Consider the following 233,943-nt stretch of genomic DNA (forward strand, 5'->3'; position numbering starts at 1 on the left):
GGAAAATCGCTGTCAAAGTTTTTTTTAACACTAATATTTACATTAAAATTGTTTAAAATTTTAATTTAGCATATCTAACCAGCAGCAAAACACCTTCTCTTTCCTTGTCTTTTTGTTCTTTTTCAATTCTTAGCTTCCTTCTTGCTCTTCTTACTTCCAGTGTTCCCAATTTTGCCTTTTTCTCCGAGTATCCCACTCCCAAGATGTCAAAATCTTCAATGAGATTCCTAATGGTTTTTTTCGACAACATATCTTTGTGAGCGTGCCTTTTCAACCTTGGTTCACATCAAGAATAAGTATAGAAACAGATTGGTGGACGTTGAAAGTGATTTACGCCTCAAAATATCTACTTTTAATCCTAACATTGAATTACTTGTTCAATCAAAACAATGCCAGAAGTCACACTAGTATTATAGAAAAATTATTTGTAATCTTGAATAACCAATAAACTCTTTCTATGTTTTCAATACTAAGCTGTGTACATATTTATTTACATTTTATTTTTTTTTTCTATACACGTATATAAATATAAATCATGTATATTTTATATTCATGTTATATATACATAATATACATATGTATATATAAAATCACGGGTGAGGGATGGGTCGCGAATGTGAAAAATCATTTGGAAGTGGGTCGCCAAACACAAAAGGTTGGGGACCACTGTTCTAGGCAATTAAAATGCTACACCAAAAACTTCCAGTGTAGCAGAGCAGATCAAAGCGTGATGTTCCAGCAAAAGGAAAATGTTTTTATTAAACTATTGTTTTTACTATGTAAAATCTTTCATAAGTATTAAACCATGGTGTTATTTTGATACAATTTACAATTCACTGTTGATAAAATTACAACATCAAACAACTTCTAACCTATCCTCAAAAGTTACAGTAAATAAATATTTTTACTTAAAAAATATTGTTAAAGTCAGTTTAAATGATTTTTTCTGTTAAAATATAAAATTTATAATATGTAAAAGTTCCCTATAAAACTAATTTATAAATAAATACAATCAACTAGTAATGATCTTATTTGTCTTTTTTTAAATTTAAAATAATGCTATTATTTTATGTTATTGTTATCTGATTTAAAGATCAAAAACTGCTTTTGAATGTAATTTTTCAATTCTATTTTGTGTATCTTAGAAAATTGTTCATGATTTGTTTTATACCCATAAGTTTTTATCATGATTTGGAACATTTGACAGAGACCATTTTTTCTTTAAGATGTGTGTATTCTATCTTGTAGTAATGAACAACAGAATATATATAATTTTAAAGAATTACTGGTATTTCTATAATTCATTGACATTTGAGAATTATTTATTCTTAAATTTAACATTAAACATATTATATTTTTTGGAATCAATTAAATTAAAAAAGATGTGTGTATGTGTTCTATCTTGTAGTATTGAACAACAGAATATATATAATTTCAAAGAATTACTGGTATTTCTATAATTCATTGACATTAGAGAATTATTTATTCTTATATTCTAACATTAAAAATATTATATTTTTTGGAATAAATTAAATTAAAAAAGAAAACTTAAACGTATTTTTTGGTATGTCAAAATAAGTCCTTAGAAGTTCTATGCCAATATTAAACACAATGTATAACTTTTATTTTTGAAATCGACTGTATGATATATATTTATAGTTTATATGTATATATATATATATATATATATATTAACCTCCACATTCAATTATATTTCTCCCAAGTTAGGCCTAACTTGGAAGCTAAAGTGACTAACTTAAAAAAATCTATACATATAAGTTAGTCACTTGTGACGACTGTTCATTATGTTGTACGAGGGCTGTTCAAAAAGTATCGGACCTTCTGTCCTCCCGCTTAAACGAATGAAGTGTTGGCGGCAAAGCATAGTGGGGATGTGGAGAGCACTGTCATGCATGCGCATGCACTGTTTCGTATCATGACTGTCGCCAGCAGTTAGCCTAGTAGTATAGTTCTTTCTATTGTGCTCGGCGGTTTTTATCAAGTTCTAAAAAGACAGAATAACTTGAGCAGTGTTACTGTATTAAATTTTGCCAAAAGCTAGGCGATTCGCAAGTGGAAACAATTCGCAAGATTCAAAAGACTTTTAGGATTCTGCCATGAGCAGTACTCGAATAAAAAAGTGGTACAATCAATTCAAGAATGGTCAAACGTTAGTGGAAAGTGAATCGCGTTCAGATATGCCGGAATGAGAATGTTTTTGAACAAGTGAGAAATTTAGTCACCAAGGACTGTCGTCTTACAGTACGAGAATTAACAGAAGAAATTGGAGTCAGCATTGGGTCAGTACTTTCAATTTTAACCAAGGAGTTGAAAATGAGAAGATTGTCCACAAAATTTGTTCCTAAGTTGCTGACAATGGAGCAAAATCAACTTTGCCTTGAAATTGCACAAGACATGCTGGACAGTGCAAACAGTAATCCTGACTTCCTGAACACAGTGATCACTCCACACACAAAACTAAACTGATGAATCCTGGATTTATGGACACAACCCTGAAACCAAGATGCAAGTTAGCAGCCTAGTCAATGTCATGTTGACAGTCTTTGACAACAGTGGAGTGGTTCATCATGAGTACACATGAGTGTTTTCAAAGGAGTGTTTCTTAACCATTCTTTCTGTGGTTATAACTTATAAACATTGCATTGAAGCTATAATATAGAAATACACTAAAGTAATATAAAAATTTCAGTGATGCACTTTTAATTTGAGGAAGCAGAAGATCAGGGAGTTAATTACCGACTACATAACTATAATAAAAACTACTGGGTCATGTGAGCTTGGTTATTTCTTTGATAGTACCCTAAGGGATCATTTTGTGTCCGGTTTTTTAAATGGAAATATGGTGAGTCATCTGTTGGCTGAATGGAACCAAATAATGACTTTTGAAGACGTCTTTAAAAATATTTTCCAGGGTATCTCTGAATTTGATATTACAGCCCAAGTAACACTGGAGACCCTGCCCAAAATCAAATTAGAACAATCGGAGAGTGTGCTTCTTTTCTCCCCCTACCCTGCACTACTCATAGCGATCCAGCTCCATAGAACATCGTTATTTACGTTCACGTCCAAGGTCACGGTGTCAGAGTAGATCTCCATCTTCTCACCATCCATAAACAGGAAGATATCCCCTAACTGTCTTTAAAGGGCGTGGTCCATGGGATTACCTTGCTAGAGATTGGATGTGTCAAGTGTGGTAATTTAGGTTTTGTGTCTGACTTTTGTGTAGTTGGTAATTTTGTCAACATGTTTGATTCATTTCAGGTGTATAATCCCTTGTCAGTGAGTCTACAAATAAATTGTATACTCAGATCTAATTTTACTATAGTATATTGGCATATTAACCCTCCATCAGGCGCTTAAAATTAGAAACACCATCAGGCGCTCACGGAGGTTTCCTCCAGGTTAGCGAATAATGGATATCATAGTAGTTTAAACTGTTTTTATTTGTTTAAATATTCATACGGATTTAATTACAATGTAATATATTCATTTTTAGAAGTTAAATAAAAGTTACTCTCTTATGTGATGAATTTTCCAAATAAGAAATTCAAAATCTTAAAAAATGTTATTGTATAGTAACAACATGATTTATTTTAAGGAATAATGCAATTAATTGTAAAAATGTTTAACCTACTGTAATAATATATGGAAATTAACTTAGTTTTTAACTTCTTACAAAAACAACTTACTTCAGTTCTTGAGTTATTATACAATGTAATGTCAATTATTACTCTGAAATAAAAATTTATTCTTTACTAAAAATTTTTAAAAAAATACTACATAAAGTTTCAAAACATTTTCCTTCTGGTTATTATAACGACAATGTTCACTCCATAAACAATACTGAAATGTTCCCTAGCACACGGGTTCTGTACTGACAAGTCTCTCGTCTTCATTCTCCATTTCACAAAATTCAAATAAAATATACTGTAAAACTTAAAAAGAAACGATCACAGGTCACACATTTAGGTGCACACGGATTATTACTCCATAAAAACTAAACACAATAAGGCGCTCATGGAGATTTCGTCCAAGCACTACAAACACAAGATTTCGTCCAAGCACTACAAACACAAGATTTCGTCCAAGCACTACAAATACAACACCGGGCGCTCACGGAGGAATCATCCAGTCTCGCACGGAAGTAGACGTCATACTGACAGATTTTGACAGAGATAAGCGAGAGGCTATTGTTTCGCTTCCCCGAAAGATGCTCGTGAAGTACACTGCGGGAAACGACTGCCAACATCAGAAAAGTAGTACTATTTTTAATAATAAAAAATACACGGAGGAAAACTTCGTTTAGCGCCCGATGTAGGGTTAATGAGGACTTCTGACCCGGACTAAGAGGCAATTAAGAACTCAATCTTTTCTGGTTCTGGAGAGTTAAAATGTTGGTTCGTAAATAGTACAGTACAAAAAAAACTGTTTTCATTTGTTAAATGTTATGATGATTTCAATAAATAAATACAAGGTGAAGGTCTATTAGGTTTAGTAGTACTGATACATTAGGTTTATTGGATTGTGTACATGTTGTGTTTTATTTGTTCTTTTTTTTTTGTTGAGAAGTCAGAGTGTTAAATATTATATAGTACATATAGCATTTGTCAGCTATGAAAGTTTATATTCTTGATTCTCTCATATACATAAAGCAAATAAGAGCCAAAGAATTTTTAGTGAAAAATACATTTTAACATAAGCTGTATAAAATGCTGAGACACATTAGTAGTTCAACTAAGAAAGGTTGTGCTGCTAAATTATTTTGTTTCAATATTTCAATTATTACAGAATTATATTGTAGTAAGTGAAAAATTTCAACTATTTGTTTAACTTCATATGGATCATTTATATCTTTCATAAAAATAGTCTTTTAACAACCTTTTTGGGGGGCGGTGGTGGAGTTAGCTTAGTGGCACTGTTTTTATTTATTTAAAAGTGTATATTAGGATTACAAAAGGATGATTCATTAGAAATTACTCTATACAATGTAATTAAATTACATACATAGCAATTTTATTATTAATTACTTGAACTAAGAAGAAAGCTGTATAGATTATAATCTGTCATTGCTTCTGATATCTTAATGGTATCATATTTGATTGATTAACACTTCCTTTTCATGATCCAGTCTTTGTGCAACCACAGTTCCGTTCAGCTCCAGATTAGGTAAATTTAAATACATTTCATTGTTCATTTGATGTTAATCTACAGTTTTATCCATTTTTTGTAATTTTCTTTTAAATAACTATCATTGGTGAAACACTTGAGGTCATTTAGGTTTGTTCTTACAATTAGAATCTTAAAATTCTGAGCTTTAAATCTTAAAGCTTCAATGTCATTATACATTAATTATGTATATACTATTTTATCTATATGTTTAGATATAAATATAAACTATTTAATTTAAGTAGCAGTACAAGTCAAAGCAACACAAATGGTTGCTTTGATTTGGTTATTAAACCAGTTGCTCTTAATTGGTTTAGTAATTTTTTGGAAGGTTGCAGCAAGGTAGTAGAGTGCTACCAACAACAGTACTACCTCATTTCATAAATATCTATCTGATGTCTGCTATTTAGAAGTAGATGTACCCTGAGGGTGTTTTAGCCGCTATGTTATTTTTAGTTATTATTAATCATTTACTCAAGCAGCTTAATTTATGTGACAGATTAATTATCTTTGTTGATGACACTGAAGTCGCATTAAATTGAGTAAGAGACTTGTTATATCTGAAAGATTACACAAAAACAAATTTGATTTTTAATTGGCTTAAAGCTTACAGATTTTTTTTAAACATTCCCAAAATATCTGTACTTAATTTTCACTTTATTAGAAATTTTAGAGAACAATGTTGTAATTTTGTATTCTATAAATTTATGGAAATAACTGCATGCTGTTCTACATTTTCTTTGTAACAATTTATTTAATAAATCATTAAAATCAAATGAATAGCTTTTTCGCAATCATGTTTTTCCTAAACGCTTGTAATTTGAAGTTAAATGTTACCTTTGGCTGAGTTACCTTACATGTTTTTTTTGTTAGTGAAAAATGTTGTAATATATGAAATTTGTTCAGAGTTTCATAGCGTTTTGCATGGAATAAATAGAAAAAATTTTTAAAATACTGTATACACTCAAATTAAGTTCAAACTTAACTTTTTATAAAAAATGTAAAAAAGCTGTTGTAAAAACTGAAATTTTTATAAAGAAAATTTTATTTGTAAAGATATGTCTCATATTTTTTATTTAATTAGAAAATAATAAACAACAAAATGATAAAAATCTGTTTGATATTTATTTTACAACAGTTTTTTTCCCAAAAGCTTACAAATATAAACAAACAAAAAAAACCCCGGCATTTTATGCATATGACTTGGAAATATACAAGCGGCACTCAAAGGGTTAAGGACTAAAAAAAGTCAGTTAATAATATTAAACCACAAACCTCGGTTAAGGAACAGGTTTATATCATTAGGTATACTAACTAGTGATGGAATATGTATCCATGAAACTGTAATAATTGTCAAATAACATTCAAACAATTTAAAATTATTAGGAGATTTTCATGATTACAATACCATATATCACAGTGAATTGGCTCAACCTATAAATTCATTGCAAAACAAAAATACATTCAAGAGGAAACTCAAGGAATATCTAGTTAATAAGGCTTATATTTGTATTCTTTTGAGGAATTCTTTAATGTTAGAACTATACATGTAGAACAGTCTTAAATAAGAAATACTTGTAAATTTACTTAAAAGTTACAACTTATAAGGTGTAGGCTATATTTAGTACTATAACACTATTCGATGTAACTATGATACTAAATGAATAAAGATGTTTGCATTGAATGGAATAAAAATGTAATGTTTTATTCAGTGGCGGACCCAGTAGAGGTGTCATGGGAGCCAAAAAGCACTAAACTTTGAGTATAATTAAATTTCTTTCTAAAAATTTTATTTTTATAATATTGTAATGTAAAAAATCTTTTAATGTCAAGATAATGGTAAACTAAAGCCAAGTTAGCCCCCCAATACTAAACTGAATAAATCATATCATTGCATTATGATGTGGAATGCCATAATTGCACATACATAGTCTTTTAAAATAACAGTTTTATTCTTTTATTTTCTGTAGTATAGTTTGTCAGGAGCCCCAGAGGATTAGGCGACACTCACAACTTGATGCGCACACACCGTCACACACGCAGCCCAGCCTACCTGCCGTCACTTTTGTTTTGATGACACACACATACTAGGCTTTAGTCTGCAAAACTGTTAATTTTTATATTTCTTTTATAGTTTAATATTCTTGTAATTTTTTAATTCAGCATTTTATTTCATGAAAATAAAGTCCAAAGCCGAAATGCCTATGACATTCCTTACATATCATAGAAATCAAGAGGTCAAAGATCACCTTAACATTACAATATCAGTTACTTTATTATTTTATAAACACCTGTTAATAAAGTATATAAATAATATACATTGCAAAACAATAACGATAATACCATATTGTTAATGGTATATGAAAATAGTAATATATTTTTAATTTTATCATTTATGTTAAATATTAAGGAGATAGATTGATTATTCTCTTTATTAGATTATCAGCACGCTAATCTCAAAACCACATCTTACTTAATGAGTAAATTCTTACTACATATTTTCAAGTATATCCTATGTACCCAAAACCACCATAAAATGTTATATTTTAGTAATAACTTAAATAAAATTAAAATTACATATGTTAGTAGATAAATGTTGCTGTAAAATTTGTTAATAAAGGTGTTTTTTTTTTTTTTTTTTTTTTTTTTTTTAAGACAAGATGAGGTAACCCCTCATTGCACTTATTCCTAAAAGGACCTTTGTGCTTTTGTGGTTCTTAGCGGAGTGATATGATTTTCAGGATGTGTAAGTTTGGTGGTAGGGGCCACCTCATGTCAAGATCGTATGAGCGTGGATAGCAGGCTCTGTATATCAGTCACTTTGGAAGAAGGGAAGTCTAGCTCTGTCCTAACCTCTTCAGTCATTGTGGGCAGGGGAAGCAATAATCCTACATATTTAACCTTTAAACAAGTTTAACATTAAGTAACCCACCCATTCCAACAGTCATCCACCGCAGTGAACTACACCCTGTCGACTAACCGCTTTTACACCATTATCTCGACAGCTGCGGTTAGTAATGTGCTGCTCCTGAACATCCATTGGGTTGTCTAGATTTAAATGACATGTCAGCTTATATTGCACCCAGTATAGGTCCTACTGGCAGGTATAAACCAGCCTCAAGTGAACCCTTCAGGAGAATAAAATATCTTAAGTGAATATATAATGTGCTTTTGTGTGTGTGTTTTATGATGCTTAATTAAATATAGAGGCAAACCCAAAACTTTTCAGTTTATCTTTATTTAGTAGATTATTATACTGTATTCTTGTAAATATACGAATAAAAAATAAATTTTGTCTTTATTCATTTATATATGTATAACATACATATAAAACTTGTACATTTTTTAAACTGATTTGTTGTATGAAATCTTAATAATTATAAAAATAATTAGTTTATATTGATAGAATTTAATTTTGTTGTAGGTTTGATGATCAGCATTGTGCCTGATGAATGATAATGCTGTTAAAAATCTGGCTCAAAAACGAGCAGCATTTTGGTTGCAATGGAGAGCAATGGTAATTAGAAATATTTTGCTCAAAGTCAGGAAAAAGAAAACAACCGTTACAGTAAGTAAACATTTAGATGTCTATTAAACACTTAATTTTAGTAGTTTTCCCTTATATTGTGTGTAGGTAAGTAGAAAGCTAATTTCATTTCTTGGGTCAGGAATAATTTGCAATAATATTTAGTGTTGAGAGCAGCCATACTAATTCAAATCAAACAATAAACTGTAGTTAACCCTTAACTGTTCAACAAGTTCTCATAGCACATAGTATACTATGCTTATGTGTTGTGAGGATTATGAATTACTAGTTATGGCAAGCTCTCAATTTTCTATAACTAATTTGGTATGAGAGCAGTCTGACAAGCAGAGTCAGGGATGGTAGGAGACCTACTCTTCACAATTAAAATCAGTGTTGTTAAATATTTACTCAATTACATATTAAATCATGTAAATGTGAGTTCTAGATTTACAGTATTGATTGAGTAATATACTTTATATATGCAGCTGAAAGACAGTTTTTATTGATATTTTGGGAGCAATTAAGTAAACATTTCAAGAAATTTTGTAAAAAAATAAAATAAAATAATTGAAATATACACTTAAAAATAATAAGGATGACAGGTTTTCGAACATTTGCCATGAATATATGTTACAAAAATAGATCACTTCTTTCAAGGAATTAGAATCTATTATCTTCTTAAGGTGCCAAAAACCTTAATGTATAAGGTTGAGCATACACAAAAATTTAAACTAATTACTGTATGGAGATTAACTTGCCAAATTCAAAGTTGAAAACTGAACAAGTACCTCAAGCACCCATATTGATTTTTTGTATGTCACCTTCTTCAGTGTGCAACATGTGTTGTTCAATGCAATAACATGGTTGGTGGTTATTCCCATTCTGGACTTTCAGGTACATGCTTTTTTATGTTGAACTTATTCTGTTATTAATATTTCATTCTTGTGCATGCTAATCCAATGCTTTGAGGATTTTTTGACACCTGAAGAAGAAATTAGATTCCAAGTTCTATTTTTGTGATATATAACAGTGGAAAATATCCAAAAGATTTTTTTATGATCCATGGTCAATAATTAACCTAAAAAGATATTCAATTTAGTATATTAATTAAGTTAGGTAGTTTGGTTTGTAATGAATGTAAAAGTAAAACATATGTAGAAATCTGGGCTCACAGTGCGAGCAGTAGCGGGCTGTGAATTTCAAAGTTTTTTATGTTATAGTTGTTTAATTTTATTTATTTATATAAAGTTTTGTGAACTTTAAAAAGTTTCCCTTTAACAACTGGAAAACAATCTTGAAGCTTATTACACAAAAGTGTATATGAAATTAATTTTTCAAGTTTGATTTGAATCCATATAATTCTTATAATATTACAAATTAATTTTTAGTATTAATTAGTTATTATAAATAAACTCCAATCAAAAGTATAAAATGTTTTTCAAGACCAAACACTTTTGAAATTTTATGTAGAACAAAGCTTAGCGCCCAAAATTTTGAACCTGTTGTGCAACCTGTCAATTGAGAGAAAATATTCTCTCTATACACACAACCTGTCTAAAGAGAGAAAGAAGTTTCTGTTCTTCAAAACTTATTTAGTTTCATTATAATGTAATTAGCCCGCAAATTACAAGACGATAAAAGAATGTTTCCCTTTGTCTTGCTTTAGTATTTTCTTATGTATATCTCAAAAAGCGATTCTCATGAAACAACTATTTTTAAAAATATTTCAAGTATCCACTTCAACAGGCCTATGCTCTCATTGCATTTTCATAAATTTCTTGTACTTTTTCCACATCTCACATGTGATTTTATCATTCATCCTCTGCAAATGTGGATAAGAACTGAAACCATAGATCTGTTAAGTTGGCTTGTGGGTCGTGCAAAGAAGTTCATAGTTCAATTTATGTTTAGAGCAATAAGCTGTGCAAAGTTTAAAATAATCTAAATATTTGTTGAGATTCTTTTATAGGGTGTTATAAAGATAATACATTGACTGTACATTTTAGACATCTAGAATTATGTATTATAATAGCAACAACAATAATTCAATACTATACAAGTTTTTTACAGTTTCGTAATTACAATTGTATCCAATAATTATTTGAATTGCTGTTTCAGGAAATAATCATGCCATTGTATATCTTGATGGCTCTAGTGTTCTTCCGAGCAGTAATTCCAAATCCTTTTTTTCCGAAGATAGATAAGCCAAACAGAAATGTAAATCTTTTTAACCATTTCACAAAACTCATAACAAACAATAACTTTACAATTGCAGTTGCTCCAAGTTCAATACATGTCAAGGTAAGATATAATATGATATAGTTATAATACATAAGTGTGTTTGTCATTACTCGCCCCTTTGATTTAAAGCTTCTTTCAGATCAGTGTTTAATATTCTTGCTAGCGATTTCATTTGGCTGCTATCGTCTCATTTTTATTAGTTGTTAACAAAAAGATTTTAAGAAATTTTTTTAAACAGTTTTTCTATTAATATCTTAAATTCGTCAAAGACACCTATGGCAAAAACTTTAAAAACAAAAAATGTTTGTTTCTAAAAAATCTTGATTTTTATGTGCAGCATGGAATAGGTTACGATTGAAAAATATTGGCTATCAGAATTTTTTAAACTTTCTTATTGTTTAAAAATAAGTATTTTAAATTTATAATTATAATTATCTATAATTTGATTAGAAGTTCGTAAAAATATTTTGTATATCTACAGTTTAAGAAAGAGTTATAATAAAATAAAGTGTAAAAACAGTGTTTTATATTTTGGTACACTCTGTAGGTATGGGTAACTGCAATTAAAATAATGTTGTCCTAGAATCATTTGAGTTCAGAGACTTTAAAAATTAGGTGAAACAAAACTTATGTTTAAATTTAAATATTTTCCAAAACAGATTGACATCTCCCTAATAGTGTAATTATGGGTCATGTAACAGAGTTGAAAATAATTTCCTGAGTTCTTATGGGTCAAAAATGTGAGGTTACAGTTGGAACAAGATTCTTTTTCAATTTGTTTACTCGATGCAGGTAGTGGCCTAGTTGGTCAGAAATACCCTGCATAATGCAGTGAAAACAATTAAAATAGTATTCTTTCTAAAATTATTGATGTGTACAATTTGACATTGCAGAAATTTGTTGATGATATCAACAAAATTTGGATAAGGACGAAAAGCACAGATTCAATCAAATTCATTTTCTTCAGATCGGAAGAAGAAATGTTGAAAAACTACTGGAGAAATTCTGAACAATTCCAACTTGGTGTGGTATTTGCTCAGGACAACCCATTTGAAACTGGTTTAAAGTAAGTAACAATTAAGTGCTATAATCTTTAGAAGTGCTTAATTTAAATAACGTTAAATAAGTCTGAATTGGATACAAATTTCCTGGTATTTAACTTACCAAATATATTCATGTTTGAGAAAATGGAATCATTAAAGAATTATTTGTTTTTTTAGCTTGACCAAAAATAAAATGTACAGTTATATATTAGATAGATTATTTTTCAAGCATAATTGCAGAGTACAAGTGCAAAAATTTTTTAAAAACTACTGATTACTACATAAATTAACTGTATCATTAATTGAGTATACATTTGTTATATAATTATGTTGATTTTATTATTATCTACTTAAACTTAATAAAAATATAGCAATATATGTAATACAAAATGGATGAAAACTTCAAGAATGCATTGCCAATTTAATTTAAACATCTTACCTTGGTAGTATTGAATATCTAAAAGGGGACTAATTTAGAATGGGATTAAAATATACTCTTGATTATTTGAGATGTCTTAAAATTATTAATTTACCTGAGTTAGCAACCCATGAATGAATTACAAGACGTGTTGAGAAAGTAAGTACAGTTATTTAAAAAAAACAATTTTTCAGCACAGTTTTATTTCTACATGAAAGCCCAAACCCTAAACTATTATTCAACATAGTTTCCACCAATGTTCAAACACTTGTCATAGCGGGTGATCAATTTGTTTATACCCTCTCCGTAGAAGGTTTCCACTAACGAATGTAGCCATGATTCCACAGCAGTTTTCACTTTATCGTCGGTTTCAAAGCGTTGGCTGCTTAACTCGTGCTTCATGTGCAGGAACAATTGGTGGTCAGTTGGTGCTAGTCCAGGCTGTAGGGCAGGTGATCGAACTGCTTCCAACAAAATTATCGAACCAATGTTTGAGTGTCACCAGCGGTATGGGGCTGAGCATTGTCATGGAGCAACACAATTCCGTTACTGATCATCCTCTCCGTTTGTTTTAAATTGCCCTCCTTAGTTTTCTTAAGATTTCGCAACAACTTACCGCATTAATGGTTTCACCTCTTGGGAGAAAATCAATCAGCAAAACACCTTTCTGATCCCAAAAGACAGTGCACATGATTTTTTGTGCAGACTGTCGTCTTAAATTTTTGTTTCTTCAGAACCACTCCATTGACTGTTTGGATTCCGGTGTGACATGACGGACCCAAGTTTCATCACCTGTCACAACTTTGTTTAAAAAATCATCACTGTACCGTATGAGAAAAGCACTTCTGAGTCTCTTGGTTTTGTGCATGTCAGTTAGCATTTGGGAACCCATCAGGAACACAGTGGCCGATCGCTCCGATTCTCACCATGCACATTTGTTTGACCACCATTGAATATCCTAACCCACTTTCTCACCATTCCTCATCACGTCTTCTCCGTAAACATCTCGAAGTTCAGCTGGTTTCACATTCCTTGCGTTCAAAAATCTTATTACAGAACGAATCTCACAATTGGCGGGATCACTAATTGGTGTGAGTCGATAGACAGTGAACAAGGATGGCTTGTGCGCATACGTGGAACACCAATTGCAGTGCTACGGCGGCAGTAGAATGAAATGGTACTTACTTTCTGAACACGCCTCGTATATCCTATGCTGACATAAGATTGAAGAGTTTCCTTTTACTTAATTTAAAAGTTATACTTAACATAAGTAGATCAACACAACATCTACTTCTGTTGATTTCTTTATGTGTTTTGTTTTTGTGTGATACATAAAATTACTAGATGCTTTAGATGCCACAGCACAAAACAAGAACATACATGATTGCAAGTGCAAATAATATAACAGAAATGGCAAGTGAATAACTGGGTGTAAGGATGTAAAATGGTGAATTCTCCGTACAGACAAACTAGATAGTCACCTAGGGACAGTAGGGAAGGGGTTTTAGAGTCTATAATCACTTATTAACTCTTGACTGGACATGGTTATAACACCATGTGTCCAGCAAACTTTTTTTGCTATTTTACAAACAATATTGTTTATATTAATAAAAAATATGTACTGTTGTTAAATCTATTAGTGGTTGAGCCAAAACAGCCATAACTGCCTAGAAATAAAGTCATATTTTATTTCATCTTTTTCATTTGATTAGTGTTGCATTTCATTTTATTCAGCACAAAATGTAGATTTAAGTGTTTGAAAACATAATAGATCACATTATCAATAAACCTGTTATTAACAGTGAAATGAGAAAGTTTGATTTTTGAAAACAAAAGTTTTAAATAAATAAAGAAAAGGAAAAATATATAATAAGTGGAAATGTAAGACATTTCAAAAATTTATATCCATACATGAAAATGTTGTGTTTTGAATTATAGGTACTCCATAGCAAAGGTACAGTGTTTAAGAAAAGTGTAAAGTAGACTGTCAGAAAAGTTACACACACACACACACGCACGCACGCACGCACGCACGCACGCACGCACGCGCGCGCGCACGCGCACGCACACGCACACACACACACACACACACACACACACACACACACACATACATGTCTTAAACTATAATATAAAGGTTACTCTGAATGTTTTGAGATAATAATAATAATAATAATAATAATACTCTTTATTGCAGGAAACAATTAACAATAATTGTATTGCAAGCGTCATATAGAAATAAAAGTCCTAATCTAATAACTAACACAATTAATTTTAATTCTGAGTAAAAAAATATTCGAGTAAATTTAAAATAAAAATTACTTTTTGGGTATGTGCCACCTGCCGCCGTTTTCTCGATAGTGGCCAAATTTTTCTTGGATATCAGAAGGGGAGTTGTAATTTTTTTTTTTATGTTAGTGAAGACTATCCCCAGCGACCCATCGCAAACTCGTCAACTGAGTAAAATGCTTTGGACACTAAAAAGTGTTTTAAATCGAGATTTAAATTGTTTGTGGTTATTGACGCGTTTTTGATCTCTTCAGGGAGCCTATTGATTAGCCTCACACCAACCTGAGATGGCAAGCGTTCAAAAACAGTAGTTCTGTGCTGTGCCATACGAAAGTTGTCCCGGCCTCTAGTTCCGTATTGGTGTACGTTCGCTACCCCGAAGTGAGACGCACTTGAATCGGCAGTATAGCACGACGTCGAGAATGTAGAGGCTAGGCAAAGTGAGTAATCCAAGCTCCCCCGAAGGCTAATTTACACGACTCTCTCTGATTTAATTTGTAAATGAATCTGACAGCTTTCTTTTGCATTCTAAACACTCTATTAAATTTGTATCTAGAACAGCCACCCCACAATCTTAGACCATAAGCTAAATGTGGATGTATTAGGCCAAAGTAAGCTGTCTTCAGAATATCCAATGAACAGAATTTTGCCAAATTGCGTAAGACATAAATGCCAGAAGCAACCTTTGAACAGACACTCTCAATGTGAACGTCCCATGTCAGCCCTCGATCAAGGTGCATCCCAAGAAACTTGGTGGATTCTTCTTCTTCTATTATGGTTTCATCCACCATCACAATTGGTCGAATTTCGTTTTCATGTTGCCGAAAACAGAAATTAATCACGCTTGTTTTTAGAACAATTTGTTTTCAAATTGATATTGAAAAAATGATCAATGCATGAGTTGAGTTCTTCAAAGGCTTTGATTTCAAGATCTGGTTTGGTTTTTGATCTAATGGAGAGAGTCGTATCGTCAGCATACTGAATCATCTTTCCATTATGGATTGATGAACTCAATCTGTTGACGTAGACGAGAAAAAGGACAGGCCCTAGAATCGATCCTTGTGGGACTCCATAGGGCATTTTAACTTTTCCTGAGAGGGTATTCGCGATCTGCACACACTGCTCTCTATCAATTTAGGTATGACGAGAGCCATTTGTGAGGCAAACCCACGAACACCGCTTGACCATAACTGGTGCAACAGTATTTCATGATGCACACAGTCAAAGGCCTTTGAGAGGTCGAGAAATATGCTAAGCACATGTTCCCGCCTCTCCAAACCATCGACAACAGAATCAATGAGACTCGTGACAGCATCAATAGTCGATTTGTTTTTTCTAAATCCAAATTGTTCATTACAAATAACTTCAAAGCGATTGAAGAAATCTTCTAATCGTCGAAGGAAGGCTTTTTCGAAAATTTTGCTGAGGACCGGAAGAATGGAAATTGGACGATAGTTACTTGCGACATAAGGATCGTCCTTTTTAAAAATTGGAATGACTTTTACTGTCTTCAAAGTGGACGGGAAAACGCCTTGGGCGAACGACAGGTTAATCAATTTTGTGAGTGGTACTGAAATGTGCTTAAAGCAGCGCTTAAGTAACCACACAGACATCCCATTGATGTCACCCGACTTTTTCGGCTTCAGCTCCCGCACCACACCACACGACCAACTCCGCCTCGCTCACAGGAGACAGGACCATGGACGAGACCGGTCCCATAAATGAGTCCTCTCGGGTGCTGTTCCCACTAAAACATGGGTCCCCGGCCCAGCAACCGTGGAGAAAAAGTTATTAAATTCACTTGCCACTTCAAGCGGGTTTTTTGTTTATTTTACCTTGTATTTTAAGGTTAGGTTTGAAATGTTTTAGGACTTGTGTTTGAGTTGTATTTTTAATTATATTCCACGCACTTTTTGAAAAATTTTCAGAATTCATTAGTCTATTTTCGATATCCCGAGCCTTAGCGGCTTTTATTTCTTTGCGGTAATTTAGCTTGTATGCTCGAAAGAAATTTTTGAATTCTTCATTTGTCGATTCTATGTAAATTGAATGATACAATTTTTAATGTTTTTTCTTAAATTGAGAATGTTTTGATTTATCCAAGTGTTGTGTTTTTTGTCTGATCGCTCTTTGAATGACTTATAAGGGCAAGTGATGTCAAATAAAAATTAAAACGGTCTGTAAACGCAGAAAACGCTTCCTCCGCATTATCAAAACTATTAATAAAAAAACCAGGATTCTTCTTGGAGAAATCTGTTAAGAATTTGGATATTTTGAATTTTAAGATCTCTTCTTATATTTACCGAAAGAGGTTCGATCTTCGGACTGAGATTCCCGATCACGGCCTCCTGCGCGAAGTGGTCGGAGACAGCCGCGTCCAGAACGGAAACCGAAACGTCTAATACGTTTGTAATAACGTTGTCGATGGCCGTACTCGATGTAGCACTCACTCGTGTTGGCGTGTTCACGGACCAAACTAAGCCGAAAGAGGTGAGAATATCGCGTAGCCGCTGGGTCAGGGGATTGGTGTGGTCCAAAACATCGATGTTAAAGTCACCTGAAATGATAAACTTCAACGAATTAGAACAGAGAAAATTTAGAAGGGATTCAAATTTTTCAAAAAAATTTATTGAGCAACCATTTGGGGATCTGTATAAGCCAATGATTGTAATTTTTCCTACGGAATTTAGATTGACTTTTATACCTCCCACTTCAAAGTCTCATAGATAGCAGCAGATGGTGCATACTGCAATAATCTTAGCATTCTTATCTGACTGTCTGAGCTCCAAATAGTACCTGACAGCAACTTGGGTTCAACAGTATATTTGTGTCCTATGTTCAGAAAGATCAATTTCATGAAGTCATAGACTTATCAAGAGAGCATTTTTGGGGTATGATTTTCTACCATTTTAATTTTGGTTTGTCTAAAGAGGAGTGTGTTAAACTTATCAAAATTTCCTTTGGTTCTGAAGCACCATCTCTGTGTTACTGTTTGTAGGTAGTATTCAGAATTTCAGAGGCTGTGATTCGCTTCAAGACACTGAATGCTTGGAAAGCCCCTATTCTGCCATAATAAGAAAACTTTGATCATGTGAGGACAAACAATGCATTTATTTAATGATTGAAACCCTAAGAATTGGATCTGCAGCAGAGTGAATTATCTTATATGACCTTTGAAAAGTTATCAAAATTCTTTTTCAGTGGTTACCTCACGATATGACAATTGAGAAAAAAGCTGTGTGTGTGTGAACTACTTGGTAATGGTGGTTATCAGATTATTTCCAAAATTTTCACTGGTGATGAGATATAAATACTATTTTTATCACATTCAAACTCAAGAAGAGAGTCTTGTATGGGTGTTTGAAAACAAGTTTCAAGAAACAATGAGCGGTAAAGAAAGTAATGTACTCCGTTTTCTCCAGGATTGTGTGACTGGTGAAGGCTATTAAGCTGGAGGGACAAAGGAGTATCATAGTAAGTTGGTACACTGAACAATGCTACCAGAAGTTCTTCAGGACTTGAACATTAAGGATTTAATTTTGGATGAGGACAATGTCATTTCTCACACTACTGCAAAGTTTTTTTTTTAAAGTTTTTGGCCGAAAATAGCATCAAAATAATGGAGCAATCATTCATCTGATCTCACTAAGTGTAACTTCCTAGTTATTCTGTAGCCTGAACAAACATTTGCTCAATTATCACTTTTCTTCAAAACTTAAAATTGATAATGAGATTCGTGAATATTTTGAATTCATTCCAAAAATGTTGTGGCTTGGTGCTTTCAAAAAATGGAAAATCTTACTTTTAAACTTCATTAATCTGGAAGGGATTACTTTGAACGTTCTTAACAGTTGGTAAGTCTAGCATAAACACTCTTCATATATCTTAAAACTCAGAGTGACCATGAGATGGTTTTCAATTAGAGAAATGCTGTGTATATCACATAAGTATGAACAAAATTATTGAAATATGAGATGGTTTTCAATTAGAGAAATGCTGTGTATATCACATAAGTATGAACAAAATTATTGAAATATGTAGGTTTTAATGTATCAAAAGAAAAATAAACTAATAACATAGAAATTCCATTTTTAATTAATAATTTTGTTGTTTTCCAATAGTTTGTAAATTGTTCATTTTTAATGGAGTAGGATATAAATTTTGTATAACTATAGTTTAAATATAAATGTCTAAATTTATGTCTTCACCAAAATGTACAGTTTTAAGTACTGAAACACTATTAAAAGATATTATATGAAATAAACAATGTGGATACCTTCTAAGATATATTTTTTTATTAGCAGTGTATTAAATTATTTCTATATCCAGTGAAAATAGTAACTAATCTATGTTTAAAAAATAGAGATTTAAAAACGGCCTATATGGAAAATAATGAATAATAATAGGTCTAAAACACTTCAGCCTAGTGTATGTTGCATGTACACTTTCAGTGAAATATATGGAACATTTTAAATTTACACTCAAGCACAATAATGGGAACACATTTACTAGATGTAAAATGGCTGCTGTTTCAAAAAATAACACAGAAAAGTGCACTGTCCAAACATCTTGTTGTGGCATTCGTCATTTGACTCGGTATGTATAATTATTTACAGAATAAAACTAATTTATATAGCTACAATCTGATTGCTGTATGGCCATTGAATGTATAACTCAGTAATTTTCAACAATTGTATTGCTATATGGCTGTTCTAGAGTTAAAAACAATATTTTATTACTTAAATGAGGTGGTTAAAGTAAACGCTCTTTTAGATATGAAATTCTGACGAATCCATCGTGGATGAAGTGCCCAGATACGTGTACACTGTACGCTCCTGAAACTGCCTGTCGTCAACCGCCGGAACACCCCTCTGCTGTGGGAGATGATCATTTCTCTAGCCAAATCAACTCTATTAATCCATCAACCAATACTGATGTTGAGTGCCCTGCATCCTCGTATTATATGTCTGGATTTGCAGCTCTACAGACACTAATTGATGTTACCAAAATACAGGTAATATATTAAGTAATTAATATTTTAATATTAATTTTAAAAAGCCAGCTGATCACAGATTTCAGATGCAAAATATTTTACTTCTCTGAACGCTAGAGTAAAAATTGTACACAATCATAAATTTTATTAGTGTTGCTTTACAATTAAAATCATGTTTTATAACACTGAAAAGTTGAGTTGTGTGGAAGATCAAACATACATAATTTTTTAATCAGTCATAAAAATTGGTAGTGTTTACTGAAATAAAGCATTTGGCATTTGGAACTGGTGTAAAGAATGTTCTTTTTTATTGTTATTTTAAAATTTTACATTTGTTTTACATACCAGATGCTATGTTTACTGTTACAGAATTTATTTATGTACAATTGTTTTTAAATAATGGATTTTTACAAAATATTAAGGAAGTTATAGGCAAAAATGTAAAATAGTACACAACAGCCTAAAATTAATCTGGTATTATTTGGTAATCCGTGGATCCCTGGCCGCTATTCCTCAGACAAATAAAAATGTCTGACTTTATAATTAGCTGTAAGCAACTCTTTATCACAAATAGAATTCTTCCCTTGCCCTGTTAATACATTATTGAGATGTTTCTTCAGAACTAAATTATGAAATTACTTCATAAAAATTTGGAACTTTAGCTGTAATCATTCATATAACACGTGCCACAAGAATATTTTGAGTATCCTATTCGTAATGAAGCATTGCTAGAAGTCCAATGTACATGGATGTTAAGCTGTTTAATAAAATGCCTAAATCTATTAAAAACATAGCTTACACAAAGTTTATTAACACTGTCAGTTAATTCTTGTTAGGTAGAGATTTATATAATTAATATAAAATGTTAAATTATAACTTAGAAGTGTTAAGACTATGAAAATACACTGTCAAAAGTCTTTAGTGTAATTATATATTGCTATTTATTTATGTATTGGTATTTACTATGTATTTTTTATTTAGTTTAGTTTTATTTTTGTTAATGCTTTTAACATAGCAAGTCATAAATGTTTTAGAATATCTTATATATTGATTTAGCATGAGTTGTCTTATATAAATGACAAGGTACCTTATTGATGTTACTAAATTATGAACATTTCAAAATGAAATGTACTGTTAAAGACATTGACTCAACACAAACAGTTATAAAGTTTACATTTATATTTTACTTACTTTATGTACCAATCTTAATTTCATATTTACATTAAACTTGCTACTCTTCAGCTAAAAAATTATTCATTTTCAATCTTGCTGCAGTTAGTCACTGCTAAGCAGCTTGTAGTAAAAAATATGAAAAATCCAAGTAACGTTATCAAAATTCAACTCTAAGAAAAAAAAAATAATAAAGTGGATAGTGAATTGCTCCGGACTTTTAGTATGTGTATGCTGATTTCCAGTTTTATGTTAATTTGTACAAGTTTAATATCTAAAGTAACTGAACTATAATGTAGAGTTATAGTTGAAGTCAGGCCCATATCCAGAACAGTTTTTTCGGACAATTTGACCCAGGCCCTCAGGGTCTATTTGAAGGACCGCCACACATCTATTTGAAGGAACCGTGTTGATGGACAGTAGTGGGATATGACGGGGTTCAGCTGAATATCTTTTCCAGGGCCTGCCAAAGCTAAGTACGGCCCTAGTAATGGTATTATTTTATTATTATTTGGAGCATTTAATTGTTTTATATTAACACACTGTTTTGTATTAATTCAAGTATTTTCCATCACTGAGCACGTAGACAGTATGTTCTATTACCAGTAAAGAACATAATTTTTGCCTATTATATTACTATTATTTTGAACTGTTTTTAATTTTTAGGCTCTTTTAATTAAGTCATTAATAAATAAAATTTCAAGCGAAATTTGTTTTTTTTATATTGCAGGTCACATTGCCATATATGGAAGTCATAATTCCAAATATAACAATACAGATCTTACCAAAGGAAGCTTTTACAGCAGGTAAAAATTAAATTATTGAATGAAACATCTGTTTTTAGTATTTAGACTTCTGTCATCCTGTCCTTAAATTTGTTGATTCTGTGCACGCCTTACATAAAAACTTGGTTTTTAAATAATAATCAAACAATTTAATTTCAATGTATTTAGGAAAGATGAACTGTAAAAATTAATAGTAAGACTTTTTACAGTTCATAGCAATAAGCGAAACCTGAAATGAATGATTTTTTTAACAAAGATCAACCTCCTCTGTTTTACAATAAAATTAACAAATATCAGTAATAAATGAAACCTAATTGAAATTAATAAATGAAATCTGAAGAAATTCAATTTACTAATGCTTAAAATTTCAAAAATCTAAAGTCAAATGAATATATTTTAAACTTAAATGTACTTGTGCACCACCCACAGGTTTGATCATATATCTTGAAGTCTAGATTTAAAAAAATAAAATAAGTTTCAATAATTCTCTGTAAAAACAAAAGCTCAAATTATTTTACATACAGCATAGTTTACTTTGATGTTTACAAAATCTTTCCTTACACTCAATTCTGCTCATTATTCAAACATTCCACACATGCAAAATCCCACATAGGATTATTGATTAATTATTAAATGACAATTTTCACTCCCTTTACTATCTAAAACTGGAAAAAATTTGACTTCAGATTATTTTATTTAAATTATGTGTGTGATGTAAAACTTGTGAAGCACATCTTCCTAAATTGTGCCTGAAACAGAGAAGGAGGCCTGTCTATTGCTGGCAATATCATCTACCACAGGTTTACTCCTATAACTGTTCTTTATTGTCATTTCCTGAAAGTTTATTATTTCTTTCCTCATTGTTGCTTGTCATATAAAAGCACATACTGCCTTCCTGAGCACTCGGAATCTCTCAGTTTGGAAATATTGTCCTCAGCTTGGTCAATTCACTGGAGTATATTGTCACTCTAGAAAGATATTTTTATTTTTATTGTTGAACAAGATTGTCTATATTTACCATTTTACAAATCATTTTTTTCCATTAGCATATTTTCTGCCACTATTTCCCACATAAATCAAACGATGTATTTTTGATAGTACCACAGGGAGACAGACTATTGGAGCAGATATGTGAGTCACTTTGGATCTAAGACACACTTTGTTAAAGAAGGTTTACTTCATAGGTATTATTGGTTTAGAGAAACTGAACACTCTGCATCATGTATTGATAATTTCGTCTCCAACTTAGATAACTGTAGATTGCTACTGTTAAACCGTTACTTTCTGATCATCATGCAATAGTTTTAAAAATTTATTCAAACTGTCAACAAAATCAAATAATTATGAAGACCTTAAGGAAGATTGAACAAAAACTTTAACCGAATTAAAAGCTAGACTCGTAAGGGAAAGTTGGAGTGATTTTGATAATGAGACAGGTATAAAAATGTATGAGTCATGTATTGTAACATTTGTATACCACTATAATATTGCTTGTCCAATTAAAAAAGTAATTGTAAAGGAAAACTATAAAATAAAGTGGGCAAATAATGATATAATAGATTTGAAAAATTAAATGATTGCCTGCTACAGCTCTTGAAAAAGCAACAGTCTGAGGAAAACAAATTAAGATTCTATTTCCCTTAAAAGATACTGAGAAAACTGAAGACCAAAAAGTTCAGTGGTATATATAGCAATAGGATCATTAAATCAGATAACAAACAGACAGAATCCTGGAACATTGTAAATAGTAGAAAACTTGTTGATAACATAACTATAGTAGATGACAGTACATAAATCAACAATATAAATTAAATAAGCAAGTACTTCAATACATTTTTTATAAACATTACAAATAAAATCAAGGATGACATTTAAATCAATAATGAAGATTATGTTTTTCCACAAGTTCAAAACACCGTATTAAAAAGTTTTAAACTAATTGATGAAAAACCAATTCAGAAACTAAACCTTTGATGGACATTGTGAACAAATCAATCAGTACCTGCACCATCCCAAAAGCCTGTAAGATTGCCAAGATCAAGCCTTTATTCAAGAAAGGGGATGTTATGGATGTGTTCTACTATTGTCTGAGATCACTCCTATCAGTGGTTTCAAAATTTATTGAAAGAACTGCAACCAGCTGATCGACTTACCTTAAGGAAAATAAGCTTCTAGTGGAAAGACATTATCGTTTCAGAAAATCCAAAGCAACGAAATTGGCTCTGATTGATTTTGTGAACACCTGCATTAAAGCTGCAGAAGTGGGGAAGACTGTTATGGCTAGCTTTGCAGAACTCTCAAAAGCCTTTGATTGTGTCACTGCTGATATTCTTATAGGCAAACTTTCGGCCCTGGGCGTTCAAAATTCTGCTGTGGTTTGGCTTGCCTCATAAATATCAAATAGGTATCAGGTAGTACAAATAATGTACAAATCAAAATTCAAAATTAAGTCAGTCCAGTCTAAGCCAAAATTGATCCTGAATGGAGTTCCTTTGGGATCAATCCTGGACCACCCTCTCTTTTTGATGTATATAAACATCTCAAATCACATTCCTGAAGGAAATCTGTTTGTTTGCTGATGATAACTCTCTTGTCACCAAGAATAGAGATTGTGGAGCTCTAGAACTGAAATTATTTCACAAAACAAATAAACTAGCACAGTTTTTTTCAAAAACCATCTAAAATTCAATCCTAAAAAAAAAAACAAAAAGCATGAGCATCCAAACAAAGCAAATGAAAATTTTAACAAATTTCTGGACTCCATCTTTGTTTATTGGTGACACAGAGGTGGATGTCTGTGATTCAGGTGAACTACTGGGGGTGGTATAGGGCGATAGCATGGATTGGGCTAGGCAGTTGGAAAATATTTCAGGAAAATTATCTAAGGGCACTTTTGTCCTTAGATGTTTCACTAGGTTCAAAAACCAAGATCAGGTTAAAGCTTTTACCACTGCCTTGAATCACACATGTCATATTCTATTATCCTTTGGGTCGGCAAAACAAAAAAGTTTTCACCTTGCAAAAAAGGGCTATGTTGGGTTTACCGTCCCAGATCCACTGTAGTGATTTATTTATTCAAAAGTTTCATGTTTATGAGTGTGCAGTTTATATAAAAATCACAAAATCTAGAGTTATTTAATAATGTACATTCATATAGTACTAGGCATAAAAGTACTTTTGTTGTTCAACACAGGCTCACTCTTTCTGAGGGAAATCCACAATATTCTGGTAAGAGATTTGTTCAATCTGTACCTGCCTGTCTAAAATCATTAAACTGTTTAAAAAAATGTGAGAGTGAGCTCAAGAACTTTTTGGTTCGAAACTGCTTCTACAGTTTTTATGAATTGTTTACTTATTGTTGCTCTAAAAGTTATTGTTATAAATACTCTAATAATGCATACTTCTAAAAACTGGTTGTAATTAGTTTTTTATGACGAAAAGCTTTTATATTGGACAAAAAATTCTGTATTTTTAACCTTTCATTGCCATTTTAATATTTTAAAATTTAAAAAACTATTTATATAAATATTGTAGTATACTTTATGATCTAGGAGCTCATTAAAAATTATTTTGGAGTTCTTGTGGCAATGCATATTTGTTACAGTAAGCTTACCTGACAGTTTGTTGGAGTGCTTCAAAGTTTTAGGCAGCAGAGAGATAAACAATGTATACACCACAACTTGTGTATGTTTTAGTGTGTTGTTTTTTAATGTTTTAGATTGGATGGTTGGAATTAGAGTAATTATTCCTCTTTATATTGTCATTGCTATGTCTCAGTTTATCAATTCCCTCTTGATACTTATTGTGGGAGAAAAAGAACAACAATTCAAAGAGGGAATGAAAATTGCTGGCCTAAAAGATTCTGTGTACTGGTAAGTTTTTTAATTAGTTCTTTCTTAGTCTTCCTTAATATAATAACTACTGCAACAAAAGCCATAAACGTTTTCACATTACCAAGAAAACACACTTACAATTTTCTACCAGTACTTGTTATATTGAGTAAACGTTGAAGATTACATTATATCACCTTTTAAGTGCTCATTATGATAGGTTTTGCTTTTTGGCCTCTAATCTTGGTTTTATGTTAAAAATCACTTCTATCCAACGAATTGTCAAAAATCATGGGCCCAAATGTCATAAAACTTTGCACAGACATTCCGCTATCACAAGCGTATCCACAATAGGACAATTGTGTTGCCCAACTTTAGTATTCTGACTTTCTGGCCTTTATAAGCAACTGCAAAATTAAAAAAAAACTACTGATCAAATACAATGACTTATTTAAAGGGAGTTCTTTCTATACCAATAGCATTTAATTGAGGATACTAAACGTTTTTAAGGGAAAACTGTCCAAACCCATTTACAAGTATTTTTGACCTCCCCAAGAATCGAAACCGTGACCTATTGATTAGAGAGCCTTACCCTTATGATACGGTGAAGGTTATAAATGTCATGACTCGGCAATAATGTAAGCTCACAGCTGTCTTCTAATACATATTTTATCTCTGTGGCCTCGGGGCTACAACCCATTGACCTTTATATAAAAAACCAATTAAATCTAAAAAAAAAAATACTGCATTAAATACCATTAAATTGTATACAGAGATTGATGCTCAATATTTAGATAATTTTAAAAGTCTACTTCCAGAGATTTGCATTATCTGTATGTGAACTTTAGATGTGACTCGAGATTGATGAAGGTGGAAATGTCTATTTGTATCTTAACTGGATAGCAAAGGGTAATGTGAAGCATCTATTCACACAACTTTGTGTTAATTTTTCATCTCCTGTCTTTATCAGAGTTTTGAGATTGTTGAATTTACTTTAGGAAAGTTGAGAATGCTTTGTACGTGTTTTGGTTGCATGTGGGAGTCAGGTTAATGAAATAGAGGTCAGTGTTGGAAGTAATGTTGCCTAGTATCTTGTAATGTAATTTGTAATATTTTGTTTCAATGTTGTAACTAGTTTAATATTTTTTGTAGAATGTTAAAATTTGTAAGATCGGCATGAAAAGTATGTATTGACGGAAAACATTGTGAAAAAATTAATAGGTGACGTTCTTTAGTTTTATTTTATATAATTTTTCTACTCTGGCTTGGAAAAAACAATGTATAACTGTTTATATGTTATTTGATTATTAATTAAAAAAATATTTTAATCCATTTTAAAGTTTATATACTTCTCATGACTAGTATTACAAAATTTCAAGTCCGAATACACATTGTTTTAAAAGTTAATGTTAAGTAAAATGTATAGATGTTTGAAAGAAACAATTAGTTGATTTATAAAAGCATAACTACAAATACTACTATAGATAAAATAAAGACTTATACGTTTACTTCCACAACTATCACTATAAAAACTATTCAAGGGCAATACACACCTATAGTGTCTAAAATGTGTTGTTTTACTTTGAAAATATTTAATAAAATTAATTCTATCTGAAGTAAAGTTTTCACATTTTTTGTTCCTGGTCAAGCACATAAGATGGACTCCTTTGTCATAGTTCTTGCAGGAATATCTAGTTTTATTTCTGACTCCTTGCCATGTGCTTGTTTCACTACATAAACTAACTAACTTAACATAACTACATAACTTTTGCCCTTATATCCCAATGAGATGTAATCATGTGCATTATACAGGTAAAGACTGTTATGTTGCCGATGCGTTGAAGGGTTCTCGAGTGTAAATTAAATTAATTGAATTGTTTTTCATCCTACCAGTGTTGCTAACATAAAAAAGTAGCAAATATCATCTTAAAAAGTGAAATCATTGAAATTGCATTAATTTAACTGATTTGTAAAGGAAACATGGTTTCAAAACATCAGAGGATCAGATGTTGGCATTCATCTCAGACATTGGCAATGTAGAATGTTCAAAATTACCATCTGATTCAGGAAAGCTTAGACACCTTGACTTCCAGATAAGGTTGCTAATTAATGTCTCTGATGAATGCCGTTAGTTTCTAGGCCTTGTGCAACAAGGTGGGATAGTGTGTGGTTGCAGAAATGGGGATTTCTTATATTAAACATCACTGAACAATGATACAAATATTAAAGAAAAACTTTACATCACATTTTGCTTGAAATTTAAGATAAAAAAATACCTTTTGACTGTTGTGACCAGGCAATGTGCCATTACCAAGATAAAGTCATTACAATATGCCATTTCATCACGCAGAACGATACCTTAAGTAGTAATCAAACAAGAGTATTCACACATCTTTATTTAGGTGGTCCTTCAACCAATTATGTTCCATTATAAGTTACTATTGAGGTTAAGAAATCAATACTCCTAGCTCTAAATCAAAACAGGACAATACAAGTTGATAATCACATGCACAACTATCTAATGAGTAGAACTCTAATTCGCTCTCCATTCCAACAGAAAACAAATAAAAAAGACTAGCTTAGTCAAGACTCATCCAATTAACATTTTTATTAACATAAATATTTTAATTGTAATGTTCCTTTCTACTACTGGAATTTTTATAATATTAATGAATTATTATAAATTTGTCTTATGACATTCCTTAATATTGTGATATTCTGACGTGTTTTGTCAGTACTGTGACATCTTCAGGTATCCACGCATTAGCATTTCGTTTTAAATTAAATACACATAGTACAACGTCACAGTAACACTTAAATAAATAATTCAAAAATTTACAAAACACAAATTGCTACAACATGGTGGCCACATATTTGCATGTGATGTACGGACAGATTGCAATTACTGGAGTTAAGGAATGTCAGAAGGTAAATTTGTAATTTGTTTCAGTTCTTTTTGTAAGGATCCCATGATTTTCTATGTTGCATGCTTACATGTTACCAGATAATGGACACGAAATGTCCCACCTTGACAGCTTTAATAACATTATTTTGTTTAGGTCATCATGGTTCTTTGTCTATATGTGGATTGTTTTGATCACCTCAGTGGCTGCTACTACTATTCTTTGCTACTTGCAAGTATTTCAAAATACATCATACTTGCTGATTTTTCTTCTAACATTTTTCTATGGCCTCTCAATCATCGTCGTCTCCTTTATGATGACACCTTTTTTCAATGAAGCAAAGGTATGTACAATTAATTCATACACTTTTACCTAATTAAAAAATCTTTTTATTAATGTTTATTACATGTGCAATAGCAAGTTATAACTTTCTTCCACTTATAAACCAAGTACTGATTGCATCAGAAATACTAAATATTCACTTACTTAACTTGAAAAGAAAATTTTACATACCTTTAAAGAAATGTATTTTAACCAATTTAAGTTTTCTTATCATTGTAAAAATCATGTAAACTTCATGACCATATTCTAATTATCTGAAACTTATTCTTTTCTTGATGAAAATGAATTAAGATTTCTTGTTCAGATGTTGCTAATCAAACAATTAAACACTAATATGTGTGTGTGTGTGTTTTTAATAAGTACAGTTTTTTTTAATTTTAAAAACACAATTGTATAAGTTTTCTAGTTCATACCATGTTAAAACATTGTTAACACAAAAACTAAACTAAACTTCTGGTTTTAAATTTGTTCATATAATTTGGGGTCAGAAAGAAAATTTTCATTTTATAAGCACACAACTTTGGTTTCTTGAAATCAATAGAGGAATTTCTCCTAAGTCAGCCGTGGTAGTACCGGTGTAAGTAAAAATTGGAGGGTATTGAATATCTGTATACAGTTAGTTCACACTGATTACACACACACACACACACACACACACATATATGTAGTAACGGTTGTGTTTAAGTGTTCAAAGCTAAGAAAAATATCAGAAAAATTATTGTTTATTATTTTTAACCCTTTTGATTACTCTCCCATTCAACCTCCACCGAAACTAGAGCAACTGATGATCTATAACTTTCTTAATGGAATTTTCTCTATTGATTTTAAAGAAAACCCAGATTGTATGCCAATACAACGCACATTGGCTTTAGGCTCCTGCTTGGACTATGACTGAAGATGGTCTCCACAACAATGTTGAAATATTCCAAGATCTTAGTTGCTTTAATTGTGTTACCAATGTTTCATCACTGTATGAACCAGGAAATTTAAATGATAGTTAAGATACCTGCCACATATGCCTAATAGTTTCAATGTTTTAAAGCTAGAGTTATACATTTCTGAAATATTTAATTTTTACTTGTAACTTTTTTACGTAATTTCCAACAGGATCGTTCAGTGATCACCCATATAAACAACAGCCACATTCAATGTTGCTTGATTCGGTTATCTTTCAAAGTGCCAATGTTATGTTCATTGGGTGCTAGGATGGAACAGTACGGAGAATGATAAAGTTGTCCCGATCCAAATTGAAAATGAGATATTGTCTTTGATGAGCCAGTATGCATGGCCAATGATTGTCATAGAACAAAGCAATTCCCTTGTTACATCATATGTTGTGCTCTTTTGGGTTTTACAATCGTTATTTTAAGGTATCACAATGAGTTGTAATTGACTGAATTTACTAAGTCACATGAGGCAAAAGATTCCAACAAGAAGACTTCCTTCCTGCCCCTCAATGTACACTACACATGATTTACTGGGTTTAAATTATTTATTTCTACTTCATTTTTATGGATAACATTGGAATGTCACTAATCCTTAGATTACTACTTTGATTCCGATAGTACATAGGCAACCCATGTCTTGTCAACTTTGACAATTTGGTGTCAAAGTCATCACATTTTGCTGCGTATCTGCCCCACGTAGTTGCGTCAATTTGCTGCGTATCTGCCCCTCGTTGGCTGCGTCAATTTGCTGTGTATCGGTTTTTAGTGTTGTTGACGCCCCATGTAGTTGTGCGCCATTTTGAGTCCCACGTTGCTGTACCATTTTGCTCCGGATGGTGTTGGTCTCCATCTTGCTCAAAATCTGCCCAAAGCTAGCTGCGTCCCCTTGGTACTGCTTGAAACTCTGCCTGAAAACAAAGTAAAATATCAAAGCAAAGCAAAATGCTTACAATTATATTACACAAATTACAATGTATATTAGACAATTACACAAATTTCAATGAATATATTTAACTATACAAATATCAATGAATATATAAATCAGCTACACAATAGAGGTGTGCCAAGTAGCTCCGAGAGCGGAGAAGCCAAACTAGCTCCGGCTCCGTTTGCGGAGCTAGCTCTTTAAACAGCTCCAGCTCCGGCAACCGCTCCGGCGCGATGTGCGGCATCTGTCTGCTCCCTTGTAGATTGGAGCTTATTGCTTGGTTATGTTATAAACAGCAAATACTACTGTAAACAAATATGCTAAGGTGCTGACAGTTTTAATTACTACTTACTTTTTTATAATACGTATTATGAAAATCTAATTTTTGGGTAAGAAGACTACACGTACATTTTATTTATATTTATTTTCACACTGTAGTAATAAAACATAAAAAATAGTACGGTAACAGAAAATATAAAATAATATACAAATTATTTACACAAGTATTCATGATTTGCATTTAGATACACAAGTTGAGTCACTTTCATGGATTTGATACGTGATCTTCGGTCACTTATTATTATTCCCCGTTCGGGAAAAAATTCTTTCACAAGGTACTGACGTACCCACAAACCCCATGTTTATTTTAACGAGTCTGCTGAGATTTGGGTAGACTGCCTCGTGAATCCTCCACCAGGACAGAGGATCGCCTTCTCTGGAAGTGGTGGTTCAGCGATGTACCTGTCGATTTCGGCGGTAGCACAATCGTTGGGAGTTCCGGGAGTCTGCCTTTGTACAGATTTTATTACAGAATCAAACATAGAAAATACTGAACATTCTTCTTCTTCAAATTGTGATGGACCAGATTGGTTGGTCAAAGTCAAAGATGGTGTACCAGGAGGGGATTGTTCCATTGCGGTGGCAGAAGTGGCGGAAATCATAGCTGCAACGACCGTAATCACATGATTCTTAGCAAACTGTTGACATTTGTCGTCAGAAAATGCATACAATTTGAACCTTGGGTCCAAAAAGGTATTAAGTACTACTAACTTGTTGTACTCAATGTCATGGTATCTGGCTGATAACCCCATGAGCAGGTTCTGTACTACTACCTGTATTGCATCAGTGCAAATTTAGTGTACATAGTTTGCTGCAAACATTTTGCAGCCCAAGCGTCAAAACAATTATTTGACTTCCAGTGAAGTAGGATTCCCCACTCATCTTTGCTGTGACCTCTTCAAATGGTTTTAGGACTTTGCAAAGGTCACTGCAAAGTTTCCATTCATTAGAAATTAAAGATGGCAAGTCTTTGTCCAGCAATGCCAAAGTGCTTATTACAGCCTCTTTTAACTGAACAAATCTACAAAGCATGTAATATGTGCTGTTCCATCTCGTACTTACATCTTGAAGTAAGCGTTTAGGGTCTTTAACGCCATTGTTGATTTGGTATTTTAATAGTTTTTCAGTGGCTGCGTTGCTTCTCTTAAAAAATGAGACAATCTTTTTGCATTTGGTGATTACTGTATCTACCTTTGATAATGGCATCTTGAACCACTAGGTTAAGAGTATGTGCATAGCACGGCCAATGACTCCACATTAAAACATTTTTTATGGCTCCAACGACATTGAGGCATTGTCTGTTACAAACAACTAAGATTTTGTCTGAGAATTTATAGAAATTCGTTATTTTCTTGATTTTCTTCGGCTAAATGGCTAGAAGTATGTGAGCCCTCCATTAAAATACAGTCTAAGAGAACTGATTTCAACACAAAATCATTGGTAATGAAATTGCCCTGTAACAGCTATATACGATTCATTGATCGTAGATGTCCATGCATCTGTCGTTAAACAGATGTTTTCCACATTTTTCATTAACTCAGCTACTTGAAGCTTACATTTGTCGTACGTGGTGGGTATTAGGTTTTTTGAAACCACTTTCCGTGATGGAATTTCAAAAGAAGGGTTTAAAGCTGGTAACGAAATTCCCGAAAACCAGAGTCCTCCACAATAGAAAACGGTTGGAAATCTTGTAAAATAGCTTTAGAAACGCAGCTTCTACCTTTTTTCTTTTGGTTGTTATTCATTTTTTTTGGTATAAAACTCGATAGAGTGGTTTGTTTAGCACTTCCCTTTGGCTTATCTAATTGATTAGAAGGCAACTCACCAGGTTGAGGTTCATTTTTCAGTTGCAAAGTTACTAAATGAAGCGGCTGAATCGGTAGTCCCAGTGTTGGTTGTAACATTCACATCACGATCACTTACACTTGTTGATTTTGAACTTATAACACTCAAAGTAATTCCGACATGTTTTCTCTCTCAATATGCCTCTTCAAATTGTACGTTGATGTACGGTAGCACATAACCAAGCCACAATGTTCACATCTACAGTTTTTAAGGTTAGCATCAATAACTGTAAAATGAGACCAAATTGAACTTGTCTTAGATTTCTGTACTTTTGATGCCATGTTAATTAACTGCACAAAAACCAATCAATACTAGTCATACTCGTAAACCGCACAAAAATATCACTTTTCACTGTATGTCTACGTTAGAACTCCTACTGAAAACTGAAACTGGTTTGTTTTGGTTTGTCAACAAGTTGTAGGCCACAGCTGATAGCTCCACAGACGCTCCGAGAGAGTAATTTATATGAATATAATAAGGTTAGAGCTGGAGCTGTTTCGAGAGTCACGGAGCGCTGCTCCGCTCCGCTCCAGCAGCGGAGCGCTGATTTGAAACAGCTCCAGCTCCAAAGGCACACCTCTACTACACAAATTATAATTAATATTAAATAATTACACAAATTACAGTGTACATATAAATCAATTACACAAATTTCAATGAATATAATTAACTATACAAATATCAATGAATATATATATATATATATATATATATATATATAAGAACAGTACTAAAGTTTTAAATATTTTTAAACTGAATACTTGTAACTTCTACACGTTTTGAATATGTTTAACGTGTCCATTTGACATAACATAATGTTCAATACAAGTTAACACTACTAGATTTTACACACACAAGTTATGATAATACACAAATACCTTGTAAAAAATCCTAAACATATTCTTACTTATAAACAATATTGTAACATCCTTATATTATCATCTCCCACTAGAAACATATTACACACGCTATATACTATATTACATTATTCTTGTCACATCTTATTTTAAATATTTATACAACCTTATACTAATGTGACTATTATTGTCAGTTATAAAATAAAATGCTTTCATTCAGCATCAGTATGGTCATTCACACTAGAAGAGTTTTCATACTCTTATTCTATGAACCTGTTCTACCCTTGGTACTGCTTGAAACTCTGCCACCTTCCAGATAAACAGTTTGCTGTCCCAATCCTCTCCAAATCACTATTCAAAATGTGCTCCCTCTCATTTGTTATGTAAATTACTTCGTGTTGGCTAACTCATACTATTCCAAGTTAATACCAAATTACTATCAAATTTGAATGTCTGTGGTGTTGTCACCAACAACAAGTCTATATCTATCTCAGGTTTTTAAATAGGTTGAGTAGTGGTTAAAAAATTCAATATCACTCCATTAAAGTTCCTATCACACTTCTTTATAAATGGGATACTCAAATAAAAGTCAAACCAAGTGACCTTGACGTTAATTTATTCCATTTTACACTGTCCATACATATGCAATTTCACTCACCTTGCTTTGATAACTTAAGAATCTAACATAATATCCCATCCTTCATAAAATTTCAATACACCATAATACAGTTTCCTATTAATTTCATCACTACTATCCCAGGAGAATCTACACAACCTCCTTGCTTCAAGTCTCGAAAGAGAAGAAGGAATCTCCGTATAAAACTACACAACGAGCTCCTCACGTGTGAGATTTAATGGGGTGATCAACCGAGGCGGAGAGAAAGAGTGGGGATGGAGGGGCCCCTCCTGCCAACTACAGATAGCCCGTGTGAGGAGCTCGTGTCAGTTTTGGATCCATCAGTATAAACATAAACATAACCTAAATGTGATAGTGACATTTTTTCTAACCACAATTGTTTTAGAGTTTCTTTACTCGTATTCTTTTTACTTACTTCTAAATTGGAATTAATTATATTAATATAGAACTTTCTTTATAACTCCAAAGACACTTTACACGAACATATCTGCAAAACATAGAAATTATATCGAATTAATTATATTAATATTGAACTTTCTTTATAACTCCAAAGACACTTTACAAAATGTGAGATGGTGCACAACGAATAAAATGTCATAATCTTTTTGTGCTATTGGAATATATTCAAATTAATAGGGCAAAAGCAACATATTATAATGTGGAGTCCTTAATTGGTAGTAAATAAATTAATAATTACACTACAAAATCTGTAATAAGAGTTATGTAATAGCTGTAATAAACTAAGGGTATTAAAAAAGATTAAAAAAGAAACTTGCGAGTAAATATTCAACCAAAAACATAATAATAGAAATATGACAAAACCAATGACAACTACCTGACTTAAATACCTAACATAGCACGTGACATCATTAATAAATACAAAATTTTGCTAATTATATTATATTACTGTAACTGACAAATTCAGTTTAAGATCATATATGAGTATATTTTTGGTTTACAATTTTAAACATTTATATTTATGTAAGAAATATTACACTTATATTACAGAAATTTTATGTAATACGGATGATGAAAATAATTTAGTCCTACTGATCTCTAATGCTAGGAATATAAAGATTTATGATACAATTACAATTACACAAATTTATTGAAGACTCATTAATTCGGATATAAAACGACTCATTAATTCGTAAGATAATAGAAATCAGAACCGTTCCGAACTGAGGTCGCTATTAGCCGCATGTACAGAGTTTGTCAGGAATTTTCGGGATTTATCGGTACTGCTCGGCTCTGTCCCCACTCTTTCTCTCCGCCTCGGTTGATCACCCCATTAAATCTCACACGTGAGGAGCTCGTAAACTACACATACCGATTCAAAACAATACTCATCCCCTCTCCTGTTCAAATCAGCGTCTTTACGATTAAATATAATTTGATTCTTTTCTTAAAATTGTCGAAATTTATCACGTTCACTATAATTAATCAATTTAAGTCTTTCTATTTTCTTTTTATTATTTTTTCAAAGCTTTTTATTTAAATTTTTAGCAACATGTGCTTTATGACGTCATCAATATACAAGTCATTTATCCCACAATTGGCTTTTCTGCGTAATTCTATTTAGTACTTTTGTAAAACACGAATTTGGGTTATGTTTACTTCATTTTAATTAATTAAATCTTTTCCCGTATAAATTTAATATATTTCTTCGTTATTAATTAAATGAATCTCAATTCCGACAACATGTGATTCACTGACGTCACAGTCTGCCAATTCCCCGCGAATATTCAAATGTCGTAATTTGACCTGTTACAATTTGCACCATAGTACCGCTCAAGGAAACTCAACATATTGCTTAAACGTACAGTTTTGTGCATCTTAGAATATTTTGTACCCAGTATTAGAACAATTTTCATAATTTTAACATGCTTTCAAAATTTTTCATAAAACAATTCTTGATACTTAAAAAAATTCTCACAAAATGACGAAATTTTAAAGTATCAGTTCTTTCTCACTTTATTGTCAATTTTCTACATCATATAATTTCTAATGATTGAAGATCGCCTACTTAACTTATCATGCATATTCATAAAGGAACCTAAAATTTATCTTAAAAGCTTCATCCCATTTGTGGACCCTTCCTTCGCTCATTGTGGATTCACCTTTAATTTCACTAATCTGAGAATGAATTTTAACTGCTTTCACCTGTTTTGTGCTAAGAAAATTTCACAACAGTTACTTCACACTCATGTGGGAATTTAAATCGGTGGTGAAACATTTAAACACTAATAATTAAACATGTACTTACCACAGAACTTCAGAAGTGGAATTACAAAACCATACTTATTTAAAAAGATGGATTGTATTTTACTGTATAAGTGACTATAACCACATTCTTTGTCCATTAATTTGGGGACGAATCTCCTAGTTTCAGTTTTACTCTATTAAATCTTTAGATTTAAATATATTCTTGGATGAGATTCATGACTATAATTTGAGGAAATATTTCATAGCTTTAAGCATTAACACTACTCTAATAGCAGTACGTAAAATCTATAAAATTATAGATTCAAAATTTGAAATTATTATGAAGTTTTATCAAATTAGTTTTACATTTAAAAATACCATTTAATTTATGTAATACACTTATTTGGTAAAATTTTAGCTTATAAAATAAACAACAGTTGAATTAAAAAGAAAATGTTATTTCAGATTGACAATGTGATGTTTTTTAAGATTAAAAACTATTAAATTAATTCTGCCTTTACAGACTGCAGGATTTTTGGGAAGTTTCATTGTGAATCTAGTAAGCTTGCTGTACTTCGTGCAACTGTTTGCTGGAAAATCCAGTTTTACTCTTTGGAGCATATCACTTCTCAGTCCAGCAGCGTTCGCTCTTGCTATGGATAAGGTATCAACCTAGACATTCATGCTGATATAATTTAATTAAATTAATTTAATACACACAGTTAGTGCATTAATTTTTGTTAATGCAAAAAAAGTAGCAATACACATTTGTACTCTAATGGCTATTTTTATGTATTTTGACTTCCCTTTCTATCACTTAGATTATTAAAGCTCTTGTTGCATCAGAAATTTACTCTTATGTGAATTTTGAAACCAGCTGCTACTTATTACCATATGACATTTTTCTCACAGAAAGATCAATATGCAATTTATATATTTTTATAAACAAAACTTGTCAAGCCTGTAACATATTTCAACTATTTTGAATGGAGGATTTCATATAAAAACAGGCAACTGATCATAACAAGATTGAAGACCCACAATCCAAAATAATGTCTTAAAGATATTATTTGGTTATGATTTTAACTGCATGAAATAACAATTTCCTTAGATTTCAAACCCTTCTTTCAAATTACTTTTGTTAATTTTTAGGTATATTTGATTCAAAATTGCCATTAACTTGTAACTATAAACTTTGTTGTAGAATTTAATATAATAGTAATATACTTACTTTTCATTGTTGTAGTAGTCACACAAAAATTCATTTTTAGCTTCTAAGATCAACTTCAACATCTAAGGTTTTTTGAAATTCATCAACACTTTCTTTTATAAAAGAGATAACACAGTTAAGTCAGTTTAAAGCAATATTCACTCTAGTTCATCCACTATTAAACAAGTGTATGGCCCAATGACATTGTTTCCATTTTACTGAGAATACTGGTGCATCTTTATGGACCAAAGACCTGTTATCAGAACCATGCCAAACAAGTTTATTGGGTATTATAAATGCTACTCAGCACTAACAACAGCACTTTATGTAGGAAAAAACTAAAGCAATAAACAAAAGAAACATTATAAAATATGACAAACATTTTTTTAACTAATAATAAACTAATACAGATTATGAAATGCTCTTTAGAAAAATTAGTAAACAAATAGGCGATTCATAGTTAATGCTCTCATGTTAATATACAAGCAGAGGAAAACAAAGTAAAACAAGCACAATAACATAAGTATATGATATAACATTGCTCAAAAAACAATTAAATATCAACAGCTATTATACTCTACGAATTGATATGAATTATTCTTAATATCTTAATACAGGATTGTTGTCGATGTATCTGACCATTATTTTAAATGGACTATTTTTCGTAAGGGACGGTCTAAGAATTGTTGATTCCATAATAAACATGTTTCCGGTGAATAGACTAATGTTGACTGTTCACCACTGTATTTTTCTTTTCTTTCTCTTTTTTGTAAAAATGATCACTGAGTGATGTCATGGCAGAAATTATAATGTGTCAGATTTGACCAACTTGTTAATTTACTAACCTTGATATAATATAAGCCAATATAAAAATATTTGTAGTGGTGAATAAAGGCTGAGAATGCTCAGACTATGTTTTTTCATAATTATTTTACTGTAACTATCTGTAAAATAGTTGTCGGTAATCATATTGATATGGGTTTAATTCTTGTACCTCTGAATCCACAGCCTGATTAGAGTAGCAGTATTATAGACAATAGACAAATATTTATTGTACAATACGTTTTCTGGTATCACAATGTAATAAAAACTGGTACATAGTCAATGATTAAAAACTACATAACTAAACTTATTCTAAACATTACTTTCATACTTATAAAAAATAACTTTTGATACATTGATCTATAAAACATAAAAAAAACATTGATTAAATCCAATTGAAGATACATTTTTACTATTCGTTATCATCATAAACTATCTTCAAAGAATTCATTTACACTATAATATGTTTTTTGACAAAGAGCTTCTTTTAATGTTTTTGTAAATGTAGATAAGGGAAGTTTTTTATATGCAGTGGATTATTATTATATAATTTCAAACCTAGATAAAGAGGACTAGTTTCAAATTTTTTTAGTTTATGTGCCGGATATTGAAACAAATTACATTTTCTTGTGTGATATCTATGATTAAATTTGTATTTTTCAAATTGATCAGGATTCTTATGTACTAATTTAAGCATTTCAAAAATGTATATACATGGCAAAGTGAGGATGTTAAATTTTTTAAATAACGGTTTACATGTTGTTCGTGAGTTGCAATGACCTATTGTTCTAATAATTGACTTTTGACTAATAAAGAGTTTTTGCACATCTGAGCAGTTACCCCAGAAAGTAATTCCATAACTCAACATCGAGTATACATGGGCATAATATACAGCTAAACCAACTTCCAAAGATGTTATTCAAACTAGTATACTCAAAGCATGTCTGGTTGAATTAAGTTTCTTATTTAACTTACTTCGTACTTCCAATTCCGCAGGAGTTGGCCCAAACTGGGCTTCTGCAGGTCAAACTGCCCCAGGAAAGGGTCAGGGTGGGTAAGGTAAAATGCCCTCACAAAATTCAAAAAATTCTTCTACACTGTAGAAACAATTTAAGACTAAAAAGTTCTTTAGCTCACGCTTGAATTTTTTTATAGAATTTAAATCTTTTACACTAGAAGGCAGAACTTGAAAAATTTTGTTTCCAGAATAATAAGGGTTTTTTTCAAAAATAGTAAGCCTATGGTATACAGCAAAATTGTTTCTATGCCTAGTGTTATACGAGTGAACATCATTTTGGTATTCAAGGTTTTGTGTTTTAATATACACTGCACACTCATAGACATACAAACATGGTACTGTTAGGATATTTAAATCAATAAAAAGATTTCTACAGTGAGTCAGAGGCGGTAAACCCAGCATAGCTCTGACTGCTCTTTTTTGCAAGGTAAAAATCTGTTTGATATTTGTTGTTTTGCCACCCCAGAGGATGATTGAATAGGATATGTGTGACTCAAGCAGGCAGTGGTGTACGCTTTTGACTAGGTCTAAGTTATTGAGTCAATAGACAATAGACAATAGACAATAGACAATATTATTTATTTCCTTTAAGACATTTTACAATGTAATTGGATACGTCAAATACAAGAAGACAAACAGCATTTTTGAGATCATTAGGTTACTTATAATAAGATCTTACAATTTATAGAACTTATAGGCTATAGTATAAAAATAGTAATCAGTTGCCTAGCTAATTTCGGAAAAATTGTAGTCCTTGTACTCTGCCACAGTATAAAAGGCTTGGTCTTTAATCCAGTCTGATACAAAACATTTAAACTTGTTAAAAGGCAGATTTCTAATAGGCAATGGTAGTTTGTTATACAATATGAGCTGTTGATAAACATGACTATTTAAAGTTTTTGAGAGTCTTACATATGGAGTTATAAGGTTGTTTCTATTTCTAGTTAAATGGTCATGATTAAAGTTTTGAGCAGCAAAGGAGTCTATATTCTGTTTAACATGAAGCAAAGTACTTAAGATATATAAGGATGGAGCTGTGATAATTTTTAATTTCTTAAAACTAGCCTTACATGATTGTCTCAAGGTTAGGCAGTCCAGAACTCTAATGGCCTTTTTTTGCCATATGAAAACTTTAGAGGCATGACAAGCGTTGCCCCACAGGCGAATTCCATAGTTCATTTGTGAATGGAAAAGACCATAGTATACAATTAACAACGTTTGTTGGCCTATAGATAATTTAAGTTTTCTTAGAAGAAAGACAATGCGGGATAGTTTTTTACACAAATTTAAAATGTGGGGTTTCCAGCTCAAGCTGTTGTCCAGTGTAAAGCCTAGTAATTTTACTTCGCTACTTACATTACTAGTAACAGGAACATCCCTGAGAGAAAAATAGATCAGTTCAGTTTTGCTATTATTGGTAACTAGATTATTAGAATCAAACCACCTTTTTGCATAAGTAAAGGCATTAGACAGGTTGTGTTTTACAATTTCAAAATCACTATCAGAACAGAGTAGAGTGGTATCATCGGCATAGAGTACACAAAAAGTTGGAATGTTACAATATATATTATTAACAAAGATTAGATACAAAAAAGGTCCAAGAACGGAGCCTTGTGGGACACCAGCTATAACATCATCATACATCGAGCTGATGTCATCTACAACCACTTTTTGCTGCCGACCAGATAAATAAGATTTGATCAAGTTTAGTTCCTTTTTTCTGATACCATAGAAATATAGCTTATCGTACAAAATATTAAAAGACAGGCAGTCAAACGCCTTTGTCAAATCTATCAAATTAGATGCAACTATGTGTCTATTTTCAAAACCATTAATAATATACTCTACAATTGCTTCCATAGCTAAAACTGTGTTGTGTTTGGGACGAAACCCATATTGATGGCTATACAATAAGTTATTACCATTAAAATATTCATGAAGTTGTAGGATCATGCAAGATTCTATAATCTTTCCAATGATGGGTACGATGGCTATGGGTCGATAGCATTCAGGAGCCTTTAAGTCCCCTTTTTTAAAAATAGGTGTGATCTTGGTAAGTTTTAAACCTTCAGGGAAGATTCCATGTCTTAGTACTAGATTAATTAAAAAAGTTAACGGTTTGACAATAAATTCACCAACAGTTTTTACAACATAGTTTGACAGACCAAACACATCCTCGCTTTTTGAGTTGCTAAGGTGTGAAATAGTTTGAGACACTATTTCCGTACTGACCGGTTGCCAGCTAAAACCAGAAACAGGGATAGGCTTATCAAAGTTTACAATAAAATCATTATGGTTGTTGTCATTTAAATCTAGATCAACATCACTATGTACATTTTTTGACACATTTACAAAATAGCTATTGAGACAATCAGGAGAAATAGGTATGACATTTTTAGGTTTAATATAGCATGATTCACTTCTTATAACTTTCCATGCCATTTGGCACTTGTTTTTGGCATTAATAATGAGGTTTTCATTGGCTGTTTTCTTTGCATTTGTAATTTCTCTATTATATAGCTTTCTGAGAGTTACGTATCTGTTTTTATCAACTAAGTCTTCTGTACATTTCCACTTATCATACATTACTAGTAAGAATTTCCGCATCATTTCAAGCTGCGGAGTAAACCAGTTTTTTGTATTTGAGCTTTGATTGGGCCTAGCACTGGTTTTTTTACACTTAACATTTACTATCGGACAATGGTGGTTAAACACAGAACATAAAATATCGATAAAAGTTACAAAGGCAATATTCACATCTACATTTTGAGTCCAGAGAGACACCTAAGAACAAAGGTGCCCTTGGATAATTTTCCAGCGACTTTTCCCACCTGCCTGCCCCAGTCCATAACATCGTCCAACACCACTCCTAGCAGCTCAGATGACTCTGAGATATCCACTTCAGTGTCACCAATGAACAAGGATGGAGTCCAAAAGTTTTTTGAAATTTTCATTTGTTTGGTTTGGATGCAAATGCATTCAGGCGTCATTTTTTACAAGTGTTGAGTTACAATCACATGCTATTTTTGATATTTAAAAGTCGTGTTTGAGAGTTCTATATTCCAAAGTCTCTCCAGGTCAGGAATTCATCGACTGTGTAGAAGGGCCGCAACGATAGCCACTGCTTCAGGTGAGGCTTCAGCCTATGAGAGGGCAACATTTTGAGCTCGACTGGAAGGATGTTGAAGTATCTCGCACCGGCGTAGGATGGTTTCTTCTCAAAAAGTGTTCTTCTATGGGATGGAAGGTTGAAATTTTTGGCGAATCTGGTGTTGTGGTCGTGTATCTGGGCGTTTCGAGTGATCCCCCTTGAGCAAGAAGAGATGATCACCTCGAGAATGTAAGCAGCCACCACTGTCATTATTCCCCATTCAACAAAAGCCCCTCTACAACTATCTCTCGCCCCCAGATCTGCCATTATTCTCACAGCTCTTTTCTGGAGCACCAAAACTCGATCCAGACTAGTACGAGATGAGCCACCCCACAATACTATGGCATATCTCATCTTGCTGTCAAAAAGCGCATGGTAAGCGGTTAATGCTGTTTCTTTAGTTCCAATAGCCATTGATCTTCTTATGGCGAAGAGAGCAGAACTTAATTTTAAGCAGAGTTCTTCAATGTGGGTGGACCAAGATAGATTGTCATCTATTGAAACTCCAAGATGTTTAATGGAATTTTCAGTTTGCAGATCTGGCAATCCCGAAATTTCATTTTTGTGGGCTCCAAACATCAACTGCTTTGTTTTTTTTTTTATTGAATACTAAGTCGTTATTTGAGCAGTAGTCGATTGCAAGGTTCATTGCTACATACGATTCGATTTCCAAGTTTTCAATGGACTTGTTGGACGAGAGTATCACAGAGTCGTCGGCGTACATGTAGCATCGCCCGTAGGGGCTGACATGGGCCGGGAAGTCATTAGTAAAGAGGGTAAAAATAACCGGTCCCATGACTGACCCTTGTGGCACACCTCTAGAGACAGGTAGAGAGGTGGATCTTACTTTGAAGATTTCATTGTTGCTGAGGTAACCCAGCTCCACAATCTGAGTCCTATCACCCAAATAACTTGTGAACCACTGCAGGGCTTTTCCGCAAATGCCCAGCGAGCCGAGTTTATTAAGGATGAAGTCGTGGCTTAAGCAGTCGAATGCTTTACTCATGTCAATGAAGATTCCGGTGGCATTGTGACCATTTTCAAGGTTGTTGATAATATCTTCGATTAGGTCTACAAGAGCTGTGATGGTCGACTTGCCTTTTTTGAACCCGTGCTGATACTCTGTTAGTAGCTTATTAGCATTCAAGAATTGGAGCAGCCTCTTAAGGACGAGTCTCTCGATAATTTTCGAGAAGGTTGGTACCAGTGATATTGGCCTGTAGTTGTCCATGATGTCTTTTTTGCCACGTTTGTGAAGAGGAAACACCTTCGAAGTTTTCATCCTTGACGGGAAACTTCCTAGTTGGACGGATAGATTTGTTATGTGTAGAAGCGGTAGTAAGAGCTCCTCCTTGCAATGCTTAACTATTCTCGAAGATATCTCGTCAAGCCCTGCAGAATCCTTTATCTTCAGATTGTCTATTATTTTAGATATTTCGGCCATGGACGCAGCTGAAAACTCCGATAACTTTGGTTGTAAGTTGTTATTTGGATTGGTTGAAGAGGATGGAGTAACCTGGTTTTGCTCTAGAGTCTTTGCTGCAACTGTGGTAAAGTACTCGTTAAAGCTCTGGGCAATTAACATGGGATCTACGACGGCCCTATCATCAACTATCAGGGATTTTATTTCTGGGTTGAATGTGAGTTTGGATTTACGTTCTTGGTTGATGACGTTCCATATGGCTTTGCTTTTATTATCGGCGGATGCAATGTAATCAGCATTTCCCTTGCGCCTAAGTAACCGGAGCTGAATATGAAATGATGAATATGAAATGGGTTAGGTTGTTACCTTGTACAGATTTAGAGAAAGGAAGGCAGTTCTCGATATTGATGTTTGTTTCGAAGTTGTAGTTACCAGTGTTTCCAGACCGCAAACATCGTAAAGTTACCTTGCCGATGTAGTTCAGTTTTTCCTAACCTCACTTTTGATGACCACGTTTTCAGATTTAAAGAAAAGTTATAATGATTCTTAAAATTTATTCACTCAGAATGAAGGATAATGCTGTTTTAGTTTGATTCTGATGGAAAGAAAGTTATAAAAACTGTTTGTTTCACTGATTCTAACGAATAAAACTTGAGTGAAAACGATAGACGACCAGCACTCGACACGGTTCACGGTCCCGCCAAGTTAACATATTGATATGGTCGGAAAAATGTAATTTAGTGTCTAAAGGCCGGTATCGACAGTGCGAGGCTGCTCGCTGCAAATGCCTCGTGGCGAATGCTCGGCTTTGCCTCGGACTGTGGATACCGGGGTTGCTCGCTATGAGGCGTTCGCGTCGCACAATGTGAGGCGAGCCGTGTGCTTGTCGGTTTTAGAGCAATGCTCAAAGGTGCCTCGCTCCGAGCTGTGCGTCAAGTGGATACCTGCGCTGTCTGCCTCGTACCGTACAAGACACAATTCTGAACTGCAAACCAACAAACCTCCACAACGGAACTGTCATCATGGATAATCATGAAATGATCAGACAATTAATGAAGTGTTATGAAACCAAACGTTTACTGTGGGACTCGAAACATGTTCAAAATCTTGCTTGGACATTCGCAAGATATTTGGCACGTCTTCTTCGAACCTCATGTCTTCTAGGAGTCTGTTCCCATATTCAAACCGATTTCGATAAATGTTTTTGACCCACCAACGTGGTTTAAGTCGCTTTTTCTATTGTTTTTTTTTTCTTAGTAATCGTCGCCATCACAATAAAAGCAGCTTGCGCATTTCTAGAAAAATAAAAAGCATATTGTCCCGACTGTCTTCACTACGAATGCGGGTGGTTCGCGTGCTCGCAGTGAGCATTCGTGGTTACAAACTAGCTGCTAGCTGAAGAGCTCACCCTGAGGCAGATGGCACGAGGCATTGGCAGCGAGCAGCCTCGCACTGTCGATACCGGCTGCTCGCTGCAAATGCCTCGTGGCGAATGCTCGGCTTTGCCTCGGACTGTGGATACCGGGGTTGCTCGTTATGAGGCGTTCGCGTCGCTCAATGTGAGGCGAGCCGTGTGCTTGTCGGTTTTAGAGCAGTGCTCAAAGGTGCCTCGCTCCGAGCTGTACGTCAAGTGGATACCTGCGCTGTCTGCCTCGTACAAGACACAATTTTGCACTGCAAAACAAACAAACCTCCACAACGAAACTGTCATCATGGATAACCATTAAATGATCAGACAATTAGTGAAGTATTATGAAACCAAACGTTTACTGTCGGACTCGAAACATGTTCAAATGTTCAAAATCTTGCTTGGCATGGCAAGAAATCTTTTACGTCTTCTAGAAGTCTGTTCCCATATTAGAACCGATTTAGATAGTTTTTTTTGACCCACCAACGGGGTTTACGTCGCTTTTTCTGTTGTTTTTTCCAAATAATCGTCGCCATCACAATAAAAGCAGCGGCAGCAACTTGCGCATTTCCAGAAAGAAAAAAATCATTGTCCCGACTATCTAAACTAAGAATGCGGGTGGTTCGCGTGCTCGCAGTGAGCATTCGTGGTTACAAACTAACTGCTAGCTGAAGAGCTCACCCTGAGGCAGATGGCACGAGGCATTCGCAGCGAGCAGCCTCGCACTGTCGATACCGGCCTTTAATGTATGCCTAAAAATTTTACTACATGTGTATTATTACTAAACCCTTTACAAAAATGATCATTTCTTAATTTAAAGCGTAATGTATTAGTCTTGTCTCGATTTAACAACAGACCGTGAGTAAGGAAAATTTTGTGAAGTTTGTCAATGACATCTTTGGTGTCAAGTTCTAAGTCACTTAACATTTTTCGTTTAATTAGAGCAGTTGTATCATCTGCATATAAAAAGAGGCTACAAACTTCTTTAGGGAGGTAATTTGGCATATCATTGACATAGACAATGAATAACAATGGGCCTAATATTGACCCTTGGAGTACACCATGTTTTACATCTGCCCAATTAGAATAATATTTTCCTGATTTATTAGTAATAACTGTCCTCTGTTTACGGTTAAATAAATAAGAATGTAATAGTGTAAGAGCTGTGCCTTTGACACCCATTCTTCTTAACTTTATCAGCAAAAGTGTGTGGTTTACACAATCAAAAGCCTTAGATAAGTCACAGAAAACCCCTGCAGTGTAACTTGACTCATCCAAGGCTTCAATGGTACTGTTTACGAAAGAGAACAGAGCTGCTTGTGTACTAGAATTTTTTCTAAAACCATACTGCTCTTTACATAATTTGTTATTAGATTCTAAAAAGTCATAAAATCTGCTATGGATAATTTTTTCATAGATTTTTGAAATCGAACTTAGAAGAGAAATTGGTCTATAATTGTTTATTTCACTAAGTGAACCCTTTTTATGTATTGGGTGAATTTCTGATAACTTCAATAGTTCAGGAAAAATTCCTTCACATAAGGACTTATTTATAAGTCCACTTAGTACATCAGAGATTGTATCAACAGACCATTTAAGTATCTTATTAGGGATCTCATCCCATCCACTTGAACTACTGTTGCTCAGATTTAAAATTATATTTTTGACCTCAGTTTTGTTAGTGGGTGAAAAAACTTGCAGCTCAATGTCATTTTGTTCACATGTAAGATAATGTGAAGGGGGTAATGTGATAGGAACTTTTGGAACTTTTAATATCTCTACTATATTTGTTTATTGATTGTTGAAAAGTTTAGCTACAGATATCGGGTCATCTATCTCCTTATCATTAATCTTTAATTTAATGTCATTTTTACTGATTTTATTAAGACCTAGTTCATCTTTAATTACATTCCACATTGCCTTAGTTTTGTTTTTAGAATCTATTATATAAGAACTATTACAAGATTTCTTCGCTTCCACAACAACCTTATTGAACACTTGTTTATATTTTTTGACATAACTTAGAAATAAAGGATCTGTATAGTACTTTGAATATGAAGCCTTCTTTTATGTTCAGAGGATTTTATGATTCCCTGAGTAATCCATTTCTTTGGTTTTCTCCTTTGCTTGGAAGAAGTAGCCTTGGCAGGAAAAACTTCATCAAGAGACAGCTAAAAATCTTTTATAACTCTCATCAACAGACTTGTCAAGAATAAAGTATTCCATATAACAGGATAGTCTATCCACAAATAAGGGAACTTTTTTTATTTGAAATAATCGTTTTTTAAAGATATAAGAGTTATTTTATTTTTGATATTTTTGCCTTTAGGCAGCTGAACAAGTAAAGCATTATGATCTGACAAACCTAGGTCAATATTTATATAGCCGTTGTGTACATAGTTAACACTTGTTAAAATATTGTCAATACATGTTTTAGAGGTATTAGTAATTCTTGTAGGTTGCCTTACATTTAGTGATAAACCTGAACTAATGATTAGGTTCTCAAAGTACTTGACGGTAGAGTCATCCACCAATACATTTATATTGAAATCTGCTGCAATAATTACTTGTTTTTTTAGAGTTTCCTTTTGTAAACAATTTAAAAGGGCCCTGAATTTAATTAAAAACAATTTAGTGACGCAACTCCCAGGTATTCTATATATAGAAACTACTAGTAGATTTAAACATTCTATTTCTACAAACGATCCTTCAAAACATAGTTCTTCATTAAAAATATTTAAATCATTCCTTACTTTTATAAGAGGGAAAGATTCATGGACGAGAATGCAAGAACCACCCCTTGATGCACTTCTAAAAAAACCATCCGCTAATCTAAAGTTGGGTGTTTTGTTTAAAACACATTTATTTTCCTCATCAACATTATGCTCATTCAAGCAAATAATTTTGATTGCATTGAAACTTTTAATTATTATTTCCAAACTTTCAAACTTACTTTTAATACTTTGAATGTTACAATGCAGTAAAAATCTGTCTTTTGGCTGTGTTAGTACTCTGTGAATATTTTTGTCTAAGTTAAAAAGGTTGTTGCGGAATTGATTCAGTTTTTTGAAACATTAATTTTATGACTACTATTTACAGGAGTAGAAAAACCAAGAAATACTGATCCATCACTATTGGTACTATTACAAGGAGATAATACAGAAATGTTACAATCTTCATCATAACTATCATTTACACAGTAACCTGTTGAGAGATCTAGTGCACTTGGACCATTAATCCCTAACCCATTTGAGAGCAAAGACTGACTTTCAACACTGACACTGGACACTTGGGGTAATTGTAAAGTTAAATCATCTTGAGTTGAACTGCCATCTGCTGCTGTCTCCTCCATTTGAACTCTCCTAAAGTTTTTAGCTGTAGGTAGTGGAGGAAGTTCACTCATCTGTTCAAAGTCCTGAGCATGATTTTCCGAACTAAAACTACCAATATCTTCTTGAAGCTTCTTGACGAATTGTGAGTAGCTCATACCATTACGTAGTATTTTTGTAGATCTTTCATCATGAGTAATAATGATAACTGAAGCTTTGGTGTTGCGTTGAAATCTTACAATGTTTTCAGCAAAAACCTCAGTAGGAATCATATCTCGGACACATCCCATCGGTGTACATATGAGTACTTTAAACTTCCTTGCCTTGAAGTCATCTGTCAGCTGTATGAAGGCCTCATTATAAGCAGTTTTTGATGGTTTACTGTAGTAATTAGGCTTAGTTACAAGACCATAAACAGCAGCCCTGTCCACAGAAGCCTGGTATGTCAAGTTTTCACGGAGTAGGTCCAAAGAATATGGTCTACCAAAATGCTTTCTGAACAAGACAGCAACTCCAGCACTCATGTTTTTATCATTATTAAAGTCTCTGGATATACAGTGAGAAAAAGCGTGAAACTCGTTATGTTTTAAGTTGTTAATAACATAGTCCATATCCCCCTCAACAATACTGATACAGTTTTGAGGATGGCCTATAAGCCTATCAAAGTTTGAAAGTTGCTTCCTGCATTTTTCATGTTTGGAATTTGTAGTCGTAATCTTTTTTAAATTTCCAGATTTGTTCCTAGACTGCCACCAGGAAAGAGCATTTAAAATTACATAAGCTAATTTTGATTTACCTCTGTTATTTAAGTGGAGGCCGTGAGCGGTATAATGAAACCTCTTGAAACCACTCAAATTAATTAGGAAGACATCATCCAGCCTGTTTGTTAACTCAGTAATGTAGCTATTGACAAGTCTCAAATCATTGTTTTCTGCACTGCTTAAATCTTTGTCATATCTAATTGTAACTGTAGTAATAAAGACAGGCCTGGTCTTACTAAGATGATGGAGTTTTAATTCCAAATTAGAATAAATATTCTGAAAATTTCCATTTAGACTATCATTACTTCCTCCTAAGAGGATGACTGGACTAGTATCATCCCATAAAGAAGCAGAGTCAGCCACTTGAGTTAGAGTAGTGTTAGCTCGCACATACCCAAAGCAGTTCTCTTTGCCATTACTTAGCTCCTCCAATTTTGATGACAAAAGTGAACCTTGACTATCTGAACAAAGGTTCACTTTCATTTTAAACTGAAATTTAAATGTTGTATCCTTCATACCAGTTTTACTTTTCCCACTATAAGATTTATCAGTACCAATATTATTTTTGTTAATATGGTTCTTAATGCAATGATTTTTATCATATGATTCATTTTCTTTTGTACAAATTTCTGAGAGTCTATCTAAAATGCTGTACTTATTTGCAGTAACAGTCTGTGAGGTTGTCTTATCTTGCATCAAAGAACGCCGATGGTTAAAGCGTCCCTGCATACTTTTCCTTTTCACCACTGACCACTTCTCTATACCAGAAATAAGACTTAAAGAATCTTCAAATTCCTGTTGACACTTAGTATTTTTTTCAGCTGATACTTGTTCCTCAGTCATCTTGCATGTCTCATGTGATGGCTGTTTCTCATGAATATTTATTTTCTCTTTGGACTGGTTTGTTTCAAGATCTCCTTTGCCAGATATGTTAAATATTAGTTCTTTAGCAATTTCTTCTTTCAACTCCTTGTATTGTTTATTATATGTTAAGTAGGTCATAATAGCACGCTTCCGAATTACATCTGAGTCCCTGACTTCAAGATCACCAAAGCATGCCTCAACATCAAAGGTCTCATATTCTGTCCGAGCCGATATTCCCCTCACCAACCATTCCACAAAAATAAGCAAATATATACCACATTCAATGCCATTTCTCTGCTGTGGAGAGTTTACTATATTGAAAGAACATGGTCCCGATGAGCACATATAAGGCTCCAGCTTTGTGAATACAACTTTAGCATGACTCAGATTATAATTCTTGATTGAATCAATATAATAAAATGTTTCATCTGCCTTGCTATAAAACAGTAAGCTCCAATGAGAACCATTGACCTCCATTGCTCCTTTAGAATCGTTAATTGGAATGAAAATGTAAGATTTACTCATTATTTCAGGTTCCAAAAAACAGTCAGTATTATTAGTATACTTAAAACCTTGGCTTATATTTGGGTTCATGAAATAGACATTTTCTATTACATTGCTTTGAAGCAGGAAATCGAAGTACAATGAAATTGAGTCATCTAGAATCCATTCATTTGCCAAGAGTGTATTGCATAAATTAAAATTTACATAATTTTCATGTAGGCCTAGGTTATAGTTTTTGTTATTACAATTTTTGTTAGGATTATTCAGTTGTTCAAATTGTGTTATTTGCAGTTTTAGGGCAGTTTCCAAGGACTTAAAGTTATTTATTTCACTCAAAAAATTGATTTTTTCTTTATCTGCATTTTAGTTGATCAATCCTGTTGTTAAGAATACAATTTTCCTTCCTTAATAATTGGCTTACTTCACTGTTTAAAGTAGTTATACTGTCATTGAGTTCATTGATTATATTGTTTTTATGTTTAACATCTTCAATATAACTTGATAAATCCTGAGTTAATTCCTTAATAATGTTCTTGTGTTTTTTTTACATCCACCTCAACATCTGCCTCTAGACAGACAGAAAGTTCAAGCTCCTCTAACCGCAATGATTTTTCTTTTTGTAAGGCCTTTTCGATGTCAGTACATTTAGTTTCTAATTCTTCATTCTGTGCTTTTAATAAATTATTTGTTATTACTGTGTCTTTGTATTCTTCAAGAATGTTAGTAGTCACTTGCAAAATATTTATAAAGTCATTAGATCCGTATCTGTCAATCAACTGCCCATACATACTATGCAACTCACAAGCATTAATAAAATTATTTAATGGTAATTTAGTCAAAATATTGCCAATAAATTTACCGTTGAATGGTTAAAATATTATTTTGGCTATTTATTTGATTATTTAAAGAAAATTATTTTGTTTTGTTGTTCACCACCTCATCATAAGTAAAAATATCGCAAAATCAAATGGCAATCCATGTGGTGTCTGTGGCAAAAATTCAAAGTTTGGTTCCATATTTTGCAATGGACCCTGTAGACAATGGAACCATTTAAAATGTGTAAATCTGTCTTATAAAGAAGTAAAAAATTTACCACTAGCAGAACAGAATGTATGGCAATGTCCTAGTTGCTCTGAAAAAAGAAACAAATTGGAGGAATGTAAGGATTTAAGCCACGATACTAAAGAGGACCCTAATGAGGTTGAGTTTGAGGATTCTCTCTCTTTGGCCACAGAACTGGGTAATGCGATATTACGTGAGAATGAGGAATGAAAACAAGCACTGCATGAATCCAGAAATTCAAAATCATGTTATGAATTAGAGCTAGAAGACAAACTAATTGAAAAAGAAGAATTAATTAGAAATATGACAGTAGCACAAAATAAAAAAGAAGATGAGTTGAATGCAATAATTAAGTCTTTAAAAAATAAGCTTATAAGGGAAAAAAAACTAAATGTGGAACTCGCAACTGAAGAAAAAAGGGAGGATGTGAGCTCACTGAAGAAAATCAGTAATGTGATGTGTAATAAATGTGAAGTTTACAAGCAAGAAATAAAAATATGATAGTCTCAATTAGATCATTGGAAGCTGTGATTTGTGATTTGCAGAATGAAAATGATGCTCTATTGAAAGAGAACCAATCAAACACATCAAAACAATACGATTTCAAATGTTCTAACTGTTTTCCTGTTATGAAAAAGATTACACATGCTACTAAGTCAATGGAATGGCAACGTCCTAAATATACATCTAAAATTAATAAAGAGAAGACTGCAGTTTCAGTGTATTGTCAAAATAAATGTATGGTTCTCTCTGCAGACGATAAACATGAAAATGAAAATGCTTCAATGAATACTTACCCAAAGGAAAATATTTTTACTAAGACTTCTGATAATATGCCAAAAAATGTCAAATCCGTGAAGAGAGATGTATTAGAAAGCAACAAACAGTGCTATACTAAGCCTAGACTGTTAATTATGTCTGATAGCCACGGGAAAACTTAAGTAATATTATACAACAAAATATAAATATTAACGTAACAGCTGTTGTGAGATCAGGTGCGATGTTAAGTGGTGTTTTCAGAGAGGTGAATGAACTAACACTTGGCTATAATCAAAACGACTTTGTCCTTGTCATAGGTGGCACCAACAACGTAGAAGGCACCAGTGTTAAAGATGTTTTGAATGACTTTGACACATTACTGGAGATGACAAAAACACCAATCTTATAGTTGCTTCTCTGCCTATGAGACATGATAAGCCAAATTTAGACGATAAAATAAGTTTAATTAATGAGCAGCTAATTAACAGAATTAAAAGCGCAGCCACCAACATTAGACTTCTAGAACTTCATTTATTGCCCTGTGATCTCTACACTCGACAAGGCATGCATTTAAACCGAAAGGGAAAAAGGAAAATTGGCGAGGAAGTATTGAGATTGTTATGCGACTGCTGTTTTAACCACGCTGCAATCACAAAGAAGATCAGCCAACCCTCACCAGAGGATCCTGTCATTATTGTTGAAGAGGACATGAATACAGTGATACATAAACTCAGAGACCAAAACAAAATTGCTTTTGCCCACTGCATCTCTGCTGACTTTCATAGTAATAGGCACATGAGTGCGGGTGTGGCAACCACATTTAAAAAACATTTTAATACACCTCTGGCTTTAGACTTTGTGAGTGAAAGGTTAACATACCAATTACTTAATGGGACATCAGTTTATGGGTTGGTTACTAAACCTACCTATAATTCAAAACCTACTGTACAGGATTATGACACTGCTTTTAAAAATTTAACACAACACATTAAGCAAAGAGAATTGAGCTTATTGGTCTGTTCACCAATGGGATGTGTTAGGGACAACATTCCCCTTGAACTTTTTATCACCAAACTATACCAACTACACCTCAACACGAGTGTTAAAATCATGGTAGTTGTCAGTGATGAACATTCCACAAGAGTTCTCCGTAATGGCCTTACTTATTTGGACTTTGTGAAGGGCCTACGATCACAGCTTGAGATAATGGTGAGGAAAGATTCAACGGAAAACTTCAGTTCCGACAAAACTTCACTTCAAGGGTCCACTACGAATCTTTGCTGCTCTGACATCGAGACAACACTCGAAGGTCCCACAACCAGTATGGACGACCAACTACACTCCCCAACAGGGACTCCGGTCTCCTCTCTTCTCAACTGTTCAATTTCAGACTCTGAAGTGCAAGGTTTCACAACACCAATTGTAACAAAACCACAATGTCCATTAGATTTAATTAATAGTTTACATGACCAATCACAAAATCCTAATCTAATAATCTAAATTTACCATTGAACTCTGATGAAGTAAAAAACTTGATCTCAGAGCCAACAAAAATAACTTAAATTTTTAAAATCCTTGTCATGATATTCCAGATGTTTTCAAATCTTCCATTGTAAATAATAAATTACAGTTATTTCACATTAATATTCAACATTTACCTTCAAGAATAGAATTCTTGAAATAACTGTAAATGAATTAAATCCTGATATTATTGTTTTAAATGAGCATAAAATGTTGGATACTGAAATAGCTATTAATAGCTAGGAGATATTAATATAAATGTTTTAGATAGTAATGACAGTAAAAAGTTGAATGATGTGTTAAATTTGTACAAAATGAGGTATCTAGTTAATTTTCCTACTTGAATCACATGCAACACTGAATCAGCTTTAGATAATGTTTTGACTAATTGTAATGATTTCTGTATAAAAGTAGAGGGTTTAAATACTCAAATATCTGACCATGATGGTTTGTTGGTGGTTGTAAATATTTTTGACAGTTGCAGCAATAATGTAAATACTAATAAACAAGAAAACAAGTTTGTGATTAAAGAAATTAGGGATTTTAATGAGAGAAATTTGGTTTTGTTTGTTAAGTTTTTAGAAAATGAAACTTGGTTGAATGTATATAATGCTGATGTAAATTGCAAATTTGATGTATTTCATGAAATTTTCGTGTATTATTTCAATATATGTTTTCCCAAAATAAAAAAACGTTTACGAAACAGTAACAAAAGTTGGATGACACAAGATCTAAAACTAGATAAATTGAGAATCATACAGTTAAGTAATTGTGCTAGAGCTACTAATGATCATGATTTATTCAACCAAGTCAAAATGTTAAACAAAAATTATAAGAAAAGTTTAGTTGATAGAAAGAAAAGTTATTTTCAAAATAAAATTGACAAATCCAACAATGTATGTAAAACAACCTGGAAAATTCTGAATTCAGAAATCAGTAACAAAAAGAAAATCTGTAACAACATTGAAATTGCAGCTGACCACTTTCATTTCCTGGTGGTCCTTAAAAAAATTTGTGCCTCTACGCAGATGATGCTAGTTTAAAGATTAGTGAAAAATCATTAAATAATTTAGAAAATAATTCAATATTAAGTCTAACAGGTATGAACAATTATTTAAGTAACCATAATTTATTATTAAATGCAAGTAAAACCAATTTTATCATGTTCTCAACAGGGAAAAGTAAACAACCCATTGATCCAGTTATAAATATCAATAATAAAGTTTTGAATAAAGTAACTTCCACAAAATTTGTAGGTCTAATTGTAGACGAAAACTTGACATGGAATCTCCACATTGACCATGTAGTAAGTAAAGTTAGTTCAGGAATATATGCTATTTACCGAATGTCCAAATTTCGTTCAATTAATACATTAAAGGCACTCTATTATGCACTGGTCGAATCATCTGTCGCTTTTGGTATTGCTATTTATGGTGGTACATCAAAGCAGAACTTAGATAGAATTCTTCTTCTTCAGAAAAGAGCTATACGAACCATGTTGAATCTAAATTTTGACGTTTCAGTTCGCGAACATTTTTCTCACTTGGGCATTATGACTGTCTACAGCCTTTATGTGTTTCATACCACACTACATGTAAAACAATTATGTAATAATAGTTTAATTCCTAGACTAGGTGACAGACATACATATTTTACCAGACATAGAAACGAAATTGCCATTGACTCCCATAGGCTTGAATTTTTCAACAAAAAAACATTAAGCGCAGGTGCAAAATTTTTATCAAGGCTTCCTGTGGAATTGAGAGGCATTGACAACTTTAAAGAATTTAAAAAAGAGCTAAAATTGTATTTAACAGAGAAACCATTGTATGGGTTAGCTGAACTATAATTAACTTAGTTCTTTTATCATATATTTTATCAATACTGTATATATATGTTTTTTAGTTTTTAAGTTTTTTATAATGACGCCATTCAATGTATACCACTGTATACTTTATGAATAAAGTTATTTTCAATTCAATTCAAGCATGCTCAGCCACTTTTTCCTTCAGCTGACTGTTTACCAAATCATTCTTATCGACAGTGAAAAGCTCCAGCTCACAATTTAAGTGGTTTTCATCGGGGTATTCAGCTATGGATTGTTCAATTTCCTGCAGTGCTTTATTAAATTTAAAATTTTTTGTTTTGGGTTTTCCAAACTTAGCTTTATTTTTGAAATAAAAACACGTCAGATGATTTTAGTTTTGCCGATTCTTGAGTGCCATAAAATTCAACATTGTAAAATGTATTTTTATCTTGGTCTACAATGTCTGTGATTCTAGCAGGCCAAGGTGGAAACCCCATTACTTTTGCAAATACCCTGTCTCCAGCAGCAAAAGCAATTTCATCATCATTTTTCATTTTTAATGTGATTTTCAGTGGATTTTTTTTAATTACAAAAAAGAATTAAATACAGCACTCCAAGTTTGAAATATGCATTAAAAATGATTATATATATATAGTAACTAGATAGCCTGATAATATAGTAAAGGAGTACCTGTACCCAACACATTACTGGTAGTGTAAATAAAAATATACCAAATTACTACTTTATCTATCATTTGAATTTTTTTATGTCAAAACTTAAATACTAGTTGTAATTAAATATTTATCACTTATGAATTTTGTATTGCAGGCATTGTTAATGGATTTGACTGGTAAGGGTGTTACAATAAGCACTCTTTGGACAGATCCTGGCTTCAATATCGGGAATTGTCTTACCATGCTGTGTGTTGATATTCTGTTATACACACTGGTGACACTATATCTGGATTCTGTTTGGCCTAGTAAGTGTTACAATATAACTTGAGGTTTCTGGATCACTTCCAGACTCACAGATAACATGATCTTATCTTCAATTTATTGAAGTTGGCTACAAATTTACCGGCCATATTCTAAGAGGTCAACCTAAAGCACTTTTGAGCTATGAACATTTTTCATTAACACCCCTATAAGAGCTAGAGCATTTAAAATTTGAATGTTTTTATAGCACCTGTACTTTTTGAACTAATGCCAGCTGAATTAAAGATCCTAAGTACCTTCTAGCTGGAAATGCAACAGTAGCTTTTCATATATGTCATGTAAGGGTGATCCCATCTTCAAGCTCATTCAGTATTTTCATTTTTACTGAGAAATATTCAATTTTTTAAATCAAATCAAATTAAACTATATTCATTCATTTGCACAGTTTGTACATCAAATAGTGTCAATTTAATGAAAAAGTAATCAATTTACAATATATAATTGTTATGTAAAGTTTATAATTTAATTTTTTACTGATACTTAACAAGTATTAAACAGTATACACTTACTATTACAAAATGTATTAAGGTCCTAAGGGAAAGTGCTCAAATTCTTCTAAAGAATATAAAGTTAGTCCTACCAAAAAAGTAAATTTACCCTCACTTTTTATATAATCAGGAATTTCTCTTAAAGATTTATATCCTACATATAATGTTTTTTTTAAATATAATTCCAAACGTTGACAAGGGATCATAAATTAATTTTTATATCTAGTGTCATAGTAATGCACCACCTTACTGCTACTGATGGATGTTTGATATTTAACATACATGATGGCTTCAAAAATATAAAGTCCATATATAGTTAATATATTTAATTCTTTAAAAGTTCTTTGACAGATTAAAAAAAAATAATTTTAAAATGGTTCTGACAGCTTGTTTTAACTTTTAGTATTGCTTTGAGATTTTCTTTTTTAGTAGCCTCGTATACACACAGTCCATATGTAACGTGAGACTGAATGTGAGAGAAATATATACGTTTTAAGGTGTCAGTTCTGCAAAAATCAGACATTCTTCTTATTGCGTACAATTCAGAATTAATCTTATTTATAATAATTTTGGCGTGAGCATCCCATGATAAGTTAGTTATTGTCAACTGTTAGCCCCAAAAATTTAACTTCTTTGGCAAATACTATTTTTTTCCTTTAATTTCAATGAGTGGAGTAATTGCTTGTTTGTTTTGTTTTGTTTTAAAACTTAAGCATTTTGTTTATCCTTGTTTAGATATAAATTGTGAGAGTTAAAAAATTGTTGTAAATTAGCCAATTCAATTTAGGATTTAATTTATATCTGTTCTTTTGTTTTACTCGATATTTTTAAATTCAAATCATCTGCATATAGACATAGGCTTGTAGATGGCTCAAAGCTTAGACAGTTTTTTCTACTAACAAAGTAAAAGGAGTGGTCCTAAAATATATCCTTGGGATACTCCTAGCTCAAGTTATTTTTCAATTTAAAATTTATTTCTACAAATTTTTGCGTACTTGTTAGGTGTGATTTAAATCACTGTAATGCTTTTTCACTCACATTCATTTCTTTCAACTTAAGCAGCAACGTGGGATGATACACACTGTTAAAAGCTATTGACATGTCCATAAATACTCTGGCATAAAAAGTTAAAATTAGTGTCAATATGAACATCCAGAAATTTAGCATTATTGGACTCAACAAAGTTGGCATCGGTTACTATGAGTTTGAAATTTAAATTTTACTCCTCCAAAGGTTCTATACACAATAATGGCCTCAATAGTCAAATTCCTGTTTCAAACACTCACAAAACATCACACGTGTAATGGAATGGTTTTGGAATAGATGGAACTAAACCGGTTAGTTTTTCCTCCAAAAATCCATTCATATATTCAAAACTGAATACTACACTAATACTTTATTAAACATTATATGTAATATATTCATTTTTTTCATCATGGAAGAATGACAGTCAGTGATAATATAATGAATTAATCACTTTATTCACAAAAACATGGCTCTTGATTTTCATCATAACTGGAATAGGCAAGTAAAAACAGTAAGCTTACTTCCATCCAAATAATCAATACCTACATTATCACCAATTATATCTTTATTGTTAAGCCTTTATAAGTATGGTAAACAAGTTTTTGTTTTAGGTAGCTCAGAATAAATACTTTACAGTATTTAGAAACAGGTGATAAGAAACAGAAAAAGTATTATCTATTCTAAAATTGGCAATTTGTTCGATATTTTTGCCAAACGACGTAGCACAGATGAAGGTAGCAAACTCATTTTTCCTACTTCAGCCGATTAAAAACATTACTGTTTGTCTTCTAAAGATGAGTTTATTGACTTGTAAATTGAGTATATTTTATTGATCACAAAGTTTTTCTATTACATTTGATTCAGGGTTTAATTTAGTTTTAAACCAAAGGAATGGTTCGGGTTGATTTCCCACCTTCTTAAAAGATTTGAAAAATCAAATTTGTCATTAACTTATCAAATTTAGATAACTCGATATTTAAGATTTTTGTATTTAGATAACATGCTAATTTCAACTTAATTATTGGTTTTGACTATCAATCAGTTGATTATCCATAAATCTGTTAGACCCCACAATATAATTCAACAGAAAAATATTTGTATGTATGGATAATAATGTGTGATTATAACACTATTTTTTATGCTTTTTAATGCACTGGATTAGAATTTGTAGAAAATATGCAATTATGATACTAACTAAAAGAAACAAATATACAAATTTTTTATTTTTACCCAAAACTAAAAAGTAACCAAATTGACTGTTCCTTATGCCTAGTTGCTGCTTCTTTCTTCTCTTATAATTATTTAGTAAAATGTTGTTACTATTGAAGTGTCTGTTTGTTGTAGGTAAATATGGTGTCAGAAAACATCCTTTATTTTGCTTTCATTATTTTGGGAGGTACAAAGAGAATACAAAAGTAAGTGTATATATAATGTTAGTAATAACCACAAAGATGTGATAAACTGTGCCTAAAACAGTTTTTCTATCTTGAGCATATATATGTCAAAGCTTGTACATGTCAAAAACTCAGTACCAAAGGGTTTGTCAGTTAAAGCCAAAAAATTATGTACTGGTGGTGCAGATTTTCAAACATACCCAGAAAAACTTGGAAATGCCTTTGTCAAAAGAAAATATTCTTCAAAATTCATAAATAATCAAATTAAACACTTTAATGTTCATAAAGCCCAAAAGAATGATGATGTAAAATTTATAACAAAATATTTCCCTGGTTTATATAAAACAAATAATATTCTAAGAACAGGTATTCTAAGGTACGGCCCAAATTGCCACCTACTGAAATTTAAAATTCAGAAAATAATAAAAATTTTAAGTGCTAACCCTGTAAAGACAAACAATGTAATACTTGCAAAATTATGAAATCTTCCAATTCTTTTACTAGCAGTAAAACAATGAAAACTTATCCTATTAGAGGAGAAATTAATTGTAAAAGTAAAAATGTAATTTATCAGTTAACATGTACAAATTGTGCAAATGGATTATGTTGGATTGACCAAAAACCCATTGCACATAAGAATGAATAATCATCGTGGTTCGTCTAAAAAACGATTAAAAATTGGATTTTCCAACACGCATTAGGCCATCAACAAAATTTTGAACAATGTTATTCACTGAGGTATTTGAAAAGTACCTGAAGATGTAAAAAAATTTATTTAGAAAATTTAGAACAGGCATATCAGTTAATATTAAAATTAAAGTATCCTTTGGTCTGAATAAAAGATGGTTCGATAAATTGTATCCACTATGTATTAATTTTTTTCTGAATTCTATTTATCTTTCTCTGTTCATGATATTCCTCTTGGCTGTTAATCACATGTTCAAAACTTTGTGTATATTTAATTATGTAAATTTCTATTTATTTATGTTAATTTTCTTTGATGTACTATTTTATTTTATTATTTTTTGTTAATCCTTTTTGAGAACGACAAATGCAGAAATATTAAAGGACATTTGTAACGAGAAGTCATATATATACACATACATTTCTTTCTATATTTCTTTTGGCTCACCAGGCTGCTTTGTTATGCCAGTCGGAAGAAGCAGTTTGCTGATATTTTGAGTAGTAATAGGCAGTAAGAGGGGCTGTTCATATTACTTTTAATTGTAAGAAACAGTCTCATTGTTTCCTTTTGTATCTAAAATAAATGAAAGGTCTATATACACAAGATGGCTCATCTATATTTAGTACAGTGGAACCTCGATAAGTCGGATTAATCGGGACCGCGGCCGATTCGGGTTAACGAAAATCCGGGTTAGCCGGAGAATTAGGTAAAAATTAATAAAATACGGTATACTTACAGATAAACTCCATTATAATTGTAAAAACATCAAACATATGCACATTAAATTATTATTAATCCTTACTGTACATTTATAACTGTTCATTTCCTGGTAAAAAACTCAGTCAGCTTTGGTTGTGCCAATGTCGTCTGCCGCTTGCGTGCTGTGCGATCCCGCAGTCTCTTCAACATGAGCCGTTATTGTCTGCCCCTAACCACAGAGTAACGTCATTTTCATCGACTTCAGAGCAGCCATCAATATTTTGGAACATATCCAAAAGTTCTTGGGGCTGGACATCGTCTGGAGAGTCATTTTCCATATTACAGTTCCCCACTGGTTGAATTATATTTTCAGGCAAGTCGCATACACCCTTCCACAGTTTTTTTCCAAGATTTAATTAAGCTGATTCTAGTCACGTGTTCCCAAAATTCTGCAGTTATGTACATTACAGTTTTTACATTAAGTGTTTTGAGAATCTCAACTACACCGTGTTCTCCTTCATTGTCAATGATTGTGCTTAGCATCTGTCTTCTGTAAACCTTGATTTTCTCGAGAACCCCCTGGTCCATAGGCTGTAATAGCGCTGTTACATTAGGCGGCAAAAACTTGACGGTATTGTCCCCACTGACCAGCACATCTGCAGACGGATGTAAAGGAGCATTATCAATTAGTAGGACAGCTATAATTGGCAACCCACAATCTTTTAAATATTTCGTCACACCTGGCACAAAACAATAAAAAAAACCAGTTTTTAAAAGTGTTGCTGTCCAACCATGCACTTCTTTGAGACTTGTAGACAACTGGTAGAAAATCCCGATTTACGTTTTTCAGTGCTCGTGGATTTTTCGCTTTTCCTATTAAGAGTAGAGGAAATTTATGCTTCCCCGAAGCATTGCTGCAGGCCATTATTGTCAATCGGTCTTTGCTTTTGTTGTATCCCTTTGCGTCTTTTTCAGTTTTGAGGCCAAAGTTTTGCTCGGCAACATTCTGTAAAACAGACCTGTCTCATCGGCGTTATATATTTGATTTGCCATTAAATTTTCTTCGTTAACAAAATCCAAAAACTTGTGTTTATAGTCATCAGCAGTGCTGTTGTCCCCAGATAGATTTTCTCCTGTGATAGATAGTTGGCGAATACCATACCGTTTTTCCACCTATCCAACCATCCTTGACTCGCAGTAAAATTTGGTTCACAATCAGGCAACTGTTTATTCAGCTTGATTGCCTTTTCTTGAATGATAGGCCCAGACACTGGCAAACCACGTTCCCTTTCCGCACAAAACCAAACATACAAAGAGTCTCGTTTTTAGCTTTCTTAGCTTTGCACCGATTGCCCAAACTGTCTTTTGTTATCATCTTGAAACAAAATTCTTCGATTTTTGTCCTATTTTCTTTCCATCCGATACTGTAGATGTACCGACACCATAAGATGCTGCAATTGTTTTTAAAGATTCGCCTTTATCAATCCTACCTAATGCCTCTAGTCTCTTTTCCATTGTCACTAACACATGTTTACGTTTTGTTGCCATCGCGTAGATAAAAACAAACGCACAACAAAAATGAAGCACACTATCTGAAGCACGATTGGAGAACAGAAGCAAACAATACAGTACACTACACACACAACACGGGCACAAGCGAGCGGAGCGAAGTAGGAAAGGTACTGAGGGGCCAGGCGTGGCGGTAGCGTGGGAGAGGATTTGGGGAAATACGCGTCTGTTATTGTTTCCGAGAATCCGGGACAATGACCGCCACTCGGCTGCCGTGTGCCATGAGTCACACACTCACTGTCGTACAGTCCCATCAAATACTGATACAACATCGATTCATGGATACTATACCACTCAAAAATATTACGTTTTTATTATTGATATGTTTGTCTGATTTTTTATTTTTTTATTGAAAATCGGTCCGGGTTAGCCGGACTTCCGGGTTAACGGGGGTCGACTTATCGGGGTTGTACTGTATTTATTTGCTATGTAAATAGAATTTATGTACTTTGAGAAAATCAACTGTATTTTTCTTATCATTATTGGTTCTGGTCTGGGAAACCAATAGACAATAGACAAATTCTTTATCTACCAATTCTTGGAGAATTGTAACTCCGTGAAGTGATAATAACTAAAATTAAAACACATTTTCAGAAAAAAATTACAATTGTTATAATAGTAAATCACAAAAGGTGTGAGTCTAGTCAATTGTCAGTTTCTTCTCTTCTAAAGTACTCTTCAATAGATAAAAAGAATTCTGCAGCAGCCACAGCCTCACTTTAGTCTTGAATGTCTTCGTATTAAGTTGAAGTCTTCAGGCAGGTAGTTCCACAGTTTTGAGCTCATGTATGAGGGCTTCTTCTCAAACAGAGAAAGACGATGTGCAGAAAGATGGAAATCTGTTACTCATCTGGTGTTCTATTGGTGTGTTACAACTTCTGGTAAAGCCACTCTCATGAGCAAAGGATACTGCCTTCAGCACATACAAGGATACTACCTACAAGATTGAGAGGTTGATAAAAGCTGTTTCAAAACTTTCTCTCGATAGTAAGTCAGCAAGTGCTCTTACTGCCTTTTTTCTGGACCACCAGTATGCACTGAAGATTTCTTGTGGTAGAACCACCCCAAACGACGAGACCATAGCAGAGCTTAGCTTTAAATAAGGCATAGTAAGCTGTTTTAGCTGATGCTATGTTAGTGACTGCTTTTATATTAATGCTATACAAGCTAGTACTTAATTTCCTACACAGGATGTCAATGTGAGATGTCCATTTGAGGTCTTCATCTTTTGTCAGTCCCAATTACTTTGCCTCTGCTGTTGCTTGGACTTTAGGCTAGTGCACAGTTTCTCCTTCTTGCTTTGAATACAAGTTGCTGAGTTTAAGCTTCATTAACCACTAGGTCGTTTTGGTTGCAATATTGTACTGCCATATTCATTGCTGTAAATGATAAAATCCCTAGGTTTTATGAGAAAGGATCAAAACCGTGTCGTCAGCATACATTAGAGTCATGGCAAATTCGTTTAGGTATTTGAATCGTTTATAAATAAAGTAAAACGAACCGGACCCAGGACTGATCCTTGTGGGATACCCCTCAGAACTGGAAGTGCATTAGATGTAACTTGTACAATATTGTTAATTTTCTTTTGCCATATTTCAACTACCTGTTATCTGTTGCTCAGGCAACTTCTGAACCATTTAGCCTTAGTGCCATATACTCCCATGGTATTAAATTTTGGTAACAGTTATTCATGGTCAAGTGTGTCAAACGCTTACTAAAATCCAAAAATATTGCAGTAGTTATATTCTTAGCTTCTACTTGGTCGATGATGTGTGCAATAAAAGTAGCAAGAGCTGTAGATTTTTTGTGAAACCGCGCTGTTGTTCAGTGAGCAGGTTATGAAGTGTCAGGTAGTTTAAATGGTGGGTGAGTACTATTTTTTTAAATAATTTTTGAAAATGTTGAAACCTGTGAGATTGGGTGGTAGTTGGTTGTCTCACCTTGATCACCCTGTTTGAAGATTGGAATTACTCTAGATCATTTCAGTGGACTTGGAAATTTACCAAATTGAAAGGGAATTTTTATGAGGGTAGTCAAAGGAAAAGCTATTTCATATTTGCAGGCCTTCAACAACTTTGGTGAAATTTCATCAACTCCTGCAGAGACCTTAGCTGGAAGGGAGTTGATTATTTCAATAACTTCTTCAGTGGTTATCTCCTGGAGGTGGAAGGGCACATGTAAAGCTGTTGAAGCACTATTGCAGCTATTGTAAAATATTAGGGTTCAAATAGCAGTCAGCCATGGTTGTAAAAACAGTATTAAAACGTTCTACTATTTGCTGAGGATCATCACAAATTTTATTGTCAATTTTAAGTTCTTTGGAGTCTCCTAGTGACTTCTTGATTCTTCTATCATTGTTAATATATTAATAATATTCCAGATAGTTTCAGACTTATTTTCTGATCACGCTATTTGGTTGGCTGTTGATTGACATCTGAACTCTTTTATTTTCAAATCATAATTCTTTTTCTTGGTGGTATCTTCCTATTTGTGTTTTAATTAGTCTGTTCAGGATTTCTTAAGAGGTTAATTTTATTACTAATTCTGTCCAAATTTTTGTAAAGAACTGTTACATTATCAAAACAGGCTTTTTGTGAGATGTCTTTTAATGAGCTAAGTTGGATTTTAATTTGCTATTTATCATATTGTTGTGACATAAAAACTCTATGGTTGAAGTCTGTGAGTCAGAATCTTTAAAATTATGACCGGCATTTCATGAATTTTAATTTTCTTTTGCAGTCCTGAGATAGTTTTCTCGAGTTCTCTTATTCTTGTTGCATAGTCATCTACGAGCTTCTAGCCATAGGTGTTTATCTTTATTATGTTGGAGTTGAAGGTCTGCATTTAATTATAATAAATGTTCTATTTATTAACAATAATAACACATGCAGGTGAACTTGTAGAATCTGATTTATTCATTAGAAAAAATAGATACATGATTAGAATTTTTACAGTTTAACAGTGTGTGTGTGTGTGTGTCACAAAATTTAAATTATGTCTCATGGGACCCAAAGAAAGGATTACGGTCATGCTTGTTATGACAGCGGTGCTGATAAGCCGTGGCTGACAGACATACAAACAAACACGTGCATTGTACGCTTCTAAACGTTTTGTCTTGGCATGTGTAACTAGTACTGGAAATTTTTTGAGGTTGTGTTATAACCAATACCCAATGGTGGTTTGATTTTATTTTGAAATTAAGACATTCGTAAAATGTTAAGTATAACCAATGATCTCTATTGAAAAAAGCAATCCATTTCAATGAGGTTTTAACATTGGTGTTTACAAAACAAAGAAGACTACAGATTTATTGATGTTGGTAGGGCCTAATTTAAATAAAAATAAATTGATGTCAAAAGTAACTTTGTTATAAAAAAATAACCATACTATTTAATTTAGTTTTGTTTTAAATTAAGAGAAGACTTTGGTTTTTTAGTTTTACAAATAAATTTTAAATGTTATTTTCTACCTATGCTTTTAACCTCTTAAAAATCTTTTAATTATTGAGTTTCTAAATATTTTAACATCAATATATATATATATATTTTTGCAAGACAAATGTTTTTGCTAAAATGTCTGACGAGCTTGTAGCATTTTTGCTAAGAAAATTTTCATCTCAGCTTAAACTCTGGTATCTGGTACATTGTAGTCTTTGAAAAGGAAATTCCTTACTTTGGAACAAGATTTACAAACCATTTTCCAGAAGGGCTCAAGACCTTCAATGATATCAACGATATGGCAGGAGAATCACCAGATGGGTGCATGTCCTCTCAGAATTCAGCATCTGAGAGTTCATAAAATAGGGAGAATATAAATAAAGACCAGTTTTACTGTTTTATGCATACATTTAAAAAATCCTACTATTTAACTATGTTTATTGTGAATAATGTATTTCATCTGGATAGATTTTGTGACAGTTTCTAAGTTTAGAGGCAAAGAATTGTTAAAGAAAGAAATTCTGATTTTGAGAACAGCAACAAAGGTATCCTTTAGTGAGGTTCAGATCCTTCTCTAATTGCACCCCCAATGTTTAATTTACTTATCCCTATTCCTATTAGTTTGTTATGGTTCTAGTGAATTAATAACAAATGAGTACTCTAATTGCAAATATTTCATAAAAGGGTGTCTATCATGATGATCATAGGATGTTACAGAGAAGTAATTTGTACAGGATTACCATATTATTTTTAATACCTTAAAAATAATCTTAATTTTTCTTCATAGGCTCGCTCATAAATTTGATTGTAACAGATATAAGCTCATCTTTGAATATGTTTTAATATTTTTTGTGATAATGTTAAAGAAACCATTCTTGAATTTTCTTTCAGGAGGACTTTTATGAAATGGAGGCCACAAAAAGGGTTCACACTCCAACAGACAATATAGAAGAAGTTTGTGAAGAACTCCATAGTAAAGAAGCCATTAGATTAGTTGGTCTGTGCAAGACGTTCTCTAGCTGCAAAAAGTCTTCTGTCACAGTTCTAAATAGTGAGTCATATGTATCCCATATAATATCAAGACTTTAAAAAAAAAGAAAATCAGTACCACAATGCACTGAAAGTTTTTTATGCACAGTAGAGACATCAAAATAAATTAGTTCATAAGCTTAAACAGCAATTATCAAAACTGTTATGTAAGTTTTCCGGTTTACACCACATCTGTTATGGTTTAACATCAGTTAACTGAGGCAATACCATGCCTCATCTTAGTAAGGCTAAAATATTTTAAGCTATTAATAATGATAAAAATGTTTTGAGGGTTGTAAATTGGAAAACTTAGATGAGACATTGTCATACTTAATAGTCTGTTGATATCAAAGTATAATTTTCATACTTTTGTTGGATAATGTAAAATTTTTAATGTAGGATTATGGTGTATTTTTATTATAATAGTAAGTATTTTCACTCTTAATGTGCTTTTCTAAATGTTTACATAGGGCTTATAAATTGTTTTATATGTTAAACTGAAACTTTTAGCTTCAATACAAAAAAAAATGTGAATAAAGATAAAGACCTGTGGTTTGTGCCAAGGTTCTGTTTTGTTCCCCCTTTCCAGGGATGTACACAATCGAGGATTTTTATTTGAAATTTTGAATAGAAGTTTATCTCATTTTTAGTGGGGACCATATACACTCAAAATTGTAAATATACCAAAAAAGTCCAAATATTTTTCAGTTTCTTTTCACCATCTGCAACAGATAAAAAATAAGTAAAGGGTGATAGACTATTTTATACCTAGTACAGTTTTTATTGTTTTCTGAAATAGAGTATTTTATTTGTCATGTACATTTCAATAACATTTAAGAAATTTTATAGCCAAACCAGAGCATGATGTGCAATGAAAATAAATTGAAGAAATTACATCTTTAAAATTCTTATAATGAAATGTTGTAAACCTTAAAAGTTGTGTTTTGACAGGGTGAAATTATTTTGTTTAATTTCTTGTATTTTTTCTTCCAGATATCAATTTGGTAATGTATACGGGTGAAATCACAGCCATATTGGGTCAGAATGGTGCGGGAAAGTCTACTTTGTTCAACATCCTTACAGGATTGATCCCTGTTACAGATGGAACTGTCTATATCTTCAACAAAGACATAAGGTAACAATCTTAAATACAAAGTAGAGTAATTTTTATTTATTTATTTAATGATGAGAACATTCATAAAATTATTAAACGTTTATATTACATCTAAGACCATTACTGAAGCTGTTTGTGCAGAGGTACACTTCTCAAATATGTAATATGACACTAAGAACACATGTCTGAATTCAGTGAAGTCTTCTTTGTAGGAAATTTAGTAACAGTTTTATTATAGAAATGTGAGGAATGCCTTAAAACTAATAATTCTGTTTTGTCTTCTGCTGTGTAAGACCACTACTTTGAGTTTACATTTTGTTTAGGGAAGAAGAAAGTACTAGGATTCAAATGAAGGTCTTATTTACTGAAAAGTTTGAAATTAGAATTTATGAAAGTTATGAATATCCACAGAAACCACAAGAATATGAGTGAGATCCAGGAAATAATGGGAGTCTGCGCTCAAACCAATATTCTCTTTGAAGACCTCACTGCAAGAGAGCACCTTACCTTTTTTGCTAGACTTAAGGTACCATTCTTTATATTTTTCTAGTTAATACATCATGGGTAAAGTAACAAACAAATTATTTAGAGTTTATTATAGTTGTATCTAAATCTAGTTTAGATAGTTGAATTCTCACAGCACTTTGTTTACACTCATAAATTACATTGTGTAGAATCATTATAGTTAATTTCTTGTTAATCAGGGTATTTGAGAGGACACCTTAAATCATTCAAAACCATTGAATTAAAAGAATAGTATTTATTAATTAAAGTAAGTTATGTACAAGAATGGTGTAAAGTATTTTTGTTAAATATCCATTTTTAAAAAACTGAAGACATACATAGATATATTAATAGGTAACATAACACATTTATCTTAGTAGGTAAGTCCTCAATTAATACTTTTCTATAAATTTAAGTCGTATTTTAAAATCTAAATATGTATGTTTTACATTATCATACTAAAACACTCATCAATGGTGTGCAATGGATGTTCAATTAGGTGATTGGTTTTATTTGTCTTAAAATGTTTTGTTCCTCTTTCAATTTTTATACATTCCGGCAATTTATTAAAAAACTGCTTCCCCCTAAATAGGTTTCTTCTTAAAAATTTCCAAATTGTGATCTCCCAATCTCCCTGTTTCGGGTACGATAATTGTGGAAGTTTCCCAGAATTTTTAAATTCTTAAAGCTCTTTGTTGCAAAATTAATATTCTGCCCAAATTTTCCCTTGACATTGCCCCATATATGCTAATTCAAAAAGAGATAGCAGAATGTATGAAGACATAATATATTGTGCCTAAAGTTTCTCTTGAACAAATTTCAGATAATCTGTAGAGGGCATAAATTCCTGAAGTAATTTTTTTGTATGACATGATTAACATGTGTGTCCCAACTAAGATTTTCATTGATAATCAAACCCAAAAACGTTTGGAGGTTGGTTTGAGCTATCGCAAAATAATCAATAAAAATATTTGGATGATTCGTATTTCTGCTTTGTTAAGTTTTAACAAGATTAAAATTAGTTCTGTCAGGAATTAAAAGTAACTGATGTTTACATAAAAACTTATCTATGTTGTTTAAATTTAATGTTATGCCTTTATCTCAAATTTGCTTATAAAATAATTATGTATCAATAGGTTAGCATAGTCAGCATATAAACTAAGACTGTTGCCTTGGTTTTGAACTACTTGTGATAAACCTGTTACATAGCAAATAAAAGTAGTGGCCCCAGAATGGACCCCAGAGGAACCCTACTCCTCCAGTAAGCAAAGGGGAGATACTGACCATACTTGACCCGAGGAGAAGAGAAAATATATACAAATATGGCACCAACACAGCTATTGATAACCACACCAAGAGATTTAGACCTTCTATTTTATAGAACTATGGGAGCTGAGTAATTTTATGATTTCGGTTTATACACATTCTAATGTCTTTTAATTTTTCTGACAGTAAATAAATAAATCTTTATTTGTCGTTCAAATTCTTACAATCATTGACAATGTCATATTGCAGCCTAGGGCATGGTCAAAATAAAACAATTTTATCAAAATAATTTAAACTAAAACTAACATTCAAAAAAGAAAAAACAGTGCTTTAGTAGCATAAATTAGTCAGTGAAGGTTAATTTAAAATAAACTAGGCCTAGATATATAAATTAAATAGTAAATAAACAATTGTCAAAATTTACATATAAAAATTATTATATATCTAAAATGTAATGTTTTTTAATTCCAAAAACTCGTCTAAACTATAGAAAGGGTGCTTCAAAAGCCAACTATAAAAAAGCTTAGTGAAGGTTTTATGTGGATACTTATTTACCAGAGGTTCCAAAAAATTATAGATTTTCAGCGATGTTACCATGTGACTACTTAAGGTTTTACTGAGGCGGTGATAACCAATTGCAGCATTGTTTTTAGTTCTAGTATTGTATGAATGAATTTCGTTATTAAATTTTAAAAATTTTGGATTTTTTAGAATATAGTTAATTAAATCAAATATATATAGATTGATAACCGTTTGAATCTCTAACAGAATAAAAAGTGGTTTACAATGTTCCAGCGGTTGAGAATTAGTCATTACTCTAATAGCTTTTTTTTGAAGAATTAAGATGTCTTCAGTTCCTGAGCAGTTGCCCCAAAATATCAAACCATATCGAAAAACTGCCTGGAAATACGCAAAATAGGCAGTCCTCACATAGTTTTTAGGAACAGCACTCTTAAGGCGACCTAACAGGTAAATAACTCTAGAAAGCCTCTTGCTTATATATTCTGTATGTTGGTTCCAGTTTAGTTGGTTATCTATATACATTCCTAAAAATTTTACATTGGAGCTAAAACTGTTATCAAGAGGGCCAAATAAGGTTTCAAGCTAAAAATTATATTTTGTGTCTTTTCTTCATTTAATAGAAATCCATTAGATCGAAACCACTGGGAAGCACCTATTAAGGTTTCATCTGAAAATTTTGAGAGTTCTCCAATGTTATTTGCAATTAGTAATTCTAGTTACTGATTAAAAAATCTTGCTTAGTTATTAGATAATCTGTACACATTTTAAAACATACCCAAAGAGCTCTAAATTAGGTGTGATAAATTGAAACCAATCTAAGTTTCTGCCAAGTACCATGTTGAAACATTTTCAGAGTTCTCATTTTTTACTTTTTAAGAAAACAGTTTTTTTTAAACAAATAGTGTAAGTTTTTATTGCTATAACAGTACAATGAACACTGTTAATTTACTCATCATGCCTCATTTACAAAGCTTTTGTGTTAACGATTTTTTAAATTATTTATTTTGATTTATAGCACCATTACAGTTGACTTTATGAAGGTTTAGTCATTTCTGAAAGATCAGCAACTGTTTCAAATGTAATCTCCCATATATACTATACCTTTATAATTATGGATACAATAACTGGCAACACTGAAAATATTGAGTTTTCGTTTTATTCCTCCAAATTGAAATACAAGGATTGCAGCAGGTGCGTTTTTAAAACATAAGATATTGTTTGAGTTTGATGCTTACTATGTTTGTTGATTCCAACTCGGTTGTTCAGGGTCTACAGGCTGAAACGTTACACTCATCAGTAGGCAAGATCTTGCAAGATATTGATCTTGAAGATAAAGCAAACTCCCAGACCAAAGATCTTAGTGGTGGCCAAAAGAGGAAACTCTCTGTTGGAATAGCCATAGTTGGAGACCCTAAGGTATTGACTGGATTGTTAATAAATTTTTCACTACATAATACTTATATTTGTTATTAATACTTATTACAAAAACTAAACATTTAACTTAAAACAAAATAAAAAACCAATATTTTTTAAGTAAATGTGAATTGTAACAGCATACAATAATTCTTTTTCTTCAGAAATAAAAATCAAAGAAAAATAACTAAACATTTTACAATGTTATTATTTTTTTATTCCATTGATAGGTACACTCCTACCCAATTTAAAGAGCTCCGTCCCATCACTTCCATCAATATAAAAGAAAGAATAAGTTCGTTTAACATTTTGTTGCATTTTAGGTAGAATTATGTTATTATTATCAATGTGGAATGTTTCTTACGTTATTTAATTTTATGGCTTGGACTTTCATCATTTTTCTTTTTTAGATAATTATTCTAGATGAACCCACTGCTGGCATTGATATATTTTCAAAAAGACATATTTGCTCTTTATTACAAAGGATGAAACACAATAAAGTAAGTACATTAAAATTGTAAAATAATTTGTGTTATTATCATAAGATTATTTGTCTGTTTTATATTAAAAGATGTTTAAGCCGTTTTATTATGTTGAATTTTCATTCTTCCATATTTAATTTTTCCTGTTCCTTGTTTTACCTGTTTTTGTGATATTTTTGTTTGGCTTGAGCTGAACGTTAGTTAATATTACAATCTTGTGTTACAGGTTGTGTTACTGGCCACCCACTCCATGGATGAGGCAGATGAAGTGGCTGACCGAAAGGCAATCCTGAGTCAGGGCAAGTTGCTCTGCTATGGCTCTTCCTTGTTCCTCAAAACACGTTTTGGCATCGGTTCATGTTTGAGGTTAAGATAATTTTATTATAACCATATCTTAACCTCAAAATATGTTTACCACATTTAAAATGTTGTATATGTGTGAGTGTGAAAATGTTATTGTTTGGTTTGCAGGGTTGAGTTGGAGGATCTGTTACATTCCAAGAGAGTTCTTCAGATCATCAGGAGCTATATTCCGACAGCCAAACTTTCTCATGTTTTTGGAAAAGAACTCCATTTTGTTCTGCCCAATGAATCTTTACATCAGATTGCCTCTCATTTAAGTTTAATGGAAAATGAATTAAAATCAACAGAAAATAATTTGAAAATATTGTCCTATGGTGTTTCTATGTCTTCGCTTGAACAGGTATGAATTAATAAAGACTTTACCATCTTACTTTTACAGCCTTTCACAGTGTATCTTTTAAGATTCTTACGCTTTGAAAATTACTTAGAGTTGAATAAATGTTTAAAAGTGTATAATTCTTGCACATGCATGGAAACAAACTTTGCAAAAACACTACAACGCTATCAATGCTGTCACTCCAAAGAAATGTTATCACAATGCACTGATTGTTATCATAATGTGACTAGAGTAAGAGTTTTGTATGTCTCATCTTATTTGGTATATCCTGACATTATGACATTGGTATTCCAATCCAATGGACAGGTGTGAGCAGGTTATCTCATTATGTGCAATAGTCTAAGTTTAAACCATTCAGAGATGCCCATACTAATAGTAATAAAACAATATAAGTAGAATATATTTAAACACAGTATTTACAATATCTCAATAAATAATTTAAACACATGTGTATGTGTACAGACTTCATGTATTAATAAATCTGTTTTCATTATAGAATAATAATAACAAGGTTGAATTATGCCACACCATGTATCACATAACAGCTTTGCCCAAGTCTATAACACACTTCATTCTCATAAAGTTTTGTGGATAGACATTTAGACAGGCAGTCAGACAGAAAAGAGATTTTTACAGCTCCTAGACAAAATATGCCACCCTACTGAAAGGTAGACTTCAATGACGGTCAGTCAAATCCCATGTTTAGATATGAACCTTTATTAAACAAATTCTTGTCGATCTAGAATGTTGAAATGAACTTTTTTATGCAAAATTTCAAGTCTACAGATCTGTTTGTTTCAAGATATTGTGTGGACAGACAGACAGAAAGAAATTAAATCGTTTCCAGTCCCTCGAGTGATAGGCTTTGCTAATGCACAGCCAGTGATTTCAGGTCCAGAAGCTTTCATTTTGTGATTATTTTGAACAACCATTTATAAACATATTGTTTCAGGTTTTTGTGCAACTTAATAATAATAATGCTAGTGAGACATTAGAGAATGACTTCTTAAACACTGCTACTCAGTTGCCTCAGAACAACACTGGTAAGATTCGCTATTTAATGTTTATCAACAATAGGATATATTTATAAATTTATTAAAAAATATAATCTCTGCCTTTTATAACATTAATTTACTGAATTGTAAAATTTATTTTTATATTTTTTACATACATAATCTTTGTTTTGAGATTCACAAATGATAATTTTTTATATTTTGGTTTAATTTAGTTTTATTTTCCGTTTTTATAATTTAAACAATTGTACCATTCCTTTGAGCACACAGATACAATTAGTGATATCAGTCAATTAACGTCAGTAACTATCTTTGTAAAAACAATTGGATTGACAAACTCTACAGGTTTGGTGGCAATATTATTTAATGTGGTATCAGCGGTTACTCTGAAACCTCTCGGAGCCTATCACTATGTCAGCCACTAGAGATATACATCTCTATTATACAATGGAGTAACTATTCAGAGTAGCTTATGATTAATACTCTTATGATTAATTCACACAACTTTTCCTTCTCTATGCATAAGTAAATTAACCCTGCGGTACTGGTGCCAAGTCTCACAGACCCACGCATGATATTTCTTAACTTTGAGGTTAGGTTTTTGGGCCAAGCGCAACGTGCTGCCAAGTAGCTTCCTTTTTCCCTAGCTCAGTCATCCACCATTAGTCACGTGGTAACATTTTTTACGTTAACTGAGTATTAAGGTATTCGGGTCTGTCAGACTTGGCGCCAGTGCTAGTGTTTCTGAGTTTAAATTTGTAGTTCAATATATTTTTCTAGTTTTTTCCAGGTTTAGTGAGTGATTGAACCATAATTCTTTGTGAGTTGTATAGCCTATTAAATATATAATTGGGATACTATTCGTTTTTTAAATAAACATGGCAAGTGAACAGGATCGTGAACGGATAAGAATCCTTTTGGATGAAAATTTTGAAAACAGTGAAAGTGAATTGATCGAGGTATGTTATGTCTCTGATAAGAAGTGGAAGATCATTTAGAAGTATTTTCGGATAATACAGATACTGAACAAGAAGGTGAAGACAGTGAAAATGAGATGGAACATGATGAACAACCACTACCATGAGTGCCATGTTACATCGGGAAAGATCGACAAGGTGGAGAATGCATTGCCCTCCGATGCAGAGGGTAAGAACCTGTCAATCTAATATTGTTATTCATTTGCCAGGGGTTAAAGGGATTGCAAAAAATGCTAAATCTCCCCTTGAATGTTGGGAATTATTCTATGGTGATGAGTTGTTAAATATTATTGTAGAAAATACAAATCTATACATAGAAAAATACAGGCCTAACTACACTAGAGAAAGGTCATATAGGCCAACCGATTTAGTTGAAATCAAAACTCTTTTTGGCTTGCTTTATTTGGCAGGTTGTCTGAAAAGTAGCCATTTGAACAGCAAAGATTTTTGGAACCGCAATGGAAATGGTGTCGAGAGATTCTGGCTCACCATATCAAAGGAACGGTTTTTGTTTCTACTCAAGCACCTTCGTTTTGATAATACTGGTACTAAACAAGAAAGACAACATTTGATAATTTGCACCCATCCGTCAAGTATTTGAAATATTCACTGAAAATTGCAGGAAGTGTTACACTGTAAATGAGTATTACAACAATTATAGATGAAATGCTCCTTGCCTTTAGAGGACGGAAATGCTCATTTAGGGTATATATGCCAAAAAAACCAAACAAGTATGGCCTCAAACTTTGCTTTGGTTGATGCAAAAAAGGTACATGTTGCATTGGGAGCCATACGTTTGTCAACAACCACAAGGACCTTTCAGGCAAGAGACAAACGCATATAGTGTAGTTTTAAGACTTATCACCCTGATATCTGGTACTGGAAGAAATGTCACTTGTGACAATTACTTTGTATCTTTTCTATTGATTACAAAATTGCAAGAAGATCACAGGCTTACAATGGTAGGCACCGTTCGAAAGAACAAAAGAGGGCTTCCTACAGAATTTGTGGAAACCAAAAAACGCCCAGTATGTTCAAGTTTGTTTGGTTATCAGGAAAATGTGACCATCTGCTCCTACGTGCCAAAAAAGGGAAGAAATGTGATTCTGGCCTCCAGTGTGCATTTCGACGATACAATTGATGATTCTAATGGAGAACAATACAAGCCCGAAATTATAACATTTTACAACTCCACAAAGGGCGGTGTTAACACCCTTGATGAACTTTGTTCTTTGTATGATGTAGCAAGAAATACAAGGCGGTGGCCGATGGTGATTCTGTTTGGTCTCATGAATGTGGCTGGTGTTAATTCACAAATCATATTCACTGCCAACAACATAGAAACTAAAATGGTGCGAAGGGTGTGCTTGAAGGAATTAGCAGCATCATTGACAACCGAGAATATACAACGTTGATCTCTGGTAGCGAACCTCCCTCCAGAAGTTAGACGCAGAAGGCAAGACGTTGCAGGTACATCTGTGAAGGCTGTAACAGCTGATCAAGTCCCAGAGGGCACCAGGAAAAGATGTTACATGTGCAGGAAGGACAGTAAGACAAAGTACCACTGCAAATATTGTCTCAAGTTCATTTGTCTAAGCCATGCAGAATTTTCATGTAAAAACTGTCCAATTCAAGAGTAAAAGTGGTGTAAAGGATTCAAAATCAAAGTTTCATTAGTATAGAAACAAAAATAATGTTATAAATAGTTATTATTGCAAATTAGGCAGTTGTACATAACATTTAATATTTTATTTTCATTTAAAAAATATTGATTCAGTTTTAACTCCTAAATAACTTATGTCTTTATACTTTTTCATGAATTTTGTAGTTAGTATAATAAATTCACTAAAAAAATAATTTTTATTTTCTTTTTCCCTCAAAACCATCATATGTTATGGCATAAAGATATTAAAAAGTAGTGCAACACTTAAATAAATTGTTTAACATTTTTTTAGAAAATTTTAAAAATGGGTCTGTGAGACTTGGCGCCAGTGCTCTGTAAAGTATATAGGGTGCCGGTACCGCAGGGTTAAACACTAAATTGGGAATGTGTTTACTAAATGTATTTGTTTTCTAGCTATAAAAAGTTCAAGTTGAGCATTTCATTTTTAAGCTGAATTAATCACAGAATTGAAAATAATTTATAAGATGATGTTGTTTTACGAAAACAACTTTGTAGTAAATATTATTGTATGAATTATGTTTTTTATCATATAAACCCAAAAATAATTTCAGATAATGCTGATTTCAGATGAAATATTGAAAACACACAAAGGTGAATTGTGCCTGTTAATGGATGTGGAATATAGCCCTAATTGGGTGCAAATGATGTGTGCCATGCTGCGATTGAGGATCCTCCGTATATCCAGAAATTTAAACCAAGTTTCTCTCATGATCATCATTCCCCTAATATTTGTATATTTGGGCTTTCATGTGAACAAAACTAATTACAAACCCTTTCAAAATAGTACACTACTTTTAAATCCAGGTATGTTTATCATTATGAATCTGACTTTTTAAACAATGAAATCATGTTTCATATTCACTCATCAAATTATACTTTAAATGTATTTTAAGAATATAGAAATTTGGTCTAACGAATATATCCAAGGAAAGATCCAAAAGTCGAAGGAGAGAGAGCAAGAGAGGGGGGAGAGTTCAGGAGCTCTTTGAATCTTAGACAGGTAATAGTTTAGCAATTTGTTACTTCTTGAGTCTACAGCACTTCTTAAATTTTCCTCCCACTTTGCAAGCATTCTTGAAAATCGTCTGAAGTGTATTTTAGCAAAACTTTTGTGATTTTCCTGTTGGATGACCTTAATCCTATAGTGACCTGCCTATTGGATATAGTGTACCTGAGAAAAATGTCTTAAATTGTACACCATTTTTGCTCTGTGGTGAGTGTCTTTCAACACAAATTACACATAGCTTAATTGTTATTATTTCCTTGTGTAACATCTTATAGTTTGTGATTTCTTTACTCATTCTTAGTTTGTCTAAATTCATGTAAATCATTAGTTGAAAATCTAACTGGAAAATGTGGTTATGTGCTGTTTGCAAAAATGTTGACGTATCTTGATATATCTGACCTCTCATTGTCCCAGCTGTCAATTACTAGAATTTAATTGGTGGTATAAATTCAAATAATCTTCAAATGGAAAGTGGAAGTATTCAAAGTCAGGAGAATTTGTCACTCCTCTGACGAGTGCAACACCACCAAAACATAATTCGACTGGTAATAGTTTGTAAAGATGATGAGCCCAGTCAAATTAGACAAATAGAGTGTAAATCCTGTGTTTTCAGAATTGATACAGTTGTTCCTTAATACAAAGAATGAACAAATAAGAAGTCCTGGGTTGTGTGAGATAAGCTCGAGGGGGTGACTACATTTTTTCTTGTTATTTCTTCAGTTTTTTGCTTACGTCTCTGAAACTTTTGCTTCAAGGAAAATGCCACATAAAATTTTAATCTGACAAAGTATTCTACAATATCCTCCTTATGTAAGACAGATAATTTAGGCCAATAAGGTCAAATCTATACTATTTATTCAAAAAGTCACAACTGTTTTACGTTATTAATTTCTATAGCATTATTATTTACTATCCATTTTAATGGTAGGAATGACTGGTATGCATTTAATAGTAATAATTTTTCATTATTTCAATACATTAATGCGGTTGGAGTAGTGTTTATCAAAGAATAATCTCATCAGGGATATCAATGTATTTCTCTTCCAGGTCATCATCTATTGGTGTAGGAAGATTATTGGTGCAGGCTTCCTTGCAGTTCTCACAAACTGTTGTGCATTGCCTTACTGCCTATACCCACAACGTGTCCCACAACCTGTCTTTACACTTAGATTGTGAAAATGGGGGGAGGCAGGTACAGCAGTTTCAAGAGTTGTAAGCAGTTATAGACATCCATTGGTAGCCCTCACCCAACTCCATTCTGTGGGTACAACCAGTTTTGAACTTGTTGATACATTCTAAAGAAGTGCTGGTCGGCAGAGGTTCTTGTCAATGATAAGGATGGTAAATCAGGCTCGATTTTAGTGGTTACCTGAAAGTAGTGGAATTTGATCATCAAATCTTGTTAACAAGCATGGTACAAAATGAGGAACGTTGGCTCACCGAATTTAGCAACCACCTTTTGAGTTGATGAGAGATTGTAGAACTCGTTGGATATGACTTGAGGTTGCTAAAGGTATTGAACAATTTAACATTTAACCAGAGTAGCTTATCATCAAGGTTTTTATATTTCATTAAATCACTTTTCATCAATAGCAGTGCATTAATATTTACTCATGTTTCTAATCTCCCCCATTGGTTCATTAGGCCCATATTTGTAATTATCATGGAAAATACCTCGTCAAGGACTATCAAGTCAAATCTCCATATTGTTGACTATTTGGAAGTCTAATTTAGCTACATAAATGTAAAAAGAATTGTAGATGGAAGCCATAGCTTTTATTTTGGTTACCCAAACATATTAAATATGAGTAACAAGGTTTTAATCTGGTTGCGAACAGAGCTTTTTCTTTTTTGTTGATGCTGAGTTTTACATTTATGGTCAATTCAACTTTGTCTGTCTCACAACTCAATGGTAAACTTAGTTCTTTGGTTATTGTTCTGGTCTGTCTACTGGAGGTTCTGACAGGTCTCCTTGTCCATATTCGGTTATAAAATAGGTTCAGAACCTCATTCCTGGCCCAAAATTTCAAGGCATAGCAGATATTATTGTGTATTACAGACTTGAATTTGTCATTCCTAAATTTCAGATAGTCTGATCACTTTTTGCACTTGTAAAGTTATGTTTAAAGCATTTATATTCAACCTCTGATGTATAACCATGACGTATAACATGTACATTACCCACACAGGCCTTGGCTGCCAGGATATGATGTCAATTGACTAAGCTTATTATGTCTTACTTTTACATTCTGAGCATGACTTCAATAAATGTGTCATGGTTCTATTTACATTAAAAATCAAATTAAAACTAAGATAATCTGCAGTCAACAGCAGTAATATAATAACACTGTGAACCACAACAAGCCTTATTTTTAAAGTACAAGAATTCATATTTGATTAGAAGCAAGAAGTGGATGCTTTATAAATATAAATATAGAAGTATTTAATTTATTTGCTGTAATTAATTGGTTTATCCTTAACAATGTTTATGCTTGACTAGGCAGATTTAATTAAAATAGAAGGATGTATTAACATTTTTGAGTAGGGTATAGTAATGTACACACACACGCACGCACGCACGTGCACACACACACACACACACACACACACACACACACACACACACACACACACACACACACACACACACTAAACGATATTCATTAAACTTGTTTTGTGTGTTGAAGTACAAGTATTGAATTAGAGGTTAAAACAATTTTTATGTTGCAGACTTGTATTCAAATGTAACAAAAATTGCAGTATACGGGGAATCAAAAGTAGCCAGGAAGCTAGCTAGAGAGATAGACCCTGCAAATAATACATTAATGGTTGAGAGCTACAACTCCCTTTTGGAGACAAAACCATGGTTGGGAGTTCTCCGCATTGCCCAGATGTATAATCCAGACAAGATTGATGTTACTGTTCTATGTAATGACACTCTGCAGCACAGCTTGCCTATTATACTCAACCTCTTCAGTAACTCTATGTACAGGTAACCGGCATCCTCATTGAGAGTGAAGTTGTGTATAAATGTTCTTCTTCATTAAAGTTAAATTTAAAAGAGGTCTTATATTTTACAAAGCATAGTAAGAGCCGAGATGCCTATCCGACATATATAATCTTGTTACTAACAGCTTGAAGTGCTTTATTAAATTATTCTTGAAGCCTTTTAATACAGATTTTCTTGTTTTTGTCATAATATTTAATGTATAAAAGTAAATAAAATAAAATAGTATTGAAAAATATGTTTTGGTAATTCTTTACCTATGAAACTTGATGATTCAATTACTAATGTAACATCAATTTTCATATGTATTATAGTAGTTTTATTAATTCTGCTTCAATAATGAGAGGATGAATATAAATAAATTCTTTAACAAAACAAAACTTTGTTATTACAAGGTATGATTTTACATATTGTAAACGTTTTTAGGACTACAAAACAGGTTATAATCGTCCGTGAAAAATTTACCCTTACTCATATAGTTGTAGTGTCGAAAGTATCAAATTACTACATGGTTATAATCTAACAAGTTAATTGATAACATGAAAAAGAATGCATGGTCATATTAGAAGATAATACAGATAAATAAGAAAAGTAAATAACACTTACACACGAATTAACATCTGGAAGAGACTATATAGGTTCATTCTTGACAACAGTAATTAAAGATATATAACAAAAATAATAAATGGGCTATATACCAAATAAAAATTAGTTCATAATAATAAACAAAAGAATGGACATAAATAAATGTCAGTATTTTAATTATGTGTATTACAGCTGTTTTGTATGTAAAATAGAAAGACTCTTTCCACTTGGATTTTTGGACCTTGTTGTTCCTTTGTATTTGCATTAATTTTTAGTAAAAATGCATGGCTTTAAATAAAATAATTTTATGAATTTATTTGGTCTACTATATATGTTTTGGACATAGATTATGGTTGAGCAAGAAAATGAGCAAAAATTACCGGTAAAACAAAACTATAAGTTAACATTTATATTTAAATTTTATGTATTTACATAAGTTTTTACATTTATTTATGATGTACCACAGTCATTGCCAATTTTATATATCAGTAGACTATTATATCGTCTGACTTACATTTTTAAAACATCACACAATTTTTAAATACATACTTTTCTCATTTTTAAAAATGTTATGAGTTTAATTAATTTAAAAACTTCTTAAAAGCCCATAAAGCTATTCAGGGTTGTGAAACTTTTACAAAAGAGTATGAAAAACAATTTTAAGGTGTAATATATTGATTATCCTGAGATTTAACCTATTTAAATTAACCTACCTATATAAAGGTAGACATAGATTAATAGTAGTACACAAATTTTAACTAGTAATAATTGAAAAGGTATTCAAATGATCAAAGAGAAATAAAACCCTAATCACTAACAGAAAACAAAATATAGTATTGTAACAAAAATGTGTGCAAAAATGCAACTTCACAGCACTAAAAATACATTTATGACATTTTTTAAATGCCAAAGTCAAAATAGCTTTGGCAAAGCTTGATAACTAGAAACTGTATTAGCATCCATCATACACGATGTTGCCAGAGTGACGACATTAAAGTGAAATATCGTTAATGATTCTCTTGTCATTACATAGGATATATTTTAGAGAGTCTTGCAGATTCAGATTGTGTCTTTTTTGAGTAGCAAGGGCAGTCAACAAACACATGATTCATTGTCACAAACATGTCACTGACTGCAATGTCGTCTCGGCTATAATGTAATGAATGATAGTGAGAGCGAGGCACAGGTTGTGCCAAGAATGGTCAATCAATTTTCAAAGTCCTAAAATGTCCTCATTATTCATAAACACAGTTGGTAGTTACGAGGAAATCATCTGCTCACGAGTAAACTATCATCTATGATCTTTTCAAGAATTTTAACATTTTCGTTTTAGAAGTTTAAGTAACTGTATATTTTCCAGGATACTCCATAGTAAACCAAAGCCTGATGGTTATAGCCAGATACTGACAGTGAAGACACGTCAACTACCTCCCACTTCCCCCTCTCATGAGCTCAACACCTCTATAATAGTGTCCTCTATAATGGTTGGCATCACTTTTGTCCTGTTTCCTGTCAGTCTTGCTGTTGAAATCATAAACGAACGGAAGGCAAGTTTTCTACTCTAGTTCTTTTAACAAAACTTACATTCCTTAGACCTGTGTATATGAATGCTATAATTTGTTTTAGCTATAGCAAGGTGTCTACTGTTATTTAGTTGATTCACTTGTCCATTACTTGTTGTTACCATCTTTTAATTATAAGATCATCACATTTTCTCAATCAGGGTGGCCACCCGACCGGGAAAGCCGGGAATTTAACGGACCGGGAATAAGCCGGGAACTTTTCTGAGAACTGAGATATGTTGACACATCGAAAGACACAGAGATAAAAACTAAGGAGCTTAAAATAGGTGATAGCGATAAATCGTCACCGAATTTCTCGTATATCGCTAGCGACGAAATGCTAGAGCACCGCAGCTTTGTGGCGTTTCTTGAAAATACTGCTAGTGGCGATAAAACGTCATCGTTGCACTTGGCGTAAGGGTTATATACAGTACTACAGTTGTCTTTTTGGTTTGAAAATAGACTAGAGAATCGGAAATTATCGACCGGGAAAACCGGGATTTTGAAAAGAGGTTTTGAGTGACCACCCTGTCAATGTTCGTTGTAATGGTTGTTTCAAATTATGTCAAAACTTGGTTTGATCAATTTTCTTGTGTGATAAATTAGTGTGTAACAGTTTTAAAATTTGTAATGTGAATTGATGATTACACATTGATCATATTCGTGCAGATTACAACTCCAATTAAAGTTTGCAGGGCATTCACAGCTTTCGATTGGTAGATGTTTTCTTTAATTGTTAACATTTGTGTATGGATATTTCTTACAGAAACACAATATTATATTCTCAATTTTAGGCTAAATAATTCAAGTAATTAGGATAAATTAACTAATTTCTGAACTTGAAGTACGGCACTGTTTCTCAGTTTTATTACAACATTGTGAATATGCCCTGTAATTAATTTCAAGTTTTATTATTAAATATCTATATTAGTATTTTTATATGAATATACTAAAGAAAATGTTACATTTAATTTATTAAAAACCAAGTCTCTTTGATTGGGTTATGGTTTTTACAATTTTTGAACTGTATTTTTACTTGTACATTTCCATCATATTTGAGTATGCTATGGAAAAGTATGCAAATGTTCAACTCTGTGTACTGAAAGGCTAGAGAAACCGCTTAGAAGAAAAGTTCACTTCTGGCTTGTTTATACTTTCCAGTTGAATCTGCACTGGGTACACCAAAGTCGATGTGTCACTTATTTCAAGGTAACTCTAATGAATGTCAAGGAGCAGCACATTGCTCCCTAACTGCACATGTTGAGATATTGGGGTAAAAAGGTTGATCGATAGGCTTAGTCTACTCCGGTGGATGATTGTAGGAGTGGCTGGAGTTCCCTTAATGTTAAAGGCTGTTGCCAGTCTGGGTATGAGGGAGTACTTTCCTCTGCCGCTTTGACTGGAGAGGTTGGAACAGAGTTGCCTCCTCTTCTTCCAAGGTGACATGACTGAGATAATGATAAGAATGAAGTAAAGAAGTGGCTGCTACAAAACCCCTTATACACTGTTGAAGAGTATCTTGGAAGACATTTTGTATAATATGATGAAAACTGAAGACCAATATAAACTTTGTAAATATCAAGTTTTATTATTAGTTTAATAACGCTGTTAAATTACTTATGAATTAACATAGAGAACATAAAGTAAATAAAGAATGTTCTCTGTTGTCTAGTGTGCTCGTTATCCCTTCTCATTGGATCTCAACAGGAGATGGCCCCTACCCCTACCTTACCCATCTTGATATTCGATATTCTGTCATTCTGGAAGCAAGTGCAAAGTTCCTTTTTGGAATAATTATAATGAGAGGCTTCTAAGCTTCTTGTCCTAAGTCAAAAAGAGTCTAGAAGAAAACATAACTTTTTATTTGTTGATTTGGGTTCCCAGATATAACAATGGAGACTTTTCCATGTTCGTTGTTGTCTCCAATTTTACTGTACAATATTTGAATTAGGTTAATTTACCTTAAATTTCTGTGGGTGATCCTTTTATGAGTCAACAACGATTGTAGTTTTGAGTCAAATGTGAGTCATAAAAGGTTTCAAATATGTTTCCTCGATAGAACCAAAATTATAGAGTTAAAATTGATTTTACTGGTTAAAGGTTTAAACATAAACACATGGGTTGACCCACAAAAATGTTTCTACTGGCCAAAAAGCTTTGCATACTGATACTGGTGATGTGTCATCACCCCCATCATTTCCTTTTTTAGTGTTTTTGTGTTTCTAAGACGTTTATAAAGGTGTTGTATTTTTAATTAAATTTAAGTTTCATTTGATAATATAGATCTTTTGAAAACAATTAGTAAGTGGTGAACTATTCATTTAAGTTTATTAGTCAATCTTCCTTACATATATACAAGTTCAACTTAGTACTTTTATAGTTTTATCCTGTAATGATTGATCAGTCAGAGACAGCCAAGAAAAGAAAGTACAAAGAGCGCCTGCTAAATGGATAGCTCAAAAACCCAAATCGGCATATGATAACCACTTAATTAGTAATTACCACTCAAATTCTTATCTTAAAGCCAATCTGTAAATGAAAATCTGCCTAAAATATATTAAAACCAACCAACTGCACAATGGTTAAAGGAGTGTTATCTGCCACAAAATAAAGAAATAATCTTGCATATCTTACATTTATCATAGTGGAGCCTCTGGATTGTTTATTTAATAATGAAATACAATACTGTATATGTAATGTTAGCAATCTTTCAGATAATGCATTAATCATGTTTCAAGGTCAATTGGCAGGCTTGGACCGTACTCAGACTGGTTTTTTCGGACAATTTTACTGGGGTCCGGTCCCTCAGGTGGCCCGTTCCGAGCCCCGCCACACGTCTATAGGTAAGGGAGGCGCTGTGGCGAGACATGACGGGGCTCGGCCGCTAAATGTCTTTTTCGGTCCTGCCAAAGCTAAGTACGATCCTGTTAGTTGGTTAACAATAGGTTGTGTGTACTAGACAAATATTACGTTATATTGCAAGATTTCTTGAAGGAAAATATATTCAGATTCGTTTATGCAACATCCATAATCTCTTTTGTGGTCACCGATTTTAGAATTGAAGAATCTTTTCATTTTTAAATGAGATAGTAAGTAAATATTTATATCTTATTCCGGATCTTACAATGTAGAATTTGTTCAAGAAAAAATAAATTACGCTGTTTTAGCATTTAGTTATAGCTTTTATGAAATAGTATTATGTAGACAATATCAATTTTGTGTATAAGCCTTGTCAATAAATGAATTCTGATTTTTGAAAAAATAACATTTTGTATAAACATTTGTTTAATAGGTTATTTTGGAATTTATAAAACATACTTTCTCTTACAATGTTTTGAGACAAAAATAATTGTACTCTCCTCTTCAAAACTATTTATTACAAGGTTAACAGTATACATGTTTCTCTTACAATTATATATGTGCAGAACAAATCCAAGCATCTCCTGTATTTGAATGGTCTGCTGAGGAGTGTTTACTTCAGCTCGTACGTAGTGGTGCTGGGGATAGTGCTGCTCGCCTTCTCTCTGTACATCTTGGTTCTCATGCTCTGGCTGGGAAGAGGCCCTCTCACTGACCCCAGGGCCTTCATCGTTTTAATACCAGTTATCCTGGCCTACTGCCCAGCTGCTATACTTTGTATCATCTGTTTCTCCTATATGTTTAATCGTTCTCAGACAGCTCTCTCCATCCTCCCCACTGTGGTCACTTGGATGGGAATCATTCCTTTCATTGTCGTCACCATTTTGGAAGTCATTGGAGTGGGTATGTCAAACTACAACAATTTATTAAATTCATTTGACAATTATATTTATCGGTTCGAACTTTAAAATATAGCCTTGTTTGGTCAATGTATTTTCAAAACACTCACTAATGCTATTTACCAGGAGGGAAAGTTCCACACTTTTTGATGTCAATAACCAACATTGTCTACGTGCCTTACTCGCTGATCTATTTGGTCCAACAAGCTGCCACACTCTGCGATGTCCAGCCATCCTGCTCCCATCCTAACTACATCACAATGGACATTGCTAGTCTGCTGCTGGGATCTTTACTACAGATTCCATTTTGGAGCTTAATTCTTAGAGTTTTGGATATGCATGAAACTGGTGGAAAACTCTCCGACTCAATAAACCGTGTGATGAATGTAAGTTTTAGACATAGTTTGCTTGTTGTAAGCAGTAGTTTACTTGTTTTTAGTTAATTAAAAATTAGTTAATACCTTTATTTTTGTCAAATTTGTATATTTTATTTCAAACACTTTGATTTTAGTTTTCCAGGTTTCTTGAAATCGTTAGATTTTGATTTTTAGAAATTTTCTTTTTATTTGTAAGCTGTGATAAATCTTACCAACTAAGTAACAATTTACTAAAACGAGTAATACATAATTAAAAATCTTAGTTCTTGGTCTTATATGGCCAGTCTGTGTCATAAGTAACATCTATGTTTTTTATTATTGAAATATTTTGGCCTTGCTATGGATATCAAAGTGAGATTTCAGGAATTCAACTGTGTTAGCACTGTTTCGACACGGTGTGAACCGGAAAACTTAGATTTTAATAAATAAAAATAAGACTGAAAATTAAGACTGAAAAAATTGTAGTGTAAAGCAGAGCTGGGTGGGTGGAACTTAAAACTTTACTTAACTGAAGAGAAGGGTGGGAAAATATAATAAAAAGGGAAGGACCACAGCCAGTGGCATAGTAACTATATCACAATCTTTTAGTGAGTATTTCCAGCTACAATGAAAAGAATATGAAACAGAAAAGGAATAATAATTACAAAGTAAAAGTATAGTAACAAGATGCTGGTATTCACCTTATAATTTACTCAACACCCACACTTGGGCAGGGTGGATGGACTACCCAATCTTCCACGGCTCTAGTGATCAACTTTTCATCTTCTGCCTCAGAGAAGTGTAATATTGATTTCCTTAACCAGCCGAAATTTGAGACCCAAACATATTAATAACCCTGCACTCCAAGACAAATTGATGCCACAGCAAATTATCGTTCATATGAACGGATACTTTTATTAGTGTTAATATTGTACTTTTGAAGTGGAGCCAGCCTCAATGACTAGATATCCCAACATTTTTTTTTATCCTGAGAGAAAAAGACAGTTTGTCTCCGTGCATAGTCCTAAAAAGGATCTTTGCACCTCCCTTACTTATATTTATGTCCTCAGAATCTGGGACTTTTACAGAAGCCGATCAGATTTGAGGGCTCCTGTTTTCTGATGTCCTTGGGGTTGAGGAGATATGCTCCGAGAAATATTTTCTGAATTTTTGAAATGGCATGACAATTTAACCAAATATGCTTCGCTGATTCCTCCTCTTCTCCGCAGAGCCTACATTCGTCAGTCTGGCTAAGGCCCATCCTCATAAGATGTTTCTTTAGGGGACTATGTCTTATCAACATCCCTAATATCATTCTTATATCCTCCTTACTTTGATCTAGGAGAGATGCCCACCCTTTAGCATAAGGAGAGATAAACATTTTAGATTGTCTTAATCCTGAGGCTCTACTCCAATCAAAGTTTCTTGTCCTCTTTTATCTTTTACAAGAGCTTTGCTGTTAGAGAAAGCTATCCCGAAACCTGGCTCAGGTCCCACCATTATGGACTTCGCTCCGTTTTTATTTCTGCTTTTTCATTTCCATGAATGCTTTCATGGCCCGGCACCCAACCGAGTGTTACTCTGTTATTTATAGCCAGCTCTGCCAGAGCATTCTTGCATTCCCAGACTGCTTTCAAGTCAAACAAACAGGTATCAAGTGCCTTTATTGCAGTCTGGCTATCAGATAAGATCCTAATACTTAGTTTCCTTTTTAGTGTGGAAAACATTTATCACACTCCACAAATAGCACACGTCACATATTTTGTAGACCACATCAAGTTTACAGCAACTCTCACCAGTGTCAAACAGTTGCTCTCGTAAATAGTGCTAAATGTTAATAAAACAAACCTTTTGTGGAGTCGCCTGATGATGAAACCTTTGGTTATGAAAGCCTCGTCCAAAAAATAAACAATATTTGGAAAGTATTGTTTTATTAACATTTAGCACTATTTAATAATTTAATTTAGCACAATTGCTCCAAGAGTCTTCAAGTTGCTCTTGTGTTACAGTCCACAGACAAGCTTTTGTGTTACAGCCCACAGTCCAGCTCTTGTGTTACAGTCCACAGTCTGTAATCTCTGTAATCAGTATCTATCGAATAGAGCCATTACCACAATTTCATGTACAGTTTCATGGTGCTTAACCCTTTGGACACCAGCACCCGAGGCTGCTGCCTGACCTATGACCTCCAGCACCTGAGAGCAGCTGGTATTACCTAAATGCCTATTTGTACACAACAATGCTTTATGTTTCACAAACCACCAAGACAGGCAAACAATCATAAGAAAATGCTTAACAACATGTACCACATCAGCTGCACAAGGTATTTTTTGAAAGCCCGGTGTTTCCCGATTGGAAAGTATTTTGAAACTGTAAATGTTTTCCAAAAGCGTTATGGTTCTAAATAAATTATTTTTTCAGAGGAAATTGAAGTCAGAAAATGTGAATGACAACAAAACAGTCAAACTGGATATCAATGAAAGTAATATAGAGGCTGATGAACAAACTTTGTCAGTGAATAACTGTCCAGAAACATCATCTATTGCTGTTGTAGAGGTAATGACTCTTACTTATTTAATTAATGGAAAACATAATTTGAAAACCTATGTTTGAATAATAATAACAATGTAATATTTCTCTTTTAGAACTTGACAAAGAAGTACCCAAACAGAACTCACTTTTGCTGCCATAGGGCTGGTTCGCCTCCATTGTTTACACAAGCCTTGCATAACCTCACCTTCTCTGTACAACAAGGGGAAGTGTTTGGCCTGTTGGGTCACAACGGTGCAGGCAAAACCACAACTTTACGTATTATATCGGGAGAAGAACAACCTACTAGTGGCTCTGTAAGTATTATACTTATACACACAGAACTGTTAACTGAAACTCTCTAAGTAAAATCTCCCCTTAAGAATAATGCAGCTACTAAGAATAACTAAGAGATATGTTTATCTACGATAAAAGTTAATGATAGTTGTTTATAAATGCGCAATACAAGTTTTGTTGTATGTTTTCATAACAACACAAGATATTGTGGAAAACTGTGATATCACTCACATGAATTAGACACTCTTCTTAAATATTGGATACAGAGGTTTGAAATATGGATTAAAAATTGAAAACGTTTGCCTACAAATGATGAGTGTAATGGAGCTCAATAATATCCATACTGAGATCACATGCCTTCTGCTGTGAGGAGAGTTAGAGTGTGAAAACAATGATTAATGACTATCATGGATTTTCTTAATTTCTGAGAACATGTCAACGCCAGCATAAAATAGTTTCTTGCCAATCCTGAAGTTGTTACCTTTACCCTCTACAGTAACTGCACAGCTTCAGATATGCTACTAGTTTTAATATTGAATCCTAAACTTAGAAAATGTATAAATACACCACTCATTACAAGGCAATAAAAATATTTAATAATATTCCAAACGGCCCTGCATTTCTACCAAACAAAAAATTTCTTTTAAAAGTTTAAAGTAATTTTTTTATATAAATCATATTTTAGATGATCGGCTGTCCTCATGTAATTGGCATTATGATATTGATAAAACTTGATATAGGTGGTCTAATATATTTAAGCAAATTCCTTTTATATTATTACCTTTCACCTTTTTACTATATTTCTTTTTTATTTACTCAGAATATTCCTTTGCTTATGTCAGAATATTCCTTTGCTTATGACAGAATAGATGTAAAATTATCAAGTCCAAAGCTTAATGTACAATTCCCAATAACTTTATTCCTGGATGGCAAGTCTTTGGTCAACACTATAAAAAGCCTTAAATAGGTCACGGAATTCTCAATTTTATGATCCATCCAAGTCAGTAACTATTTAATATGCAAAATTAACTAAAGCCTTACTATAAATCTATATTGTGAGGATATGGGGAATCCATCAGCCCATAGTTATTAAAAAAATTGTAATGAATGATTCTTTAAGCACTATAAAATAAAATCAAATCAAAATTCTTTTATTTACATGAACATAGAGTACAGTAATGGCGTCGTTATTAAAGATGTGTACATTTCATATCTTAAAATTGTATATACAATAATAGCTTAATTGAAATCAGTCAAGAAGATATAAATAGGTAACAGTTAGAGTTAAAAAGAGATGATGAAGCTAAGTTTATATATGGTACTGAAATTTTACCATAAATAGTCAGGCATTGAAAAATTCTTCTAGGGTGTAAAAAGATTTCTGTAGCAGCCAGGTCTTGAGCGATGTCTTGAAGTTCTTGTCTTCTCTACGTCTCTTCAGATCTTCTGGGAGTTGGTTGAAAAGTTTTCTCCTCATGTAGGTAGGTTTCTTTTCAAACAGGGTGAGGTGGTGTGTTGGCAGGGCATAGTCATATGCGTTTCTAGTGTTATAGTTATGATTGTTACCTAGGTGGTCAGGTTTCTGAGCTATTGTGTAGCAGGTGGCCTCGAAAATATAGAGTGAGACCACTGTCAGGATTCCAAGTTCTTCAAAAGCCTGACGGCATGACTCATGGGGAGTCAGTTCTATTAGCCTTTTTTTGCAGAACTAGAACACGGTTCCTGTTTCTTGCTGAAGAGTTGCCCCATGCTAATATTCCATACCTTAGGTGGGACTCAACTAAAGAGAAATATGCTGTCCTGGTAGTATCTTGGTTATAAGAACTTTTTACTCTTTTAAGAGCATAAATATTGGAGTTAAGCTTACTACAGAGATCGTCAATGTGTGGATTCCAAGATAGCTTGTCATCTATTATAATGCCAAGGAACTTTGCTTCGTTATCTTGAGCTATTTCTGGTAAGCCATAGTAGTCACTGGTTCTTAGGCCTTTCCATATAAGTTGCTGTGTTTTGCTCTCATTAAGAATAAGATTATTATGTTGGCAGTATTGTTTAGTCATATTCAGGGCTATAAAAGAGTTAAGTTCGAGGGATATTGAGTCTTTTTGTGCAATAAGAAGGGCTGTGTCATCTGCATATAGCATTGCTTGGGCTCAGTCAAGAAGATAGCTTGGAAGGTCATTCGTTAGCAGAATAAAAAGCACTGGTCCCAAAATCGATCCCTGAGGGACACCTCTAGTGATAGGGAGTAAGGTAGATCTTGCTTTATGGGATGTATTATTGTTTGTATAGTTCAATTCAACTAGTTGCTGTCGGTCTTTCAGGTAGCTAGCAAGCCAGTTTTGTGATGCTCCTCTAATGCCCATGTTCCCTACTTTTTGGAGAAGTAGAGAGTGGTTTAGGCAGTCAAAAGCCTTACTGAAGTCCAACAGCATGGCAGTCACAGTTGTACCCTCTTCCAGTTGGTCGATGATGAATTCTGACAGTTGAACTATAGCTGTAGTTGTGGATTTACCACGGAGGAAGCCATGTTGCTGGGTCGTTAAGATGTTGTAAGTCGTCAGATGTGTTATCAGTTGGTTTAGCAAGATCTTTTCCACTACTTTAAATATTGTTGGGAAAATTGATATTGGTCTAAAGTTTTCCACTGATTTACACTGCCTTTTTTGTGAACAGGGAATACTTTTGCAGTTTAAGTTTTGTTGGAAAATTGCCCTGTGAAAATGAAATGTTGATTATGTGACATAAAGGACTCACTATTTCATCCTTGCAGTGTTTCAGTAGTGTGGAGGTGAGTTCATCGATACCTGCTGATGGTTTGGATTTCAGAGATGAGAGTGAACGGGAAACTTCTTCTGGTGTGGTGGGATGAAGGATGAAGTCAGGTATTTCGCCATAGTCTTTGCATGTTTGTAACTGATTATTTACGGCTTGGCCAGCATTGGAGAGAGTGATGTCAGCTATTTTTGTAAAATACTGGTTGAAGTACTCAGCTATTTCATTAGGATTCTTGATTTGTTCTTCACTGATTACAAGTTTTAGTGATTCGTCCTTTCTACTATTTTTGCATCTTTCATCGTTAATAGCCTGCCAGATAGCCCTTTGTTTGTTGTTTGAGTTGTCAATGAATTAGTGAAGTTGAATGTTTTCTCAGTTTTTTAAATAGAGGTCATATTCTTTTTTTCTGTCAGCAGTTTCGATCTTATGGTTATCGTAGCCAGTTGTCCTTTCCATTTCCAGAGCTCTGAGGAAGGACTTTCTTAATCTTTCCAACTCTTCATTGGTTGCTTTAAATATTGCATTTCTTTTCAGTCGGGATTTTTTATGAGGGCATGTTAGATTGAGAATTTGAATGAGGATTTCATGAAAATAGTTATACGATTCTTCTGCAGAAGGGGTGTTGTAAACATTTTCCCATGTCTCTAAATGAAGTAGGTATTTAAAATAATCCATGTTTTCCTGTGAGAAGTGTCTATTAGATAAAATGGGTGGAGGTAGTTTTTTATTTAGAGTAATAATAGTACAGAGCTGAGCACTGTGGTCTGATAGGCCAGTGACGACTAGATCAGTGTCAATTTTACTCTTGTCAAGGTTTGAGCAAACAAAGTCAATTGATGATTCAGTGTTTAAAGTGACTCTAGTTGGTGGAAGATCTATCCTATTGATGTTATGACTAGGCAACATGTCTTTTAACTTTCTGTTTCTGTAGTCATGATTTAGCCCATCCACATTAATATCACCCATGATAATTGTGGGGCACTTCCAAGTAGGAATGAGGTCTATTGTACTAGACAAGATGTCGAGGGCATTGTCAAGGCTTCCACTTGGTGGTCTGTAAACACCAATTATGTAGATTTTGATTTTACTAATGGTCATCTGTACTACGTGAGTTTCACACGTAAGTTCACTTGCAAGGTCAGTTGTAAAATTGTATATTTCGTTCCTTAACCCTTCACTAGCAAAAACAGCTACCCCTCCTTTTCTGCAATTTTGACGCGAGAAACCTCCTATTAAGTTGTATCCTGGAAGCCTTGTACTTGACAGCCGTGACTCTTTAAGCCCATGCCCAGTTAAGGTCACTAAGTCAGGTGAGTGTAGTTCTAGAACATGTGTTAGTCTGTTTATTTTCCCTCCTATGCCGTTAATGTTTTGATGAAAAATCCTCAGTTGGTGTTTTTGGTTGGTAGAGTTGTGTTTTACTATGGTCTGGTTTTTGTGGAGGTAGGAATTTCTAAAAAATGTTGTCCAGTAGCGTTTGCAGTCAATGCTTCTGTGAAAGTAGGCGAATTTGGTGGAGGAGCTGAGTTAACTACATTGAGATTGCTAAAAAAGTTGTCATTGATGGTTTTGTAAAAATCTGTATGTTTAGTAAAAAGTACTTATAATACTAAAATATAAATGTAAGAGTAGGGCAAAAAAATTGTAATGCTTTAGAAATAAATTTTATTTATTAGTCCTATGTTCACGTGTCATTCATTTTTGATTATCGACTTTAATTGTGATATTGTATGAACTCATGTTACATAATGAAGTAGTTGTGTCTCTAGCATAACAAAAGGCACTTTATTAAGTGAGACAAGTACATGTTATCAGGTCAGGATCAAAGGACAAAGTAATATAACAGGACTCCTGGGCTACTGTCCACAACATGATGTTTTTTGGCCCAACATCAGTGTAAGGGAACATTTGGAGATCTATGCAGCAGTCAGAGGTGTCAAGCCTCATGCCATAAACAGGTACAACAATGCTTTCAGAGTATTATCTATAATTAATACTCAGGCTTACCTTTGAAAACTTTGTTCTAGAGTCCAATAATTTAAAAGAAACTCATACAAACATATAAAAGAACAGATATTCAAACATTTTAACTGTACTGCAATCATTCTCAACTGATAGAGTTTACTGGTTGAGAATGATTGCAGAAAAATTGAGAATTTCTTAATATGTGTTTTTTGTGTCTTTCTTTTAAATTAGTGAACCCTAGAAGAAAGTTTCATGGTAAACCTGCTGATTTCCCTATCCATTATAAATAATCCTAGCCTTTAACCCTATTAACTCAAATTATTTCAGAATATTATATGTGGATTAATCTATAGAATCAAAGTACAGACTAATTTTGCAGAGCTTCTAAATTTGTGAGACACTGAATATTAAATGACCTTCCTCTTGTTACATATTAGGCAAAGTTAAAAGTCTGTTAGATTAAGTTCAGAAAGTACACAAAGATATTAAAAACTAATTCCATATCAATTTGTGCAGATCATCTACATTCCAGTAAAGATACTTGTAAAAATATTTTAAAATCTCAAAATTCTTAGTACATACAAATAGGGACATCTCATGACAACATTTTGCAAAATGTATAAATCTGACCAAGGAAAAGTTTTACTCCTTACGAACTTTATATACTGGTGAACAATCAAGAAAGGATTATTCAATATTATAAAAAACCTTTACCTTTAATAAAATGTATATTTAATTTTAAAACATAGTGATATATAGTTTTTTTTTATAACTATGTTGATCGCCAGCATTATTTTATATGTCAAGTAATTAAACAAGTACATTATCAATTGTTATGTTAAACAACTAATAAAAACATAATAAAATATTATTCTGCACAGAGAATTATTGTTTGTTTAAAAAAAAGAAAGAATATAAGTGCATGATAAATATCAAAGGATCAATATTTTACAAACAATATGTAGAAAAAAATGGAACTAGTGCTCGAAAGTTAAGAATGATATAATTTGGAATAGTGGCTTTTAAATACTTACTTGCTAAGTACTATTGTTTTCTTTGTTTTATAACTCTATGAGTACTAATTGAATTAAATATTCAGAATGGTGGGAGGTTTTCTTTCTGGGCTACTACTCAGCAATCACGCAGAAAAATATGCTCAACTCTGCTCAGGAGGTACACAGCGCAAGCTGAGCTTCGCTCTGTCGATGATTGGCAACACCAGTCTCGTACTGCTAGATGAACCCAGCACTGGTATGGATGCCCTCTCAAAGCGATTCCTCTGGAATATCATAAGGAACACTTTCCAGGTAATATATTTAATTTACACACACACCCCATGCAAGCTGATGACTCACATTAAAGGGGTTGGACATGAGTCTGAATTGGTACATATTCAAATCCTGTCTGTAATCATAGCTCATATCTGTACTGTGCTGACTCTTCCCTTACTCTGTTTGATACGATCCTTAGTAGTCCAAGGGGAAGGAGTTTAATAAGGTTAAAAATAAGACAAGCCTCTCCTCCTCCATGTTCTCTATCAATGATTGGTAACAAAAGACAAAATTGCGAATGAACACAGTATTGCTGTGAAAGTCCTTTCAAAGTGTTTCATCAGAATTATCATTAAGAATTCCTTGTTAGTTGTAACTAGAAACACAAGTTAACAAAGATTCTCCAACTTAAATGTTAAAAGACTGGTGCTTATAATTTTTTGTTTTCTCTCTAAAAATTGACATTTAAAATGTTTAAGCGGAAATCTCTGACTGAGATAAAAGGACATCCTGTATTTAAAAATAAATTTTGAGACAACATAGTTAATAAGAAAACACATGATGCTGGTAGAAACTACTGGAAACAAGTTTTATTATGATTTATTCAACTTTTTCTGTATAGAAAGGTGAAAAATATGAAACAAGTTCAAAAAGATTCAAGTATCGGCTGAAGCTACATTTGATTGCTTTGACTTTCTTTATTCATTCTGCAAGTTCACAGATCACCGATGGGAGTTTTAACACTTGAGGCACTTTTTTGGTTTCAGGGTGAACTCTACATCCTGTTTTAATGTTCTATAGTGTGTAAATGTGGTATGAACGTGAATATGTGTGGAGTGTGAGTAAGTGCCATAATACTAAGTATTTATATCATTATTAATAGGTACTTTGACTTTTGCAATACAATGTGTAATCAATGTGTATTTGTAATCACAATAAACTTATTCTATTCTAATGTTATTCCGATAACTGTCCATTTAAGTCATAGCCAAATGTCAGAAGCTCATGGCCTTTTGTATATGACCGACACATGGCTTTAAATTTTATATGATGCATAAATTTAATTTAAATTGACTGTGCAAGAATTTGTTATCCATCATGAAAAAGCAATAATAAATTAAACCTCTCTCAAAGAACATTGTTTTCTCAAGGTTTTCCTGCCAATATCATATAAGATTTACATTATACACCCTAAGTACATTTAACATGTTGCTATTTTAGAATCAATACTGATAGACAGCAACCACTTGTATTTCTTTATTTTTAGGGGGATAAGGGTGCTATCCTGACCACCCATTCTATGGAAGAAGCAGATGCCCTGTGTACTAGAGTTGGGATACTGACCAATGGCTCTCTAGGGTAATGTTTCCAAGCAGATAAGGCCTCATTTTCAAAAAAAATACTTAAAACTTTAGATAAAGTTAGCACATTCATTTTCTACTTGAATTTTTAATAGATAAATTCTTTGTCATATTTTCATGTATGCTAAGTTTTGGTTACACTTTAAGGGAAAACCTTAATGACTAAGAAATTACAATTTTAAGGCTTTTGTTTATAAAGAACAAATGTGTTCCCAGGTGTGTAGGAACAACACAGTATCTGAAAGACCGCTATGGCGGGGGATACATATTAGAAATGAAGCTCAAGTCTTCTTCCAGCAGAGACCAAGTGCAAGAACTTATCAAGTCCAAATTTCCTGGTAGTTCAGTAAAGAACTACTTGGCGGACAGACTGGTCTTCAGCATACCCCAAAATTTGGTTGTCTCCCCAGCCAGTGTGTATTTCTTAATAGAACAAGGTAATATTTAAGTAGCCTTAGTACTTTATTTTGTTAAGAATATTGTTTAATTTCAGTTCCTGTTAATGAAAGTATCTGTCATCATGACTACATCTAAATTGGCCTTAATTTTATATTATATATTTTGCTTACAGTTTGAAGGAATTCAGTAGGCTTTTATCATGTGAATTATTTCCCAAGGTTATACTTTAGCCTTGGCGGGTCATAAAATTCAACCCTCCCAGTAATATGCTATTGCTATTTAAATACAATTATTTTTTTCCTATCACCTATGGCACCACATTTGGTTTCTTTAGCTTAACTAGTTTTAGAGATAAAAAATACAAAATGGCAGCTAGCGGCAAAACGAAACATTTTTCAACCTATGTTTGTATGACATTTTTTGTTTGAAATAATGAGTACTATCCGCCACAGAAGTTTGTGACACCCTTTTTGGTGCATTGACATAAACAAAGTGCTTTCCTCATAAATCGCCCATGAAGAGTCCATTGAAAATATATTCATCAAAATCTATAGAGTATTCGAAAATTTAGAGACGAGTTTAGAATCTGAACATTTTAAAATATAGCATAGGGCAAAGCATTCATATTTTGATGGTATTGTTAAAATGTTAAAAGAAAGTCATTGGTGAAAACAAAATTCAACTGATCGTTGAATATTGTCCAACTATACACCAATTAATAGGTTAGTTCATTGACTATGTTGATCACAGTATCCGAATAATTGAATCGACTCTTTAGCTATTATACTTTCTACAACAAAAAGGCTATTATTCACTGGAACAGCTGCAGGCAACATACGTTATAAACATAATTGTCAAATATGTTATAGTAAACTTTAGTAATTTAATTTTAGATCATAATTTAATCATTGTATACAGCACATATAGCATTGTATTGTATAGATTGTATACAATTTTTTATAATAGTTTTATTCTCTACAACTCAATATGATGAAAGAATCTGATTGTCTTTTGTTTAGTTGAAAGAATAGACTTTTCTTTTAGGAGGCCACTAGTATTGACAATATGAGTAAAATAATTTAAATTACTTGCTTTGAGTTGAAACAAATTTTTTATTTCCTTATTCGATTGGCTCAGAAAGGCGTGTCAAGATAAAATCATTTCAGTCCATGCTAGGGCTATAGCTTATATGCTTAATCTTGTCTAATAGATAAGTAATTTTTAAAGGTTTAAAAACAAGCGAAACAAACACACTGACCATCATTGTAGGAGGAGTAAAATAATATAAGTATACTGATTTCTGTATGGTTTCTAATGATCACTTTATATCTGAATCATTGTAAAAATGTTTCAGTCAAGTCAGAGATGGGCATCACAATGTACAGTTTTGACCAGACCAACTTGGAGCATGTATTTTTAAATCTTTCAAGCCAAGAATGATTTTGTTATGTTTTTGCCTATTGTGTAGTATATATTTTTACATTTTTTGATACAATATAAATATTTTACTCTACTCTGTGATTTGTTTTTATTAATCCTCCATATGTATCTATCTATATTTACAGCAGGCTACTACAATGGTTTTGAAATGAGATTCATGTTGTCTATAGCTAAAAAAGAGTTAGAGAAAAAATTATACAAACTTTTCTTTTCTCAATAAAAAGCACATAGAATAGATCTAGATTACAGAACTTGAACTTAATTGTCTCACCCAATTCTCTCAGACCTGGAGTAATTGATATGTAATAGTACCTCCACCGGGAAGGTTCATGTGGTCCTGTGGAAAGCAGAGCAGGAACAGAGATAAGATTATGTGGTTTACATGGATGATAGGTAAATTGTGCATGGTTTTAATGTGTGCAGTAGGCCTATAAAATATTTTCAAAACCTTCCAAGGTACATCAAAAACGAGTTAAGAGACGTACTAGAGAAGTATATGGACACAGTTGTAGAAGATGTCTTTATAAAAGGGTTGAGAAAGATCTGATGGCAGTGATCTCTAAGCCTTACTCCCTTTATGATCTTTATTGCCCTTTTCTGGAGCATAAAATGTTTTGCAAAAGACTAATGATTCCTCAGAGCACAGAATAATCATATATGATTCTTAACTTTCAAAAGCACTTAAGTACACTACAATGCTAAGGTAGAGGAGCCAAGTGAGCTGATCATTCTAAGAACCTATATCCCTTTAGCTAATTTTTCTATACCTTTCATCCTCTTATGCTAGAATATGGTATCATTCAACCTAATTCCTAAAAATTTTGCAAAGAAACCTCTCAACAAAAACACAGCTCTAACTGATGTTTATTTATGAATAGGGTAGGATGGTATTAGAAGAAGAGTTTTCCTCTGTTGAGTTTGAATACAAATTTACCCAGTTTTAGTTAAAGTTAGTTTGGAAATGTATTTAGAAAAATACTGGGCTGTGCAACTTAGTTTGCTGAATGATTCAATTTCAGGATCCTCACCAGTAAGCCTATGCTTCTGGTAAAGAGTGTCGTCTTTATGTCACCTAATTGAAATATATTTTCATTTGGTACAGAATCAATCACATCATTGATGTAAATCAAGAAAAGAATACAGATCCTCCGGAATGTCATAAGTGATCAATACTGGTCTTGATTGTACTAATTTATTTTTATTTTTTTTATTTGGAGAGAATTTTAGTTAATTTATGTCTATTTTCAAGGTATAATTTGAGCTAATTAAAAAAGTGTCTCTAAATCCTAGTTGAATTCCCAATTGAAAAAAGTATTGACGTAATCAAAGGCCTTAGTGAGATCAGTGAAGCAGCCTACCACTGATTCACCCACTTCAAATGCATGCAACTTGGTACCAGTTTTGTTCATTTGTTTATCATTTTCAAACCAGCAATATTGAACAATTTTTAACTTTTTATACTAAACCATTTCATAACGTTTTTATGTTCTTTGACTTTCACATTTAGTATTTTTTTTTTGTCTCTCCTATGTATTCCTATCACACGAGCATGTTATACTGTAAACACAGTGATTTTTGAAGATGACGAAAGTGTCATCCATGTATCTTCACAAGGCTCTCGGTTTGAATTGAGTTGAAGCAAGAGTTTTTAGCTCAAATTCTTCTATTGAGATATTGGCAAAAATGGGTGATAGAGGAGACCCCATTGCCATTCCCTCTCTTGATGGTAAATTTTACCCTAGAGTTCAAAATAGTTGCATTGAGTGCATGATTCTAACATTTCCATGATTACGGGGATCAGAAGTTTAGTTCTCCTGTTTAATGTTTCACCTTTTAGCCGAGATTCAATGATTTTGAGTGTTTCAGGAACTGGTACATTAGTAAACAGGCTTTCAACATCAAAGCTAACTAGCTAATAGGTTTCAGCCAGTGTAAAAGATTCTGACTTCTCAATGAAATCCTTAGAGCTGTTAATAAGCGAGTCCGTTTGTCCTTCAGGTGGTATCAGGATGCCCAAGAGGATCGATATGGCCCTGAGTTCCGCCTTAGTAAAATTGAGTTTTGATAAAGGGATTTTTATTTACTGAGAGACCAACCTCGGCAATGAAATGTTCCTCAGATAACTGGGAAATAGCTAACTTAGTTCCAGTCACAAATTCCACAGATTTTACTGACTAAATTTTTTTAACATGTATGATGGGAAATGTTTAAAAAACCTGTTATCTTATCAAATAATCCATCATCAATAATAAACTTAATAAAAGGACTTATTGAATACTTGATGTGATTTTCACAATACTTGAAAAAATTTTAGAAAATTGGCTTACGGAAAAACCTTTTTACTCAGTAAGTATGTATTTGACCTGTGAAGCTTCTTTATTTTAAACTAAATACAACAGTGTATTGTTGTGTGTGATTTAAAGTTTTAGTACTTTAATCTGTAACTATTTTTATCATTTAAAAAATCAAGTAACAATTTTGTACTGTACAAACACTTGACTTTGTCAATTGCATATATGTTTATAGACAATATAATTATAGATTTTTAATGAGATCTCAAATTCTGCAATTGAATACTTGTTTAACCCTCCATCGGGCGCTTAAAATTAGAAACACCATCAGGCGCTCACGGAGGTTTCCTCCAGGTTGGCGAATAATGGATATCATAATCGTTTAAACTGTTTTTATTTGTTTAAATATTCATACTGATTTAATTACAATGTAATATATTCATTTTTAGAAATTTAATAAAAATTACACTCTTATGTAATGAATTTTCCAAATAAGAAATTCAAAATCTTAAAAAATGTTATTGTATAATAACAACATGATTAATTTTAAGGAATAATGCAATTAATTGTAAAAATGTTTAACCTTCTGTAAATATGTATGGAAATTAACTTAGTTTTTAACTTCTTACAAAAACAACTTACTTCAATTCTTGAGATATTATACAATTGTAATGTCAATTATTGCTCTGAAATAAAAATTTATTCTTTACTAAAAATTTTTTTACAGACTGCACAAAATTTCAAAACATTTTCCTTCTGGTTGTTATAGCGACAATGTTCACTCCATAATCATTACTGAAATGTTCCCTAGCACACTGTTACTGTACTAACAAGTCTCTCGTCTTCATTCTCCATTTCTCAAAATTCAAATAAAATATATAGTAAAATTTAAAAAGAAACCATCACAGGTCACACATTTAGGCGCACACGGATTATTACAACATAAAAACTAAACACAATAAGGCGCTCACGGTGATTTCGTCCAAGCACTACAAACACACCATCGGGCGCTCACGGAGGAATCGTCCAGTCACGCACGGAAGTAGACCTCATACTGACACATTTTGATAAATAAAAGCGGGAGGCTATTGTTTCGTTTCCCCGAAAGATGCTCGTGAAGTACACTGCGGGAAACGACTGCCGACATCAGAAAAGTAGTACTATTTTTAATAATAAAACATACACGGAGGAAAACTCCGTTTAGCGCCCGATGGAGGGTTAAGTACTATGTCTGGCATAAAAGATAGTAGAATGATAGAGCAAAGCTAGCCACATTTCTTATTGTACTGATTTATGTCCGTAAGATAAAAGAAAGTCATATAATTTGATTTTGTTGTATAGAATAGCCTAAGTTAACAAGAAAATAGCACACTAAAGAAAAACACATCTTTGGAAAATTATATTTTAATTGGCAATTTCATATAACATACAATCACAATTTCTCAAATTCTGTATTTGTTCATTACACATAAAATAATATTTTGTGCTTTGAAATAGTTAAGGTTAATAGAAATTAAATTCATACATTTCCCATTTGATAATAAATAACACAAATATTTGTTCAAATTCAGTAAATTATATGGCACAAATCATTATCACTATACCTCATTATCATTTTATATATACCTTAGATATACAAATTTATTTATATCTACTTTGCATGTAATATAGCATAGCCATAATGAGGTCTAAATACTGCTAAGATTACGTATACAGTTAATTAATACTATTATTTTTGAGCTTGTATTTATTTTAGTTTAAATATAACACTGATAATTCTAATCTAACTCAAATGTCCATTTTGAAACATTCAAAACTATACAAACATATTAGGCATATACAATAAGGTTATAATTTATTCTAGTTTTAATTAAATTAAGAAATTTTAATCACATTACATTATCAGTATTGATAGGTGACTAAATCCAAAACCCTAAAATTAGTGTTTAACTAACCCAATTCCTTGTTATTTTTTTATCACAATTAAAGAATTTTGATTGTTGTGGAATATATGTTAGAACGATAAAACTGACAAAAAAGGAAAACATAGAATCTAAAACTTAATAACTAAATTATTAGTCTTGTAATTTTTACCAACTGTACTTATTATTATAAACAAATGTGAGTTTGTCATAAATTCTTTCTTGTTAATAGCAGTACTATTCACATTTCATATTCTTGAGGTTGTGACTTTGACTGAAAGGTCTGTGCCTCATCAGTCAAACTGGTTTGCTTGTCAATAAGGGACTAAGAAAAATGAATGAAATCAAATTGTGATTTGAATAATAAATTATTCTGCGCTAGTAGCTAGAGATACATTCAAGTTACAGAAAAAGAAATTGACGCTTTTTATTACTAAACATAACTCTATAAATTAACTATGTTCATATTTAAATTACATGCAAATCAACACTCTGTTATGCTTTTTCCAAAATTTGACTTAAGCAGATCCTCGGAAATCTTTTTAACCCCTTAAGTGCTTAATTACGTAAGTGCTGACAATGTATATACACTCCTTGTGTTTTCCGATAAAAAGAAGATCGTATCGTCGTGTTTGATGTATGAGGTGATTCTGACATCTTTGTCTATTGGCTTCACGCCAAACAGCCCTTTGTTATTGGGCCAGAGGAGGGGGAAGACACTGTTCCACCACTCCCACATGTGCCCACTCTGTCCACTGCTGCCTTCCGTGTCATCAGTCACTTGTTCAGTTACTGTGTTGTAAACATGCGTGTCATTGACACTTGAATTTATTATTTTTAACTTCAATTTCTTCTATTTGTAATACATATGTATGTATGTATTTACTTACTTATATTATGTAGTATATAGGGATAGAATGGCCTCCATATGATAAAGCACCCCTTCTCTCCCTACACTCCCTCCAAACAAATCTTGGAATATATAACTTTATGAGAATTTGTATAACTATACAATCCCTTTATCATAAGTTTAAAAAGTTATATGATTTTTAGAATTAGATACTACAAGAGGATATTGTAAACAAAAAAAATCCAGCCAGAGCAGAATTACACTAGCACTTAAGGGATTAATCAGCCACTATTGGTTTGTAAAATTCGTATGAAAAGATAAAAGGAAGTCTTAGTCTAATAACTAAGGCTGTATCATACATCTTTTACAACAGAACATCAAACATACAAATTAATTTGTGGCTATTATATTTATTAATGTTTTGGTATTTTGATAAACTGTTGAATGAAGCCAAAATTAAGCCTGGAAAAGTTCAATGAGTATTTAATAGGCTGAAGGCAGTAACTCTTTCATGTTAGTGAAAATAAAATAAAGTATCAGACGTGGTAATGTAAACCAACGATTGCACTTCAGACATAGCATATACATAAAATCCAATAATAAATTGAAAGTTTGTTTTGTTTTGATTTAAATTAACATTGTTTAAATAATGCAATTTGAATTTTTCAATACATACATATTTGAATATAATTTAGTTAATCTTTATATTAAGACAAGATTTGTAGAAATGCTATTATTAGGTGTGGACTTCAAAAGTTGGTCTACATTTCTATTTATGGGTTTATGACCTCATGGGTCTTTTGTTCATAGGTGGAAAAATTATATACATAGCGAAAAGAGCCTTGAATATTCCTAAAGTGTAACTTTGGTATAATTCCTAAAAATGTATTAATTTAAGTTAGTTAACTATTCCTGGACTTCTGGAACATCTGATGTGTCTCTAAATGTTTCACAGTTCTAGTATTATGTCACATAGGTTTTACTTAGAATACTTGCTGGATCAGTTTTGATGTTATATATAACTGGTCTAATTGTCCTTGAGTGTTTTTTGACCTGTAACAAAACTTTTTCATTAAAAATAATACTCTATGATTAGTCAAAAAACATTGCATGTGTTTTACAATTAGAATGGAACTTCAATAACATAAATCACAAAGTGAATATCATTAAGAATATTAAAAAGTCATAAATTAAACAAAACTATTATCATTTTTAGTATTTTAACTATTTTAAATTTATCTCCAGAGATTATGTCCATATACACACCACAACAAACAGCTTACTTGATCTTTATCAGAAAAAGTTTTAAATTGGTGAATTTTTTAAATTTGGTCTAGGTAAAATAGAATTGCTGTATATTGATAGACAAACCAGGAAATAGTCTATTTAATCCTGTTTTCTGTTGGTATCAGCCCATGAAGAGTGAAGTTTCACTGACCTTGCGTGTCCTCTTCGCCATTAGTGTCAACCTTTTTCTTTGCTTTCGCCAACTTTTCAATTAACTCTATGGACTTGTTAGGATTGTACTGAAATTAAAAGTAACAATTACTAAATTTATTCAAAATCATAACTATAGATAACTGGAGCAATTCAAACAAAAACCAAAAGCTGTTATAAACTTACAACAAGAACCACTGGAACATGGTATATACCGTTGGAAATAAAATAAATATATAAAAAATTTTATTTATACATTATGTTGATATTAATGATAATTATGAGATGAAAAATATTGTATAATAACATCAATATTTTTATAGGGTTCTGACTGATGATAATGAGGTCCCAAATGAAACCTGGTATTAGTAGAAAAACTAAAAACCAGTATAATTAATAAGTGCTAAAAAAATAATATAATTCTATCTATGATGACTTTTAGGATACTGCATTTAATCTTTACACCATCAATGTCAAATATCGTAAAGTGGTGGTCTCTCATTTAACATCAGATGTGGAGGTGAGCGAAGTGTGTAGTATCAGGAGGGAACTACTTTGAAAGAAACCTCATAACAATAATAAGCCGTAAAGTCAAATCCTTCTTTTTTAATAAAAACTTCAATTCGGATCCTAATAATGTAAATGTACCTTATATCTAAAACTAAAATAAAAATGTTTGAAAATTACTTCTTTGTATATTAAAATTAAATTCAGTCCCACAAAATCATAGGGAATGTCTCAAAACTGACATATTTGAATTAATTAAATATTTAAATAATTTTATTAAAACAATTTTACAGATATAAATTGATTTGAAGGATTAATTTGCACGTATGATTGTTTAGAAATTAATCTTATATTTCAAACTGCCATATATTTTTGTAATTATCAGACTCTGAACCTTGAATTTCTCCTAAAATATTTAACAAAACGTACATTTTTATGTAAAAATGTTTTAAATGTTATAAGTGGATACAATTTATATTCATCACGAAAATGTGTTCCTTACATAAGTGAGTACATCTGGAACTATTGCTGCTTCAGGTTTTTTAGTAATATTGGAAAAGGAGACAACTAAACATTGTGTCTAACATACTTTCGTAACAAAATATCACAAAAATCGAGACCAAGCAGGTTGTTCTAGCAAAACCTTCATTGTTATGACTCTTATAACTTGTATATCGTTGAAAAACTGTGTTTTTCAGAAATCTTGGAACATAAATTATCTAACCTTGGTGACTGTACCAGACAGCAGCAGTTGAGAATAGAGTCGATGACCCTCCTGGTACCCATAGACCTTCTGCAGCTCTTCTTTGGTAAGGTGGAACATTTCCTTCCCACTCATCCCCTTCAAGTACTGTGACACCCTAAAAGGGCACCTTCATGTGAGTAACATTCTCACACAGTTACATATAAAGATAAGAAACCTAATGCAGTGAAAAATATCTTTATTTCTAAGGTTAATTTCCAATAATCAACCATACGGTTTTCAGTCTTTTAAAAACAAGTTTTCTGTTGCATTTAGGATAAAATACTTTTTAATGTTGTACACTTCGTGCTTTAGTTATATTTAACCCCTACACCACATAATTTTTTTTATATAACCCAAAAGTATATCATCAAATCAGATTGAAGCTCAAAATATCTTAAAAGTAGTCACATGGAGTAAAAAAGACAGTGTTTATCAAATATACATTTACTGAAGACACACCACTGAATGAAACTGACAAACTAATTTAGCCAGGTAATGACAAGGTTGGGGTAAGTTAAAACAGACAGATGTGGCCAATGATTAAAAAAAAATGGTGTTTGTACTTTATTTATAATGTCTAGTCGTTTTGAAAATGCATGATCATTGCAGGGTTAAACAATAATAAAATTTGTCATTACTCTAGAGTATTCATTTATTTTTCAATCCGACAGCTACAATTTTTGAGATTACTAAAGCAAATACATACAATAAATGAGTTGAATGTAGAATCTTGGAGCATTGGAAAAAAGGGTTTATCGTACTATCACTAGTATAAACAAATTCAACATTTTCCAATATATAATTTTTATTCTGTGCAAGGCCTTTCTGAATCAAATGTAAACATTTGATAATTTGTGAAGTGCCTGATGATGGAATCTTTGATTCAGAAAGGCCTTGCACAGAATAAAAATTATATATTGGAAAATGTTGAATTTGTTTATACTAGTGATAGTACGATAAATAAATGAGTTCTTAACTGACAAATTTCCAAACGAGTCAGTAACTTTTAACTGACCTTTTAATTTTTGTAATAAGCATTTGCTGTTAATCGACTATGTTTGACAAGAATCAGATGGCGGCAATACTTCACCTGCACTCTGTGACTCATATGGACCTGATGCACTGTTTTAATTTAGTTTTTTTTATAATAGACACACAACAAATAGATATGATTGTTATGGATAGATATTGTATTTAATTTCTCCATAATTTCCACTGTATGCTGAAGTTTGTTGAACATTTATAACATCTGTTATACATTTAATATAATGAAGCATTTTGTAATATTCAACTCATAATTTAATTTAGTAATGAGCTTTACAGTATGTTGCTTTTACTGTCCAAAAAGCCAGCCTGGCTGGAATTAGAATACAAAGGCATCTACTATATGCAAAATTAAAAAGAGAAAACCATAAAGTATTTACTTAAAAACCAACTTGAAATGTTAACTCTGTAAGTAGAAAAAGACAAGGTCAAAAAATGTGGTTCTTGTTGCCATGTTTTAAACTGAATAATATGCTCAAAATCAGTGCGTAAGTGTCTTGTGTGCAAAATTTAGTAAAAGTATGTTGACCACTTTTTGAAATAGTTAAATAAACATATTTCTGACACGTTTCCAATTAAGAATAATCGTGATGTGTTAAGAAAATAACTTCACAGAACACTTTCTGGTTTTAGTTGATAATTCATCCGAACTGGTTTCATAAATTAACGTGATGGTATCACTCAACCATTTCCTTAACAATTTTTTTCTTGTTCACTTACATTTCTTGTTCAAACTAAACAGGGCAGGTATAAACTAGCCAGAAGTGAACCCTGGCTGTTTCCTCATTTATCACTCACACTGGCCATTTTGAACACATTCAATTTTACATTTGGTTAATATTGATGCTTCCTCAGTTAGAACTAATATATCCACATACAATATTTCCTTAGCAAGCAGCAAACAGAGACATCTGCTGCTCGCTTTGAAACAAACAAGTATTGGACGATTATATCTACAAAAATCTCATAAATTAATTAAGTTGCTGCAAAGTTTACTGCCATATATACAACAACTTTAATACATAATCAATCAATTAGTTGTATATTTTGATGAGGCAGTCATAATTACATAACTTTGAGGTGGCAACACTTGTTTCTGCACTTTCAGTTGAGACAGCTGATGGCTTAGTATCAACTACCCTGTTGTTTTACATGTAAACAGTGTCTGTTTTAAGCACCTTTATATAATAAACATGGGAATGCTTTTTCAAGAGTATCGCTACAAATATATTTTGTTAAAAATACACCTAATACAGTGTTCTTGTTTAGTATGTGTGTTACACCCCTCATCTTTTTTGAAGCACCATGCCAGTAGTATTTTAAAAGTTCTTGATTCTTTCTCCTACATTATTTGTGTTTGTAATATTCTTAGTAGAGTAGTATTAGGAATGTTGAGCTTGCTGGTTCACTTTGTGATATAATATCTACCTCTTTTAAAACAACAAATAAAAAATAATCTTTATTTCTTGTAAATCACATAAACATTAAATAAATTAAATTTGTAGATCCTCCTATGAAAAAGAACAGAATATTAAATTTGTCAATTATTTAATTTATTTACCTATTTTTTAGTTACTTATTAGCAGAAGTGAAGTTTTTATCCAAGTGTAGAAAGATGTTAAAAGAGCAGATGAACTAATTCTGGACTAAAGAAATAAAATGTATAATTTTGTGTAGTTTTCCCTATTGAAGCAAAGTTGAATGTGTTAGTTTAATTGAACTTAAAACGAGTTTTCCCAGACAAAAGATCAAAACTTATAGTTGTGGGCCTAATTTTCTATAAGCTTAATAGCATCAAAAGTTTAAAATTCAATATTCATTTTAAATCAGAAAATTTAAGTATTTTTAGTCGAATTTATACTTTCTAACCCCCAAAAAACCAACTAAAAATACCACAACAAGCTACTTTTAAAATTTTAAATGATCATTAGTTATGGAGTTTGGAGCTCATGTGACATTTTAAATAATAATTATGAATGAAATTGAATGATTAAATATTAAAATACAAAATTAATTTCCACACAGGAACAGATGGAAACTTACTGGTCATCAAAGCCTTTCTGTTTGAGCCAGTCTTGAACTTGCGAGGGTGTTGACTCTGAGTTAATGTAGATCACCGGTGTTCGCTTTATGTTAGGTGCATTCTTCTGGAAAGCCATCAGTCTATCTCTGAGCTCCATCGTCATCAATTGAAAATCTGATGGTTCTTCGACTGAGCAGAACATTAAATATTACATACTGTGTATTACAAAAATATGCAAGTGTAGGATATTAATCCTACCTATGTACCAAATACCTGCAAGCATGCAATTACAACAAATCAGAATGCAACATTTTTTTATCAATCTGTGTTTGCATGCTTGAAAAACTAATTGTGAAATGTATTATTTGTTTATTACTCATTCCTTTTCAGTGATATGTTCTAAAAGCTATTATGGTAACAGCTGGTTTTACTTTTATTGAAGTCTGGTATACCTATTTTGAAATACAAGCATGATCCAAACATCTCTTTAGATATAAATAGATCGTGAAAACTACAATAATGTTATCATCTTTATTTGATAATATGAGCGTCAATGAAAAACTAATAGCAGCATGAGTTGTTTGCAATTTTGTGTACAGTATTGATTTTTTTATTACATCATGTCAAGATTGCAAAAACTCAGCCTACATCAAGGAGTAACAATTACTATTTTTCAAATAGTTTTGTAAAAACATTAAACTCAAAACATATATTTTACACAAAAAGGCAAATTTGATTGTAGAAGTTGACCGTAATCCAATATTTATTTTGTTTGCTTATTTAATTTTTTATTAGATTATCGGAGTGGTTGATGATCGCAAATAAAATGAGCATATTCACTTGTTTATCAGTTTCTTGTAAGTTTTTTCCTGTTAGATTGCTAACAACTAATCTCCTTAATATATTTTTATAAGTTCACCTATATTCATGCTCTACTTGTTTTTATCACCCTTTTTATTATTAATGATATACAATTAAACAATATATATATATATATATATATATATATATATATATATATATATATATATATATATTGTTTAATTGTATATCATTAATAATAAAAAGGGTGATAAAAACAAGTATATATATTTCATGTTTGGTTTAAACCTCTCTCTTTTCATTTTATAATTATTCTTAAATTTTATCATACATATTCATTATAAAAAAAACACTGCTAAAGCTAATGGAAGCTTTAGTAGGAAGGGGTCATTTACCAAAATAAACAAGTATTTATAATACCGGGATTATAGGTGCTTTTTTGGTAGTAAAGACAAATACAATAATGTAATATACATATTATGGAATGTGTACTGTATAAAGTGTAAAATTGATTCAGAACAAGGAGCTATGAAGCAGACAGTAATTGACTTACAGGTGACTGAAGTGGGAGTTGTGACGAAAACATCATCTTCGAAATTGGAGTCTGAAACAAGAAATACTAAATATTTAATTACTTGAGGAATGAATAAAATTATCTTCATAAATCAATACACAATTTTGCTGTTCATTTCAGAACTATCCTTGCAGGTAAAATATAGACTTTTATAAGACTGTGTTGATATTATTAAACTTTCCATCTTGGATTACTAAATTTGAAGCTATTTTGTATTTTTTTAAGAACAACGATAATTTGGTACTGAAATGGGAGTAAACCCAACATATGTTTTGTTTTATGGCAAACTTAATAACAATTTGAAAAAAAACTTTAAGTGCATAAGACTTTTACATAAATGAATAAAACAATCTTAGTCTTCATTGCATATTCATACTAGTTCAAAAACGCAACTTAACTAACTGGGCCGTCTTGTTCTATAGCTAATTTCATTTGATAATAAAAATTATTGTGTACATTCTAACTATTTTCTGAAGTATGAATTTGTCCATTCTGGTAGATAATGTAGAATATTGCTCCTTTTTCTTAATACTAATTCATTATAATTTAATGTCTGAATAGTACAAAATCATTATGTCATTAAATTAAATTGATTAAAATTGAAACTGAAAAGTCTTATTTTACTTAGTTCATCTAATAACATCTTCATAAGTATCATATTATAAATGTTAGTATAATTTTCAACAAATCTTTTGAATTTGAATGATTTTTCTCAGTGATTAACTACGCAATGCATTATAGTAGATAAATCTAATAAAAAAGGAAAATATTCATACCTGATTCATACACCAAATGTGCAACTAAACACTCAATGATAAATGCATTAGTTCTTTAAGGTGAAAACCAAACCAATGAAATTAAGTGCCTGGAAAAACATGAAACCAACAAGTGTTCTCTACTGATCAACTTAAATGAACCCGATGTAGGATAGTTTCAAGAACCCAAATTCAATTGCGGTAATATTCTAGGAGGCAATTGCCAATTTGCATTATATAGGCACACAATCTGTTTTATTGTGAAATTAATTGATAGAGAAATTTCCTCCAAGAAAGAAATCAATCATCAACAACTCTATTATTGGTGGGGTTTTAAATGAAAGGTTATAAAACAAATAACAAACAATAATATTTTCTCTGATCATATATTTTTTTTAACTTGACATTTAAAGCCAACCATAAGACGTAAATATTAACTCAATGAGATAAAGCCACTAAAATTTCCCATTTTCAGCTTAATAGAGATGGTCTTCTTATCATTGGCTGAAGGTATTTAACTTTTATTTATGTGCCTGGGGGATGTTTTTATTGTATCAAGCAAGAAAGATAAATAAATATAGACTGAGGACAAAATCTATCGTTCCAAAACTGTCCACCTTTTAGTACCCTCTCATTCTGAATCTCGCCACAACTTGTGCAGCTGGTGGTTGTTTCTTTCATATGAGAAATTTGTCTACTGATTTCACGAAACGTGTGTGTGTTTATACAATTCTAATTGGCTCTCACCTCATGGACTTTGACACTTATTTCCACCCTCATAAACACCTTTATTTAGCCTTTACAGGATATCTGATAAATGTGAACCAAAACTTTAGCAAATGGTGAAATAGTTTAAAATAATACAAAATGTTCCTCATATCCTGTATTGCTTCTTAAAGCATCTATTTTGTACTATTGAATTTATAACTAAACACTATATAAGTGATAGCTTTTCAATTCACCAAGAATGTATTTGGCCTAGGATAAATAGACTACAAATATCAGATCATAGAAACTGATACAACAAACAAACAAAATATCATAAACATGATACATAATCTCAAAAATACAAACACCTTCTAACCAATCCAAACTAACTTTGTATCATTTTTAAAATTTTTAAGGGTTATTCAGATGTTTGAGCGTGAAATTAGTTTTCATGAAATTAGATAATATTTTGAATGGCCACCAGTTTAAATTCTGTAAATGAAAACATCATATTTTGTTACAAAACAAGTTCTAATAAGAAAAATATTTAGGAAATTAGAATTTTTTAATTCAAATAATTCTTCAGCTAAGAACCGTAGGAAAAAAAAACACTTTTACTACACAAAATAAGTAGTATGTTATGTCTGAAGTGGTTTTATTTCAAACCATTTCGCGAAGTTCTGGTTCACATTTTTTGAGCACCATAAATATATCATGCGTGTATTACTCATTCAGTAAAAATAATTTTCACTATAATAGTAGCATACAAATTATACATCTTTCATACTTAGATAGTAAACAAAGAACAGCATTCCTTTTAATGCTTCACTGATACTTCACATATCTTAAATAGGATTAATATTTGAACATATTATATTTTGCTTATAAATAAATGCATAGAATGTGACCAAAATTTAAATAATTTTATAATATTTCTCAATTTTCAATCCACATTTTATTGTCCCAGTTACACAAAATTAATATTAAACTTACCAGAGCATTAGCAAAGCAGGTCTATTGCACGATGAGCTGGGAGCAATGAAACAAAGACAAAAGCAATACATGAATTGAAACATTTTACAGACTTCTATCTAAAAACCAGGATTCGTTAAAATATTTATTGGAAGTAGGGAGACAGGGAAGGGGTAGGTACAAAGTTACTCTTATTTAAGCTTGCTTTCCGGTGGTCAAAAATATTGGATTGGCTTGATAACTTCAAAGTTATACAGCTTAAGAAACCTTGGCTATTACTCACAATTATCGAATAAAAATTAAATTTGAATGGCGTTAACAGTGATGGCAGACTTTAATTTTTAAATACTGACTATAGATAATGCAAGCCAATTATTCCTTAAGGCAAACTTAATGTTGGCCTCTTAAACAAATTCAAGATTGGAATTTGGTATATAAATAATGCCAAAATATGACAGAAATGTTTTGAATTCATGTACTAGAAATTATGTTTCATCGTTTCCACACTACCAAAATTTTGTTAAGTTTGCGTTTGAATATAATGTGGATCTTCAATGGTTTAAATTGAATTTCCTACAAAATTAAAACTGTTTTTAAAAACTTGCATATGGTTTGTGCTCTTTTTAAACATGTAATAGCTACAAATAGTGAACGTTTACTAAAATCACTACTCTTTTAAAAACTGCTCTTAAACCAAATTTTTTTTTTTAAGAAAACCAATAACTATATTTATTAATATAACATAATATTCATAAATGGTACCTCCAAAAGATAAAGCTCTTTATATCTCATGCACAGTGGGTACCTTTAAAGTTTTGTTACACAATGATGCATTCTAAATGTGTTGATGACCTGTAAGCAGACCTACAACAGTCCCCCAGAAGACCTACTACATCATTCTAGTTCATGGTTAGCCCCCAGGTTTGGCTCTCAAATAAGGGTCTTTAACTGCCTTTCTGCATCTCCTCATGAGATATGGATTGAAATCCAGTTAAAGTATTGGGCATATATGTTGATTCTAAATTAAATTAAAAAGTGCACATCAATGAGATTCCCAAAAAGATTTTCCTAGAGTTTCTTTTCTTATTTGGAAATTGAAAGATACCGCGTTGAATGATTACCTTAAAGTAACTTATTTAGTTAGGAATTGTTCAGTCCCTATTTCTTATGGGTTGCTTTTATGGGTCATCATTTGTGAGTGGCATTCTTTTTATTCAAAAGAACGCTATTGGTACAATGTGTAGAGCTGGTGTTAGAGATCATTTCTGCCCATTCTTCATAAAGTTAAACATTATGACAATTATCAATCTGTACATTCACATTTGCCTTTTTTTAAATGAAAACTAACGTAAATAAACTGGTCACAAGAGAAGATGTTTAAAAATAAAATGAACATAGATGTACTTGGACATAGATTACACAAGACAAGGAACTCACACAAAATTAATTTCATTAAAATTTTTTAACAAAGCAGTTATAAACCATCATCTCCAGACCAGGCATCCTGATCTATGATCCTCGCTTTAAGTTCTCAGTACATACATCTGCTTGAAAGATCTTCCTTGAAACCGTGAGACAAACATTCTTCCACCCTGTAGATTCCAAAGTTGCTTTCATTGTTGGTTTTGGATCTATCTGTATACCAGGTATGTCCTTCAACTTTCAGCAGAATCCTGCCTTTTCACTTCCCTTCTCTTGGAAATGAAGGCGGAAACACTGCTTAAACTGGTATCTAGTAACCAGCGTCCATTACTATGAACAGAATCAACTTCTCCATGGTACTTTCTCAGACTGAGCAGTAGCCTCCCCAATGTGAAGACGATTAGTATCCTGGAGCCTCAAAGCCATCCAGCCAACCTCACCTTTGATAAAAAATATTCAATGAAGAATACCCAAAATAATCTTCATTAAGAATAAATGGCAAGTATTGCACCTCATTTGTTATAACTGATTTAAAAATTAAAATAGAATTTTATTATAATTCAGTTACAGTAAGATTTTTTATTATCTTGCATTATTCAACCATGCCAGTTTATCAAATATTCCAATATTTTATTAAAAAGGTAAAATAAGAAACAACATTTTGAATATTCTTGGAGCATTGGAAATATTTTAATTTAATACCACTAATGAATTACAACACATATTCCAATAATTAATGATGGTGGAATCCTTGATTTTGAAAGGCCTCGCAAAATTACATTAATTTTTGGAATATTTGTTGTAATTCACTAGTTGTATTAAATCTTATTTTTCCAAATGCATATAGACAGCATACTCATACATTACTGTATTAACATAAGAGTATAATATAGAAATTTAAATCATAACATAGTTACACAGAAGGATTTGGGTCAGTCCATTCGGAATCAATATCTATAATTATGGTGTGAGATGGTATCTTTATCTGATGAAATGGTTGGGTAGAACATGAATAACTTGTATCATCATATAATGATGTAGATTATGTTTTGCTTAGTGCTCTTTAAACATTGTGGCTATATCAGTCTGTTATTTTTTCAGTTGGTCTTGTTTTGAAAAAATTGTACTTGATAGTAAACAAATTCACATTATTTCTGAAGCATTATGATACCTGCTACTTTCTGCAGATTTTACTAATGTGTCTAGGGCCTTAGACACTTCAGCCTAAGTGATGCAAGTTCCAGCTTCTTCTTTTTCCCCAGTCTCTAATGGCTCCTGAGGGCTCAACACTTTGTTTAACCACCTCATCAATCAAATCTCCTTCGATGGATAAATCCTCCATCCATTCATTGATTTCTTATTTGGAAACATGACTCAGAGGATTACTGAATTAACTTGAGAGCTAGAGAATGTTCAGTTAAAGGCTTATTTTCCATATTGATTTTCAACAATAAGATACGGCATGCTTCACTTTTTACATTGATCCAAGCAATTGCAAATGAAAAAATTGCATCCTCGATGTTAAGATTCATTTTCACCTTCTTCACACTGGTTTTCTGTATACAAGAATGTGGCATTTACATTAATCATCGGCCCTGTTATTGACCTCTGCTCTTTCAGCACAAATATACAATAAACTGTACAGTGTTTCTAGCTTAGAGGTTTTTAAAGTTTGAAAATTGTCAAGGCTTTTTACAGCAGCAGATCCAGAAAAAAATGTTTCCAATTATTGTTTTGGTTTTTTATACTACATTTAATGAAAGATGCATTATTAAATTTGACCACAGTATTGCTTCGGTTCTCATAATTTTTAATCTTGTGATATCCAGTTTTTAATAAATTGTCAGTGTGACATGTTTACGTCTTTCCATTTTTTATGCACTTATCTTACATTTTCAAATTATGTTGGATAGTAAAAATATAATCCTCTGTTATACAGAAACATACAAGAAGAAATAAAATAACGCATAATGGTAAACACAGGAAAGGTCATAAAAACAAGCGTCTCTTGTAGCTCGCACTGAATACACTGAGGGTGAGCAACAAGGTGCCAAATAGTTCTGAGTAATTCTGACTATTCCTGACTGTACTGCCAACATGCTTGTGTAACAAATCTCCAGTGAATAATATCCAATTATACTCAGTGTGGCTATGACTGAATATGAAAAATTGGTAACAAACATGTCCTGGACTTATCGGGTCTGCCGAACTATCAAGTGCCGGATTAAGACAGTCTTACTGTATTATGAAATGTAATAAAATGTTCTGATTGAAGAGTAGCATATTAATACATTTACAATTCAATAAATTTGAACATTGCATATTTCAGACTGACTAAGTTAATATAGATATAAAACAGTGTTAAGTTTAACAGACAAATAAGTCAATTAAAAAATACATTTATGTTAACATTAAAATTTTTATAGAAAAGAAAACCCTTCCCTCTCGCACGGGTGTATTGTTGTTACATCAGTGTCAATTATCTAGAAAGAGTAAACAATTACTTGAATAGTGTCTTTTGGATACACTGAGCTTGATAACTTTGGCAATCAGTCAACTGCAAAATACAATCATATATTCTCCTTCCCTATTCAAAGAAGAGTCCCTTAAAAAATATGAGTCAAACAAAATACAATAGGAGTGGTTATCTTATGTAGTTTAAGGTTGAATGTTTAGCTGAACAACCCTTACATTGTAGATAAAAACCATTAGGCAATTAACTGACTGTAAAGCTCGCTCATGAATATGAAATAATTCTTGTTAACTTCTTTTTTAGGTCTAACTAATCTGCTACTAGTGAATTTAGAGCAGTGTCTATTTCTCCTCAGGACAAGTTACACAATCACACACTCTACAGCTGAAAGCAGTATTTAATGTATCAGATAGAGCTGTTACATTTAGGGTCTTATCCTTTTAATGAATGTGATTATTTACATTTCATACACCTCTTTAAAAGGTTCATTCATTGACCTTTGATCTATGAAACAAGGCAAAGTAAAAGGAAAATTATATAATGATTATCAGACAGCATGAACACAAAATTATGACTTGCATGATAATCTAGAATTACAAATGCCTTATTGCAATGTGATATTCAAATCAAATGTTCCTCCAAAGAGTAACAATAGGATACCATGGTGCCATCACTGCATATCATTCCATTGCTCCAAATGGTGCTTTACAAACAAGAAGTCTTAATGTGTTTAAATGTACCATCACAGATGAGTTGGGGAACTAACGTACTGCGCCATCAGAGTAACATACACCACCTACTCCTACTACGAGGGGGTACCCAAAAGTAACCGGAATTGTATTGCTGGCAGCCGGCAGCGTGTAGTACACATTCCTGCCGCTAGGCGTGTGTCGCGCAACCCATTGCGAGCTCAGTGACCCCAGTTCCGTTGTCCTAGTGCATTCTGTTCGTTCGTAGTGACTGTTTTCGCTAACCCTGTTTTGTTCTTGTTTCGTTTTTTGTCATGGCAAGTTTAAGTGAACAACGTGCAGCTGTGAAATTTTGTTTTTTACTTGGTAAAAATGCTGCAGAAACTATTTTAATGTTGAATACAGCTTACAAAGATGATGCTATGGGGAAAACTCAGGTCTACGAGTGGTTCGCTCGATTTAAAAATGGCGACATGTCGATTGAAGACAAACCTCGTTCTGGACGTCCATCAACCTCTCGAACGGACGAAAATGTTGAGAAAATTCGTGAACTTGTGCTCACCGACCATCGACAGACAATTGAGGAACTATCAGAGAGTAGTGGGTTAACTTGGAGCTCGGTTCAGCGAATTTTAACAGGAGATTTAGGACTGAAAAGGGTTGCTGCCAAATTTGTTCCTCGACTTCTGACTGACCATCAAAAGGCACATCGAGTTGAAACTTGCCGCCTTCTGAAAGAACATCTCGAAAATGATCCCGATTTTCTGGAAAAGGTAATTACTGGTGATGAGTCATGGTGCTATGGTTATGACCCAGAAACGAAGCAACAGTCAAGCCAATGGAAGTCGCCATCTTCACCTCGTCCAAAAAAATGTCGGCAAATCAAATCAAACATCAAAACCATGTTGATTTGCTTTTTTGATGCTAAAGGCATTGTTCATTCTGAGTTTGTTCCTCCAGGTCAGACTGTCAACCAAACATTTTATTTGGAGATTTTAAGAAGATTGCGCAACAGTGTTCGCCAGAAAAGACCCGATTTGTGGCAGACTGGAGACTGGTTCTTCCACCACGACAACGCACCGGCACACACAGCCATCTCAGTTAGGCAGTTTTTAGCCAAAAACGGCATGGTTCCGCTGCCCCACGCACCTTACTCACCTGACCTCGCTCCATGCGACTTTTTTTTATGTCCACACATGAAAAGAGGCTTAAAAGGTCAACGATTTGACAGCGTTGAAGAGGTTAAGAAAAAAACGAAGCTCGAGCTTGCAGCCATTTCTAAAGATGACTACAAAAAATGTTTTGATCAATGGAAATACCGTTGGGACAAGTGTATTAGTTGTAATGGAGATTATTTTGAAGGAGATAAGGTCGTATTGTAAAAAATTTGATAATATATAATTTTTATAAAATAATTCTGGTTTTTTTTGGGTACCCCCTCGTACTTTTTGCCTTATCGTCTATGTGCATTTGGTGGTGCAACCGTATTGGAGATATGCAACTAACTTGTATACATCATATTTAGACTAAAGGAGTGCAAGAAAGCTTTAATCTGGAGTGTTTTACTTGAAAAATACAATGATATTATAATATGGTAATGTAATAGTAATCATCTGTTTCATTAAAATCAGTTGTTTTTATAACTGCAACAATTAAAATTTTTTGTTGTTACTCAAGAAGTGCTATTCGATTAATTTACACACTTTCTCAACAACAATTTTTAATAGTTGTGGTTGTATGAACAGCTGTTTTAATGAAACAGATGAATACTATTAATAAAAAATGTATAAATACGAATTAGAGTAATTATTCATGGAGTTAAAACCATGAAACCCCATTAGTATTGGAATAACTAAACTAACAATATAAGAATGTATTATTATTTATTTTCAATAAACTTTATGTTGATTTTGAGCCATTATGGATTGATATACTGAAATTTAATTTTCTTAACATGAATTTTCATATTTTCTTGTATTTTATTACAAAATTAGAACACATTAAAGTGATCCTGATAAACATGCTTTATTATAATGTGCATACTGTAATGGGAGTTAGAAAAAATGTATAATATGTTATAATTTAAATGTTTTAAAAAACAATTTTTACATTTTGGAAATTTGTGCTTTAGACTACAATGAGACCTTTTTGAGAAAATTACCATGTTGCATATAAAAGTAACCCTCCCTTTATTGTGAAAGTAAATATGAAAAAACAACAATTATAATTGATGTATTTATCTTTACAAATATGTTGATTATAGTGTAATATGTAGTCTTACATTGCAGTTTTTAGCCGCCATTTTGGAATGAAAAAAGGTAAACGTTCTTTATAATGAAAGACATCACTACAATTTTTAAATTTTAAAAACTCAAGAATCAATTTTACCTATAGATTTTAACACACTCTTTATTAAAAGCCCATGAAAACCTTTCTAAACTGTTCTACAATAATCTATTCTCACACAATTAGTTTGAGACACTTTATATAAAACACCCTGTATAAATGTTCCTTCAAATACTCTGTAACAATTATGTGGAATAAATTTAACATTGGTTAGACTTTCAGTGGAATAGAACAGTTATGTACAATCTTTGAAAGAAGCTAAAAAGTATGCTGTTCCAGACAAAATTGACTACTACTCAATGGTAATGGAAATTTTGTAAAACACATCTCCTCTTGAAAGTATGATACATGATTATCGATATTGTAATGTTGGATTTGACAGAAATAGAAACTAACCTTGTGCAAAGAAAATCAAGGGAATAAATGAAAAACTAACTATCAATGGTGCAGCTAAGGGAGAAGATATCAGGATGTATCTCACCCCTCTAAATGTTACAAGAACAAATTTAGGTCACAAGTAAATCAGCTTAAAAAATTGAAGTACGCTACAAATTATATCACAATAATGGTAATTATTCCTTAGCTATATCGTTAGTTAATGGATAGAGCCTAAATTAATAACATAACCATATTAATCAGGCCTTGATCAATTAGAAGTTGACGATAGTTTAAACACATGCTCCCATTAAAAGAGATGTCACCCTGCTACGAAAGCCCTCAAGAATGCGTTTGCGACTTACTACTGTCTATGATTGAACTAACTTGGAAAATCAGTGCTAATACCTAAAGTGTTAGATACAAATACAATTTTAGTAATCAACATATTAAACTGCCACTATTTCTTAAGACTTGGTTCTAAGATTTATCTTAATAAGCTATTATTATTGGACCATATTAGACACCTAAATTGCAAGGTTTGGTCTATTGTTCTAAATAAGCTAAGCCGTGTTTGTGTTTTAAACATTTTAAAAATAAATAAATACATCCTGAGTGAAGCCGTTCTGACAATACTCACACCAGATCTGTCTTTTTCATGTCCAATGCGCTTCACTCTGTTGATAAATTTATGACGAAAGAATGTTTGAACTGCCTATTGGCATTTGGCAGCAGTTTGTTTGTAACTTTTGTTATGTTTTTCTGTCTATTTTGTGATAATGCTTGAATTTTAACTTATATATTACTTTTGGCTGTACTTAACTTATAGATTTCTAATAAGTTTAATTAAGTAAAAAAGTTAATTTTTTTGTCATTCTAAACAGGTTTGGTTTTACTTACTGACTATTAAATATTTTTAACTAAACACTTTAACATGTATTGTGAGTTTTTATTTTAAAGATATTCCAATACAAATTTAATTAGGCCCAAATGTTATTTAGTTTTAAATAAAAATTGTGTTTTCAACTGCTTTTAAGTTTATAATTCTTCTGAAATATTCTGTAGTAGCCTATATGACAGCTATTGAATAAATTGTAATAATCTACTAGTTATACGAGTAGTTATTTGATCACGACTGTTAGTAAAATCTTGAACATTTTGACAAGTTAGTAATTTTTCTTTGAAATCTTTGCTTGCATGATTTATTCAAGCAGGCAAATATTGTTAGTAATATTTATAAATTTATGAAGGAAAATGCAAACCATAAAACCGTTAGTATCAGTGCAAGGCAAGTTTTACTACACAGAAGTGTGTAGTGAGAAGACTAGTGTACAATTTTACATTGTAAAACATCGGATATCAACTGCAAAACTATTGAAGTAGGCGCTAAGGGAAAAAATAAACTTCCAGGGCTGTGAGAAAAGTTTGAGGTGGACATTAAAGAACCTGAGGTTCATTTGGCAATAGACAGCAAACAAGAGGAAATTATTAATTGAAAATCCTGAAATCCGAGAGAAAAGGATAACATATTTCAGAGCATTAAGACACTACAGGGAGCAAGGACAGCCAATAATTTATTTTGATGTGTCTTGTATACAATCGTCCCACATATCTATCCAAACTTGATCTGATGGCTCAAATAGAGGGCTACTCGTTCAGATTTACAAGGGCGAGAGACTGATAATTATTTATGTGGGTGGAGAGAAAGAGTTTGTGTCTAATGCTTTTATCTGTTGGAAGTAGGCAACCAAAGTTGGGACTACCATGACAACGTGAATGGGGAAATATTTGTGAAGTGGATGAAGGAAAAAGTGTTGCTGAATTTAGAACAAAATTTACTATGACTCATCGATAACGCGCCCTACCACAAGAAACAAATTGATAATGCTCCTATTAAGTTAATTTGTGTCGAAGTCAAAGGTTATGTAGCTAAAAGGAATACATCATATCTATGTCTCAAACTAAAGATCTCTGAGAAGACAAGATATTAGTAAGTATGGGCGTAGAAGAGTGGTCAGTAAACTGCATGCACGTGGAGAAAATCGAAAAAGGACTTTGCAGCCGCAGAACCCCAGATTGACAATATTATAGAATCCTTTATTGTATCAGTTGGAGATGATTTGGATACAGACAGCAGTGACAGTGGCCCAGAAGAGAAGGGCCATTTGTGTGGGATTAGAGAACTCCAATGAAAAACAATCACTGTATGTTACAATTGTTATTATAAAATTATATTTATTTCAGTATTTAAATTAACTAAATATTATTAAATTCACTAAAAATGAAATAATTATAGAAATTCAAATAATAGCAATAATAAAACATATACTTGTTGTTGTTTTTTTTATTACATTTTTAGAGTCTTGTTTAACATGTTTTTCAAAATAACTTATTTGATACTAATTGGCAAATCAAAATCAGAGTTTAAACTTTTTAACATCAGAGTTTAAACTGATGTTAAAAAGATTATTGCGCTTTCATCTCAGTGGCTAGCACATAAACGCAGATAGTGTTTATTTGTTGATAGGGTCGTATTTGGGTTTTTGTGAAACTTTTCCAGTTGTCCTGGTAGTGCCAATGTGCAAATCCTAGTTCTATATGTTTATGGGTTCTAACAGAAATGTATACTGTAGATCTATTTTATGTGTTAAGAGTTTGGTGGCCATTAACTACCAGAGATCTCTTATGGACCAAATACACACTGGAGTGTGACAGTCATAATGGTGTGAGGTTGTAGTTGTGAACTTGCATTTTGTAACAAAAAACAAAAACCAAAAATAGGCTGCATATATACGCATTTTCCTGATGTATGAAAAAAGGCACATGCGGTATATACACATCAACATATTAAGTTCAGTTTGGGCACCATTGATATTTGAAACCAGGCATATTTATTCATGTCATGCAACATTATATTTATACATGTCTACATTATTCCTATTATATTTATACATGTCTACATTATTCCTAACAAAAAACCCAACTAATTTTCTTTGTCATGACTGTATAAACTACCCAGTCACTTTCAATTACGTTACAAGAACATCAGGTTTTTTAAGATAACCTTTTTTATGAAAAATTATATATATTGGTCAAATGTGGAAGATTATATAATAGAATTGTGTAATTTTTATACTCATATTTTTTTTAAATAAGATTTTCACATAACATGTGTTTGTATTGATTTACAAACATATACTTTACTAACAAAATTGTAATACCTCTAAAAGCAGCTATGATATAACAAGTTTTTAAAGACTTGTCTACGAATTGCAAAAAACCTATCTTGTAAGCTTTATATCTTAATTTACAAAAATATTTTATGGCCTGGACTTCAATTTGAGCACTTTGTTACACAGCAGTAAACTATTAATTCTTAACATACAAAATAATTTTAGTTCATTGTAATCAGTATTTAATGTTCTATGAAATAACAAGGGCTTTTTGTGGGGCTGTTAGGAATTCAAACTAATAATTCAAATCAATAGGCTTTCGCACTTAGCCTGTGTTGAAATAGATTGAAAAAGTTCGCTACAAGCTTTCAAGAAACTAACACACAAAATTGTAGTCTTTGCTGAAATACACAGAACAAATATGACATAAATATAAAGCACATATCTTTTAAACAATAAGGTTTGTTAGAGGTGGCTAAAATTTTAAACAGATCTTGTAGGAGTATATAACAAATATTAACAAAAAAACAAAGAATGAGAGGGTGCATACGTAATTATTACTGTAACTAATAATATAGTAAAAAATTAAGTTAATTATATCATAACTATAATAATAAATAACTATAATAGCACAAACGTGCTAAATGAACAAAACAATCATGAACTTATTAATTTTGTAGATGCATCTCAAACATGATTTATCTGGGTAGACTTTGATAAATAATGAGGAAAAAAGTCATATTAACTGAAAATATAATTTGAACGATATAGCAATGAAGTTTTTGCTCAACTCAGTAATAAGTAAGGTATCTGAAACATTTATACAAAATCAACCATATATTTTAATATTTAAAACAATTCTTGAACTTTATTGTTTGGGAGATCCAAAACATGTGATTCTGATACTATAATTGTAGTCTTGCTTCTCAATTCCTGTGTCATTTGCTGCTAAGAACTTTTGTTCTTACAAAGAAACAATATATTTTGTGTTTTACAAAGAATCGATATATATATCTGTGTGTGTGTGTGTTCGACTTATTTGTTTATTAATAACTTTTAATCCTTGCAAATCCTGAAATTTATTATGCTTAACAAAATTACAGCTCAAATTTTTGTACATTCTCAATTATAAGATACAATAGACATCACAAATGAATTAAAGCAGCTGAAAATACCCAATTAAATCACAGTGACTGTGTACTTACAAATGTTAGAAAAACTGCTTACGACAATACATTGATTGGCAACACCACATATTAGAGGCAGTAATATAGACAAACACTAGCAATTGTCACAGAATACTTTATTGGCAAATCAGAGTATAAGATTTCTTAACAGACAGTAACAATAATAAGCACAACAACAAACAAGTTTAAAGTCCAAGTACAACATTCACTACATAAACCAATAATATTATGTTTAAGTACTGCTCTTCTTCTACATAAAGCACCACACTTCACAGAGACCATACAGCAAAACAATAAAAAAATTTAACTTTCAGCAGAAACATACTTTTAAATTTGCTAGGCATTCATCATTTACAACAATAAAAAATGAATGAGTATATTCATAGATACAAGGTGTTTATTTTAAAACCGTCCACATATGGTGATAGCAAATGTTGATATAGACATGTTCTGTTTGTCAGATGATTATTCAGCCTCCTGAGGAACTAAATATAATAATTTTGAATCCAGAAATTCAAAATGATGAATTGAAATATAAGAATGCTATGTAGCTGAAACCAGAACTATTTTTTAACAGTTGAATCAGCCAAAACAGCAGTCTGTATTGTATCCCTGGTATCGATATTTTAAAACAATTCAAAATAGTTGTGTAATACAAATAATTTGTAGGACATTCGAAAATTCCTGCTAAAAATACACTCTTGAACACAACAAAGTAGGAAGTTGTTTGAATTTGGTTTAGATTTTGCTAAAATTTGTATGAACTTTAAAATGAAGTGTAACAATTTGTAGAATTATGAGATGAGGATTGTAGGGATAAGGTTTTCCTTCCAAAATGAATGCTCGTCCCCCCCCCAAGGCCTGGATAAAAGTCTAAGAAATAAAATATATTTGTGTTTAAAAAATTCATTCATGATCAACAAATAGTTTAAAATTGAACACCCTCTACATATGAGGATGAGATGTATGTGAATATGTTTGGTTTACCTGTACTTTAATGTAAGTTTTAAATAGGCATAAATATTTATTCTTTTATTAATAGATATTTTATTACTGTCTTTTAAATTGTCTTTTCGAATCAATGAAATATTACACATAACAATATATTATTATATTACACCACATATTTATAAGTAAACCCTTGGATAGTGTTTGGTGGTGTTTTGCTTATTTTGCAATATTCAACTACCAGTTGAATGTATTAATAAGGACAACATATTTTTATTTAAGCATTTGTCTTTTAGTAAAATAGTGTTCATATTTAATAACTTAAGTACTATGAAATAATTAAGAAAACAAGTGAAAAGTTAGTGACATTGTACTACTATCAAGCTAACTAAAATCATTCAAATCAAATTTTTTAGCAGTATTCATTTGAAACTTGTACATGGCATTTAGCGGTGACATGATTTAGAAAGTGTGCATTAAAAATTAGTCTTCTAATTCTTATTTTTTTCTTATTTTATAAAATCTTAATTGCTATGTATACATTGTAATTTAAATCTTTACATTCAATATTTGCCTAAACTGAAGTCTGACATGAACCAATGTACTCTAATTTTCAGCTCACTGGCTAAGGTTGTGGAAATCTACTCCAATTTAACTTAGTGCAGCTCCTTATCTCAACCACCCCTATAATACACTTACTGTACAGAACTTATATGTGTAAAAGAGGCTTAAATCAAGAGGTACAGGATATGTAAGATGTTGCTTCTCATGTTTCTATTTAATAATATGTCTAAAACTCCAAAATAATTCTGCCCCAATGATGAGTAGTGAGTTTGATACCCAACTGGAAAACTGAATGAATGTTCTCACTGTTTTCTTTAACCATCACTTAATGTGGTTAACATCAGAAGTGAAAACAAAATGCCATAACTTGGTAGAATTCAATAATGTAAATGCAAACATCTTGAACGAATAACAGTGATAAAATGGTAACTCTTTACAAGAACTGAGTATTACACTGAGAATCAACCCATCTGCACCTTTGTAGTTGCTCATATTTTTTGTTTTCATATCTGTTAAAAATATATAGCGAGTTCCTAACCCTGTAGTTAAACTCTAGGAAGCACATTCTTCCCATCAACATAGATCCATAATCATTCCTTTTGGAGCTACCGGGCTCCAAAATTAGCTTACAAGTATAATTTTTCATCACTGGAACACATTTAATTATTGAATTGTTACAAAATGTGATACTTAAGATTTTGGTCACAACAAAATCTGTAATTTTCTTTCAGCCTTGTTTTCAGTACAGCTGTTAATTGTGATAAAGAAATCTTACTGAATAATTAGTAATTAAGCATATTAAGTGGAGTTTTGTTGCAACAAACAAACAGTGTCTATATAATTTTAAGCCTAGTAGCTAGCTTCGAAAGAGGATATTTACAGACCCACGTTCATAAAAAGACAAACTATTATGTTTATTGTAGAATATTCTCCCAACAGGCTTTTAATAGATCTAGTCTAGAAACATATATATATATATATATATATATATATATATATATATATATATATGCGACAAGTTTTAATAGATATTGGTCATCATCTTAAGATGATCAATTTGTATATAAATTAACTATTAAAAAATGTTTGTATATGAATTTTAAAGACCCTGATTATTTATGCTGAATGATTAAGTAAAATATGATTGTAAAATCGTTTGGACTTTAAAGTCATTTCTGTGTCAACTTTTTATAAATTGATGAGAGGCTCGTAGGCAGGAAAGGTTTCAATAGCAAGCATAGTTTTCAAGATCTGACTATTAAGAAAATTATGACAGTCAGAACATAAATCCTAAACTTCCTGTGAAAACATTGGCTATCTGTAAGTTCTTTCACCTAATGAATGAATTCCTTACAAATATAATGAACTTGATACAAATAAACTATACACTACATTTTTGCATAAGTATCATTTCAGTATGTTTTTTTTTTTTAATTAGCCACATTTTAGTTTATTGAAGTGCAAAAAATTAGTATATTTATATTATGACAAACCTAACAATAAAAATACTCATTTTATTTATAAAATATAAAAAATACATTATCGTAAATATTAGACTATGTGATTTATAACATAAATATAACACATTGTTAACAAAATATTATGTAATATGTAACATACATTAATTTATGTAAATCTGTATAGTTAACTTGTTATAATTTTTTCTACATACACACATTTGTTATAATATTTACAGTTTTGTTGAAAATAAAGAAAAACAAACAGTTACCTCAAATGTCTATATTAAAATAACCTTGATCTTTATTTCCTTTAGCATACCATTAAATATAATACTGATTCACTTCTCTACCTGCTTCACTCACTTACAAAAACCAGATATCTAATAAATTTCAACTAGAAAAAATTATCAGTTTTAAAGGAAGTTGTAAAACATAAAAATGTATTAATTTGGTAAAAATATTTCTAGTGTAATAATTCCTTCTAGTTTTATATATAGAACTTTTTACCCTCCATTTTTTCACTCATTACCTTTAAGTATTCCTAATTCATTTATTAAGGCTGGTGAATTGTATAATAGAGTCATTAAAATAAAAAAGATTATATTTTTATAGTAGAATATAATATTCAATAACAAGTACAATAGCCTATAAAATATCTATTAAGGCAAATAATTAGTTCTCATCATGCTATTGATGAAAATATATATACAAAATAACAAAATATACAGAAAATTAATATAATAAGTTGGTGACATAAATGCACACCACCATTAATAATTCATGCTAAATAGATATTATTCCTGGTTATACTAGGTGTATTTTTTTAAGCAAGGGCTGTTTTGTTGTATACAGGAATAGTCTAAATAAGTGTTGCAATGTGTATGTGTATATGATAAAGCCTGCTTCGTATCCCAGCAATCAGCAACAGGAACAACTATGCTCAGTTGCAGCTCTGTAGCTAAGCTGTACGGTCTTTTCTGCTTTTAAAATGTTCAAGATTATTGAATAGCCCGCCCATGCGAGGTTAGGTCAGTAATACAGCTTTTGTTGGCAAGAAACCTTTCTACTAAATGCATTCTCTGGCACATTTGTGAATTTTACTGTGAAAAGTGTACAGGCGGGTTAAAGACTCCAAATATGGCCGTGATAATCACATATCTTTGATCACAGATGATCGTGTAGCCTTAGTTGAATAAAACATTTGTGAGGACGATGCTTCAAAATACCCACCCTTTGAAATGAATTTCCTTAAGTATAGGCTTACTAAATTTCTTCTGAAAAAAAAAGACTTTAAGAAAATGTACTCCTGTTGGATCTTTCCAAAGTGGAGGGATACAAAAGCAAAAGGCTTGAGTGTTTGATGGACTTTTGCTGATAACATATTGAGTAAATTGGAACTGGAGACGAAAAGTGTGTTTCACACTCCACATCCTGAACCTGCACCACACCCTCAACACTAGTAGCTTGAACATTTCATATATGTGACAAGTTTATATGAAGAGGGTATTCTAAATGTAGTTGAAAAGTAAAGGGGTGGGTGTCTTATTTTACCAGGTGGAGTTAGGGCTATGAAGCCTTCTCTAACACTTAAGCTGAAGGTATGATAAAATGTGAAAAACCTTAACAGCTACGTTGAAACATACAGAAAAGTATACAGAATCTGAAAGTAAATTTGTTTCTAGAACAATTTCTTTAATTTTAATTAATTTTCAAACAGCTCCTACTTAAAAACCCCTTGTAATACTATATGAAAATCTAAGTCAAATTTGTAGTCTTGCTAAAAATTATTTATATCCGAAACACATTTTTTAAAGTATTGTACATAAAATTGTGTTCATAATCTAAAAATAAACCTATGCTCTATGTATGTATATATATATATATATATATATATATATATATATAATATATCTAGCTACAACCTCTAGCTTTAACAGCATTTCTACAACCTTTGACTATTTAACACTGTACCATTTATACTTAATACTTAAAAAAAGATAAGTACACTGTTCCAAGTATAAACAATTTGTACAATGAAGCTAGATAAATAAAAGCACTTTGTAGTTTAGTACTCAAAACTACCTCAAGTTTTAATCGTTGGTCTACATTTGAAACAATAATTACAATTACTATAATTCAAAACTGGTAAGTATAAACTGGCATTTTGCAAAACAGCTTAAACTGACATGGCAATACTGTATACTGATAAATTAAAATAAACTACATTAATATTAACTTGTTACAACAAATTTGTCATTTATGTTAGTATTCAAAATAGTACTTTATACAGAATCCAAAAAAATATTTGCCTTTAAAAATAGGCAAAAAATAATATAATAGCGTAGCAATAAAACATAAGAGACTTGGATTGGATAACCACAAGAATTTCAGACTAAAGTAGAAATTTGATATAATTTCATCCTAAAAGTAATTTAAAGTATGTCAGTCACTTAGTTATAGTATTATTGTCAATAATCCAAGTTGTGTTTATTAAAGCTTGATACCACTTTTTTGAAATAATATAAAAATTAACATTTTAGTCTTATTTATTTTAAGTGTACATAATTATGCAAACTGTTAAATGTAAACTCTAAAATTCATTTTCCATTCCATTAAGTTTTGACTATTCCCTCCCACCTTAGTAAAATGATTTATTTTATTCTGGGCAGTGATCCTTACAGTGTTCAAGCAAACACTTTAGTGGGAAAGACATATGAACAAAAAATTATTTTGTATCTCAGTATAAACTCAAAAGTAAGGAACGAAATAGAATAAAACATGTTAATTTCTAGTAATTTAACTTAGAGCCGGTTCAACTGCTTCCCAGGTTCCTCACCTCAGCCAATTGCGTAGCAAATTTTAATTTTAATTTGCGGGTTCTAAGAAATATTTTATGAAGTCTTGCAGTTGTCATTAGGTTTCGAAACTCCACTTAAAATAAAATATTAGGTGAAAGAGATGGACAGTGTCTTTTATCTCTCTCACAATATCCATTCATTAACTTTACACATTATATTTTGATACTCGTGTGTCATATATTTAACATAACATTGTTATAAAATGTGTTGATAGAAAATAACAAAATCTTATTTGAACTAAATTTGTCTTTGAAATAATTCTTGGATAGTACCAAGTACCATGGGAACACAGAATAAAATGAATTATAAATTATTAAAAACATGTTTTCTTAGTAATAAAAATTCATCAATCCAAGTAACTATTTTACAATGTAAAACAGACATAAACAAAATGTTAAACTAATGTAACAAAAAGAACAAAAGCAGATAAAAAAATGTAAATAGATATAAATAATAATATAAATTTATCTGGTTTATAGTCATACGGACTCTATTTTTCCAAGTTAAAAAGAATGGTGATGCCTGTGAAAACAAAAGCTTTTGCACTGCGGTACAGTGATACAGCTGTCACAATGGTTGTAACATAACACAAACGTCTCAAGCAATGCCGAGGTGAGCCAAGCTTGCAATGACACAGCACACGACAGTCGAGACATGGTACAGTAGCATGCGTGTGATGTGATGTGATGTGATGTGTGGTGTGGGTGCGTGTGTCACTCTCACTTCCCGCTAAGCTAAAAGTAGCGGAATTCACCTTTCTTGCCGGTTCGTTGATTTCTCACCCAGTCAGCAGAGGCGGGTACGGGAGCGGGGGGTGGAGCCGGAGGCGATCTAGTGTTCTCTCTAACTTCTCTTTCCTAAAAACAGAGAAATAGGAGTAAACATAGAAGGATTCAACAAATACGTAAAGAATTATTTTTAGGCTTAGAAATGCAGTAGTATAAAGATAAAAATGTAAGTACATTACATTTGAATATAAATTATATTTTGTAGGTGAACAAAATTTATATAAGATTTAGGCTCCTGCCAATCAACATTTTTTGAACTTCTATTCATTACATGCATTAAAAAAAAGTTTAATTACTTTTTCTCTTAACACAATAAACGTTATTCCCATTCTTTCACATTTTATTAGTAAAGTTTACACTTATATGACCATAAATTGTGCTGAGAGGCAGACAGGTACACCATATATAGATCAAAACTCACGTGTTTATATATCACCAAGTGATTACCACCTTTTTCCAGTGACAAAGATCTGGTTCACAATGCAATGCTTCGATATTGATGCCAAACTTCACACTGGCATTAACCAGTGGTTGAGATCTCATGCAGTGAATTTCCTCAAAGTTGGAATAAAAAAAAAAACTTGCCACGGAATGATAAAAAGCCTCAATTTGAAAAGGTATTACATTGAAAAATAGAAAAAAAGATTGTATCTTTAAAATGTAATGATAAATGTTTTTTCTTTCACTTCGTTAATTTTTTTATTTCAAAATGTTTGTTATTTTCTTGACAGCTCTTTTATATATATATATATATAAGATATATATATATATATAAAAAACGCACATGCTTACATTAATCATCTCATTTATAAAATACACTTATACTAACAATAACAGTGAGTCAATACGTTTGGTTTTAACAGAAAACAGACAGATTAAGTAACAATTTAAGTCAATTTAATGTAATAAGTTAAAAGACCTTACATTACTAGGTAATTGAATTATATAAAAGGATTTTATTCACAACAAAAACATGGGTGTAACTGCAAAACTAATTAACACAATACTACATTTCATAATAACTTTGTCAAGGTTCCCACTCAATCTTAATCGTCAAATTCACGGCTCTTTCACGGTTTTTATGGTAAAAAGAATAATAATTTTAGGTGATTGTTTTATAAACAATATTACAAATAAAAATTGAAAAACGATGGTGATTCTTTCACAAGGAGTGGCCAGTTTTAGTGTTTAGCACCAAAACGTGCCCACGAGCGCATGCAGTGAGTGTGTGTCTGTGTGGTGAGTGGGTGAGGACTCTGCACTTTTGGTATCTGTTGCCGGTTTCCCATTTCAACTCAGCTTGAATACAGGTGTGTTTCATTTCAGTTCATTTCTCAGATGTTTCTCAGTAAAACTATTTCAAATTTTCCTTGTTTCAAACGAAACACTTACATAACGATGTCGATGTACAGAAATGGACGGATGCATCTAAATTATAGGAATTCATTTTAGGCTACGGCTACTACACCAGCAGGATGCGGTATGTTAAATATTGATCATAAAAGGGGATAAATTTGCCGTCTGTATCATACCACAGCTCCTACTATTAGTTGGCCTCTAGGAGCGGTTCACCAAGCGAGAATTGCGCAAGCCTAACACGGCGGCTCACGGCGATCGTTCCTGGCACATTTGAGCAGTTTCACACAGGTCAAAAAATGCCAACGCAAGAGTCAGCATCATACTGCAATTAGTTTCCCTTCCCCACCTAATTCAGCAGTTGTCTCTTGATGAAACAATGTAAATGAAAAACATTTTTAATAATGCTTCGCTGTTTTGTGATTTAAGGTGACGTAGAAGAGACTGAAGAGTGGCAAGACAGTTTTGAGTTTATCCACTCTTAGGTTCCAGGTTTCTAAGTCAGTTTTACCTACTAATGCTGCACTCAGAGCTTAGGAAAGATGCCAGAATAAAAAAAAATTATTAGTATGTTCCCGAAAGATTATTCAACAAACATATGTGGAATATTAACTTGTTTCTTGATTCTAAAACACAGGCCTACACTCTACTTCTATTACAAACCGTTCAATGTTTAGGTCGCACATTTTAAACAGCAAAACAATGTAAATAACATCACAACTGAAATGAAACACACCTGAGTATTCAAGCTGAGTTGAGACACAAGAACCGGCAACAAAAGCCAGAAGAGCTGAGCCCTGGATCATTGCACACGCTCGTGGCGCGTTTTGGCACTAGACACTGAAATCGGCCACTCTGTGTAAAAGCACTGTGGTCACCCATTGTTTACAATTCCATAAGTCCAACAAGCTAGCAGTTGGCAATTTGTGAATGACACAGTGTGAAAAGCTGTTTTACTTTTTGTTGGAGTTTCGTAGCCCATATCAAACCGGCCTTAGTAGTGTATTGAATCACATTATGAAGTGGTTCACACGAGCAAGTACGAGCTAGCCGATCGCAGCTGACCGTTACCACTACTAGATGCCAGCAGACAGCTGTGAGGTAGTACATGTGAGAGCATTGGACAGTTCAGAAGGGCTGCCAGTTGTTCACTAATACTGGTGGTCACTTCACTATTCTTAGAATGTGAATGCCAGTGTGTTCGACTTAGAATTGTTTATACAAGAAATTATAAACAATGGAGCCATCTAGGGCATCACAATTAATAACGTTTTCTAGTAACACATATTGGTACTTTGGTGATATACGGAGGTTACTCTGTCCGTATCTACTACTGGTTATTACATGATATAAGTAGGTAAATACACATGTATGTATTATAAATGGAAAAAGTTATAGTTAAATTTTACGAACGTTCAGGTGGCCTGAGCTTGAAATTAGGTACTAGATGGTTGTTTTTCTTCTTTCGCAAAATGTGCACAGTGGCACCTGGCACCACCAAAGCCCTGATGGTCAGGGCATATCAGATTTTTTCCGATCTCAATGACGTGCCAGATCGTCCAACGTGATTTGACGAAGTTGAATTTACTACCTTGAGGGATGTTTTTCTTCTTTCGACATGAGTGCGGGATGGCGCCGAGGTCCCATCGAAGCCCGCACTGAAGTTCAGGGGTATTTACATGTTAGCTATGAATAAAGCAGGAAGTTTATACAGGGTGCGGCAAAATAACCTCCCTATTTTTAAATGCTAATAAAAACCACAGTTTTTTCAAAAAAACAAATTTATTCATTTTAACTTATTCTATGACATGGGAAGTTTTTTCTACTTTCTTTTAAAAAGAATATGAGATAAGTGGTGGACGTGGTTATCAATACACTGTTGCAAGCGAATTCTGAAACTGTCATGGACTCTCTCGAGCATGGCTTGAGGTATGCGCAGAACTTCCTCCCGTATAGCAGGTTCCTTCCTTCAGATCTTGCAGGTTTCTGGGGTGATGTTTGAACACTTCGGCCTTTAAGTAACCCCACAGAAAAAAGTCACATGGGGTTAAATCGGGTGATCGCGCTAGCCACACAATATCCCCTCCCCGAGAAATCAATTGGCCAGGAAACATTTGCCTCAAAATGTTCATTGCTATTCGGGCAGTATGTGCTGTGGCACCGTCCTGCTGGAACCACACATTCTCGAAAGCCCTCTGTTGCAGGGCAGGTTCAACAAATTATGCTAGCATGTTGGCATACCTGTTTGAGTTCACAGTAACAACATTGCCATCCTCTTCAAAAAAATGAGGGCCAATGATTCCACATTGTGATAACGCGCACCAAACAGTCACACGTTCACAATGAAGAGGCCTCTCATGGATTTCCTTCGGGTTGTTTTCACTCCAATAGCGAAAATTCTGTTTATTCACACTTCCAGACAGATGGAAATGCGCTTCGTCACTGAAAAAAACAACAGCGTCTGGTGGGAGACTTTCCAAGATTATTTGACACGCTTCCATACGACTCTGCCAATCACGTTGAGACAGCTCTTGGACAACAACCATCTTGTAAGGATGGAAATGAAGATCCATGTGTAGGATTCGACGAACACTACGGTCGGACATTTGAAGGGCGGCTGCATGTTTGCGAGCTGATCGCTGAGGAGACTGCAAAACTGATTGCCTAACTGCATTAATGTTTTCTGGTATACGAGCACTACGAGGTCTCTCACCTCGTTTTTTCACAACAGAACCAGTTTCTCTGAAGTTTTTCACCCACAGCACAATAGACTTGCGGTCCGGTACTGAATCACGAGGAGGAATGTGAAACCGGGTTGAGCCATGATAACTGATTCATTGCTACAAATGAACGCTTCGACCGCAAAAGCTCTCTGTGCACTCGTCCAGACCATGATGGCGACTGACGACTGGTGCCTACGGGCGGAGCGTCACTTAAACTTCCCTCTCTCCTGCGTCGATTGCGGCTATCCCCACCATTCTGAGTGCCTCCCTCTACTCACAATAAAGCAATGAAAATAGGGAGGTTATTTTGCCACACCCTGTATTTCAGTAATGTATTTTTTACTGCAAACACAATAAAGTATCACGTGAAAATAGTACCAAAATTTGAGTGTATATTTTTACGTGCTCCCTTTAGTAGAATAACCAAATTATTATTAAATGCATTTCTCTTGTTATGCATAACTACTAGCTCTGGTGAGAAAATATGCTTATAAAGTACTATAATTGTAAAATAATGATAAAAAGTTGTCAGATAAAGAAATGTTCATAAATATGTTTATATTTTTAAAGTGATCTATCTGATTATAAGTGACAAAAACAAACAAATAAAAATAAGTCAAAGTTTTTATTTAGCAGTGCATACATATAATATGAAATATTACAAGTGAAAAAAGTATTAACATCATAGTATCAACAACAAAAAATGTTTATAATTATTAAGGCATCAACACATCCATGGATTTGCCGAATCCACCGACATTGATATTTCAAGAAAGATTAGGTTTGACTGTGAAGACTGGTGGCCTGTGTGAACCATCCAATGCTCCACCAAACACTACCAAGTTCTATGACACGTCAATGTCAAATGCAACCTATAGTCATGGTGGTTATTTGCAATCGTCGCGTCTGCATGTTGTGGTCACTGCGATCAGCTCGCTCATGTGAACCATTGTGAACTTGATCAGGTACACCACTAAATCATGCCAGGACCGATTACTGCGATTAGGCTTACACGATTCTCGCCCACGTGTGAGAACTGGACCTTATTATACAGGGTGTATATTATGTCTGGAAACACCCAAATATATCCTTTAATAATTTAAATATAAATTTGAAACCTCTTACAATCGTGATAGAGATTGGGCATCTACTTTTTGGAACAATGTTTTGTTATGTCACACCAACGGGGGGACGTCCTGCGAGGGTATCGTGAATATTCTTAATGGAAGCCTATACCTTGTGATACATAATTTTTAAAGGTAATAGCTTACCGAATTGAATGCCACAAACCGCATCTCAAAGGAATTATTCTATCAGAAAATAGAGCATTTTTAGTATTGAAAATTTACTGATGTTCAACAATTGTAATTTTAACATGGTTCTTGCCACAAAATGTGTTACACTAATTTTTTAGCATTTTTTTAAATGTTCAATTAAATAAAACAAAAATTTCATTTTAAGCTGGGTTCTATTTAGCACAAATTTGCCAGTTTTTTATTACAGTACAATTATGGAAATACTTATGTTATTGATTTCTTATTACAAATAAAAAATAATGTATGCTGTTAGAAAAGTCTTACAACAAACGTTTTACCTGCATTTGGTGTCAAAGCAATTTGTTCGAACTGTGTTCCTTCTACGGTTTGACAATGAGCCAATCTTGTGTAAAATGATTCGACAGAGTTGCCTAACATTTCTTCAGTTATCAAAGCAATCTCCTCTATAATCCTGTTTCTTAGGTCTTCCAAATTATGAGGCTTTCTTCTATAAAACCATTGGATTTTAAATGACCCCATAGGAAATAATCGATTGGTGACAAATCCGGAGATCTTGGAGGCCATTCGATTTCTCCTCTTCGGCCAATCCATTTATGAGGAAACCTTAAATCCAAATACTCTCTTACCTGTCTCCCATAATGGGGTGGAGCACCATCCTGCTGAAAACCATACATTATCAAAGTATTCTCCTGATGCAATTTGAATAGCTGGGATTATTTCATTTTGGAGCATATTGTAGTAAAGTTCGGCATTTAAATTTCCATTGATGAAAAAAGGGTCCAACAATTTTGTTACCTAAAAATTCCACACCATACGTTCAGTTTTTGTGGTTGCTGTGAATGGGACTCAGTAATCCAATGTGGGTTTTCACTAGCCCAGTAACGGCAATTGTGCCTGTTAACATTGCCATTTAGGAAAAAAGTTGCCTCATCAGAAAATAGTATGTTGGTCAGAAAATCTCTATTGTCATCACATTTGCGCATCACAAGTTCACAAAAAAACTCAACTCTTCTGTCGTAATCATCCTCACTTAACTGTTGGGACTAAATGAACTTTAAATGGTTTGTATTTATTAATTTTCAAAATCTTACTCACAGACATAGGGTGCATATCATGTTGCTGTGCAGCTTTTCTGAGCGATGTATGTGGGTCTTCAATTAAATGTTTGCAAAACATCTAGTGCATGTTCTTCATCTGTTGCAGATTGTATCCTACCCGACTTTGGCCGATTACGTACACTCCCTGTCATTTCAAAACGCTCAATAGTTTTTGATATTGTTGAAACACTTATGGGATTCCTTTCTGGGAAAGTGTCCATTAAACAAATTACAAACTTCCCGATAAGATCTTTGACGATCGCCATATCCTCGCATCATCAACAGAGTAATTCGTTCTCTTTCAGGACAATTCCATTAAAATGCCAAATAAAAACTGAACTACTGTAATTAGATTAACTTGTTGACAGCAATGCTTCAGAGACACTGATTAACTCGACAGGAATGATATGACCTTTGTCCATTTGTAATTCCCAAGCTTAGACCTGTCTAGTGAAAGCTCCATGCTCAACAAACTGAAACCTGTAGACCAGATGATTAATAACACAATAATGTTTCTCATAGGCTAGTGACCTTTGTCTCTTTAAACCTTCCTGCTGACTGGAAAAACACCAAGTACAGATTCATAAGTAATCAGAGAAAGTGACTCTTAAGTTTTATTCATTGTAATAAAAAACTGGTAAATTTTTACTAATGAAACCAGCTTAAAAATAAATTGTTTATTTTATTTTAATTGAACATTTAAAAAAATGCTAAAAAATTAGTGTAACACATTTTGTGGCAAGAAACCATGTTAAAATTACATTGTTGAACATCAGTAAATTTTTCAATACTAAAAATGCTCTATTTTCTGATAGAATAATTCCTTTGAGATGCGGTTTGTGGCATTCAATTCAGTAAGCTATTACCTTTAAAAATTATGTATCACAAGGTATAGGCTTCCATTAAGAATATTCACGATTACCCTCGGCAGGACGTCCCCCGTTGGTGTGACATAACAAAACATTGTTCCAAAAGTAGATGCCCAATCTCTATCACGATTGTAAGAGGTTTCAAATTTATATTTAAATTATTAAAGGATATATTTGGGTGTTTCCAGACATAATATACACCCTGTATAGTCACGGCAACGATGCATGTTGATTAATTTAATTGCAAGTTGAAGTGATTTTCACGGTTTGTAAATTAAATTTGCAGCAATACAATATGTACATACTTTATATTTGGATGACACCTCTTCTATACACAAATCATATCTCACATAACAATATTAGAGAACGTTTTTCTACATGTGAAATAATTCAAGCCTTGATAACGATATTGGCCTGATTTGGTCATTTGAAAAGAGCCTAGCCTAAAGTGTGATACAATCTTACAACTTCAATTACTAAATTATGCCCTGGTTGATGTTTATGTGCAGGAAAACATATAAAAGAGGAAGTGCTGCTTTTTCAAAAGTCTCAGGTTTAGAGCACTAAGTAAGAAAGTTTAATATTGGGCGGTACAGTATAAAAAAAGCATCCACTTGGCTCTGTGAGGGATCTGCATGTCATGTTCAAGATCTCTGTGTATGTCAGTGTTTATGGGCCCATTTAAATACACATTAAACAATTTTTTCCATTCCCATCTGTGAACGACCATGTAAGCTAGTGTGAAATGGCCTTAAGAGGAGATAGAGGTTTTTCCAAGTTTTGTACTTTGATCAATGTAAGAATTTAAATGTACCCTCTCCCAGAGTTTTTGACACCTGAAAGGAATAAATAACAAACTTTAAACCAAGAACATTTACACTGTTCATGAAAATGTAAGGAAAAAATATTCTTTGTTTGAAGGTTATTTTTGATGATGGAAGGATTGTGAAGGAAACAGGATTTTTCCGGACATTTGCCATCGTTCAGTGAAACAAGAAACGCTACGTTTCGAGATCTGCAATCGGATCTCTTCTTCAGGTAAAGAACTAACCATGAAAAAATATTAATACAAATTTAAGCAAAAACATACTTGAAATTGTAGACCAACATTGATAACTGGAAAATAAAGTACTCTTAATGGGCATTGCTTAGTCAAAAACTGGCCTATTTAGCCAATATAACTTCAAAAATATTAGAGGCCTACACTACAATTTCATATGTTAGCTTATGAATATTGAATACAAACAAATTTCAATTTTGTCCTTCATTTTTCCAACTGTCTGTGTACCCAATTTTCAGAGATTAAAAAAATATATCAAACCAATAAAGTGTAGAAATATGAGTGGCTCTACTGTACAGAATTTAGCCGTAATAGGATTAAAAATGGATAGAAAGTAGATAAATGTATTATATATACTGTTTTACATATTGGCTACAGTAATATTTATGTTATATTATATAATATTTGTTTTACTGTTAATTATTATTAATATAATTTATAAGGAAAAGACGTTTTAAAAAACTAGTATTAGTCTTTAAGCAGTGGCAAATTGGGCTGTTTTAAAGTAGCCATAACCCAATATATATTCTCAATTTGCATCAAGTCAAAGTGTGTCTATAACTATATATGGACGGACCAAGTTTTATTAGCATCATAAAAGCCCACGTCTTCAGTTGTCATCTACATTTTAGTTAGTGTGAAACTGCCCAATTTCTTGCTGTGGAATTGCATTCAGTTCACATAGTGTTTTGCTGCTTTAATGACTGTTAATATGAAAGGCTAAGTATTAAATTTAAGTGATGAATTTCGTATGTTGATAAACAATTCGAGATTCTGAGATATCTGAGTAAATGATTTTACACACTTATATCCGCTTTTGTGAGATTTGACATTAAAATTCGTTTTTGTGCTTGAACTGATAACTGGTGAAGAACAAAAACATTTTGCAGATATGCTTTAAGGATCATTACGATAATCATATTTTTGTGAAATCTACCTAAAAGTGTGATACTAGTTAAAAAAATTAATTCATAATTTTTAACAGTTTGGTGCTCAGTTTACAATGTATCTTTGATGGTCCTGCACCTTTCATTAGGGGGTTTTCCATACCCCACTCTAGTTGGCCCCTGGTGAACAAAATCATGGCTACGTCCCTGACATGAACTGAAAAATTTAGACTGACCTGACTAGTTGGAGGGAAGTGTGCTAACAATGAGAAAGTAGTAAGTGGAAGAGAAGAGGTAGCAATGCAGGTTGTATGAGAAGGGTACGGTACCTGTGAGAAGTGCTGAGCATAGAGGGGGTTGCTGAAGATTACCTGTTCTCCAGCAGAGGGGTGGTAAGCAGTGACGATGGTGTGGGGTACGTGGGCTATCTGGCCACGGCTGTTGCGCGTTTTCCACCACTGCCGGTTGTCATCCAGCACCTGTAGACGAACAACTTAGTCACATATACAATTAATAACACTCAGTACATGAGTGATTCAATAATTATTTAGCTGAAATTTAATACCAGTATATCTATAACAGTAAAAACCAATTAAAACTAAATATCTCACAAAATAACTACAGAATTTTATGTAGGCCGTTTTATATCCAATGGTATAACTGTCAAAAATATAAAAGGGAATCAGAAAAAGGTCCATTAGTTTGATGAATTGTTGATAGCATTAGGCTTTATCATGTGATACCACTCACACTGGTGGCAACAATTTGATCATATATAATCATCATTTTGTCACATTTTAATCACTTTGGCACTTTGATATCAAATTCACAATACTTGTTAAGTTATTACATGCAGTAGAACCATCAAGTGCAACAATATTAGTTTTCTCATATTTCTCCATTATTCTACATGTTCTTTGAATTTGTACCTGTATGACCACTCTATGCACTGAAAACATTGAAAATGACATCCTTCGTAGTGAAAGACTGTTAAAATTGTAACAGACATTGTATGATTAGATGACAGTAAACTTTAAATAATTATGCTTTCCTATAACATTTTGTTTTTTCGATGATGCCCTGTAAAATGTACAGTGTAATAAGATTTGGTCAATTAAGTATACTGAAGTAATAAACGTGTATACAAGATACTTCATATGCTGAAATAAATTACACACTATGTAAAGACCACTAGATACACTGTGACAATAATAGTTTCCCCAAATTAACTGAAGGTCATACATCGCACAATAGCGAGAATGTAATATATTTTTATTTTGTTAGCACAGCAAAATAAAAATGGCTATCACAAGCACGTTTAAAGAAAGACAGTGGAACAAAATTTTACTTTAAAACGCCTTAAATCCAAGTAACGGTTTTCCGCTAATTTGTACTTGTAAAAAACTCATTTGATAAATTTGCTCTTGGTACTGTTTTGGAAATATTTTGTGTTCCTGAAACATGTGTTTGTTACAATTACCATATGTTGCTGTACTAAATGCCAAATAAACTTTATGCCTTTTCCCTTCCATTTATTTTATATTTTACTACTATTGTTATTATTATGACATTCTGGCAGTTATGACAGCATATTTTGTAATTAATAAACCAAGTTCATGTAGAAAATATTATTTTTGTGTTTTATAATATTTAATTCTGAAAGTTTGTTACCATAGCAATAAAATTATGCTTAAAAATAAGGGGTTGCTAATCTTTAAAAAACACTTTTAAAGAGCTGTGGTTAGTTGTATACAAGGATTAAACTTTTATGCAAGTGAAATGATTTTCTTTGTTCTGGAGTTCAAAGGGTTAGAAAAGTGGTACATATTCTTATGTAAACTATTTAGTAATTATAAAGTTTTAAATAAGTGATTAATAACTAGAAATTTCTAAAAGGAACTGAGTAAACTAATGACTGCATCACCTCTAAATACTCTCCCCGAATAACTGTGAGTTCTTTGTCGTTGTTAGCAGTGCGTGGGTAGGTGACCTGAACAATCTTAGCGCCACTGGCACGCAGTTCGTCCAACCAGCGTGCCTGAGACCGTTCAAACCTCTCACCACTACCCCCTACACGACCACTACGCTCAATGGAGTCAGCAGAGATGTCACTGCGTGCACTCGGGTCCCTTGGAGCTTGTGATGGTGATGGGAAGTCTGGATCAGAGCCTCCAGGACTTTGAGAGTACTCTCTGTAAGCAATCAAACTTGTAAGCTTTGCATATTTATAAAAAAAAATCAAATACTATGGTAAAATAATATATAAAACAGCTGTTCTAATAAGGTTTTAGAAGTGTTAATAATAAAATGTTTCTAAATTAATTTATACTTTTTTACAATTTAAGATGGTAAACTGATATAGTTGATAATATTGAACATTTGCATTAAAGACTACAATAGTCCGCCAAAACTACAATATTAAATCTTATTATATATACAAGGAATGAATGAGTTTTTGATGGTTTCTTAGCAATGTTATCATGTGAACTCCATATTAAATTACAATCTACAAACTTTGTACGAATTTTACACAATTAACAACTGGGTTATCATGATTTGTATCAGACCTTGCAGACTCTTACTATTCTTCACCTTTAACAGGAATTTAGTTAATCCACACATAAGACTAATCTATATGGGGTTTTCCAAAAGACTTAGGCTACAAGAAAATATTTCCTCAGAAATTAACTTAAAAGAAACAACTTTTAAATAAAAGTTGAATGTTTTAAAAATCTCTATCCACTTGTGTGATTGGGTTTTTATTCTCGTGGATTTTTTATGGGATCAGTTTGGTTTTTGATTTAAATAGGAATCAAAATTTGTTATCGTAGATTTATGTACTACAAAAGTATAAGAAACTTTGGACTGAAAAGTCTTTTTTCTAATTTTGACTTTTCATAAGAATATCAAATTGAAACGTAGGGCCTAATAATTTTTTGACTAGTTTCAGAAGAGGAATAAGAAAATTTAAAAAAAGACAACCTTAAAGAACTGAAGAAAATTTTCCCAGGATGCAATTAGCATGCATTTAGGGATATTTTAGACTATCTATTTATGTAAAAGTTTAATTTATTTTCATTTTCTTGGAAGATAAAATAATAAAGAACATTTTTTTAAGGCTCAGCCGGTATTGATGGCCCCAGAGTACAATTTAACAGGCTGTACACGTAGGTGATAAACATGGATGACAAACGCTGTACACCTATATCCGCATAACGCGCTACTCAGTGCAACATGAGAAATTATTGATGAGAGGCGCTAGAGATTAGGATTGAGTATTGATCTATTTTCTCACAATACGCATTCAGGTTGCTTCCTGAATTTCATAAATCAATACATTTACGCATTCTCATATATACTCTCACTACTGTTAATTGTAATGCACACAAACTAAAATATGATAACAATTCACATTAGACGTGATTAGAGTGATTCAGATGGTTTAAACATACTTGTATACTGCACTTTAAGGGTTAAAATCTAAAACTTAGGTTGAATTTTTTATTTTATTTTTACTTTTTATGGAAACATATTTTATCACGAGTTAATATTCTACATAAAACATATGAAATTTTCATACTAAAAGTCTTTTTAAAATTTGATCATTAACCTTCTAAATCTTGATACTTGTCAAAAAAATGATTATGTTCTATGTTTCACTTTGCTTATTTTATGACAGTCAGGATTAAACAAAAGCTGTTTAAACAAAAGTTTATTATTTTGTAACCCACGATAAAAAAAATATGGGTTCCCATTTAAAAACCTAAGCGAGCTCTTAAAACACCACAGGAATGAAAACCCCATAACACGAGTGGATGAGGTTTTTTAACCATAAAACTTTTATTTGAATTTTTTTCTACAGTTAGTTCCTGAGGAAATAATTCAATGTTGAAAAACTTTGGTCCATCCTGTATATTGAAGGAATGATTGATTGTCTGAGTGATCCAGGATTACAATTATTATGGTACCTGTCTTCCAGCTGGTATCTGTCCTGACGGCTCGGGTAGTTGCGAGTGTCCGGGTAGTAATGTCCCGGATCTGTTGGACTTGCCTCCTGCCTTTCGTCATCGTACACAATGTACTCGTTGTTGTACAAATCGTCCAGTTCCTTCTCTCGGTTGTAATGGGCCTCCCGTAGTTCCGCCTGGGACCACCACATAGTTCAGAAACATTTTCTTGTATAGTCAAAGAAAGAACTTACAAATCCACCACAGAACTGGCAGACAAAAATTATGAGAAGTATCTAAAAATTTCTCTTCTAGTATTTTGTGATTTGTTGTTCCCCCTTACCCCCCCAAAGAGAAAAAGACGGTTGTCTCTGCATGTAGTCCTAAAAGGATCTTTGTGCCTCCCTTACTTATGTTTGTGCCCTCAGAATCTGAGACTTTTACATAAGCCAATCAAATTTGAGGGCTCATGTTCTCTGATGTCCTTGGGATTTTGAGATTAAATTAAGATATGTATGTAAATGTTTTAAGAAGTGGAGTAGAAAAACATACTTTTGTAGTTATATTTAAACAAATAGAAATTTGTTGAACGTTTATTTTTTTATGATTTTGAGAGGGGTTTTGTTACCAAATATATGTTTTATTTTCTCCAAAATCCTTTTATTATGCTCTCTTGATTCTAAAAATAGAATTTAAAAATATTTTTGGTTTCTAAATATAACTAGTGTTGATTTTCTCAGGTACCTAGCTTACAGCTATTCATTTATTTCATTCAAATTTTCTGGATATGTTCACTGAAATATGGAGATGTATATACTAAATTTAGCAACTAAAATAAATGCTTGCACTTCATATTAAAAGATTTTTCATAATAAAAGCACTACATCTTTGTCTTTGAAATAAATCTAAATATTTGTTATAGTACTATAATTTATAACAAAATCATTCTGACAGGAAATGATATACAACAATTATACCAAAACATCACAAAAATAAGTATTTTGTGTTTCTGTGAATATATAAGAAGATATAACATTTCCTGATGTTTCTAAACTATACACATTGTAACAATAATTGACTTGCAGTAATTAACTAAATTTAAATTACTCCCTGATGCCATTTTAAACTTAATGCATTTAACATAACGTGTTGACTGGCATGACCTGGTTGCTCCTAATGATTTTGTATCTGATGCCAAGGACATCTTGACAAGGTAAGTCAAGAATAAACCATCATGAGTTATTAAACAATTCCATGTAATTAGAAATGGTTTCTTAAGTATCAGAGTGACAAGATTTGATACTTTGTCATGTGGCTCTCATGGTGTGGACATGTATTTTTGTCTCCCTTTATTTTGTTTTTTACTTATCACCTATTTTACTTTTCTATTCCAGAATACATATATTCTTACCGATTATCAGTATTCTTTAGGTTTCGTTTTATTACGAGGATTACTGTTGGCTCTCATAGCAGAAGCAAATCACTTAACATCTACTTGTGTGCTAACGCTTTTTTTAATTTCTTTTATGAACAGTGTAACTATCAAAATAAGTGCAGAGCCTGTTAGAGGTACATTATTGCACAAAGTCGAATAAGAAATGAACTAAGATGTAATAATCAAAACAATTTTTTCTTAAGTCATTTTATGAGTTGTAAAAGTAGTATCCATAAAATGTAAACATGAACCGTTTCTTTAACGCTTAGATTACAATATTTAGGTTTTTTTATAATATTGAACAGTGGAAAATATCTGTAACTGTCCAAATTGTGGAAAATATTAGTTGATGGATGGACCAAATCATTTTTGTCAAATCCTAGATAAAAAAAATAAATTTAGAGATATTAATGAATTGGTACTTAACCCTGGAACTGGCAAACGCCCGATATCGGGCGTTTTAGTCGCATCCTAGATGGCAGCGCCCGATATCGGGCGTTTTAATATGTCTTTTATTTCTCAATATTACATACTTAAAACACGATCAAAGAGTATCGGTATTGATACCAATCGAAAGAGGAACGTTCAATAAATAAATAATACACTAATAAATAATTTTATCGTTTTATTACACGTCCAAACGTTTTATAATCTCTAGATAAAAATATGGAGGACGAAATCAAACAATTCGGGAAATGCAAAACCACTGCCTTCTCTCACTGTATTTCAGCTGATGTGAGCAATTCTCGAAATATGACTGCAGGCGTTGCAGTCATTTTTAAAAGACATTTTGGAAGGCCTTCCCATTCTGATTTTGTGAACAGCCACCTGACATGTCAAGTACCTGATGGTTCAGCTACGGTTTACGGCCTCGTAACAAAGCCGAAATATGATACAAAGCCAACATCTTACGATTATGCTCAAGCTTTTGCACAACTCCAAGAGGATTTAAAAAAAAGAAATCTCACGGAACTGATCTGCTCCCCCATGGGATGCGTCCGAGACAAAATATCAGTTGAGGATTTTGTAGCAAAAATAGTGAACTTCCAACTGAACACTGGAGCAAATGTAAAGATTGACACCTTTGAACAACCTACTGCTAAAAGAATCTTGTTCAATGGATATTCACACTCAGAGTTCATCAAATCCCTGCAACATTTCATCTCAATGCAGTATCAGAACAGAGCTGCCACTTACACAACTCCAGCTGAACTCTCCGGTGAAACTGGAAATACAACTGTTGAGTGCAAACAAGCTCCTACATGTGCAGTACTTGAGTCCGTCTCTGCTTGGAAAGATCCGGTTACTTTGGTGACTAGGGCATCGCACGAGTATAATTGGCTACAAGATCTCACAGTCTTCCCGGGGTTGCCTACAGTTGAAAATACACAAGACTCAATTCCTGACAGAGTTGAAGACATCACTTCTGTGGTCGGACAGTCCGATGACTCAACAGCTGGATGGAACAACAACTCACCAGCCATGCAAGACAGTGGCCCACTAACCGATGATCACACAGCAGGTGGGCAGACCATCAACCCACCAACCCAGCAGGCCAGTGGTTTACCGACCAGACAGTCCAGTGATGCAGTGGATGGGCAGACCATCAACCCACTAACCCAGCAGGCCAGTGGTTTACCGACCAGACAGTCCAGAGACACAGTGGATGGGCAGACCATCAACCCACCAACCCAGCAGGCCAGTGGTTTACCGACCAGACAGTCCAGTGAAGCAGTGGATGGGCAGATCATCAACCCACCAACCCAGCAGGCCAGCGGTCCACGAATTGGACAGACCACAGACACACTACACAATCAGGATAACGACGCATCGGATGAGTCTAGTGAAGTGGTGCTAAATGAATTTCTTGAGTGCTCTGATTATGGAGAAATTCTTTTAGCAGAGCACAATGTGGAGGCAGGTCTGACTTAGCACTGGGGTTGTCCAAGTGTACCTCTGGGACGTGGGAGAAGCAATTCTCTATTTTTCACCAAAATGTACAGCATTTGCCATCACGAATCAATCTATTAAAAGTAATAGCAGATGAAATTCAACCAGATATAATTGCCCTAACAGAACACAAAATGACATATTCAGAACTTGAAGTTTTAAATATTACAAATTATAACAAAATTTCACATTTTTCTAGAGTTACCTCTATTGGAGGAGGTACCCTGATTTTAGCTAGAAATTATATTAAATGCAATACATTTTTAATTCCCTCTATACAATCACTGCTGACTGAGAAAGAGTTTGAATGTTGTCTTACAGAGGTGCATGTTGGCACATACTCTTTTGTGTTGGCCTGTCTCTACAGAAGTCCTAAATATTGCTACATTGATCCTTTTTTGTCTAAGTTGGAGGTTTTGTGTAATATCTTGTGTAGTAAATTCAAAAATACTGTATTAGTAGGAGATTTCAACATTAATGTTTTGAATAAGGATACTGTTTACAACAAATTCAATAGTATTTTAAAATCGTTTAACTTACATGATAGATTTTCCAACCAGGGTCACTTTAGAATCACAAACAGCAATGGACAATATTATTACAAATCTACCTTCTAATAAAACTAGAGTCTCTGGCATCATAACACACATTTCCGACCATGATGCACAGATAATTGAAATTTTAGATCTTGGTGAAAGGCAGAACAGTGTAACGAATAAATATATTAGAAAATTTACACAGAGTAATATTAAGTCATTCTTAAGCAGCCTAGCAAATACGGCATGGTCGGATGTCTACCAAGCACCAGTGCGTATGAAATATGATGTGTTTTATTCTATTTTTAGTTATAATTTTGAAGTACATTTTCCTAAATTGATAGTCACCAAAAAAGAAAATCACAAAAGTAAATGGATAACTGATGAAATTAAATACAAGCAGTGTAAATTGAAAGACTTAGAAAAAAAACTGTAGGATACTTAAGGATATAAAATTAAAATCAAAAGTTAAAGAAATGAAAAAGGAATTGAAAAATGCTATATATATATATTGAAAAAAAGCAATACTTTGATCAAAAGATTAATAATTCTTGCAACATTTCAAAATCAACATGGCAATTAATTCAAACAGAAATAAATAAAAATCCAGTTTGTAAAAAAAATATTACAGTTTTTAGAGATATAAACAAGGAAGTTGTAAGTGATCCAATACAGGTTGGAAATATATTTAATACGTTTTTTGTAAACGTAGTTGATAAAACAGTATTACCCAATTTACCTTTTAGAAATGAAAAACAATTAAATTTTCCACATGCTCATACGACAAATAATAGATTTAGATTTAATCAGATTTCAGAAACTCATTTAAAAAAAATTGTCATGTCTTTTGAAAATAAACCATCATCTGGAAATGATGAGGTTACTATACAACTAATAAAACAATCTCTTCCATTCATTTTACAGCCATTAGTCCACTTAATAAATTCATCTCTAATTTCAAGCTATTTTCCGAATCAACTAAAGATTGCCAGATTAATCCCAATTATCAAAAAAGGTAACCCAAATGACCCCTCATGTTATAGGCCAGTGTCTCTTCTTCCTGTGTTTTCTAAAATATTTGAAAAAGTAGTTTATATTCAATTAGTGAATTATTTAGAAAACAATAAATTATTAGATAAGCAACAACATGGCTTCAGATCGGGAAAGTCCACTACTACCGCTGGCATTGACTTTATTCAGTCAATAATCAACTCGGTGGATAGGGGTGAAAAGGTAATTGGAATTTTCTTGGATCTCACACGGGCATTTGATAGCGTCTCACATCAAGAACTTCTTCTAATCTCTCTTAACAATCTAGGTATTCAAAATAGAGAATTGAATAACTTAGTTATTCAATTCATAAGAGTTAAATATGAATTGGTTTGAATCATATTTAACAGAGAGGAATCAATACGTGGAAATAGAGCACACATCATCTAAATTAAAACCAAGCAGGTGTCACATTATAAGAAAATATAAGTCTGAAATAGAAACCATTAAATACGGAGTCCCTCAAGGATCCATTTTGGGCCCATTACTTTTCCTCTGTTACATTAATGGACTACCTAAGGTGGTTCCGCAGGACTGTGGCATTTGTTTGTTTGCAGATGATACCAACATCACCATATCAGGTAATTCAGAAGAAGATATAGAAATATCTTCTCATATTAGTCTAAATTTAGTTAAACAATATTTAGATAACAAACAATTACTCTTAAATTCAACTAAATCAAATTTCATTTCGTTTTCCACTCAACAATCAAGAATAACACCCAAATTTGATATTAATTTAAATAATAATGATATATCCCAAGTTGAGCACACAAAATTTTTAGGACTCATAATTGACGAGAATCTGTCATGGAACAAACACCTGAGCACGTAATTTATAAAATGTCTTCTGGTATCTATGCACTCCGACAGATGTCGCAGATTTGTAGTATACAGACATTGCGGACTATATATTTCTCACTAGTACATTCACACTTAGCCTATGGAATTAGTATATATGGTGCAACGACAAAGAAAAATTTAGACAAAATTTTACGCCAACAAAAGAGAGCTCTTAGAGCAATGTTTAGACTAAAAAAAACAGAATCTGTCAAAAATTTGTTTTCAGAACACAAAATTTTAACTGTTTACAGTCTATACATATATGAGACAGTGATATATATAAAACAAAATGAGAGAAATGCAAAACCTACAAAAATTTTACATCATTATAATACTAGATTTAAAAGAAATGTCCCTCAGCACAAACTAGAATTTTTCAAAAAAAGAACTGATTTTATGGGCCATAAATTTTTAACAAAACTACCAACAAAAATAATAAATGAACAAAATCTTATTAAAATGAAAAAAGAGTTAAAAATATATTTGATAAATCTGGCTCTGTACTCCCTTGATGAGTTTTGGGAGGGAAGGTAGATAGGGAATGCCTGGTATATAATTTTAGTATTTCATGTATATAAGCTTCTGGATTGTTTATTTCTTATTACATTGTATAATTTTAATTTTAAATGACATATAGATTAATTAGTATATTGTAAAAAACTTATTGACACTATTCATGTACACGCTGTACTATGTACGAATAAAGAATTTTTGAATCTTGAAACTGTTTGTTTACATTCTCCCGCGTACCGCGCTAATTGCGCACGCAGCGATGAGTCAACTGGTTCATTCGGCAATTGTTATTTTGTCAGCTGGATTGTGTTCTGTCTGGTTTATTGTTTGTTTGAGTTCGTTGTAATGATGGTTGTGTATATGACACAATAATGGTAAGTTTTTTGTGCGTGGTTACGTAATGGATCGTAATTTCCGCGATCGTTCATTCCGAACTGGTTCATTCTGCTATTGTTATTTCGTCAGCTGGATGGTGTTCTGTCTGGTTTATTGTTTTTTGAGTTTGTTGTAATGATGGTTGTGTATATGACACAAACAATAGAAAATTAACCCTTTGCACGCCGTAGACGAAATAATCCGCGATGTTGTTTGGTCTTATAACGCCAAAGACGAAATAATCCGCCGATCGATAAAAATATATTTTATTACTGTTTTTTAAGTTTATAAGTTCAATACATAAGCCACAATACAAAGTAATGTACTGGCTTGACCAAATAGTCCAGTTGCAGCTGTCAGCTGGCCGCAGTAGGTAAACAGTAATTTGTTTTGTTGCTGGCAGCTGTTCTCTCACTCCCGTCTGAACGCCGATGACGATACTATCCGCCATTACCGACTGTCAGTGGAGCACGCATTGTGCCTTTGGGAAATGTTCTTGCGTTGTCATTCCTTATACAAACAGTTGTAAAAAGTTATTTTTACCATGTTTTAGGTGTTATAATAAAGATTTTATTGTTTCTTTTCTGTTGAGTAATTATGGCTGCAAGTCATGTCCCGAGACCCCATGGCTTCTACCCGATTTTTGTTTTGAAGTTTACCATACAACTGTATAAATCTAATATTATCAGAACTTATAAAACTAATCAAGATCAGCATATTACACTTTATATGTTTTCTTATCCTTGTACATAGATTTCATATTTTTCATCACATGCATTTGATTACTCTGTAACCTAAATTTGATTTTGATTGAAATATTCCATTATTACGAAAAAATTTGATTATTTTAATACAAGTATTACATTATTGTAAAATCTACTTTTTTGTGTGACTATTAGTCATTAGGAATGAATAAAAAATTTAGCTTTAAGGAATTTTCATTTTTATTTTTTCACCTTAAATAAGCGTAATCTAAAAAATGACTAAATTTATATCGGCGTTCAAAGGGTTAATATGAACTAATAGTTAAAAGATTGTACAAATCCAAGTGAGCTTTGAAGTTCTTACTTTTGATGGTAAGTAGCACTTTCGAAAGTCAGTGTATGATTTTTGTATCGTTTACCACATTTAAAAATAAATACCTTATAAACTATGTGTTGTTTTACTTTTACTCCGAATTAAATGCTCTTTCTTTTTTATATTTTGGATTTTGCATATCACTAACAACAACAATTTTACAAATCAAAAACTTTGAACTAACTTTTCTTTTTTCTAAAAAAAAGTTTTTTCATGAAGAGGTAGAGTAAGGATATTTTTTTTTGTTTTAATTATATTATGTGAAAAATGTTCCTTGAACAATGCTGAATAAAAAAATATATAATATGACATAGGTACTTTATAGTGAACATGTAATAATAAAATAAATATAAGGCAATGTTTTAAGTACTAAAATCACTCCGCCACTGAGAGAAATATGACCGCCAGTTCCAGGGTTAACAACAAAATATGATAGAGGTAATTTATTTGATTTCTTATCTATTAAATATATCTTACGTCTTGCTGAGCAGCTCTTATTTCTTCGGCTCGCGTACGTTTGGCTTCCGAGGCAACAGCAGAGCCGATGGCAGCACCCACCTGCTCCCTCTCATCCGTCACTGGATAGCCATCAATACAGACAGGGTGATAAGGGGGTGGAGCATATCCCTTCCATTGCTCTCTGCAATGTTAAATACAAGTCTTTAGTCAGTTCTTGTAGATCCTTCTAATGTGGAATAAATTTACAAATTTTCATCTCTGATGTTAACTTTCATGATCACTCAAAAAGTCACTTATACCACAAACTAAAGGAAAACTAAAATAAAAAATCTCTCAGCTGGAAATCATCCCATAATACAAAACTTAGGAGGTTATAAGTCTTGTATAGGAACTAAGAACTCAGTAAACACACACACACAGACATATATTGCTTTGATATGCAAATTACTCACTAAGACAGCTATTTGAAAAATAGTGAAAATAATAAATTGTATTTCAACAAGTGTTGCCCACAATAGGTATTATTGAATGTAGATAGAAAGATATAACACATGTTCATTATGTAATACATGTACTGGTCAAATAACAGGATTGAATCATTATGCAACAGTGTACAAAGGATCTTATTACTTTCCTATAACATGAGCACAAGATCATAAGATTTCTTAAACAGTTATTTTTTTAGATCATAACATTTTTTTAAATAAGTTTTTTTAGTCAAATATTTCGTTATAAAAAATAGAGATCAAATTATATAAAATGTTATTGTTTATTTTAGACAAAGATTTATTTTTTACGCATTTTAACCTAAACAATTTTATTTTACTTCAGGTGTATTATTTATGTATCTAGGACAAATATATCAATCTTTAAAAATAATTGTGCTTGAAAATAACAGCTCATTAGTATAAAAATAAATAGTTATGTCAGAAAATATTTAAATAAGAAACTGGTTATAAAAGCAACTGATATTAAACTAACTGAGTTTAATTAGAATGACCCTAATGTGTCGATTTAGAGGAATTCATGCATTTTTTAAAGAATTCACAATTATGACCTTACAATGTTACAATGTATGTATATTTATAACTGTATACCGGATGCAAAAGAACATTTAGGTAATTAATAAACGCATTAATATGTACATTGATATAGTATAAGGCAGCAAAATATAAGCCCCAGCAATTCTCTATAAAATTACAGGAAACAAAAATGTGCTACATCTACATGAAAATTCAATTATTTAATGAATTGGCTGAAAGTGCATGGGAAGTTATTAATAGGTTTATAATTATTTTTAATTAAATTGCTAAAATAAAAGTGTTTTTTACAGCACTGGTGAGTATCTGGTCTGTGATATTAGTGATGTACAATTAATTGTCCATATTAAATATTTATTATTTTATTCATACTTTGTATTTCATTACTACATGTGTATTTGTAGAATTTTTTGTTGTAATCTTGTTGTGATGTTGTTGATGGTTAAATAATTATTATTGTGATGTACCCGCTTGTTAACTGTTTTTGGTTGAATCCATGTTTGATGTATGAGTATGAATAGGTTTTAAGATGTAATAATTGACCATGATAATAAAAATTTAACCATGTCTATTGAACCATCTTTATCAAATGACAATAATGATCTGAATCTGATAAATAGTGACAGAGAAGATCTTGTAATTTAGCTGGGTAATATCAAAATCTAAATCTGTGTACAAACATTTAACTGCTTTTAAAATGTCGGTTATTGAATAGGTCACATATCACTTTGCATGTCCAATCATATTTTAAATGGTAATAATACTAATAAAATTAAATAGTACAGATAATAAGTATTAAATATAGAGTAGCCAAATAATTTTCACTTTTGAAATATACTTAATGAAGTCACTATTAAATTATGAGCATTTACAGCAGGTAATTCATTTCTGAATAAAACTTCCATTAGAGCTACAAATAATACAGTTATAATAAACTTATTTTGTCCAATTGTGCTATTATTAAAACCTCATGAGGTTTCAATGCAGCAAGAATATCACTATATTTTGCTGCATTGGTAAAACTGAAATTGAATAAAACTATGCAGGTAAATTCGATTTGCCAGTGAGGTAAAATCACAGCAACTGAGAGGTTAACTGTTACTTACCTAGGAATGAGCCAAGCATCCCCCAACGAGTGCCAGAGCTCTGTCTCTTTGCTAGTTACGCAGTTTATTAGCAGGTTGACTGCCTCTTGTGACAGCAGGGGGGAAACAACCTTGCTGGGCAAGTTGGGACCGTAATGGGTGTCATGGGAAGCATCCACGATCAGTGCCAAGGGTGTGAACAAGAAGTGCACCAACTCTGGAGCATTTGGGTCATGGATGTGGTGCTTCAGTTTTGCCTGTATACCATTAATAACAATTCAGTAAAATAATTTTCTTTTATAGTTTTATAATACATATAATGATTTAGGGACAGTGTAAAATTAATTTAGCAGTTAACTAATTTCAATTCATAATTAACTGTTGCGAGGAACAAAAATAGAACATCTCAACAATGTATTGTTTTTTCAATTAAGTTTAACATTTTTGTTAAGCCTTATAGTTTGACATACATAATTTGAAATAAATACAATAAACTGATACATTGTAAATCATTATTATTGCTTTAAAATGTTTGGTTTAAATGGCTGAAGGAACATTTACATAATGCCCCAAATTTAATCATGTGAATTCAGTATATTGAACCATTTCTAAGTTACTATAGATTTTAAAATAATGACTAAGTTTGTATAATCAAGTCTACTACGCAGACACATATGTCTATATAATTACCATGTTAAATTAGCCAAATTTTGATTAACCAAATAAAAAACAAAATATTGGACATTGGGTTTTGAATTTGAGTACTTATTATAGGTATCTTTTAAAGTATTAAAATTTTTACTTTGATATGTATATGTCTGATATACATATTTTCATTCTTTCAAAATATTGTTTTTCTTGTCATTTAATATTTTACTACATCACATATATATATATATATATATATATATATATATATATATATTTTTGTATAAATGAACAAAATTTTATTTTTGTTAACTGTCATGTTAGGAATATGTAGGTAAAATTAACTAAAAAATTACAAAAAATAATAACAGAAACCATCTGTATTTCATACAATGTTACTAACGAAAGATCAAAACAAAAAAGATTTTTATGAAATTGGGCACAAAATTGTAAACCACCATGTACCCACATATGATGTATATGTTATTGACGATTGAGTAATTATCATCTGAAATATAAAGTTAAGTTACTACAAACTCACTATATACAATGAAAATAGTAGATTATTTAATTAGTGATGATGTTACTTGGATAATACTACTTTAGAACAGACAAACAGAGCGATTGAAAAGACTTACAAGCAAATTAAACGACAGCTTAAACTTTTGGAAGATATCAACGAACTCTGCCTCTGGGGGTGGTTTGGCTCGCATAGTGAGCATGCCATCACCCATATCTTTCCTCTTGGACTTGCGATTTCTGGAAATGATAAAACATGTAAATATTTAAAGTAAAAAGTGCGGTAAGTAACAGATCTTTTATGCACAAATTGCTTAAATTTTATAAAAGCTCACTGACTCATCAAGTTATGATATATCATAACTCCCACGGTTAACCCAAAAACACAGTTAAAAATAAAGGGAGCCATTAACAATGTTAAACTAGTAATTAATTGCTAAATAAATTGGTTTTCGGTTAAACTTACCTAATAAGAACATTTGTGATCCATTTATATTGTCTATTTAGTTGAGAATCAAAATAAAGTTACATAATTTAATAATACCCACAAAAATTAATAAAAACGTACAAAATTTTTTATTTTACTGATGAGTTATGATTACTTATTATTCCATTGGAAGAAGTCAATCATTGTTTTGAGTGTTTTTGCAATAGCTTCCTTCCTTGTTATTGTCGAACATAACTTCCACAAAACCAGTTTGTCACAAAGTAAACCGTCTTACTGCCCCTTCAAATAACCTACCAATCACTCAATGTGCTTTATTCATCTTGGGCTCAGTCAGCAAACCCTCCTCGAAAACCAAGGGGAGAGTCTAAAAATAGCTATAACCACAACACTTGCTACTAGTGAACAGGCAGATGGACACTGGCCAGTGCACAGGCTACATGTGTCTGTCTTGTGTTGTTATTACGACTGCTCTTTTTTGCTCACTACACTGCAATGCCAATTGTTATTTTAAAAAGTTATCTCACCTTATCTACAAATGCTGCATGATGGTTCTGTATCTGATATTTACAATTAGTATTATTAAAACTCAATTTAAATTAAAATAAAGCAAAATTTCACAAAAGTGATACACAATTGTTTCCAATTTGCATTCACCATAGAATAATTTTTTTTCACCAAAATTTATCCCAGCTAATCCACAACATGGTTATATGTATACGAGTGTGCGTGTATATATATATATGGTTTTGATAATTGAAATAAAATTTATAATAAATTTTCTGAAAACAGAAAAATTTAATTTTTTAACACTACGTAAAACACGTTGTAACAGGTCATATCACTACATGAATCACAGGCATTTAAAGTAGGAATTGTGTAATTCTTTAACGAGACAACCCCCCCCCCCAAAAAAAAAACTACTGAGGATAAAATTTGACTTTTTATAGCATGTATATGAGTCACAAGTTCAGAAAGTAATCTTTATGATTTTTGACTTAAGGAAATAAACATTTTTCAAATGAAATTTAACTTAAGAAAATAACATGTTTTTTAACAAAACAATGTTATTATGTTAATGAAACATATGTTGTTACAAATAAAAAACACTTAATTTTGTCATATCATTTTGCAATGCAATCATTTTTCATATACATACACACACATGAACACTAATAAAAATCACTGTTCATTAAAAAAAATAGATACTTTTCTCAGAAAAGTAAATAATTTTAAGGCCATACCAATTCTTTGACCATCAATTTAATACAGCATTAATTCCACTTCACTTTTGTCTAACTCTTTGGATTAGTTGAAATAGCAAAAGAGAATACCTTTTCCTACGTTCAAGTTCTCTGGATGCAGCTGCAGCATGTTGAAGTCTGGCAATGAATTTCTCAATGTCATCGAAACAATGGTTCAGTATGGCTACGTCCCTACCATACTTCTCGCTGGATGTGGAGCTTGTCTCATCATCACGGCCGACGCCCAGCTCACTACCCCCACGGCCTTCTGGATCTGACAACAGACATCCAGACACTTTACAATTGTCATTCATCAATTTAAAAAATACAGTGGCATTTCATTGCTAAACAAGACTTACACATCACATGTAGCATTACACAGTGATTTTTAGGTAGTTTTCAATAAAAGTTCATTAATAATTCATAGACTCCATAACCTTTAATATCGTATTACAAATCTTGAATTGACTTCAGTTGTACTTTTAATGTCAAATTTGTAGACAACTTAATGTAAATAACTTAAAGACTGTTAAAATCAAATAGCAGAAATTTTAGGAAGATTCCATAAAACACATAACTAAAGCTAACAAAGTTAACTACTATATAGGTATTTTGTAAATTTGAACAAAGTGTTAAAGTTTTAGTTCAACAACTCGAACTTAGATACAGTGTCAATTATGGAGTATTCACACATGCAACTGTGACTCATTCACCCATTGCTCTGTCAAGGTGACTCACATGTATACTGTAAGTGCATGTCCAGGAACTCCATACATTTGAGTGAATGTGACACTCACCAGAAAGACGGAAATATTTTAAGAACTCCATTGTGTAAGTGATATTTCGATATGGTGTGAACCATAAAAATTAAATTTCTGTTAAGATACCACCAACATAAGCCTAAGAACTATGATGAATTGGTGTGCTTGTATCTATTACACAGTGAATTCATCTCATAGCGTTTATGAAATTGGTCAGGGTTTTTGGAGGACAATTACAGCGAACCTCACCATTGTGGTTCTAAATACTAGTGTAACTAACAATGATGTCTCATCATCCAACCATTCTGTAGTGAGCCTGCCGTGCTATCATAGTTTCTGCCCTACTTATTTAGCTGGAAATAATTCCTTCCTGCCACCTATACAATTTCTTCTTTTCTTACTAACATTCTTAGATTACTATCAGTTTCATTATAATGCAAACACAAGCAATGTTAGGCTGGTAACATTCCTAATTATGTTACTCCCAATAATATCAAATTTAAAAATTAACAAAGCTATAGGACCCAAGAAACACAACTAGGAGAACTATGTGAACAGGCTTTCATACTGTTTGTTTATTATGTCAGACAAACAGAGATATACATATTCAGTCAAAAATGGGAAGTGTGTTATTTGTGATTTAAATTTTATAAAATAATTTAAATGGATATTTTTTTTATAATTAGAATTATTGTTTCAATATGTTTACTTGATGGTCAAAATATAACAGTTATTATCATCATGACACAGTAACCCAAGAAAGTTTACCAAACCTTTGAATTAATAATAAAAATTAAAATAAATTATCTGAATTTAAGTGCTAATTGCACAAGTATAGTGATGGTTACTCTTTGTTAACTAGATCGTAAAACAAAAATTAATATAATTTATGATCACGTTTCTGATTCCATGTTATGTAGAAATACAATAAGCTTTTTCATCAAAAGTGAAAGGGGCTTATCCTTACTAGAAGAGAAGGGGAAATGCAACCCACAGTTGTCAGCAGAGATCTAAATGTGACATAGAGAAAGCATATCACAATCATTCTAAAGTGAAATCTGATGATAATAAATGTCTGTCCATACGTCATAAAATGGAGTATGTTCATCCTTAGTAAAATTGTTAGTATAAATCTACATAGGAAATGTTGAAACCTTACAGGAATGTCATGAGGTATGTCAAAACTATAAAATGTTTTTAGCAACTTAGATGTATATCAATATAATTTCAATAAAGATTGAATTACAAAAAGTACTTCCTCCGCTGGGACTTGAGTCCAGATCTCTCACTTGTCAGGTGAGCCAATATATATTTGTGTTTCATTGATAAGAAACTACAATCCTTCCTTAATGGAAATTCATATTGACATGTCCTGACATAATGCAATATTTCTTAAATTTATAAAAATGTTTTTAATTTTATTAATTTTTAATTTTCAAGTTTTCCTAGGTGTGCATATGTTCTTGCAATAACAAAAACACATTAACAGCACCACTTTTGTTTGTCCGGGTTTACCAAAGAAATCATTTCCATTATAAACAAGTGAGTTAAGGCAACTCAAGGTCGTGTCACAGTAAACACATTATATTGTATGTCCATCTCCTTTCTATGATTTCACTACAATAATATTTAATTTCACTTGTAAATTTTATTCGAACTACAATAATTTCAGCTATCATATCTAAGGAGGATATATATACATAGATTGATAATGATTAATTTACTCTTTCCTTATCAAATCAATACCGACATTAACATCCTTAGCAAAGTAGTATTATACAAAACAAAACTTTAACTTAAACCGTTTAAACTTAATATAATTTAACAATAAAATCAGAAATTTGAAGAAAATTAAAAATTAAAATCAAAAGCAATTTAAAGCATACAAGTTTTAAATCTTTAATGTAAAAAATAAATTTTAATCTAAATTAAAATAACAATTTTAAATTAACAAGAAAAAGTATCCACTGATGATTTTAATAATATCGTACAGCAAATTGTCTGAGAATAACTCTAATAACTTTGGAGTAGATGTCCATTTGAATCTAGCCATTAAAAGAAAGCAGAGGAGGCAGGCAACAATGGAGTTAATGCTGCGGACATAATGGAATTGCTGGTGGATAAATGCAACTCATTAATGGACTGGAAAGTGGAATTGATCCATTGGAATGGAGGGAGCTGCCACTGAATGGACTGTGCAGGTAGTGAAAGTGGCTCAGGTCTGGCAGGCCACTGCTCCCACACTTTCTGCATCTTACACCAGTGTATGGAGATTAGACAAAGCAATTAGCCCACCAACCCACCCACTACTAACACCTTCACTGTTACTTACTCACTCTAGCTTATCCTCTTTTGTAAAAAATCTTTTGAAAGTTCATTTCAAACATAAATAGAAATTTAGAAAACTTAATTACAAGATTGTTTAATTAGGTATTTATTCACAAATTTTATTAGCATTCTTCAAAGATCTGTTACTATAAATTTGATATCTCTTAAACATTTTAGAGAGTTCTTGCATGAGACTTTCAGATTGGAACTTATTTTGTACTTTAGAACCAACATTAATAATTATTCGTCATGCTTAAATAATAAGTTGATTGAATTTTCATTACTTTAAAAAAAAATTACAGCTTCAGTTCATAAAATAAAAATTTGATTGGATTTTGATTATTTTGCAAAAATTATAGCTTTAGTGCGATTTCTCAATGAAATAACAATTAGAATGGTTTTTATTAGTATACTTTATAAAAAAACTACAGTTTCAATATGATTCTTGTCTAATATAACAACTTGATTGAATTTGGAATACTTTGCAAAAATACAGGTTTAGTACGACACAACAATTAACTTATATACATATATAAAGTGTGTGTGTGTGTGTGTGTGTGTGTGTGTGTGTGTGTGTGTGTGTGTGTGTGTGTGTGTGTGTGTGTGTGTGTGTGTGTGTGTGTGTGTGTGTGTGTGTTTTAAGCATGGTTATATATTTATAATGAAATAAAATTCATTGTGTTTAAAAATGGACTTAAAAATAAAATATATATGTTTACTTGGTCTAGCTTTTCTTAACAAATATCCAAGTAAAAAGTTAACCTTATTTAAACCGATTTTTAGTCAAGAATAAAGTAAAGTATTCAAATAGAATATAGTATTCCCGTTCTGTAACATTGGTCAGTACATAAAACCAAAAGTTGTCTTCATTTAGCAAGTCAGCTCATCTAAAGTTTTTTTACTAATTTTTATCTTCCTTTGTTTTTAAGTTAAAAACTGGTTTCTGACTAATTATTTTTTAGTAAATTATTATAAATGTATAGTTTATTATTATTATATTCCATCAGATAAAAAAACTACAACTCATGGAATTACAGAGTGATTATCATAATAAAATTACAGCTTTAAAAAATATAAAACAGGGATTAAGTCTTAGAACAACAGCTTGCTCCTGTATTTTATACTTATTCAGTGTTTTTTGTAAAAGTTTGTGACAATGAAAAGATAATAATTCTGTTAGTTCTATTTTACTAACAAATGAAGACAGTTTTTAATCTAAAATGAGCTAAGTGTGAAATTTGGAGCTGATGTGTGAACACACACCCCAAGGTGTGAGCTAGTGAGGGCACACAATGAGCAGAAAGTGAAGAATGCACTGATCATTTAGTCCACTTCTACTTTCTCTCACTAATTGACACCTAAAATATTACACTGCACAATCTTTACTTGCTATATGCAAACATAAACCTTGACTCTGTTATATTGTTAGATAAAATTTTAAATATAGTAATTTGTAAAAATGCTGAACTTGTGCATCAAATTTTAATTTTTTCTAGGCAATGTAGTTTAAATCCTGTAGAACTAACTAATTTTAATATATAATCCGATAGTATGCATTATAATACACAAAAGTTCTTAGGCCACATATTGAAAGCATTTACCAGGAATGTCTATGAAGAAATTGTTATTAAAATATTAAATAAGAATAATTGTGTTAATCTGGGTTTTAATGCCTATAAAATGACACTCTTATAACATATATTGCATATTGTTTGAAAGGGGCTTTATTGCTCTTAAAAGCTGTATTTTCTTAGAAGAAAACAATAACTATGTAAACTTCTCCAGTTTCATTAACTATATAAACTTCAGTTTAAACTTGGAAAATTTAAGCAAATAAACTTGACACAATATATTATATGATTTAAACAGAAGTACACAAAGAAATAAAATTGAAATATTAAGTAAGTAGGTCCAGCCACTGTCAGTTAATAACCAGAGTGACAAAAACAGTGCTGTAATTGGATTAAAATAGTGGTAAAGTGTACTGCTATTACAAAGTATATTAAAACTTTAATGTTTCCAGTTAGAAGCAACACTAATGAAATAAGTAGCTGTAGCAACCCTTGGCAGTGACATAGTGATAGGTGGTAGAGGACGCTTGCCTTTGCATAATTGTCAGAAAGATATAAGGTCTGTCTCGATGTGGCTTTTTAGTTGAAGGAGATAGTCTTGCTGTAATGATCAGCTGGTAGGGGGCTGAAGTGGAAGTCCCTTGTGTAGCATTAATTCTTAGAAAAGTAGAAGGGCTCAGTTTTGCTAGTTCATGCCAGTCCATTGATAAAGGTTTCCAGTCTTGCCTTAGCAGTAAAATAATACAGGGGTTCAGTATCACTATGACTACCAGGTAGCAGGATTCTCCCAAGTCAAGCTGTGGCAATCAGGCGGTGGGTGCTCTAGTCAAACAATGGTAGTGAGTGAGGCTGAGTCTAAACAAGCAGGCCTAGTCTTGTAATGATGGTCTGAAAGGTAGAGGTTCCCATTCAAGACATGGCTGTAAGACTACGGGGTTCTTCATGATGATAGGGGGTCCAAATTTCACCATAGTGGTCATGTGGTAGGAGCCCATGGAGCAATTCATGGCAAAGTGGCATTAGGTTAATAATTTGATTATTTATACGTAACTCTATACGTAGCCTTGATTTATCAATAAATTATATGTGCTTTTATACTGCAATAATTTCTTCAGTTCATTTTTTATTTTAATAAACATTTAGGCCAAGCTAGAGTATCCAACACTATCCAATGAAGTTGAAGCGAGTTAACATCATGATCTATAGATAGATATATGAGTAATGCATGTAGGCCAAAACACAGTATTGGGAGGCATCATGCAGATACCATGTTCCAGCTCTGTAGTGTGGTTGGCATGTGGTTAGCCTTGGCAGTAGTATTACAGAGCACAACTGTCTGTATGTCTGGGATAGGTCACTCGTTCACAAGGCCTTCAACAAATACCACATCTCTGCCTCTACTTCCTTAGTAATCAAACCTCCATACTCAACCATGATTTAAAATGTAATAATTAGTTAACAATGAATTTTCTAATGTCAAGAGTTCTATGTGTCTATTACAAAGACCATGCCACTAAATATTTAATAATTACACAAATATTAAGATATAAACCTGATCATTATTAGACTATACATAAACATCAGACAAAGATATATTTAAATCATCACTTCTAGTTCTGAACCATATTCTTTATTAAAGGTAAAGATAATAACTATATCCTTTTGCATAAATTAACTTTGGTGTAATAATTGATTTGGTGTAAATATATTTTTATCTTCTTCAAAATTTCATTCAGATGTTTCATTGAAACAATTTCAAATTCATATATTTAATCTTAGGTAAATTTGAACTTTTGCCAACACTTATCAATACATCAAGGTGGAAATATTTTAAAGATCTAGGTTTTGGTTTTTGTTTGGAGAAAGCAAGATAAATATTACAACAGATATTTTAATAAAATTTAAAAGTACATGTTTGTTAACTCTTCAGCGTAATGCTCATAATCACAATGGTGAAAAAAGTATATATTTTAAAATAGAAAAAAGTTATTTAGTTTTGAATTTGAAGACTTATGTTTTTTGAGAATATAAAAAGATTGCTGTATATAGAAGGAGAAGGGTTATTAAAATGAATATTGTTGGTCAATTTTAGTAGTTTCATTAAAATCTAGGTATATTAAAGAGCCAATTAAAATTAAACAATTTAAAAAATAAAATAAATTACATATTTGTAACATACAAAATCTTTATATTACAACTTATTATATGAATAGAATGTTACTATTACTGGCCTTCAGAACTCATTGCTAACAATTTAGATCTAGACCTGAGTCAAGTTTAAAATAAGACGTTACAAAGTTACTGTTTGGAACACACAAAATTAAGTAATAAATCTGTTAATACTTTTAAAGATGTAGGTACTCCCAAACCCAAATTTCCCTACAAAACTGAGTAAAGAGATTTCGCCCCCTTCCCTTCTCCAAATTTTTCCTACAAAACTGAGTAAAGAAATATATTGTAATATGTAATAAATTGTTAATTTCGGTACTGTGATTAATTTAGTTTTAATGTGCTCATATAAATTAAACTAATCTGCATGCAATAACTTAACCTATTGTGTGAAAAAATTTAAAAAAATATTTGTTTTGTTTCTTTGAATAAATGTAAAAAATACTCATAAAATTATCTATTAAGGTCAATTTTAACTTGTCTTTATAATTTATATACTAACTAATTATAAACTAACTTAATATACTATTTACACATGTTATAATAAACAAATTTATTTAAAATTTTCAGTATTTTATTTGACTTGACATTTATACTCAAATTAAACTAACGGATTAAATTTAAAATCAAGCTAGTCTCTTTATTAAGCTTATACAACAAGACCACATTAACAAGAAAGAATATTTATTTTGCATCATATTGCTTATAGGTTGAAACAATGGACAGTAGATTACGAAATATTTGGCAATAACAATTGGGCCAGGCATACCACTGATTATAATGTTACATAATAAAGTGACATAAAGACCTACTACTGTAAACCTGCCAATACGGGAGAGCCGGATGTCTTTTGTGTGGCATATCCGTGTAGGGGAAGATCCTGCCTGTCATGTTGGGAGCACACACTGAGTGACACAATCACATGTCTATAGCAACTGCTGCTGCTACTGACTGTCTGGAGGCTGACTAACCAGGCCACTCTGGAGTGAAAGTAAAGCCATGCTGTCAGTCCACCAGGACCAGAGTTGCAATTCTCCTCTCTTCTCCTTTCCTCTCACTACTGCTGTTTCTCCTTACCCCCTCCCCTTTATGTGTCACTCCTCCTCTCCCTCCATTTGGTGTTGGTCAACCTGGCATTGCATTTACTTGACGTTTCTTTCCCACAAGAAAGTTCCCTGACTTCTTTACTGCATACCATATAAGTGATGTTAACCCATGATAAGGCAAAACACACTTCTCTAATTGGAAGTTCGACATCAAGATTTAACTACTTGTGAATTTAAGTTTAAATATAAGTTAAGAAACAATTACACTTAAAATTAAAAAAATCTCAATTTAGATCAAATCGGTAAAAATTAATGTTATTGTTATTTCTAAATAATATTACTATGCTTTATTTAGTTTACGGATGAAAGGTTAACGATCGTATATATGTGTTTAATTATTTTACCACAAAAATTGGAAAATTGGTGGAATAAAGAATTTCAATAAATTATTTGATTATTTTAATAAAAATATTTCTTCTTAATTTCATTTTATCTCACTGTCAAAATAATCTGTTCTAATTTTAAAATATTTTATCAATCACACATTTTTATAAGAGAAAGAGGAATTTCAAAATATCAGTGACATTGTCAACTTTAAGTATAAGGCATAATTGTTTTGTTTTGCTGTTAATGTGGTGAGAGGGATGTTTGGTTGGAAAAATAGAATCCTAATATCTTAAATAACTATTTTTGGATAGGGCATGTGTGTGTGTGTGTGTGTGTGTGTGTGTGTGTGTGTGTGTGTGTGTGTGTGTGTGTGTGTGTGTTGTTGTTGTTGTTGTTGTTGTTGTTGTTGAATTGTTTTAGTGCTTTATGTTTCATATGTCACAGGTATGGGATTGGATGTCATATATTTACAGTGCTTGCCACCTATGGCTTAAGTGGAACCAAAATAAAAGGAAAAAAAAGTACTTGAAACTAGCTAATAAGATCTTGCATAGAAATTTTGATTCTATTTCAACTACATCAAAATCTACAGTAATGGAGGGAAAGTATTATAATACAGTTCATGCAAGAAAGATTAGAATGAATGATATATTAAAATGAACTGTAAATATTAATTTGATTCTCAAATAATTATTTGTTAATATGAATTTGCCTAAATATTAGTCAGCTGCCTAAATATGTTCAGTAACTATACCCATTCCCATTCTTAACATGTGTATATGAATATAAAGCCAAAAGCTTGTTCATGAGACTTAAGTTATTAGGTATATTTCAATTCAATCGTTATACCCAAAATTAGACGTGGTGAAAATTTCATATTTCAAATAGCAATTAAAGAAAACATTTTAATCTTATTCTTATAGTGGTGTCATATTAAAAATTGGGATTTTACCGTCTTGTAAGACAAATTTTATAACCATATTTCCTTATTTGTTCTTACTTTAACACTTATGAAAACAAAACAAATGGTTTGGGATATCTTTATTAATAACTTGATGTTGTTTGAGTTTCTTTTGAATTATTTTTTACATTTGCCATAAAAAATTGTCCCTAAATTTTTCCCTGATGAGTGACATGAGAAATATAAATGGAAAGGCAGTCGTGGGACTGACCAACTGAAGTGACTACTTATAACGCGGGCTGTGTATGTAAAATTTAAATTTCCTAATTATTAAATGGTTATTTTTTATTTCAAAATAATATGAGACACTCAAGTCTTTAACATAAAAAGTTGTATATTTTCTATGTATTTTATACATATTTTTGAAATATTTTGTATATTTCATATATTAAAATAATCACTGACTTCTAAATATTAAAGTAATAAATATTTATACATTTTCATTATTATCATTTATATTAGTTTCCATAATCATTCAGTATCATTTTCACTAAAATCTTGTATTTCTGAAATAATGACTTCATTTTCATTGTCATTAAATTCTAAAAATAAGATTAATGGTTTATAATAACTAAAATAAAAATTAAAAATTCTGGAATAAAATCTTGTTAAATATTTTGTAAACACAGCATATATTGTTGTTCAGTATTTTGTTGTACTTATGTTAAATAGAGTTAAATGACTTATATTTTAAAAAGTAATTAATGGTTTTGACTTCAGTAAAATTTGTATTAAAATCTGTATTTACGTAATTTATTTTTTAAGTGAATGTGAGGTAAGGAAGGCTCAATGTAATTGAGTAAAGGTTATAACTATAATAAACAGAAAGACTAATTTTCTTCCAGGATTAGGCTAAATTACACCACAGCTTTGTTAGCTGGAAAAGATCTTATCAATTTATTTTAAATCCTTTTTTAAATCTCATCAGGATGTAACTAGTAGTGAACTGGAATAGGAATTAATATTGACTGCGCTGAATTCAATTTAAATCTGATGAGGTTTAAATACTGATATTACATGATGCAGTAACTTAATCAATTTTACATTGGATTCATTAATAAATAAATTATTAGTTCATAGATTTATTGAAACCAGTATTTTACCATGTATTTTAGACTCTTTGCAACACTTATTTGGTGTTGGAAGTTTTTTAGTGTGATAAGTCAACATAGCTACTAATAGCAGAGTATGAATTGATTTTGTAAATTTTGACAGCTTTTAAATTGGAGCTTAAGTAACCTAACCCAAAAAATTCTATAACCAAGGAAAGTCTGCATAAGCAGAGATAGATCTAGACAATGCGATATTTTGGATAACATTTACGTCAATAATAATATGAGGAACCTGATCGAATAGTTAGAAAAGTAACCTGATCGAATAGTTAGAAAAGTAACCTGATCGAATAGTTAGAAAAGTAACCTGATCGAATAGTTAGAAAAGTAACCTGATCGAATAGTTAGAAAACAAATCATTGTAAAACACTACTAGACTAGAGAAGCATTTTGTCATTTTTCTTATTATATATAATGTTATGTGTTATTGTGGTTTATATTTCCCTTTTAATCTCTAACAGATTTTTCAATGACGTCAAAGTTTGTCAATTCAGATCACATGTTTAGATAATGGTTTGTTTATGTTTCGGTAGAGCTGTCATTCTACTTTGAAAACATGTGCAAAACATACATCCATAGCCTGTCAAAATAAGTAGTCACTTCAACAAGGAGCAACAGTAACCTCTCACTAGCACACCTGGATAGCCACTTAACGGAGATGAGACCCTGACATTGAAATAGCTGCGATAGTCCCACCCCTCGCGGCTACAGAGTGAGCAAGCGTGACGTGACGCAACACAAAAATTTTCTCCCATGCAAAGCATACATCCATAGTCCACCAAAAGTAGTTACTTTAAAAATAATTCAAACTGAATGAATTCAACGCTCCTTACAGATTTGACTTTGCCAAACAATGTTGGATGATAAGCAGCAACCAATTTCAGATAGAGAAAATGTAATAATAATTTTATATACGAGTAGAGTGGTGTATACATAGTAATTTCAAATTTCAATAATTACTTTTGAAAGAAGATTACTATTTATTTAAACCACATTAGGAAATTAAAACTTTTCCTCTCCCCATTTTGAGAAAAGATGTAATTTAAAAAATGCTCAGAATATATGCAGTTTAACTAATATCCTCTAAACTGTTTATTTTATTTTCATAATTAAAAGAACGAAAAGAAAGAGGTGGTGTACTATATTTCCTGGTATATTTTATAAATTTACAATGAAGTTTTTAATAATTTAATGGTTGTAGAGTTTTATGGGAAATCCAAAAAATCTACCTTAGTTGAATCGTTACGCCAATATTTTTGTCTGATTTTACCAAAACTATTAGTAAGGGTAGGTTATAGATAATTTATTGTTTATTTGGAGAATAACAATTTATTTATTGGATAAACAAACAAAATGTGATGTTGGCAAATATTTTCTTTGAACCATGTTTATGCATTCAAATATGTTTCTGTTCTCTAGACAATACTACTTACCACATCTTCATTACATCTATTTTAAAGCAATGCATTGTGATATTTATTAACAAGCAAACATTATATAAAATTTAAATTTGATGCATACTGGACTTTGTGCTCAAAACAATTCAGCTATTGCATACAGTTTCATTTAATACAAGATTCTTTTTGTATTTGTGTTTCTTAACTCAAAAATTAAATGATGTTGTGAGAGAGGGGCAGGAGCGGCATTAGGGTAGGGCGCGGCTGTGCGACCCCCCAGGAGCGCTGGAGGAAAAGAGGCGCCACTGGCCTTTTTTTGTATGTAATTGAATAGCAGTTAGGGGGCGCCGAAGAAATCTCGCCCAGGGCGCTAGTAGTGCTAAAACCGGCACTGGGTAGGGGAGAGGAGGAACAAAACATTTTCTAAATGGAACACTTTTTAATGTGTGGCTAATATGCTATTATAGTCAAGTGGTATGTAAAAATATACAAGGTATCCCAGAATTCTCTACCACCCTTTACATACGTTATTCCTGAACCAAATACAAGCAAAAATATCATATTTTAACTTTTGAAAACTCAATAATTACATGTACAGACGCCATTTTGTATATTTAATTTAACTATTTTGAATTTCAGAACAGCTTCTTGTAATATATTAAAATTTGGTATAAAGCCTTACAGTGTAATAAAAGAAAAACTAAGAACTTTTTACAAGCATTATTTTCAAAATGGCAGCCTCTTAGAATCTTTTAACACAAATACCTTAAAAACAGCATATGATGAAAAAGTTAGTTATTACATTTTAGTTAGGTAATTTAATTAAAAATCAAACGATACCAAGTTCAAGAAAATCGGTTGATAAATAAGGAAGATACTTTCTTTTAAGAGCCGAGTACCTACTAATGCCAAGTGTCAATTTTACAGAACTGTTAGTGAGCCAAAACAATCAGCTGTTTTAATTTTATCTGCTCTAATCAGCTGATTATAACATTATATCGTAGAACTGTGGTGCTAATATAATAATATATTTATTTTCTCAAACAAGCATTACTAGAGTTACATAACAATTACAGTAGTACAAACTTAACTTAATCTAAATATAAAACTTCAACAAATCATTGTACAGGTCTGACCAGTACAATGCTGCCGGATAATTTAACAATGATATAAAAACGCATAAAAAAGCTTGAAGAGAAGATAAAGGTGAAACCTCCAAGCCAAGCCTGTGTGGAGGGACCATTACCAATATCCTTACCTATTGAAGGATTTAGGTTTCTTTTCATTGAAACACAAGCAAATCAAAATGTTTATAATGTATAAAAATAACAGATTTATTTCTGCAGGATTGTTAATCAATCTCTCAATTAGGTAAAACATGAATTATTTTTCTCAAAAGAGAGTACAAAATCGAATTTGGATTAACTCTACTGACGCGGTTCAAGATGTGCAACCAAACTGATGGTGGCAATACTGATTACCGCTAGTTCAATACTGTCAATACTGGACAGAAACTATTCAGCAGTAAAAATTACTTTTTAAATTCAAAATTATTTTGTACTTTTCGTTAATACAAAAACATATGTACATTCATTAATCATATGTAAATGAAGTTTTGTTTGTTTTGTTATAAGTATTTTTTATTACAATATATATTTTAAAAAGAACCCTAAACCCTAAGATAGGTAGGGATATTTTAACCAAAGTTCGATAATATAATGTTATAATCAGCTAGTTAGAGCAGCTAAAATTAGAATAATTGATTGTTATGGCTCACATGCAGTTCTGTAACATAATGACACTTAACATTAGTTGGCACTAGGCTCTTTAAAAGAAAATATCTCCCTTAAATATGAAATAAATATCAACCGATTTTCTTAAACTTGGTATCATTCGATTTATAGTTAAATTGTCAAAATAAAATGTAATAAAAGTGATTTTGTTTTTATTATATGATGTTTTTAAGATACTAACGCTTAACGATTTTAAGAATCCACAATTTTTACAATAAAACTTGTACAAAATTATTATTTTTACTGCAGTTAGGTTACAAAGCTATGTACCAAATACAATTCAACTTATTATAACAAGTTGTTATAAAGTTATAAATAAATAAGAAAAATTACAAAATGGTGGGCGTTCAGAAAACTATTCAGTTTTCGAAAGCATGAATTTAAGAGTAATACCTGAAAAGATTGCTAGATCTGGACCCAAAAATAAAAAAATGTTATATCAAATTTTTGAAACATTTGTAAAAATTCAACTCCAATGGCATACCAAAAAAAAGGTAATGTTTTTACCAAATCCAAATGTATTCTTTGTATAAAATAGAGCCAAAATTTGTCCTTTTCACACCAGGGTCCAAGAGAAGAACAGCATAAAACATAATGGAATGAAGTACCAGACTAAAGGCACTCTCTTTCTCAAATTAAGATTGCTTTTAGATTTTTAAATAGTTGCCAATGAGCCTAGAAATAAAAATGTAACAGTTAGCGATCAAATGTTAAAAAGCACTTGAGCAGAATCAAATAAATGGAAACTGTTACCAAATCCAAAAATAACTAATCCCACTGGCAAAAAAATGCAAATATCAAAACTCTGTAGATTTTGTTTTAAACATAGGCAAATGGCACTAAAGTATTATAATTTCCCAATCAGAGTTAGCAATGTTTAAAACTAAAAATAATGGAATAGCTCATAAAAAACTTAGTCTGGGCAAGTAAATTTGGTACAAGTCATGTGTCATGTTGTGTTATGTTCAAAGCGCCATTTTTTCCGAAAACTCAGGTAATGCAAGCATAAAGCTAAGACACAGGTGTTTACTATGTAAGAAGAATTGCAGAAGTAACAAGACATTTAGACCTGTCAAGGTGGTGGATGGTCCATCTTGGTGAAAAACTGAAGCATTCAGTTCTGGTAGTGTGCAGACTGTATAAATAGAATATCCTTCACTTTTAAGATACATTCCATTATTAGGTTTTTATTGGAAAAACATTATAAACCAATCGAAATTTATCACCAACTTTATGATGTGTACGGAAAAGGAATGAGTAAAATCCAATGATGCAATGATATATTGATTTTCCTCAAATTTCAGGACGTTTGGTGAATGGAACTGTGATGGAAAAGCTTGGTTACTCGTATTTTGTACTAGATGGAAGAAATAGTTGCTGCAATAATGAACTTCATTGAATATTACAACAAAAATGGTAATAAAGATGATGATTGTATCATAAATAGGGACTAGATTTTCAAGATTTAAGATCTTTATTGGCATTAAATAACATTTTCAGTTACAACAGGCTTCGCCATGAAAAAACATTTTACATAAAAACTAATTTATACGCCTAATTGGTTATATATTTATATAAAAGTTGTACATTAACCAGATGTATTTTGTAACAGATCAAACATGTTGCACTTATGTACTCGTCAACAGAGTAAAAGCTTTTGTCTTAAGCCAAGTTGAAACCCTTAGTTTAAACTTATTAACCCTCCAGCTGGTATGAAACAAATTTTCGTCGCCAAAGGCCCGTCCGATTTGGCAAGGACGAATATTCGTTGCCAAAGTAGACATGTACAGTTATTGAAATTTAAGGAACATAAATAAATAAATAACATATAACAATAAATCATTTTGTGGTTATATAAATGATTTTTATTTGATATATTCTGGAAGAGCATTAACTATAGTACCGATTTACTGTTCTTACTTCGATTATTGTCTTCTTTGTTTACCGTAAAACATCGTTCTCTATGGACAGCTGACGTGAACATAGTACGGGTCAACTACATTGTTGTGAAACTGTTAACAAGTGCCGGGTTTTGTGTTTGATGTTACGAAACCAAAAGTATTTGTGGAAATTGTATTTTATAGTGTTTTAGTGTTGTTATTATTGTTAGCTTTCTTAGGTTATAGTTTTAGTTGTTCAGTATAGGTGAAAACTTTAGAGACCGATCAAATGATCTTAGAGAGCTTATTTACATATATATTGTACATATGTAAATAAGGTAAGATTAAAATTTATTTATTTTATTTTTGTTTTATCTGTCACACTTATATAATTATAAATGCATTCATAAGATTATGTTTACCCACGAACAATAATATTTATTTAGAAATCTACGCATTTTTGAAAATAAGTAAATACGTGTGCTTTTTCATACAAAGCCCTATAACACGTACGTTTTGAGGTAAAAGTGACAATAATTATATATTTTTAGAATCAAGACAAAATTTTGAATAAGTTATACGTTTACAGTTTTCATTTAAAGCTTATTGCTAAGCAGTTACACAACGGAATATTTACAAAAATAATGTCCAAAAAATATTTTTCTTACATTTTGTAAAAAAAAAAAACAAAAAAATATGTTTCCATGGAAACAATAAGATATTATTATTATTATGCTCCCCATATAGTTGTGAATACATTGACATATAATAGTTTATATTTGGACTAACAGTTATGAAATGTGACACATTATAAGAAACGTCTGTGAGGCTGATAAAATAGAGCCGCCAGTACAGAGTGACACCATTGCCAGTTCTAGGGTTAATTGGTAGTTCTCTTATAGCTAATGATAGTGTGTTGAATAAGCTAGTTTGTTGGGAATTGCAACTATTATAGGTCCAAGTTAGAATTTGGGAAAGCATGTAAATTGTGAAACAAAAAGGCAGATAGACTGTGGAATTAACACACAAATGCTCCCAATTCTCCACATGTTGGAGTAATAATTTAGTATAATGTTAACAATAATGACCTATCAAATGTATATAAAAAATTAGGTTTGAATTGTATTATTTTTTTATATAAAATGTCTGTTACTTTTTGGACAGCCTTTGTACGAGTATAGTCTTACATTATCAAGCTACATGACATCACTGATTGGCTGACTCACGGACACAATATTGTGAACCACTTTCTAACAATCAGGACAAGTTAATTTTGCATATAGGGGGTTTGAACAAATGTTATCTTTTTCAAATAAAATTCAATGGAAAAGTCTAAGAATGAGACAAATAACTAGGTACATAGAAATGATCTTGGAAAACTACTAATCATGTTTGAGGGGATGTTTTGTAGTGTTCTAATTTCCTGTTTCTTTTTTTTTAATTAGGTCAAACTTACTCCAGTTGAAACTTTCTGTAATGACTTTATTATTTTTAAATGTTACTTGCTGAATTTTTGAGCCTCGTCTGAAATGTGACACTAATATATTAGCCTCATGTAAGTGCAAAAAACTTTCAAAATGAGACAATACTAAACTAGTAAAATAATTGGTACCTCAAAAGATTTTTGGATACCCTTGAACGAGACGTACACTGATACTTATTGTAATTCATCAAATTCCTTAATAAATTGTACTTGTATTATAAGTTCATATGAAATAAGGACTCAATAAAAAAGTGAATATATGTGTGTCTCAGTATTTTCTCACACATTATTCAATTAATTCCATTCCAATTTTTACCAGTAAGTTACCAGTATTTTCTCACACATTATTTAACTACTTTCATTCCACTTCTTACCAGTAAGTTATGTCCGAGTTATGAAGTGTAAATTGTAAAACTGTTATAAATAACAAATGCAAAAAATACATTGAGTATTTTAGAGCGCTTTAAATATGTTTATATGTGAGAAACAATAATATATTTATGAATTATTGTATTTATTAAATACATTTTTTTTATTCCTACATTTAAAAAACTTAATTTTATGTTAAAAAATCTAATTAAATATTTAAATTGTTCATTTTTAAATGTCTAACAGATTTATAATAATTATGGTAAATGTGTTAAATATTTCCTAAAGTAACCATTCTAACATAAACATTTTACAAGTTTTCTGAAATTTAACTCTTTACACCTTTTAACGACTTTATCCATTCAGCGGCCTCAGAGAAACCTAGCTGAGATTCTCCTGAATATCTGAGATGTGTGGTCCAAACTTACCCTGCACTCTAAAATTATTATTTTGCATCAAATGATCGTGCACAACAACAAGATATCAACACGAATCAAACGGATGATAGATTTTGAATAAACTTGGTTAATAGGTGTTACTTTAGAATATAAAAGCCAAAATTTTTAAAAAGAGCTCTTACAATTTTGATTAAATCTACACTACTTTAAGCCCATTAGATACAAATTTTAGTACAAATGCAGTTTTTTACAGTACAGAAAAAACATTTAAAAGCACAAAATTTGTAACTATTACTCAGGACACATATAGCTGAAATATGAATTAAAATAATGTATTTAAAAAAAGGAGAAATAAAATGTATTCTTTTAAAAAGAAAACAAATTAAATTTTAGAGCTTTTCCTTTTTTCGAGAGCCATACTGATTTTCGAAAGTCATTGCATAAAGTAACAGGACTTATTTGTAACTTGGCAAGTACACTAGAAACTTTATTATCCGGAATGTGGTTACCCAAAGTTATTAAAAGCTTTAAAAATTGGAATTAGTTCTGCATAAACTTTTATGCTATTAACTTGATTTCTGATAAGAACTGATTACACTCTAAGGCTATACATAGTGAACACCAACCCTCAATGTAAGCATATACATTTATATGTGATGCCACTACTCAGTGTTTAGATACAAAAACCAACCATAAGCAAGATTTAATGGATTTCTGCATTACTTGAAATTTTGAATATCAAAACAGGTTTGGCTACATCAACTCTAAGAATAAAGACTAAAGGTTCCAGGGTCAGTTACACATTTAAACAAAAATACTTTAAATTGTAAGAAAAATAATTTGGATTTGGATTATTTAACTCTTTTGATGCTAGATCTGATATATATATGACCACTCAGTTTAATTCTTTTTCACTCACGAATATTTCTGTAGTTTATTCCTGTATGCAATATTAACTAGGCTACACAGGGAAAACAATTTAGTGGGTAACTACATTGCTTATGTCTTTTTGCAAAAACACTTTTGTTCTTGTCTTTACATTTTATATGTATTGTTGGTAGCATGTAATTCCATACAACAATCCCAATATATCCTAAACAGTTCAAGGTGTAAGAACTTAAAATTTTGCTTGCATGTTAGGAACAAAAAATATTGACTGCTAAACAAGTTAATATGCAACATTCAAAACTTTGAAATCTCCACCATTCTCACTGGGGTTGTTCAAAATTAATTTTTCTCTCATCATTGTTACTGAATAAATATGCTAAATTGAATTTTACTCATAGTACAACCTCGTTTATGCAGATTAATTGGGAACAGATGTGGTCCGGACAAACAAAAAACCGGATAATCTGGGAATACAGTAAAAAACACAAAAGGTAACAGATAATAGAAATTTATTTGTTATAAATATAACAGTAGAAGAAAGTGAATTTATTATTTTGTTTTACAGAGAAGAAATAAAATCAAAAATCAAAATAAATATTGTTTACTGTTTCATAAAAAAAAACTCAATCAGTCTCTTTTGTTTAGCTTTAGTGCCCTACTTCCGGGATGTACCATCATACAGATGTTCCAAAGCAATCCATTTCCGCTGATGATGTGTCCGACTAACTCCAAAAATAAATCAATCAGTTATTCTATCTACAATGTGGCATCAGAATGAGTCATGCATCTTCTGGTTCTTCATTATCAGAACTATTTTCACTATCCTCTATTCGTTCAAGAACAAGCTGCTGATTCTATTTCTACTTATTATCCCTGAAGCCAATTAATTACATCTTCCAAATTTAGAATTATCAATTCCTTGTGGTGAATATCACCAATTTTATCTAGATGATGTTGAAATAAACTTTTCTAATACTGATACCGTTACTGATTCTAAATGGGTTCTTGGGTGTATTTTTTACCCCAAATGAGATTATCATTTGAAGGCTACGTAGATAGATGTTCTACTAGAGGATATAATGAGAAGGATAGGATACAAACACTATGTTGCTAGATAACTGTAAATAATAATTCAATAAATTTATAGCAAACATGTTCAGTACAATGTATTATATTCCAACTAGTAATTTCCAAACTTATTCCAAGTACTTTCGCTTCAACTTATTGGGTAGGAATGGGAAGCTCTTGGAACCAGTTGTATATTTACATTTAAAGTAGTGTGAAAATATAAGATTCAGTTTTCTATAAGCCATATTATTTCCATATTATGTTATGAATGGTTACAACTACAAGTATGATTATTTTATGATAAAATGAACAGCTTTAAAATGTTTTTCATCCATGAGAACATTTCTGTTTAAGTGAATGAATGGTAGGCATTAAAACTTGTTCATACATTCAGTACCTACCAAATAAGCACCATGCGAGATTTAGTATTATAAAATTTGAACTCTATTCAAGTTATGTTTATGCATTCTGAATTGCATAGTGTAAAGTGCTTTTTTCTAAGATATAGAGCATTTTCAAAAGAAGGGTACTTAATTATGAATAAATATTATTTATATATTGGAGATAAAAGGGTTTATTAATAGGTCTATCTATTTTATTATGGAGGACAACTGTTGGAGTGTGTGTGGGGCTCCCTTAGTGTTAAAGGTTTTTGCAAGTCTGAATATGAACAAGTACCATCCTCTGCCCGTTTTCACTGGAACAGCAATAACCTCCCCTTCTTCCAAGGTAACAAGACCTCTATAGTGCCAGCTATTCCTCCTCATGGAGGATGCACCATTGAATCTCAAAAGGAGGCATAAAAGGGTCCCTACCTCCAACCTTACCCATTCTGAATATCCTGTCCCTCCAGAAGCACAGCAAAGGTCCTATAAAATTTTTGTTCCACATGGTATCAAAACTTCCAAAGTCTATCCTCTGCAGAAACAACGATCAAAAAGATGAGATAACAAATTTAGACCCAATTTCTAATACGAACAGTTTCTAAGATTATTGAAGTCATGCTAACAAGACTGATACAACACCTGTAGTTTAACAAGCTGCTTCTCTCCTTAAGTAGATCAGTCTCTTCTTGGGTTATGGGTCTAATTACAGGACAAGACACCTGAGGAAGCATCTTCAGAGTTGGCATTCTCCGGAAGGATCCGCTCTACAGAATGTTTGACGGGTAGGAGGAATGCTGAACACCTCCTCTTTGACTGTCCTGCAATAACAAGGGAGCACTACCCTATCTTTGGTAGTTTGGATGGAAAAGATGGTGAATTTTCTCAGGAGGACTACTGAAACTGTAAACTGGTTGGTCTCATGGCATACTTCTGGAGTGGTCAAAAGACCTTTGGGCTTGAGTGCATGGTAATAGGCAGTCACCTTTTAGAAGAAGAAGAAGAAGAAGAAGGCACAGAAATATTGTAAAACAAATTATCTTGTCATTAATTAAGCTAAAATAAACAGATGAATCTAGGACAACTAATCGGTGCCACCTAATATACTACTGACTTACTAAAACACCTTAGAGTGATTCTCGGAAATGGTCTTTTATAGAATTCTCATGTTGATTTCCTGTGCCAAAACTCTCAGTACTACAATTTTTGTACTGAAAAGAGTTAAAACCACATAACCAACAAAGCTATTACTGCAACATATCTTGAACTATTTGAGAGCCTTCTCAAATATGGTATCATACTTGGGGTGGTACATCAATTAGAAACATTCAGAAAGTTTTCGTGTCCTGGTTATGGTAGGATTGTTACTATATGAGAGCTTCAGACAAGAATTCAAGGACTGCAGAGTCCTTACCGTAGCAACTATCTACATTCTTGAGGTCATTCTACATGCCCTCATCTTTGTGAAACGTGTAACATAAAACAGGGTTTACACTCTACATTTTGTTTCAAACAAAGCCATATGGAAAGTGAAATTACTGTATGTATTTTGTGTGTGTGTGTGTGTGTGTGTGTGTGTGTGTGTGTGTGTGTGTGTGTGTGTGTGTGTGTGTGTGTGTTTTATTTTTAGTCTCTGCAGTGTAAACACAAATGTAATAGTATAAACAATATACATTGATTCTTTATACACTAGTTCTGAGGCAGAAACTGTACATTGAATACATAGTCTTAACAGTAGTGATAACATAAAATTATCCAGTTGCAACTGTAAAAACTAGAGCCACAAAAATACACTGTAAGTAATTATACACCATTTCTCTTTTTCTTGTTTAATTTTATTAAGAGTACTCTAGCATCCTATTTACAAATATATGAATAGGAAAGGGTTAAGGAAGCAAATTCATATGTTTTGAAATGGCCTAGCATTTTAAGTTATTTAATTAGAACTTTGAGAGTTAATATAATTTTTAGTTGGTACAAAAACTCATCAAATAATTACAATGAAGAGCATTATAGAAAACGTATACTCACGGTGAGAGACAGCATTGAAAGCATTGACCTGTTCACGAACATTGACTCCGTTGATGGGAGGGTCTGGTGGCGGAGTAGGGGGTGGAGGAGGTATATGGCGGGTTCTGCGTCCCCCTGGCATCTTACCCACCCGCAGCAGTTTCAGATCCTCAACCAACTCAAGTGATGAGATACTCTGACACTGCAACAAAACAAAATCATTTACAATTTCAGGATTTTGTTGATAAACAACATCTTGGGAACTTGGCTAAGAACAAGTGGAACCGAATATAATATTATTACTACTATAAATATTTTTTATTGGAAATAAGAAGAGCTCTTGATTGAATATTCTTTTTTTATTTTTCAGAATTAATTGGAACTGTGTAAATTGATAGTAATATATATATATATATATTTATATATATATATATATATATATATATATATATATATATAGTTATATATATATATATATAGTTATATATAACATAACAAATTATTGTCTATTATTTTTATTTTTATTAATATTCATTTTTAACAGTGGAAATGGTATTAACCATTTACTTATTAAATAATTACGATAATCAAAACTGAAAAGCAGATTGGTTGTATAAACACTATTCATAATTTACCGAAATACAACTATCTACAATACAACACATTGTGTATTCAATAACGTAATATTTTTATAATTTAATGAATTTTAAATACATTTACGCAATATGTATGTATTAAAATGAATATGAACTTTATTGAGCTTTCAACCGAAACCATTATCAACTTGAAAATCCAGATTGATTTTAAACACTTTGTCAGGAAAATCCAAGCCAGATAAAATGTTTATCTACCATCATGTCAATGTGTGATCAAGGTGCAACATCACTGCTAACACATGTTACTACAAAATTAATAAAATCCACTATTACACAGGTATTTCTGATTAATAAATTATAATATATTACAGTCAATTTTATTGTATACACTTAAGTTAAGTTAAACACAAACAAAAATTAGTTTAAACAGATTTTTTGTTTTATATTTTTATTTAGTTTTTTCTGGATGTTTAAAAACGAGGAGCAAGGTGATTGAAAATCTAAAAGTATATTTATTAAATTTTTAAGAATTTTGTGTTCAGAGAGTTCGTATAGTTTTGAGCAGTTTATTGCGCATCAGCTGCAACACTTGTTATAGAAGTATTTCTACAATGTTACAACTGTGTGATATTTTGTTTTGGGTTTTCGTCAGTGCATTGCAGACATAGCTGAACATCTGTAGCAGACAACAGATTAGTTTTCTGCTAGCTTTTGTTTTATAGTTATGTTTAGCAATTTTGTCGCTAGAGCTACAGTTTCATGTTTTCAAGACTTAACACAAAGGAGGTTTTAAAAGAAAGAAATGAAAGATGAACCAGCATTCAGGACAAATCCTAGGTCAAGTTTAGAGAAGTAGGTCTACTGTTACTAGCCTTAGGCCTAGGTCTGACAACTCCACTCAATCTAAGCCTAGCGCTTCAAAATCAAAACTAGATGAAAGTGTGAGAGACTACACACAGTACATTAGTGATAGAACTAATATTATAGTTGCTCTATCTCTACAGAATACAGCCTTGAACATGTATGTTGTGTGCAAATCTTGTGGCGGACAAGTTATTTTAGGTGAGTTAAAGAGAAAAGAAATTGTTTAGCCTGTAAGTTTGCAATGTCAAGAGGAAAACCAGTTCTGGACCTCTGATAAAAGTACTAAGTCCAATTTATACAACATAAATCTGAGAATGTTGTATGGTCTTAGATGTATTGGTTAAGGTGGTGAGGCCGGAAATCTGTTGTGCGCATTAGTAAATTTACCGAAGCCGAACTCAGCGTATACAAGGTATAAAAATGTTGTAAAATAGAGCATCTTTGATATTGCTGAAAAATCCATGCAAAAGGGAACAGAGCAAGCAGTTTTACATAATGAAGCAGATGAAAATAAACTCAGAAACCTGACAGTTACTTTTGATGGAACCTGGCAGAAGAGGCTACAAATCTAAAAATGGAGTGTGCACTTCTGACAAGTCTCGAAACTGGCAAAGTTTTAGATGTCGAGGTATTGACTAAACTTTTTAGTAGTTGTGTTGTGGATCAAGTGAAAACAAATTAGAACACCATACATCACAATGTAAAAAAAATATGACGAATGGAGCCATGGTGACTGTTGCAGTGGTGTTGATTTTCAGTTGTTCAGAGGAGAAGCGAGGATTGACGTATTAGTATTTTCTTTTTCTGGTTGATGGGGACTCTAAAGCCTACCAAGCAGTGGTAAATAGTAAGCCATATGATGGTGTTGAAATTAAAAAACTGAAATGTGTTGGGCATATCTAGAAAAGAATGGGGACACGCCTGAGAAATAATAAACTATAAAACAAAAGTTGAGTTTTATAAGATGGGAAAAGACTCAAAGGTGTCAATAGACTTATCGATAAGGTCATAGATCAACTTCAAGGATATTATGGAGGAGCTGTAAGGTCTAATGAATCTAATCTTGATGGAATGAGAAGGACTATTTGGCCAATCTAGTACCATAAAGCTTACAATAATGACAATTCTCAGCACGGCCTGTGTCTTCTCCCCTCGGACATGTGATGTTCCTTCCGTAAAGCTGAAGTAGCAGCTACTGTAGCTAATTATAAGCACAAAAACACAATTCCATTAGCTATTATGCAGGCTATCAAGCCCTTAGAAACTTCAACATCGTCAGAAAATTACTTCATGGGAAGAAGCAAAACGTCAATGAGGCGTCCAACAACATGCAGTGGACGAGGCTTCCAAAAATAGTTTTTGTTGGCAGGCATACACTAGACTTAGGAACATATGACACAATAGCTACTTTCAATGATGGAAACCTAAGTAGGATTAAAGTTTTAGAACACCTTAGAATAAGGGACATAGGATCTAACACCATTTGGCTACTATAACAACTGGACAGTGAGCGAATCAACTGAGCGGAGCGGAATACTACAAAAGAAGCCAGGCTAAAGAAAAGAAGGAGAAATCTTAAGCAAGATGAAGTAGAAGAAGATTACATACCAGGAGGGGTTTAAAGGTAGTTGTAACTTATATTCAAATAAAATTTCCAGTTGTTTTAATTGAAAAGTGTAGGCTTAACGTTAATCATGTTTTCACGAAAGTTGGGTTTTAAAACACAAACAACCCATTATTTCAGGTACTGTACAAAATGTCTTGACTAAATTTTAAATGTTACCTACATTTAGGTGATAATGTGGATCCTCATTTATACCTGTATCTATACAAATTTATTAATTATTTAACTTTTTTTTATTTAAAGATATGTATTTTTGACAAAAATTGTATATATTACATCAGGGCTGCCCAACCTACGGCCCCCGGGCCGAATCCGGCCCGCGAGTCAGTTTTATGTGGCCCGCCTTGTTGCCAAAACAACCAAATTTGTTTACAAGCATTTGAAATATTAAATAAATACAAATTTTGACAACCAAGCAGTCCAGCCGATTTCACGTAGAACGAGCCATATTCATTTGGTGGAGTATGAGTGTTGAAAGAAGTAAAGTAGTTGCAGACAGATTTCACTGACTACGGTGGTGGCTACCGGCTGGCGAATAGAGCGCGCGTAAAGCACGGCATAGCACGCGGTGCGGCGACGTAACCCCTACCCAACTCAAGGTCACCACTCGCCACGTGACTTGTTTATTTCCACCCCACCCCTGCAATCCTAGTGAATTTTAATAATAGTGCGAATTATTTAAAAACATTATATCGCAATGTGTAGTACCAAAAAGAGGAAGATTGACAATGAGTGTCGTATTTTTAATGAGAAGTGGAGTGAGCAATATTTTGTTGTGAATAACAGAAACAGTGCCTTGTGCCTTATTTGTAACGAATCAATAGCAGTGTTAAAGGAGTACAACATCAGAAGGCATTTTGACACGAAACACGGACAAAGTAAATACGCTCAGCTTTCAGGTAAACTTAGAATAGAAAAAGTAGATGCTATGAAAGCATCTTTGTCATCGCAGAGAAATATATTTACTAAACGTAATGATAAAAATGAGTCTGTTGTAAGAGCAAGCTACAAAATTGCTCACATTTTAGCTAAGGAAGGTAAACCTTTTAGTGATGGTGAAATAGTCAAAAGTTGTATTTTTAAAGCTGTTGAAGAGCTTTGTCCTGACAAACTTTCTTTGGTAGGCTCTATTAGTCTGTCTCGTAACACCATGACTCGCCGAACCGAAGATATCGGCAAAGACGTCTACAATCAATTAATGTTAGCCTGTGAAAAATTTGAATGTTTTTCAATTGCTTTGGATGAATCCACGGATAACTCTGATGCAGCTCAGATTCTACTGTTTGTAAGAGGTGTAAATAGTGAATTTCAAATTACCGAGGAACTGGCTGGAGTTCATTCAATGAAAACTACTGTAACTGGTGTGGAAATATTTTCTAAAATTAAGGAAACTATTTTAGATCTCGGACTTGATTTTACAAAATTAAAAGGAGTGACTACAGATGGAGGTAAAAACATGAGTGGTACCAAAACAGGTGTAGTTGGAAACGTATATAAAGCAGTGGAAGGCACTAGTGGAGAGAAACCCATCATACTACATTGTATCATCCATCAGCAGGCTTTGTATGGAAAAAATTTGGAAATATCAGAAGTGATGGAAATTGTTGTGAGAACAGTAAACTACATACGGTCGTCCTCCCCAAAAACACCGCCAGTTCAAGGCATTTTTGTCAGAAATAGACAGTAACTACCCAGACGTGCCCTACCATTGTGAGGTCCGATGGCTTATTAGGGGTAAAGTTTTACAACTTTTTTTTGAACTTCATGAAGCAATAGATATTTTTATGATAGAACAAGGTCGTCAAGAGCCACTACTTTCTAATCCGGTGTGGTTGTGGAAGTTAGCATTTTTAGTTGACATCACAGTGCATATCAACTGTTTAAACTTAAAACTACAGGGACCTAATTCTCTTGTTACCGATGCATACCATCACGTAAATGCTTTTAGAAAAAACTGGCCCTCTTTGAGAAGCAGCTAAGTAGGCTAATAAGAATTTAGACCACTTTGAAACATGTCAAAAATTTGTATCTGAAGCTAGTGTGCCGTTCCCTTCTGAGTTCGCTGCTAAGGTCGTCAGCCAATTGAGTCAGCAGTTTAACAAAAGATTTGAAGATTTTGACAAAGAGTGTGGTAGAATCAACATGTTTCAAAATCCATTCAAGTGTGATATTGATACTGTGCCTCCATCCCTTCAACTTGAAATTATTGACCTAACAACAAATGAAACGCACAAGGAAAATTATCAAGAATGCCTTAAAAGAGGCGATCTGTTGTCTTTCTATAGTGCTTTGCCGGAAGAAGATTTCAAGAACATAAAGAAGTTTGCTCGAACCATGGTTTCGTTGTTCGGTTCGACTTATCTATGTGAGCAGGCATTTTCCAAGATGAACTTTATCAAATCAAAATTTCGGTCATCCCTTAGAGATGAACATTTAAAATCTTTATTAATGATTGGGACCACTAAGTTTGAGCCTAAGTGGAAAGATATTCTCAGCACTAAGCAATTCCAAGGATCTCATTGAACTTTTTTTCAATACTGGTATTTTGATTTTTAAATATGTAAAACAAAACAACCTCACTTTTTGTCATTTATGGTGGTAATTTGTATGTCCTAGTATCCTAGTAGGATTAATTAAAATCAATGTATTCAATTTATTGGTGACTTTTTTATTGTTTCCTCAGAATTAGAGCAAACATCCAAAAGTCTGGGTTTATATTTATTTCTACTAAAAGAAAATAAAAACATAATATATGATAAACCTTTACCTAACAACTAATAAATAATAAGAAATTACAATAATCAGGAAACAAAGGCCAAAAAACCTTAAAACTCATATTTTGCACAAGATTTCTGGAACAAACCCCGGGCAATACGTTTTGTTTGGAGTTCCAAATCCCCTGGGATGTTGGCCCGCCTGGCCATAAAGGCTTTACAATGTGGCCCTTGGGTAAAAAAGGTTGGGCACCCCTGTATTATATTATAATGCAGATGTAACTGAGGATCAATAGTATCTCAATGTTATATATAACAGCTGGTAAAAATGTTAGAACTTAACCTTCAACAATTGCTGAGATAATGGGTCACAAGCATAGATATTTTTAAGATGGGCGAGATAGCATTTAAATTACCATAACTAGCACACTATTACAAAGTTTCTGCAACTATACTTCAATACAGTAAATAGTTATGTAATTGTCAACAAATTTGTTCATTATTGCTATGTAAGGTTCTTATACTAGAAACAAGTCCTTTTTGAAAAGATCATGTTTTAAAAAAATAACACAGTAATTATACAATAAAGACACGTCAAATTCTTATGTAGTTGAAGATAAGTTCCACAATTCTTTTACGAATCACAGTTTTTATCATTTTTTTTTAAGTTTACAGACTCAGACTAAGCAACAGTCATGAACAAATTGTGTATGCCTACAGAACTAGGATATAGTTTTCAGTTAAAAACATATTGAAAGCTTTATAACTATATGTACATTAAATAGTATTCTAAAATAGTCAAATTTAATTAATATTTTTTACATTTCTTTAATTTTACTTAATGGAAAAGTTGCAAAACATAGTGAACCACAAGATAACAAAAACACATTTGTACGATTCAAACAAGCATTTATGCAATTAGGTACGTGTTTAGGCCCAATCCTGATAGGAAATAATACAAATCACAATCAATAGTCCATTCCTCATTCTAAATGCAATACATCCCTTATAGATCTAACTAAATTGTAATAATTAAAGAAACTAGAAAATAAAATTCATACAGAAGGCCTTTGATATAAAGTAATCAAATGTAGGACCGAAGACGTCTGCTCCTTCCCCTCCCAAACATTGGCATCTGGTTTATAGTTACAGATGTACTATTACAGAATGTACCGTTACAAATTTCTTGTCAGTCTCTAACTTTGTGTGGTGTGTATACTATAGCGTTACTTTGTTTATGTGTACTGCGCATGTAATCTGCAATCCATGGTTTGTGATTTTCCGCACAGCTGTAAACATCAATTATATGTTGTCAAGTTTTTGAGTGCTCATTCTATCCTTGTATCACATAAAGATGGAAAATGTCCGAACTCATGTTTTTCTTTTAAATAAACCATTATAAATAATAAATTTTAAACAATAACTGTTAGTATTTTATGATTTTATCAATTTTCCATATTACACAGCCATGAACTGTGGATTGACTAATAACAATAACTACGTACCTTCGTCAAACAGTAGTCATACACTAGATCTATCAAATGTTGTGTTTCTCGTACTAATTATTTATTTATTTGTTGTGTTTGTACTGTGTTCGTTAATTTAAAACTATGACGACTCCAGATGGATAATCCTCACTTTTAATATTTATAGACACCGACACGAGAAGATGACTTATTTAAAGTCGAAACTATAGTAGTATATGACTAGAGTTTGAACTGTTTGACGAAGGTACATAGTTATTGTTATTAGTTTATGACTTTAAAGGTTTTCGTGCAAAAAATATTCTAATTAAAAATTTTAGTTTTGAATGGAGATTTTTGTAACCAGAAGGTTAAACTATAAGTAAAAGTCATAGAAGGTGAAAAATCACTTGTCATATTAAAGATTTTCTTTATAGAATTTCTCGAAGTATTCTAAAGAACATAGTAGGGTCATAATAAGTTACAGAGTTCATGTTAGTTTGCCACGAAAGTATTTGTAGGATCATTATAAGATGTAAGACACAAGTGCTTTGGTATGGGAGTTGACTAACAAACAGCAGGCCCCGGAATGAATACTTTCTGTGCACTCTCTAATATTTTCATGACAATTTGGTTAGTCTACATGTAACAGAAAGAAGTTTGAAATAAAAAAAGGTTATTTTAGCTTTTCTCAAATGTGAAAATCCCCATGCCACTAATGAGTTATCACAACATTAACTTAAAAAGTAAATAACCTCATATCTAAAAGGTATCTTTGAATTTTGTGATTTATAACAGTTGCCAAATTGTTCAATTAAAAAGTTCTTGCGTATGTTGGACAATAATGGCTTATATTTACACTGTGACTAAACAAGTCATTTCATTACCTGGAATATGTGCATCTCGGAGTGAGAGTTAGACTGGCGTTCTTCCCCCACGATAAAGACCAGTATGTTGTTGTAGATCTCCATGGGATCGTTGCTCATAAAAGCTGTAGGTTCTTGGATCAGAGAGGCAGGGAACCTTTCCATAACTTGCTGTAAATTACATAACAAAAGTAAAGTTAATTAATTTATATTTATTATAATATTTCAGTTCTCTACTTTCAAGTTAGACACGTACAAAATATAAAATATCAAGTGTAAATAGAATCTTATTAATTTGCCTTATTATTAACTTTTGGTAACTCACCCCAGTTTCATAGTCCATAATGAGCACCCAATTGCGGTCAAGCCGCAGCTGCATCTTCTGTGACCAGATGCCATTGGACTTCTCCAGTTGCAGCAGTCGCCGCATTCCGTCCGCCGGATACACGATCCCTGTCTCCTTTGTCACTGTGAAGGTAGCCAGGTGCTCCATCAGGTAAGTTGGACTGTCCTCCCCCATCCCACTCTGCTGCTCATCTGCCAATAAATCAAAATTATCAGCCAGCCCACAGTGATGTTTATACATTGCTGTAAAGCCTTACATAGTTCTCAAAAAGTAATAAATTGAAAAATTATACCAGTATCTCTCCTGTCTTTTGAGTTCTTACATGACTTAGCCTTCATTACATTTTTTCAATATGATAAATATTTTAGTATTAACAGTATTAGACTAGATCAATGGTTCTTTAAATTATTAAGAAATACTACAGAAAGCACTAAGTAATAGATAGTTGAATTTTTAAACTTGGTACCTGAGGCAGATACTTTTTAATAACTGTTAAATTTGGTTGGGAATGCTAAAGAATCAAGATTCTTTCTCTACTGTAAAAGTAAATAAAGATAATGTTGTTATCAAAGGCTTGACTGGTATGCTAGACTAACAAAGTACATGAATGCAATCATATCTCCAATGTAATCTGAAAATTGGCTTCTTGATTTACAGGGAATTTTTTACCACAGGACACAACACTTTTTATTTAGAGAAATATATACATGACATTCTGGAAACAGTTACAATTCGGTTGCCTCAATGACAAGCAGAGACTTGGATGGAAAGTTTTACAAGGTCACTGATCACTTTAACCACCATCAGTCTCTTTCCCTCAAAAATGGACATACTAACAATAAAGATACCATGAAAAATCATATAAAATAAAACTTTTTGAGTTCTGTATCAGAGTAAAAAAATGAGTTGGGTGGATTCCGTTAGGTGAGCGCTATGAGTACATCTTTAGCAACGAAATTCAAACAGTAGACTGACCTGATATTAATGTATTTGAAGAAATAAATTGAATAGAATTCTAATTAAAAGTATCTTTAGCAATAAATCTATTACTATATCTGTGAACCTTGTATGAATTCTTCTACATAAAACATAAAGTACTTTTATATGTTTCAATTTATTTATCATACATGTTGCTTGGACTAATTAGTTATACCTTTTGAACAATAGTTCAGTTTTGGTGAGTAAAGAATTAGGCAGTAATTTGAAATTTATTTTGGGTTAATTATAGATGTTAGAATTTCAGCTCTTTAAACATACATGAATATAATTTTCACTGCTATGATGCTTTCTACTAACAAGTTGAATAGTGAATCAAAATTTTAAATACCATTAAACTAAAATTTAATATTTTGTATCAATTTAACATTAAATAGCATATTCCTGCCAAAATAGAAGTGTTTGTATTTAACCTTGTGGAGAACTGAGTCAAACACACAGACCCTGTATACTAACATAAATGGAAACATTGATTACCTGTGGAATATCCATTGGAATGGACACTGGTTTTGTGATAAGGCATTTTTTCTGCGCTCGATACTCTTCTGTTAGAACTGCAAAGAAAACCAATTAACAATTAAAACACTATTTTCATTTGAACCATTTACCATTATGGGTTTCAGGTTTTTGTAAAACTAATTAAAAATCAACTAATTTAAGGAATGTATAAAATATTTATTCATCAAAATAACTAACTTACAATTGTTACTTGATTTGGTCCAGAAAACAAAATTAAGTATACAATTAAAATAAAAAAGTAAAACCTTTTAATTGTATCTGGTATTTTCCGTTACAATTTGAAAAAATCTTCTAAGGACCAAATATTTTTGTTTATCAGCCATTCTTTTAATTTCTTTTAAATAATTTTAATCATTAAGTTTCTTAATTTACCCTGGAAGTTTGTTATGTTTTGGGTCCTATAAACTGGGGAGAATTAAAAAAATTAACCTATATATGTAACAGGCCTTAAGTAACGTTTGTATCTGGTGTGCTGTACACTGTGGGAGGGTTGCAACAATGTTTCTTGAACAAAATTTTAAAAGGTGGATGTGGAGATATTTTTTATTATTATTTGTATTTCTCCTTTTGTAGCTTAAAAACTTGCTTGTGTTGTCTACCCCAAACAATTTAAAAAAATAATATTTTTCTGTTGATTCTTCATTCTGGATTTACCAATTTAATTTATTGTTGATTTCTGAACCTAACAGTTTTGAGAATTATTAGATTTTAAAGTTAGGTTAGTTGAGAAAACGTAACCATTGTCATTATTTGGAACTGAGGTAAAAAAGGTTTTGAAGAAGAAAATGTCCAAGTCACTAGTGGAAAAAACTGTTTATACTCTGGAAGAGTTGAACACCAACATCAAAAACTAATAGAAGTTTCTATGAATGTTTTAACTTTAAATTGTAAATCATGTATAGATGCTATCTCTGTTCTTGATGAATATGAAAATGTCTATTGTCTATTATTTATTGACAGAAATGTAACAAACTCTAATATTTGGATTTAGACTCATTCATGGAGAGACCATTTACTGCAAATGTCACTCAGACACTGAGTTTACAATGTTCTTCCTGATGCAATAAAAAATATTAATAATTTTTGTTGCTCTGAAGAATAATTTAAAACACTTGTTTCATTAAAAATGTAAATCACTACTCTATAAATAAATATGTAAGTGTATATATTGTGATACACAATTTGGATCTGCTTCGGTGTTAAAACATTATGTAACAATAAAGGGATATTTCACTTCACTTCTTTAATCATTAAAGTATAGTTGTATATGGGTTATATTTTTAAACATGTTTTTAGGTTTTAGTGTGTTTATATAAGTATTTTAGAGACAAACATGGAATTATATCATATGATTGCCAGTAATTCTCATATATTGTGCAAAGGCTGGTGATTCATGCATCGTTTGAATACCAGTGGTATTTCATTCTTAAATGAAAATAAGCATAACTTAAACTGGCCTAGACAAAATGAATACTCTAGGAGGGATGTTAAGAAAATGTAATTCTTAGAATTTAGAGAAGATGGAATACCCTAAGAAACAGTAGATTCAGCATGGTATCATAGATTTTTAAGGTTTAAAATAACAGAAAAAAGAAAAACAGTATCCTGTTCACTCTGTGACGAAACATTGCTTAGCCAATTATATTATCTTGAGATATTTTAGCCTCACTGTGGAGATCTTAAAACAAGACAATTTTCAGTTTAATGCCTTTTGACTGAACATCTACACATTAAGATTGAAATGTCTTAAGGTTATAATAGTGTTAGTGATGTTAATAACAACACAGTCTGATCTGGAAAACATATAGGATCGTCCAGTTGTATAAGGCTAAAAACTAAGAAAGATTGGGAATTCTCATTGGAACAGTTTTTTTCAGATTCTTATCCAATGGCCATTTCTAATACTACAATGTCTGGATCCAATACAGCATTACTTACCTTTCTAACCTCAATGAGATGTCCAGTTAGACATTGTCTTTGGTTAAAACATCAGTGTAGGTGTATGTTATAACTACAAAACAAACTGCAGTGAAGTGTAAGGAAATAAGATTATTATGTAATACTTAACTTTTGGGATTCTATTTCTCCTTTATTAGGTTGTATTAGTTAGTGGAAAAAGTTGAACAATTGAAGAGAATGGTTTCAGTAAAGTTAGTGAGCTATAGGAAATATTTCACTAACTTCAATGTTTAAATGATTGCGTCTGAACACTAACAATGAGTCCTACCAATGACTTTGAACCACATAAATAATCATAGGAAATAGTAATCTGGTTATGTATGATTTGCCAAGAACTTCATTACTACATTGAAAAGGTAGTATCACTTTTATTTATTGATTATGTATTCATCACATAATACATTTATTTGTTTGCTTAAGAGACAATTATCTTGGTTTGTATTTAATACAATATTACTGACATTTCATATACTATCAGATAAAACTAAATTACTGTACTGTTGCCATTATATGTTTACAACAAAACGTGATAGAAGTAGATACAATATTTTCTATTTATACATGAAAACAGATACAAAAGATAGAAACAGAGCAGATGTAAGGCTCACTACCTACCTAGTGTATTGGACCTTCAAAGCTGATACCACTATCTAGCACAAACAAGCTTCTCCTTAACCAGATAAAACAATTCAGGTTTGTTCGTGACTCCAACTATGTGACAATAACGCATTTTAAGATAACATTATCTCTCAATCACATATCATCAAAGCGTTTTTTCTCCATCCCCTCCCTCTCATTGTGGGAAACTTTCATAAAATAGGTTTGAAATATTATTGAGTGATCTCTTTCAAAAAACATATTTTTGTTCAGGCACTTATCTACTCGTTTTGAAATAGGTTCAGAATTAATTTTTGAATACAAAATGATGGGACCTGTTTTCAGCTCTTTGGAATTTGCTATTAAGGGTAATAGAAACTGAATTAAAATTTTGCAACATGAGAGACAACAGATAGCTTGAGGTGGGACAGAGTATAACAAAGTGATGGAGCTTGTGGTAAAACCCATTTATTTTATGGGTTCATTTAAACCTTTCACTTATATAATGTGAACATTCTATGAAAATGCTAGCTAGCCTTGAATTGAATGAACTGCTGCATTCAGAAAACTTGATTAAGGCATCTGTTGCTTGATTCCACGTGGTGTTTGGCTGTCCACATCATCTTCATCCAAATCAATTTCTTTGGGGGTTGTTGGGTTTGTAAACCTTTATATTATTGCCTGGTTTATCAGAATTTTTTTCTGTTCCCTTATGAGTTTTCCTCAATCCAGTATCCTATTTTTTCTACTCATCTTTGACATGGGGTTGTTCAGAAGTTTTTTCAAGAAGAAAACTTGTTTTAGTTAATTGTCACCAGGTTTACTTTCACTTTCTTCATTTCCCTCCACAACCTTAAACCAAAGTTTATGCCATGACTTCAACGTTTCATGTTTTACTTCCCCCAGGCCAGTATACTATCTTTAAAAATCTTTTTCACTGATATCCAATGGCAATGATGTCTGTACAAAGTAGCATCTGTAGTGTGTTTTGAAGTTCTGAATCACCCATGCTTTGAAGAATACATATGACATTGGAAGACAGATAGGCTACTGAAATGTTACCAGATTTTCTTATGTGGATGAGCTTTACGGTCATCTAAAAACAAAATAGCCTTTCTGTCTGCAAGCATTTTAAATTTTTCAACATTTTTTTAATAGCTTGAGGTGGGTCATAGAGTATAAAAAAGTGGTGGAGCTTGTGATGAAACATTATTTTATGGGTTCATACATATAACGTGAACATTCTGTGAAAATGCTAGCTAAACATCCTCCCCCACATCAGCCTTTAACCACAGCTGGTCATTTGAAGGTATACATATTCTGTTCAACACATCTTTTCTGAACTTGGATTTCTGACAGTATATGGTTTACATATATTTGAATTTATGTAAAAAAATTTTGATCCTGTACTAAAAACTAATAAACATATATATATATATATATATATATATATATATATATATATATATATATATATATATAATACTTGTTTTAATAGACATATCGATAAATACAATCACAAATTTTATAAAGAGAAAACATATTACAGAGATGGGAGATATTTACATAATTTACCAACAAAATTTATAATGGAAACAGATCTGTTAAAATTTTAAAATAAGTAAAGGATTATTTATCTAAGTTGTCTCAATATTCTTTTGAGGAATTTTTTAAAATATAAAAACCAGTTAATTAATTTGAAAAGAATTAAATTTAAATTGAACATAAGTTATTACCATCTAAATTAATTAATGTTATCATTTTTTATTTTTATTTTTAAATTAATATTAGGATTTATTTTACTGTATTGGCTGGATTATTTATACCTTGTACATATTATAGAATAAAGCGGTTTGACTATTGACTACTGACTATTTAAAATGTGGTATTTATTACTTTAAATCACTATTAATTAAATAGCCTATGTCTACTAACACTGTAGATTATTTATTAACAGTCATAATGGTTGTCTTGTTTAATACCGATGTTCTTATGTTGAACTGATAAAATTAATTTTTATGTTTTACTTTGACATTTTAAAAGTAAATGATCATCTCAACCCATAATATTGGTCTTTCTGTACAATTAAGCTTGTTTGAATATTTATTCTATTAAAGATAAACCTGCAATGAGAGTTCTGTCGACCATACAATCCTTTAAAAATATTACTACTAGTTTAACTATTTGTCAGTATAAAAACTTTAACTAAACAAAATATTTTAACTAAACATTTCTAATGAGACTAGAGTGAGTATTCTAACAGAACTATAATTCAATATTTTACTACTAAAAACTACTCAAGTTTTATATTTAGCCTGTATTTAATACTGTCTACAACATTCAAGTAATCTAATCAGGTGATGTGCGATAGCTAGGTTATTGTGTAACCTGGCCATCACTAGTTTCAGCTCACTGTTTCGACCACAATGACAAGGGATTACCTGCCAACTGGAGTTTTACTATGAGAGAATATGTTTTATGTTTTCAGTTTCCCAGGAACACACTGATGGGCAGTGTTACTTGCCCAAGATACATAGAGGTCAACAACTATCACTAATTACGTGAATGTAATTCAGTATTTGTACTTTCTTTGTCTGTACACTGAAAACTCAAAATGTTTTCCTGAAATATGGAATGACAACTTGAACTGAGGAAGTAAAATTGTGTTGTTACAATAAAGAACACATAAAGTCAAATTACCTTCTAAGATTATATGGAATGAAATATTAGAACAGTATTTTTTCAGATTATAACTAGGTTGATTGGATTATAACTTCTGGAAATATCTATAAGATTAAAGAAAAATCAATTACTGACAGTTGCTTTCAGTGGCAGTTACCGCTAATTAAGTCCTCCCACTGCAGGCCAATATTGGGAAGTATAACTTCTGAGTTTTGCAAAAAAATAACTATTTCACATAATATTAAACAGTGTAAATTCATCATGCACAATTGTTGAAACTAAAACAAACGGATCACTATACAATCTACTCTACTATTAACTAAATATATGTATTGTTCACTGTGCAACATTGAAAAATAAGTAAAAAATACTACTCAGGTTAAAAAGACGTACAATAGGGTGGATTGATAAAATTCATAATTTTTTTTTAGTCGTAATATCTCAGAAAATTTGCTAAAAAACTTTAGAGCATATGCGCGACCGGAAAATAACAACCGATATATTTAGTATTTTTACCCCGTTTCGGTCTGACAATTTAGCAACTTTTCTGAGGTATTAAGGCTCGAAAAAAAAATTATTAAATTTTTTCGAGTTCAAACTAAGACCGTAGAAATGTTCATATGTATGGTTTAATTCTTGCATATAAATATGGACATATCAACGACCTTACTTTTAGCCTTACTAGGAATAATATTTAACTAGTTGTTTTCTCAGAAAAAGGAATTTAATTTTTAATACCCTGATGAACAATGATGAACTTTAATCTTTGTGATGTATTATTATTATCAGAAGCTTACAAAGATTTAAAACAAACCTTACTTCAAAAATAGGTTTTATTAAAGTATTATTTATTTTACATTATTCGCTGAGGTTTAGCTAAGAGTACCACTCGTGGTGCTAAAAAAAATTTCATCTGTATCTGTCTCTCCGCATGTATCTAGAAAACAAACTGACCTATAGACTTGAAATTGTTCATGAAACTTCATTTCTATATGAGGAACACTGAGTTTAATGATGGTGCATGTCACTCCATGGGATTTGGCTGAGCGTGAGAATATACCTTTACATTGGTCTTATGGATAACCATGACGGCAACAAGAAAATAGCAGAATAAATAAATCTGTAATACATCCATATTTGATGCAATCATGTGACATATTAAAACATGTAGTCAACACGTCCCCACACATTTTATAGTGAGTTGGTGTGTTTATTATTTAAACACTGATATGAAACTCAATTTAATGAACAAAAATATGAATGAATCATGTTGCCAAGATATGATCTGCAATGAAGCTATTGACAGTATGGTTAATTAACATCAGTGAAACCTGATTCATTGGCCCCATTAATATAGGTATTATTCATTAGATCTACTAATTTTTACTGTTACAATAATTAAGTATTCTTTAAATTTAACTAAAAATTTATTAATAGATTAAGTTAGAGGTTCCTTACATTTTAGTCCTCTACTAAACAATGCAAACATTTAAAAGAATATACTATACAATTAATAAATGACTGATATAGTGTTATTATTTTTAAAAACATCTAAGAACCCTCAACAAGCCAAAGAACATCTTCAATGTCATTACTTTAGAGCATAACAAAGTTAACTTAAGATTTTCATTATATAAGTAACAAACATACCCACTTAATGAACTATAAAAAGTGCCAAGTGATACTTCATGGATATACAATACAGTGGATGATAAGTCATATCAAAATTAAGATAACTTGATGTCACAAAATCAACAGAGCAAAATGTATTTTGTTGACATTAACTGATACTTAAAACACATCATTAGCTCAATCTACAGATGTAGTGTACTACACAACCATTGTGATATGTATCTTACCATAAATAATCTGAACACGTTTAAAAAGTCAATATAAGCCCTTAGGTCACAAAATACTATGCTAAGCAGTTTTATCAACCACATTGTTCTTGCCCATAAAAAGGACTAATTTCAATATATTATAAACTAAATTTCATCATTACTTTCTTTACAAAACTTTTCGGAAAGATTTATAATTTGTCCTATAAAAAAAAATAATGTTTAAACCAAAAAATAATTAAAAGGAGTGGAAATATGTGCATTCCCCACAAATTTTGACTTTTGGGCAACCTACTATTTTTATTTTTTTGTGAAGTTAAAACATACATAAAAATTTTTTTTAATAAATAATAAATTGTAACTGAAAAGTGAATGCAGTTTAATTCAATAAAAATTCAATTTTAAATTGAATTATTTAAATCCAATTGTCGTTTTAAAATCCTAAAGAGATTATAAATAAAAGTATGTAAATACTTTAGAGGCCGAACTAAGAAACCAAGTACATTTATAACCATGTTTTAAGGCAATTGACCACTAATTCTGTTATCTGAGTTTGTTAATTTTGAAATCTCATACATCTGAAGTCTTATTTTCCACACTACACACATAAGAAAACCTAGAATTCAGAAGAGCCAGTAGGAATTGCTATTCCTATCTAATATTATAATATGAAATTGTCTCACTTTAATACACACTTTCAAACAAACTTCCTAGGACTCAAATTAAAAAGAACTTTTAATGCTAAACTGAAGTAAAGAAAGAAAAATGCTAGGTTTCATTGTAGAAGATAGCCAGGGTAGATTGTCAATGGTCAATGGTGAATCTTGGCTCTCTATAAGCAACTTCATATCAAAATTTGTGAAGTTTCAACAGAGCCCCAGTTCTTGCTGTAACTTTCAATGAGCATTGCAGGAGAGTGTTAAGGAACAAACCAACATTTTCAGAATTTTGCCATCACCTTCAACTGGAAATCTACTACCATACAGAGAAAATGGGGATAACCACAGTTGAGAATGACAACTCCCAACAAAACAGACAACTGACGCTTCTTAAAAAAAGAAGCTCTTGGATTTTGTACTCCTCCAACAACTTCACTTGCAGAAGCAGAATTATAGCTACACAGACTACGAAACAACCAGAGACATTTCAGCTCAACCTCTATCAATGGTAGCTGCCAGTGTGAGCTGCTCTGGACCACCTGTGTGGAGGCTTTTACTCCAAGACAACCTGCAACCCTACCAACAACCAAAGATATGAAGGGAATGAATCTCAATACTTTTCCACATAGAGAAAAATATTCTCTAAATGTGCAGCTGAATTTACAGCTGGATTCTTCATCTTTAAGCTCCCAAACAAATGTACACAGCACAAAGAGATAATCACTCTAAAACTACAATAATTTTTCATGAAAACATTCAACATTTAAAATCAGACATAGAACCCTTAAAGATAACTTTAGCCAAATTGAATCCTGTTATAGTAGTCATAACAGAGCACTTTCAGTTTGAAAGTGCACATACTCTGTGCACTTTCAAACTGGTTCAACATAGAAGACTATACAGGTAACTTCACAATATGCTCACACTACTACTTTTTTAAGTGTTTTGTCCAAAGAGAGTTTAAATGTGAAGCAGCTGGTTAATGTATGTTCTAAAATCTTCAAGAGAAAATAAATAATTAAAAACACTTTGTTTTATGATGGAATGAACTATTTGCTTTATTTCCCAACTAGATTAACAGCAACCACTAAGACATGTTTACATAATACTTTAATGAACATAGACACAAATGATACAACACTGATCGGACAATAACCCTCAATGTTGGCATGTAAATATAATCGTAATACTTTTATAGATTTAGAAAGTCTATAATCTTAAGACAAAACTTTATACAACCATATTAATTTCTTTGTACAATGTAAAAATTGATTTAGATACAATTAATCTGATATTATGTTTACTAAATGTAAATGTAATGTTTATGTTTGTAAATGTACATGGTCTGTTCAATAAGTATCGGAACTGGTTCAATGTACATGGAGGAGGGGGATCCGACCGGTTTTTGAGTAGCACAAAATGTTTAAGGAAGGCCACGAGCTCGTCGTAGATGATCATCACGCCAGATGCCCAACGACCGCTTGAACCGATGCTCAAGTGGCCATCGTGAAAACAGCTTTGACTCTGACAGAAGTGTTTAACCATCGGCCTTTCAGTCGGAACCATCCACACCATTATAACAGGAGACTTTTGATGAGGAAAGAGTTAGCGAAGCTGGTGCTCAAAGTCTTGAGCGAGGAACAAAAACTGTTGCTGGTGGAAATTTCACAAGAAATATTGTACTGCGTCCAGAATATGAAGATTTTCTTGACAATGTTATTACCGACGATGAATCATGGGTGTTCCTGTATGACCCGGAAACAAAACATCAAAGTTCACAATGACACACACAAGGAATCCCGCGTCCAAATAAAGCTCGGGTTTCAAAATCAAAACCATGCTGATTGTTTGTTTCGACTGACATGGCATTGTTCACAAGGAGTTTGTGCCCACTAGAACAAACATAAAATGTTTCATTTTACGTGGAAGTAGTGACACACTTGCGAAATCGTGTAACACGCTTGTGACCAGTCATTGCGAAGAATTGGAAACTTCACCATGACAATGCGCCATGTGACGGTGTGATTGTTGTGCAGCAGCTGCTGGCGAAATTCGGGTTAGCAATGTTGTCTCACTCCCCCCCCCCTCCCCTACAGCCCAGACCTGGCCATTGATTCGACTCCATCGAGGCGGTTTAAAAGGCGGCGACAAAGGTTCTCAACAGTATTCAAGAAACCAACATCCAGCAGGCTTTTGACAAGTGGTAGACACGCCGAACTAAGTTTATCGATGCAGGAGGATGTATTTTGAAGATTATTAAGTAATTGAAATGATACCTACAGTAAATTTTAATTTTTGGAACCCAGTCCCGATACCTATTGAACAGACCACGTAACTTATAACAGTTCAATTGTATACTTCTATAACTTTAAACGGTTATAAACAGCCATCTTGAAACCTAAAAAGTTATAGAAAAATAAGTAGGCACAAATGTTGCGTGGAATTACTTGGTAAACTTTATGAAAAGTGTTATTTTGTGAAATAAGCCAGATAAAAATTTTGCCCGAATGTGAAACATCTTGAAACATTTTATTGGTTAGGACTGGCTAACGAGCTCATCCAAACTATATATATATATATATATACCAAGGACGCTATGGTATTACTGTCTGGGGTGGATCCACTATGGGCAATCTCAACCGCGTCCTGGGTATGCAGAAAAGGGCAATCAGAGTAATAGCAGGCTTAAGTCCAAGACAAAGCTGTAGAGATGTTTTCAAGAACCTGAAAATCCTGACGGTCACTTCCATCTACATCCTAGATACTGTCCTTTACTGTGTGACCAAAGAGCCCCCTAAACAAAGTGACATGCATGAATACAACACCAGATATGCAGGAAACTATGTGCTGCCAGGTCACAGAACAGCCATGTATGAAAGGAAACCGTTGTATGCAGGAGTGAAGATGCTAAACAAGATACCAGACCACTTGAAAGCTGGAGGCCCTGTGCTGATGAAGAGGAAGCTACAGAGATGGCTGCTAGACAAGGCTTTCTACACCCTAAATGAATTCTTTACTTGGGGAGACCCCACATAACACTGAAGAAGCTTATCTATTATACTAATTTGACTTAAATTTGACGCTGTAACATTTCTTGAAGAAATTGTAATAAAGGATATTGTCTATTGTCTATTGTCATAACCATTACTTTTCCAAAATTCGAATGGCCACCATCTTGAAACCTTAAGAGATATAGAAAAAGTACAAGAACAACAATTGTTTATAGCTACCTAATATAGTATATGTAAAGAAATTTATCTATTTGGGTCTATATTGTCCATTATCTGAGTTAAAATTTGTACTTGAATGTCAATGGCTGCCATCTTGAAACCATTCATTGGTCAAGACTAACAAACTCATCCAAGCTACATACAAGTGCTGCCTTTGTACCAACTTAAATCTGGATATTTTAAAAAAGTACAGCAGTTATCGTTTTCACAAGCTCATGTTATATTGTATTAACCCATACATACATACATATATATATATATATATATATATATATATATATATACACACACACACACATTTTTGGAATATGTGGTTTCGAATTCGGGGGTTATGATCAGAGAAAATCCATAAAATCTAACAGAAACTCCATCATGAAGGCAATTGCAATAGGCAGATTGCTGTGAAATCTACCAAAACACTACTAGGATTCAAAAATTATAAGATCCAAAAATATTTGGGAAACAATAAACAAAGTACCTATAACCTAAAAAATAATCCAACAACTAGATGTTAAAATAATTTCCCTCACAAGGTTAGCAATAGTTTTAACAATAATTATTTTATGAGTAAAACTGAAGGGATATTTGCAAATTTCCCTGTTTATTTAGGGAATAACAATCAAGATAGAAAAATAATTTAACAACAAAAGAATAATGTAACCAGATTTTAATTTAAGATACTCCGTCTGAGAAAAGGAACTATTAAATATTTTTAAGACCCTGAAAATAAATGGTCAAGTGGTTATGATGAGGTTCCAGTTAATGTAATTAACCTAGCTAAAATTCCATTAATTAAACCATTGCTACACTTAGTAAGTTCTTCTTTTATCTCGGGTATATCCCTTGTACGTTTAAAATTTCTAAGGTTATACCAGTCTTTTCTAAAAAGGGAGTCTAACATGAAAAAGGTTTCATTCTCCTATTAATGTGAACAATTTTTGAAAAAAGCATTGTATTTTATTGAATACTTGAAATAAAAATGAACTTTTTGATGAGAAACAAAATGGCTAATGCAAATATACATCAACAAAATAGCTCTTGTAAGTTTTACTGAATATGAGTAATAAACAGATTAAAAAATAAATAAAAGACGCGGGAACATTCAAGGACCATGAATGACAACTTAAAGAATTAAATATAATTTCACACAGTAAATTTCTTGAAAAAATATGATATTGGAATAAAAAATAATTAGAATCATATTCATCAAATACATGGCAGGACATTACAGCGTTCTCAAAATCAACATAATAGAGAATCAAAATTTACATCTAGATCACAAAATCCAATATGGGATTCCTTAGAAGTCAATTTTTGGATTTTATTGTTCATATATTATATTCTAGATATATCTGTATGCATGTGGACAGATGTTTTAGTCAACGCACACTACCACAGAAGCGGATGCAGGTTTTGAGTTAGAACCTAACCTGGTACACTGCTCAGCATCATAAGTTATATGGTGTGACGAGAATTTCTAAAAAAGTATTCGGTGATTACAGGACGATGATTCAAATGACAAAGAGACTCATAAATAAAACATTCTTACCTTTCAAGAAGTTTTTTATTGTGATTGCTAAAAAAGTGTAGTGTAATTAATAAAAGCCGTTATAATATGTAACATTCAACAAAAATCTCTCTAAAAATCAGAGTAAATTATGCAGAAATTAATAAGGCCTTTACACTAAGATTAAACTTTGTGTTTTATTAGCTTTATTTATCATACTATCTAGAACTCAAACCTCTACCTTAAATAATGGACTCCTTCTAAACAGGAAAAAAACTTACTCACATAATGGAAACATTTCTGAAATTTAAAAATTTTTAATGTTGTAAAAAATGTATAAATAAAAACATCAAATTTTTAGATCTACACGTACATGTGGATAACACCTTCTATGGGATTTACATGTTGACCACATATTCAATAGAATTAACTCAGGTATTTATCCTTGTAAACCAAGATCTTTTCTTTGTAATTTATCAGTGAATTTACTGTGTTTTACGCTTGTATATTCTATGAAAAATGCGTCTATTAAATGTTGAATAAAATTCTTGGTCTTGAACATTAAACCCGTAAGAACAATATAACGATCAAGAAGTGATGATTCGGTCAAAGAAAATTTCACCAACTTAGTAATATTGACAGTTCATATTCTTAATACAATCATTTATATAAGAAATCAATAAATTAATTTAAAAAATCTTTTAACAAGGTTCCCTTTAAATGATTTAACTTAATTTCCAGGTTCAAATGTTCCAGGTTTTAAAACAAAACGCTTACCTTGAAAATGTTTCCAATTTTTTTTCTTGCAGTCCAGGCATGCTTTGTCCTGGGGGGCTTAAAAGAAACTTCCTGTAAATTACAAATTAAATTAATAACATATTACTTATAACTTCAAACTAGGTTCCTCTCCTTCTTAGGGCACTCAATTTTTCTCTTATCTATAGCTCATTCCTTGCATTTAAAAATTTACAAAACTGATAGCACAATTATAAATACAAAATATTTGTTGTAAGTAATAAGTAAATTTGTAATAATAAATTTGGCACATCTTTTTTGCAAGTGTTTTATAAATATTTTACAAAATAGCCTAAAAATCTATCAACTCTGACAATCTATGCCTAAACTTTTGACACTCTAAAACTAGAATGTTAGCACTAAAGGGGATATAAATATTGACAGGACATATGTAAAGGGGATATATACGTGTATATATGCTACTACTTTTTGGCTAAAAAATTATTTTCGATTACTTTTTTAATAACAAATTCTATCAAGAGATCAAGGCAATGTGGAAGGTAGACACATGGTATAACTATATATATATATATATATATATATATATATATATATATATATATATATATATATATATATATATATATACTATTGTAGAAAATATGTATACTTCAACAATAGTACGTCATTTAAAAAATAATGGTAACAAATATGCTGTATTTTATACAAACAATAATTAATAATGTGTTAATTTTTAATGTTGCTTGATGTATTTTAAGTTTATTCTGTGCTTCATCAAACTTTATAAAATAAAAACTTTAGACAAAACATTATCATTGTAATATTATTTTTCCAAGAGTTTTTTTATAGTAGTACTGTTATTTAATATAAATAGTACATTACACTATAGTTATCACATTTCAATTTCCTGATTTCGTCTTTAATTTAATTTTCAAAAGTAGGAAAAAAATTCCCTACAGAAGACTTAATTGACAATAATTTAGGAGATTTACAACAGGTTGCATTGCAATATGGCCCGGGTGGCTGACTCATGCATTGCAACAGCCTACTTCCAATCTCATTTGTTTCCAAATTACACAATTTATGAAAAATAAACATTTTTATTCAGGTCTTTTCCAACAACTTTTCTGCCAGCAGAAATGGCCATTTTTACTGCTTGATTTTTTTTAGTTGAGAAAATTGTTGTTAGTTGGGTTTACAAAACAACAAAAACGCAAAGCAAACTAGACTTTCTAAACTATCATCATGCCAATAATACTTTATGCAATATGCTTTATGACAGTGTTAATGAAACACGCAAAATAAAACTAAGCATCAGTTTTGGACATTGGTTCGGCAAATCACCAATAAGGGGCTATGGTTCAGATTCAACTTCTGTAATGGACCGCTATATGAGACTGTATGAGAACGCCTATTCTATTTCTTTCTTTGGTTTAAAATATTTTATCATAACACAGAATTAAAATTTGCATAAGGATTTTAAGATTTTATAAACATTTTCAAGCTTTCTGCATATTTAAAAATTACATAATTACTTTAATATACATTGTAATTGAAGTATTTAACATTTTATACGTACAAATTGTTTTTCTCGTGTTTTCCAGAGATTATTTAAACCTTTTCTCTCAGGCTGTGCAAAATAAACAATGTTTCAAACTGACTGTAACTAACGCAGGGTTAAGCAATCTTATTAATTTTTTTGACTATAAAAAAAAATTATTCTGTAATAAGATTAATAGATAATTTTGAATAAACCAATTCCGTAACTACCAGTAACTAGTCTATATCAATAACACACAATAGTCACTATATCTGCAATGGCTTTTATGATATATTTTTATTTTAGAAATAACATACATTATAATATTAATATGAACAAAACAACAAGGAAATTGGCAAGTTTTTGAGAATATAAAAAATTCATCATTGTAATATTATTACACTACAGCATAATTACAACATTGGCCTCTATTATTTCAATGTTATCTTTGTTCCATACAAATTGCAAGTTTTTAATGGAAATTATTATATTGATGAGTATGCCTTTAGTATCTACGGAGACCATGTGGACTTTCTCCTACGGACTGCCGTTTATGTGTGTGCTGTTTCTCAATGGACTATGGCCATAGGATTTACAGGCGGATTGTTTTTTTTATCAGGACTGGATGTTTCTACAGTCTCCATCTGGAGACTATGCCCGTTTAACATTACTTTAATGTTTTAAACATTTATTTCAATACTAAATTTACATACAAAGTGTTAAGTTAAACATACACACATCGGTCAGGGCCTCATTTTATTATTCCTTGTTGATATTTAAGAATATAAAATTTAAAAGAACAAACATAACTTTTAGTGTGCAAACAATTCTGATTAGTATTTACAATACTAATAAATAGTTTTTACATTGTCGAAGGAAGAACAGCTGATTGTACTGAGAAAATTTTCATTTGTATTGTTCCAAAAAAGATAGTTGCTATTAATTTTACGGGATTAATATTTTGTTATTTTAAATAATGAGATCACTTATATTGTTGACCTAGCTTAGCTTTGAAAATATACAATGCTGTTACTATTCTACAATGAAAGAACGTAAAAAGTGTGCTTTTTATTTCATAATAATATAATACAATATTTGATCAGCTTGAAATTAACACTTTAAAACCTATCATGTTGTAAATAATGTCTATTTAGACTAATTTAAAGTTGATGTACAAATACATATTATATTAGGGTGTGTAAGTATTACTGTTTTGTATTATATTGAAGTTGGAATGTTTTTTTTATGTAGCTTATACTTAGGACAATCATTTATTCTAATGCAATAAATTAAAAGCCAAATTTTAGGTTTAAAGATCGCCTACACAAGGTTACACTGGATAACCTTGGACAAAAACGTCAAAATACTGTTAACTCCACTTTTGTAAACAATAAAGGTTACAACAGTACAATGTCAATTATAAGACCTAAACAAACATTAAAGTGGTCATGGCGTATTTTTGAAATGTTGTTGAAACTTTTGTAAACAAAATTAAACAGAGTGAGAGTTGTCATTATTGTTGCAAGAGGTGTGAGGAATGCGATCCTCAATATGGTACTGTGCGCCTCGCCCATGTAGTCTGCTGGAGGCCATCACCTAGGTAACGTCTTCCACTAATTCACGTGGGTTTACCTAATATGAAAGCAGCCCTTGATAACCAAATAGTTAATCTAAGTCAAGGATAAAATAAGCCGAGATCTACACTCAGAATGAATTGTGCGTATTGTGGAGAGTTTTGCAACAATAAAATATCATAGCAGACGATTTCTAAAAGTCAATTCACATTCTCTTACAGGTAGATTGTTGGTATATGAGCACTAAATGTAAACAACATACTTAAAAATAATTAAATAACTGCAACAAAAAGATCCTGTCTTGCTAATGGAAGTATTCGCTAAAAATGACCATAATGGCAAATAGGCCTATTGCCTCCTACCTGGCCCCTCAGGTATATAACATACCTTTTGGAATATTTTCTTTATAACAAAGTAAAACATCATGCCATTCTTACCTAATCACTCGTAGATGTCATATCTATTCACTTGTTTATTTTCACTCACTGTAAAAATAAAAACAAAACTGAAAGGTGAATAAAACGGAACAAATCAACAGGTGATGTCTATAGAGGCAAACACGTACACACTACCCAATCCAATCGTAGCTGTCCGTAAACTACTTTCTAGTAACCGTGTTTGTCAACCTGGCGCTAGTGTCGCACATACCAATGAATGATTCCATCCACCTGTTGATGTGGCTCGCTGGGCTAGGACGAAAGCTTTGGATAAGAAAGGCTAGGCTTAGCCAAGCCCAAATAGGCTTGTATGTAACTTTTTCTTTCTTTTGTGAAAATGTAACTTTTACGCAGATTTTGCTAACTCCAACGTTACTTTAAAATTTATACGTTTGAAAAATAATGTGAACAAAAAGTATAAATTATAATATGCCAATGTGTAACTTAAAATAACACGATATAAAATTTAATAGCGAAACCTGTAATAAAATGGGAAATAATATAATTAAATACGCATTTCAAAGAATTGTGCCTTTTTCTGAAAATAAGTCTGAATTCACTACTGCTTTCATGGAAAATAGTCATAACTGTTCAACTAACCAGATAACTCGTATTATTTTTGTTCAGGCTTATAAATTAATTCAAATATAGAAATGTACGTCTTTGGGGAAATCAAAATAACGTACCTATATGGAAGTTCAGAATTAAAGAATTTAATTTTTGAGTGTAGAAACACCCCTCCTAACGGAGTCAAACTTCAGTTTCACCATTTACGTAAACGTAGTATTCCTAGCCGTAACTAGGATTGTCACGTTTGGGTAATAAGAGGGGATAAAGATTACGGCGAGAGGAGTGGGACAAAATACCTTCCAGAAGAAAATTTCAAAATATTGGGCCTCAAAGCGTCGTTTTAGGCACATTCGAATAAATTGATCAAGACAAAATCCTACATTTTCCGCGGGAAATGTTTCACAATACAGAGCGTTGCGACACCCTTTCATCTATAAGAGAACTAATTTGATATTACAAAACATAATTCGGAGACAGGATAAACAAAACACATTTTTAAGTTTTATGCATTTTATCTTTGTTTGTTATTTTATATCTAATTTTTATATATAACATTAGTATCTAAGAAATTGAAAAGTAATTATATTTGTATTTTTGCACGCACAGATTCATGTCACAACGCACTCTGGGGAGATACTCAAGTTCTCTTCGGTGTAACCTTTATATAAATTGCTTCCTATTAAACTATTAAAATGCAATACCTAAGGAGGTCATCAAGCTACAAACCCAGTCTTTCATTACGCATCAAAGGAAAGCATTCTCAAAAAATGTATAAATGGACACACTCAAAATCCTAGTGGAGCGTTAATGACGTAATTTTGTGTTGTCTTGTACACAACACTTCTTTTAATGAATGCTACATTGCCAAATGTGAACTGATTTTAAAAAACTGAGGATAAACGTTGGACATATCACAGTGTGATCTACGAAAATGGGAAGACAAGCACTGAACTTACTTTTCCGAAGAACTCAATAAGATAAAGGAAACACGACATGCCAGAAGATAAAGAAAAATTAAGTTTAAGATGAAGAAGAAACCCCTGATTACCCCGCATATGGCCCAGGAATATTTTAAGGCAGGAAATGTTTAAAATAATAAATTTAGTGAGAATAACCTAACTGTCTAACTTTTTTCGAGATTATAAAAAAAATTACTTTTTTAGAGATTTTGCACACGTCCTCAGGGACTAAAAGATATAGTGACTTGAAACTTTCCCACGCGTTTAACTGAACACTAAGATTTAACATGAGAATTTTGTATTATTTCACCTACAAACATTGGAAAAACACTGTAAAATATTTATTTCTAAATTCTAGAAAAACAAGAAGTTAAACCATGTAGAAATATCTATAAAACAACCGATGAACATTTTATTGGGATATGGTACGGAGTTTTTGAGAGAGACGTGCAAATGTTTAGACTGTTTAAGAATAGGTTCAAATGGTTCCATCCTATTATTATTAGCCTATTCCTTGGAACGTTTTTGAAAATCTAGGCCGCTTTTCACCCATGTTATGTAATTTATTATTTATTACTCCACCAGTTTAATTTTGTTTATGAGCAAATACAATAACTGTTATAATTTCCAGGAAATCATGGAAAATTTAAAGATTCTGAAATGCTATTTTGAACCACTTTTAATTGAATTTAGAATTAGATCAAACCGTATGATAACTTTATGGAAAATGTTTGAAAGCTGCAAGATGTCAAAAATCTAGGTTTAGGACATTGAAATCAAATTTCGTTGTGTTGGAAATACGAAACCTAAACAATTCTTCTGAAGATACGGTATAGTCTAAAAGTGAAGTTTCAGCCACTTTTAATCTGGCTTAGCTCAGGAAATATACAAATTCCAACCAATCGTTTAAAATACAACATTCAAATACTTGTAACAGATGAAAATTTTGACTGCAATACAATATATCTTAGCAAATAACCTTTTACAGCCTATAAATGTTGCGCGCGTTATATAGAATCATTTCACAGCTGAATGATGGCTATAGTTAAAACGATAATTTTTGGAATCAGATTAAAATGATGCTACAGATCCATAATTTACATTACTGTTATATACTGAGATACACCTGTTATACTATTTGCAATTATGTCACAAGTTTGTGGTTTAAACAGTTCCGAGTACCACTTTTTCAAATTTTATCATAGTCGTATTTCGAGAGAAATAAAAAAAGTAACAAGAAGGATTTAATAGATGTATTACACAGAATGTAGCGGCCGATAGCTTCGACTGAGCGTCGGACATTACATCAATATGACTCAACGGACGAGTCAATTATTCTCCTAGGAGGGCGAGTAAGCAAGTAAAGCTTTGTATTGACCTTTCGGATCCACTGAAGCGTGGTTTTACGATGAAGCGCGAACTAGTTTTGTTTTTACTGCTTTAACGGTTTTGTTAAATAACTTTATACTGTGAAAATTATATTTTCTATTCATGACCAAACTTATTTATTAATTTAATTTTTATCCTATAAGGGGGGGGGGTCTAACCACCTCTATAAACATATGTTAGTATTATTTTAAAAAACCTAGAACTATTTAATTTATAATTTCTTTAGTATTTGTATTGTAACTGACAACTTTATGTTAATTAATGAGGTATATTATGTGATATAACTTCATCCAGTTACACCATGAATACGGTGCCTATGATGTGCTTCTGCTACTGAAATTAGGGAATGCCTGGAGAACTTAGGCCTACATATAGTTATGATTCAAATTTGGTAGAAGGAGCCTTCAAGAGAGCATATTATGTTATATGTTACGTTTTTAGTATTTTATATAATGTTGTTTTTCACTTTTTTGCAATATACCAATCTGACGTTACTTGATTAATTAAGATCCTGCGATTGCAGGACTAGCTGTTTCCAAAAATTACAGGTTTGTTTTTGATTACCTGTAAATCCACATACCGTATTCATATTTTGATATTTAAGTTTTCAATTGTTCCGTATTTCTCCACGTCTCCACGTACCACAATGATATTAACAAACGACAAAGCTAGTTTCTCTTATAGGGTTAAATTCGCTACGACTCACCGAGTTTGGTTGAGGTTTGAACATTAAAGCGGACTAAAGAATAAAGATACGTGGTAAACCTCTAGCTTGTAATAATTAATGTTAATATTCCATTTAAAACATTAAATGCGTCATATTAAGGGTAGCAGCCCATGTTAGACGTACAGTTGCACAAATAAACGACAACTATATCTGAAAAGACAGTCACAGTTGTGTACTATGGGATGAGGGAATTATCGCTGAATTAGCGTTAATTTTATACAGGAGCATATATTTAATTTATATGCTCCTGCATATATGCTATTTTAATTAATAGCATATATTTAATGTATATGAACATGTCCTTTAAAACTTAATTTTATAGTCCATTGTTTAGCACTTCCATGTTTTATAGAATTTCAAAATATGCAGGCTAATTCAAACCAATCAGATTGCGAATGTTACATTGTTGACAATGTTGTAAAAGGAACAAAACCTTAGAACATAGATACGCCAGTAATTAATTGTCGTGGGTTCTAAACTGAACGAGTGCTAACACTCTGCGGTATGCAGTGATAGTGAGAAGTATGGCTATCTTATCCGCCATAGGCGTTCCTCACATTTACCACAGAGCGCAGAGCTGCTTGCGGCCAGTACACATTCACAACTCGCGTCAAGGCCTGACACTCAAAGTTAACAAACCAGTTTTGTGCAATACCCACAGTTTACTTTTTACATTTTTAGGCTATTTGGGCGTTCGCTACCGAATATTGTGATATGTTGCGATAGTTGCGTCGTCCGTATTAAATTATTGCACAAGACTGATTAATAACCAAGCTATTATAATCAAGATTATTACTTTTGTTAAAAATTACTCGCTCCGACGGGGCAAGAACCCGGATCTCTCACTTGATGGACAGGAATGCTACCATTACACCACATCTTACTATTTATTCATAAGATATATTTTTGCTGTTTTTGTCACACACACACATCTTTAAATAACTGAACTAACGTGTGATCGACTAAATATCTATTAATACATTCCGAACACTCAATAGATTACTGAAACCGATTATTTTACAAGCAAATATTTTTACAAATTAAGAGTAATTAGATACACTCAGGACATATTTTTAGATTATGTTGAATTTGGGTATAAGGAGGACACACTAAAGAGAGTTATATATCAAAATACATTAAAACATGTAAAGAAAGTTTTAACAAAATTGTAGGTATAATCATATTTTTCTGAACTATTATTTATGTTTTTAAGACTTGCACAGAAATACTGTAAAGTTTCAAATGGTATAAATGAAGTCAATTATTCGCGTTAGAGAAATTATAAAAAGTTTTTAGCAACCAAACACACATTGTACGGTATGATGAAGGATATATGAGAGAGGTAGGAGTGTTAATTTTGAGAACTGAGAGGTGAGCTTAGGGGCTGGTTATTGCTCTCATCTGTATGCATACTTCCACCACAATGCTTTTGGACTTTCGACCACGGAAATTCAGGAAAAGGGCTATGCTTACCATATTATACATTTTATGCTTTGTACTGTACATCATGAAAAGTAGCAGTTATAATTATCTATCAAGAAGAGATTAGGACGCTTAAAGTTGAAGGAGATTAGAGTCACCCGAACCTTCGTCCCTAACGCTCTTTAGCAGAACGTTTAAAATTAGACCGGAACCTGTTCTTGACCTGTGGTATTGATACAATCAATTCGATCTAATGAGCATGTAAGGTATAAAAATTTAATTGCTAATTGATTATGTATGTGTTATCTGTTATTTGTACTTCCCTGCCTTAGAGATCCAAACATCAACAAACTGCTGACTGGTGAACAGGAAAAATATCTTTTCGAATGAAGATTCTTTATTTTGGGAACTTTAGCAGTCGATCCCAATAATTAATTCAAAGCTTGTCATTCGGTATAGATACGGCCCTTCACAACTACGAAGTTCCAAACTATGGAACCACAAAAAGACATCTAATAAGCACTGGTTCCACAGATACAGCTCTGGATAGTTCTGTCGCACTACCTTCTTTCTCAAACCATCCTGAAAGTAATCTCGTTCTAGGTGTTATTCGAGAAAACTTTTCCTAAATGCGTATTTGGCACGTGAATTGTCCATCTTAATGAAAGTAATCTCGTTCTAGGTTGGCCGCTCTTCCTACGCCAACTTGTGTTGTTCAAGAAAACTTTTCCTAAATGCGTATTTTATCACGTGACTTGACCGTCTTAATCTGCTTGCTTTAATAATTGTAACTGTACCTGGTTCACTGAACAAAACTTAATTTTTCTTTTCGTCTTCTTCTCCATCCTTTTCCATCATTCAATGGTCCATAAATCCGTCTCGTAATCTTCCTCTCCCATCTCCTAAGCCACTCGTCTTATCTCACAAGCAAGCTCTTAGTCTCCCCTTGTATCACTGTCGATTTGAAAACCGTCTTGTAAATTGACAATTTAGATTTGCTACGCATGTAGATCAGGACGTGCGTTTAATAAAAAAAAAAACACGTTTCCTGCAGTGATTTTCTCTTGAATTTCTCCAGACATCTGGTTATAGTCTATTAAGACACATTAATACTCGAATTCTCTGATTTTGTTGTTATGGACTTTTATCTTTCCTAGTCTGATTGATTAGTTATTTAAATTCTCATTTCTGCTTGACATAAATATGTTTATACATTTTTTCCCGATTTATTGGCTCGGGTTTCTCTTACTTCAAAGTCAAATACCTCAATTCGAGACACAGTGACCGTATTATCAGCATATGTAATAATAATAATAATGTTGTCTTTATTTTCATCAAGCGTTTCTCAGTTACATACAGAACAACTGCTTTTCAGAACAACTATCTCACATACAACATATACATTGAAAATGAAATACAAATAAATAAATAAAATCTATACATTAAGCAAATTCTGCCTCATCTTATTCTTAAATGTAGCTATTGAACATTGTTTCACGTTTGGTGGGAGGTCGTTGTACAATTTCGGGCCGAAATAAGAGAAGCTTCTCCTTCCCAACTCCAGCCTAACTTTGGGAAAGTGAAGAAGATTCCCATGGCGGGTTTTGCGCTGAGAGACCTCATCCCGAAATGTCTTCTCACTAAGGTACTGAGGCTCCTGATTAACAAGAGCCTTGTGGACCATGCTGCACGTCATGACCCTGCAGACGGTCTCTACCGACATCATCCCAGCGGCATCTCTGTAAGGAGAGACATGCTCAAATCGTTTCAAATTAAAAATGAAACGAATTGCAGACTTTTGCAACTTTTGAATGCGATGCATGTCTTCTACAGAAATGCTATTCCCGTAGGCTGGGAAACAGTAGGCGAAACGGACAGGACTAGTGACTGCATGATACGTAGTTTCGCAGACTCAGGCAGAAGATCTCTAAGTCTGTAGAGTCCCCTCAGTCTACCGAGTGCTCGTTGACAGGCATGCGTGACATGGTCAGAGAACGTGAGGCCGCTGTCTAGCACAACGCCAAGAGTCCTCGCCCTATGAAATACAGCCAAACTCTGGCCATCGAGCCTCACCATCACTCCTCTTTCACTGAGGGACTGCACAATGTTGTGTGGCGCCGTATGCAACACAGTGCACTTGCCTATGTTTAGTTTCAGCCCATTCGCCATTGACCACCCCAATACTTTTTCAAGGTCGACATTGATCATATCAATGGCTGACACCATCTGCGATGGCTCATAAGACAAGTGCAGCTGCGAGTCGTCAGCATACAAATGAACTGTGCAATTTTGCACACAGCTTGGCATATCGGCTGTGTACATATTGAACAGAATAGGCCCTAGGGAATTACCTTGAGGAATGCCTCGATACTTCACAAGCGGGGTTGACGTTTCACTCCCTAAACGCGTCACCTGCAGCCTGGAGTCTAAGTATGACCTTATCCAATTGACTACGCTAAAGTTAAAGCCATAATAGCTCATCTTCGCTAGAAGCATCTCATGGTCCATTGAATCAAAGGCCTTAGAATAATCCAACATAACAATGGAGTTATATTTACCCATGTCTTTGGCGTCAGTCATATCAATGAAAAGATTTGTCAGGGCTGTATATGTACTATGATTGCGCCTGAAGCCCGATTGCAGCTTCGGTAATATCCGATGTTTTCATAAAACTATCTATTTGTCGAATGGCAATCTTTTCCAGTATCTTAGACATGGCTGGGAGTATTGAAATTTGCCTTAGCTGGTCTACCTGATTGGCAGCTTGCCCTTTCGGTATTGGCCGAACAATACTTGTTTTCCATGACTTTGGAAACACGCTGCCAACCAGGGAAACGTTTACCAGGTGTGTAATGGCTTTGACTGCGTAGGGGCTCACTGACTTGATCATGTCAATCGAAATTTCATCGCTGCCCACAGCTTTAGATTTTATTTCATTCATTGCCGAAATAACGTCTCTTTTACTGACAGCGTAAAACTTAAATTTATCTCTGATTTCTTCTCGGCCATTGGTTGCAAAAAATTCCCATACGCTTTTATCAATCTTCGGGCCAGCTCCCATGTTTATAAAGTATTCATTGATCTCATGCGCTTTAAGTTCAGGTGGAATGTTCGAGCAAACCCTTGTTTCTAAAATATCATTTTTCTTAAGGCATGTCCAGAACTCCTTTGGATTTTTTGAAGAGGAAAGCTTATCAGAAAAAATCTCTTTTTTGCCATTCTGATCATATTATTCAGTCGGTTTCTTATTTCTTTGTACCTCTCCCAGTCATCCATATGCCTGTACTTCCAATATCTATTTCGCAACTTATTTTTAACCTTCGTCATCTTTCGGATGTCATCGTTTCGCTATGGGGCTTTTTTCTTGGACACTTTCTTACATATTACAGCGGCATTTTTGTCATATACTTTCCTAATATTATTTGTTATCCATGCCTCCACAATATCAACGTAGTATAAAACCATTTTACTAAATATTGAGTATTCGGGGTTAACCATAGGGACTTGGCGTATGACTTTCTGTATGGAAAAGTTAGTGTATATCAATACAACAGATCATATTTGTTCCCATTTAGTTATAGAAGACAAGAGACTCTTGTTTACTCCAGCGTGACCTCTACGTGTCATCATTCATAGCTCTCCTGAAGGGTAAAAAGCGATATTATAGAAGATGACCATTCAAGGCTAAATCAACACCTAGTGAAAATCATATGAAGCAGTAAAACCAAATCTCCATCTGTATGGCAATCCATCTGATCCAATTATTCTGGGAAGACTCAAAATGTATATTTATATAAAATTCTGTCATTAAACAATTTCTTTCTGTGCAATTCCTCTGGCGGAACATTCTTCCATACAGTAAAGAGCTATGTTCATTAACAAATCTTTTAACAATTTTGTTGAACTTTTGAACATTTTCGGATTTTATATTATTAGGTGTATACGTAGTTTTTTTTTCAAAACAAATAAGTCTATGAGCCTGGATGACCCCATTTTTGCTGTAGTACTGAAAGAATGAGCAAGTACCCTAAACTTTAAATGTTATAGATACATACATACGTTTAAAATGGAAGGAAAATACCTTTATTAAAGAGGCGGAGTTAGGGCTGAGCGTGTATATATATATATAGTTTTTACATGTACATTTGAGATTTCAAAATTTAACGACTAAGGTTTACGCAACATCAGTTTCTTATTACCTGCTACACACAAGTAAAGAAACAGGTAAATTCGTCTATTTATAAATCTGAGTATCTCTTAAATCAACTTATATTTATAGTTTAGTTATATAATAATGGGATTCAGTAACACCTGCAATATTATGTACATGACGCTTCCTAGGAGAACGACTCGTGCATGTGTCCGTGTATTCTCTCTAGAAAGTGAATTCTTTCCACTCCATTTCTACATGATGTAAGATGACACCAGACCTAAATGCTTAAAACACGGATTTACACAGGTTTATTGAATATACATGTCTCTAGAAAGGACCGTGTAAGTTATTACATTCTTTTCTCACTTGAAAAACTACGGTACGTATTTGTTATCTGTTATTTGTACTTCCGTGCCTTAGAGATCCAAATAAAAATTCAAACTTTACAATTAGTTTTAGTCGTTATTTTATCCAACTCTGTACTAAGGACATTGTGTTTGTTCTACTGAAGTTTGAAACTCTGCTTTTGTACGTCGATAGTTTGGTAGAACAGATTAAGAAAAGTGCATTAAGACTTTAGGGGGTTAAAAACAAGTATACATGTTTAATAGTGCAGATGACATCGATTCACTTCATTACACGATGGGAATTATAATGAAAAGAATTTGCTTGTGGTTTTCAATCAGGCTTGTTCGCTGTCGCTATAGCACCTTGTAAACCTCCTCCCTCACCTCGCCGGTTACCGCTGTGCCGTACACGTTACCGTTACACGACGGTGTAACATCCCCACAGGGTGCGGACCCAACTGTAGAATCACGTCTCGCGTTATGGGTCGACCCCACCTAACGGACTGTCGGACTGACGCGTCGTGTTGTAACGGAATCAAGTCTTGGCCCGTCTCGAACCGTTCGTAAAATAGATTTCTACTACCTAGCCCAGAAAGTCCTAAAATAACAGTAAACTCTGGGGCTATTATTACCTATATACAGGGTGGGCCATAAGTCAGTTATGTTGTCAAAAATGCATTTGGTGCAATAATATACCAAACAAGCGAAAATACAAAACATTTATTTTACTATGTAGTACAAATACAATTTATTAATACAGGAAAACATGTAGTATTCAATGAACCTACAAAAGATGCTCAAAGTGGTCTCCATGCTGTTCTAAGCAAAGAATGCATCTTTTTAACACAGATTTACAAATTTTGTCGCAAATGTTCCTGGACTGTAAGTTTTCAAATTCTGATTGGATTCGTTCCTTCAAATGCTCAACATTACGAATCTTGACTGAATAAACCTCATTTTTTAGTATACCCCAGACTGACAAATCCATCGGTGTTATATCTGGAAAACGTTCCACAAACAAATCACAAACATCACTATAATTATGATCATGTTTCCACCATGTTTGCAAAACAAACACACGCTGTTCTGTTGTTAATTTCCTATTCATACTTTCTCAAATATCGACAATAAACAAACATAACCTTAAACTGCTAGTGTTTGACTTAGTCAAGTTCACAACTACTACGCTAGGAAAAACAAAGTCTAAGGATTGCTAGTGACAACTGACTTATGGCCCACCCTGTATAGTATAGTCTAACTAATTTATACATGAATCGGTTGCAATCTAGTTTACGTTGTTCGCGAATCACTAAATGAACGCGTATTTAAAGGACTCTTGGATTTAAGCTCGATTGACTTTCGAAAGGGTTTTTGAGCTAAACTCTTTTTAAATTGTTCTCGAGGTACTCGTATAAACCTGACTGTACACATATTTTTGACTCAGGATGGGTGCACTGATCTACGATAATCTATCCGTATAGATAGGTTTCGGCCACGGGAATAGGAGTTTGAGATTTCTTGGTATTTCATAAGATTAAATTTATTCCTCAGTATCATTTGAGAAGAGCTGTCTATAGAAATTAAAGTCTAGTTTAAGAACCAGATTCTGTGGCTGCTGAATTTAGATTAAACTACGTGTGATATAAATACTTGCACACATCAATAAATACATAATATATCAAATTCTTATATGAAATAAAAGTTTTTTAACTACAGTTCACACACGTTTTGAGTGTTTATAAGTAAATGAATTCCTAAAAATAAGAGTCCAATTCAAGATGCCTGTGATTGTACATCCAAGGACAAAGGTTTGAACAGTGTTCTTATAGTATATTTTTTATCTTTAGGATACAAAAACCAAATAACATTATGGTCTTGCGTAGTAAGTCGGCGAAACAGTCATAAGTTCGTTTTTACAGTCAAAATCAATAATATTATGAAATATTATTTTAGAATGTAACAGCATTATATTCTAGTAGAAATGTATGCAACATATTCAGATGTTCCCGTGATTTGGTTTCAAGGGTATCTTGTTAGGAAGTGGTTTGTACAGTAATTCGTTCAAATTAATGTTCTTAGTGAGTCACTCTTTAAATTTGAAGAAGTAAAAGATACAACTTCATGACATATAAGCCTGCCATAAATAATTGTAATTTGACATGATCAAATCAAATAATATTTCTTTATTACCGATCAGTTACAAGCATTGGCATGCATCAATCGCTTAAAACTAAAATTTGTAACGTCTTTCGTTAATAAAATCTTTCACACTTTGACAAAGACGTGCTAACAAATCCCTAACACTACTTTTGAATTTTATTACATTTGTTTCGGTCCTGAGGTGGTCGGAGAGAGCATTAAATAAATCACAGTATTAAAATAAATTTGATTAAAATAATTATGTTTCACGTCAGAGAATGTTACATTTATTTATACTGCAAAAACTATACTGAGTATTGGGTAAAATACAATGGAATATATCAATGTTTAGCTTTTAAAAAATTAGTGTATGATAAATATAAAGGGAAGGTAAGTAACGTGCTTTAAAAAAAAGGATTTACATGATTCTATAGGTTTAAGGTGAGCTATAATTCAAATTGCCTTTTACTGTACAGTTAAAAATTTGTTTCATTTGTGTATTTTCAGACTACTAGATAACCACTGCATAAGGCATAAATATGGATAAACTAGGGCTAGTAAGCAGTGGGGAAAACATTTGCACATGTAAATGGCGACTATCTACAAAGAACAAACAATCCTGAACACAATTTCCTAACCACGCATGATATGCTATGCGATTATTTGCTTAGTTTACATGCATTTTAAGACGCAAGAGCTCACTCTCGTCACATTTCAAGAGATCAATGCTAATGCCTGCAATCCAAATCACAAACGCGATAAATCTCTTATCATGAATATTTGAATTGCGTTAAAAAAAGCAATAGTCGGCTTGTTCACTAATAAGATTATTTTATAGCCTTAAATCGTTCTTATAAAATTACCATAGCGTTGTAATTTAGACTGATGATAACGTTGTAGTGGCTTCTATGTATATGATAAAGGAAATAAAAAGAAATCGCGCCAAGCAGTTTAACTTGGTTAACATACTATAACAACACTAATACATGGTGGTACGAGATGCATTATTTATTATAATGGAAAATATACGTAAAACGATGCAAAATCAGCTGTTATTTTCTTAATTCCGATTTTCGAAACCAATCTTTGCAACAAAACGCTTTATTTCTATCAGCTCCTGACGCAATTTAATAAAATTAGGAATTTGGATTGTTCGATTATTTTGTGTTCTAGTTTTTATAGATTCCATTAATTACTTTGACACCAACTTGGGACTGCCAATGTTCGAAAGCGGTTGTTCTAAGTTGTAGGACGCGCAAGTTGTTTGCTTCTACTCGTAGTTTCGTAATGGCGGACGTCCTGCCCTGAACCAACTCACGCTTGAATTGGCAGTACAAGGCGATCTTAAAAGTATACGAGTAGAGACAGGTGAGCGTCAGCTGTTGCCAACACAGTCTAGATTACGAACACGGGTGAGTGACAACTGCAGGCAGCACAGTCTAGTTTACGAATACGGGTGAGCAACAACTGCAGGAAACACAGTCTAGTTTACGAACACGGGTGAGCAACAACTGCAGGAAACACAGTCTAGTTTACGAACACGGGTGAGCAACAACTGCAGGCAGCACAGACTAGTTTACGAACACGGGTGAGCAACAACTGCAGGAAACACAGTCTAGATTACGAACACAGGGCATTGAAATTGCTATGCTGCTCACACGGACCAAACTTGTTTACCTCCTCAACTTAGAATTTCTTGGAATTCGTTCGTTCGATTATGTAATAAGTTGCATATGAGGTTATATTTGGTGCATTATCAGATCAATTTGTTATTATTATAAGAGCCTTCTTAATTGTTTTAATATCATCACCACCAACAATAACCGTTAAATAGAGCACAAAATCGAGTACAAGGGCTATTTCTTACGAACTACGAATGTGCTTTTTCACATATTTTAATTTAGAAAATACTAATTCGATTCGACATGTTGAAATTTTTTCTTACGTATGTTTGTGAAAAATATAGGGATCACTGATATGTCATTGACAGGGTTGGATACAAAATATTAAAAAGCCATTTTCATCTATCGAATGAAGGGGCACCAGTCGTCTCTATCTTGTACATGTTAAATGTGGACATTTTTACATTCTTGAAGCTCTTTTCTTATTGGAAATTATATATATTAATTTAAACAAACTCTCCAATAATATAAGTTTTATTTTTGTGAGGCCTTTCGTACTCAATGAGAACATCTTCGGACCCACACAACTGAATACAAGTAATAATGTGGACATTTTTGTATACTTTTCTCAAAAATTAATAAAGATATTTAATATAGTTTTGAAACTGAGGCTTGGTGTCTTACCTATAATAAGATTTATTTTTCCTGTAAATAAATGATTTTTATCAATATTGTTTTCAGTTCATAAAATATTTGTTTTTTATTACCAGAATGTCCGTAGAGTACGAACTGAACCGGCGCCGGGATATTGTGATCCTTGACAGGTACTAGTTGAATTATTGTTACTTTCTCCGAAATATCAATGTAATATGACAATGTACTCGCCTTCGGCTCGCTGGGGGCTACGCCCCCAGGCCCCCAAAGTAAACGCTTGCAAATTCGGGGATAAGCGGAATTCGGTGACTGGTTAAGTCCGGACATTAAGTAAAATGACAAGGGATTTAAAAATTGACCTTTTTCATAGATTTTTTTTCCGGATTCGTAAAAACTTTTGACTTTGAGGGCATTTTGCGGTTAAACCGTTAGAGATACGACAAAAAGTGACTGGACCTTTCTTGTTGGAAATTTAATTTTGTCTTTCGATTGTGCCCTCAGATCTGATCTACGACCTATGGTTTAGCCAGGAAATGAGCTCGGGAGAAAAGTCTGCGCGGGTCAGCTATCTTGAATTGTTTAGTATAAACATTAATAAAAACCGACCTCAAGGCAGTATTTTAAGTCGAACAGGGGGTTTAATATCACCAGGAGACTAATCTAGTCAAGGCGAGAATTCCCTGGGTGGGTGATTAATGTTAAGGAGGTTAAGACAAGAGGGGGTTTAATTTCGTCAGGATATTGTCTGGTCATATGAACAAATTCCTCAGGGGGGGTTAACGTTACCGGGGGATAAGTCTCCAGGGGGTTATCTAGTCATACCAGGATCTTCCCAGGGGGGGGGTTAAGAGATTTGGTGACTGGTAAAATTCGGACATGAGGTCATGGCAGGAAATTCCCTGGGGGGGGGTTTAATGTTACCAGGGGGGTTAACACATCAGGGGGTTTGAATGTACAGGAGGTTATCAGGTCATACCAGGAAATCCCCGGGGGGGGGGTTAATATTACCAGGGGTTAATGACACACTTGGGCCTTTTTTAGAGGGTATTGTGTCTGTGAACATAATAAATATTCCTCTGTCCCTATCTACTATTGACGCTTAGCTAACGCTCAGCCAACTCCCGAAGTCACTGAACCTTTTCTGTAGATCACGTGATTTCCTAAATCCCGTTTTTAAAATTTGTTTTGAGTTACGACCAACCGTTTAGCCGCTATCAAGCCCGGAATGTAAATTTTTAGGCGAAAATGTCCAATATTTTCACTTAATCGCGTTTTGCGGTCAAAACTAAGGGAAATATAGTAAAAAGTCACTGGACCTTTTTTGTAGGTCATCTTATTTCCTAAATAAAACGTTTAGTCTTATTTTGACCTCCGACCAATGGTTTCGCCGCTATCGACCCCAAAAACAAAAGTTTCGCGTAAAAGTTACAACAAAATTGTACATAATCACGTTTTTCGGCCAACCAATCGAGATAGGGCAAAAGATTACTGGACCTTTTCTGTAGATCGCGCAATTTGCTAATTTGATGGGTCAATCAGATTTAAGCTACGACCAACGGTTCGGCCGCTATCGGGCTTGAAACATTATTTTTATCGAAAAAAATCTCTGGAATTTCAAATGTTCGAGCGTTTTGTCGCTTAACCATGGAAGATAGAGCAAAAAGTCATGAGACCTTTTTTGTAGTTCACTTCATTCCTGACCATGAATTTTCCGTCAGATCCGAGCTAGCTCCAACGGTTTCGCCCGCTATCGGGCTTACAAAAATGCCTGCAGGGGTGAAGAATGCGCGATTTTTTGGGAATTTTTTTGAGGGGTTGAAAATGAAAAATTCTCACTTTTCGGGATTTTCCTGGTGGTTACACGTGGAAAGCTATCTGTGTACCAAATTTCAAGTCTCTAACTCATCTGGAAGTAGGTTAGAATTAGTATACGTGAGTCAGTCAGTCAGTCAGTTACACATGCGCCCCCAGGCCCCCAAAGTAAACGCTTGCAAATTCGGGGATAAGCGGAATTCGGTGACTGGTTAAGTCCGGACATTAAGTAAATGACAAGGGATTTAAAAATTGACCTTTTTCATAGATTTTTTTCCGGATTCGTAAAAACTTTTGACTTTGAGGGCATTTTGCGGTTAAACCGTTAGAGATACGACACAAAAAGTGACTGACCTTTCTTGTTGGAAATTTAATTTTGTCTTTCGATTGTGCCCTCAGATCTGATCTACGACCTATGGTTTAGCCAGAAATGAGCTCGGGAGAAAAGTCTGCACGGGTCAGCTATCTTGAATTGTTTAGTATAAACATAATAAAAAACCGACCTCAAGGCAGTATTTTAAGTCGAACAGGGGGTTTAATATCACCAGGAGACTATCTAGTCAAGGCGAGAAATTCCCTGGGTGGGTGATTAATGTTAAGGAGGTTAAGACAAGAGGGGGTTTAATTTCGTCAGGATATTGTCTGGTCATATGAAACAAATTCCCAGGGGGGGTTAAACGTTACCGGGGGATAAGTCTCCAGGGGGTTATCTGGTCATACCAGGAAAATCCCCGGGGGGGGGGTTAATATTACCGGGGGTTAATGACACACTTGGGCCTTTTTTAGAGGGTATTGTGTCTGTGAACATAATAAATATTTCCTCTGTCCCTATCTACTATTGACGCTTAGCTAACGCTCAGCAACTCCCGAAGTCACTGAACGTTTTCTGTAGATCACGTGATTTTCCTAAATCCCGTTTAAAAATTTGTTTTTGAGTTTACGACCAACCGTTTAGCCGCTATCAAGCCCGGAATGTAAATTTTTAGGCGAAAATGTCCAATATTTTCACTTAATCGCGTTTTTGCGGTCAAACTAAGGGAAATATAGTAAAAAGTCACTGGACCTTTTTTGTAGGTCATCTTATTTCCTAAATAAAAACGTTAGTCTTATTTTGACCTCCGACCAATGGTTTTCGCCGCTATCGACCCCAAAACACAAAAGTTTCGCGTAAAAAGTTACAACAAAATTGTACATAATCACGTTTTTCGGCCAAACCAATCGAGATAGGGCAAAAGTTTACTGGACCTTTTCTGTAGATCGCGCAATTTGCTAATTTGATGGGTCAATCAGATTTGAGCTACGACCAACGGTTTCGGCCGCTATCGGGCTTGAAACATTATTTTTTATCGAAAAAATCTCTGGAATTTCAAATGTTCGAGCGTTTTTGTCGCTTAACCATGGAAGATAGAGCAAAAAGTCAATTAGACCTTTTTTTGTAGTTCACTTCATTCCTGACCATGAATTTTCCGTCAGATCCGAGCTAGCTCCAACGGTTCGCCGCTATCGGGCCTTACAAAAAATGCTGCCTGCAGGGGTGAAGAATGCGCGATTTTTTGGGAATTTTTTTTGAGGGGTTGAAAATGAAAAATTCTCACTTTTCGGGATTTTCCTGGTGGTTACACGTGGAAAGCTATCTGTGTGTACCAAATTTCCAAGTCTCTAACTCATCTGGAAGTAGGTTAGAATTAGTATACGTGAGTTAGTCAGTCAGTCAGTTACACATGCGGTTGTATATATATAGGATAACCGTTAGAGATATGACAAAAAGTGACTGCACCTTTCTTGTCGAAAATTTAATTTTGTCTTTCGATTATGCCATCAGATTTAAGCTACGACCTATAATTTAGGCAGTACAGAGGTTAGGACAAAATACTGCACTGGGCACTTAAAAAATATCACGTAAAACTTAAAAAATCAATACTTAAAACGCGTTTATGCGGCCAAAACCGTTGAGGATAGGGCAAAATGTTACTGAAAATTTTTTTGTATATCACGCAATTTCATAAATCCTTCATAAATTTGTTTTGAGCTACGACCAACCGTTTAGCCGCTATCAAGCCCGGAATGTAAATTTTTAGGCGAAAATGTCCAATATTTTCACTTAATCGCGTTTTGCGGTCAAAACTAAGGGAAATATAGTAAAAAGTCACTGGACCTTTTTTGTAGGTCATCTTATTTCCTAAATAAAACGTTAGTCTTATTTTGACCTCCGACCAATGGTTTCGCCGCTATCGACCCCAAAAACAAAAGTTTCGCGTAAAAGTTACAACAAAATTGTACATAATCACGTTTTTCGGCCAAACCAATCGAGATAGGGCAAAAGATTACTGGACCTTTTCTGTAGATCGCGCAATTTGCTAATTTGATGGGTCAATCAGATTTGAGCTACGACCAACGGTTCGGCCGCTATCGGGCTTGAAACATTATTTTTATCGAAAAAATCTCTGGAATTTCAAATGTTCGAGCGTTTTTGTCGCTTAACCATGGAAGATAGAGCAAAAAGTCATTAGACCTTTTTTGTAGTTCACTTCATTCATCCTGACCATGAATTTTCCGTCAGATCCGAGCTAGCTCCAACGGTTCGCCCGCTATCGGGCTTACAAAAAAATGCCTGCAGGGGTGAAGAATGCGCGATTTTTTGGGAATTTTTTTTGAGGGGTTGAAAATGAAAAATTCTCACTTTTCGGGATTTTCCTGGTGGTTACACGTGGAAAGCTATCTGTGTACCAAATTTCAAGTCTCTAACTCATCTGGAAGTAGGTTAGAATTAGTATACGTGAGTGAGTGAGTGAGTCAGTCAGTCAGTCAGTTACACATGCGGTTGTATATATATTAGATTAGTCTCCTTGACCATTATAAATCCATGAATGCACTGTGTGCCAACTGCACTGGGGGATGGTGTCATGTTCGCTTTCATAATATACGCATTTGAAATCAGAATATCTAATCTGGAGATACTTATTGAAATTGTATCGTTCACGAACATTTTTCTTGCAATTACTTATCTATATATGTTCATCCTTGTGTGGGAAAACTGTTTTCTTGAAATATAAATCTTGATGATGACTTAAAAGTTCCAGATTACGACCGTGATGATGACTGTTCATTTACAGCTTTCATCGCATAACTGGAGTGATGTGCTTCTATTACTCTTCTTTAGATACTGCAGATGAGAATTTTAACTCAGTGATTATTATTTACACAACAATACTGTCTGTTGCGGTTAAAAGCGACGTTCTTTTGAAAATGGGCCGAGTAGGCTACTATCAATTGACCAAGTAAAAAACATAAATGCGGCTGCTTTTATGGATTGTCTCAATTCTGCTGGTCTTAAATGCTTGTAATTTTGGTTGCAAGAATCACCAGTCATTCAGTCTCTCCAAGGATGAGCAAAGAAATTTGCTTTGCCACCATTTTATTTTGGATTCACTCTTGTCGGACCTTTTGCAGAATCAGCCAGTTATTTTCAATTTGAACTGCCTGCGATCAGGACATGTGTTTTGTGTGAGTAATCCAAATAAGCAATTTTAAAAAGTCGTCATTGTAAGGCTAGGTGTTTCTGTTACGTAAGTTAAAATTTGTTAAATAGTACATTTCGTTTATTTAATTTTGGAACCTCGCTGTGTAAGGATAACGACCAATCAATTCACTGGAATAGCTCTATTGCTGGAACACTCCAAACATTATGGACAAGACACAATGTCAGACGATGAATAGACTACTCTCTTAAACGTTTGTCAGCCTGCACACTTTGGATACTTACTTTTGCCGAGTTATACAGATTGGTCTCATTGGCTAAAGAGGGTATAAATGTGAATGGGAGTCTCACTCAAAAAACAAAGGAATTTACTTTATGTTACTGCTACTACTATTACTTTACTTTACTACTTCAGATTATTATTTATTTCAGCTATGATTTTAGGTACACCAGAACAGACAGAAATAACACACAGATCTGTAGTCTCTACTGGTGCACCGGTGAGCTGTGTCTAGCAGCGAGCGGAAGAGCGTGTGGCGGCAAAGAAGGGTGGTACGCCGGAGTGCAATACCCGCCTGGCGTGTCCTCTGTAGGCCAAGCACGTCTTGACTGTCTCTTGCGCATTTTATTACAGTTCATCCAGTGTTGCAAGCCGATCTTTCTACCAATCTAACAAAAGCTTCAATCAAATGTTAAATTTGTTTAGTTTCCTTTTACGAAAAATACAATTTTCCATTGTTTAAAAACGACTTACGAACGATGACTATGATTCCACCATTTTGCATTCGGTATCTTTTACGATTTAAACTATATATCCCAAGATCGGCTTGGAGAGTTTCGAATTCTTAAATAATTCCTTTTACATTTTAAGAGGACAAAAACCAGTGAAATAGTTACACAGATATGACCCTTTTTTTATTTAATTCCAAATACAATAGCTAGTACCATAATCTGAAACATTATTCATTATTTTTATCAGGAAAACGAAGAAATCATTGGGTTTTTGTTTTATCGCTCTTTCATAAAAGTATGTTGTTTTCAATGTAAGAGTGGCGTTGCTGGAGAGCCGGTGGCTGGGCAGTCTGAAGGCCTCGAACCTCCTAAGATATAGACAGTGCCCGTTCACAAGTTCAAATCCTGTCTGTCATCGTTGCTCTCGTACAGTCGACCTTGTTCTGTACCAACCATCCTCCTTATTCGGGTTTGGTAATATTCTCGTACAGTGCAGTGGCCCATGAGGGCGGGCAGAATAAGGCTAAAACGTTTATATATCATTCAAATTTCGGAGGTTCCTAAGATTCGAGAACGCTTCTTTATCCTTACGGGGTCCAGAAAATGTAGTTAATCTAACTGAAGTTTAAGGCTCCTTTCAATAAAAACCAATTTTCTTAATTTTCAAGTTAAAATTATCAACTGATGAAGTACTATTTTAAAATTGCTTCACTTAAAAGATTCAGTCACTTAAACGAGACATTGTCATTAGGAAAGAAATATATGTTTATAGTTTTCATTCTATTTACTGATATTCCCTGTTGTAAAAAATGGCAATTTGTCAATTAATGAAATGAACAATGCCTTTATTAAACATGCGGAATTAGGGCTGCCAAGCCCTCTCTACCACTTAACCTCAAAACAATTAATTAATTGTCTGTTTTTTTTTCCAAGAAAAGTAAGTTAGTAATTAAGTTACAAATACATATTAATTATGTTGAGCAAAATATGCGACATTTTACTAGATCATTGTTACGCTACATTTCGAAGCTTCAGGACACGGTTGGTACAGAATGGCACCAACAAAAGAGATTAAAACCACATAACTGAATACAATACATGTTTTAAGGTGGTGCAATCGGTTTGCGGTTGTGTTAATTTTCAAACAAAAGGTTTCTGGTAATAGCCCTTTAAAATATATTCTCTGAAAATAGACAAATTGTGTGAGAAATTTAAAGTAGTAACGGGTCTTTAAGTCAGACACGCAGAAAAACGACTGAAGAAAACAGTATGAATGTTTTTTTTTAAATCTGTAAGTGAAAAACGGCTGAATGGAATGGCATGTACTTGATATTAAAATGTCATTTTAGGCGATTACTAATTAAAACATGTTATTCTAGTAGTGTCATAATTCATACACAGACTGAAAAAATCACATCTTTACCTCCAGCCGTTTTCCTTAGGCCTGATTAAACATTGCCCAACATTACTATCATAAATGACCGTATAATATCGTGGCGGGATAAACCAGGTTACTATATTTCCTGTCTTTAGGGAAGGTATCTTAAGCTGTGATCAAAAAGTGAAAAATTAACCCAACCTATATCTAATGGAAGCACTTTAATTAATGACGTAATGGACGGAGTAATACGCGTGTGAACCTTCTAGCGACTGCAACGTCACAGCTTCCCTTTATACATACATCAATACGTTTTTGAAGAAGATTTAAAGTTGTTGCTTCGAGAATTCCAAAATACGTTTACCTAGTGCAGTTTTGAAAAATAATATGGAACAGTTATCATATATAATATAAAATACATGTAGAACTTTTGGAAATAGGCTGTACCTTATTCAGGAATGTGTGGTTGAAGGCAAATTGTAACTGGAAACTGTTAAGTACACAGACTTCACGACACAAAGACACCATTCATTCTTTGCAAATTCTACCCAATTCCACAGGTATTTACCTTTCAAATTGGTGGTCTCTCATTCAAATGTCAAAACATTAGAATACATGTAAAGCTAAAAGTCGTTTTAGACGATGTTATAAATCGTTAAGCTTTTGAGATTAACTCCTACCTGAAAAGACAAGCGTACATAAACCACCGCTGTCTCCTAGTCCAGTAGTTCCTCCTTCATCTACTCTTATATGTGTGCATGTCTCGATCTCTGATGGCATCATGAAACATTTGGATACACAGAGCAAGATGCAGATTATTTTCCAAGATGCAGACTCGGGCAGAGTCAACAATGGCACATTTGTTCAATCTCTTCTGCACGATTCTATAAAATTCATTATTCAATAACTAAACAAGAAAATGTACGGAATTAATTTCTAAGAATCAATGCGTAACGGAATAAGTGCGATCTTCTAGCCTTGTAACAATTTACAAGTTAAGTCTTCATAACACCCTTTGAAGTTTGGTTTCAAAGGAAGTGTTATCCAGTAAGAGTGTATACAGTTTGCACAGTTTGTAAGAATTTTAATTGTGTAGGTTTATGCCCGACCATCCAACCGTTAAGCCAAAGTGCTTATAGGTGGTCAGTTTCTATTGTTGTTATAATAGGCGAGGACAAACCCACCTCTCCCGACCCGACCGCAGCAACGCGGTTGATGATCTACGAGCTAAGACCTCAGCAACTATGATTATTAAAGCTTTTTAGACCAAGCTAAAACCAGCTGGCTGTTTGAGAAACCAGCATTGTATGTTTTATAAGCGACGTGTCTTTTACAGACTTACCTGTTTCGTATGAAATTTGAGCAGGATTTGTACTATAACTTTGAAATAAGATGGTCTAAACTATTAGACTAATTCAAATGTATTCTAAAATTAATTTGATAGTTTATAAATAATTTCCACTGTAGTTAAAATAGCTATCTTGTTTGACATTGTAAATATTCAATTCGCTACTATTTTGTATTGTAATACATAATTATTTCGAAGTTATCGCTTATTACATAATTTTTGAGAAGTCAGATCTGTTTTCTCATCACATTTCACAAGCCTAGAATAAATTATTGAGGAGAAGCACAGATCAATACAGTTTTAGATTCGTTTTGGTGTACGCCAGGATAAACAAACTAACTGGCGTTTAAACCTCACAAATGGATGATATTATTCACACTACTGAAGTAACTAACATTAGGATTGTGTAAAAATCAAATAGCGTCTTACCTAACGTACCTATTTCGTAACATTCGCTACAATTAATATATTACTATGCAACACGAACACCCGTTTGACTCGCCCCATTTGAACAGTTTTGTTTTCTTAAGGCAGTTAAAAGTGAGCAATTGTTAACTTGCATCTCAGTAAACAATATAAATAGTACAAAAATGTACAAATATAATTAAATTTAAGAAATATCAAGTATCTAATACACCTAAAAAATAATCTTGCACAAGAGAAAGTTAATCGCTTAGATATTTGGAATAAAGCTTCTGTATCGTTAATGAATAGTGATTTATTTTTTCCTTTTAAATCAACTGATTTAATAAACATTTATAATGCATACAGTAGGTACATTCAAATTCAATATTTTGAACTTAAACAACAAGTAGTTCACTGTATAGATTAATTTATGGACTCTTGAGAGACTGGGGACATACTGTTCAGACGGAATAGAAGTAACTTTAACAAAAAAGTTGGATTGAAAAGCGACTGCCGGTGCAGATTACATTTAAGTACGAGGTGACTCTGGTTATCGGCGCAGATTGACTACTCCCAACCAATAACATTTGCATGAAACAACGTTTAAACTACCGTAGTTTTGAAAAAATATACAATATTTAAAAGGGAAAACATGAATAGATGTTTATAAGAAAAATGTGTATTGCAACAAATACTCTCATATACTTGAGGAGGCCAGTTTTCTATAAAACAATTAGATGTGACACAATACACGTCATGTAAAGATACAAATCTAAAATTTCTTTTCGTGAAATTTTTGAAAATGGGGATTTTTAACGATGAGGATTAAAGAACACACGTTAAATTGATTACAGCGAGATAAATATGTGTAATAAAAATGCTTTCATTGTGAACCGGTCAATATAGACCACAATTTAAATATTGTTGAGATGTCTCTGAAAACGTTATTATAATTTGAGTTATGGGAACATTGTAGTACAGACATTCTATATAGTGATGAACGCCCTTTCCCTTTCACAAAATGAAAAGCAAGAGTAAATGATTTGTGGATAGTTTTGTGAATGGTGACTGGTGTCCAGCATAGGAAACAATGTCATGAGTCTGAGAAGGCTCATTGAACGAACTTTCCCACTCATTAACGTCAGTGACGACTCAGTTAGCGAGGAATCTCTACATTCTTAAATAAGACAAGACGTCTACAAGACTGTATTCCCGTCACTCATATGTTCCGTACCTTGGAAACCAAAACGACCCATCCCTGGTGATTTACAACACTGACGACTTGACCAGTAACGGCTGGCTGCGGCCCTGACTATGACTGTATACAATACTTCCGCACATTCCTGAACCGGGCGTGAGGTGCGGCCCGCGGCAGTGCTCAGCTGTTCTCCATTCACTGTATCCCGTCACTCTCTGTTCCGTACCTTGGAAACCAAAACGGCCCAGCTCTGGTGATTTACAACACTGACGACTTGACCAGTAACGACTGGCTGCGGCCCTGACTATGACTGTATACAATACTTCCGCACATTCCTGGACCGGGCGTGAGGTGCGGCCCGCGGCAGTGCTCAGCTGTTCTCCATTCACTGTATCCCGTCACTCATATGTTCCGTACCTTGGAAACCAAAACGGCCCAGCTCTGGTGATTTACAACACTGACGACTTGACCAGTAACGGCTGGCTGCGGCCCTGACTATGACTGTATACAATACTTCAATACAATCTGTTTTTTCAATCGTTAAGTATATAATTCTCAACTGTACTGTTCAAGTAGTTCAATACTAATTCATCCGAATATTTTACTATTGTTACATGCTGTTATGTTAAAACCTTGATAAATATAATGAAGAATTAAATAATCCGGAACTATTATGAACTCTCCAACTGGCTCATTAAAAAACTATCTGTGTTAATTATCAAGCCTCTCATCCATTACGTAAATATCTATCTGCCTCTTTCGGTAGTTCTCCCTGACTGTTTTACAATTTTCATTCTCCATTCTCAAACAAAGACAAAACCCATCCAGGCAATTATTGGCTCACATGTTTTGGTAACTGTTTTGTCCTATGTACTTGAACATACAGTACAACCAGGTTAGGTCTTACCTGAAAACGGTTTCACTGTTTAAGAAAAAAAGAATCAGCTTTAGAAGTGAACAGTCCACTATGGACGGTATTGATGCCCTGGTCCGAGACACCATAGATGATTTTCAAAATAGGTGTTTGCCCGGACTAGTTTACTTAATTGATCTCAGCAAAGCCTTTTACTGTGGCGACCACGGTATTTTGGAGTTTATAGAATTAATAATTTGACTTTAAATCATATCTCATGATTAGAGGATTAAATCATAATAGAGGATAGGTGGTGTTTATTTTTGTTCAGTTTCAAGAATATTGATTTACTTTATTTTAAAAGTGGCGTCCACAGTTTAAATTCCGAACACAATGATAAAATAGACGTGCATTATGTTAGTTTAGCTAAAAGTAAGATGAGTCTCTAGTTTGCGGTATAGTCAGAAATATACCAAGATATATAAATAACTGTAGTGTTAAATAAATCCAGCGTAATCTTCCTCGTCTTTGGGCCTTGAAAATAATGCTTCATACAACTGAGCGAGTGCAAGATCCGCCTTGACGACTGGTGAACAGGGAGCGCTCAGCCAGCAAGATCGAGTCTTGGCCGCACAGTTGTTTATACACCGATGCTTGCCACTCCATTGGTTCGCCCGGCGTTGATGTCTAAACTTCGAGGTTACGACATACCGACAAGCGCGGACCGCCGAGAAACAGCGATCGTAGCCTGCGCGTGTATCCCGAGCTCGCGTGCAGGCCTCCAACACTCGCGTCTCGCGACAACGTCTCACTAATTCGTAATTCACGGCGCGTAGTTACTACTAGCATCTACAACTATGACACATTTTCATTTGCTTTTGATGTACTCCAAATTAAGTAGCATATTTAGTTTTCTTTTCAATAACACTAATATTTTTACTGTGATAAATTGGTTGGTACTATGTAATGATACACCTTTCCTTAGTAGTCAAATTCAAAATAGATGGTTTGAGGTTGAGTGGAAGAGAGGTCTAACACAGTCCTAACTCGTCTCTAAAAATAAAGACATATTTCATTTCATCCTTCAATAGTCTGTGCTTAGTGAACGTTTCAAAATCAAATAATTGAACCATATTTGAACTAGCTATCAAAAAGTATGAGAACATATTTTAGGGCAGGTCTC

At 32.5% G+C, this 233,943-nt stretch overlaps 2 protein-coding genes and 1 long non-coding RNA gene across 11 annotated transcripts; 1 reads left to right on the forward strand and 2 right to left on the reverse strand.

The window, feature by feature from the left end:
* Window positions 1-5,078: 5,078 nt before the first annotated feature.
* Window positions 5,079-99,516, forward strand: LOC124369577 (retinal-specific phospholipid-transporting ATPase ABCA4-like). 3 transcript variants are annotated; one of them, XM_046827610.1, is made up of 31 exons: window positions 5,079-5,187; window positions 8,612-8,755; window positions 10,832-11,014; window positions 11,848-12,020; window positions 19,478-19,718; window positions 21,598-21,673; window positions 25,371-25,524; window positions 28,542-28,728; window positions 37,009-37,149; window positions 56,953-57,103; window positions 59,978-60,048; window positions 67,309-67,468; window positions 68,440-68,581; window positions 68,972-69,086; window positions 72,119-72,268; window positions 72,676-72,765; window positions 72,974-73,113; window positions 73,219-73,450; window positions 74,400-74,490; window positions 77,689-77,925; window positions 80,858-81,119; window positions 83,080-83,266; window positions 86,707-87,043; window positions 87,166-87,425; window positions 89,817-89,951; window positions 90,041-90,241; window positions 94,815-94,957; window positions 96,064-96,271; window positions 97,503-97,594; window positions 97,813-98,033; window positions 99,350-99,516. In XM_046827610.1, the coding sequence occupies exons 2-31, from the start codon at window positions 8,636-8,638 to the stop codon at window positions 99,433-99,435; spliced, it is 4,986 nt and encodes a 1,661-aa protein (XP_046683566.1). In that variant the 5' UTR covers window positions 5,079-5,187; window positions 8,612-8,635; the 3' UTR covers window positions 99,436-99,516. The 3 variants fall into 3 exon arrangements, with proteins under 3 accessions (XP_046683566.1, XP_046683568.1, XP_046683567.1); XM_046827612.1 differs by having other exon boundaries at window positions 11,922-12,020; XM_046827611.1 differs by lacking the exons at window positions 56,953-57,103; window positions 59,978-60,048.
* Window positions 28,752-34,437, reverse strand: LOC124369580. The gene is made up of 2 exons (XR_006923072.1): window positions 34,302-34,437; window positions 28,752-30,582 (listed from the first exon to the last, which is right to left on the reverse strand). It is a non-coding gene; the product is annotated as an uncharacterized LOC124369580 (long non-coding RNA).
* Window positions 99,517-103,114: 3,598 nt separating the features above from the next.
* LOC124369581 (epidermal growth factor receptor kinase substrate 8-like protein 1) lies at window positions 103,115-207,746 on the reverse strand. Of its 7 annotated transcripts, none has more exons than XM_046827620.1 (19): window positions 207,575-207,746; window positions 204,045-204,116; window positions 190,754-190,830; window positions 189,260-189,471; window positions 188,956-189,105; window positions 180,829-181,009; window positions 158,894-159,077; window positions 157,234-157,354; window positions 155,969-156,204; window positions 153,841-154,003; window positions 145,606-145,781; window positions 143,562-143,829; window positions 142,009-142,116; window positions 132,335-132,437; window positions 111,630-111,680; window positions 110,275-110,443; window positions 107,167-107,302; window positions 105,933-106,024; window positions 103,115-105,548 (listed from the first exon to the last, which is right to left on the reverse strand). In XM_046827620.1, exons 2-19 carry the CDS (start codon window positions 204,083-204,085, stop codon window positions 105,482-105,484), a joined length of 2,535 nt encoding a protein of 844 aa, XP_046683576.1. In that variant the 5' UTR covers window positions 204,086-204,116; window positions 207,575-207,746; the 3' UTR covers window positions 103,115-105,481. The 7 variants fall into 7 exon arrangements, with proteins under 7 accessions (XP_046683576.1, XP_046683574.1, XP_046683573.1 ...); XM_046827618.1 differs by having other exon boundaries at window positions 111,630-111,695; XM_046827617.1 differs by having other exon boundaries at window positions 141,967-142,116.
* Between the last annotated feature and the right edge of the window lie 26,197 nt (window positions 207,747-233,943).

Source organism: Homalodisca vitripennis, chromosome X (assembly GCF_021130785.1).
Source record: "Homalodisca vitripennis isolate AUS2020 chromosome X, UT_GWSS_2.1, whole genome shotgun sequence".
In the NCBI taxonomy this organism is placed as follows: domain Eukaryota; kingdom Metazoa; phylum Arthropoda; class Insecta; order Hemiptera; family Cicadellidae; genus Homalodisca; species Homalodisca vitripennis.

What these genes read in the sequence shown, in the direction of transcription:
- LOC124369581 (XM_046827616.1), bottom strand. Translation starts at nt 204,085, where the DNA reads ATGCCTGGACTGCAAGAAAAAAAATTGGAAACATTTTCAAG. An exon ending in CCGAGATGCACATATTCCAG is followed by an intron (nt 181,010 to 188,955) that starts GTAATGAAATGA and finishes GTTTTGTTGCAG; the next exon opens with TGTCAGAGTATCTCATCACT. An exon ending in CAGAAAGGCTTTGATGACCA is followed by an intron (nt 107,303 to 110,274) that starts GTAAGTTTCCAT and finishes GTGCCCTTTTAG; the next exon opens with GGTGTCACAGTACTTGAAGG.
- LOC124369577 (XM_046827610.1), top strand. Translation starts at nt 8,636, where the DNA reads ATGAATGATAATGCTGTTAAAAATCTGGCTCAAAAACGAGCAGCATTT. An exon ending in AAAAGAAAACAACCGTTACA is followed by an intron (nt 8,756 to 10,831) that starts GTAAGTAAACAT and finishes TTGCTGTTTCAG; the next exon opens with GAAATAATCATGCCATTGTA. An exon ending in CTGACCAATGGCTCTCTAGG is followed by an intron (nt 97,595 to 97,812) that starts GTAATGTTTCCA and finishes ATGTGTTCCCAG; the next exon opens with GTGTGTAGGAACAACACAGT.